At 38.1% G+C, this 288,358-nt stretch overlaps 3 protein-coding genes and 1 pseudogene across 3 annotated transcripts; 3 read left to right on the top strand and 1 right to left on the bottom strand.

Moving 5' to 3' along the window:
- Positions 1 to 24,293: 24,293 nt before the first annotated feature.
- On the top strand, positions 24,294 to 25,057 carry LOC149230648 (uncharacterized). Its single transcript, XM_089381377.1, has one exon. It carries the CDS (start codon positions 24,395 to 24,397, stop codon positions 25,055 to 25,057), a length of 663 nt encoding a protein of 220 aa, XP_089237503.1. The 5' UTR covers positions 24,294 to 24,394.
- Positions 25,058 to 25,340: 283 nt separating this feature from the next.
- Positions 25,341 to 26,226, top strand: LOC149230647 (LIMR family protein At5g01460 pseudogene; annotated as a pseudogene).
- Positions 26,227 to 26,526: 300 nt separating this feature from the next.
- LOC149230646 (uncharacterized) lies at positions 26,527 to 27,834 on the top strand (the record flags this gene model as incomplete). Its single annotated transcript, XM_089381376.1, has 1 exon — positions 26,527 to 27,834. A coding segment is annotated over one exon (1,308 nt), but the record flags the coding sequence as incomplete, so codon positions are not given.
- Positions 27,835 to 75,744: 47,910 nt separating this feature from the next.
- Positions 75,745 to 220,497, bottom strand: LOC149230645 (protein DETOXIFICATION 40-like). Its single transcript, XM_089379030.1, has 9 exons — positions 220,032 to 220,497; positions 215,756 to 216,300; positions 122,658 to 122,744; positions 122,462 to 122,518; positions 116,181 to 116,419; positions 115,941 to 116,059; positions 115,733 to 115,819; positions 76,014 to 76,100; positions 75,745 to 75,917 (listed from the first exon to the last, which is right to left on the bottom strand). Exons 1-8 carry the CDS (start codon positions 220,356 to 220,358, stop codon positions 76,014 to 76,016), a joined length of 1,548 nt encoding a protein of 515 aa, XP_089235156.1. The 5' UTR covers positions 220,359 to 220,497; the 3' UTR covers positions 75,745 to 75,917.
- Between the last annotated feature and the right edge of the window lie 67,861 nt (positions 220,498 to 288,358).

The following is a 288,358-nucleotide window of genomic DNA, read 5'->3' as shown; positions in this document are numbered from 1 at the left end:
TGCTTCTGCCCAACGAGTCAAGTACTCCATCGCAGTGATAATGTACCTCGCACCTGTCTTCCCTTGTGGATAAAGGGGTCCTACAAAATCTATTGCCCACTTTTCAAAGGGTTGCAACGTCATTTGTGGATTCAAAGGCATTTCATCCCTTCGTGATGGCTTGCCTGTTCTTTGACATACATCACACACCTTGCAATATGCTTTTGAATCCTGATGAAGGGTTGGCCACCATAACCCAGTGTGTAGAATCTTCTGTGCAGTTGCTCTCCTTGCATAATTTCCTCCCGTGGCACCCCCATGAGCCTCCGTGAGGATGCTGCTTTATTCAAACTCAAGTACATACCTTCACAATATCTCATCAGTCCCCATCTTCTATAGATGCCTAGCAATGACAGAGAAATCTGCCGCACGCACCACTAATTCCTTCTTTTGCTGGACACAGTATCCTTCCAGTGTAGTTCCAGTTGTTAGGAAGTGTATTATATCCTTGAAATGACCATTTGAGACACACACTGCAAATAGCTATGCATCAGGAAATCCTTATTCCAAGTTAGTAGGTTCCTCCCTTGTTTCGATGCACAACAGATGGCCTAGTCCCACGTTCAGTCATCCACACTTCACAACTTCAAAATCGTACTCTTGGAACAATAAGAGCCATCTGCATATTCGCCCCCAACACAGTCTTATTGACTAGGTATTTCAGCGTGGAGTGATCTGTATACATCTTAAAGTGGCCTCCTAGCAAGTAGTGTCAGTACTTCTGGAGCGCATACACCATAGCTATCCCCTCGCGCTCAATGGTGGAATAGTTCTTCTCCTCTTTGGATAATCTGCAGCTTGCGAATGTGATAGGGTGGTCCAAGCCTTCTCCACCATCCTGTGTTAGTACTGCCCCCAACACTATACATGACACATCAACATGTACATGAAACTATTTCTTCTAGTTCGGGAAGACTAGAATCGGCGTGGTAACCATCTTTTCTTTCAACATATCCAAGCTTTTCTTACAGACATCATTCCAGAAAAATGTGACATCCTTCTTCAAGAATTTTTCCATCGCTGCAGTGATCTGGGCATAGCTTTTGATAAACTTTCTGTAATATCTCATATGTCCCAAAGTAGCACGTAGCTGTTTCACACTCCTCGGTGCTTCCAAGTTCAGAATCACAACGATCTTTGCAGGGTCTACCATCAGTCCTTGTCTGCAAACCACATGCCCCAATAGGTTCCCAAAAGGAACGCAAAACAGACACTTCTTGAGGTTGAGCGCGATATGGTATCTTCGACAGGTATCCAGCATCAAGCACAAGCTATCTACATGGTGCTTAACCAACCCAAATACAATCCAGTCATCAAAATAGACCTCCAGGAACTTATGAATAAATTCCTTGAATGCTGCGACAACTACACGCGAAAAGATAGTAGGCGCATTCTTCAACCCAAATGACATTACAGTGTATTGAAAACAACCCCACTTAGTTGCGAAGGTTGTCTTGCTCCTATCCTCCGGCACGATTTTTATTTGGTGGTACCCAGAGAACCCATCAGTGAAGGAATATGCTTCCTGGCCACCTACATTGTCCAACACTTCATCCGTGAATGGAGTCAGGAAAGGATCATGCACACAAGCATCATTTAGTTTTCTGAGATCCACGCACATCCTTATCTCATCCTTCTGCTTTTTCTCTTGCACCACCATTAGGCTTACCCAATCGGATTCCTCCATATGCTCAATGATGCCTGCTGCTAGCATTTTGTCTAGCTCTAATCGAACCTTCTCCTTGTATTTCGGATTTATGCGGTAAGGCCTCTGCTTAACTGGCTTCGCATTGAGCTTTAATGTGATCTTCATTACTCCTAGATCTCCAATTATTCCTTTCAGGTCCATAAAATTGGTAGGGAATAAGTCCTGATATTCACGGAGTAATTCAGTGACCTTATCCACTGTTGCGTCGTCCTAGTAGTATCTAATCTTTGTGAATTTGGGTTTTTCCTCCGTACCAATGTTCACCTGTTTAGTTTTCACCGACGCGGTTATATCAGGGTTCTCAATCTGTGGTCCTTGAACCTCGCAGTGGCCTTCTGTTTCTGGAATGTTAATATTTCGCAGATCCTCGTCCTCCTCTTCAGCAATTACATTATAACATTCCAGCACGCGACTCAGCTGAGTAGCCCATTCAGGCTGAATCAGGTCTAAAGGATCCTGTGGTATCCTAAAGATAGTTGCTTTCACCTCTTGTAGCACTTCATCAATACTGTCAAACCCATCCTTAAAACTGAATGTCATCATGAATCCTTCGCACAGGATATCCCATTCACCTGTCCCATGTCGTAGCTCTATTTATATATACCAATTCATTGGGATAACATCCAGGAAATGACAGAACAGGTGCACCCACTCAGGTTGTGGCTTTTCTCCATAAGCCTACATCCATTTGGCCAGATGCTCGCGCAGATCATTCTGTCCATCGTACTTTCTATCAGTCACATCATAGGCTTCCCAAATCATGCTCGCATCATCCTCCTACGTTCGCACCAATCATCAAAGCTTCCCTTATGCGTACCCCACCATCTTGCTGGTGTAGTGCGCAATGCCTAGTCCAAGGCCTAGAAGCGTTGTTTTTCTGGAACCTCCCATTCAAATGCATCCAAAAATATATCTACCTCACTTAGACCATCATAAATAGGTATATTTCTTACCTTTGATGACACATAGCGCAGCGACTGGGTCATCTTGTTGCAATTCAGCCTAGTTACTTCATGTAACCGATTCTTCCAACATTCTATTTCTTCGTCGGAGTCCGAAGTGCAGGAACTCTCGCGATCCCACGTAATCCATCCATCTACGGTGGGATTCACCAATCTTGGTCTCGCGCTGTTATCTTATAGATGCAGTCCAAATCATCATCACTCTCATAATTGCAGATTGGTTCCATATAACGCGATCCTTCAGCAGGATCTAGGGGTATTATTACGTGCAATGATTTCTTCTCAAAGATCATCTTTCACTTCTTCAGATTGACATCCCCATTTATATCAGTAACCCAGTCGATTCCCAGGAGCGTAGGGTAGGGATTACTATCATATACTATCTCTATTACTTCAAAATCTTCCAGCGCACTCGCTCCCTCAATATCCACGATCACCCCCTGCAGCCACCCCATGGGTATGATTTTTTGTTGATTCGCCATCCTTAGCTAAATCAGAGACCATTGCAGCGTAGGTCTCCCCATTTGCTCCCAAATCTGCTTCGATAGAACATTCACATCTGACCCTAGGTCCAAGATGACCTGATCCATCTCATACTCTCCTATCTACGCAATGAGTCTCATTTCACGCCCCATCCTTGTCTTATGCTTGCCAATCTTTCGTACTATGCACAGTTCACCCGGTGCGGTTCCAGCGCATCTATTGATGAGTTCTTGTAGCCCTTTCACGGCCTTACTATTATGTAGTAACTTCATACAGGTTTCCAGGAAAGTTGTGAGCATAGAGGGGTCCATCTCCAGCTCAAGCTTATCCTTTCTTCTGAGGTGGAGCCCTCAGTGAAGCTCTTCTTAGCTTCCATGAATGCTTCACGAGCATGCTCCAAATCGAACTCAACCCTTTTGTCGAGGCTTTGCGAACCCAAGTACTATTTTATGGTTGTTTCCCCTTGTCATCTTCCGTCGCGATTCCACTCTGGAGCACTATATTTACTTTCGGATCTTCCTCCTGTGGCTCAGACCTCATCATCTCTAGGTTCTGAGTCGGGGGAGGTGGTAATGCTCCTTTGTCGCGTATCCTAGCTATCAGCATAGGATGTCTCCCGTTTCATGATCAAACAACGTGCAATACCTGCACAACGAACACATTGGATTAGTGCAATTACGGGCATAGTGTCCTAGTCCTCTGCAATTATAGAAAATAAACTTTCCTCGACCTCTACCAGGTCCTCCTCCACGTTAGCCTCGTCTGTGCCCCTGAAATCCTGTCTGCAGCATCCCTATATTTTGATCAAGGGGCTGCGTTTCGGCCTGAACCCTGTAGGCAGAAGTTTTGTCCATCATCAATTCATAGCTCCTGTAAGTACGCTCATCATGTCCTACCGACCTACAAAAGTTGCATAACAACTATTGCAGTGCTTGTACATACTTCTGTAGCAAGTGACAGTTATCTGTGGCATTTTTTTAGCTACATCACAAATAGCACACCATAAAGCAGGCACCGCGCTAGGTCCTGCTTGAGCTTCTGGCCTTAAAGGCATCGATCCTCCTCATGCAATGTAATTTGTAAAGACCGGGCAATGGTCTTTGTCATGACCCTGACTCTTGCATTTCAAGCACCATACTTCCTCGCGTACCTCTGGCCGAACCATCCTATCTTGCTTCAGACTTTGCATCTCAAGGCATAGATTTTTCAGCTGCGCATGGATCTACTGGACTCCTAGATTAGGATCTTACATCAAAGTCTCATGTAGTCTCATGGCAATCTCCAAGGCCTCTGCCTGAGTTCTTATCTTTTGTTGCATCAACGCACTCCTTAATTGGGGTAGTAGCGAAGCCACAAACCGCTCGTGATGCTGTCCATCTGTCAAATTCATATTGGCCTCACGGATTTGACACTTCAATATTTGATCTAATTTGAAAGGTGTCTCACCTGGTCACATGGTGATCTCTTTGAATCCCACGATCGACTGTGCCTCAGATTTAGGCCTGCTAAATTCCTTATTTAGTGATGTCTGGATGTCTACTACTCCAACATTTGAGTTATCGTTAGAGTACTTAATATACCAGGTTAGCGCGCGATCTTGCAGAACACTAACCAGTGTCGCCTTCTTTATATGGTCATCTGTAACACCTTGAGCTTCCCTTACAGCCCTCACGATGAACCAGAATTGGTCCGGGTCATCATTTCCCAAGCCTTTGAGCAAAGGCAACTTCACTGTATTCTCCATACTGAATCGGGGTGGAGGTGGCGATGGTACAGGTGAATTTGGAGGTAATGGCAATGAAGTTGGACGTGGTGTGGGTGGAGGTGGTATTCGCGAGAATCCTTGTCTTATTAATTGAATAACGCTTCACATAAAGACCTTCGTTATTCCTTATTCGTCTCTTCGCGGAGGTGAAATCAAGGGGATATACTCTGGACCCTTATTTGCTTCATTTCTGTAACTTTTTCTGCTTCACATAGTCCCAAACATCAAGGTAACTAAATAACCCATTTTTCTCATAGCAACATTTTAATCCAAGTATTCAGAGATTTTACGTACTTACCTCGTGGTCCTTTGAAAAAGTGTCGCTCCACCTTGTTGTAGCTGACAGAGGTGTCGACCGCAAATTCAGTAACAAATCCCCATATGACACGATCGAGCCAATGATCGACAACACAGGCGATCTTATCATCTGATGCTTCCAACCTCCACACTAGCTCCGAGGTCCACACAATAGGACTGTTAAGTTTCCACCTTCCTTGGCTATCTGCTAGCTTCGCAATCCACTCATATAGCTCAGTAGGAAAGGAGGCCAAAAATATTTCATGGATATCTATATACAGGTACCTGTTCAACCACTATTCTTTTGATAGTCGTGGGTTTTTGTTTTCTTGTGCCGTGAACTTGTGAATCCTTCTGTCCAACCAGATTTCAATTTATTTCTTAGTTGGATTCCAGCGATACGACATCGCACATCTCTTATGCAGATTTTCGTCTTGGCAACAAAACCATTTGTTGGCTTGAGGGGGCCTGACCCAGGTTCAACGTTAGTTAGCCAAACAAATCCCTACACTACTGGCCCTTTTAACATCAACTCATGGAGCGCGGCCTGAAGTCTCATTCGAAGAGGTATGGGGGGGATGTTGGAACCAAGTTTCCGCACCCTTGAGATGGTTGTGATGTCGGTTTATTCCGGCTATACCTGATTTCGTGCACGTTGCTTAGCCCTCTGTTCCACCCTTCAATACCTTCGCGAAAGGGTACAATTGGCTTTCACGCAGCCCTAACCTGCGGCTCAGGGACTTTCGCACTGCTAGGGTAGTGAATTGCAATCTCTCCCAAACTAGGCTAAGTGTCTTACTTACCTTATTAACCAATCTTAGTTAGCTTTGCGTAAAAAGATTTTCTTACTTGCGTTCACTTAACCAACACATTTACATACAATCATGCATCATATAAGCATCATAAGTGAAATTCATACCCAACATAACAAGATGCATAAACAAGAAAGAAAGACACATATATTGTATAATACTTCTCTTTATTGATAATTTTGGATAATTACGGACTCGACCCTGTTACCGGGAAAAGTGTCTATTTAGAACTGCTCTATCCCACTAAGGCGTGACAGCTGCCTTAGAAACAAACAGAGAAAAACTACTTTTGTATTTCCTTTATGAACTATAGATAGAGAGGAATAGAAAGAACCAACCTGTGTCTTGCGCTAATCCTTTGATCCAATCTCTCTCTTCTTTGACAGCCTCTAGCTACCTGCTCCCTTACTTGCCCAGCTTCACCAAGTACCTGTAAGATCATAGAAGAGGAACACTATACAAAGACATGGATCTATATTCATAAACAACTTAGGATCAGATTTAAGTTAACCATACAAATGTAACAAGCATCAATGATACAAAAGCATGGAGGAAAAACTCAAATAGTTTTTATTGATAAACAAGAATAGATCCAGGAGGAGTTACAACCGATGGTTTCTGACCCAGCATCAACCTCCCAGCAAAGAAGCCCCTCTTCACCTCCAAAAAAGCATAGATCACCCAATACTCTGATGTTTGTCTCAAAACCAACAGCAATTCCTTACAATGTGCAAAATTCCAACCTCTGGATCTCTGGGATGAGGGATCCATATATAGATATGTGTAAGGAGGATGAGTCAGCTTGTGATTTTATTAGTGTCTTCTCTCTGTCAGTTCTTGCTTCCACTTGGAGACTGAAGGTCTCTTACTCATCCTTGGTCGAATTCAGTGAGGCAAGTGTCATAGGAGAAGATTCTGGAAGCTTCCATTGTCTCTCCACCTCGTGGAATGACACTGCCATTTGTCATTTCTCTCCCAACGCACCCTCATAGTGCATTTAGGTGCATTGCAACGCACCTAGCCAGTGTATTTAGGTGCAATGCAACGCACCTAGCCAGTGGAGCAGCTGAAATGATCCTGTTTTGACTTATTCTGAGCAGTTTCTGGTGGAGAACTTCTGGGAGAAGCTGTAATTTGTTGACCTTGTTCCTTTAGGGGTTAGAAAAACACTTTTAGGGACTTAGGAACCCTTGGTTTATGGGCATTTCATGCTTGGAGTTGTAAGGCACAAAAATGTCTATAACAGTTGCCTCCTAAAGTATGAGGCCGTTAACCTTTTGGTGTCAGGTGAAATGCTTTATTATGAGGATCCGAAGTTCTTTCAATGCTGGGAGGAGACCTGTAATAAGATACAATACAATACATTATCTTCATACTATTTTTCATGATCTAGCTGAGGTGGGCATTCCCATGCTCAGCTTTATAAATTCATTTTCATGTACATAGGACAGACAATCTTCTGATTGTAGACTGATGATTCTGATAGAGCCACCATCCTTTTGGTAGGATGATTACCTGTGCTGCAATGTTGTACATTTAATGTCTTTATTTCCCTGAATATATATCGCAGCCCGGATGGATGAAACTAGATCCGGGATCTTCAATCTCGTCCGATCTTCACTCGAAGTACAAGTCGATCCATGTGAGAAATGTTCTGAAGTCGAACATGGAAAGACATCGCTTGATTACCAGTCAATGATGTAAACTGTTAACAAGCGCGAGAGGAATCACCGATAATGATAATGATCCTCAAGGTACTGCAGTACAATTCACGTGGTGTGAATAAAGGACTTGGCATCGAACACCACGCAAAATATTTCGGTCGAAGTTCATTGATGTAAACCTATCGCCGGAAGTGAGAAACTTGCCATTGAGGCATGCAAGCTTCAAAGTACTGAATGGGGTGTTCCTAGACCAAATTCTTGGATAATGAGCTGATATCGACAAGAAGTGATCCGTCACAGGAGGGCCTTAATGAATCCCACATCAATGACACGGAACGGAGCAAATGATTTTGATGGAGGTGAAAACGATCTGATGATATACGGTTCAGGGTGGCGGTCATGAAAAAATGGAGTATAATGTATGGTAGTGGGTGGGACACAGGTGGCTTCTCTGGATGACTTCTCTTGAACATGTTGGCGACACTGATGTGATGGATTGGTAGCATTAACCCAAAATGTGGATGGTATGGTGTGACCATGGTGATGTGACCGGTGAATGAAACAACCCAACCCGACTCGGGCACGGAGTGGAAGTGTCATGTTCAAGAGCGACTTGCTACCAATAAACATTCTTTGAGTTTTCTTCCCAATTTTTCCCCAGTCATTGCTGACCAGTACCTCTTTATTTCAAGCTTGAGGAGGATAACATATGCTTGTTCTATAATTTTCCCTTCGGGCAAACCCATCGCTATGTTTTAACGAGCCTAGCGATAGTGAAACTCGTTCTCGTCTAAAGACAAGTTTGTCGCTATTAATCTTTTTAACGAGTTTAACGACAAAGATAACTCGGTCCTTTTCAATTTTAGAGAGTCTGAAAAGGTACGTAAAGGTAACTCCAAAATTCCTTTTTCGTCATCTAATCCCTTAAGTCCGAAAAAGTATAAAACAATATAGAAGGGATGAATTTTCGATAGTTTTAACGAGCCGAACAAAACAAGCGCTCGATCTTTTTGTGCAATAATCCCTCAGGTCCAAAAAGATTAAAATCTAGATGAGGGATAACACTTCCTGTCCCTTTAACGAGCTAGAAGGCCAAGGACTCGACAATCTTTTCATTTTTTACGAGTCAGTTGAAAAGAGCTTAAAGAAGACTCGTCTTTTGAGGAATGAGTGGTAAAATGGGTAGCAGCTGATTCCAGGTAAGGTTTGGAATTTTCCAATCACGGCAGTGTCACAAGGATGGCTAGTGAAATCACTCTTCACAGTTGTTCCTCAAAATGGGTAAACAATCAAGTGGAGGTGAATGATCGGCCAATGAAAAAATGGAGGTGACGGTGCAAACACGACCAAGGCTTTAATGGCTGAAGTACTACATTCACGGTGGTTATTTACCGGGGGATAGTTCATTTTTTAACGAGCTTAAACACGGGTGGAAACATTTGCTCATGTCTTATGTTTATTTTTTAACGAGCTTGAACTATGTGCTAAAACTGCTCGATTAATCCAGTCGTATGATAAGAATGTCTCATATAAAAACGACAACTTTTAGAGTTTTGCCCCACATCCTTTCTTTATGCAAGTTAGGAAACAACCAATCCAAAAAACAGATAAATGATCGCTCTTTGTTTGCACTCCAAAAGGTTTGCATGCCCCCAGGTATAAAACAGAGTTTCAAGGTCACCCTCTATTCGAGCTGACAAAACATTTGTTTTATCAGGAAGGGTATACCTCTTACAGGTTACCCAAAGATTGTTCTATTCACGGCACAAACAAAACACTTCTTTGGCAATGTCTACTGAAATAAACAAAGGTGAGCGGATGGTATAGTGTGACCATCCCTGACATAACTTTGACAAGAGGATCTTGTTCCAGTCCAACTCCCTCTTCCACTCACAGACGGGAGTATGAAGGTCATACTCTCTCGCGAAAACCTACCTTATACCCGAATTTTCCCTGCCGAAGCAGACCAGTATGCATGCCCCTTGGGTTTCAGTCATATCCCTCCGAATTACTCGCGCTCATCGGAAGGACGGACTGGATATTGAGACATTTATTGCGTGAAAAGACCATTCAGGGATGGTATATGACTATTTTCTCTATATGATCCAGGAAATGAAAGCTGGTCCACAAGCTTGACCACTCTTCCTTCGTGCGGAAAACACATTACTCTAAAGAGTGAGGAGACAATGGCTCCCATGCAATAAATATAGTCTCGTCCAAGGAGTAGATTGTAATCCAGGGGTCCTTGAACTACCATTACGTTCATGTGAACTGTTTTCCTTCTCAATGTTATGGGCACATTGGGAAGGATCCCTAACGGTCGACTGGTTCCTTTATCAAAGCCTGTCAGATTTCTCATCTCAGGCAAAAGCGATGGTGAACCAAGCGCTTTCCAAGCAGTTGAGGAAAGGATACTCACAAAAGCCCCCTCATCTATGATGGTACTAGCCATAACCATTCTATATATTTGAACGATAATTCGGAATGGTATGCTTGCTGGTAAACGGGGTCTGCCTAGTTGATTCCAGTCGAAGGAGACAACCAGGTTGCTTGGAGGTGGGATCGAATAGACGGCCGGGTACGGCTCTGACGAACTTCCTTCCTACGGTAAAGGAACGGGTAAATTGCCCCCTTGTTCATCGGAGTCTGTGTTTATGAAGAGAATTTGGACGGTGTCATCCTTGTTCTCTTCAGTGACTGTATCATCTGAAGGTGAAACCTCTGAAGACAAGACCGGGTCAACTGCCACCTCGACCTTTTGACTTTCGTCTGGTATGGATCCAGATGGTTTATCTTCAATGATAGGTGCTTCAGTCGACCACCTGAGCGGGCCAGCCGGATTTTCAACTAGTGACGGACTCGGCAAGAATTTTTTATATCCAGGAGGAAGTCGTAACGGTGAAACCGGACGATCATCCAAAACTCTTTTAGCTTCGTCTAAGAAGGGACAATGGTGGACGGCATGATCGCCTTCGCACAGTTTACAAGGAAATCTACATTTCCCTTTTTGTCCTAGGGCTTCACTTTCACTAGTTGATGGTGTGCTTTCAACATGATCATCAGAGGTTGACGACACCGGGTTGTGCAAACGAGGAGACCAGTCCCTTAATATCCGAGGGATGCAAGGACAATCTCTGTGAAAGTGGTATCCTTTGCAAATGACACATGGCGATTTAGGCCTGGTTGGTGCAGTGTGTGGATTTTCGTTAGACGACACTCGTTTTCCCCCATTCGCCTTTGGCTCCTTCTTCTTCTTCTCTTTCTTCTTCTTTTCCTTCTTCTCCTTAGGAACTTGACTTTTGGCTTTACCAGCCCCATCAAGCGAAGAGGAAGGAGGAGAGGAAGAATTAGAGGAAGTAGAAGGCTGGTGGGCAACTCTGGACTCGTCTAATTGCTGATTCGATTGTTCAGGAATAGCGGTGTTCTGAACGACAGAGGTTGAGAAGAGCCATACAGGCAAACCAATTTTCAGCCATGGAAGCGACAATGTGGCCATATGGGGCACACCAACATCTCCCCAAGAGGAGAAGGGACTAGGATTTCCTCCAAGGGGAATTCCTTGTTTGGTAGACTCCATTTTCTCAACCCAAGATCAACGTAGGAAAGGGTAATGAATATTCCGTTTAAAATAAATTTTATACGCTTTGACACAACTTGTTTTTTCAGTTTTTAAGAGTCGAGAAAAAACAAAAGATGACTCTAGTCTCCTTCGATTTTTAATGAGCCTGAAGTGACAAGTGCTCAGATGGACCTTTTCCGTTAAGGAGTCTGAAAAGGAACGAAAGGGACTGCTCTGGAGGTCTAGGTAGAGGGAGTACCAAACCAATCGCAAAACTGCAGAATACTTTTTACGGTACGGCAGTCAATCTTCCCGAATGCTGTGTTCAGTGCATTGTGATCGATAGGGCGGCAGACACGACTTCCTAAGGATAAAGGATTTAAGCCTATAGGGGTCTCCCAAAATATACTCGACGGTACGTGGGAGCACAAGTCCGTACTGGCACTTATCGTCTCAAAGTGGAGGAATCACCCAACCATCAGTGAGGACAACAGTTACCAGGCTTTACGACGCCGGAATACGTCTCTAGCCTAGACCTCTAAATGTTGTGCGTTAAGTTCCAAAGCGTTGTTAGATTCATTGAATTTATTTTAAGTTGATCTTGCTTATGAAGTTTGCCTTTTGGGTTCACCACGAGATGTAGATGTAATTCCTAAAATGAAATCTAAAGATGATAAACAAACTTTTATCTCTTTTGTGCAATGAAAATCCTAGCTACTAGAGGAAAAGAAAGACACAATCTTTTCACAAAGAGCAAAGAGCACACTATAAATGCACTTTCCTAAATCAAGCCAAACAGACTGTCTAAATGCAAATGCACATGCATGTATTTGTTTTCGACTTTCTTAGTATTGATGCTAAAAAGAAAGTTGATGTACAAATCTGAATTTGCTTTCAAGAGACAAACACAAACAAGCTTCTTTTCGAAATCAAAAGATAGAGACGATTACGACACTTTACGATTTTGAAATGAATACTTGTTTTGACACTAGAAAATCACAAATTCAGACCAAAGGCGATAGTAAAAGTATAATCGACCATCAACAGCAATCAAACTTTCTCCTATGATCGAAATGGACACTCGCGATAGATCTAAATCAAAGGACGACAGTACGACTATTCTACTTTTGCAATGGAAAACTGTAAACGACTCAACAAACACACAAAAACATCTACAGTTCTTTTGTACAAAGGAGGCGGAATAACAGCAAGGAAAAGGGGTTTTAAACAGACATATACTGATCACAAGCAGCAAAATTCAGAGATAGAACTGGAGAGAATGAAGCACAAGAACCTCAGCTGCACAGGGCTAGTCTAATCAACGCACCTGTAACACAGAGAAATTGCATTGCAGCGCAGGTTGCCCTTTTGGGAAGTGCGCTGAAATTCAGGATCTCTTAACAGTACCTACGCTGGGCCAGAAACGAGAATCTGTCCGGGTTCTGGGTCACAGTTTGCAGTTCAGTCTTTGGTTTTTGGCCGAGTAAAAGCAATCAGTAATGCACAATCAGGGGTAGATCTAAAGAGGGTCTAAGAGCTATCACCAGGGCAATCAGATAGTTTGTGAATCAGCTGTTCAAATCATAAACAGATCCAGTGAATGGATTGAAGCAGCAGATATCTACTTTGCATTTGTTATGGCAAATGCAGTTCGAATGCTATTTATAAGTTTATGAAACAAACAACAAAGAATGATACACAAACAAACTAATTATGTCCCCAACGGAGTCGCCATTTTGTTACCGGGAAAAGTGTCTATTTAGAACTGCTCTATCCCACTAAGGTGTGACAGCTGCCTTAGAAACAAACAAAGAAAAACTACTTTTGTATTTCCTTTATGAACTATAGATAGAGAGGAATAGAAAGAACCAACCTGTGTCTTGCGCTAATCCTTTGATCCAATCTCTCTCTTCTTTGACAGCCTCCAGCTACCTGCTCCCTTACTTGCCCAGCTTCACCAAGTACCTGTAAGATCACAGAAGAGGAACACTATACAAAGACATGGATCTATATTCATAAACAACTTAGGATCAGATTTAAGTTAACCATACAAATGTAACAAGCATCAATGATACAAAAGCATGGAGGAAAAACTCAAATAGTTTTTATTGATAAACAAGAATAGATCCAGGAGGAGTTACAACCGATGGTTCCTGACCCAGCATCAACCTCCCAGCAAAGAAGCCCCTCTTCATCTCCAACAAAGCATAGATCACCCAATACTCTGATGTTTGTCTCAAAACCAACAGCAATTCCTTACAATGTGCAAAATTCCAGCCTCTGGATCTCTGGGATGAGGGATCCATATATAGATATGTGTAAGGAGGATGAGTCAGCTTGTGATTTGATTAGTGTCTTCTCTCTGTCAGTTCTTGCTTCCACTTGGAGACTGAAGGTCTCTTACTCATCCTTGGTCAAATTCAGTGAGGCAAGTGTCATAGGAGAAGATTCTAGAAGCTTCCATTGTCTCTCCACCTCGCGGAATGACACTGCCATTTGTCATTTCTCACCCAACTCACCCTCATAGTGCATTTAGGTGCGTTGCAACGCACCTAGCCAGTGTATTTAGGTGCAATTCAATGCACCTAGCCAGTGGAGCAGCTGAAATGATCCTGTTTTGACTTATTCTGAGCAGTTTCTGGTGGAGAACTTCTGGGAGAAGCTGTAATTTGTTGACCTTGTTCCTTTAGTGGTTAGAACAACACTTTTAGGGACTTAGGAGCCCTTGGTTTATGGAAATTTCATGCTTGGAGTTGTAAGGCACAAAAATGTCTATAACAGACCCACCTTGCACACTCAACTGCAGGGGTTTGCACACTCAGTTGCTGACTTCTATGCCTTTGCGCACTCAGCTGCAGAGCCTCTACCTACGCTACAACCTGAACTTAGACTTCTACTTCATAGCTATCTCTCATACATCATATATTCATTTCTTTCCTTATTCTTCTAACTACATAGAGCTTAGCTCTATTTATACAATCCCATGGTCCGTGGACCATGGGTAGATCTTTTACAGCCAACATTATATTTCCAAAATAAGGGTGGACAACCCTATGACTCCTTAACATCTACGCGCTTTGTGACCACAAAATGCAGAGTATTTACACTTGGATTACAAATTTTGAGCAAAATATGGGCTTTTAGCCCCAAAACTGCCCTTGGGGGATCCCGTACCCAATAGTTGGTCAGCCGCTGTGACCACATCTAGGCGGCATACTCACGCCTGGCAACTAGCAATGCCGAGATGAAGAGGAAATTGGAGATGGTGAGATCTGCACTACCAAATCTAGTGGCAATTTACGCAAGGATGGTCGAGGGAAAGGTCAGGGAATTGGAAGCAAAGAAGAAAGCTTTAGCTGATGCCCTCGCCGATGGATATGCCTTGATGAACAAGGTCCATGACTAGTCTGGCAGCCTGGCATTGAAGAACCACTTGGTCTACCCCCTCAGAGAGAAAATACATACTATGTTTACCATAACGAAAGACTACACAGACCCCGCCCAACTGCAGCAAATCAATGAACCATTGGACACCCTTAAGGCTCAAGTTGATAGTATCGAGGAGGAGGCCACGAGGATGAAAAAGATAATCAGGGATCTACAGCCACCGGTCTGAATGCAGGTGTTACTTCTGAAGGAGATGTGTGACTTTGACAGGCAACAATGGAGCGACCTCGAAAGCCAGCGACCAATTGAACTTATGTTGCACTCAGCCGATGTATTTACTCAGGCCACTGATGCAATTCTCACTCGGTTGGACACTGCCGTTCAAAATTATAAAATGTTTAGGCAGCAGACCACGACCTCTGTCCCGGAGTTGGAGCCTTCATTTTGAATGGGGGAACCTCAGGAGCGAGAAGGTACAATAGAAGTAGATTCCACTCTGCAAGCAATGATCAAATCAGAAGAAGCACCTACACAGCATACAGCATAACCAGTGTAGGAAATATCACAGCCACCACCCATAGGATCAGCAGGACCGACAGAGGATGAAATGACTTGACTCGGGGACATGTCAAGGAATTATGGTTGGGGCCTGTTGGGGCCTTTGTTTAAATTTTGAAAAGGTTTTGACCAATTTTGGCTGGACCAAGGGACGAAAAGGAAATGGGTGGCAGAAATGGTTGGTTGGCAGAACAAGTAGTTGCGCAAGAGTTTTGGAAAGGTGGCAATGGAAGGCAAAGGCAGCTGAGGGGGAGAGAAGGTATAGAAGCAGCCGAGGGGAAGAATTGGTAGTCCAAGTAATAGAGAAGGATATAAAAGGTGAAGACTAGGAAAGGATCAAGGTTAGATTTGGCGAGGTTGAGAGGAGGAGTAGCAGAGACGTGAGAGGAGGTGGAAGGATTCCCAGTTGCGGCAGATGGAGGGAAGGTTGCCGGAGCCGGGAAGACATGGTCCGCGAAGCTGAACATAACTCGTGGAACTGAGCTGGGTATTTCATGTAGTTGTTTGTGGCAGAAGCTGAGTTATATTGTAATGTTTGATTGTTAAGATTAATATAAAGACCTGCTAAGATCGGTTGCGGCTTGTTATGTATCTGGGCCCTGTGTATGATGAATCTTTAAATTTTTTATGAATGTCTTATCAATTGCATGTAATCAGTAGTCTGTATGATATCATGAGTATGTTATTATCTCTGTGTTATATATAATGTGTCCATATATGTGATCAAATGCAACCCGGTTAAGACTTTCGCAAATCCATGTTGAACCCTTCTCCCTTTTGGTCGTGGCGTGCCTCAGGTGAGACTCCTTGCCCTTTGGGGTAAGGTAAAAATGTCGGCGTTGTCCTAGACTACAACGGACCATTGTTGGCCTCCTATGCCCAAACCCAGGGTCTTCCCCCTGATGACTCTCATGAGCCAACAAAAGTCAAGGGTTAGCTAAAATAGAATTTAAAATTTATTAAAGGATCCAATAATCTAGATAAGATTCTGAGTATTCAGAGATATCCTCTCCTCAAAACTGGTCTAGGGTATGAAGGATAATTAAGCATAAAGAAAAATAAAGATAAAGGACCAATCAAATACTCTGAAGCAAACAAAGGATTAGCCAACAATGTAGTCAAAGGAAATGAAAGGAACCAACAACACAAAAAGGAAAGTTATTGCATAAGTCCAAAAAGTCATGGGCTCAAGTGAATCATCAAATAAGACCTCATTTCTCTCCGAGAGAAAACCATGAAAGAGTAAGTGGATCACACCCTCAAATACCAAAAAAATAAAAAAAGCTTCTTAGATTATGTTATGTCCCTATAATACTAGTGATTCCCATATTACTATTGTCATTATAGCCCTTATTGTTATTTTTGTGCCCCTATTGTCCCCATATTGTTATTATTGTGCCCCATAGAAGCCTACTACTGTTATTATTGTGCCCTTAAATTATTATTGTTATGTCAGCTTTGGTTATATTGTGACCCCTTAGTCTCCTATATATAGAAAGGAGGTTTTGTCATTTGTATCATCCAAGAATTGTTCATTTATGTAATTTAAAGGAGGTTTTCCCCTTGAAGAGACTGATTTTGAAGGTGTTGATCTATCTTTTCTTCTATTTTCTGAGCTGGTTGCATAACATTTGGTATAAGAGTTTTGGATTCTATGGTTTCGCTGCTCCAAACAGGTCATCGTGGAATTTTCGCTATAACTTTGTTTCTGCCATGTTTCAGAAGCTAAAACAAAAACCCATTTGAGCCGAAATCTCTCTGAACCACGGGTCATAATTTCAAATCTTGTCTCGCTATATTCTCGGAGATATGATCCAAGGAATTTAGGGTTTTTGCAGGATCCCAAATTATATATCAAACATGGTACTTGAGGAAAATCGTCATAATGTTATTTCTGAGAATCATATTGAAATTAAATAAGAATTTAAAGAAATAGAATGGCCTGTATTTTTCTGTGTATTGATTTCAGGTCCTAAGGTCGAAACAATGACACGTGGAACTTCGTACAAGTTCGCTCTACTGAACCAGTCTATAATCAAGTCATCGTGGGAGATTTGGCATAACTCTTCCTTGGAGAATCCAATCTTGATCAGACTTGAGGGGTTGGAAAGACAACTCAGTGGGCTACCGGAGGATACAAGTGAAGATCTTGGAGATCCAAAATTACAGAGATACAATAGATTCAATATCGAGATCCTACAAAGTGAAAAAAGGTGTGTAGTTTTTTTAAAATTTTGCATAAGTTTGGTTTGAAAAAATAGTTTGAAGGAATTCAAAGGGCATAGTGAAGCATTATTATCATTAATTGATGCCCTGAAGAAAGAAAATGGAAAAACCTAGTAAGCAGCCTGAAATATCTAGCATGACTCATGAAGAAGAGGAAGAAATACAACATGATATATCAAAATTACTAGATCAAGTTCAACAAAATTCACTCTCACAAAAAGTAATAGAAGCTAAGATGGATAGTTTAAAGAAAGGCATGGAAGCTAAGATGGATGGGGTGGAAGCTAAGATGGATGGTTTAAAGAAAGGCGTGGAAGCTAAGATGGATGGTATATAAGAAAAACTTAAAGGCAACATGGAAGATTTGAAGATAGGCATGGAAGCTAAGAAGGATAATAAATTATTACCAAAGTATTATGGTCCATACAAGGTGTTGCAAAAGATTGGTACTATGGCATACAAATTGGAGCTTCCTGCAGCTTCCCGAGTGCACCCAGTTTTCCATGTTTCATGCTTAAAGAAGGTTATAGGTGACAAATTTCTAGTTCAAACAATACTGCCAAAACTTGACGAGGAAGGAAAAATCATATTGGAACCTGAAGTAGTCATAGAAACAAGAACTTGACAACTATGAAATCGATGAATTTCATAGTATCTCATCAAGTGGAAGAACTTACCCATTGAAGATTATGCATGAGAGGGTGAGAATTTTATACAGAAGCATACAAAACTACTCAAGCGTTGAGGACAACACTTTTTTGAAGGAGAAGGGCATGTTAGGTCCCTATAATACTAGTGACTCCCCCATTACTATTGATATTGTAGCCCTTATTGTTATTGTTGTGCCCCTATTGTCCCCATATTCTTATTATTATGCCCCATAGAAGCCCACTATTGTTATTGTTGTGCCCTTATACTATTATTGTTATGTCGGATTTGATTATATTGTGACCCCTTAGTATCCTATATATAGAAAGGAGGTTTTGTCATTTGTATCATACAAGAATTGTTCATTTGTGTAATGTAAATGAGGTTGCCTCCTCGAAAAGGCTAATTTTGAAGGAATTGATCTATCTTTTCTTCTATTTTGTGAGTTAGTTGCGTAACAGATTAAACAAACTCAAGAAGAATCCAAGACCAGAAGAAAGAAAAATGATAAAAGAAAGGAAGAATGTGCACCATGTTCTATGCCCAAAACCAAGGGAGCCACTGATATGTAGATAGTGGTTGCTCTAAGCACATGACTGGAAATAGAAGAAAATTGTTGTCATTGAATGTATAAAGATAGGAAGTCTCATTTTTGCTATAATGTCTCAAGAAACATCAAGACAAAAGGAAGAGTAAGCTTGGATATTGGAAGAGGTAAAGAATAAAAAATATTTTTGTAGAAGGGATGAATCACAATATATTAAGTGTAAGCCAAATGTGTGACCAAGGGTATGATGTTACCCTTCGTTCCAAAGACTATGAAATAAAGTTAGAAAAAACATGAAAGGTAATAGCAACAAGAGTAAGAACATCAAATAATGCATACTCAAAGAATAAAATGATAATTTTTATTTGGGGAAGCTTGGTGGTTAGCTAGTTGTGGCATACAAGACTAGGAAATTTGAATTTTAATCATATCATGAAACTCAACAAAAAGGGATTTTTGATGGATTTTCCAAAAATATCCAAGCCTAGCAAAACAATTTGTAAATCATGTCAAATTGGTAAGAAAATATGAATATCTTTCAAAACCAGGAAAAATTCATCCACCAGGCTGCTTCAGTTAGCTCATATACACTTGTGTAGAACCTCAAGAACCAAGAATCTAAGTGGTGAGATATAACTCATGTTGATTATTTATAAATAGACCAAACTTACTTGGGTTGCATTTTTGAAGGAGAATTCTGAAGCATTTTGAAATTTCAACATTTTCAAAACCATGGTTGAGAACCAAATTGGTTGCAAACTAAAGTGTGTAAGGTTAGGAAGGGGTGGATAATTCATTTCAAATGAGTTTAACAATTTTTTTGAAGGACATGGCATAAAAATATGGTTGACCATTGCTAACACACCACAATAAAATGTTGTAGCTAAAAGACAAAATAGATCAATGCAACAATTGGTAAGAGCTATGATAGACAAAAGAGAACTACCAAAAAAAATTTGGATTAAAGTTGTGCATACAACAATCCATAGTTTAAATAAAGCTCACTTTAGAACAAATAGTGATAAGACTCCATATTTTCTATGGTATGAAAAAAATAGCCACAATAAAATACTTCAGAGTCCTTAGCATCAAATGCTATATAAAAAAAATGATGATAATTTGGGTAAGTTTGATGCAAAGGTTGATGAAGGAATATTTCTAAGATGTTCTACTAAAAGCAAGGGATACAGATGCTCTAATAAAAGGTTGTGTAAGATAGCTGATCAAATTGATGTTAAGGTGGATGAGGAGTGACCTCTCAAAAGTGAACAATAATTATTGTTAGTCCACCTAATCAGACTAGTAGTGAATATGAAGCTGAACAATTTGAAGAAATAGGAGAAGAGGAAGAAGAATAGGCAGAATGCTCACACCCAAAAACTCTCTTAATTAGGTATGTACAAAAGCATAATCCCACAAACTAGATTGTTGGTGATAAGGAAGTAGGTGTTGAAACAAGAATTAAATTAATCAATACCTTTAGTCAAGCACATATTGTTATGTTGTAATGATTGAACCAAAATAATTTTCTTAAGAAAGCTAAGATGACCATTGGATAAAAGCCATGAATGATGAAGTGGATCAAATTGAGAAAAATCAAACTTGGGAATTAATTATAAGGCCAACAAATAAAAAACTTATTGGCACTAAATAGGTATTTAGGAACAAATTGAATGAGAATGGATGAGTTGTAGGAAATATTGCTAGATTGGTATGCAAAGGCTATGCTCAAGTTGAGAGAATATATTTTAAAGATACTTTTGCACCTGTAGCACAATTAGAAGCAATAAGAATGTTTCTTGAATTTGCATGTAACATACACATCAAATTATATCAAATGGATGTAAAGTTAGCCTTCATGAATGGAGAATTTGAAGAAGTGATATACATAGAACAACCTAAAGGCTTTCAACTATCAGAAAATCCTAAGGAAGGGTGTGTGATGAAAATGCTTTGTATGGACTCAAACAAGCACTCAAGGCATGATATTCTAGACTAGACAAGTACATACAATAGAAAGGATTCAAAAGAGGAGAAACAAACAATAATTTGTATATCAAATCTGATAATAATAGTCTTTTAATTATTATTTTTACGTTGATGATATCATTTTTGATAGTGATGCATATCTACTTAACCAAAAATTTGCAGCAGATATGAAAAATGAATTTGAGATGTCCTTGCTTGGAGAAATCTCATTATTTCTTGGATTGCATATTACTTCATAAAAAAAAGGCATATTTATCTCCTAGATCAAGTACCTCAAGGAAATTCTAAATAAATTTGGAATGGGAGAGTTCTCTCTTTCCAGTGCCCCTATGGTCACTGGATGCAAGCTCAATAAGGATGATGAATCACTAGAGGTAAATAAAACGATGTAGAGATAAATAATTGGTAGCATTTTGTATCTAACAACCTCTCAGCCAAACATTATGCAAGTTGTTAGTGTAGTTTCAAGGAAGCAATATACCCCAAACAAAGTCATGTCTTAACTTCTAAGAGAATTTCCAGATATATCTGAGAGCCATAATGGACTACATTCTATGGTATCGAGAAGGTCAAAATATTTCATTAAATGCATACACATAGGTTGACCTGGAAGGGTAGATGATCGGAAAAACACAAGTGGTTATGTTTTCTTTTTTGGAAACAACTTAGTGCCCTGGTTTAGAAAAAATCAAACATCCATCTCACTTTATACTACTGAAGCTGAGTAAATAATAGTTTTATTGAGTTTCACTAACATTCTATGGATGAAATAAACATTATAAGACGTGATGGTAATGTATGATAATATAAGCACTAACAACATATCCAAGAATATTATTCTTCATTCAAAGACCAAGCATATCCCCATCAAGTATCATTTTCTTAGAGAATAGGTAGTTTATCAACTTATGAAATTACAATATATCTCAACAAGTTTCTGAAATTTTTACCAAGCCTCTTGCTCAAGAACCTTTTGAATATTTAAGGTAGAAGGTGGGAGTGATATCTCATTCTTCTCTTCATTAATTTTTCTCTCATGAAAATGGGGTAGTTGTTCAATATGCATTAGAATGGTTGTTTTACCTGAGACAAGAACAAATAACTAACTCAGTTGGAGTTTTCAAATCAACAAGAGGGGTACAATTTTAGGGGCAAAAGTTCATAACATTGTTTGGAAGAATGGTAATGGTGTATGCAAAATCGGTAACAACCTTTGTTGAAAATGCAACAAGAAAGAACCGGATTTAATTTTCCCTTGACTTAAATTAGGAGAAAAATTGTAATTCCACATCACAAGACAATTTTCATGAGTTAACTAAGTTAATTTGACTTGGTTGGCTCAATTAATTCGAGTTGAGGGTCTAACTAGAGTCATGTTGAGTGTCTCCTACTTTATAGGATCCCTGGTTGAGTTTATTTTGAGTTGTAATTAATTAATTCAGCTTAACTGAGTTAAAGTCAGCTAAATTAGTTCCAACTGATGGAGGAACTAGTAGGAGGTCTAACAATGGGGTGCTTCTTCATGTGTTCAACTAGTTAACTGATGATTCACTCATAAATAACTCATGCATGTCAGATCTGAGAGTTATCCTGTTGATATTGGAGTTCAAGGGTGATGTACTATTAGTTCTATAATCATCCAAATTGTACAGGTTGTGCATGTAGGCATAAGAGGGCTTATGAGGATTGTGCAATTCCAATTGAGGAATTTCCCTAATTAATAGGGGATAAATCCTAAGGAAACAACACAAAGGAATAGGGACTTGGGTAAGCAGAAAATTGGTTAAGTATTGGCCAAGGATTGTCTAGGAAGCTGTGAGATAGATAGAGATATTGCAGAGGTTGCTCAGGCTTGAGAAAATCATTGTAATCTTTTCATATTTTCTGACTAATGCAATATACATATAGCAGGGGTTTTTAGTTGTGGCTTTCCCCCAAGAAATAATTGTGTAATGTGTTGAGTGAATTATTTCTCTTGTATGCTTCGTGATTTATCGATTGTTTAATTGTTTCTACTTATGAGTATAGTAGATTCAAGTCTTTTGTTTTAGAAAATTACATAAGCAGTTTAAATCTACAAGTATTTTCTACATTGTATTAGAACATAAATCAATCTAGAAGAGAAGAATGTGAGTTTGTCTTTGCAGGTGAAATCAAATTTGCAGGATCATTCTTCATAGCCAACAAGATGTCGTTCTATGGATTGAGACTCGAGTATTCCCTTAAGGGTAGCTCAAATTTTATTGCTTGGCAGGAGAAGATGGAGGCAGTGTTGGAAGACAACGAGCTGAAGGAATTCATAGAAAATTATATTCCTAAGCCTCCAACAACAAATGCCCAAGATCTAACAGAGTGTAAGAAATGTGTTGCAAAGGCGAGGAGGATCATATTAGAAGGAGTTTGAGATCATATTGTCTTGAATATCCATGGGAAGGATACACTGTATGCAATGTGGCAAGCCTTGATCGACTTGCTTCAGAACAGAAGTGACCACAGGAAGTTGGCACTAAAGGACAATCTTCAGAAGATCAAAATGGAGAAGGGAAACACAATAACACAGTACTTGAGAAGGTTCACACAATGTCAAGATGAGCTTGGGAGAATTGGTATTATAGTTGTTGAAGAAGATCTGGCTAGCCTAGCACTTCTAGGCTTTCCCATGAGCTGACATAGCTACCAAGATTCGGTAAATGGGAGGGAGAATCTACCAAAGTGGGAGCGTTCATGGTTTGACTTGGTGCAAGAAGAGATAAGGTAGAGCACTAGAGATGGAAGCTCATCCAAGCATGATGATGAGGAGAATTGTGCCTTGGCTGGAAAGGAAACAAAAGGGAAAGGGAAGAAATCAAAATCCAAAGGGGATTCCCATGAGGGCGGTGTTATCACTTAAGAATTCTAATTTCAAAGCCACTCACATTAGTTTGATGGTAAAAAAAAAAAAAAAAATCGGTGCTAGTCTAAGTTTGATTTTTGTTTTTAGAGTCTTGAGTCAACTAGGTATTCTCATTCATCACCGGTCATTCTCATTCATCCCCGTCTCATAGCCATGTGTCAGTTTTGTTCAAAAGTTACTATGTGTCACAAAGCTCTTTAGGTTATTTCGTAGCGCCTGTAATCATTTTAAAGTGGTTTCGCAGCACATAAATCCCTTTATCAGTTTCGCAGCGCAACATGTTTTAGGTGATTTCGTAGCGCATAATTCATATTTTGCACTGGCTGCGCTACGAAATTGGGGATTTGTTTGAATCCATAGAAAATATTTCACAGCTGTCATATCCAGCAAAATCCATCAACAGTTGTCAGCCTATACACTTCGTCTATCATATCCGACCGCTTATCCTCATCATTAGGTCGTTAGGTGTCTTGGTACTGGTACGTGTTTGCAGTTGTATTTTACTCTGCGGGTTTGGTCGATCAATCAGGCTTTTCAAAATAGTACCAGTGCAGTCAGAAGAAATTAGAGCGATGGCAAGGCATTGTAGTGTTGGCACTGAACTGAGGATGTCTGTTGAGCGGTTTATTCTCCTTGACACTCAGCCTGTATTTAGTGCATCTGTTTTGGCGGAAATGATGAGGCCTGATGGATCTTCTTCGATTTCTGTTTTAAGTGAAGAGCAGTTATCAGCTGAGTTGGCTCATGAGTTAATGGGTATTCAGGGCACTTTCTAGCTTGGCGTTTTCCTTGCTTCAGTCTGCCATGTGCTGTTGCTTGTGACAGAGGGCCTTCATGATATCAGTCTCTGGAGACTCATGCTAACGGTTGATATGCTAAAGCAGGGGATACCAGACCCATCTCTTCTGAATTCCCCTTCAACTGGAATAGGTGCCTATTCACAAAGTTCAAATATAGCGTCTGACAGAGAGGAGCGGGACACTTTACAGGATGATTCAACTGAGTTTTTGGCTGATCCAGTGTTCATTCACACAAAGTTGCGTGAACAGGAGTTTTCTTGGTACAATGTTTTGTGTTTGAGAAAAGCGCTTTCACTTTATTTCAATTCATCTTCTTTCAGGAAGAATGGGTTTGTTCAGTATTTTCCATCACGGCTCCAATACAATGATCATTTGGATGTGCTGAATGAAACCCCGTCTCAACCAAATAAAGATGAAGCTGGCCCTCAAGGGCAGCATATATTCAATAACTCACAGAGCAGATCTTTTGAGATTCCGACTAATTGGTCAAGTCCTGGTGAAGTTAATTTCTACGTTCTTCCATTGAAGGTGTCAGATGATTTAACAAAGATCCAGCTTGAGAGCTATACCTCAATACTGAAGCAACTCCGTGATCAGGTGCTTTCGATGCCATGTCGTTCCTTTGCAAGGCCAATCAGTGAGCGTGAATTGCAGTTTACATGGTGTGAGTTCGGCAAAAGATGTAACACGTTTCAAGACTCACAAAGGGTTTTGGGATGAAGTAGCCGAGAAATTGAAAGAAGAGACAGGAAAATGTGTATCGCCATGGAAGTTTTGTACCAAGTTCAGGACCATGAAAATAAGATACCTTGCAAAAAAGCAGAGTGGTGTTCAACACCAAGATAAACATGATGAAGAACTTTTTGGGATACTCGAGGAAATGTTTGGCAATGTTCGGAAACACAGATCAGACAACCATGGCTCTACTGGTTCAGATGTAAAGGGAGAAGCATCAGGTGGTGACACAATTTTGGTAGATACAATGTTGTCTACAGAAAGCTGGTGCATCATCAGAAACTACGTGGACCATGCGCACAACTTTTCCTGAATATGTTGTTGCTCTTGCTACAATTGTTGGATCAGTACTTTTTTCTATATTTGGTGGTGTAGGTATTACTTGTTTACCTTTGGGTCTTGTCTTCTCCTTTCTTCGTCGACCAAAAGCTATCATTACTCGTGCACAGTATATCAAGGAGGCCACTGAATTAGGGAAGCGGTAGCAAAGGCAGAAAATGGCGGAAAATGTAAAGGCAGTTGAGAAGGAGCTTCTTTTTCTAGAAGAAGATGTGAAGGCTTTGGAGGAAATGTATCCTCAGGGTGAAAAGGCAGAGGCATCATGGGCTTTAACAGTGCTTGGCTATTTAGCAAGATTGATACTTGGAATATTTGGGTTTATTGTTTCGGTGGCTTGGGTTGCGCACATTGTGTTATACATGTTGATCAATCCTCCTGTCACTCCCTTCCTTAATGAGGTTTTCATCAAGCTAGATTCTGTTTGGGGGCTTTTTGGAACTGTAGCATTTGCTTTCTTTTGCCTCTACCTCCTCCTTGCTGTGATAGCAGGGGCAATGGTTCTTGGCTTAAGGCTTGTTTTTATAACAATTCATCCAATGAAGTGGGGTGGAACATTGATGAATTCTTTCCTTTTCAATGTGGGGCTTATTCTTCTCTGTTCAATCAGTGTCATCCAATTTTGTTCCACAGCCTTTGCTGTGTATGCACAAGCAACTGTTGCTCAGGAGATATTTGGTCACACTCTTGAATCCTTGCGTGGCATTAAATACCTTTACAAGTACAATGTGTTCCAAATAGTCTTTATTGTTTTGGCTGGAAAAAACGAAAACCAAGAGGAAGGCTACAGCTCGCTAGTTAAAATGTGCAGTTCTTGAGATATCCTGTATGATGGAAGTTGCATGTTATTCTCTAGGTACACCTGCATGTCAGAATGCAGTGTAGGTATAATTGGACGGAAAGAGAGCAAAGGGGCAGAGTGAAGACCAGAAGTGTGAACGTAAGGCCAATGTGAATAATTTAGTGCTTCGTTCAGGTGTCAAGACAGTAAAGCGGCGTGTTAAGAGGGTAAAGTGGGTTTTGAAAGATGAAATTTGTATTGCTTCTGCTGTACAAGATAGTATAAATCGTGGTGCACATGGTGTGACATCTTTAAAAAGATGCAATGAAATTTTTATAGAATAGAACAGCTTATCTTGGCTACTATTCCTCTTTCAGAAGATAATCCAGCTCCAAGTATTGTGACAGAGAAGAACATCAAGTTATTATTTGAAATGCAGAAAAAGGTGGATAGAATTCAAGGAAACTACTCTGGATCATTGGTATCTCTAAAGGATATCTGCATAAAGCCGGTTGGTAAGGAGTGTGCTAGTCAAAATGTTTTACAATACTACAAAATGAAACCAGAACTGTTTGATGATTATGAAGGGTCTTCACATGTGTTGTTTTGCTTTGAGCATTACACATCTTCGGAGCCATGCTTGAGTTCATATCATGCTCCTGTTGACCCAAGCACAATATTAGGGGGTTACAAGGAAAGCAACTATTCACAGGCTACTGCATTTGTTATCACATATCCTTTTAATAATGCTGTGGACAAGACAGGACATGAAAATGGAAAAGCGTTAGCATGGGAGAATTCTTTCATTCATTTAGTGAAAGAAGAGCTTATTCCAATGGCAAAGTTGCACAATCTTACTCTTGCATTTTCTGCAGAAAGTTCTGTGCAGGAAGAACTTAAGAGGGAGAGCACTGCTGATGTTGTAACCATATTGATCAGCTACATTGTCATGTTTGCCTACATATCAGTGACACTGGGTGATATTTCACCACACTTTTCACCTCTTTATGTTTCATTGAAGGTGTTACTTGGTTTGTCAGGGGTTCTTGTTGTTGTCCTTTCGATACTTGGATCTATTGGGCTATTCAGTGCACTTGGAGTGAAGTCCACTTTAATTATTGTTGAAGTTATTCCATTTCTAGTGCTTGCGGTGTTAGTGGACTTCTTACTGCAAGTGACTGCATTTGTTTCTCTTATGACATTTGATTTGATAAGAACAGAAGGAAACAGAGTTGATTGTTTTCCTTGTATTAGAGTCAGTCCATCAACAACTGAACTTGAACATGATAATTTGGGCAGGAGGCACCAAAAACCTGGCCTTTTGGTGCAGTACATGAAGAATATCCATGCACCTGTATTAAGCATACCAGCAGTGAAAGTTGCAGTCCTATTGGTGTTCAGTGGTTTTGCTTTTGCAAGCATTGCATTAACTACAAGGCTTCAACCAGGTTTAGAGCAACAAGTGATACTTCCAAGAGACTCTTATTTCCAGGGCTATTTCAATAACATATCTGAGTACCTTCGAGTTGTCACTCGAGCTACAAATGACTTCAATATTACACCAAATGGCATGCTTCTAGGGCAGGGTTCAGTTCTGAATGATGTTCTTGTAGCCAGATTCATACAGTTATATTTGGAACAGTGAAAGGCTTACAGCACATCAAGGACATGACAGTCTGCTCCATTTTGGGTAATTAAAGGATAAAGAACATGGCTAATTATTTCCGAATATCTTTGAGGAAAACAAAGGCATAAAAACAAGGGCAGTTTCCTATGTTTCAGGGCATTGGAAAACATGTGATATCGAAGAGCAACATGAAGCATTAAAGGTCCATCACAGCCACCGCCAGAAGGGAACCAGATGTCAGAGAACGAAAATGATTGTAGACCAAGGCTGTTATGGAATTAGAGTCCTATTTGATTTAGAAGTCTAGAAGATCTAGTAGAATTAGAATCTTAATTGTTTTAGGATTCCAGAGCTGTCAATTAGTAGTCAGTTGTAATTATTAGTTAGTTAAAGTGTTAGTAGGTGTCATCATAGGCAGAATTGGAGTTCCCCTCACGCTGGAGGAGGAACCTCAGTTAGGTGGAAGAGCTCTATATATAGTTGAAACAGCAATGTAATCAGGGTTGGAAATTTTATGAACAAAGCTTGTATTTGGCTTATGTAAAGACTCACTTTCAGTAATATGATTTTGGTTTTACTTCTCAGGATTCATGAAGGATTTTTCTATATTCAGAATGTGTGATGTTGTCTTCTTCTTAGTTTTGTTTACAGTGGTATGGATGTATAATCACTCAGAATTCACTGAATGTGCTCTGATTTCCTGTATGCATCTATAAACTGTGTGGTTCCTTATGAGAATATATTCTGAATATTCAAATGTTGAATGCCCTGACTTCCATGTAAGGTCAAGATCTTTGTTGTATTGAAGTGTTGTTGACTCCATAGGCCCAATGGATAGTTGTTTAGTATGTTTCCAGCATTCATATTTGTTACAGTTGTTTCACAAGATTTAGCCATCTTATCTTAATCAAAATCATTAACCCATCTAGAGAGAGCCCTCTCAGGTTGAGGAGGCTAAGCCTTAGCCTAAAGTAGGTTTGAAATAGTTACTTGAAGTCTTCCTGGTCTGCAGCCTTCCAGGGCTTGATTTTGAGATAACATTTTCAAACCTAGCTGTCCATTTAAAATCTGCTCCTTTCTTTAACATCTTTGTTATGTTCTTAACCACTTCAGCAAAGTTAGGAATGAATCTTCTAACAAAGTTAACTTTCCCAAGAAAAGATTGAATCTCCTTCTTATTCCTTGGTAAATCTAGCTTTTGAATTGCACTGACTCTATTAGGATCAATCCTAATTCCCTCTTCAGAAATAATATGTCCAAGCAGTTTGCCAGAAGTTAAAGCAAAAATACTTTTGATTGGGTTCAGGGAAATACCAAACCTCCTACACTTCAGTAGGACCCTTTCAAGGTGCTTTAAGTGGTCTTCTTCCTTCTTTGAAAAAACTGTGATATCATCAAGATAAACCACCACTGATTTGTCCTTTTCTTCAGCAAAAGCGATATCCATTGCTCTCTGGAAAGTTGCTCCTGCATTCATGAGGCCAAAGGGCATTTTTGCATACATGAATGTTCCCCATGGTGTAGTGAAAGCTGTCTTCTCCTGATCATCTGGGTGAACAAGGATCTGTTTGTACCCCGAGAAGCCATCAAGCATAGACATCCTTCGTGAACCAACAATGTTTTGCAGAATGAAATCCATTTTGGGGAGAGGGTAATTATCTTTCAATGAAGCTTTGTTTAAGTTCCTGAAGTCTATACAAATTCTAATCTCCCCATTCTTTTTCCTGACTGGTACCAAGTTAGCAAGCCAATTTGAGAATCTGATTGGAACAATAATTTTGGCATCAAAAAGATTTTTCACTTCTTTTTCAATCAGTGGCATTAGAAGAGGATTAATCCTTCTTAGCTTCTGCTTAAAAGGTTTCTCATTCTGCTTAATAGGGATGGTATGTTGTATGATTGAAGAATCATATTGTTTCAAATCAGCATAGCTCCATGCAAAAACATCAATGAATTTTTTCATCATTTCAACATATTTGGTCTTCATATCAGCTGAAAGGAACTTTGAAATCTTGACTATTTTAGGCACAACTGAGTCACCTAAATTACAGTTTTCTACTTCCTCCTCATTAGCTTGCAATCTTGGTGCTTTGAACACATCATTTTGATCAAATAATTTTTCCAAAGGAATGAGGCCTTTAGGGATTAAATTGTTTTGTAACTGTAAGACTTCAGAACTTTCTTTTGACTCTATTAACATGTTCTGCTGATCTATCTGATTGTGCTCAAACTCTTCTTTTAATTCAATGAAATTCCTTACATGCTGATCATCCTCAAAAACTTGCCAATTTATGATATTATCCGGTATGACTGGTCTATGGCGAACCTCCACTTCATAACCATCAGAAAAGTGCTTAGGAATGATGAATAGGCTGGCTGAAACAGCAAGAGAGTCTGCAATAGAGTTTTGGTCTCTAGTTTTGATGCTAAATGAGTAGGTTTGAAATTTTTCTAGCATCTCCAACACTAAATTTCTGTATGCTCTCATTCTTGCATCCTTGGTTTGATATGAACCTTCTATTTGTTTAATTACCAATTCAGAATCTCCACACACAGCAATATTTTTGGCTTTCAACTTTATCAAGGCTTCCAAACCTAAAACTAGAGATTCGTACTCAGCCATATTGTTGGTACAATCAAAGTTCAATTTGTATGAGAGAAACTTACTTTCTTCAGTTGGACTAGTGATCCAAATGCCAGCTCTTGCCCCTTCTTTTCCTGCTGATCCATCAAAGTACAATGACCAACAGCCATTGATGTCCTTTTCATCTCCTTGCTGTCCTTCTTGACTCTGATTTTCTGCAGGTTTATCTTCTAATTCTCTCCCAACTGATTCATTGAAAAGGATAGCTGAACCAAGACCAGTATCACATGAGTAAATAGGAAAATTCTGAGGCTTTTCTTTGCTGCTCACCATGTAGGCCATCCTTGTTTCGCGGTACAACCTCCTTTGTTCACCAAACACTGGAATGGTAGCATATGTAAGATCCATCTGCATTGTGCCCTTGATTTTTGCTGCCCATGACCTTGAAAGAAGCATTCCAAACTTCGGTGGAATGTCTGCAACAACAATGTCCATAACAGTTGTTTTTGTTGGAATTTGTGTAAGCCCCACGACAACATCTTTTATCAAACCAATACAATGGACTCTCTTTGAATCAAAGGAAAATAAATCCTTATATGGCCTAGTAACCTCTAACCCCAGTCTTTCCATGATTACTTTAGGCATGAGATTATGTGATGCCCCCGAATCTAACATAGCATTATGTAGAGTCATGTCATGAATGGTAATGCTTATGTAGAAAGGAGGAAATTCTTCATTTTGTTCATCCTCAAGTCTTGGACCCAAACAGATAATAGGATTATCTTCTTGTACATTTAGGATATCAGCCACTCCTGGTTGTGAATTAAGCATTTCAACAATTTTACTTCTGTATTTGTCTACCTTGAGAATTTCATTAAAAGGGACTGATATTTTAATTTTTGCAATCTCATTCTCAATATTAAAAACAGAAGTAGTCTTGTCAATTTCCTTGGGAGGAGAAGGAATTTGAATGTCCCTTTTGTCAAGAGGAGGATCATCTTTACTTTCAACTACCTTTGCTAATTATTTCCGAATATCTTTGAGGAAAACAGGCGGGAAGATGAAGTACTTGTTAAAGATTAAATGTTTTCATTGTCATGAGTTGGGACACTATCCAACAAAGTGTCCACACAAGAAGGCTGACAAGAAGCCCTGAGGAGGAGTGGCAGGTGAAGCTCTTGCTTCAAAATTCGAGTTAGATTTCACCTTCATTGCATGCATGGTGACATCGGTGATGGGTAGTGTGTGGTATCTAGATAGTGGAGCCTCATTCCATATGACGGGAAACAAATAATTTTTCAGTGACTTGGAGGAGAAGGACCTCCACATGCACATCGAGATGGGAGATCATGGAAGGTATAACACAACCAATAACTGTACTATTACTTTTTAGAGGGAGTCTAGTTCTCCTCTCACATTAAAATATATCATGTATGTTCCAGGTTTGAAGAAGAATTTAGTTTCATTTGTTATGTTGGAAGATCGTGGCTACAATGTGATAATTAGGAAAGGAAATGATTTCCTTCATCACATAGCCATGGGACAAGTGAAGAGGATCAGGGTTCAAGTGAATAACCTCTACAAATTAGATGTAGAAGATTGTGTATCATTAAGCACAAAAGCAGAGAAGGTGCGAAGCTAAGACAACGATGAATTATGGCATAGAAGATTGGTCCACTTGCACCATGGAGCCATGAATATCATGCAACAAATTCTACATAACTTCCCAAGGGTGCACTAAAGCAGCTAGATACATGCAAACAGTGTACATTTGGGAAGCACACCAAATCCACCTTTCATAATAAGGACAGTAAAGCTTAAGCAATCCCTAAAAGAGTTCACCCAGATGTGTGTGGACCATTCTTGATAGCGTCCACAACAAAACACAAGTATTATGTGTTATTTGTAGATCATTTCTCACCTAAGTGTTTGATTTTATTCATGCTTAAGAAATATCATACGTTCTCTAAATTTTGTGAATTTAAATCACTTGTTAAGAAAGACACTGGCAGGAATGTGAAGGCTCTTAGGAGTGATAACAGTGGAGAATATGTGTCGAATGAATTAAAGAAATTTTGTGGATCAGAAGGAATTTGACGTGAGTTAATAGCACCCCATAACCCATAAAAGAATGGGGTGGATGAAAGGAAGAAAAAAAGTATTATGGGAGTTGCACGGGTGATGTTACATGATCAGGGCCTACTATTTCATTTGTGGGATGAAGCGTGCAACACAACTGTATATGTGCAGAACATGAGTCCTCATTAGATTCTCGAGATGAGTACATCATAAGAAGATTTTTTAGGTAAGAAAATAGATGTGTCACACCTAAGGATATTTGGTTCATCAGTTAACTATCATGTTACCAAGGATGCAAGGAAAAAGCTAGAATCCATAGCTGAGTTGGGCATATTTTTTGGGTACACTGATACACCTCACAACTAGCGGGTGTACCTTCCATCTCACAGGTTGATAGTTATTCGTAGAGATGTGAAGTTCGATGAAGAGAAGGCCATAAGATGTTCCCTTGAGAGGGAGATTCAGTTACATGCAGATGAGGAGTTTTTGGCTCCAAAAGAAGAACATCAGGATGATGTGGAGCATCCACATGCATAGGAGCAGAGAATGGAAGCACCCACTCATGCAGATACTTACAAAAATGGAAGGAAGCACACTAGAGAATCTGACATATTAACGTTTGATGCGAGAGTGAATGTGGGGGCACTCACATCATAGTGCAGGAAGAGGAGGTCACCATATCGGTACACTGGCTACATGGCTTTGATGAGTGAGACTGTATATACTGAGCCATCCTCATTCGAGGAAGCAGTGTAGAAACCAGTATGGGTTGATGCCAGGGTTGAAGAGTATGACTCCATTATTAGGAATAGTGCTTGGGAAGTTGTCCCAAGGTTAGAGAACAAGTTAGTGGTAGGTTCTAGGTGGATCTACAAGGTGAAGCAAGCAGTAGATGGGAGTGTCGATAAACACAAGGAGAGATTTGTGGCCAAGGGGTTCTCTTAGGTGGAGGGAATTGATTACAAGGAGAATTTTTCTCCAATTGCAAGGTACTCTTCAATCAGATTTATTCTAGCACTTTCAACACAGATGGGATGGAATATACATCACATGGATGTGAAGACAACCTTCCTCAACAAAGTGATTGAGGAAGAGGTGTACATTGAGCAACCAAAAGGATTTAAGACCTTTAACAGAGAGTCACATGTGTGCAGGCTCAAGCAAGTGTTGTATGGATTAAAACAAGGACCTCATGTTTGGTACACTAGGATTGGCAACTATTTCACTAGGTTGGGCTTCACCAAAAGTGAAGAAGATGCCAACCTTTACCATGTTATGGTTGAAGGTAAATTATTGATTATAGTATTATATATCGATGATTTAATTTTAACAGGTGATGATAAGCTGGTGAAATATCAGAAATAGGATATTAAAAGAGAATTTGAGATGAAGGACCTAGGACTCATGCATTATTTCATTGGTTTGGAAGTATGGAAAGGAGATGGGGAATTGTTTGTCTATTGGGGCAAGTATGCCAATCTGATACTAAAGAAGCTCCACATGGAGAGCAACAAACCCATGGAGACTCCTCTAGCAGGAAATTGGAGGAAGGGAGATGTTACTTCCAGTGAAGTAGTGGAGGCTACTATTTATAGGAAGCTTGTGGGTTCACTTATGTACTTGGTGAACACATGAACATACATGTGTTTTGCAATTAACCAGCTTAGTCAAGAAATCATTAATCTAACCAAACTATATTAGAAGGTAGCTAAACATGTGTTGAGATACCCTAGAGGCACCACTCAGTTTGGTCTTTGGTACAAATAGATAGAGGAAGTGAAGCTGCAAGGCTTCATAGATGCAAATTAGGTAGGCAGTCCATCAGACAAGAAGATCAGATTAAGGGAAATCTTTAGTATTGGGTCGGCAATAGTTTCTTGGTACAACATGAGGCAGAGATTAGTTGCACTCAGTTCAAAAGAAGCATAATACATGGTTGCTAGTCAAGCAACTTGTGAGGCTATTTGGATGAGGAAGATCCTTGTTGGGTTATTTGGTTAGCATATGGATCCTACAATGAATTAATCTAACAATCATAGTTGTATCAAACTCTTTGAGAATCCATTTTTTCATGATCAGTCCAAGCACATAGACATTTTGTATCACCATCTATGAGATTGTGTGCAGAGGAGAATCATGTTGCTAGAGTACATTCCTACAGAAGAATATGATGCAAACATCTTTACTAAGGCACTGTCAAGAGGAAAACTCGAGTTCCATAGAGATAGGATTGGGGTATTTGATAATCCCTTTCTTGTTGATAGGGGGTGTTGAAAATTCAACAAGAAAAATCCTGATTTAATTTTCCCTTGAATTAAAATAGGAGAAAAATTGTAATTCCACATCACAAGATAACTTGTACTAGTTAACTAAGTTAATTTGACTTAGTTGGCTCAGTTAATTCGAGTTGAGGGTCTAACTAGAGTCATGTAGAGTGTCTCCTACTTTATAGGATCCTTGGTTGAGTTTATTTTGATTTGTAATTAATTAATTCAGTTTAACTCAGTTAAAGTCAGTTAAACTAGTTCCAAATGATGGAGGAACTAGTAGGAGGTATAACAGTGGGGTTCTACTTCATGTCTTCAACCAGTTATCTGATGATTCACTCATAAATAACTCATGCATGTCAGATCTGAGAGTTATCCAATTGAGATTGGAGTTCAAGGGTAGTGTACTATCATTTGTATAATCATCTAAATTGTACATGTGGTGCATGCAGTCAGAGGAATGACTATGAGGATTGTGCAATTCCAATTGATAAATTTCCCTAATTAATAGGGGCTAATTCCCAAGGAAACAACGCAAGGAAATAGGACTTGGAAAAGAAAAAAATTGGTTAAGTATTGGCCAAGGCTTGTCTAGGAAGTTGTGAGATAGATAGAGATAGTCCAGAGGTTGCTCGGGCTTGAGAAAAGCATCGTAATCTTCTCACATTTTTTGACTAATTCAATATACATATAGTAGGGACTTTTAGCTGTGGATTTCCCTAGGAAATCACTGTGTAATGTGTTGATTGAATTCTTTCTCTTGTATACTTTGTGATTTCTCGATCGATTAATTATTTTTGTTGATGAGTAGGGTAGATTCAAGTATTTTGTTTTAGAAAATTACATAAGCAGTTTGAATCTACAAGGAATTTCTACAACCTTTCCAAGGAAATCTTGGTACCAAGTCAAGATGATATATTAAGAGAACATCAGATAAGTTCACAAGAATATCATATTAGCCACAAAATAATAAACTACTCATACAATTTAAGGAGAGATTACTCACATGGGGATACCTAAACCATTTTTCCTTTGATGCTAAATGGGGAGAATAATGTGTAAAAAATGTAGATATTAATGATGAAGATTGTTCAATCATTGGAAACATGGTGGGTGGGGGGGGGAGGCAGCGTGAGAAAATAACAAACGTTTTTCCAGTATGACAAGGGGGGTTTTCAAGTTGTGGTGTTTTCATTAATTACAAGTAAAGTTTGGTGGTATTTCCATCGATTCCAAAGGGGGATATTGTTAAAAAAATTGTCATTGATGTCAAGTGTCAAGTTTAGGGGGAGCTTGGTAAGTGTGTTATCATAGATGCATTGTTTCTTAGCCTGAGGTCAAGGATGAAGGTGATATATTTGAAGGAATTTCTTATTTAATTCTGTAAATACTATGAGAAAACTAAGTCTTCAGTTGGATATTCATGTCAGAGACCTTTCCAACGAAATATGGCACTTTATCTAACTCTCAAGGATCACAAAGAAAATTAGGTTTCAAGTTTGGTAGTTTAAACAAGGTTCTAGTTGAAAATGGTTCTGCATATGCCAAATATCGAACACCCCACCCATCAAACATCATAAAATTTGGGTGGCCTTAAAGCACTATTATGGTTGTTTGATTTGAGAAACTGATAGATTCATGTGGTGCACTTGGGAGAAGTGGTAGTGAGTTAGTTGCATATGTGAAAAATCCTAGAACCCCTATGCCCCCTTTGTTAAATGTTAGATGGACCGGGGTGACAAGATGGATTACAATCATTGATCCCATTTAAAATGTATCTGCATCCTTGTAATATTTCTATTATTTAACGTGAGTGATAGGTGACAAGGTGGCAAGCCTCGGGTCATAACCCCTAGATGCAAGGGGCTAGAAAGAAATGCCCAAGTGCCTACTAAACAACCCAATCCAAACTTGTGTTTATGTATTGCCATGAACAATGATGAGTAGTGATCGATAGGCCCCTAGTCCCAACCCTTGGTCCTAAGGTGTCAGGATAAAACACCTAGGTGTTTGTTGGCCCACTAAGCCAATTTGGGTGCACACATTATCAATGAGTTATAAGAAATAGGTAGCGAGTATTGGCATAGTATTCAAGATGCTAGGTAGAATAATAGGTGATAACCCAATTAGTGTTGACATGGCAGGTGATTTAATAGGGATGATGTGCAATGTACACATGGCGATAAAAAAGGTTGATACATGTCACTCATTTTTGGTGCTTTTTGGTGGCCAAATGGGCTTATTTTAGGTGACATGTGGCACCACCCAGAGGATGACATGTGGCATGATGACGTCAACAAGATGTTGAAGAAGCATAGATGGAAAATCCTAATTGGTTGTAGAAAATGAAATGGAAAGTAAAGTGGCAGGTGACATGGGCATGTGGGTCCCATATTGGGATAGCAAGGAACCATGCACTCAAAGCGCAATTAAATTTTATAAAAACCTAAACTAATACTTATGACAAGCATGAGGTGGAAGATTTTCCACATGACAGTCAACAGTTAGTCAATGTGGATGACAGGTAGTAAGTGATGTGTTTATCAACCTAACAACCATCAAGGCCTTAGAGAACTAGATTAACTAAGCCCAGCAGAGAGCAGTGAAAAACAAGGTAAGCTCACAACCCTTGGTTGTGGGAGTTAGACATACAAGCACTCCGAAGCCTATCAGCCTTTAAATTTTAGAGTGATAAATAACAAAAACAAAACTAAAGGAGCAGTGAGTGGGATTTAGGACCACGCTCTTGCCCCAACTCATAGGGGACTACAAATTGAGTGGTTCAAGGATAAATCATATCAGGCATTAGCCATCGGGCTATGGTTGTAGAAATGTATGTAGAAAAGGAAAATAACCCAACATAATGATAAGCACATAAGATATTAGGCAAAACTTCCAACTTGTGGATACATGAAGAAAAATGTTAAAGAAAAGGAGCTATAAAAAATCCACACCAATGACAGGTTTTACTATAATAGGATTTGAATTATTGTTACAATCAATCAATTTGAATAATTGATATAGCCATGGAGAATTCCCATGGATAAAACCTTGGATTATTTCCCATGGTATTTGAAGGGTTGAGCCTATAAAAGAAAAAAGAAGAAAAATATGACAATATTGGTTATTCTAATGATTAATTGAGATAGAGTGAGGAAGATAGTTGACGAAGAAAAATTTATCTTGTAAGGAAGTTAAAGAGAAAATTTGAAGTTGTTTTGTGAGAAGAAGAACATATTTGTTTCAGTTGTGTGAGTGTAGTAATGAGGAACTGTGCATGAGAGAAGAATTCAAGAATATCTAGTTGTTTGAGAGACAAAGTGAGAAAAAATTGTAGATTAAACTGAGTAAAATGTGCCTGTAGGTCTAAGTATGAAAACCAATGAAAGGGGGATCAATTGAGCTCAATAGGTTTATGCCTGCAAATTTTGGAATTTGGTGCTTCCAGTAAGTGGGTGCTTTCAAATTAGAGGATAGGTTTCTCTTTCTAGTTGGTGACAATGAATTTGATGTAATAGCAAGTTGGAGCTTGCATTTTCATAAACAACAAATAGAAGATTTATATTTTCTCCCTTTATTGGTTTCCATGTAAACATCTATGTATCATGTGTGTATGTTATTTGATTTATGGTGTTGTGTTGTAATGGATTAGTGAAAATACAAATAATATTAAAAATATTGTTAATATTTGCATAATATTGATTCACCCCCCTCTTAGTATTATCCTGGTTTTTAACAAACTCTTCCTAAGCATCTGGAGCCAAATCCTCTACTAATGGTAGGACCTTTTCCTCTTCATGATCTAGCATGGAAGGTTCATAGAGTTTCAAATTATCTACAAACACAACTAAGTGAATCTGCATGCATAGAGGAAGACTAAGTTTATAGGCGTTATCTCCCAACTTTTACAATATCTCAAAGGGACCATAAAGTAGAGTCTTGATTTTGTTTTTAGGACCCTATAACCTCTCCTTATTCAATTGTAAGAATATTTTGTCTCCCAACTTGAATTAATTCTATGTTTTGTGATGATCACGCCTAGCTTGTATGTTTCCTATGACTTCTGCAGTGTCTCATGTACCTATATATGGATTTTCATGATCTTCTCCATAATTTTTTCCATTGTCAGACATCCCCTATAAGGTACCCCCTCACTCCTCCTTGTTTCCCATATGTAATATCCAAAGGTTAAGGTGGAAAATATCCAAAACAAGTTTCAATTGGGGACTTACCAATAGAGGTGTGGACTTCTCTTTTATAAGAGTGTTGTATATATACCATAATTTCATTCCAGGTCTTCTGATGATTCTAATTGTAAGCCCTAAAAATTTGAACCAAAATATTGTTGACTACTTCTCTCTGTCCATCTATATAAGGATGGAATTTTGTAGACTGTTGGCTAGTTGAATTGTTTATTGATTAAACATTCAAGTACCACATTAATTGTCAACCTGGGAAAGTCTTTTTATTGCAAAGGCTACCGCGTACTGTATGTACTTACTCCTAAAAGCATTAAAAAGCTGTAGTATATGTAATCCTTACGCTAAGTTGTCATTGTACTGATAAAATGAGAGTAATTAATTAAGATTACAAATCTGAAAAGCGAAATGAAGGATGCTCTGTTGGCAGAGGATCAGGACCCTATCCTCCAGGTGAGGACATTCAGCACCTGCCTCTATAATCAGATTGCTAACACACACTGCACTCAAATTCACCGGTGAAATATCCTTGCACAACTTCAAACAATGAATGAAACAGAGTACTAGCAAAGCGGAAATACCAGAGGTAATGCTACAGAATCCAAACAGAGTACCAGCGGAAAGAAACTATCACACACTTACACACTTTAACAGAAAAGTAAATGGGTGAATCTTGTGAGGAAGGTGGGCCCAGTCCCTCTCACAAGATTCCCCAGAACACGAAGATGAGATTAAATGCTCAGAACGATTCTTTATTCATCTGCCAAAAGATTCAAGTACAATAAAGTTCAGAGTTGCTGATGTCTCTCAAAATCTCTCTTACAGATTACACATTAACCCCCTTCTAATGTAGATGTCTCCTCTTTATAGAGGAGACATCTATTACAATAGATCATTACAGTTCATTCAGTTAACTCATTTGATCAAAAATAAAAGTTACAGATTGCTGTTACAACAGTATAACAACATATTCTTTCTTAAGTTCTGGCTGTTACACAGCTGGTAACTGTCTTCGACCATCTTCTTGGGATCTTCACATTCCTTTGCCGTTTCCCCATGCTGTCCTAATTTAAGCAGTGGTAACTGTGTTCTACCTGCTTTAGATAGTTGTAGATCGTGCCGCGTCAGCGTTCTTCAGATAGTAGCCGGTTGTTATTTCCAGCTGTTGCAAAATAGCCTGCTTTAGATGGTTGCTGTTGCTGACTATAGCAACTGCGTAGTTGCTGCTTCTGGTGTTGCAGCAACTGCGTAGTTGTTGTTTCTAGTGTTGCAGCAACTGCGTAGTTGCTGTTTCTGGTGTCACAGCAACTATAACTTATAATTCCTGCAGGCTTAAGACAATTACTTGACAATTTAATCAGCTTTTCCAAGATAAATATAAAGATACTCACGAATATGCAATGAACAATTAAACATATAGATATGCGGAAAGTTACTTCATACCTTGGGTGATTAAGTCATCATGTACTCAAAGTTTACAACTTATGACTGAAAAGGATAACATTAAGGCAAAAATATGAGGTCAAAATAGGTCAATTCTGAGTCCTAACATCCCCCCCAACTGAAGATATTGCATGTCCCCATGCAATGCCTACTCTGAGTCTGAGTCGGAGTACTGGGATGAACAATGTAGATTACTGAGACAATAGTTATAGGCAGTGGCATCAAACTTCTTTCTGAATCCACAGGCAGTCTGTATCTGCCTCCATGCTGCTGCTTCTTCCCTGCTGGACAATCCAAATTGTCCTTTGTATTGTTCACCAGACAGCCATAAAAGTGGAAATCTAAATCTGTAACCCATCCAATTCTCAGCACAGTGCTGCATGCAATTAACATAATGAGATACCCTTGAGAGTGCCACCTGCAGATTAGGTGGATTATAAGGGTGGTATTCCTGCCTCTCCTTGGGGCAGTTTTCCCAAAACAGTTTGTTTGCTTTGACAGCCAAGGATGCCTTGGTCTTTACATAATGCTGACAGTCTTTCAGGACCATTGTTTGCAGTTGCTTAACATGGTCCTTCATTTCAGGATCACTTACCATGCTCAGGTGTTATGCAATAAAGGTGGCTGCGTTCTGCGGTTAAGCTCTAATCCACAGAAGACAATTCTGTTCATTATGCTGAGCTAAAACAAAGGCGTTCTACCATGTAAGTTGATTAGCTAAAAAGGAGATAAAGGCTCTCAACTGTATGTCGCCGACTACAGGTATCATGTTCATATTTCTTTCCTCGGACATGGCTTCGTTATGGAGATAGAGCTCGCATAACAAATGTTGATCGTTTTTAGGTGCCTCTTCAAAGGTTTGCATAAACTGTTCTGACGTGACTACCTGATGAGGTCTACCTTCTTTGACAGCCTTTATCTGCAAAAATGTGAGTCTTTCCCTTAGAAATGTTGCATAATTAAAAGAAGGTTTCCTTGTGGCAAGTAGTCTTTGAAACAATTCAAACATCTGGGTTAATCTGGCTTTTAGTTCTTTGATCTCCTTGTACTGGGCTCTGCACTGTTCCAGTGCTTCCCAGTTCTTGTATGCGTGACTAAACCAGATCCCTTTTTGCTGCTCGAATGCCTTGCCTTGCGACTGCTCATATTCCCTCCACCACTGTCCCTTCAATGTTTCAAAGCTATTTGTTTCTGTGCATACATCAGTAACGGAGGGAAGCTCTGTCTGTGTAAAGGCATCCACAAGGATAACCTGCTCTGTAGGAATAGTCTGGGATGATCCAACATCTTTTTCTTCATTTCTGGTTAGTGTCTCCTCTTCCTGTTGTGCTGATTCATTTTGTTCCATGGTGATTTGGGTGGGCCGGGGTGAGTCTGTGCCTTTTTCCTCATTTCCTTCTTCTTCTTCTTCTTTTTCCTGATTTTCTTCTTCTTTTTCTTCTTCCTGATTTTCTTCTTCTTTTTCTGCTTCCTGATTTTCTTCTTCTTCTTTTTCCTGATTTTCTTCTTCTTTTTCTGCTTCCTTGGCAATTTGAATAGAGCTGGGTGAGTCTGATTTTTCTTCATTTTCTCCTGAAACTATTTCTTTTTCCTCCATAACAGTTTGGGTAGGCCGGGGTGAGTCCATACCTTTTTCCTGATTTTCTTGTGCAACTACTTCTTCCATAGTAAAATGGGTAGGCCGAGGTGAGTTTGTGTTTTCCTCTTTCTCATTCCTTATTTCTTCCTGCATAATTTCTGGGGAACTTGCTGGTTCTTGTGTGTCAGCAAGCCCTTCTGCTTGTTCCTGCGCAATCTCTGGAGAACTTACTGGTTCTCGTGTAGCAGTAAGTTCTTCTGTTCGGACCTGTGCCGTTTCTGGGGAACTTACTGGTTCTTGTGTGTCAGTAAGCCCTTCAGCTTTGTTTTGTGCAGTTTCTGGGGAACTTACTGGTTCTTGTGTGTCAGTAAGTCCTTCAGTTTGGTCCCGCATCTTCTCTAAAGAGCCTGTTGGTTCTTGTGTGACAACAGGTTCTTCTGTCTGCACTTCTTCTGGAGTACCTGTTGGTTCTTGTGTGACAACAGGTTCTTTTATTTCAGCAGAAGATTGTGGCATTTCCGTCTGTATAATAGCAGGCTCTTTCGTTTCATCAACAACATCAGACGCTTCCTTCATTGGCTCTGCCACTACCTTATATCCTGCCTGAGTGTATATTTCACCACAATTGGTGCACACATATTCATTATCCTTACTTTTTTCTGCTGCAGATGCTACTCTTGCTAAAACATGCAAGCTGAATTCCTTCTGATATGCTTCCTTAACCCTTATTATTTCCTCCTGATAGTCCTGAATCTGAGATTTCAGGAATTCAATTTCTTCCTGTAGGGCAGGTATGGTAGGCTGGTCCTGCGGAGCAGTAGATTCCAATGGGGGCAGAGGTTGTGTTTCATCATTCTGATCAGTATTCCCCACAGGTGGTTCTTGTGTGTCACCTGCAGTAGTGGCTGTTTCTTGTGTTGCAGCCACTTGGTCACTATTATCTTGGGTGTCGGCAGCTGGTTCTTGTGTGTCAGCTACCTTAAAATATGATGTCACGAAGCTATGAACGCTCTGCATCTCTGCTTCCGAGGGTGAAGGAGAGGAGTTCTGAGGACTAGTGGGAGTACGGATCTTTATATTAATGGGCGGTGAAGGGTTATTTAGAGCGAGGGCTCTATTAATCAGTAATTGGGCTAAGCGGTGGTGTTTTAAGGAAACTAGTGGATGCTTCGCTTTCACAGCATATCGTGACATATTTTGGAGACAACCCAATAGATAATATGGCATGTTTATTAACTGACCATTTCTTAGATGATTTAACAGGACAAAGTCGTGCTGGTAAATTACCTGGTAGCGGCCTTCGCACGTCAGATATTGCTTGACAAATTCAGCGACTTTCGGCCACGGTTGAGGTAACGACCGAAGTGCTACGCCTCTGCCTTTGGTCTCTACGTGCTCGCCTGGTCGGAGAAAATCCTGCTGCGCATTAAGAATCAGGTGCTTTCTGCTGAACCACCGTGTGCCATTAGCTGGTAGCCCGGTAACTTCGGCTATGATTTCCTCTGTGACTGGAACTTGAATTCCCTGGACGACCGAGAATCCTTCTGTTAAATTGCATGCGAATTCAAGGACTTGCTGCTTGTCAAAGTCCGGAAGTCTCCTGAAGTACTCTATCCAACCCGCTTGCAAGAAAATTTGATAAATCTCCGGAAAGAGTTCAAGGACTGTTGTCGAGCCAGGCTCATGAGTAATGAGGGTTCCTCCCATAGCTGTTGCTTCAGTAACTTTCAGAGTTCAGAGCCGAGCTTCCAATTTCAGTTCAGAGTAGAACGTCGCAAATGGTAACATGCTGTGATAGGGTGGCTTTTACATATTACCGGGAGAATTAAGGGTGGCGGTAGTTGGCGTGGTATGTCATTATGAGAGTTGCTTTGGTAATCCCCCCCCCTACGTGTCAACGATATGATTGGAAATACAATGATTTGATAGTCCTATCAACTTCTCCGCATTATCTATCATTTAATGTCCATACATAATCATGCGTACCTTCGTATTTTACCTTTTTGATTGCTGCGTCAAAAAGTCTTGTCTTGTCTTGTGCTGGATCATAATGATTACCGCGGATCTACAAGCATGGGAATACCGGTAATGATAATGACGGGAAGTGATAGTAGGGTGTTGTAATCATCACAAGGAGTGGTATATTTTATCAAAATTTGTTCCTTGGGGCTGAAGTGGTAAGACTGGCGTTTTCGTACATGAAGTAATCTGCTGGGAAAGATATTCCGTGATCGGGAAGTGATATTGTAGCACCGGGATTGGTGTTGCAGCCACGGAAAATTGCTGATGTGGCAACAGGGAATGATGTGAGACGTTTGTGAAAACGGGAATTGTGCGGGAGCAATAGGAATGGTGTTACAGCAACGGGAGTGGTGTTGCAGCAACAGGAAAATGGTGTTGCAGCAACGGGAAATGATATTGCGGTAACAGGGAATGGTGTTGCAGCAACGGGAGTGGTGTTGCAGCAACGGGGAAATGGTGTTGCAGCAACAGGGAAATGGTGTTGCAGCAACAGGAGTTCCGAGTCCACAAAATAATTCCTTTGAAACTTTTGTTCTCAGCTACTTCCCGGGCCAAAATCTGCAAAATACTGAAATGTAATATCGCAATCCTTGGCAGGATTTATTAGTTTCTAAAAAAGAATATCTAACCTAAAAAAAATTACATAAATAATAGAAACTCAAGTGCTTTGAGGGACAGCAAGTTCCCCTGGAAAAGAATACTGTTTTATTGCCATGCAAGTGGCTTTAAAATCCTCTTTGGAAACCGTCCGCTGATATAACCGAAGTCGGTATCCATTTACTAACAGTGGTGTTCTGCTTCCATCAATTGTTAAAAGTTTAACTGTTCCATTTGGGAAAACAGTATCCACTTCGTACGGCCCTAACCATCTTGTTCTCAGCTTCCCTTGAAAATTCTTGAAACGTGAATCATAAAGTAGAGCCCAGTTACGTTTCTGGAACTGCTTTTGCTTGATGGTTCTGTCATGCCATCTGCTTCTTTGTTGCTATATCATAGTTGTTTGATGGACGGCATCCAGTCTTTTCTCATCCAATTCCTACAGTTGCTGCAACCTGGCTGTCTGTGCATCAGTTAAATCAAGGTTAACAGCTAAGGCAGTTCTTAAGGTTTTAATCTCAAACTCTACAGGAAAAATAGCATTCTTTCCAAAAACTAATTCATAGGGTGAAAAGCCTGTTGTATTCCTCCAAGTGGTTCTATAGGCCCATAGAGCCTCGGGCAACCTCTGAAACCAATCCCTTCTATTCTCCTTTATCGTTTTTGTTAATATAGCTTCTATGACCTTGTTGGTACTTTCCACCTGCCCATTTGCTTGGGGGTGGTATGGTGTGGTCATTTTATGCTTGATATGATATTTTTGTTGCGTATCTTTGAAGCCATGAGAATTGAAAGGAGGTCCTCCATCAGTGACTAATTCTCTGGGTAGTCCAAATCTAACAAAGATTTCTTCAAATAAGAATGTTAGTACTGCTTCTTCATTAGCTTTAATGAGTGCTTTGGCCTCTACCCATTTAGTCATGTAATCTGTGCATACTAAAATATAAACTCTTTGATTAGATGGAGGATTAATGGGACCTACGAAATCTAATGCCCATTTCTCAAAAGGTTCAAGAGTTACCTGGGGATTAAGTGGCATCTCATCCCTATGGTTGGGCTGGCCCATTCTTTGACAGCTGTCACAAGCCTTCACATATTTTCTAGCATCTTTAAAAAGTGATGGCCAGTAATAACCCATTCTAAGTACCTTGTGAGCTGTCCTTTTATCTGCAAAATGTCCTCCACAAGGACCATCGTGACAATCTTTCAGTATATCATAAATCTCGTCTTCCCCAACGCATCTCCGGATTTCTTGATCTATTCCTGTGTGGAACAGACACCCGCTTATCCAGCTGTACCTAGCACTTTGCTGGATGATCTTTCTTCTTTCCCTGTGTGATAGGTGTGATGGTAATTTTCCTGCAACTAGATAATTGGCAATGTCTGCATACCAAGGTGAGTGAGCAGAGACTGCAAATAAATACTCATCAGGAAAAGAATCATCTACTGGAGCATTTTCATCAGTTTTTAAACGAGAAAGGAAATCAACAACTACATTTTCTTTACCTGGCCTATCTACAATTGTGATGTCAAATTCCTGCAATAGTAATAGCCATCTGGTGACTCGGGCATTTGTAACTGATTTATTCATTAAATATTTAATGGCTGAGTGATCAGTATGCACAAAGGTAGTGTAGCCAGTAATATAGTGTCTAAATTTGTTAATAGCATAAATAACTGCCAGAAATTCCTTCTCGGTAACTGTGTAATTTAGCTCAGCTGGTGTCATGTTCTTGCTGATAAAATAGATGGCATATGGGAGACTGTTTTCTTCCTGACCCAGGACAGCTCCAATTGCTATGTCTGAGGCATCAGAGGAGATATGAAAGGGTAATTCCCAATGAGGTCCTATCAAAATAGGAGCTGCGGACAACTGATGTTTAAGTTTATTAAATGAATTTTCACAATCATCAGTCCACTTAAATTCAGCATTTTTCATTAACAACACAAGTAGAGGAGAAGCTATTTTGGAAAAATCCTTAATGAATCTTCTATAATATCCGGCATGTCCAAGAAAGCTTCTTACATCAGTTTGTGTTTTTGGGATAGGGAGGTTCTGAATTACCTGTATTTTAGCTGGATCGACTTGAATCCCTAAAAATGAAACAAAGTGACCCAATACAATACCCTGATTCATCATCATATGGCACTTTTCAGTGCTTAAAGCAAGGTGTGCTTCTATACACCGCTTAAGTACTTTTTCAAGATTTTGCAGTGCATCCTCAAAGGTCACTCCATAGGGAGTAAAGTCATCCATAAAAATTTCCAATGAATCATTTAACATATCAGAAAAGATCCCTATTACCGCTCTTTGAAATGTTGCTGGAGTGTTACACAGCCCAAATGGAAGTACTCTGTAAGCAAAGGTCCCCCATGGGCTAGTAAATGTGGTTTTGTCCTGGTCCTGGGGTGCAATCTTGATCTGATTATATCCACTAAACCCATCCAAGAATGAAAATAATTTCTTTCCTGCTAAATTATCCAATACCTGATCAATAAATGGTAAAGGGAAATGGTCTTTTTGGGTGGCTTTATTCAATGCTCTGTAATCCACACATACTCTCCATTTCCCATTTTTCTTTGGTACAATTACAAGTGGGGAAACCCACTCACTATCAGATATGGGGTATATAAATCCTGCATTTAAGAGTTTTTGAAGTTCCTCCTTGACAATTTCTCTAAGGTTGGGGTTCATTCTTCGCTGGGGTTGACAGACTGGCCGGGACCCCTCCTTAATATAAATACGGTGAGTGCATAGTTCAGGGGAGATCCCTTTCATGTCTGTGTAGTCCCATGCAAATGCCTCTTTATTTTCTTGACTTTATTAATTTTTGTTTTTCATCATTAGTCAAATCAGGATTAATATTTAATGTTTTACCAGGTTCAATTTCAATTGTTGTACTTTTGGAAGGGCTGCCTACTGCTGTCTGAAATAAGTTTTCATCTTTCATGTTCTGCTGGGATTCAGATTCTAAGATTGTAGTGAAGTGATTATATGTTTCAGGGCTGACCGAAGAGGGTTCAGAAATAAAGCTGTTGATTAATTCATCTTCGGTGGAGTCCTTAAAAGTCAAAGCTTGTCCAATAGTTAGTATAGGTTGGGTCTCCTCATCCTCATAGTCTACCCATACAGAATTATCATTATTAATCATGGGTGTAGCATGAGGATAGAGGGTAAGCTGTTTAGTTTCCTGTCCATTGGAGATGGTCATTGATCCAGATCTACAGCTGATGAAAGCATCTGCTGTAGCCAACCAAGGTCTCCCTAGAATCAACGGATGACCCCCCAACTTTGTTTTAGTTTGTAACACCACAAAGTCAACCGGGTAATTCCAGGATTCTACAGAGATTATAAGATCTTCAATGACCCCCTCAGGTTTGATCGTAGAACGGTCAGCCAACTCTAAGATAGTTGGAGTTTCCCTGATAAAGTTTTTTAACTGGAGCAATTGTGTTGTTTCGAGTGTCATAATATTTATTGCAGCTCCCAAATCTACTAGGATTTTAGAGATAAAGGTTTTTCCGACCTGGACTGTTACTGTAGGGTGACCAGGGTCACCATACTTCACAGGATAATCTTTTTCAGTCATTAAGGCAGTTAATTCCCCCATCACATGAACTGTGAGGGGATCTTTAGCCTTCCTTCCAGGCTTTTTTATACAAATGTCCCTAATAGTTCTAGCATAAATAGGAACATCCCTTAATGCTTGCAATAATGGGATTTTAACATACAAGTTCTGTAGCTCTCCTAGAAGGTTAAAGGTAGGTTGTTCAGGTGTTTTAGTGAGAGCCAGCTGTTCAGGGAATGGCGGATCTATTGTTTGATCATTATTGTTAGGTGTTGATTCTGCTGTTTCAGCATTATTGTTAGCTGGTTTCTCTTTTCTAGCTTCTTCTTTGTCAGAGTCAGTAATATCATCTATAATGGGTTCAACAATTCTCCCTGAGCGAAGATGAATATCATTACATTGCAGGGGAGAGACAGGCTGATTTTGAATGTCAATAACTTGCAGGGCTTTATTATTATTTGGATTGGGGTTAGGTTGCACAGGCAGCTGTGGTCTCATTGCCTGGTTATTCGGAGGAGTATTAGATGGTAAGGAAAGAGACTATTGTTGTTGAGGAAATGGTATCTGTTGGGTTGCCCAGTTTGGATTCCATTGATTAAAATACGGTTGCTGGGGAGCCCAAGGATTCCATATAGTAGGATTAGGAAAAGGAAGATTTGGTTGCTGCATAAGTGGAAAATTCATTGTATTAAAGGGTGGGTACTGCATTTGGTTCATGGGTGGGTAGTTTGTTTGAAAAGGAGAGTTATTATTCCAATGATTGAATGCTGTGTTAGAGCTCATACCTTGTCTTTGTGGCCATTGCCTCCTCTGTGTCATCAGGTACACTGCTTCAGCCTCTTCTTTGGTTGACTGCAGTGTTGCTTTGATTCCAGGCAAAGAGGGGCATTTCTGTGTTTCATGGTCCTTCTCGCAGATTGTGCAGATAGGTATCTTATCTAGTGGGCATTCTCTGAGTGGATGTTTTTCTCTGCATTTGGAACAAAAAATTGCCAGAGCAGCTTCTGCTTCCCTTTGTTTCTTTTGACCTGCAGAGCATCAATTTGTGAAGCAAAAGAACTTCGCATCTCAGTTTTAAATTCTTCCAATAAGTTACCTATTTCAGCTCTTGTTGCTCCTCCACTGGCTGACTTCTGAACTCTTGAATACACATTATCTCTGCTTTTTGTTCTTCCTGCTGCTCCCCTTGAACATCTCATGCAGAGATTAATAATTTCATCAAAGGGTTCTTTGGAAATGTCCCCTTTTCCAAGCATGTTCAACATGTCCAGGCAGTCATCTCTTACCCCTTTCAACAATATGGTCTTCAAAATATCTTTACTCATATTAGGATGATCAGACCGCTGCAGATTATACTGTAATCTTTCCACAAAATCTTCCAAATTCGCGTCCTCTTTCTGAACCATTTTAAACAATTCTTCCTTCCTTTCTCTTGTCCGACAGTAGTCTTGATACTTGGCCAGAAATCCCTCTTTCATCTGGTCCCAGGTGGTGATTGCCTGAGCTCCTAAGCTCATAAACCACCTCAACGCATTCCCTTTTAGTGTTGCTGGAAACAGTTTTAGCTTCTGATTAGGACTTATATAATCATAACTTCTACATAGTATGTCGAATTCAAAGAGGAATTCGTCCGGGTCTTCAGAGGATAACCCATGAAAGTTGGGTAATGCCGAGAGTGGAATGTTTTTCATGGGGGTTGTTCCTCTCGGGAGCTCCCCAATAGGGAATTCCAGGGTAGAGAGTGAGTTCTCCCCTCTTCCATCTGTTCTGTTATCCTCCATTGGTCTTCTTCCTGAATCACTTGCTTTATCTTTTGTGTCTTCTGTTTCTTCAGGTTCTTCTACTGGTTCCTCAGCGTATTCTGGTACTTCCAGCTTCCTTTTAGGTCCTATTACCTCCTCCGTCTGTCGGTCTGTTTGTGAGGAGTATTGGATCTGAGGTCTCCGGGAACTCATCCTCTGTGATGTTTCGGCCTTTGAGATGATTTCGTCGATATAAGTCTTTCTTCCTCCTTTACCGCCTGTGAAATTAGGTTTCTTGCGTCCTCTCATGCATCTGTTATTCTCAGAAAGAAATCATTAATGCCTTTAGAAATCTCTAGTTGCCTTCCCCGGCAACGGCGCCAAAATGTTGGCTAGTTGAATTGTTTATTGATTAAACATTCAAGTACCACATTAATTGTCAACCTGGGAAAGTCTTTTTATTGCAAAGGCTACCGCGTACTGTATGTACTTACTCCTAAAAGCATTAAAAAGCTGTAGTATATGTAATCCTTATGCTAAGTTGTCACTGTACTGATAAAATGAGAGTAATTAATTAAGATTACAAATCTGAAAAGCGAAATGATGGATGCTCTGTTGGCAGAGGATCAGGACCCTATCCTCCAGGTGAGGACGTTCAGCACCTGCCTCTGTAATCAGATTGCTAACACACACTGCACTCAAATTCACCGGTGAAATATCCTTGCACAACTTCAAACAATGAATGAAACAGAGTACTAGCAAAGCGGAAATACCAGAGGTAATGCTACAGAATCCAAACAGAGTACCAGCGGAAAGAAACTATCACACACTTACACACTTTAACAGAAAAGTAAATGGGTGAATCTTGTGAGGAAGGTGGGCCCAGTCCCTCTCACAAGATTCCCCAGAACACGAAGATGAGATTAAATGCTCAGAACGATTCTTTATTCATCTGCCAAAAGATTCAAGTACAATAAAGTTCAGACTTGCTGATGTCTCTCAAAATCTCTCTTACAGATTACACATTAACCCCCTTCTAATGTAGATGTCTCCTCTTTATAGAGGAGACATCTATTACAATATATCATTACAGTTCATTCAGTTAACTCATTTGATCAAAAATAAAAGTTACAGATCGCTGTTACAACAGTATAACAACATATTCTTTCTTAAGTTCTGGCTGTTACACAGCTGGTAACTGTCTTCGACCATCTTCTTGGGATCTTCACATTCCTTTGCCGTTTCCCCATGCTGTCCTGATTTAAGCAGTGGTAACTGTGTTCTACCTGCTTTAGATAGCTGTAGATCGTGCCGCGTCAGCGTTCTTCAGATAGTAGCCTGTTGTTATTTCCAGCTGTTGCAAAATAGCCTGCTTTAGATGGTTGCTGTTGCTGACTGTAGCAACTGCGTAGTTGCTGCTTCTGGTGTTTCTGCAACTGCGTAGTTGCTGTTTCTGGTGTTGCAGCAACTGCGTAGTTGCTGTTTCTGGTGTCACAGCAACTATAACTTATAATTCCTGCAGGCTTAAGACAATTACTTGACAATTTAATCAGCTTTTCCAAGATAAATATAAAGATACTCACGAATATGCAATGAACAATTAAACATATATATATGCGAAAAGTTACTTCATACCTTGGGTGATTAAGTCATCATGTACTCAAAGTTTACAACTTATGACTGAAAAGGATAACATTAAGGCAAAAATATGAGGTCAAAATAGGTCAATTCTGAGTCCTAACATAGACCTCTTTAATTCGTGTCCATATTCCCCCACATTGTAGTCCAAAATGCATTAAGAATTCTTGTGTCCCTATCTGAAAATATGCTCCTTGGTATCTCAAACTACACCCATGCCTATCCAAAGACTAAGGTTGTTGCTTCTTTCCCACTTATGGTATGTTTACATGGCATCAAAACACACATCCTGATAAACCTGTCAACTATAATGAATAGGTAGTCATGTCCCTTCCTAGTTGTTGGTAAACCTCCCAAAAAGTCCATGAAAGTGATTTCTCAAGGACAAGTGGGTATAGGCAAGGGATGATATAGACCTTCGTTCTTGTTACTAGGCTTATAGGTAAACCAAATCATGCATCCTATTATGAACCTAGCAACCTATTCATTCATCTTAGGCTAATATACATACCTATGCAAGATGGACATTATCCTCCCTACACCAAAGTGCCCTGCAACCTTGGAAGTGTCAACCTCTATAATCAACTACAACCGCTCATCCTCAGGAACATATAACTTATTTAACTTATATATTAATCCATCATGTAGATGGTAGTTAATTATGTTGTCACCATCGTGCACATGAATCTAGCTCTGCAACTACTAACCATCTCCTTAGAGTCCTCATCCTCTGAAAATGCCTCTTTGTATCCATCACGAGTGAATGGATTCTTGTGCATTAGAGTTCCTAAAGTTGTGATATTTGATGTGGGTTTACTTGAAAGCGTGTTAGACAACTTGTTAGTGCTTCCCTTCTTGTACTTGATCACTAAATGAAACTGTTCTAGAAACACCATCGACTTGTAATACTTGGTTTGTTGTAGTTTACCCTAGTCCTGTAGATATGATAGTGGCAAGTGATATGTGTGGGTTATTTTCTCCTTTCCCATTATATATTTTTCCACTTCTTCACAACTTTCATCAAGGCATACAGCTCCTTCTCATAGATAGGGTATTTAAGAACTTCCCCATGACATACTAAAAAATGGTAGCTTATAAGCATTCCTACTTGCATCAAGATTACTCCCATATCATACCCACTCACATCTATATCAACATTTAAGGGATGCTACAATTTCGGTAATGGAAGAATTGGTGCTTAAATAATATTCTTATTTAGTTCCTCAAAGGCCCTCTGTTGACCCTTTTCCCACTAGGAACTCTTGCTATTTGTTGTTATGACATGGAGTGGTGCTGCGTCCTGAAAATGAGACTATGAATTTCCTCAGGTACTGTGATACCCCAACGAAACTCCTAATCTTAGAAACATTAGTAGGTATTTTCCACTTCATGATGGCTTCCATCTTGGCAAGATCTAATTTCAACTCTACTCCATTGATCACATACCCAAAAAACACCAAATAATGACTTTGAAAATTCACACTTCTTGAGATTCGCTAATAGGTAGTGTTTCTTTAATGTATGTAGCACCTGCATCAACTGTGAGATTTTCTCCTGCCAAGTAGAAATGTATATCATTATATCATCTAAATACATAATAACAAATGACTCTATAAAAAGGCACAATATACCATTCATTAACCTCATAAATGTAGGTGCATGCATACGAGAAATGACATGATTAATCACTCATTAAAAACTTTCTTTGTTTTCAAGGAAGCCTTCCAAGTATCTTATTCTCTAAATTGAACTTGGATATATCAAGAATTTAAATCCATCTTGGTGAATTATTTTGCTTCTTACAATTGATCTATCAAATCATTTATTTTGGGTAGGGGCTACCTGTTTATCGTAATTTTGTTTAAGACCATGTAATCTACACACATTTTCCACTTCCCATCCTTCTTTGGAATAATGATGATGGTTAACCCACATGGTGACATACTCGGTTGAATGACACCCTATTCCAATAGATGCTACAATTATTTCTATAACAAACTACATGTGAAACTCAATGTTTGGCAATGGGGAGGCTAAAAATAGGTGGAAAATAGTTGGATATCATGCTCCACTTACCTCCTGGGTAATATCCCTTTAAGCTCCTAGAACACATCCTTGTAAGCTTGTAGAAACTCTTCTTATTGTTGTTTCTCTTTCTTAGTACATCTCTCCAGGGATGCTTTTTCTCTCATTGATTCTTCTATAGACTGATTTTCTCTTAAAAACAATAAAACATACTTCTTTATAGAATTGATCATTTTCATTGATTGGTTTGAACTTACGAATGAAATTTTTGGCTTTCCTTTGTGCGCATTGATGTTCATTATATTTTTCCATGCTTGATGAGGTAGAACTAATTGGATCTCGACATGAAGACTGCATTTTGCATGTACATGTAGGGACTTCCAAACATCACTCCATATACATCAAGAGGAAATACATATAGTTTTACCTCATCAATAAAATAAACTTTGATAGCAATTCTAATTTTCACTTTTTTGTTATCTTTATTTTTTCACCCTTATTTTCCCATCCCAATGGATATGGACTTGGATAATCATGAACTTCCAATCCCAATTTTTTGACCAAATTTGTTGCAATGAGATTTGTATATGATATTGAGTTGAAAAAAGAATCAATCTTGGTATTTTTAACATATATCTTTATATGGAAGAGTCCAATCTTTTCATTCTTTTCTTGTTGTTGATGGCTACTTAAATTCACCTCCTTTTTAATTGATGTATACACAATCTCTTCAACCATTTCTGGCCTACTTTCAACCTGGTTTATTGAATCAATGGACATGAGATTCTTCTTTGTATTATCTTTCTTTTTTTTCTTCGAATTGAATGCAACTTCCAACACTTCTCCTCTATATGAATATTAATATTAGAGTGATTGTGGTGGTTGCTAAGATATTTGTACTGGTGTGCTAGGGCTACCATATTTTTATTTTTCTCCCTTTCCACTTCCTTTTTCCCTCCTTAGAATCTTCTTGGTGCTTCTTCTACTTTTATCCAATTGATTTCCCTTTCTTTTGGACGATCTTGACTGGGTACTATGCCTATACACATGCCTTGTCCATCAATCTGGGCTTGAATAGAATCACCTGCTTCTGCAGATGTATATGTAGCCCCCTAGATACTTGAGGAGTACATCTGGGTTCTTTTGGTAGATACCTAACATTATTGCCATCTTTATAAATTCTATGGTGTACTCCTATACACTTTGCCCTTGCTTCTATTTAAAGTAGTGTCATTGGATTTGCTTGTCCTCTACATACCCGATAGGTTGAAATTGTATATTTATGATGGTTTTAAATTCCTCCCACTTAATTACTGGTGTATCTCCCACCAACCTAAAGGTCTCCATGTGGATTTCCCACTTGGTTAGGGCATGACTTTCTAATTTCATCCACACTAATGAAATCTTCTATTCTTCGCTATATGATGAACATTGAAATAAACTTCTAATTGTTGCAACCAATGATTTAGCTTTAGATCATCAATATAAAATTGATATGGATTAATATCCACTTTCACTTCCACTTTGTAGAAAGACTATGTGGCTCACAACAATCAAATTGGGTTAATCCTTTTTGGGTTATTTCTTCAGCTCCTTCATTTTGTCCCAATCTCTTGATCTCCACTCTAATTAAAACTTTGCATTAGAACCATCATCTTCTTCGAATAACCTAATCTTATTAGTTAGGGACATCTTGAGGAAATTCACGTTACGGTTTATATCTGCAACTTATGCTTCTAGCCATGAAAACCTCTCCTCTATAGGATCTAGAGCGTTATTTATGTATTCATCAACCATGACTAGGGTTTTAAGAATTTTTTCTTAATCAATCTAGATCCCCTATTAATATTCACAATATACCCAAAGAAACCTACTTTGATACCAATATGATCCACAAACTATCATGGGTATTCCACTAGACAATTCATCACAATAGATCTACTAAAATATATTAGAAAATATGAAATCTACACTATGAGGGTTTATTTCTCCTTAAATTTCTAGAATTTTTAATTATTGATTGTTGTGTATGCATGAAAATTACAATTATGTAAAAAATAGAGAACAATAAAATAAAATCTCACAAACCGCAATTAACACAAGATATATCTTGGGAAACCCTTTCGAGAGATAACCCAACTAGAAGGTGAAGTCACTTTTCTCTCTTTTTCTAAATAGAAAAATGGATATAGGTACAAAAAAGTAAGGCCTCTGGCCCATGGGCTACTACAACACACAAAACCTCTTTGTGTGCTCTCTCACTATCCCTTTCATCTACTATGCTCATCTATGGAATAAGATGCTCCAAAACAATGGAACCCCTCTTCCTCCTAATGGCCTAGTTATAACATAGTTTGATAGCCTACTAGTAGTTAGGTTTGACTCATTAAACTCTTAACTAGAGTTAAAACATCAAATATTATATAATATTCTTCATCATGATCACATGGCTAGCCCATTTTCCATGAATAATGGAGCTAATATGGAATCCTCTCATATTATGGTGGTTAAAATAACAAGGTCAACTTTTGTGTGGCATAACTTTTGCATACAATTTTTAATTAAGGCGATTCTTGCATCGTTGGAAAGGTATCTTTCTATAGAATAGGAAAAATAGGTTCCACTCTAAAGAAGAAAAATTTCACCCCAAAAATTTATATTTGACGCCTCAAAATTCTCTTATAAGGTTTCACACCCCAATATGCCAAACTAGGTCCCGCTGGTAAAAATGGTCCTGTGAACTGATTCTTGCACTTTTTCATCTCTAAAGGTATCAAGATGGATGAAAAACAAATATTTTAGGTCGGATATTTTTTTCCATCAATCTTTAAAAAATTGGTTAATTTTTTCATGAAAAGTCATCCATACCAAGTTTTTACAAAGAAAATGTGTGCACCTAGCTCTACTCTTCCTCATTACCCTTGTTGGCCGACATTTCATAAAGAGGAGGTTTTATTTCATGACATGTCACCTAGATTTAGTTAGAGTTTACAAGAACATTATCATAGTTTTTAACTACACCAAGTGGGATGAGGCCGTTCTAATATTTTGGAATGATGGTCAGATGATGGAATTATTCATATTTGACCAAGTCATAAATAATGTTGACACTCCCAAGGAGATTCTAACTAATCATGGTGGTCATTTCCTAAATAATATGATGTATGCGTTTCAATTTAAGTTAGGGTTCTATCATAGATATTCATCACCTTAATATGCATAGGTGAATTTTCAAGAGGAGGTCATCAATAATTCCTAAATACCATTCTCCAATGCACTGTTAACGCCAACAATTCCAACTGGAACTTAATTATTTTCCCAAAACTCTAGGATAACTAAACACCTATTAAGATCATTGTATGGTTCATGTCTTTCCAACTCATTCACAAGATGGAAATAGTTCACTCGGTTGAGTGTGAGATTTCGTTTGTCAAGATATCCATTGAGGTCCTTCCTAACACCATTGCCTTAGAAGAGTGCCATGTTTAGTTGGAATGGTTCGATGACCAATGTAGAGATGCACCCATAGTGAATGAAGCACATAAAATGGATGTTAAGGTCTAATACAATAAGTCTCTCCACCCTCGAGTATTCTCCATAGGAAGCTTGGTCTTGTTCTATAATTAAGACAAATATGCCTTGTGAGAAGGAAAATTTAACCCCATGTAGCCTGACCCTTACATAATGATGCATGTATTTCATAAAGGATATTATGTGTTAGAATATTATGAAGGGAATGTGTTGTGTTGTTCCTTAAGAAACCAATTTCTTGGTTGTGTAGAAATTGTGATTAAGACATTAATGTTTATAAGTATTTTCACTTGTTTTTCACTTAATTATATGTTGTATTCTCAAATGAAGAACCTGAAAGACTTGGCTTTTAACCCTTAATACTTTGGTGACATGAAAATCTCATTATGCCATTTGATTGCTAAATATAAATGATGAATGTAGAAAACTTGAAGAAGCCAGAGAAAATATGTTATTTTACACAGAATCTATTGTCTGTGACACTTGGAGAAGTTAAATATAATATGTTGTCTTACACAGAAACTACTATCTGTAACTTAGAAGAATTGCAGAGGTAGGAATTTCAAGTATAGGAGAGCTCTTTTAAGGGATTTTAACTTCATTTACATAAGCAAATAAAGACATGCAGCTTCATTACCATACTTAAAGGAAGAAAACATATGATGACACATAACAGAGAAGTCACAAAATCATACCCAACAATGTGTGGAAAACTTATTATTCTTTCATTAATCAATGGTTTTATCAAGAATACAGTGGCCTAGTCTCCAGGTTCTCCAAAGTTCGAACCCTTTCTCTATAAATTTTCCTCCTTTTATACATTATGAGACAATTGGTAATCACCAAAACTATCAAACTACTTAACTATCTCCTAACTGCTTAAAGTAAAAGTTATTACAGAATATTACAATGGAGGGTAAAGACACCTCATTCTCAAGAAAATAAAATAACAGGAAGTAACGGAATTTAGAAAACTGATGATGGTTGTTCGCTGTTCAGATCTGTGGCTTGGCTGCTGATGAAGTTTCTCTGTTGATGTTTTGATAATGGTTAAACTGTTTTAACACAACATAATGCATTTTAACAAAACCTCGTGTGTGGACTTGTGGGCCACGTATATATCAGAAATGTTCAGATTGGCTAAAACGCAAGGAAACCCGACTAATCACTGTTGCCGAAAACAAAGGAATAAAGCCCCAAATCATTACATATCGAGTCCACCTGAGTCGTTAACCCTCGCGCACATTTGAGCGCTATCCCTGTCTGATCACTCATCCAATGGACAATCCAATCCTTCGAAACTCAATGAGACTTTAAGCCTTTTGAACAAAACCTTATCACGTCTATTTTTTAAATAGCCCTTTGACTCCCACATGGACTCGATATGAAATAAAACTACCATCTAAAGACTTAACGGGTCCGATTTTAAAAATAAAACCCAATTACTTTTCGACATGATATCTGTAGGATCTCATCCCTTTCGATGAATGGTTGTAATTGATCCAGACTTCAATATATTAGACTGCATTTCATACACCATCACATCCAATTTCTGAAATAAACCTCATTCATGTTATCTGTGCGACTACCGTCAGATCTGTGGCCTGTTGATCGGACGGCCCAGATCTTCTTGTGGGTTTATCACTTTCAAAACCCATTAATAATATAAAATCAACCATTTCTTTCAAATCTCCGCATTTCCTTTTATTTCCGTTATAACATAATATTTGGTTTTTCTTTCATATTTTTTATTTTTCTTTTGTTTTGTGATAAAACTGAAAATAAACTTAAATAACAATGGATGCTATAACATCTGGCTCCACCTGGGGATAGTGCTTTTGCCACAGAAGCACTAAGAATTGCAGATCAATGCCTTCACCTTGGGCATGGAGTCACAATTGCTTAGCCAATTAAACTTCTATGGAATTTGTACAATGAATTCACTCCGGTATCTACAATGACAGGATGCTTATGCTTCAGAACTGGAAACAATGTTTGAGGTATTGCCCACTAACAGACAACTACAAAGATTCACCATCAAGATTCTCCAGGAAGAATGTATTATTTGTCCTTCCTTCTATAATTCTGAATGGGCCATACCAGAGAGGATCAAACTTTCCATGCTTACCCTTATCTTCTCTTCTAGTATCCCACCTTAATACCAGTTCTCCAACTTTAAAATCAATCTCTGTAGCTTTTCTGTCAAAAATACTCTTCATCTTTGATTGATACATAACCAAGTTGTCTCTTACCTTATCCCTGTTTTCACTCAACTCCACTACCTTATTCATTCTTCTTATCAGAGCATTGGGCTCTTCTTTTGCCTCCTGAAGCATTGCAATCATAGGCTTCACAAGCTAACTTGGGAACAAAGCTTGAGTTCCATACACTAACTCAAAAGGAGATTTTCCTGTAGATCTTCTTGTAGTCACTCTAGCAGCCCATAGAGCAAACTTTAACTTAGAATCCCAGTCTTTCTGGTTCTCTGCAATAGTTTTCTTAAGGATCTTCATCAAAGTTTTGTTAGTGGATTCAGCCAATCCATTTCCTTGTGGATGATAAGCTGTTGAATGGGATAAAATAACATTATACTTTTGAAAAAAAGAAATAAACTTACTTGAATTGAAGACTTGAGCATTATCTATTATGATTTTGACAGGGCATCCAAATCTGCTGAAAATATTCTCCTCTAAGAACTTCATCACCACCTGGTCATTTTCCCTTTTAGTAGGTATAGCTTCTACCCACTTGGTGAAATAATCAGTAGCTGTGAGAACCCACTTGTGTTTTCCACTTGAAGGTGGGTTAATCTCTCCAACCAAGTCCAGTCCCCATTGTCTGAATGGTTCTTCTATCAAGACTGGGATCAAAGTCAAGGGAGCTAACTTCTTCTTCTGAGCAAAAATCTTACACTTCTGACAACTTCTGTCAAACTTATATGTATCACCAAATAGAGCAAGCCAATAAAAACCTGCCTGGAGGATTTTATGTGCAGTAGCCTTCCAACTATAATGTCCTCCACATAACTTCTCATGATAATCCTTAATGGTCTTTGTAAATTCATCCTCTGTTAAACATAACAACAAAATTCCTACAGGATCCTTCCAATACAATCTGTCCTCAACAATCACATATGGTTGGGCTTTGATCTTTAATGCTCTATACTTTGTTCTATCCAAATATTGAGGACAAGAGAGGAAACACAAATAATGTACTATGTTCTTGTACCATTTTGGACATAAAAACATATACCTGATCTTCATACATGAGCCTAATTTTTCTTCACCTTCTTCAATTATTTCTTCATTCATAGGTGTCAGCAAGTTGATTCCCAATGCCTAAAAGTTTGACTCTATCAACATCTTCACCAATCCTTGCCCTTTCACCAACTTTTTGGGATTTATGTCCAAGTCATACTCTTGGATCTTGGTTATCCATTTTCCTCTTTTTCCTTCCACGTCGCTCTGGACTAATACATCCTTTACTGCAGCATTTGGTACATAAGCAATGATCTGTGACTGCAGCACATAAGTCCTGAAGGCCTTTAGGGCTTTTACCAAGGCATATACCTATTTTTCAAGAATATTATACTTTAGTTCAGCATCTCTGAGAATCTTGCTAAAGAAAGCAACTAGCTGCTCCTTTTCTTCATCATTTTTCTGCAACAAGACAACAGCTATTGAATTAGGTGATGCAAATGAAAAAACTTGGAAAGGTTTTTGATAATCAGGGCTTATTAGGACTGGAGCAGCTTGCAATGCTTCTTTAATCCTAGAGAATGACTCTCTAGCTTCCTTGGTCCAATGCACTTCATTCTCTTTCTTCAACATATTAGTAATTTATTTTACAATTTCTACATAATTGGACACAAACCTCCTTAAAAAGTTTATTTTTCCCAGAAATTTCTGAATGTCCTTCTTACTCCTAGGCAAAGGTATTTTCTGCACAGCTTGCACCCTTGCTGGATCTATCTTCACTCCATCTCTAGAAACAATGTGCCCCAGCAATTTTCCCTCCTCCAGAGCAAAAATGGACTTCTTAGGATTCAAGGAAAGCCCAAATCTTCTACATTTCTCAAAAGTCTTTTTTAGATGGTCCAGATGCTCCTCATCAGACTTAGAGAAAACAGTGATGTCATCCAAGTATATCACTACAAACTTATCTCCCACAAAAGCAATGTCCATAGCCCTCTGAAATGTAGCACCTATGTTCATCGACCCAAAAGGCATTCTAGCATACATAAATGTTCCCCAAGGAGTTGTGAATGCAATCTTCTTCTAATCTTCTTTATCCACAACCACTTGGTTATACCCAGAAAACCCATCCAACATTGACATCCTGAATGATCTTGTTACCTTCTGCAACACATGATCCATTTTAGGTAACGGATAGTTACCTTTCAAGGAAGCCCTATTGAGATTTCTAAAGTCCACACATAGCCTTATCTCTCCATTCTTCTTCCTTATAGGTACTAAATTTGCCACCCAGTCAGAGTACCTAAGTGGAACTATAATCTTGGCATCAAGCAACTTTTTGACTTCTTTCTCGATCAATGGTAAAAGCAGAGGGTTTATCTGCCTGAGCTTCTGCTTGAATGGTTTAATCCCCTCTTTCAAGGGAATCTTGTGCTGAATAATACTTACATCATATGTTTTAAGATCCTTATAGGACCAAGCAAAACCATCAACATAGTCCTTGAAAAGTTTAATATATATCTCCTTATAATTAGGTGGAACTCCATTGAATAATTCTACTAACCTGGGCTCCTCCTGGGTTCCAATATTGTAATCTTGGATATGCTCATCCTGTGGAATTTTCTGTGAACTAATAGCTACATCATTAGAGTTAAAAAGTATTTTAAGAGGGACAAGTCCCCTTGACAGAGTATTATCTTTTAATTGAATAATATTTTGATCAACTATAGAATTTTTCAAACCACTTACCTTCGCACCTTCTGTTGCTTCATCTGCATCTTGATCAATCTCTGTACCCTGAAAATATTCAATCTTAGTCAAGACTTATTTAATCTATTGATCATCTTCAAAAATCTTCTAGTGCTTTATATTATCAAGAGCATAAGGTTTGTGCCTCATTTCAACCTGATATCTTAGCTTCGGATTAATAGGAGGCCTAAAAGTACTAGCAGCCACAGCCAAAGAATCTTCTAATCTGTTTCCATCTCTTGGAATGAACTAAATGTTGAAAGCTTCAAAGAAGTTCTCAACCAAATCCCACACTTCATTTCTGTATGCCCTAAGCCTAGGGTGTTTTGTCTGACAGTGGTTCTTTATTTGCTTTATAATTAGCTCTGAATCTCCAAAGACAAAAATTGACTTGACTCCCAATTGTTGTTGTTGTTTGCAGAGAAATGATTAAGGACTCATATTCTGCCACACTGTTTGTTGCTTTGAACTTCAATTCAAAAGAAAAAGGGAACATATTACCCCCAAGTGCAATTAGAAGGAAACCAACGCATGTTCCCTCCTTAGAATAGGCTCCATCAAAGAAGCACTTCCACACCCCTTCGGTTTGCAGCTCTGTATTTACACTAGCTGAAGCAAGTTGCCTTTGGTTATCTTCAACCAATTTTGCATTATCATGCAGCATGAAGCAAGAAAAATCATATTTCTCTTGACCATGTATAGGTGAATTACTTGCCCCGTTATTTGTGATTGTTTTTACAAATATGGTTTCTCTATACAACCTCCTTTCTTCTCCACCAAAAATTGGTATAACAGCATATGTAAAATCTAGTTTCAAAACACCACCCAATTTGGCTCCCCATGACCTAGATAGCAACATTCCAAACCTAGCAGGGATATCTGCTACCACTACATCCATTACCAAGCTTCTAGCTGGGATCTGGGCTAGTGACACCACCATATCTTTAACAACCCCTAGACACTTGACTTTATTTGAATAAAAGGAATACAAGTCTCTTTAAGGTTTAGATGTTTCATCACTGATAATAGCATAAGGTTATGTGAAGCTCCTGAATCAAACATAAAATTGTGCAAGAGGAAATCATGAATCAATAGATAAATGTAGAAAGGAGGGGTTGAAGAATCCACCTCCTCCACATGTGGACCAAAAACCACTACTAGTTTATCTTCTTGCATATTCACAATGTCATTTACATTCACATTCTCTCTTAGATTAATAAACTCAGCAATCTCTCTCTAATAAACTAGTGTTTTGACTAACTCTGTGAGGGGCACTTGAATTCTGATTTTCTCTAATTCTTTAGTTAGACTAAACACACGACCTTGTTTAGTATTCCTTTCATTTTCATCTTCACCTCTCTTCATGACTGAAATCTCTTGTGGAATAGAAACAAGTTTTTCTAAAGGAATTTTTTCACTTTTGTCTTGAGAAGACTCACCTTGAAGCATTTGAGTCTTGCTACTTGTATTTTGCTGCCACTTTCCTTTATTCAATTGTTTTGCAGGATGTGGTTCTTGTGGAGTCGCCTTCTGTAAGGGAGATGGAAATTGCTACTCACCTTCATCTTCTTGACTTCTAGACCTTTTCCTTGATCTCAAGTCATATTTCTTATGTAGTTCTGCCTGCATAAAATCAGAAAACTGCTTCCAATACTCATCAATTTCATTCTCATCATAAATGGCATCTGTTTCAGCATATTCATATTCTTCTCCCTCAACACCTAGTTCATCTTCATCTACTACATACAATGTGGAAATCTGATCATCATGGTCCCTAGAATGCTCTAGTATTTCATCAGGATCTACTTCTATATACAGTGGTGCTTGAATCTGATCTTGATCTTTTCTCTCCTTCTGCAAAATTTGCAGAGGTTGTCTTCTATATTGAGGATTAAAATTTCTGTTTTGTTGTTCTTGCCTTTGAGAATTATTACTCTCCAACTCTAATTTAATAAATTTATTCGACAAATTTTTAATTACATTACTAATATCCTCTAATGTTTGACTTTGAGAGGACTCTACTTTAGCCTTTCCCTTATCTTGGATAGGTTGTGTCTCTGGTGTTTTACCTGTAGCCACCAGATTTTCTTCTATCTCTTATGCATCAGTTTGGATCTGATGCAGATCTTATCTCTCTCAATGTAAATCCAAAATTTGACTCAAAAGCCCATGTAAAAGTTATTTTTACTCCAGTAGGAGGGGGCTTAATCTCCATTGGAAGACTATTGTACAATTAATTGAACCTTCTGATGAATTCAACAACACTTTCATCAGACTTCTTCTTGATAGCATTAAACTATGTGAGTGAATACCTATGGTCTCTTTTCTCTCCCCATCTTTGGGTGAACAGGTGCTCCATCTCTTCCCATGTTGTAATAGAATTATTAGGAAGCCCTTTAAACAATTTTCTTGCTTCACCATCCAAGTATTGCACGAAAAGTCTCAGAACAACATCTAGATGTTCAACATTTAGATTTTCTGCGAAATTACAAAATATTGATATATGATTCTCTGTTGTTTGTTCATCCTCCCCTGTGAAACGAGGAAGAATCTTCAAGTATTCTTGTGGCATTTGATTCAACTATTGTGGCAATTGAATAGGTGCATACCTGTTCATCAAAAATGCAGGTGCTACCATATTTGCTCCTGAATTTACTGAACCTTGATTACCAGCAGATGTGGAACCTGACTGAGGAGTAAATGGAGTGTGCAGAGGTGGTAATGTAGTTATAGGTTCAGGCTGAATAACTATAGCAGATACTGAAAAAGAAATAGACTCTAAAGACTGTTCTTGACAGTTGGGTTCTTGAAATGAATTGGATGTAAAAGGTGACTCTTGGTCAATAAAAGATGAATGTGAAAGATGTGATGAACTACTGCCAGGTGCAGACAGTGTAGGACTTGGTGTAACTAGATTTTTAGGCCTTCCAACCCTCTTGGAAACTAGCCTCTTAGGATATGAAAGGGCTTGAACTTTTTGCTGTGAGGTATCTGACCTTGTATGAGGCCTCTTTGGAGCCAGAGTTATTTCTTTTGTTCAAAATAGCCAAATATTTCCTCCTCACTGAACAACCAGAGGAAAATATTGAAAACCCAGGGAAAAGTGTTCTTGTCTTCTCTCCCCGACAATGGTGCCAATTGATGTTGTTCCTTAAGAAACCAGTTTCCTGGTTGTGTATAAATTGTGCTTAAGACATTAATGTTTATAAATATTGTCACTTGTTTGTCACTTAATTGTATGTTGTATTCTCAAATGAAGGACCTGAAAGACTTGGTTTTTAACCCTTAATACTTAGGTTACATGAAAATCTCAGAATGCCATTTGATTGCTAAATATAAATGATGAATGAAGAAAGCTTAAAGAAGTCAGAGACTATTGGGTTGTGTTATATTCTTTCCACGACTAACCTACGTAGTGAACTGGGGGGTTAGAGGGGGGGTAGAGCCCCCCCTTCGTTGCGCCAATTGCGCAGCAGGGGGGTCACAAGGGGGGCAGCAGCCCCCCCTGTCCAGGGGGTTTGAGGGGAGTGGGTAGCCCCCCTCTACCATGGACCCTATATTAGGTTGGGTGAACATACCTATGGTTTTCGGTCCATGGTTTTGGACGCGATGGTTTTCGGTCCATGGTTTTGGACGCGATGGTTTTGGTCCATGGTATTGGATGCTTCGGCATGTATAAATATGTATTGTAACATTGAAATGAATACAATGAAAAATCAAGCTGGTAGTCCCGGTTTTGGGATCCAGTGGGAAAATCTCTGTGTATATGTGTTTTATGTGTTATGCTCTCCCATTGTTTATTTTCTGTGTTTTTTAGAATTCGTATGCAGGTAATTTCTGTACAGGGTTAAAACCTACATTTGGTATCAGAGTTGTTTTGGTTTCAAGGGGACGCCTTTGTTGCTGAGGGGTTTCACTCAAGCCTGTGGTAGACCCTATTCAGTGGGAGATCTACGAGATCGATTCTGGGGGTGAAAGAAGATGGCAAGCAGTGGAAAGATAGAGATCAAGAAATTTAATGGTCAGAGTTTTGAGTTATGGAAATTCAAGATGGAGGATTTGTTGGTGGATAAAGATCAGTGGATCGTGGTAGATCTGGATACTAAACCAATGAGAGTGTTCGATGAAGAATGGAAGAAGTTGGATAGGAAGGCAAAGAGCACAATACGATTGTGTGTCTCAGATTCAGTATTGTTGAATGTATCAGGGGAAGCTACGGTGAAGGCTTTGTGGGACAAGTTAGGGACTTTGTACTAATCTAAATCTCTGGTGAATAAACTATTCCTACAGAAAAAGCTGTATAATCTGAGGATGAAAGATGGATACTCAGTGACAAAGCATCTGAACACATTTAATACTGTGGTAAGTCAGTTAGCATCTATTGATATTAAAATTTTAGATGAAGATAAGTGCATCAATTTGTTGTGTTCTCTACCAGATTCGTGGGATAGTCTAGTTATTGCAATAGGTAGCAATGCAGCTACCTTGCAGTTTGATGAAATAGTCTCAGCCTTACTGACAGAGGAGATGAGACAAAAAAATATGGAGAGCTAGAATGGTGGTGCCTTGTCTGTATGAGGACATTCCTAGAACAGAAACAAAAATAAGTCATTAAGTGGGAGATCCAAATCTAGAGGGAGATCTAAATCTCTAGGAAAACCTGTAAAGGTGGTGTACTGGAAATGCGGAAAGGAAGGCCACTTAAAAAGGGACTGTAAATCTAAAGCTCCTGACAAAGGAAAGGGATCTGATGAGGCTCCTTCTGCAGAGGCGAAAACCACCTCAGATGAAGGTGGGGATGTGTACTTGGTTTCTTCAAGTACACATGTAGATCATGAGGCATGGTTGACTGAATCAGGTGCATCCTTTCACTTCACTCTCCATAGAGAGCGGTTTTGCGAGTATGAGAAATATGATGGTGGTGATTTCTTCTTGGGGGATGATAGGAAGGCTAGAATCATTGGTCATGGAAAAGTAAAGTTGAAGTTGCAAGGTGGAAGGGTTAGAACACTTCCGGGTGTTCTGCATATTCCTGCATTAGCCAGAAACCTGATTTCTATAAGCAAGCTGGATGATGCAGGTGTAAAAACAGTGTTCAAGAAGGATACCTGCAAGATGGTTTGGGGGGCACTGGTACTGATGTGGGGAGTTCGAATTGGAACTCTGCACAAGCTGCAAGGTAGCACTATTTTTGATGGGTGCAACAGTTTCATGGTTCCTAAAAGTGGAGAAGAAAATCTAGTGGTTTCTGGAGAGAAGACCATGTTGTGGCATCAAAGGCTTGGACATATTGGAGAGAAGGTCCTTCGAATACTTCATGGTAAAGGTTTTGTAGAAGGTATGAGTAATAGCTCTCTGGATTTTGATTTCTGTGAAAATTGTGTATGGGAAGCAGAATCGGGTGAGTTTCCCCTCTGGTAGTAAGAGGGCAAAACAAATATTAGAGCTTGTGCATAGTGATGTGTTTGGACCTGTGAAGGTTCCATCACTAGGTAAGTCTGTGTACTATGTATCATTTATAGATGACTTCTCAAGGAATACATGGATATATTTCCTTAAGAAGAAATCTGAAGTTTTTGACAGGTTTAAAGAATTTAAGGCTCTGGTGGAAAACCAGACAAAGAAGAAGATAAAGGTGTTGAGGACAGATAACGGTGAAGAGTTTTGCAGTAAGGAATTTTAAGAATTCTGTAAGAAGTGTGGTATAGCACGACAAAAGACTACTCCATATACACCTCAGCAAAATGGAGTTGCAGAAAGAATGAATAAGACGTTGACAAAAAGGGAAAGAAGCATGCTCAGTGGTGCTGGGTTAGGACAGGAATTATGGGTAGAGGCAGTGGATACTGCATGTTACCTGGTCAACAGGTCACCTTCATCAGCGTTGGAGGATAAGACTCCACAAGAGGTATGGATTGGTAAGAAACCCTCTCTTTCACATCTGAGGGTATTTAGATGTGATGCATATGTACATGTTCCAAAGAGAAACAAACCAAGTTGGATTGTAAATCTGAAAAGTGCATCTTTATTGGGTATAAGGATGGTTTAAAGGGTTATAAGCTTTGGAACCTAGTCACACGGAAGGTTGTGTACAGCCGAGATGTGGTGTTCAGAGAGGTAAAAGATGTTATTAAACATGAAGTCCAACCAAAGGAACCTGAGAAGATAGAGTTTGAGCTTAAGGAGGAAGAATCTGACTCTACAGTAGAGGAGGAATTAGAAGATGAAGAGCCACAAACTCTGGGTGTGAGAAGATCAGTTCGAGAAAGAAGGCAACTAGACAGGTATAGTCCATTTGCTTTCTGTTCAAAATTTTCTTTATCTATTATTGACGATGATCCCAGAACTGTGAGGGAAGCAGTGGATTCAGAGGATGGAAAACTCTGGAAAGAGGCCTTGGTTGATGAAATGGCATCTTTGCACAAAAATGAGGCTTGGGATCTGGTGGAGTTTCTGGCTGGAAGGAAACCCATTGGTAGCAAATGGGTGTTCAAGAAGAAGACAAATATAGAAGGAAAGGTGGAGAAATACAAAGCTCGGTTGGTAGCAAAAGGTTATTCCTAGATGCTGGGAATTGATTTTGGTGATATTTTTTCTCTTGTTGCCAAGGTAACTTCTATTAGATTAATTTTATCTGTTGTTGCTGCTTTTGATTTTGAGGTAGAACAGATGGATGTGAAGACAACATTTCTTCACGGGGATCTAGAAGAGGAAATCTACATGAAGCAACCTGAAGGTTTTGCGGTGAAGGGTAAGAAAGAACTGGTATGCAAGTTAAAGAAGTCTCTGTATGGGTTAAAATAGTCACCAAGGATTTGGTATCAGAAATTTGATACATTTATACAGGGACTTGACTTCACCAGAAGCAAAGCAGATCACTGTGTGTATTTTAAATTAATTGGTGACCATGTTATTTATCTGGTCTTATATGTGGATGATATGTTACTGGTTGGAAATGACAAAGAAATTATCCAGGATTTGAAGACCCAATTGTCCTCCAAATTCGACGTGAAAGATCTTGGTGCTGCAAACTATATTTTGGGCATGGAAATTATAAGAGATCGGGAAAAGAGGAAGCTCAGGTTAAACCAGAGGAAGTATTTTGAGACAATATTGCAGAGGTTTAATATGCAAGATAGTAAACCGGTGAAGGTTCCTATTCCTATAGGTGTAAAGCTATATGCTAAATAGTGTCCCAAGACACAAGAAGAGGAAGAGGATATGTCCCGTGTTCCATATGCAAGTGCAGTCGGTAGCCTGATGTATGCAATGGTCTGTACTAGAATAGACATTGCATATGTAGTGGGAGTATTGAGCAGGTTTATGTCAAAACCAGGGAAGGAGCATTGGACAGCAGTGAAGCGGGTTTTCAGGTATTTGCGTGGCACTAGTGATTATGGTTTGTGCTACCAAGGAAGACCAAGATTGGATAGAGTCTTGGATATCCGTGGCTTTGTTGATGCAAACTGTCTGGAGATTTGGATCAGAGAAGATCTACAAGTGGGTATGTGTTTAACCTATTTGGAGGTGCAGTCAGTTGGATGAGTAAGAAACAATCTGTAGTGGCACTATCAACTATAGAGGCAGAATACATGGCAGCCACTCATGCAAGCAAGGAAGCAGTTTGGTTGTAGAGATTGTGTTCAAGTATGGGGTTAGTACAGGGAGCTATAAGGATAGACTGTGACAGCCAAAGTGCAATTTTCTTGGCAAAGAACCCTGCTTATCATTCAAAGACAAAGCATATTGATGTTCAGTATCACTTTGTGAGGGATATGATAGAAGACAAAAAGGTGTTGCTGGTAAAGGTGGACACTTTGAAGAATACTGCAGATGCATTGACAAAATCTGTGAGCCATGAGAAGTTCTCTTGGTGTAGAGAAACAATGGGAGTTTCATGGCTGGAAAAATGAGTAAGATCTCCTGTGGCCCCCTGTGGAAAGAAAACAACAAGTGGTAGAATGTTGGGTTGTGTTATATTCTTTCCACGACTAACCTACGTAGTGAACCGGGGGTTAGAGGGGGGGCGGAGCCCCCCCTTCGTTGCGCCAATTGCGTAGCGGGGGGGTCATAGGGGGGCCGGTAGCCCCACTTGTCCGGGGGGTTTGAGGGGGGTAGGTAGCCCCCCCTCTATGGGGTCCAGGGTAGCGGCCCGAGAAAATTTTTTTTGGACCCTATATTAGGTTGGGTGAACCTACCTATGGTTTTCGGTCCATGGTATTGGATGCTTCGGCATGTATAAATATGTATTGTAACATTGAAAGGAATATAATGAAAAATCAAGCTGGTAGTCCCGGTTTTGGGATCCAGTGGGAAAATCTCTGTGTATATGTGTTTTATGTATTATGCTCTTGCATTGTTTATTTTCTGTGTTTTTTAGAATTCGTATGCAGGTAATTTCAGTACGGGGTTAAAACCTACAAAGACAATATGTTGTTTTACACAGAATCTACTATCTATGACACTTGGAGAAGTTAAAGATAATATGTTGTCTTACACAAAAACTAATATCTGTAACTTAGAAGAATTGCAGAGGTAGGAACTTCAAGTATAGGAGCGCTATTTTAAGGGATTTTAACTTCATTTACATAAGCAAATAAAGACCTGCAGCTTCATTACCATACTTAAAGGAAGAAAACATATGATGACACATAACAGAGAAGTCACAAAATCATACCCAACAATGTGTGGAAAACTTCTGATTCTTTCAATAGTCAAAGGTTTTATCAAGAATACAGTGGCATAGTCTCCAAGTTCTCCAAAGTTCAAACCCTTTCTCTGTAAATTTTCCTCCTTTTATACATTATGAGACAGTTGGTAATCACCAAAACTGTCAAACTACTTAACTATCTCCTAACTGCTTAAAGTAAAAGTTATTGCAGAATATTACAATGGAGGGTAAAGACACCTCATTCTCAAGAAAATAAAATAAAAGGAAGTAACAAAATTTAGAAAACTGATGATGGTTGTTCGCTGCTCAGATCTATGGCTTGGCTGTTGATGAAGTTTCTCTATTGATGTTTTGATAATGGTTAAACTGTTTTAACACAACACAATGCATTTTAACAAAACCCTGTGCGTGGACTGGTCGGCCACGTATATATCGGAAATGTTCAGATTGGCGAAAATGTAAAGAAACCCGACTAATCACTATTGCCAAAAACAAAGGAATAAAGCCCCAAATCATTACATATCGGGTCCACCTCAGCCGTTAACCCTCGCGCACATTTGAGCGTGATCACTGTTCGATCACTCATCCAATGGATGATCCGATCCTTCGGAACTCAACGAGACTTTAAGCCTTTTGAACAAAACCTTATCGCGTATGTTTTTTCAACAGCCCTTTGACTCCCACACGAACCCGATAAGAAATAAAACTGCCAGTTAAAGATTTATCGGGTCCGATTTTAAAAATAAAACCCGATTACTTTTTGACACGATATCCGTCAGATCTCATCCCTTTTGATGAACGACTGTGATTGATCCGGACTTCAACGTATTAGACTGCATTTCATACACCATTGCATCCGATTTCCAAAATAAACCTCGTCCATGTTATCTGCACGACTACCATCAGATCTGTGGCCTGTTGATCAGACGACCCAGATCTTCTCATGGGTTTATCACTTTCAAAAGCCATTAATAATATAAAATCAACCATTTCTTTCAAATCTCCACATTTCCTTTTATTTCCGTTATAACATAATATTTGGTTTTTCTTTCATATTTTTTATTTTTCTTTCATTTTGTGATAAAACTAAAAATAAACTTAAATAACAATGGATGCTACAACATGTTGGATGAACCCCATAATTAACTCTACCTTAAGAGATATCATGGTAGAGTAGAGTTACCCTATCATCTGAAGCTACAAGAGTTATTATATCCATGTGTTTTTATGACCCTCATCTCCTAGGAAACCCCTATATTTAGAAGTTACCATATCCCTATTCTTGTCTTAAGGCTTATGACCCTCTAGCCTTCCTCATACTCATGTGGAGAAAATAATGGGAGGTGAAAGAGTCCGAAGTGACCTGTGGATAAAGGAATCTATACGAAAATTATAAACATTGATATACATTTGTAATGCCTTGTATTAATAAATAATAAACCATAGTGAGTGGTTTGAAATGTGTCGACTAGATAACTATCTATGTGATTGATCTGAAAAATATCTTTCTAAATAATGAATCATAGAAGCTTGCACACAAAAATTATATAATTATAATCATTATTATAATTATAAATAATAATTAAAAACCAATAAATATAACTTCACCACAAATGGTCCATTAGGGAATTAAGAAGAACTTAGAGAGATTGCAAATTGGATGCAAAAAAAGGATTTGAAAATATCAAAGATATCTCAATATGGAATGATAAAGGAGTTCAGTTCAGTTGGTATTTCCCAAACCTACCTCCCAATCTACAATATAAATGGGAGTTTCTTATTCCCAATCTCAAAGGAATGACCCTCATTTCATGCTTAGAGAAAGATCAATGCACATGGAGTCTAAGTCCACTCCAAAGATATACAATCAAAGAAGGCTACACTTCCCTCATAAACAACAACCCCATCTAGCTCTAGATAGGTTGTAAAACAACCACCCCATCTAATACACATCGAAGTAATTTTGGAGGTTTATTATGAAAGGTTCATAACCTAGAAATTTTTCTTGGCCTTGAAAGCCCACATCTCTGGTGGTGTGATGTTGGTTATCACCTCCTAAGTATATCTATTGGTAAGTATGACTAGCTAGAAATGGCATAATTTTTAAAGATGAAAAGCCAGATCCCTCAAAATTATCTCATAAGGCATTTTCTATCATGTTTGAAGCTATCACATCTTAGCGATATAAATCTTCTAAGGTGGACAATCTCAACCCATCTGAAAAAGAATGACTTAGGGTGGGTAAACCTACATATCATGCCTAGTAGCTTCAAGATTCACCCAATTGGAGGGAAACCTCCCTATATCAAACAAAATATGGTGGACTTTAGAATTGGCATGCAAGAAAATCGTAGTACTCTTTATTTTTTGATGGGGCTTCGAAAGGTAATCCACAGGTGGTAGGAATGGGAGGGGTGATCCTTTTCCTGATGAAAAACTTGAGATACAATATGCTTGGGGTCTAGGTGTTGCAACCAATAATCAAGTGGATTTACTTTCTCTTTGGAAAGGGTTAGAGCTAGCTATCGAAAAGAAGATCCAGAAAATCATTGTATTTTGTGATTCATTGATAATAATATAATGATTATGGGAGGCTAAAAGTTGGCACACCAACATCCTGCTTTGGATTTTTCTACAACTTTAGTGTTTTGAAAAATTTAAAATTTTTCATGTTCTAAGGAATTTGAACTCAAAAATAGACTCTTTAGCTAATAGAGGAACAATACTGGACCAAGGGTCCATAAAATTGAACAATAGTTTCATTTTAAATTACCCTTTGCCATGATCCTCCCTCCAAACAAAAAGGGGACAATTATAAGCACTAAAGAGCATTTAAAAATGTTGAATTACGAGGAGCTTGAAGTGCAAACAAATATTTGGAAATTTAAGGCATCATATCATCCTCTGGAAATGGCCCATATGGTCTGGTGGCCTTCATTTACTACTCAACCTCAGACTACACCCTTCCAATACTCCCATCGAAATCGTTTCCATAGATGGAATGTAAAGTTAGCATCTAGATGCCTTGTGCTTCCATTGCCTTGTGTCAGACTTTTGGTTTTTAATCGGTCAAGGATAGTGACCTTGAGTTTGTAGTCAATGTGCCCCAGGTTAGTGTTATTTTTACTCCTCGTCTTTATCAATTTGCATCTCCATAAAGAATTTTGAAGTCACTCTTATATGGATGAACCATTCTCGTAATTAATTCTGATAAAGGGCAGGGAGGCAGGGGGGGGGGAAGGATCATAGGTCATGATGGATATGACAATTTCACCACCAAGACCTTTCATGATTATGTATTATGGAGAAGTATTTATTGTTCTCTACAAAGGGCATCGAGAAAGGAAGGGACCTATTATAGGGAAGTGATGACAATTAGAGCCAACATTTGTAGGCAACCTTCGATGTTGTGCTAGCTCACCATGGACAACATTGGATCCTCATTCTGCAACAATGAGCGTGTGAACATGAACTAGCTTAAATGGATAAGATTCTGGAGGCAATGGAAGGCATGTTGAGCACCTTCAATCAATGGAATGAGGTTGAAGAGAAAGCGCAAAAATCTCTCAAGTTGTTAACAAATTCCAAGCTCAAACTGATGCAAATCAAAATTGACTAGCTGCAAAGTGAATTCAGGACATAAATGGAAACCATTCATTGCAAATTATCTAAGATGGAAGAAATGTATGTAGTCGAGATTTCAGCTAGCGCCAGCAGAAACCGAAGTTAGTGAAGATGCAACAAGGAAAAAAGTGAAGAGAGTTCAAGATCTAGAGCAGCATGTTTGATCAATGAAATTCTTTATAAAAAAGAGCCTAACTTGGCATACAAGTCGATTATCTGTTTATCTTTCTTGTTTTAGTTCTTAATGTTATGTAACTTATATTTGTCTAAGAGTTTATTACGTAGTATATAATAGGCTTCTTTTCAGAATTGTAGGGAAAAAATGTCATAAAGATAGGCTTCATATGTTTTGGACACCTAAAATTAGAATCATAGTGGAGTTAGATGCAATGTGTAAAGGTTCTGGTCCAAAAACTAGATTTTTTTTTTTTAAATAAAAAACTCCTAACCATCCCTTTGAAAATAATTAAAAATAAATCAATTAATAATAATAATAACAACAATAAAATCTAATGTGACACGATGACACATGGATTATGTACATACGGATCTTTTTCCAATCCCCTTTCCAGTTTTGAAATCGTTTAATTTTATATATATTTATTCAGAACTTCAATTTATTATTTTATTATTTACTATTATTATATTTTCTTCATTATTTATTATTTTATTTATTTATATATTGATATTATTTTATTTTATTGTGGTGAATACAACCTTTCATATATTGGTGTTGATTCAAATAAAATGAAAATGTGTTTCTTTCCTTCCATCATGAGTAATTTGTAAGGATATAACCTCTTTTGAATATTTAGTTAGAGTTCTAATTCTCCTTACCAGAGTTAATTAAAGTAGTTATATTACCATATTTTCTTTTGCTTCTCCTAATAGTTTGAAGTCTCCTAATAGTTTGAAGAAGGTATTTTCTTCATTGTGTACATGCTTGTGAATTTAAGTTGGAGCGAAGACAATGGGAACCGAGACAACCCACATGAATCATCTCTAAACAACTATCAAAACTAGGTTAGTCACTCATAACCAACTAACTAGTAAATACACTAAAATTGTTGTGCACTAATTTAAGAAAATATTTACATTGTTACTCAAATTTTTACTATATTAATGACCCGCCCCGGCCATAGGATAGTTTTCATTTACGATAACTCGTCATATTTATAAATTTCAATTAATTATTTTAAATAATCAAATTACTTTATAATTAAATATTTATAAACTTTAGTTAATTAATTTAAATTATCAAATTATTGCACAATTAAATATTTATAAACTTTTAAAAAATAAATATATTTTTTAAATCAAATATTAAAAAAATTAAATATCTAATAAAATGACTCATTATTTGATCTTATAAAAATACAAAATGCCTTTAAAGACTTCGCATCTTCCATTTAAATAGTACACTTCATTACATTAAAGAGTAGGCCTCAAATTGTCTACTCTTCCAAAAAAATATATATATATATAAATATTTCTAAATTATCTTCACCAATGAACTATATGCCCATTACAAAAATAGTACCATCACTTATCAATTCTTGCAGCATAGGAAGTAAATTCTTCATCGAACCTGCAGGGAATTGTCCAAATTAATGTGGAACGCGTCATTTAAGCAGTTAATTGATTTTAATAAATAAACCAACAAGATGACAGTTTGGATCATTACCTAATTTGTTGTTGCTTCATCTGGATTTTCATAAACAATTTCAGGCTTTGCTGTCCAAACAGATAAGCGTTTAGAAGCCCTTTCCACCTAACATCATCATATTTGAAGATACAATGTGATGTTAGATCAGGAGGAAAAAAATTATCTACTGAAATTAAATGTGGTTTATGAAATTTCAAAAATATGAATGTAGAAAATTTAATAGGTGTAAGATAATGTTTTTAAAATCAAATAAATTTTTTGAGTGTGTCTTGATTTTTATGAGTTAATAAATTAGTAATGGTCGTGGAAATGAAGTCTTATAAAACCTAAAGTCTTGGGTTCAAATCTTGTGTTATCTCTAGATCGGGGTGAGAAGTTGGACATGATGAAGATATATTTGATGACTTATCTTTTCAAAATATTTTAAGTATTATTTAGAAATTAGACATAATGAAAATATAGTCCTATCAAACTTACCCAAAAAAAAAAGTTTGATAATTCTATCTTTTCAAAATATTTTAAATTTTGTCAAATTTTTAACTGCAATATTAGATAAATTTAAATATGGAAAATCCTTTAATACTGCACACAAAATTTAAACCATTATCTCTCATACTAAAGCATATCCATTCCATCTTTTGTAATATGTAAACCATGCAAATAAGAATTTTATAATGTTTTACATCATTATTATAAGAGTAAGGAATGTCATGTACATAATCATATAGTGTGATGGGAAAACAAGAGGAATTTCCCCTCTGTATCTACATCCAAATATTATTGATATTTGTTTCAATGGGAAAGAAAGGGGTATAACCCTACAATTTATGATCATGAGATTTAATATTAACTTAGATGATATTTTAATATGGTTGACCAAAGCTTAATTGATTGGATTGGTTATCCATTTTTAACAGGGAGATCACATATTTCATATTGGATAGTTCATTTAGGCAGGTTAATAGTTAATTCATTTTCTATCTAGAACATCATGAAAAGAGAGGGAGTGTTTTACAAAGAAATTGTTTTCAATCCATGAATATTATGGAAAAAAGGGGTGCTTTACAGGGAAATTGTTCTCAATCCTTAGGCCATTGGTATTTAAATGAATAAAGAGTCAAAATTATCTTAATGTGTTGGAATTTATACCAAAGGAATATTTCCAATTTAGAGGTCATATGTTCCAATTTAGTAAAGTCCCTTGGGGATACTAGTTACAAGGTTAGTAGTCAATTCACTTTCAAGTAAAACGTTATTAACCTTCAAACCACTAATATTATTTGGAATGATAAGAGGCCTTCAAGACCAAACATGACTTGTCCCTCAAGGACATAAAATATTACAAAATATTCCTTCTTGATTATAAGTTATAAAAAATGCCATACAATTATTAATTTAAGGGAGAAATAAATATACAAATTGAATTTAAGAATAAGCTTAATATAATATTAAATATATAGTATATTTTGCATTTAACACATTGGCAAATTAGAGATGTGTTTGGAAGAAATAGAATCTGCTAACACTATTTTAGCTAAATAATCACCGCCCTTCCTCTTTATGTGAAGAATGTTGTTCTTATGGTGAAGTGTCCTTGTAATATTGAAAAGCAACTAACAATTATAAGTATTTCTATTCTAGCATAAGTATGTCACTTAACATTAATAAACAAAATGTTATGATAATCAAATCCATAAAGATCATTTCCTTTAATTTTGTGTATGATAATAACAATTCAAATGAAGTTACTTTATATAAATATATCATATTCAACCTTTATCACAAACTTAAATAGAATCGTGGCATTGAAAACAAGATAATGGGGTGGAAGCCAATTTCGTGTTGAAAATAATTGTAAATCAATAGATTTTTTGTTGTCAAAAAAAAATGAACTTCTATTTGAGACCCTATTGCTTCTGTTATCTTGGAAAATTATAGGCATATTTGGAAGAAATAGGATGTGTGAACACTATTTTAGTTAGAGTAATCACCATCCTTCCTCTTTATGTGAACAGTGTTGTTCTCATGGTAAAGTGTTCTTGTAATCTCAAAAGAAACTAACAATTCTCAAGTACTTCTATCTTAACATAAGTATGCCACTAAACATTAATAAAAATAAATCTTTTGATAATAAAATCCATAAAGATCACTTCATTTAATTTTGTGTATGATAATAACAACTTATATGAAGTTGTACTTCATACAAATATATCATATTCAAACTTTATTACAAGCTTAACTAGAATCATAGCATTGAAAGAGGATTGATGGAAGTGGAAGCCTATTGGTTGTTGAAAAAAACTATAAATCAATAGATTTTTGGTTGTGGAAAAAAAAGAAACTTCTATCTGAGACTCACGTCTTTGTTGTTATCTTGGAAAATTAGAGACATGTTTGGAAGAAATAGGATGTCCTAACACTATTTTAGCTAGAATAATCACCATCCTTCCTCTTTATGTGAACAATCTTGTTCTAATGGTGAAGTGCCCTTGTAATCTCGAAAAGCAACTAACAAATTTCAACTATTTTTATTCTAGCATATGTATGCCACTAAAAGTTATTAAAATAAAGGTTATGATAATCAAATACATAAATATCACTTCCTTTAAATTTGTGTATGACAATAACAACTTAGATGAAGTTAGTTGATACAAATATATCATAGTCAACCTTTATCACAAGTTTAAGTAAAATTGTAGCATTGAAAAAGGGATTAATGGAGGTGGAAGCCTATTTGGTGTTGAAAACAACTATAAATCAATAGATTTTTGGCTGTGGAAAAAAACAAACTTCTATTTGAGACTCCTATTGCTACTATCATCTTATATGGATGTGGCGTTTGGGTCTACAACATATTTAGATTGGGAAAATATAGAAGCATTTTATAATTTATGATCTTAAATTTAAAATAAATATACCCTATCATATCCTCCTTATGGAAGGTTGTATCTCCTTCATTCAAAATATGGTTGTTACTGTGTACTTAATGTACAATCTTAAGACAACTAATGTGAAACCCACATTCTCTACCTCCGCAGAGAAACCTGATTCTGAGGGCTTCACCAGGGTAAACCATCGGAAAAAAAATCATAAAAAACCTGCATCTCAATCCAAAACTCCTCCAGTCAACCCATCCATGCCATCTACCAGCAACAGCTTTGACATCTTAGCCCATCCTGCATCAATAGACCTTGAACCCCCCTTACCCTCCACCGACTCTCTCAAGTCCAACTCCAAGGTCATTCCCACTGGTTCAGAGTATAATCAAAAGTCCTCACACTCAAAGGAGACCATCTCTTCCCCTCACAGTAAGACTCTGATCTGGAATCCACATGGCATGGATATTGAAATCCTTCATCAAACACCCATCGCTTCAATGGACATCTTAACAGAAAATAGCGAACCTAATCCTATGGAGGAAGAACCTGAAAGCATAGATCTGGGAGATCTGGACATTTTCGGACTAGAACAAGCTTGCAAGAAAAAGGAATTTGACAAAATCCCAGAAAGACAGCTGGAAAGCTTGGAAGTCATTCTCTCCAGAGCACATCAGCAAAGATCTCTCGGAATCCAACCAGGAAGTCATTGGGATGGGAAAAGTATACCCAAAGACACCAAAAAAAGAGGAAGAAAGACAAACTTACAAAGAACCATCCGTATCGGAGAAATTCTAGTGGAATCAAGAAGATATTCCAAGCTTACAAAGTACTATAGTCTCATCCCCAATAATGAACTATGAAGCTCACATCATGGAATATAAGAGGGCTAAATAGCTCAGGGAAATACAGGATGATAAAAAACTTGATACAATAGGAGAAACCTCAAATCTTATTCATGCAGGAAACAAAATGTAACACTATCACACTTGGCCAAACTATCGCCAAAGCTTGGCCACAAAGTCAAACAACAGTAGTGGACGCTCTAGGAGCCTCGGGAGGGCTAGCAATAGCATGGGATGAATGAGCCATCACACTCACAAACATCCATGCAAGCCATCATTTCATTCAAGCTGACTTCCATATTTTAGGAACAAAGGTCACCTCACCAATGTTTACTTCCCCCAGGACGCAGCAAATAAGTTAGCAATACTAAATACTCTAACATTGCTCAACTCCACCAGAACACATCCACTGTGGATAACTGGAGGTGATTTTAATATGATTACCAATTTGGAAGAAAAACGAGGAGGCAGAAACAAACTGGACAGTGACAATACACATCTGAAGAATTTCATTCAAAGCAACTGGCTCATCGACATGCCTTTCAATAATGGCATTCACACATGGAATAATAGAAGAACCGGAACCCAGCAAATCGCTTCCCGACTTGATAGATTTCTTCTTTCAGACAATGCAATACATCTTGGAGGAGATCTTTCTGCCTCGATACTACCACTTGATGGGTCAGATCACTGGCCAATCTCGCTTCAATGGCAAAGACCAGGGAACATCACTTGGAGACCATTCCGATTTGAAGCCTTCTGGCTATCGCATCCTGACTTCAACAATCTGGTCCAATCAGTATGGAAAAGCTTCAGTATTCCAGAGGGATAAAAAATGTTTAAATTCCAACAAAAACTCAAATTCCTCAAAAAGAACATTAAGCAATGGAACCAACAAACTTTTGGAAATATTTTTCAGGTGCAGCATGCTTTAGCTCAGGAAATGCAATGCATCCAGCAGATAATCATCACAGAAGGAAGCACAGAAGCCCTCTTAGAGCAAGAAAAACACCTTCAGAATCAGATAGTAGAACGAGAAAAGCAGGAGGAAATACTTTGGAGACAAAAATCCAGAGTCAGATGGCTCAGGGAGGGAGAAAGGAATACCAAATTTTTCCATCGCACTACCATACAGAGAAGGATGCACAACAATATCGCTCACATTCAGAATCAGCAAGGAGAGCGACTGGAAAACCATAAGGATATTGAACAAGAGCTACTTGATCACTTCAAAACAGTTCATCAAGAACCACAAATCGACCAACAACCAGCTATAGAGAAGATCATTCAAAACATCCCAAGAATTATAATAGAAGAACATAATCAGCTTCTCCTAAGCCCGATTTCCCTACAGGAAGTTGAAATGGCAATGTGACAGCTTAAGGAAGGAAAAGCACCTGGTCCAGATGGTTTCACCTCCAATTTCTTTCCTCACTTCTAGGACCTCATTAAAGAAGAGATATGGCAAGTAGTTGAAGATTCACGTACCCTTCGATGGATGCTTCCAACTATGACTGCTACTTTCATTGCTCTCATACCTAAAGAAGAGCATTCTATCACACCAGACAAATTCAAACCTATAGCTCTATGCAATGTCATCTACAAAATCATTTCTAAAGTCATAGCTTCTCACCTGAAACCATTGTTACCTATTCTAATCTCGCCAGAGCAATCGAGCTATGTGGGAGGAAGGCAGATCACAGATGGTATCATTCTCACCCATGATATCATTCACTCCTTGAAACATCTTAAAAAAACAGGTATGTTCCTAAAAATTGACCTTTCAAAAGCTTTTGATAAGTTAAGTTGGACTTATATCCAAAACATGCTACAAGCTTTTGGCTTCTCTCCTCCTTGGATTAGATGGGTAGTGAGTATGATAACCTCTTCTATGTTTTCCATTCTCGTCAATGGTATTCCTACCAACCCCCTTCATCCATCCAGAGGCATCCGTCAAGGGGATCCTCTCTCCCCTTTTATTTTTGTCCTAATGGCGGAAGGGCTAGGCAGAAGCATAAAAAATGTGTTACTTTCACAGCAACTCAAAGGAATTTCCTTCCTCAATACCCCTGCTTTTACTTATCAACAATTTGTAGATGACAATATGTTGTTCGGTCATCCCTCGGTTCAGGAAGCCCTAAGATTCAAATCCCTTCTGAATGAGTTCTCTGACGCTTCTGGAGCCAGCATTAATAATGTTAAATCCCAAATTTTTTTCTTTCATACCCCCCCATCACTCAATCCTCTATAGCACGCATTTTTGGATTCTCAATCGCCTCTCTCCCTTCTAAATATCTGGGTGCCCCCTTGACTAATTCTGCTTTAAAGCACTCCTCATGGCAATTTCTTCTAGAAAAATTTGAAACTCGTCTTTCTTCATGGACCTACAGAGCACTCAACATGGCTTGTCGTCTAGTTTTAATCAAAGTTGTGTTGCAGTCAATGCCGCTGTATCTCTTCTCTGTCTTGGCAGCACCAAAATGGGTGCTTAAAAAAATAAAAAACATACAGCAGAACTTCTTATGGGGTTCCACGGGTCAGAACAGAAAATGGGCATTGGTCAATTGGTCAATTGTATGCCTTCCAAAAACATCAGGGGGGACTGGTCTCAGAGATCCTCAACACAGCAATGCAGTAATGGGCGCAAAATTATGGTGGAAATGGATTTTGGCACCGCATACACCCTAGGCAATCCTTTGGACTGCCAAATATGCAAACAACCGCCCAACAGATGAATTAATAAGGCTCACAGGCGAAGACAAAGGATCTCTAATCTGGAACTCAGCCACTCAGCATAAAGCTCTTATCCAACAGCACAGCTTCTGGGAAATAAGGAATGGCAATAATGCACGATTCTGGGATGACTCTTGGCAGCAAAGACCAAAATTAAGAGACTTGATCGAACCTGATCAAGCACAAGACTGGGCAGCGCATCAGATGGAAACAGTTAGCCAACATTGGAAACCCACCCTCATTCAGGACTATAGACAATGGATGAGCTCAGCACAAATTATCAGGCAAGGGAATCCTACTACACATAAGGACTTGGATAAAGAGCTCAACAACAGGAAAATCCGCTTCTCTGAAAAGAAGGATAAAATACGATGGGGATATAATGCAAGAGGCACCTATACCACTCAGGAGGCATATAAAATCCTCATTGGAAACCAAACAATCAAAGATCCTCTATGGGATAAAGTTTGGGCCCCAAACATTTGGCCCAAGGTATCCACTTTTCTATGACTAGTTTGCAAAAAAAAAATACTCACATGGGATAATCTAAGAAAAAAGAATTTCCACGGTCCCTCCATATGTGCCAATTGCAAACATCAGGAAGAAACCATTCATTACCTCTTGCATAACTATGAATTGGCAAACAAACTTTGGGAAAAAGTGACTTTTAGATGCCAAAAAGAAAGAAGAGATAAAGAAGACATTACCAATACCATCTGCAAATGGGCAATCAACCCGTTTCAAAGCAAACTGCTCAACTTTCTGTGGAAAATCATTCCAAGCCTTCTCATGTGGTCTATATGGAAAGAAAGGAACCGTCGCATCTTCAAAGATAAATGTACAACCTTAGAAGTTCTATGGAGCAGTGTCTATAATAATCTTCAGGAAACTTTAACACTCCAAACTTGGACTGAAGAGGATTTTCCTACCCAGGAACAGGAACAAAATATATGGAAAAATTGGAAGTTGAGGATGAATCAGGCATAGGCCAAAAACACTAGTCCCTCTTCCCATCACAGCTCCCTGAGCAATTGGACTCCTCCACCACTTAATATGATTCAATTGAACTTTGATGGAGCGTCCAAAGGCAACCCAGGCAAAGCAAGATATGGGGGAATATTTCAGGATCATAATAGCAAACCTCTTGTAATATTTATCGAATCAATTGGATGGGATATGAACAATTCAATGGAGCTATAAGGGCTATGGCAAGGACTCCTTCTAGCCCAACAACAAAAATTCTTTCCCTTAGTAATCGAAGGCGATTCTCAGATTCTAATCAATATGGCCAAACAGATTTTGCAGGGGACCCCTACAAACAAAGTGGTCAGCAGCTGGCAACTGGAAAAAAGGTTAGAGCTCATAGAACACTGGCTCAACAAAAACAGAGCGATCACCTTCAAACACATTAGAAGAGATGGAAATAAAGTGGCGGATTTCCTGGCAAATTTGGGGGTGGATTGTGATCAGACCTTGCACACAGGCTCATGCAATATTATTACCAATGATTCCCATTTACAGGAACTCAAGGAACTGGTTCAAAGAGAGGGAGTGCACCCAGATGTGGGTGATTAATGGGAATTCAATGCTGATAAGATAGGAGAACAGCAGACGACGGTGACACATGGCCACCTGCATCCTCCTTCATGCCAAATTATGGAAAAATACAAGTTACATGTAGGCACCATTAATCTGGTGCACTGGTTGAGGCAACCATAACAAGCTTAAGGCCATGGCGAATATCAGCAACAATTCATTATCCCTCTCCCCGCTTGACTGCTCTTTCCCCCACAAGTAGAGGGGCCGAACACACACACTGTCACAGGGCAATGCTGCTAGCTTCTATGTTGTGTGGATTTGGGCAATGGACACCACTTCACCCATTCCACCCATTGTGCTTTGAATTTTACCTAGAATTCCTCTGCCTCTAGCCCAATCAACACCAGAAACCCCAAAGCGATGATATCGTATATTCTTCTAATTCTGGTCATAACTCTGTTATCCCCACTCAAAACTCCAATAGCCATCCTGTTGGTCACGCAATGATTTGGATTAGGCAGATAATGCATTGCAGATGCGGAAGTAGTCGAGGTTGTATCACTCACCTAGCCACTCAACCCACCCCTGATTCAGAAGCCCTGTCTCCTCGCCCTCTTCTGGCCAATTCAAAGGTCATCTCTCTAACAACTATGAGCATAGTGGAAGAGGCCGAGCACAGATTCATGGTGCTCGTAGAGTGAATGCTGCCACTCAAATGACTGGCCCTCTTGTTATCCCTCACCCCTCTTACCACACTACCCAGTTTCACTTTCAGAGCATGATGAATCAACTAGCCATCCTTGCCACCATAACTGTGGCTTTCAGTGAGGAATTGAATCAACAGGAGGCAAAAATCACCCAGACACAAGAACCAGAACCAGAGAAAGGGACACCAAGTAGGCAGGAGAAGGCTGAGAAGCTGGGTGATATAGGAGCTGGAGCAAACACAGAAAAGAAGATTGTTTCGTTCAAGCACAGAGAAAGATATGACAACACCCTGCATGGTGAGGATATGGCTAGTGGCAAGCATGCAGGAGATGAACGCAGGGGAGACACGCAAAATGCCGAAGGTAGCCAGGGTGGCATGTCTACTGCAGTGGCGGAGGAGGAAGATTACGGCTGTCACGTCGTGGAAGAACCGGTGGATTGGGTGGACCATGGCTACCGCATAGTGGAAGAGCAACCACCTAACGACCAGTGGGCTCCATTGGACTGCTGAGAATGATAGGTGGGCATCGATGGACCGAATCATGTTTTTCTCTGTTTTGACTATATGTCTCATTTAGACTAGATCACAACTGGGTTTTACCCATTTCATGCTGACTAGAATCTGACTGGGTTTATACTCTTTTTGTTTATGAACTGGCTTTATTTCGTGGATACACTCAGATTGGTTTCCCCTCGGTGGGCAGTCTTGTTTTTTGTATTCTAAGATACATACAGAGATAACTTTGTTCTGCACCGCAGAGGCCGGAGCCTCCATGTAATTTTACTTTTTTACTTTAATAGATCAGCATTACTTAGAAAAAAAAAAACATGACAGACAAGAGGCTTCCAAAAATTTCTTTAGGCTCTAGTCAAAGTGACTTGTGACTTAATAGGGGTGTGTGACACACACACATATTCAAACACATAAACATGAAAATTATTGTCTAAATCATTGAATAATAGAGCAAGAGATCATTTTATGGAATACTAATACCATTAAAAATACTAACACATCTAAATTTAAAGAGAAATTGTTGTGTAATAAAGAAATAGAGGATAAGAGAAAAGCAAAATATTATAAAAAGTTCATTAATTCCAATTGATCAAATCAAAAGTATCTTCATGCTATATCTGGCTTTAAAAAGAAGCAACATTATAAAAATAAGAACAAATTTTCATAACCTCCATAGTGAAAAATGGTGTTGGACAATTCCCAAATTGCAATGGGATGAAAGAATTTGTCATCTTAATGAAGCTTTGCAAAGAACTTTCTAATAGAATGTTTTGCCAATGCTCACATTGGATTTCAATTTCAAATTGTTAGTAATAATACCAACCTTCCTAACCCATTAAATCATTAGAGATATGAAAATTTAGGAAATTTTTTCTCCAAACTTTTTTACTGTAGAAATAAAATTCTAAAGAAAACCAATTAATTATAATCATTTTATTTAAGGTCCATTAAAATAAATTGATAAAGTTAGCAAAAGTATCCACAAAAATGTAATTTTATAGATTAGATAGAAAACATTACATAAGGGGTGAAAGGCATAACACATATATAACATTTCGAGCCTCATCTCAACATGTAATGTGTCCCTGATCAACAACTCAAGGATGATCACTCTGAAAAGGCTATTCCAAGGCCAATCTATCTTCTAGGGATTACAATACTTCTAGAATTAACTTTATTGTTCTAGAAAAAATACATTCTAGAATAAATGTATTGATCTAGGAAAACTATCTAACTAAATAACTTTTAGGATTATGAGGTCAACATTCCCCAGTTTAATCCTAAAGTTTATTTTTACAAATGCCAAGTTCTTCTCTAAACTTCATGAATTCTATTTTTCCTAATGGCTTACTGAAAATGACTTAAGTTTGATCTTTAGTTTGAAAATATCCTGACTTGATGATGCTATTGTTGATGGGTGTTCTTATGAAGTGATACTTGGTGTTGATATGCTTGGTATAATTATGAAATATTTGGTTCTTGGAAATTTTTATTGTTCATTAATTATCAATGAATAATGAAATTAGTGTTTTCTATAGAGCACCAAGAACTTGTGAAATTCTACATAGCTAGACAATTACACAAGCTTCTTCCCAAGATGAAACAATTTTGCCTCTGCTGAAGAATTTTCCATTGTTCCTTGCTTTTTACAACTCCAAGAAATCATTGTTGAACCTATGTTCATTAAATAGCTTGATGTTGATTTTTTACATCAATATCACTTGCAAAATCTGTATTTGAATATGCAAAAAGTGTAAAGTTATTATTCTTCTTATAGAGAATCCCAAAATATTCTTTTCTTTTTAAGTACTAAGGACCCATTTTTTTCCATTTCAGTGACTTTCTCTCAGTTCTTGCATGAGTCTAGAAAGAATGCTAACATGATATGACAAAGTTGGTTGTGTAGTTTTCAAGGAAATGAGATAGCCAATCAATTATCTATAACTTGTACTATTTACCAATTCTTCCCTTTGAGATTTTGAAAGTTTGAGGTTTTGCTCCATAGGAGTAAGAGAGGGCTTATAGTCTTCCATGCCAAACTTCTTCAACAATTCTATATCATACTTGGTTTGAATAAGAAATATTTGACATTGTTGTGAAAATTCTACTCCAAGATAGAACCAAACTAGCCCTAAATCTATCATTTTGAATCCATTTTGAACTTCATGTTTTACTTGCTTGATGTGATATCCATGATTTCTTTTAATAATTAATTTATCAACATAAAGAATAATGATAACCAAAATTTGATCTTTCATCTTGAAATACTGAGGGTATTTTCACACTCACTACAATAAAAAAAAACATGCTTGAGTTATTCATCCATTTTGGCATACCAAAATATGGATGCATGTTTCAAGCCATATAAAGCTTTGATGAGTTTACAAATGTTATGCTCTTGCCCTTCAATTTCATATCCCAAGAGTTGACTCATATAGAATTCTTCTTTCAAACCACTATTAAGAAAGGAAATTTTTACATCCATTTCATGGAGTTCCAAACCATATTATCCAACTAAATTTATCACCATCTTTTCTGTGTTCCACTTTGTTGTTGGGGAAAAAGTTTCTACATAGTCAAAGACTCCTTTTTGTTAAAATAATTTAGCCACAAGTCTTTCTTTTTACTTATCTATTTCACCATTTTATTTAAACTTAATTCGATAAACCCATTTAGAGCATATAGGTTTAACATTTGTTGGATAATCAACAAGTTTCCACGTCCCATTTGCAATTACCAAATAATATTCATCCACCATATGGCTTGCTGCCATTTCTTATGCTCTGTTGCTTCTACAAAAAATGTTTGTTCAATGAAATCATTAATGGCTAAGGAAAAACTTAATTGAGTTGAACTTCTAGTCCCTCTTTTGTTTTGTTCATCCTCATGAACATATTTTAGTACTTGTGTGAACCATTTTGGTCTGCAATGTTTCCCCTGTTGTGAATTTATTGCAGTAGATTTTTAGTATGTTGAAGAATATCTTATAAAGACGAGTTATCTAACTCATGAATAATACTAGGGCTAATTCTTTCTCAATCCAATCTTATTTTCCTTGAGGAATTTATTTTTCTACCTTGTTCTCTACGTGAATAAGAAAATTATCAAACTCTTATAATTTTTTAATTTCTATTTCATCAAAGGAAACATCCTGAATAATAGTAAACTTCCCATTAAATAAAAACCTATCCTTTATTTTCATATGAATAACTAAGAAGAATGCATTTCATGTTGCAATTATAGTTCATTTTTCCTTAGCAAATAAGGCATAACAAGTGGGGCAAAAAAAGGATGATTTATTGAAGGATTAGTAACATACAAAGTTTCATATGAAATAATTCCATCTAACACTAAGGTGGGAAATTGGTTCCATAGAAACTATTGTATGAATTGTTTTTGCTGGATATTTTTTGCTTAACCTCTTAAAGTGTAACATATATTTGGTCATTATCATTAGAGATTTATTCATTCTTTCTATGAATCCATTCTATTAATGGAGTATAAGAATTGGCCAACTACTTTTTTATTCCTTCTCTCATACAATGCTCATTAGATTTATTTGAACTGAATTCTCCCAATTAACTATTCTCAAAGTGGCAATCTTTTCTTTAGTGGCATTTTCAACTAATCATTTAAATTGAATGAATTTGTAAAAGGATTATGACTTCTCCTTTAGAAAACATACCCAAGCCATCCTTGTTAAATCATATATGAAAAGAGTAAATTATTTTCATCTACCAAGAAAGGATTCCATAGAGCCACAATTGTCACTATGGATTAGTTGCAAGCATCTATTGGCTCACCATGTATTTGTGGGGAAAGGATCCCACTTCCAATAATACAAGCTTCACACATAGCAATCTCTTTTTTTAAATGGGGAATCCATTAACCATCTAATTTGTTTTAATATTACTAAGGCTATTAAAATTCAAGTGGCAAAATCTATAATTCCATAATGTTAGAGATCTAGGACATAAATCCACTAAATGTTATTGAATCTTGTTTGTAAGAAAATAATTTTCCCTGCAACCTTAGAATTTTTCCATTTTCATATCCCTTCATTATTGTTTTGAAACTATGTTTAACTAAATTGGTTCTAATCCATCTAACTTCCATTATGATATGACAACCTCCTTTTCTAATGAGCACCAAGTATAAAAACATTTCTTAGAAATTTGTTGTTGGCCATTTAATATCCACATTCATTCTCTTGAGTTGTTGTGAATACATAATCATCTTCCTCGTTTTTTTCATACTAAACCGATGTTGAAGAATTATACTTGAAACTTTGTTTGACATTTTTTATTCTTCAACAATTTATCATTTACTACTCTACAACCTTCTACCACATCTCCAATGGGAAGACATCTTTTTCATTTAGGTTGAGTCATTTCTTCACCTTTTGAAAATTCTCTTGGCATCTCCTAAAGTATTATTTATTTTGATCATTTCTTCCTCTTCCTTGGCTTCTTCCACAACCTTGAGCAAAGTCTTGATGGCTTCAAGTTCCTCTATATTGTCACTAGATGAACCTCTTCATTTTGTATTGTATGAGCTTCTTCCTCTAGTACTTTCATCAGAAGTACCTCTTTCACTTCTATTTTCATTATATGAACCTCTCCATCTTTAGATTTATTCTTTCCTTGATGTTGTAGAGAATGTTTTCCCCCGACTTATTCTTTTTACCAAATTTTTTATCATGTTGGGCCAACAACTCACCAAGAGATTAAAAAGTTTGATTTCCCAATTTACCAATAATTTGAAATGTTTCTAGAAAATATTTATAATAGGGTGGAAATCCATTCATCAAGATGGTGGTCATAAAATTTTCTTCCACATTTTAAAACCATATTTTAGGGATCCTTGTCAAATATTTTTCAAATGAGAAATTTACTCCAAAACATCCCCCCCCACTTCAACCATATTTTGATTAAGAAATTTAGTGTGAAACTTAACCATTGTTTTTTTGGATTGAGTATCAAACATATTTTTAAAATTTGTCCATGTAGTCCAAGTAGTAGATACATTTTCAATATGCATATACAACTCATCAATGACTGAAGATCTCTAAAGTGTAAGTGCCTTTTCATCTCTAAATTAGAATTTTGCAAGTTGTCTAACATCAATGAGATTAATTGGGGATTTGTGTCCATTACATATATATTTCCTCATATCATCAAAGAAAAATGTACTTTGCATATGTCGACACCAAGTCTTGTAGTTCTTGGCTCCTTTCAATTTTCTATTTCTACAAAGAACTTACTAGTTTTGACATCATGAATTATTTATCGAATGCCCATGATCAAGAATTTGAAGAAAAAATGAACAAGAGACACTGCACACACTGCAAATGAGTGTTATAGGGTATTTTCCTTAACCTTATGATATCCTAAGAAAAAATAAATGTTGATAAAGTTTTTTACTCAACTCTTATTAATGTTTTTAATTATAAACTACAGATTTATTTCATCAAACTTCCAAATTTTGACACAATATTGTCATGCCCCCTTTGAAGTGATCTTGTTCACTACTTCAATTACAATAAACCAATATGCCCCCTTTGAAACTAGTAAAATATTTGAATTAAAACATCAACCTTATTGCTTATCATTTCAATGACATTAAACTAAGATTTCAAATTAATCTCAATCTTCACCCTTATAAATCCAATTACATACAAAAGTTTGTTTCATCAACTTTACACAAACCTATATATATCCCAAACTAACAATATGCATTTCACCCTTATACCTCCCACTTTATATAATTTTCCATGTTTTTCTATATAATAAGCAATATTGATAATATTTTAAAAATTATTTTACCATGTGGTACTGTGTCACATGTCAATTCATTTCACTTTTGTAAAAAACAAATGATTTTATATTTCTTATGCCATGAATATTTTGTATGAAAGTGAACTTTTTTTTTTAACTTGTAGTTGCTATAAAAATACTCAAACAAATAGACAACCTCTCATATTAATCAAATTCCTTATTAGCATGAACACTAGTTTGAATAAATTATGGTTCATTATGCATCCTAATTTGATGTAAATAATTTTCGACACCATCAACCACCACTCTTTGTGCTTTCCTCGATGGTCCTTTACATGATCACTTGGACATTCATAACCCTGGCCATTTATTGTATTATCAATTCACCGAGGTAACACTAGTTGAGGTTATATTTCTATGCATCCAACTATGGATCCCACCATGCCTTGATGCACTATATGATAATGTGACTAATTCCTACACGCTTCTAAAAATATTGTTGGATGTGGAGCCTAATTATCTTCCTGATTCAAAGGTCTTGCTTCAGTCACGTTTGGATCCCAATCCCTGATAGGGGGTGTGGGGGGCTTCCCCCCCCCCGCTATTGTTGTGTGGTGTGGGGGGGTTTGCCTTGTAAAATATTGTTATTTCATAGTCAATCTAGGGCGTTCATTAGGAGGATGATATGATGGTAGAAGTTATGTTTAATTTAAGTTTTTTCCCCTAGAAGGCAACCCCTCAGTTTATATGATGGAATTTTATTGTGGACGTGTATTATTATTCAGAGTGAGAAAGAGAGAGGATATTGTCTGAGAGCGAAGAGGAAATTATAGTGGATCTGCTATAGGTTATATCTCTTCATTTTGTCAGATAATATAAAAGGAAGGACTAGTTGTTCCTCTCTAGATGTGGCGCAAATTGGGTGAACTAGGTATATCTGTGTCTCTCTTGTTTCATGCATTTATATATTTGTGTTTCCACAATATTTTGTGTATTTCATTGCTCCGCTAATTAATTTCTAACAAAGATAGATAATGTCCTAAACCAAGACTCATTGCCCTATTAATATTCCATCAATATTACCTTATATAGGTTTAACATATCATTAATTGTAACACCAGAAGAGGCCAAAGTCTCTCCTAATTTAACTAAACCAAAGTGCTTTAACATAAATATAATAACCCTCATTTTTTATGTGGAACACTAACAATTGAATCATATCTAGTGGATAAAGGAAATGAGAGGGAAAATAAAGTTCATGAGGGAGCCTCAGATACCCTGTGAATTTGTGTATGCCAAGATTGAAGGGTGGAAAAATGTCTCTTTTTTGCATGGTGCAAGTTTCTTCTCTTCAATGGCATTTTCCTCTTCGTGTGGATGAGCATATTTATTCCTTTTCTAAATATTTGTGTGCTAGCAAATATGAAATTTATCTACTCAAATATAAAAATGAAGTCAACATACAAAGGTTAGGGATTGGTACAAAAATGATATGATCCAAATTTGGAGGGCATGAATGCGGGGAATATGCTCTCAAATATGGATTGCAATAATTGAAATATATGACTCTTGGAAGGATGATAATTTCTAGATTTATAAAGCTCTAGAAAATTCTTACAATATAAATCCCTCACTTTTTTCCTCAATAAAAAATAGATCCGAGATCTACAAATTATTGTTCATATGTCCAAGAAAAAACTTAAAAGGAATGAATATTTTGAAAAAGTTCCAAATCTAAATTATTTTGTGAGAAATATAAATTTAGAATTTTAAACAATAAAGTACCTCACAAACCAAAACTCCTTTGTTGACGAAGAAACTAGGTTGAAGCATTGGAATCTTCCTCTTCATTGATCCATTATGGTTTTATTATAATGATACCATGATACTCTCATTATACCAAACTTTGTTTATACCAAATTTAGCAAAATCATCCTCAAACAAACAATTTTATTAATTAGAGAAAAAACATTACATGATGGGTGAGAGGCCTAGCATATATATGACATTTCTAGCCTCATGTCAATGTCCCATGTGTCCTTAATGAACAACACAAGGATGATCACCATGACAAGTTTGTGACAAATCCTATCTACCTTATGGGGAATGCAAAACTTATTAAATTAACTTTATTATTCTAGAAAATTAACATTCTATAATAACTTTATTAATCTATGAAAGCTTTCTTACTAAATAAACTTTAGGATAATGATGTTAATATAAAGTTGGTTTGTTTGGATGGCAATCATCATCATCATTGTCAACTATATATATATATATATATATATATATATATTAAATTATTAAATTTTTTAATTTAATAATTAGTATTACATATCAAGAAAATTATAATGCATTAAAACATTAAAACTAGACACCGCACACATAGAAAGATTAAATAAGAATAATAAATTAATATATTAAATAAATAATAAGATATTTATTAAATGAGAAAGAGGATAAAGTGATGATTCTTAAGCCAGACCACACTATAAAATTGTTTACTAGTTAAAACTTAATAAATAAGATATTCTTGTCAAATCTTGTTAACACAATTGGATTTCAAGGGTTTCACTTTGTAAGGGAGTTGGAATTTATCGCTTTAGAATTTAATAATGTCTAGGTTATGTTCGAAGAAATTGTAATCTGATGTAAATTTTTTTATCCCATATTCACCATGGAGTAAAATATCCTTGTAATTATTTATTATATAAAGATGTGAAATTACATTAATCCCACATGTATTATTAGGATTTAATTCCTCCATATATCTTGGCATCCTTTCCTTTGCATTAGCTTTCATTATTGTTTGGTTCAGAGGATTTCTATCATATGATAGCCACATCTTGTGTACATTGGAAATATACGAGTTCTTCATCCGAGTTCTTCCAAATTATTAGCCTGCGGGTTAAACTCGCATTGGTTGATGTGGGATGCCTTAATGCCTTCTTCCAATGGATATTTTCCCATCAAATTTAACTCATTTCTCTGGAACAAGGTCTATAGTCCTTTTTTTACTATCTTAGGGTTTGTAGTCATTAGTTGCAAGCTCCTTCACTATCAACAGTGAGAATACATTATTGTATCCTGATTGATAGATTCTTTCAAGTGTTCAACTTCAACACATTTATTCTCACTTGTTCTATTGTACTGGGGTACCTTAACACTCATTATCATTATTGGTGAGTTGTCTCGTGTTTGTTAACCATATACATTAATGACTGGCAATCAAATTATTTCTCACATGGTCGTCTTCAGAGCATTTATTCCCATTGTGTAGAAATTCACCATCTGTGATCGGTGAAGACCTTGGGTTTTGTCAGCATATTCGTTCACTTGACAACTCCTTTAGTTTTCTTCTAGTGACACCTCCCACCTTTATGTGTTATAGTCCTTCACAATAGCATCTTATATGTTGGCACCCAAGTTTGTGCAGTACCATATTCCACCTATATGACTTGGTACTTTTATGAGGATCAATTATGCAACATCATTGATCAAAGATTCATCTAGCATCATTGATCAAATATTATTTTATATATGATATTGATACATAACACCATTGTGTTCCTTCATGGATATGATTTGATGATCGATTACGTATTCTTTAATGCTTTCTATACACTTACGTATACATTCTGGATCTACTTTATACTTGATCAACAAACATGATTTATTACTTCTGAGCATGGGAATGCTCGCCTCAAACATGAGTTTTCTTTTTGAATCCTTCCACATGTATTCAATGAGATGGAATTTGGTGATCTCCTCCTTGGTTTTCATATGACTCCTCTCTCTATACTTAATATATTTCAGTCATCGTGTACCTCTTCTAACCTCATATATTAGGGGCATATGTTATAGCATCATTCAAAGCTCTTGTAGACTTGATGCTCTTTTATGGCCCTAGAGAGTCCCTTTTCCCATACAGACTTGATCCTATATTAAAAAACAATATTTCAAAATCCATACACAACTCTTCCCACACTAAATCGCATACATACATGGGTCCTATAACACTGCACCTCTGTATACCTTTTAAAATGTGAATTTAAATAAAATAAAAGAGCCCACCTACAAGAGCCCGTGGCCTAACTGTAATAACCAATTTCAGGTGGTATATATACACCCCTTGGGTAGGCCTAATTAATACAAGAAAATGATATCAACATTATACCAATTTTTCTCCTAGATCAAATATGTTTTTCTCATGCCTCCTGCACTCCTAGTCTCTAGGAAACCCTCGTTTCCTTTGCAGAGATGCTCATCATCCTTATATAGCATAATCTTGCACTTGTTAGAGAGGTTATCTTCATGGCTCAGGTTGGATAGATCTAGAGGAAGGCTTCATCAGTGCCTTTGGCCTGGATAAATTTGTACCTTTCCTATACCTATTGTTGTTAATCAATAAATAAGCTCATGTCTTGTTCCTGATATGTTGTTGTCTCATGAATAATAGTTTATATGCTTATATATGATGATTTAACATATCTTTTATGTATGCACATTGAATTAACTATTATGTATATGCTTGTATGAATTGACTTGTAGGTTTGCTTGTTTCGTAGGAAGCGAAGAGTTTGGACCCTATGGGAACATCATCAAACGTAGGTCCTCTAGGTATGTTTCCAAATCCATGTTTGGTAATTCATATGTTTGGCATGTTTGTCTAACTATTCTTTGTTAATTATCTTGTTCTTCTTTGTTGAGGCTTTCAACCCTTTCCTTAGGGAATTTTTCCCACCAACAGGTTGTCCAAATCAATATTCCTTTATAAACATTAAAAATCATTTTTGAGTCCACCATCTTCTTCTTCTTGTCAAGAGATTTCCAATGATATAAATTTATCTCATTTTGAGCTTTGAGCACAAAGTTATGCCCACTAGAGAATTGTCCCCAAGTGCCACATCATCATTCCTACCATGCCATTTGGTAGACACATGGTAGTCCTTTTTCCCATATGTTTCCATTTTATATACCATGTCAACTACCACATCGAATTATCCAATCTACTAGTTATCATACCAACGACGTAGCCACTGGGCGAACACACCACTTGGGTAATCTTCTTATTTTCCTTCTTGATCAATCTTAGTCTATTCTGTTTGCATGGCTTTTTTAGCTCCCTTTCACATGCTCTCTTTAGGATAACCCTTTCTTTATTCTTTTATTCTCTTGTCATTATCCCCGGGTTCATTTCATGAATGAATTCACTTCTACTACCTCAAAATTCATTTCTAGTAATGAATTTTTTTAATATCAATATCTTAAGGGAAACCTACACATTTTTTCCACTTCACAATTTCATTCACATGTCAATTATAAGGAATATCAATTAAAACATATGCCACAACATTTCTAAATTGTTAGCAAATTCATTTTACTCATTCATTCATTTTCAATATCTTTTAGCAATCTATCAAGCATTATTAAGCTCAAGTTATCCTCTAATTCGATTTATATTATAGTCAAGTCTACTTGGACTAATTCCTAAATATTCAATCCACATCCTATTATGCAACTCTTCTTTTACTTAGCAAGGGAACTTGGAAAATTCATTCAAAACTTAACATATCTATCCAATGCAAAAAAATAAAAATTAAAGTGTCCTTAATCAATCCCTCCACTAGCATACATGTACATATAGATTGTCTCAATATATATTATATAAACATAATTAATTATAATCATGTATACAACTCTACCATGGGCCTTCCTTTAACCTTATAATAATCTTAGATATATTTTGTCAGGAATAAAAAACAATAAGTAATAAAATCAAAATGAACGTGGAAATAAAATATCAAATGAAATACTATAAATAAGACACCAACACATATGGTTCACCAATTTGGGCTACATACATAGTGAAATAGTTAGTAATTTATTTTATTCCATTAAGAAAAATGAATTGATTATAAATTACAACGCATCAGCTGCAACCTCCTCTTTTCTCTCACATAGTCTCCTCTCTCTTAATTGTAATATTATAACAATAATATACACCCACAATAGTATTCTTTCATTTAAAAAAAGGAGGACTTCCTTCTAGGAAAAAACCTTAAGATAGTATCTATTATATATTATGTCTAATGATGAATGGTCTATATTTACTATGGAGGCGGGATTTGGGTTTCCACCACCATCCTCGATCCTGCTCCTGCTCCTACTTCGTTGATCTGGGTTTGTCTGCAGATCCAGCTCAAGTCAGACGTTGCGTGACCAGATCAAGTTAGATCGTTGTCCTAGCCACTTTCTGCAATGTCCAAGAATTTAAAAGGCTATTTTTAATTCTTCCACAGGGCTTTTTCATTCTTCCGTAGGTTTTTCTATGTAAGGCTCGTTAGCTCGACAGGGTTTTTTCTGTGTAAGGCTCGTTAGGGAGGATTCCAGGTTAGTAGGGTCTTTTTGGAGGGCCAGAAGAGGTCGGAGGATGTGCGCCAGACCCAGATCGACCGCCTTCTCCAATAACTGTCCTCCCGCGGCTAGGGTTTATCTTTGCCATTGTCTGCATTGATCGCTGCTGAGAATTTCTTGTTGCTGTAGGGTTTGTCTGCAGATCCAGATCAAGTCAGACGCTGCATGTCTGCAAGGCTTTTTCATTCTTCCACAGGGGCATACATAAGCTTGGGAATCATTCATCAGCCTTGATCCAGATGGCTCCCAGCTTTGCGAAGATAGTTGTTGGCTCAGTTCCGTCTACCTCTGGGGGGCAAGCCCCTACCCATATCATCAGTGAAGCCCCATCTCCCACTATCTAGGTGGTCCAAGCCTCACTCGATGAGGCTTTGAAGTTTTCTGAAAGTGCCCTAATCTGCCAGTTCAATGGTTTTTGGCCGCGGTTGATAGCTCTCCACAATTGGATCTCGAAGGTATGGAAGTCTGTCATTTCTAATGAAATTAATATCTACCCCTGTGCTAGGGGTTTCTTTATAGTAGATTTTGAAAACCTTGAAAGCAGACAATATATTCTAGATTTCGACCCTTGGTTTTGGGAAAACTCAAGCCTATTCATGAAGCCATGGAACCCATCATTCGATCCCTCAACAACAGTCATAACCTCAGCACCAGTTTGGGTGAGATTGCCAAACCTACCCTTGCATCTCTAGAATTTCACCTTGCTAAAAGCCATTGGAAATGCAATTGGGAAATTTTATTGCAGGTTCCCAGAAACAGAGAAATATGTCAGAACCACCTATGCACGCATCTGTGTGGAAATGGACTTCAGCGCTGGATTCCCAAATGTAATAAACCTAACAAGTAAAGACTATGTGTGGAACCAGAAACTCGATTATGAAAGTGTCCCCTTCAAATTTCGATCCTACTTTGAGACAGGCCATCTAGCCAAAAATTGCCCAAAAGCCTCCTAGAAAAATTTTGCTAGAAAGAATCACCACAGATCTACATGGTGGGAAGGAGCACAAAAAGAACATTACACTATCATCAAGGAAGAATACTCTCCAGAAAACTCTGAATCGCAAGAAATCGGGCAAGAAAGAAACAACTCTCAAGACAAGCAGGGGGAAAGCCCCGCCCAACAACAAAAAAGTGAACTCGACAATGCCTCAAGCATCAATAGTTATGAGGATTCGAATACCGCACAAAATAAATCTTCATTTAACAGCAAAGCATATCTCCCAAACCAAACTTCTTCTCTGACTATCCTCAAAAGGACGAACACAATAGATCGCGAAGCTAAGACACCAATGTCTCAAGAACCAGAAGAAATGAAGGAGATGCAAGATAAAGGAAGTTGCAAGACTGCAGAGAAAAAAAAAGAAAGCTACAACACCAATCTCACCAAGAAAGACAAGAAGCCAGACAATTAAGAACTAAGAAAATTGTAGGTTCGATAGACCAATTTGGTCTCAGTGGACATTAACCACCACCACCATCATCATCATCATAAACAAATACAATATTTTACAAGGCATTTTTCCCAAAAAAATCTCTTTATGGGCACTCATCAAAATCTTTCTGGGGGGGCTCCAAAGAATGGTTCCCACCCCCCCAACAACTCTAGAGCCCTTAGTGACATTAGTATGGGGGAAATACTTCCCCACACCCTCATTAGGAATTAGGGTCCAAATGTGGAAAAAAAAATAACCTCTAAATTATGAAGATAGTTAAACTCCATAACCAATAATCTCCCACTTTGAGACTGGTTATAGTAACTCCACAGTTACTACAGCTACTACATGATGCTTCAACTTTGGACCTACCTAGCTTCTCATCTTCATAATCATGCTTGAATATCAACTATAACTAACCAAAAACTCAATTTCTCCTTGGTTATTATGTTTGTTAACATGTATGTAGGATTCTGACTAGTATGTATCATTTCCAATTTCATTTGTCCCTCTTGCAAAATTGATCATATGAAATGGTACCTTAGTTTTATATTCTTTTTCTTAGAATGAAAGGTTGATTTCTTTGAAAGATGAATGCCACTCTTTATCTCACTATAAAACTTGTTATTCTCTTTCTTCATTTTCCAATTCCTCCATGAACCTCTATAACCAAATTATCTTTTTACTACCCTTTATAGTAGCAACATATTGTAATTTTATTGTTGAAAGTGCAATAAATGGTTTAAATTGAGAAATATAGCTTAACGTGTTTCCACCAATAGTAAAAGTATATCCTATGGTTCTCCTCATGCTATTTATATCACCTTTCATATATGAGCCAACATTTCCTAGTAGAATAATGTTTTAACCTCCAAACCATAATTCTTGAGTAATAGTGCCTCTCAAATACCTGAGAGCCCATTTTATTTCCTTCCAATGCTCTTTACCCAGATTGTTCATATACCTTCTCACAACTCCCATTGCATGTTCAATACACGACCTTGTGCACACCATCACATACATTATATTATCGACTGTTGATGAATATTGAGCCTTGCACATGTAGTATATCTCTTCTTGTGTCTTCGGAAACATCTCTTTAGTTAATTTTAAATGGGTAGCCAAAGGCGTACTAACTAGTTTTGTATCATTCATTTTAAATCATTCTAACATCTTTTCTATGTACTTACTTTGAGACAATATTAATTTATAGTTTTTCCCATCTCTTGTTATTATCATACCAATTTTTTTTTTGTAGAACCTAAACCATTCATAGAAAATGAATTAACTAATTTCCTTTTAAGCACATTTATATCATGCACATCAGGCCCTACAAAAAGCATGTCATCTACATATAATAACAAGATAATATAGTTTGCATTATCTAGTTTCCTAAATAAATACAGTGGTTAGAATGACATCTATTATATCCTTGTTCTATCCTAAAGCTTTCAAACTTCAAATACCAATTCCTTGGAGCTTGCTTTAAACCATACAAACTCTTATTTAGTCTACATACTCAGTTTTCCTTTCCTTTTACCTCATATCCTCGTGGTTGTTTCCCCATGGAGAAAGGTTGTCTTTACATCTAACTACTCAAGGTGCAAATATTCTACTATCATTGAACCAAAAATAGTTTTAATTGAAGTCATTTTGAAAACAAGAGAAAATATTTCATTGAAATATATACCTTTCTTCTAGGAAAACCCCTTTACAACAATTCTAGTGTTGTACCTCTTTTTGCCTACATATTCTTCCTTCAACGTATAAACCCATTTATTGTGACATTCGCTTTTACCCACAGGAAACAGGACCAAATCCTAATTATAGTTACGTACCAAAAATTCCATCTCTTCTTCCATACCTTGCTCCCATTTCTTTCTAGTTTCTACCTACATTTCTTCTTCATATCTTTCTAGATGACCACAATAAGCCAAAAATACATAATACAATGAAGAGTATCATTTAGGGGGTCTACTTGACTTGGTTGATCTTATAATGACAATTTTAGGAGTGTGAGCTAAATCTTGATGTTTTTGTTGAATATTTTGATTTTCTAGCACCTTTGGAATTTCTTTCTAAGTGATTTCATCAAGCACTGTGTATTTTATGTTTTATTTTTATTATTTATTTCTCTACAACTGATCTTTGCATATGACCTTCTCATTGAATACCACATCTCTACTCCTAATTATTTTGTGCTTTTGATAAATCTCATAAGCAATATCCAAAATAATTAACTCCATATCTAATAAAAGTACACTTCTTGGATTTTTCTTGAAGATTTGTTCTATTTAATCTATCAATAAGGACAAATGCTTCACAATCAAAAGTCTTCAAAAATGAGTAGTTTGATTTTTTACCTATCCATTCCTCTTTTGTAATGTCGCAATCCAAGGAACTTGAAGGACCTCTATTTATTAAGTAAATAGTAGTATAAAAAACACCTTCTCAAAATTGTGAGGGAAATCGTGCATGCAATCTCATACTCATTGCATGCTCCATGATTGTCTTGTTCATCCTTTTTGACACACTAGTTACTTGTGGTTTTCTTAAAACTTTATTATCTATATAAATCCCAAGATATGAATAATAAATATCAAACTCCTTGTTGCAATATTCGCATCTAATTCGAAACACTTCAACTTATTTTCTATCTCATTCTCAACCAAATATTTCCATTTCTTAAAAGTATCAAAGACATTGTATTTCCTTCTAATTTAATAAAACTAAGTTTTCCTAGTTATATCATTATTAAAAGGATGATCTAGATTGGATCATTATATTTTTTTCATTCATATCAATGCATTCGGAGTGGGAAAAATTGGAGGAATCGACTCATGGGACTTTTTTAATAACAGGACCCAATTTGGTGAAACATGGTTTGAAATATTCCGGGAACGTTTTGAGGCATCAAATGACATTTTTTGGGGGTTAAAATTCTCCTCTTTAATGTGGTACATTTTCATGTTGTTCTGCACACAGATATATTTCCAACGGCACAAGAATCATGTCAATCAGAGTTAGTATGCAAAAGTTATGCCACTCAGAAGTTGACCTTCCTGTTTTCATTCCTATAGTTCGGGAGGATTCCGTGTCAACCCCAATAATTCATGGAAAATGGGATAGCCACATGTTTTTTTTATGTAAAATACTCTAGAAGAGTCTATATTATAACTCTAGTTAAGAGTTGATTTAGTCAAATTTAACCACTAATAGGCTATCAGGTTGTGTTATAATTGGACCACTAGGAGGAAGATGCATTCCATTCTTTTGAGAGCATTTTGTTCCATATTTGACCAAAGATAGCTAGATGAGATAGGAGGTAGAGCACATAGAGAGGATATGTGCACTGTAGTAGCCCACAAGCCACATGCATTACTTCTTTGTACCTACAACCTTATATTCTAGATAGAAAAAGAGAGCGAAGTGACCTCACCTTCCAGCTGGGTTTTCTCCCAAAAGGGTTTCCTAGAGCATATTTTGTGTCTTATGTGTGTGTATGTGAGCTTATGTTTTTCATTCTCTACTTTTCTGCATAATTTCCATTCGCATGCATGCACTAATTACAGTTAATTCTACAGATCTTAAAGTTTAATAAAACTATAATTGTGCAGAAATTATACATTTTAATATTTTATTATCAAATATGTTCTAATGAATTGTCCAGTGGAATATCCACAGAATTTTACGAATCAAAGTAACACAATAATAAGAGACACCAAGAGATGATACCTAAGTTGGTCCCCACACATATATATGCACAAGCTCTAATTTTTCACTCTTTTTCTCCCTCATAATTAAAATAAATCTAACTCTTTTAAATTTTATATAGACATAATGCTCATAAAAGTCCAAATCAACCTTCTTCAAATCTAGAAATAATTTCCTTGAGTGGAAAATCTGCAGCCCTTTCTCATCATGTACACAAGCGTATGATACCACAATACTATATCCACTCCTTTAGAAGCTAAAGCAATAAAAAGGCAAACATTACTGGTACATAAACATAGTGTACCTACCTTCTTTCCTTTTTTCTAATATTAGAAATCCTCTAGTGACCTTCCATGAATTTCTTGTAAATGTGATTATACAACCTTCACTTCCAAAATTCCCTATTGAGAATATATTTCTTCATAAATTAGGAACATTTCGTACTTCTTTTAACAACCACCAATTATTTCCATTCTATAATTTTATCCATACCTTAACCTTTCCGAAATTTTTACATGACTCATCATCACCCAAATAAACTTGTCCAAAATCACCTTGTTAGAGATCCTCTAGTGACCTTCCATGAATTTCTTGTAAATGTGATTGTACAACCTTGACTTCCCAAATTTCCTATTGAGTATATTTCTTCATAAATTAGGAACATTTCGTACTTCTTTTAACAACCACCAATTATTTCCATTCTATAATTTTATCCATACCTTAACCTTTCCATGACTCATCATCACCCAAATAAACTTGTCCAAAATCACCTTGACTGATAATCTTGAAAAAAACTCTTATGGGATGTGGCATAAAATGAGGACACTGAGTTTATCACCTAAGAATGAACAAGGGTATCTTCGGGAAGGATTAAATGATCTTGTAACAAATCGCCCACTACATTTATTTCCTTATTATTCTCATGTTATCCATATGCTTTTTTCTTTCTTTTCATTTAGAGACCAATGATCTTTCTTCTTATGTCCTTTCTTCCCACAATGCCAACATTCTAGCCCCCCTTTGTATTTATATGTACCCTTATTATTATTTACATGATTCCCAAGGCTCTTTCCTCTCTCCCTTTGTCTTCCCATGTTCCCTACACTTTAAGAATTACTTTACATATCACCTATGATTTTTTTCTTCAAATTTCCTCACTATGGATAACATCAAAAATGTCATCAAACTTTAAAGTGCTTAACCTAGAGATAGAATTATTCATAGCCATTACCAAGTCATTCTAGCTTTCTAGAAATGAGTACAAAATAAAAAAGATCCCTAACCCCATCATCAAAGCTTAGTTGTACAAAACTTAAATGACTTGTGACTATATTAAATTCCTTTAAATGGTCAACAACAAGCCCACCTTATGAAATCTTCAGATTTAATAAATTATTCATAAGAAATACCTTGTTGGAACCTAATGGATTTTCATATATTTTAGCCAATGGCATCATAAAACCCTAGGTTGGTATATTTTAGTTTTATGTGGTGTGTTTTTGCAAACAAGGAACTCATATTTTCCATAGTGATGTTTGAAAGTTGTCGGCATTTCAAATCGAAAAGAGGATCCATCTTTGGGACAATGGTCGAAAGGAGGAGGCAAATAGAATGTATAAGCATAAAGAAGCAAATGAAGTGGAATGAACCTATCTTTTTATGGAAGTGTTAATGTCAATAATAATGTTGTTTAATTTATGAAGTTATAAACCAAAAGTAGAATTAATATTAATATATGATGTTAATATAATACATAAATATTATTAATAGTATATATAATACAAATATCATTAATACTATTAATAATAAAAACAATACATACATACATACATATATACATATATACATATATGTATGTATGTATGTATGTATGTATGAGAAGCGTTAGAGTCAGTTTATTATAATATATTAAAAAATAGTTAATGATTAGGATTAGGGTTAACATAGAATGGTAATTTTGTTCAATCAATTATGATCTAAGAAATCATATCCAGGACACCAATAGTTAAGAGTATTGGGTATAGATTCATACCTGACAAGGTGTGGAACTAGTTCATGGTATCAAAGGTATCCAATTACCACTAATCTCAATACCACCATCCTGGTTAAAATTATAGAGATGTTTTATTATCTCAAGGCCTTCCTTGATTCATCTTCTCTGACAACATCCTTCTCTAGTGATAATCCTAGAATTCTCCAAGAAAACGTGATGTTTAGTCTTCAAGAAGTGTTCAACGAGGGCTAAAGTGTGTGACCATTCATTATTAATGTCAGCTCCATGCTCTTTTAGTCTTATTTGCAAGGAGCATCATGTTTATCCATTATAATTTTTACCACAAGAGTTTTCTATTATGTAGACTTCTTTAAGTTGATGATGATCAATATTGTCTTTTACGGATTTCATTCTTTGCTTAATTGTTCCTACTATTGTGCACCCAATATATATATATTTCTTACTTAGGATCTTTGCAATCTTGTAAGTAACTCCATGGATGTAAGGAAGGTAGAGCTTACCATTGTGTGCTTGAGGGCCTTGGGAGTTAATTTTACTTTCATCCCTTTTAATGGCCTTCTTTATGTCCATTTCCATATATCCTATACTTTTAAAGATTGTATTTAGGTGTTTCTTCTATTCATTGAGGTGATAGACATCAAAGACTCTAAGGGATTTAAAAACAAGTGTATTAAGTACATCAAATTTTTGGTTAGGATGATGATAGGAATCAACATCAAGGTGACTCTCTAAAAAACATCAACAACAAAAACTTGGACAATAACATCAAGAATGTACCAAATTATAGTGTTAGGTTTGGTGATTGAAGTGTAGGAAAGGATCTTGATAGATCCATTGGTAGCCTAGACAACAACAAGAGTTGCCTTTATGTTGATTCCTATCATCATCCTACCCAAAAATTTGGTGTACTTAATACACTTACTTTTAGAGCCCTTATAATCTCTGATGTGGATCGCCTCAATGAAGAGAAGAAAAACTTGAATACAGTCTTTAAAAGTATAGGATATAAGAACAAGAACATCAAGAAGGCCATGAAAAGGGTTGAAAGTAAACTTAACTCACAGCACCCTCAAGCACATAGTGGTAAGGCCTACCTTCCTCACATCCATGGAGTTATTGACAATATTGCAAAGATCCTAAGTAAGAAAGATATAAATACTGGGTTCACAACATTAAGAACAATTAAGAAAACAATGAAATCCATCAAAGACAATATTGATCATCATCAACGTAGAGGATTCTACATAATAGATTGCTCTTATGGTAAAAGTTATATTGGAGAAACAAGACACTACTCGCAAATAAGACTAAAAGAGCATGGAGCTAACATTATGAATGAATGATTGCATTCTTTAGCCCTTGTTGAACACTCCTTGAAGACTAAATATCATGTTTGCTTGAAAAATGTTAGGGTCATTACTAGAGAAGACCACAATGAGATAATATGAATTAGGGAAACCCTTGAGATAATAAACATCCCTATAATATTAATAGGGATGGTGGTAATCAACTATCTTTGATACCACATACTAGTCGCACAACTCCTCAAGTATGCCTCTCTCACTCATATCTTAACCATTGGTGTCTTGGCCTTGATTTCTTAGATAGTAATTGATTAAACAAAATTACCATTCTAGGCTAGCCCTAACCTTATTCATCAACCATTTTTTAATATAATATCAATGTCATAATATAAATATGTGTGTGTGTGTGTTATACATAACAATAACATAATAATACAATATTAATATTGATAGTATTAATATTATTAGTATTAGTATTAGTATTAATAATATTTGGATTGTATTATTAATAATATTTATGTATTATATTTAGATCGTATATTAACATAATAATACAATATTAATATTGATAGTATTAATATTATTAGTATTAGTATTAGTATTAATAATATTTGGATTGTATTATTAATAATATTTGTGTATTATATTTAGATCGTATATTAATATTAATTCTAGTTTTGGTTTATATCTTCATAAATTAAATAATATTATTGTTGACATTAACACTTTCATAAAAATAAAAATAAAAATTAGAATTTTTTTATCAATCGGCCATTCCCTCTCATTGGCCTCTTTATACTTATACATTCTCTTTGCCTCTTCCTCCTTTTGACCATTTTCCCAAAGATGGATCCTCTTTTGGATTTGAAACATCGACAAATTTCAAACATCACTATGGAAAATACATGTTCTTTATCTGCAAACCATATGTTGTCTTTTCTTTCAAAATTTTGAAATCCAACTATGCTACCATGAATATTCATATTATTCCTAGTTCCTTTCTTTCAAGAATCTCCATTATTTCTCTTTCGTACTTTATGGCTTCTTTGTTATTTTTCCCAATGGTGAAATAATATTTTTCTGATATAGATAATATCCCATTTACATCTTCCATAACTAGTAGTTTTGGTCGTTAAACTTCTTAACCCTAAAAACTTCTTTCACCATTACTCCCACTCAAACCGAGAACCCTCCCTTTCTATGAGTTTTATCAACCAACTAAACCTTCGACTCTTATACCAATTATTGGAAATAAAAAACACAGATAAAATCAAAATGGATGTCAAAATAAAAACATAAAATGACACAACACAAAGAAGGCACCAATGTACATGGTTCACCCAATTTGGATACATCCATGGAGAACTAGCTAGTCCTTCCTTTTATTCCATTCAACCAAAAATGAAAGTATTACAACTTACATCACATCCACTGCAATATCCTCTTCTCTCTCCCAAAGTATCCTCTCTCCCACTACAATTCTATGTCAATGATACATTATTATAATACAATACCCTTATTAAAAAAAAGTGCATTTATTTCTAGGGAAAAAAACCCAAAAATAATATCTATTATCAAATCCATGACCTAATGATGAATGGTCAATATTTACTATCAAATTACAATATTTAAAAGGAAAATTCTCCAAAAACAATATCTTCAGGGGTAGTACCTCCAAACCCCCACCAAGGAGAGGCTTCAAATAATTGCCACTAACCCCCCTAGACCCCCCCTCCACAATAGTAGTAGCAGGGAAAGCGCCCCCCCCCCCCCAACACCTCCATGAGGAACCGGGGTCCAAATGTGATAAAAGAAAATACCTCAAAATCGGGAAAATAATTATATTTCACAACAAACATATTTTTCCATTGTTTCCTCATTTCTCTTAGGCTCACCACAAATGATAGGTAACTCTGCCTTTTTAAATTCCCTAGTTATCTTCTTGTAACTAGTTATACCAGCCAAGGACTCCTGGCATGCCTTCTATCTTTCCATCTACACCATTGCATCCTGGAAGTCAGCCTTTTGAGTATCTATCGTTGAATAAATAGTATACACACTTATGTTTACTCCATCCATTGTAGTATACTTCTAGATATTAAAAATGTCCCTATCACCATACTTCATATAAGGGAAGTCATGAAGAAGTTTCCCTGTTTCTCCTCTACGCACCCCCAACATTTCAATAGTATTTTCTTTGGCCCACTTCTTTCTATATTGTTGATTTCTATCCCATATATTCGAATCATAGTTGGGATAAGAACCTTTTTTTAATTAATCTTGTTCACACTGATGGTAGTTTTTCCATGTTGCAATTGCCTATGTATATTGGAAAGACTTTGTGAAGAACTTATACTTCAATTTGCATTGCCACCTCAAGTCATCCTATTACCTCAAGGATAACAAAAACATGTCCATTTTGTTGCTTTAATATTGGACAACAGTCCTTATAATCTCATCATAGGATTATAAAGTTTTAGTTCACCTTTGACAACCTTAACCTTGCTCTAAAAAAGATCAAAGGCATTTAGTCCTCTCATCAGCATCACTCACTCAACTGGTCTACATTATCATTTATGTCCAACTCTTTCACCCATGAGATAACCCATTTCACTATGATACCTCAAATTCTCTTTCATATACCAAGGACAACATTGACCTATTCTTAATATCCTTCCATTTTATTTTAGATAGTGGGTCTCACATCCCTACCATGGGCTTTTATTTTGAAACTCAAAGCATCCTAAAAAGGCTTTCCATTTCTCTAATGGCAAGCACAGAGGCACTATTACCAATAGAATTTCCTTTTCCATGAGCAACCCTAATATATACAACATCCTCAATCACATCCTAAGTGAGTACTTGTATCAACTTTATTTAAGGATATTATTATCTCCATTACACATAAATCATCATATATGGTCACCCCCTAACTTGACATTCTTGGCCATAGGCTTACCTCCCACTCGTACTCACATCAAAAATCAACAAGTTACCATGCATCCATACCATGTAGGTATATCGTTTCATTATAACTTAATGATTCCTAAATAAACAACATTCATAGAAGATAGATTCTTGAAGCAAGTGACTCACCAAGGAAAAAATAAATCAAGCATGACTTTCTTCTTGTGGAGAAAACTCTTTCATCTATACAATTGCTAAAATTCAAGCAACTAGACTTATCCAAGGTCACATAAGGAAACACTATTGTTGCCAAACATAATCTAGTTTTCTCTTTGTTTACTCCAAATGCATATTTGGGGTTTATTTATAGCCCTTTAGGCCTAGTGGTGAACCACAAATTTGATAATTTTATCTCTCCTAAGCCCATCCATGCTATGTATTGAACCTTTACTCTAATACCAATTGTAACATACCAAACCCCTTAATTCCTAATCAACATTGTAACAGTGTCCAAACCTAACCTCCTAAGTCACCTAAAGGGAGTGGGTTTGTCCAAATTGATCTTCCTTAAACCACCTTAAAAATCATTTTTGAGGCCACCATCATCATCTTTTGAATAAGAGCTTTCCAACTATATAAATTTCATCTCATTATGAGCTCTGAACAAAAAAATGTGCCCATTAGAATATTTTCCTAAAGTGTCACATTGACATATGATACCATGCCACTTAATAGGCATGTGGTAGTCCCTTTTCCCATGTTTCGCCCTCATGCATGCCATGTTAACTGCCACATCGACTTGCTTAGATCATTGCGTATCATATTAGCCACATGGTCATCAGGGCAATACACCACTTTGTTAATATTCTTGCTTTCCTTGTTGATCAATCCCAATCTAATCCGATAATGGGCCATCTAATTCCACCACTCCACTTAGTTTTTTCCCACTAAGGTTTCATCCCATCAGGTCGCCAAGACACCAAACAATTATAGAACCCCGCTAATGATGCTTTTTAGACTCAATAGACAGATGTTAACTGGAAGGAATAATCCCTATTAATCAATGGATGTATCGGGATCTGTCAGTATCAAGGGATTGTGATGGGGGTTGCTCAAAGGCATTACCTAGCACTTGACACTCAATCCCAACATTTGGCCACTCAATGCCTTAACATTTGATAGTCTAATATCTTAATATCATGAATTATACAACACCGTTACCTTGAATACCACCTCAACACTACTACGCACATCATCATTTCTCATCATATTTCCACACTAACACATTCTCATCATGCCACAACATTGTGACATGTCATCTCACCACATTAGCATGCCACATTAGCCAAACTTACCAAGATAGCATATCATGTCTAAACCTTATTTGTTTTAATTGGTCTATGGAGGAAACCCAAATATTTGGTGTCTCAACCTCTCAATTCATGACACCCAATAGCTCAATACTTTTCCTACTCAGCGATAAACTATTGTAATTCCTAGACTCCAAAACATGATAGCAAGGCATCGATGCTATGAAATTTGATAATATGAGGAAAATAGTCAATACATGATAAAGAATAGTCAACTAATAGAATGGTTATAGTAACTAACATAGGTATTGATATTTGTCATTGTTGGGGGTTCACAATAGAAGGCGCTCAACATATTCTCGCCCACCAAAGCCTGATATCCTAACAGTTTGATAGTCCACCTTTAGACTTAAGCATCATTCAATTACATCTTGGCCATAACCACCCTATCAGATAATATGACCAGGGGTTGGGGGAAAAGTCTTCAATCTTTAAATTTACAAAACTTTTGATAAGAAATCCTTGAAATTCTAAAGATCATCCCCAAATTTCAGAACATCCTGCTAATCTTTTAAACTAGTTTCAAAGAATTGAAACTAACTCTAATAATATTGTAGAAAAATTTCCCAGATAATTCTAAATTCTAAAAATATTATCCATCCTATGAAGGCATCCAACACTATCTTCAACAAGGCATCATCATGATAGAAAGACACAAAATGACCAATGGCCAATTATCCTCAACTTCTCCCAACTAAATGAGAATTATTCTCATTCCTTTTGGTTACAAACTACACTCATCACACTCTCTGTATCCAAATAATTACACAGAAAGGGGCTAGCATTATGTCTTATCTTTAAAGGAAATAAGGTCTACCCTCTTTAAACGACTTACAAGTCTTCTCATTCAATAGAGATACAATCACAGATGTTCCCCTCCCCCCCGCCACCCCTACCCCCCACAAACTCAAGTCTGGTAACAACGATTAAAACAAAAGAATACAAGAAGAGCCTTAGAGCTCCATTCAACCTTTAGTTACTATTCACAAATCAAAAGTACTTCAAATATATTACAACAAATATCCTTTATGGAATACTTATGCATATAGCATTTATTCATGAAAGTATTCATAACACTTTTAGCTCATCATTTATATTTAACCAAGAAACCATGATGGTTTCTACTTTACTTAATCTTTGCTGGAATCTGAAGAAGGGAGTGCACATTCCACCTCACCATATGCTCAACTACACTACAATCTCTTTTGTAGTTGACCACCCCTGAGTCAAATCCGATGCCTTCAGGGAAAGGTTCTCTTAGGGTGTTGTAGTTTTCATGTCAGGTTAAGCAACATGAAGGCCACTCTTCTACACATACAAGAATCAAGAATTTGCCTTTCTATTTATGAGCTACACGGTCTATTATCTATCATAGAATGGCCTCTTTGGGCTTGCATAGAACAATGGGAGCCCTTCACTAAACCAATTTTCCTTAAACATTTCTCTAAAAAAAATCACTCAAAATTTCCTCCTAGCCCTCTAACTCATGTCGAATGCCTACTTAGTGATTCCCTTGTCCAATTCCATAACTCAAAATCACAACTCCAAAGAGGATGGTTGTGACTCAGAAGGCTTCAATCTCCTTCTATTTAGAGTCACTTTCTTAGTACCCCCATCCCATTCATTTTTTTCCCATGGTTTTTATGGTTCCCTTGCACATACTTTCTCTGGTCTTCTTTCTCTTCTCTTATGCTTTTCATTGTATTCAATCTCTTCTCTCTCTCACATCCCTACAAGTGCTTCCCTAACTAACACATTGCCAGTCGAGAGAAATAGATTCCTTTCCTTGAGATACATGGTCAACCAAAAACCTATAGAAGGGTCATGTAGTTCATACTTCTAGCAAGTTTAGTACCACATAACCCCTAAACACACCCCACCCCCCCCCCCCACCCTCTCCCTCTCTTTCTTCTCATAACTACTGCAAATTTGGTAGTTTAGTTACCCAAATATAGATCTCGACAATTAATTCAAGTAGATATGGAAACTTCCCAAATTCCCCTGATATCTTTTACCCTCAAGCAAGCTTTTATCTTAAGAATTGGGAGCTATGTTGGATACCCCCTTTTTAAGATTTAGTAATATATATTAAATTAAAATGAATATTTACATCAAAAGGATTATGTTAAAGTATCCATGCTATTCATTCGACATTATTAGTCTTAATAACATATTAAAATTTTGGGAATTAAGAATGGGTGTTACACAACCTACTTCCTTTAAAAGAAAAGTAACTTTTCAATGTAAATTCCAAAAAAGATAAGATATATGGGACAACCTTATTTGACTTCTATATTTGCAATTAATCTCTTCTGCCTAGTCCTCCCAAAAAATTATCTTTTTTCACATCAAATATAATTAAATTAATAATATTTCCCAAATATATTTTAATATTAACTTATGTATTTTTAATTAAATATTATGGAGTTCTTGTACAACAAAGAATATAGTCTCCCTATGGAGCTAGTTGTTACCCTCAAAATGTAGATCCATTTTGGAGGTGATCTTTTCAGTAGTAGTTAAAAAATGATTAGTCTTCTAGAAGTAAATTACCTATAGATGTAGATGTGGAATTTGAGAGCATCATTTAATCATCCTCTTCCTTAACATGATCTTTTCTTTCACATGGTTGGAGGATGCTCACATCCTTTAAGGAATGTTTAATGGTTGAGTGCACATGTTTTGAGGTAGTGCTACACATATGGCATAGATTTACCTTTTGGATATATTTTCTACATCTTCTCATGTGTATTTATTCATTGAGCATGCATCTCATGTATCCAAGGAAGCATTGCATATTTGGAGGCATTTCCTACTGTCAGAGCTTCTAGGGAATTCCATGAGGACACAAGGTATTCAAGTAATAAGCAAGCACTTAACATCTAATAGGAGTTGAGTTTTCCATATTTTATTGGCATATGTGTAAATATAGGATGCTAATTAATAAGAGCATATGATATTCGTTAAATCTAATAACCAACTTGAGTCTACTTTGTAGATACCACAAGAAAATGTGGTCATTTGGGTTGTTGTTGTTGTTGTTGTTGTTATTAAAGGAGAGATTTTTTTGGATGATAACACATGGCATATGATTCACATGGTTAGCATTCAAGTATTACCTCACATTTAGAGGTGGACCATCATATTCTTTGGCTATATTAGGTAAAATCTAGATCACCCAAGGAAGGAATCTTACTTCTAAGGATCTTGACAAGGCCTTAATTCGTCAATAAAACATTATCTAAGAGTGCACCACTTCTATGGGCACCCCATTGATATTTTTCTTGATCAAATGGTCAAGGAAGGAGAGTTCCCTAGCTAGAAAAGACATGTGGCATGTATGCATCATTTAAAAACGAGTCATTGGACCTTGAGGCACCTTTTTCACATTTATCAAATCACACAACTCAAGAATAGGGATTGGTTGGTATTTCAGGAAGGGTTAATGAGCCCTTAATAACACCTTGCATATCAAGGGAGCATTTCTTTTAATAATTTCTCTATGTTATTCCAAGTGATAAAAGGAGCGTTTTTTAAGAGCATTCTTTTGAGAGGCTGAAATATGGTGACTAACACATTATCCAAGGCCTAAGAAGACCCTAGAGAGGAATGTTCTCATTGACTTGGTGTTTATGGTTATTTTAGCAAGAGCGGTTGCTAGAGGTTGCCTTGATGAGCACTCTAAGGAGAAGGAAAGACAAGTGGCATAACAAATCCTCTTCAATGGTTAAAGAAGCACATTTCAAAGAAGAACATTTCAAGGAATAAATTTGCAAATAAGGTTGTTAAAGTGGCATCCAAGGCTCATTTAAGGCCCATTTCTAAGCATGGTTTATTATCTTTTAAGAGTTTGTATCTTTAGAGAGAATCCTTATGTATAATTTAAAATTTTGTAGAACAGAAAAGTGGATATATGATTTACTTGTTATTTTTTTAATGGTAGGAGGTTGAGTTAATTTTTTATATAAAGAGAAACTCTTTTATTATTTTGAACATGGTTGGATTTATGAGGAGATCCCCTCCAAGCCTAGTTGAATATTTGTTAGAATAAAGAGTTAACAAGCTTGTAAATGTGAGGTTCATCATTTTTTTTTTGTATTTTCATGGATGTATTTCGTTGCTAATATTACTACTGGGCAATGATATTTTCAAGAAGTGATCTTATGCTTCAACAAGAAGAAACAAGTTTGAGGTGAAACACTCACCATGACTTGTTCAAGGCCCTTTCTTTAAATTTTGCATGACTTCGTGTCATTAGTTATAGAATGTTTATGACAACATGACTATGCTTCTTTCTATCTTGTTTGAACCCTCTTACTTGTTGATTTTGACTCCATAACCCAATTCATAGGAATTTCTCTTAATCCACCATTCCATATTTCTTGTAAATTTTACTATACACTATTTAAAGATTCCACCCTTGTGCCAGAGGAAAATAAACTTAAATAGAGAGGAAAGGATGTTATGCTAATAATGGGAATTCTTTGTGAGTTACCTTTGCACTCATGTTTTAGGGTTTTATCACTTTGATTAAAAATATAATCGTATATACTTTGAAATTAAGAGATTATTTCCCGCAAATAACCACTAGTGAAAATATTGATTTTTGAATTAGATGAAAGTTTTTGAGTGACACGCAACATTAATGATTTTAAAATGATTTACATCTCTTATACTAATAAAAATGAAGTTAAAAAATAAATATCATCTTAATTTTAAATAAATGACATTAAATTAACAAAAATGTAAATGCTCATTAATTAGCAGATAACAATAATTTATTTAATGTTTTAACCATGGAAAATTGGTAACACGTTGATTTAACCTAAGTGAGCTTCATGATCAAATCTTGTAGTCGCCACTATAACACCAAGAGTATAGACACCAATAGCTTATGACTTAGCAAGAGTCAAGATATCACATTGGTGGGGGTTCCTACTCTTCGAGTCTTATCACATGATGTCAAACATGTTCCTTGGAATTGAATCCAAGTGGATGAGAGAACAAGCCCTACTCCTAACCACTTGAACTACCAACCTAGGACAATAAATAATAATAATAGTAATCTAATTTTATGTTTATGGTCAAGCCAAACACCAAATTGGTATATAAAACCCTCTTGTTTGTGTGAGAAGAGACCTCTCTCTACGAGAGCCTACATAAATATATATACTCTACCCCTCAATATTCACTATTAATTTAGAGAAATTGCATTATAGCCTAATCAACAAATAAAATGGTTCCTTGAACACTTCCAAAAGAATGCCGCCACATACTTCTATATGCTTTTTTTCAACCCATGTTGGAATTTGAAAAAACTATTTAAAAAAATGAAATTGATAACTAATTAAGAATGCTCATTTCTAACTTATACAATATTAATAATTAAATAAAATATTATAATCAAATGTTCCGATGTAAAATATTATTTAATAATGCTTTAAATCATATCATATTATTGAAATCTTAAAATAATGATAATTATTTTAATATCGAAAAAATTTATATAAATTATTAAAATAAAAATTACAATATAAAAATGAAAATTATAAAATTTATGTTTATATATAAAACCATAATCCTTACCTCTTTGTCCCAATTTGTTCGATAAGTAATGACTAATAAAATTAAAGTTTGTAAGCATGTTCCTCCTAACATCCCCAACCATATTCCCTGAAATTAAAACAAAAAAACCAATATTAAGTCAAACATAAATAAGTAATAATGCTTTCACAGTTAAACGAAATTTATAATTTCTCTTAACATGTGAAATATATATATCTTTCCAACTGACCTTGACTTCATATCCAAATTTGAAACCCAATATACAACCTGTGGGTATCCCAACAACATAGTAACAACCTACATTAATATATGCTACAAGAGCTTGCCATCCACAACCGACAGCAACACCTGTGGAGTAATACAGAAGGAAAAACACATCTATCATAATGTTGTGTTTTCAATGTATCAAATCTGTGAGTGAACATTAATATATTTTTAACATTAATTAGAAGTGTTTATAAATAAGAACCTGAAAGTACTGGCTGTACACCATTCAGGATAACCGAGACAGCAAGAAAAGGAGAAAGTTCTGCTACTGCATGTGATACTTCCTCTCCCTCTGTAAATGCATAGCTCATAACATTTCGTAACAAAAGAATTGCAATGGCAAAACACACTGATATTAGGAAGGACATCAGGGTAACCATATTCACTGCAAATGCTGCTGCTTTTGGGTTTCTGGCACCAAGTTCATTGCTTACTCTAACACTGCATAAAATACATTTAAAAACTTATTAATAAATGGGTTTTAATGCATTTCATAACATACACAATTATTTATTTGATTGGTATTGAATAATACAAGTGAGTGCATGTTATAAGTGTGCATGGACCAACAAAAATTGAACTTCCATATTTATAATAAATCAGCACGTATGAGCAAGGCCACATGTAGAGAATATGGGTTTCTCATAGGATTGAGGTGCAAGGCCACATGTAGAGAATCTATATGCATTACCAATTAAAGCAATAACCATGTGGTGCATGGCTTGTGCTAGGATTTTCGAGTTGCTTGAGTTGTTTCTTGTAAATATACAGTGATATCATGACTACTCTTTGTGATGATAATGCACGTTCTTTCTTCTTGAATCAAACATGCATTATTTTAATCTTAATGTGTCGAAGTAGTTGGTCTCATAGATGTTTTATAAAGTTGGTTTTAATCGAAGGAGACTCAACTACATGGATTGAACCCGAGACATATATATCTCACTAAAGCAATTGGATCGATAAGATGTTAAGTCATGAAGGGATATATCCATTTTTTGATCTTCAATGATTGGTTATGTAATGGGACAAACTAAAGTCTTTATGTGACTCTTCAAGCATGAAAAAGTAAGATGTTTTTCATAAGCAAGTTAAAGATAAAGGAGAGTGTGTTTCTTTTTATATTAATTTTATTAATAAATTAATATTTTTTTTTGCATGTGGTTCACGAGCACCTTGGTCAGTGAGTGATCGCTACGTCCACGGAAAAATCTGGGCGATAGCTGGGTTAAATCGCCCCTCAGCCTACTGCAAGACCTGACCCCAAGGGCTTCGGGTGGATTCGACCCTGTGACCTCCCAATGGCGAGGCACGGTTTTTTACCAACTGAGCTAACCCTTGGGGCTAATAAATTAATATATTTATTGTTTAATGTTGGAGATCTAATTTATGTAGTTCTTTTAAATCTAATGTTTTTTTTTAAATTATATAATGTATTTTTATTGGTATTATTGGTGAGAAAATATGTCTATCTTTGAATAGTTGTATGAGGTCATCTTATCGAAAGAGATGTAGAAAAGTACTGGAAGTCATATGGAGATTGATTGTGCTCGATTGTCCTTAAAATATAAGAGAGATGATTCCAAGGCATAAAATGACAATCTTAGTAATTTGAATCATTGTCATGGGGTGGTAAACATCTTTGTCCAAACGAATCTGTGATAAGTAGAAAACGAGAGGGACATATCACTAAACATTATCCTATGAAGAGGTAGGGAAAAAGGAGAAGACAAGGTTAACAACATGATGAAGGCTATTTCTACCAATTTAACACTACATGAGGTGATGTATTTGATTTATTGTATAAATAAGTATATAAATTATCATTGTTTTCAATAACATCCCAGTATATCTAATACATTTAGCTGGAAAAATGATTCATTATGGTACAAAGATCACATATATCTTTGTAAAAATTCCCAACTCAAGCAAAAGATTCTTTTGGAATTGCACACCTCCCCTTTAGGAGGGCACTGAGGATTTTTAAAAGCATACCACAGGGTCAAGAAGGAATTTTTTGGGGATGGTATTAAATCTGATATTTAGAAGTTTGCGACGGACTGTTTGGTTTGACAACAAAATAAAATTGAGACAATTAAGACCTCAATTCTATTATGACCTTTAGCCATTCCAAGTTAGCGGTGGGAGGAGGTCTCAATGGATTTTATCAAAGATTTACCCAAGTTTGAAGGAAAGAGTGTCATCATGGTGGTAGTTGATAGACTTACTAAGTATGCACACTTTTTTGTAGTATCTCATACTTTTGAATCCAATACAATTGCTATTGCATTTATGGAAACAATTCAAAATATACATGGAAACCCAAAGATTATTGTGAGTGACAAAGATCCCACTTTCACTAGAAAATTTTAGATGGAATTATTTTATTTTCCTAGCACTCAATTAGCTCATAGCTCATATTATCATCCTCAATCTGACGAGAAAATTGAGATAGTGAACAAATGTTTGGAAGGATATCTTCGTTGCTTTGTATATGATAAACAAACACAATGGGTCAAGTGGTTACCTCTAGCTGAATAGTGGTATAACATTTCGTTCCATGTTGCAGCGAAAATGACCCCATTTATGACACTTTATGGATATCATCCACCATCCATCACATCATATTTAAGAGAAAATTCTAAGGTTCGAGCAATGGAAGATCACATTGAGTATCAACAACAAGTTCTCCAACTCTTAAAGGGTAACCTCACTTTGGCACATAATCGAATGAAACAGCAGGCAAATCAGCGTCGCAGTGAAAGAACTTTTGATATAGGCGACTGGGTATTTTTACAACTACAACCATACAAACAAATGTCCCTCAAGCAAGCTAGGAAGGATAATAAGTTATCACCCAAGTACTATGGTCCTTACAAGGTGTTGCAAAAGATTGGTACTATGGTATACAACTTGGAGCTGCCTACATATTCCCTAGTATACCCAGTTTTCCATGTTTCATGCTTAAAGAAGGTTATTGGTGACAAGCTCTCAGTTCAAATAGTGTTTCTAGAATTCGACAAAGAGGGAAATATCATATTTTATCCTGAAGTAGTCATGGAGACAAGAACCCGACAACTAAGGAATCAATTAATTTCAGAGTATCTCAATAAGTGGAAAAACTCGCCTGTTGAAGATTCCACATGGGAGGATGAAAATTTTATACAGAAGCATCCAGAACTACTCAAGCCTTGAGGAAAACACTTTTTTGAAGGATAGGGGCATGTTAGGTCCCTATAATACTATAGTATCCCCCTTATTTTTATTGTTAGTGTAGTTTTGTATTGTTATTGTTGTGCCCATGTATCCCCATGTTGTTATTTTTGTGCCCCATAGAAGCCCACTATTGTTATTGTTTAGCCCATGTATCCCCCATGTTGTTATTGTTGTGCCCCATAGAAGCCCACTATTTTTATTGTTGTGCCCTTACATTATTATTTTTATGTAGGCTCTGATTATATTTTGTCCCCTTAGACTCTTATATATACCAAGGAGGTCTTATCATTTGTATCATCCAAGAATTATTCATTTATGTATCGTAAAGGAGGTTTCCCCCTCAAAGATGATAACTTTTAATTCGTTGATCCATCTTTTCTTTCGCTTGTGAGTTGGTTGCATAACATTGTTTCATACTATATCCCATGAAACTAAGTATACATAGCTTGAATACGATCTTCATTTTCCTTTGAATCATTTACTATGTCACCTTTAGCTCTTTATCGGAGTTGAATCCACCATTCTGTTATTATCCCCATAAATCCATTAATTAATTGGATCATAATATATCTTGGTGTGAGTGTAACATATTCTGCCTTTTCTACAGTTACCTAATTTATGAGCATATGGAGGGAAAACATGTCTTCTTCTATTAACTAGCATACCAAATTAACTATTGGATGATCAAGCATTATAGAGATTACTTTGTTGGTCGCATTTATTCCTATGGATGTAAAACTTGTATTCTATGAAATAGAAGGCATTGGATATCAAAAGGAATATATTTAGGATCATTTTTTGTTGCCAACATCTGAAGATATCTTTGCTCATATTATGGCTTTAATGGATGTTGCCACTTTTTCATATTAGACACCTCATTTTATTTTCTCTAGAAAACATCTTCACTCTCTCCAAAATCCCATTCAAATTTCTCTTCCTGGGTCTGAAACATGTTTATAGATTCATTCCTTTTATGCTTAGATTATGCTTAACTATCTCTAAAAATATCCTTATGCTCAATCGAAGGACTTCTTTTTATTTTTCTAGATATTTTTTTACTTCATCCAGTCTAATAAGAAATGCATCTAGATGATTTAACCTTACATTTACTTTATTCGAGTTTCTCAATGTTGTAGTGTTTGTTAATGCATGTGACAAAATATCCACCCTATTTTCCAAATCTTTTATCTCTTCTTTCTATGATTATGTTGTTTCTTTTATTTTTAGCAAGTCTTTGTGCAAGTCATATATATTTTGACTAGTTAGCATAGTTTGCAGATTTGATAAATCCAAAAGCTTGCATTCATCTAATACTATCTTAGATATTGGAGAGGACCTAAATAGAAAATATCCCTTCTTGGTTTTCATATCTTTTGAAAACTACCTAAAGGGAACTATAGGTAGGTTTCATCTAAGGATGTATGACTCCTTTGCACCATGAACCTTTTTTATATTCCCTAGCCCTTCCTTAGGATGAGAAATCATGCACAATTGAATAGAGGGGTTAGAGGTTTTCATGGATCTGAATCCTTTGATATTTTTTATCTTCTCTTGACATGTTGGACATTCCATATGCCTCTCTATATGTATGTTTAATCCATGCTCTATGCTAGAAAATGATTATTGATAGGTATGGGCCATTTCCTAGGAAAATGCATATAGTTCAAGAAGTTGTAGAGATAGAGATCTAATTATTACAGATAATGGAATTGGTGTTTTTTTCTTAGACACATGGGTGAGCATTTGGTGTTTAAGATTGGATTATTTGTCTTCCCATGTAGTTGGATATGAAATTCTGGTCCAGTCAAAGGTGAGTGGTTGGGATTGCTTAGACTTATCTTTATCTATACTATGCATTTGTGATGTGGTTTGTAATGTCTTCTTTAAAGGTGGGAGTGTACCATTTCCAAAATGAACAATCACCATAGATTTTAGCTAGATAATGCAAGACTTTATAGACATGTCAAAACTAGTAGGTAGAATATAGGCTTTGAGTAGATCATATATGTATGGGTCATCTAAAGAAACATAATACTTCGAAAATATTGTAGCAAAGTTCAAGCCATCATGAAGAGGGGTGAAAATCCTCTGACTAAAGAATCAAAAAAATTATTATGGATGGTGTCAATTATGCAGAATAAGGAGAATAATGATAAATATGGTCTGACAAGCAAGCTGAGACCGAACTTGATGGCTCCCATATGGGCATATTGGTATTTTTTTTTGTTTTTTCCCAATCTATTATATCTTAGTCAAGGAGATTGATATTTGCACGGTCTTCTAATGGGGAGAAAGAAATGTCTACATAATGGATTTTATTAAAGGGATGAGAAACATAATTCCACCAAATTAGCTTGTAAACATCTATGTTGGGGGGAATCGAAGATAAGACTAGGGAATCGCCTTTAACATCGTAACACATCAATCCTCAGCTTCAAAGACCATAACTCATGCTTCACATCCCACTATCAATTACTTTTCATAGTATTTACTAGCAAATGAAATTGCATGAAGGAATAACAAGATTGACAAAGAATTGCAAAAAACACTGCATGATAGAAATAAGCTATTACATATTATAAACTCAAAGACTTTACCATTGGAGACATAAATTTCCTTGAACTCGACTCTAATACCACTTGCACCTAGGACCACCCAACTACTTGCACCTCAAACTTACACCTGGAAATTTCCAAGAGCTACAGACTAGATCTCATACCTTTTCTTGTGCTTTAGAATATAATCTTCATATTACAAGCATAAGACATTGAACATCAACATTGGCTGGTTTACAATTTAGATTTAATGTTCCATTTTGCTCAATAAATAATTGTCATTAAGTCCTAATAAAATGGTGTTTTCATCTTTGAACTAATTATCCAATTCAATAATTTTAATTTCATTGCGCATATTCTCTTCTATTCATTTCATACTAGATATTTGATTTAATTAATAACATCAAATAAAAAGATAACTTAACATAATGTTTTCATCTTTAAAGTAATTATCAAGCTCAATAAAAATAAGTAATTATCAAGCTCAATAAAAATAATTTGATTGTGCATATTCTCTCCCATTCATTTTAGAGTAATTATCAAGCTCAAAAAAAATAATGTGATTGTGCATATTCTCTCCCATTCATTTCATACTAGATTTTTGATTTAATTAATAATATCAAGTTAAAAGATAACTAAAATTATTGTAAAGATTTGAGGGAAGATTAAGTAGGACTTTCTATGTATTCAAGATTCATAAGAGATAACTGACCTGGCTGCTGCATTGAAGCCAACGGAAACCATGAAGACCCACCCTAAAATTGTCGTACTGCAAACAACATAACATATCAATAAAAATGAGAAGGCACATTCAGTCAAATTTGTAGTATAGTTTATAACAATTCAGGAAATACTTTTTACTGTTCTTGTTAATAAATAAAAAAGGGTCAAATAAGAATAACATATACCATATAGATAACGAGTCTAATGCGATTTCTGCATTTTTTAAGAGCCCTGCCAATAAGACCAATATTTGGAAATACCATGTTTCCAAACTGGCCCATAAAACATAAAATTTAATTAGTAAGTGGAAAGTGAAATTCTAAACCTAACCATTTATGCAATTGCAGAATATAATTATTTTCAAACCATTTACGGAAGTGTATAATAAAAGTAATTTCTACACAGTTACATATAAGTATTTCAAGTTTTTAATGTTTTTAAAATTTTAAGATACATTTTAATATTGAGGTTACCGCTGCATAATTCATTGTAATCTTAACCAAAAAAATTGATTTAAAATCATAAAGGTAAAATAAAAATGAAATATGATAATAAATATGAGTTTCTCTTGATTTGATAATTAAGTAAATTAAGCCATTAAAAAGAATGCAGGGAAGATTTTGGAAGGATAGGAAAATGGTAACTTTCATGGAGTATTAGGGTTATTTTAGAAGGATAGAAAAAGGGTAACTTTCATGGAGTATTAGGGTTTTTTTAATACTGCTGGTTAAGTGAGGAGCAGTTGGACTACTCAGCAAACCCAATGAAGGGTATTGAAATGTTCAACATGGAAGATGACCTACTTTAGAATGAAAGAAAGAGGATTAAGCTTAGTATGATAAGAGGATGGAATTATGAAGTATGTCTCATAATGCACTATATTACTTGAAATCCACTATTATGTGCCTTTTTTCACGAGATGTGACTGTGTTGATGAGCCTAAAGTATGATGATTTCTACATATGTGGCCTTGTGGGATGACTTGTTGTACAAGTGTTCAGGCTAGTGATAGCCTAGGTCCCATATGGTGGATTCTCATGGCAAGTCCTTTTAGTCCCCATTCTCAAGGTGCTTGGTTTTGTTGTTCCATTCGACTATCCATTAGTGGTGGTAACTCCCATCATGTTGGGAATTTATGTCCTGGGTGGATATTCAAGCATTTTGGGATGGATCTGCTAGGACACAAGATTTATGGGAGCCCTAGTTACTTACTTTATGCAATGTAAAATGTGATTGAGCTTTGTAAGGGTTGTCACACCCATGGTTTAGCACACCTATTTTCCCCACATCGACCCTCTCTATTCTTATGTATTTTCCACACTTTGGCCATGATCCCTTGGAGGTGATTTTACTCATGTTCATTCATTTTCATGCTTCCCAAGGTGGTCTCATAGTTTTTTAGGCATATCATATTCTTTGAGTCACATGTGGGCTAGTAGCATCCACTTGGACACCCCTTATAGATACTAGAGAACTCCCCTATTTTTAATTTATTTGAGCCAATTTTCATTACTATAGAAGGTTGACCCACACATGTCAGCGTCTATGGTAGTGGTTGGGGTATTTTCAAGCTGATTTGATGATGTGGATCACACTTAAGTGAAGTTTCACCTCACTAATATGACATGGAACTCACTTAAAGGAACTTTATGATGAAAAGAAAATTTAAAAGTATCCTTTATAGGCTAACTAGATCAAAAAAGAAAGTCATCCACCTAAATATGGATTTATTTCACTTGTAGAAACATTGTCAAACCTGCTCTTTCTAGGGATCAGAAGGGGAGTTGACAAGGAACCTTGCTTGCACTCTAATGAAGCCTCCATGCATTTCAATCAAAATGTTGCACTTCTGAAGCAAATCAACCCTCTTCTAAGTTTGATGTCTCTTTGCTTATTGGGGGTATTATGATTATTTTTTAGACTTGGAAAGTAATTTATGTATTTCATGGAAGTGCCTTAACCTAAGGTACCTCCATGGGTGATCCAAGTGGATATTGGTAGCCACCCACCTCTTCCACTAACTCATTGGTTCTCTATATTCTTAGAAATTTTTCTATGGTTTTTCAGGTCCTAAACTTACAAGGCCATTTTGATGCCCTAAATGATGTTTTATGGCCATTCAGGGGGTAGGGGGTTTCCATGGCACGACTAGGACATATCCAAAAGTTGTAATACTAGGATAGTTCTTTTCAACAAATTGTTTTTCACCCAAATGAACATTGTATGCAAAAGTTGTGCCCCTAAGAAGTTGATGCACCAACTAACCACCTTGAAGTTCGCCAACCTCTTAGTGCTTCATCTTTTAGGTTTAGAGTTTTAGACATTTATGGTTCTTTCTTTATGTTAAAAGGTCATTCTTTTATCCTCTTGTAACATGATTTTGTGAATGTGTGCTGACGCCATCTCTCTCGCTTGATAGATAGCTACCACCATTCTAGCTAGTTTGCATTCTACAATATTTTTTTATTTTATTATTAATAAAAGTTGGATTTTCAATATATTACTATGCTCTCTACTACATTTATCTACATGTGTGTTTCATTTCCTTCCCCTAACTTTAATTTCATTCCTTTTATAATGAATATTAGTGGTATCAAAGCAATATTCTCCTTGTTTCTTAGTGCATGTCCTTAATGAGGTTAGGGTATAGAGAGTTGGGTCTCTAGCTAATTTCACTTGGGAATGATCACTCTCACTAACCCAAGAAATGTCAAATGGAGGAAAAGGGATATATGATGTGAGTAGGAGGTCCTATCAAGTTGTAGCTTAAGGAAGCACTAAGACAATAAAGCAATAAGACAGTGGACAATTTTTCGTAGTTCCTTCAACAATTGCCAATAGCAACTGAGGAACCTCCAATAAGTAGCAATTTCAAAGGTATGATACCCTTCAAGATATAATTTTAATTCGATATCCGCTTGTTTGAAGGCTAAATATATGCAAATGATTTGGATAAATTGTTTAGTGGGATATCACTTTTTCACTTCTGAAAACCCTTCCCCATGTCAAATATTGTTGGTAAGGTTATTAGGAAAGATACAATGAGGAAAAATATGTGATCATTCAAGGAAGGACCTATTTGAGCCACTTTTGTTGATTCCCTTAAGGAGGAATTATCCTTTGTAGGTAACTATAATGACTAGTTCATGATAAGGACAACTATATGGTAAGACAAAGACCAAATAGTCATTAAGTATGCCAATATATTATATTCCATACCTTTCACTCAAAACATGATTTCAGAGACTCTAAGTAATGTTTGGTGCTAAATTATTGTAGTGGCCTACAGAGGAACATCTAAAAAAATATGGATTTCCTTGGAATCTCCTCATTTGGAGACACTTATGGATATCTTGCCAAAATTGAGTAGAAACTAAAGCAAATGAATAAGTAGGAGTTTGGCCCTACAAATCTTCCACAAACAAATCCTAGAAAAGGCAGCCCTAACTTGCAAAATAAGGGACAAAGCAAGGAGAGAGCCTCATGACAACTAGCCTAAGTCATAAGAAAATAAGGGTAAGGGGAAGTTGAAGAAGGATACTGGAAAGTGCTATGAATTCAAAAAAATACCTAGCATAAAACTAATGAATGTTGCTCAAATATATCATTGTTGGTTGAAATTAAAGAAAAATAAACAAACTCTAGCTCAGATTCTAATTCATAATAGGATAAAATAAAGTAGATCATCAATGCAAAACTAGGCACTACCATCATGACCACAAAGATCCAACCAAAAGAGTCAAAGGATATTAAGGAGAGGGATCACCTATTCCATTCATAGATGCAAGTTAAGGGGACCCCACTGCATTTCATTATTGATAGCAGGATCCAAAAGAACCTGATCTCAGTTAAGTTCATTAGGAGATTGAATTTTCCAATAGTGCCACACCCCCAACCATACACCATTGGTTATTTGAGCCATGAATGAGACATTTTCATTAGTTAGCAATGCTACGTGTCTTAGAGAATCAAACCCTTTAATGAAGAGGTATTGTCTGATGTTTCCCTACTCAAACTTTGAGTTTTATTTTAGGAAAACCTTATATATGGAAAAGGCATGTTTCTTATGAACTATTTCCTTGTAGTGTCATTGATACTCTAGGGGTTAAACTCTATATCGTACTAGAGGTTGTTCCAACTAATGAAAATTCATTTCCCTCAATAAAACAATGTCGAAAGGTAATCTCTCACACTACAAAGCTTTTCCTCTTCATGGTGCATCAGAAGGTGAAAGTAAGGCCATTGCAACCATCACAATGTTAACATGGGACCTCTCTATACAATAGAACCAGGCGGAAAATATTTTAAAATCATACAAAGATATCTTCTCTTCACCTATTAGGGGCACTTGTAACATACCCCATACTATCACTAGCCCTGACTAAGGGTAGAAGGAGGTAGTTACTATGAAGACCTAACTCTTATTATCATGCTATAGAATTAAGGTTTATTTTTTTTTACCTTTTCGAATTTCTCAAAACGAGAAACAAATGACATCATTGCATTCATCTCGTCAAGACCTTTCCAATTATATAAATTTTGTTTGAATTTGGCTCTCGAATCAAAATATATGGCCAATTAAAGTATTGACCAATTAACAATGCCATGCCATCAATTACAAGGCATGTAATACCATGTGATAGTTATTGATCCGCGCATTCTGAATCTCGAATTAATCACAATTCTTATGGTCCACATGGACCAACCATGACAATGTGTATATGTATAATATACATTTACAATGGGTGTGTGCAGTTGTGGGCCCTCTATGGCCATGTTACCCTGTTGTACAGTACTACGGGGAGTCTCAGCCTTATCTCCCATTGATACCATAAGGGACAACCTCTCAGGATTACGTGAGGTTATATGCTTCATGATATAACCTCGTCACCCATTTTTAACTTAGACATGTAATCATGATGTTATGTAACACACGACCCCACTATACGAGCCCCACTCACTGGGTCACCTTGGGACTTAGAACCTAGTGGATTCTACTGTGAGCTCTAATTTCCATATCCAAGAAATAGGTCCAAGGTGGCATACTAGTCCTAAGCATCAATGTGACATCATCCTATGTCACACCTTTCACATGGACGGGGTCCCTCGCAATATTAGAACCCCCAACCATTCATGGATTTCTCATTATACATGATTTGGGGGTTTTCCACCTTGTTAATTTACACACCCACATAGAGGCCCACCATGCCATGTTGATTGACATTTTAACCCTTGACGGGGATTGCCCAGCCTTTCACTAAAACCTCCAGGGTAGAACCTTCTAGGTCTCTTGCTTACACACCTGGTTATTACACATAAACACTTGGTTTATGAGGTCAAAACCTCTTTTCTCCTTCAAGCCCTAATCTTCATCCTATGGCATATGAAAATTTTCAATTATTTGTGGCATAGTTCCCGCGTTGTAAGAGCACTAAGGCTCGGCTCCTGCTCAATCTATATACACAAAGATATATATATATATATACATACATACATACACACACACACATGCATGCTAATTCTCTTGAGTTTGTAATTTATAAACCAAGGCCCATTGACCTCATCATTTCATATAGTCAATTAATTAATTACAGAGGTTATCTACCTCTTCACACATAGGTCATATGGACCATTCCACATACTCATGATGATTACAGAAATAAACCATTTTAGAAGGGAAACATTTAGGATCATTTCCATGCAGGAATTCACAGTCCTTATTCATACAAGAAACAACACCACTCTACATTGAGAGAACACTATTGCAATTCAATAATAGGAGACATGATAATAAACACAAGCACAAAATATAAGAGTTTAATTATCTTATAAGAGATCTGGAAACTGAAAGTGGGACTCTAAATTTCCACCAAACCATAAACAAGCTAAAATCGTTATTACTTGTAGTTGTCACCTCTAACCATATTCTAGTGCCTGAGGTGGAGTGCTTTCAAGAGGAACTTCGGCTAAATAGGATGCCACAAGGCTACACTACCTTCATCCACTAGCTACACAGGCCTTCACTTAGCTTCCATAGATTTTATAGACATGATGACATTCATGTGAGGATATCACAGTGCGTATAGTTTTAACTCATCTTCAGGAGAAGAGAGTCAACATCAAAGGAAGGTTCATTAGTGGATAAGATATTGATGGGTAAAGAGATCATCTCTCCAAGTGGTTCATCAGTGAGTCAAGCAGTAGAGATTTAGCCCAAAGGAAACTCATAGTGGTTCATCAGCCCCATAAGCACTTGAGTTTCTCTTCCCAGTCCAATAGGTTCATCAAATCACAAGCTTCTAGTGGGTTATTCAACCTTAAGTTAAGCCACTACTCTCTATAATACTTTCACCCAAAAAGCCTCGATGAGGGTTATTTATCTGATTTAATCTCTCCAGAGCTTAATTGTTTCAAACTCTTATCGTTTCCTTTCCTGCACTCTCCCCTCCACCCCCTTAGAGGAATTTTCTGCAATGCTCTCCTCCATGTGTTCTCTTCCACACTCCTGTGTAAGTGAATGAGAGATTCTCTTCCCCTTTCTTTGTTGCATATGTGTATGCATATGTGTGATTGTGTCGGAATGCCCCAAATAGACTAACTGTCTCTTTTTTTCCAGCTCCATGCCATTCAAATCCTAGATAGTGAAACACATTCTTAGTTTTAATCCTTTTTGTCCTCTTCTTGCTTGTTGTTGGAGCGAAAGGACACCTGGGAATATCCTCTTCTTTTCAGATAAATTTATTACTCAGTGAACCCATTTAAAACCACTCAACCAACCAAGACTGGTAATTAAAATAACCCCTTCCTCGGGAAATCTCCTTCCTCAAGCAATCTGGAAGTCATGTCCCTTCTCTTAGCCTTTTAAATAATTACAATTATTTACAATGATAGAAATATTAACTAGGGGATGTCAAATTCCCCTCTCCCTTATGGGGAAAACCATCCTTAATGTTCAATAATAATCTATAAACAAAGCATTCTTTAAACCATGTATTATTGATATGGAGCTTTATATACACAACTTTGCACAACATTTACATTGTATATACATGTTCTTTACTCAGAAAATAAAAAAGAGTATGTTCATATATTTGGTCAGCCATTTCCCACATAGATTCCTCAGGCACAAAGTGCCTCCACTACAATTTAACTTTCTCTATTGCTCAATTTTGGAATGTAAGCCGCCCCTAATCCAAGATGCATGGAGGTTTTGGTTCGAACTCTCCCTCTAGTTATACTTGTGACATAGCTCAATCAATTACATGATTAGCATTGTCTACATATCTTTTAAGCAATGAAACATCAAAGACATATTGAAATTTTATGGATGGAGGCAAGGCCATCCTGTAGACCACTAGCCCTATCCTTTTGAGCACTTCAAATGGCCCACAAAACCATGGTGCCAAATTGGCACATGACCTGAATTTCAAGGAGATTTTCTTGGGTCTAACTCGTAGAAATACCTGTTCCCCAACTTGGAACTCCTTGTGAATGTTATGTTGGTCTACATAGTTATTTTTCCTATCCTAGGCCACCTTTAAGTTTTGCTTAATAACTTACATTTCGTGTTCCATTTCCTTCAACATATCAAGCCCAATAAAGACCCTATTCACCAGATCACGTCATCTAATAGGGGTGTTACAACTCCTACCGTAAAGGGATTCAAATGGGCTTATTTTCAATGATTCTTGATTACCAGTTATTGTATGCAAACTTTTCAAGAGGAAGATATTCTTCCCACTTATTTGGCTGTGGAATTACCTACATCCTTAGCATGTCCTCAATAATTTTGTTAGTTCTTTTTATATTCCCATATGTCTCAAGATGATATGTTGTGCTAAATTCAATCTCAGTTCCCAATCCTGCAAATGGTTCTCTCCAAAACTTTGAAGTGAACATGGCATCTCTATATGAGATAATCTTCTTGGTAACTCTGTGCAACCACACTATTTCCCACATGAAAATTTGAGCCACCTTGCTCAACTTGTTGACCACTGCCATTCTTGAATCATGCTACTTAGAAGACTTTGGAAACCTTATAATAAAATCCATATAAATTACTTCCCGCTTCCATTCCAGAATAGGAATAGGTTGTGATAAACCAGTTGGGTTCTTCCACTCAGCCTTTACTTGTTGGCACTCTATGCACTTGAAGATGAAATATCCCATTTAGATAAAGCCAAAAATATAATTTCTTAATGGTTGGTAGCGTCTTTGATAACCTGTGTGATTGGATTATGGCTTTACATGAAACTATTTTAATATGAGTTTCTTCAAGTCATTGTTATTTGTAACAAATATTTAGTTTTTAAATATAATCATCCCATCACTAGTAACATTGTGTAATATCCCTCCCCTTAATAATAAATAATAAATAATAATAAAATAATAAATAATAATACAAAAATAATAATTAACAATAAAAATAATGAATAACAATAAATAAATCACTTAATAATAAATAATAAAAAATAATAAATCATAAGTGTTAAATAATAAATGATATTAAAAATTATATAAAAAGAAATAAATAATAAAAATAAAAATATTAAAGCTCTAAATAAGAATAAATAGAAATAAAACAAGAAAACTATCAAAAGAAGGAAATAAAACAAGAAAGCTAAAAATCAAAAGAAAAGTAAAGAAAAAAAACAAGAAAAAAAGTTGCATGCAGACACATGGAGTGTGTGTATGTGGTTCCCCTTCCAATGTTTTGTTCTATTTAATGATGGTGAGGAAGATGAGAGGCATTCTTGCATTCCATCTTTCCGAGATTCTGTCTGTCATTCTCTTGGGAGAATGGTATACTAAGACCTAGGAGTCACTGGCAGTAGAACGTTGATTGAGGGCTCGGGGGTGGCCAGTTGTAGCAAGACGTTGCACAATTGAGCCTACGGTTGGGTGGAGAGTCGTCCCCAAAACCTTGTTGCGGTAAGCCTACTTCGACCACAGGTAAACAGGTAAGCACTATTCATTCAATTTGCATTTAGTTAATTAAAATCATGGTTATTGGGCTGTTACACATTGTATTCATTATCCTACTCAACTTCACATACTTGTTGTAGTTTCTCTTTCAGCTGATGATATTTTTTGTCTTGTTTCCCAAAATTTGTAATCATTTCTTCAAAATTAGTTCCATAGGAAATCATTGTTTCTAAATGGTTTAATTTCACCCTTATGTTGAGTGCACCAACTACTTTATTCTCCTTTCCTTTTATATATTTTATTTCAAAGTCAAAGTCGTTGAGTATGGACAAACATCTAGCTTGTCGTAGCTTTCCTTGTGTTTAATTTAGGTTGATCAAACAAATAATTCATCCCTTCATGATCAGTCATAAGGTTAAGTTTTCTATCGAGGAGGTAGTGCCTCCACATATTTAACGAATGGAGAATGGTAGTTATTCCAAATCATGAGTTACATAGTTTTTCTCATGTTCATTTATTTTTTGAGATTCACCATAGAACACTTGGCCTTCCTGCATCAAGACTCCACCAAGTCCCTCTTTATAGGCATTTGTGCATATAATGAAATCCTTCTTAGAATTTTTTATTTTTAGAACTGGTGCATTGGTTAACAACTTCGTTAGTTGCTCAAAACTTGTAGCACAATCAGTTGTCAATTTTAATCTCTTCCCGTTTCTTTGCAATGCAATAATTGGGTGGCCAATATTAGATAAGTTCATAATTAACCTCCTATAATAGCTCACTAAGCCCACAAAGGATCTAACTTCTCCCACATTCTTGGGTGTTGGCCATTCCATGATGGCCTTAACCTTCTCTAGATCATCTGCTACTCCTTATTTTGAGACAATGTGCCCCAAATAATGGATCTGTGATGGAATGAAATCACTTTTATTAATATTTTCATAAATCTTATACTCTCTTAGCAATTGTAGTATTGTGTCGAAATGCTCTTCATACTCCTCTTTGATATTTGAATAGATCAAAATGTCATCAACGAAAACTATCAAAAAATTATCTAAGTAAGGGCATAGCACATTGTTCATAAGGCACATAAAATTTTCAGGGGCATCAGTAAGCCCAAAGGGAACTACCAATAATTTGCAATGCCCATAACTTGATCTAAAGGTGGTTTTGTGGATATCCTCATCCTTTATGTGCACCCGATGATAGTCTGGTCTCAAATCAATCTTGGAGAAGATTGTTGCTCCTCTCAACTGACCAAATAAATCATCAATTCATGGAAATGGGTATCTATTATTGATGGTTACCTTATTCAATTTCCTGAAATCAACACCCAACTGAAGTGTGCCATCATTTTGCTTCATGAATAGAACTAGTGCTCATGAGGAGGAAACACTTGGCCTTATGTAGCCCTTTTCCAACATCTCCTTGAGTTGTAGGTTCATCTCAACTAACTCTAGAGTGCTCATTCTATATGGAGCTTTTGATGTTGGAGCTACTCACAATATTAATTCAAAGGAGAAATCTACTTCTCTATGAGGAGGTAACCTAGGTATCTCTTTTGGAAAACATCTAAAAACTATTTTAAAACAATGTATTTCCTTAAAACATCATTGTCATCATTCCCAACAGTACAATTAGCTTTAGCGCTACTAGATATTTTCACGAAAAATAAAAGACATCCTTTTTTACAACTTTTCTTAGCTTGCATAGCTTAAATTAATCTCACTAAAGTGGGTTTCAGCTTTCCATGCAACACTCTATTCTATCCAACTTCATCTAGGCATTCAATTGTCTTCTCAAAAACAATCTAGCTTGGTTTGATGTAGCTACAACTAATCCATACCTAGAAGTATGCTATACGCTCTGAATGGTAGCATGTTGAGGTTTACAACAATTGGCATCCCATTTAATTCGAGTGGGCAAGCCCTCACCTAGTGTTCAACTCTCCTTTTTTTCCCTATGGCTAGTTGGACTAGATAAGACTCATTGTGTGCTTATTTCATTAGTCAACACCACTCAACAATAGTGGGAATGATATTACTAAAATTGGAACTACAGTCAATCAAAACTAAATATTTTTCATCACAAAGCATACCTTCCATTTCTACAATTGTTTCTTGGTGATAAGCTTGATGATTATCCATTTATGCATAAATTTTGGGTATATTTTGAGCCACGTCCTTCACTATCTCTGCTTCCTGTGCATTGTAAATTCTCAGGGCAACATGCCAGCGCTGTGGGAAATATTTCCTCAAGTGATTTCCTCCACAATTTTAACACTTATGTGGAACCTTCTCATAGCTTTTAGCTTCTTCTTGAGTATAACTACCTCTTTTGACAACATTCGACCTCAACTGATTTTCTTGGTTAGCAGGGATCGCACTCACTACCTTGGTTGTCTTTTACCTTTTTCCTTTAAACTTGGCATTGCCCTTGAATTTACAGTGATATTTATGCTTAGGCCTATGCCTAGACTACTCATAGCAGTGCTTCCACTTTTGAATTGCATCCTCCAGTGCCTTGGGCTCATCAAATTCAATTCTATCCTTGAAGGATTGTAGCAGTCCATTGACATACCTTTGTATATTTTAATTTTCTTCCTTGAAGTAGGGAACATACCTTAGTAGCTCTAAGAATTTGGTGGTGTATTCATTTTCTATCATTTGACCCAATATGTTCTCATATAACTCCTTAGCCTTATTGTAGAAATATCTCTTAGACAAATACTTATTCCTAAAATACTCCACAAATCTCCTTCCAAGACATAGCTTCTTCCCATATGATATTTACAATCTTTAGATCTTCCCACCATATGTTTTCCTTGCTTTTTAGGTTGAACGTGGCTACCTTCACTTTTGTGTTCTCTGAATAATCATGAATTTGGAAGAACTTCTTCATACCTAGCAACCATGCCTCAACATCCTATGCTTTCCTCATTTCACCAACAAAGGTAATAGGCTTAGCCTTCTTAAACTCCTTTCACACATGCTCTATTTCCCTTATTTCCTCATGGTGATGACAATGGTGATGTTTTTATGTGGCCTTCTATGAGTGCCCTCATGTTGTTGCTCATGGGTGCTTGACTTATTAGGAGTACTTAATAGAGTGCCTCATTTCATGGTGTCTTCACTTGACAACCTGTGACTATTTCTAGATCTGCACTCAATTGCCCCAGTGGTTCTTTATTCTTGTCCCAAAGGACTTTTCATGTCCCTATGGCCGATATCAAACTCATGCTACCTGTTTCTTTGCAACTCTAATGAGCCTTGTATTATTGACTGCATTGAATTTTACTTGTTTCTCTTGTGCTCTAACAAGCCTTTCATTTTCAGCCTTGCAACTCCATATTTTTTCTCAATTTTCTCAACATGTCCATCCAATCAGGAGAGTCCACCCCTCCTCATTTCCTAACTGATATTTCCTCTTCATTTTCCTTATTTATTCATATCCATGTTGTGATTGGTCAAAGCTATTCTACATCATCCTACTATTCATTCCTTCGTCTGTTGGTTCTATATTGTTCCATCCTTTGTTATTCTTGTGCTCTTTAACTTTCATATATTTTGGACTTAGTGTCTTTTATGTGTTGTCATACACATGAATAACCATTAGATTCTATTAAAATTTAGATACATAATAAACATTGTCACCTTGGCTTATTGTTGGAAATTTGTTGGTGTCAAGCTAGCTGCAACATTACACCCCAATTAGTGCATTAGTATCAATAAAATCATATACATTGTTAATGTCATGCTACATGCATATGAAGACACACAAAACCATACACACAATCAATCCATAACAACCATTAGGCTACCATTGCTTATCACGAGGCATTAAGGCCTTACTAGATCTTTAAAGGTCCAGTATTGAACGCTAGAACCCATCCAATCCAAGTATGGAACCCGGAAGCTTTAATACCACCTTGTAACCTACTCCGTACTATCCTTAGCCCCAAATAAAATTAGAAGGAAGTAGCTATTATGAATATTTGACTCCCATTATCGCATTATGGAAATGGGGTCTAAATTTTTCAACGTTTTTTTTACTTTATCAAAACGAGAAATAGATGACTTCGTTGGGTTTGTTCTATCAATACCTTCGACACTATATATTTGGTTCCAATGTATCTCTTGGATCAAAATATATGGCTGATTAAATTCTTGACCAATTGACTATGCCACACCATTAGGTCTGCCACATGGCACCCACATGGTGTCCACATGGCTATCAATTACAAGCCATTTCATACCATGTGGCAGTTGTCGACCCACTCATACCACATCTTGAACTAATCGCAATTCTTATGGTCTAAACAATCCAACCATGAAAATGTGTCTATGTATAATATACATTTATGTTGAGCGTGTGCGGGTTTGGAGCCTCTTTGACCACATCTCCCTGTTTCATAGTACCATGGTGAGCCTTCGCCTTGTCCCTCATTAGAACCACTGGGGACAACCTCCTAGGATTACGTGGCATTATATGCTTTAGGATAAAACCTTATTACCCCTTTTTGGCTTATACATGGAATCGTAACATTGTGCAACATAGGACCTTATTATATGGGCCCAACTTGTCAGATCACCATGGGACTTAGAACTAGCCTGTTATACCATGTGCTCTACTCACCATCTTCAGAAAATAGGGTCTGAGGTGGCATCAATAGTCCTAAGCGTCAAGGTGATGTCATCCTATGTCACTCCTTCCACGTGGACTAGGTCCCTCACAAATTTCGAACCCAACCATTCATAGCTTTCTCATTATACATGATTTAGGAATTCTCCACCTTTTCAACATACATGCCTATATATAGGCCCACTGTGCTATGTTTCCTAGCATTCTAACCTCGACAAGGATTTCCCAATAGTGCACCAAAAGCTCTAACGAGAGACCTCCAGGGAAGAACCTCCAGGGTCATCTAATGCCCATGGATGCTTGTCCTATGACAACTAGAATGTCTCTTGCCTACACCATTGGTTATTGTGAAAGAACACTTGGTTTATGAGGTTCAAACCTCTTGGCTCCTCTGAACCCTAATATTTAACCCATATAATATACAAAATGTGAATGGTTTGTGGTGTATCACGCAGGCCCTAAAAGCACTAAGGCTCAACTCTCACTTGATCTATATACACAAAGCTTGAACCTACTGGTTTTAATGAACTTTTCCTTTAGTGCAAATTCTCCTGAGTTTGCAATTTATAAACTAGGGCCCACTGACCTCATCATTTCATACAACCAACTAATTAATTACAGAGGTTATCTACCTCTTAACACATAGGTCATATGGACAATTCCATAGACTCAGGATGATTACAAAAATAAACCATTTCAGAAGGGAAACATTCAAGAGCATTTCCATGTAGGAATTCATAATCCTTATTCACACATGAAACAAAAGCACTCTCCATTGATAGAACACTATTGTGATGCAATAAAAAGAGACATGATACTAAACAAAAGAAAAAAACATAAGAGTTTACTTATTTTATAAGAGATATACCAACTAAGAGTGGGACTCTAACCCTCCACTCAACCATAAATAAGCTACAGTCATTGTTACTTGTATTTATCACCACAGAGCCAGATTCTAGTACTTAAGGTGGAGTGCTTTCTAGAGGAAATTTAGCTAAACATGATGCCACAAGGCTACACTACCTTTATCCATGAGCTACACAAGCCTTCACTTAGCTCTCCTAGATTTTACAAACATTATGACATTCATGCCAAGATATCATAATATAGAGTTTTTTTAGCTCACCTACAAGAGAAGAGAGTCCACATCAAAGGAAGTTTCATTAGTGGATAAGCTACTAATGGGTAAAGACATAACCTCTCTGGGTGGTTAATCAGTGAGCCAAGCCCAGAGTTTCAGCCTCATTGCAACTCCTGGTGGTTCATCAACCCTCACAAGTACCTGGGCATCTCTTCTTGGTCCAGTAGGTTAATCAATTCACAAGCTTCCAATGGATTCTTCAACCTTATGGGAAATCCACTGCTCTCTATAGTACTTTCACCCAACAATCCTTTGTGAGGGTTCTTCAATTGGTTTAATCTCCCCATAGCTTAATTTTTACAAACTCTGATCGATGTATTTCTTGCACTCTCACCTTTTCCCCTTTATAGGAATTTTCTATAGCATTCTCCTATGTGTTCTCTTCCACACCCCCGTGTGAGATAATGAGAGAGTGTCTTCCCATTTATCTTTTTCATATGTGTATTCCTATGGGTGATCATGTGGGAATGTCCCAAATAGACTAATTGTCTATCTTTTTCCAGCTCCATTCTAGTCAACTCCTGGACAACACAACCCATGCTTAGTTTTAATCTTTTTTTTCCTCTCCTTGCTTTTTGTTCAAGATAAATGATACCTAGGCTTGTCCTCTTCTTTTTAGTTAAATTTATTACTCAGTTCCCATTTAAAACCACTCTACTAACTAGGACTGATATTTTGAAGAAAAAACATTCCTTAGGCATCTCCTTCCTCAAGTAATCTGGAATTTTCATTCCTTCTATCAGCCTTTAAATCATTATAATTATTTACAGTGAGAGAAATATTAACTACGGTATGTCACAACACCTCTACATTGCTAAGTTGAACACTCAATTGACTTGACTCCTAGTGCTCCTTTACCTACTTATGCGATATACAAATTCTCTCTCTTGGAAAATGAAGAAATTAAATGCCATATCATGAGCTCATCCAAAAGGGACACATTCAACTGAGTTACTCACCTTGTAGGTGCCTAATTGTGTTGTTGCAGAAGAAGGATGAGACATGGAGACTCTGTATTGATTATATTCCCCTGAACAAAATTACTATCAAGAAAAACTACTTGATCCCCTAGATTGAAAATTTTCTTGATCAGTGTAAGGATGCCAAGTTTTTTAGCAATATTGATCCAAAGTTGGGTTACCACCAAGTTCCATTTAAACAAATCGATGTATGGAAGATATCCTTCAAATCTAAAGAAGGCACTTTTAAGTGGATGGTCATGCCATTTGGTTTGATTAATTCTCTAACAGTGGAAATGAGGATGATGGATGATGTCCTATGATTGTTCACAAACTATTTTTTGGTTGTATATTTGGATTACATCCTCATCTTTAGCAAAACATAGGAAGATCATGTGTAGCACATTCGATAGGTCCTAAGCACCCTACAACAACACAAATTGTAGGCCAATATGGAGAAATGCTCATTTAACATGTAGTGAATTCAATATTTGGGATGAATCATGGGTGAACATGGGGTTCATATGGGCCTCGCCAATATCTAAGTCATTCAAGATTGGCTAGCCCAGACAACTTTAATAGCTCTCCACAACTTCTTGGGATCCTACACTTGAAATTTAGTAGACCTATAAGGAGATAAGTTGAAACTATATTTAAACATGATAGTATTCTTTTGTTACCTCCAAAAATATTTTCTCCTGGGGATGATATCATCATATTGAACCTTAATGGTTCTTTCAAAGTTGATTTTGTTAGTATATTTTTTCTTTTGAGGGTCAATTTTTACCTCAAAATTACATTGATGGGACTGCTAGGGTTGCACAAGTCCCTTATTCCAATTTTTGAAGGGCTTTATTATGCCTATATGATGCCTACTCCAAGAAGTTCCCTAGTCCCATAGTATATCTAGTTATGCCTTCACAAAATCAACTTCGTATTTCATATCATTGAGCCCATTTTGTAATTATCCATAGTTAGTAAGGAGTGTTGGGAACTTATAGTTGTGTGCCATGATATCATCACACTAATTTTAACCATGAATGGTAAGTAATCTTTGTGCTATGATAAATCGAAAGGTATAAGTTTCATAGATGATTGTTTTACCCTCAACCTGATTGATTAATTCTATAATAAAAACAAGAGTGGAAGCTAGACACCATACAAGGGAAATCATGTAGGTGAAAGTCCCACAAAGTCCTCAAGATTTTGGCCAATATTGTGTCTTAAATAAAAACTCTTGTCACTACATGAACGCTACTCCTCCTTGGTGTTGTTGATAAAGGTTATTGAATGAGATTCAAGTGGATTTAAATTTTTTTGCATTAATTTGAAATTTGAACCTCCATGTTGAGGGCATGTAAAGGAGGCACACTATGGAACCAAAAACACTTTGTGAAATAAAAAATTCATGGGATTCCCTAGAATATGGAGTGTCATACTCTATGTATCATCACAAGCTAATTACCTTGGGTTTCAAACTAGTGCCACCTTATTTTCCATTTAATTAATGACAACATTGTAGTGCCTTTAGACATCAATAAACTAAATAGAGGTGTAGGATTTTAGCATGAGCTCAACCTGATTCAATATGTATGGAAGAGAGGAGGAGTTTTATTTTTGAGTCACCTAAAATGGATAAATTTTAACTGTAATTCTAAAGTACCAATATTGATCTAGAAAAAAAAATAAAAATAAAAATAAAAAACTGAAGGTTTCTTAAAAAAGTTGCAATCTAGTTTATGTCTTGTGGGCAATGGATCGAAATTGAAAAAGCACATAAACTTAGTAATTTTAGTTAAGTTTTACAAATTTAACCAGAGAAAAATAGACAACATGCAACATCACAAAACAACAATTTGATGGTGTTCACCCCTCCTAGGCTACATCTCCGAGTCCAACTTCCAATGTTGACCCTTTCAAATTTAATGCTCAAAATGTCAATTACATCAACATACAATGCTCAAATCATAAAAATAACGCTACCATTGTGTCCAGAACACCCAAAAACCCTTGTGTAAGGCTCTTTTGGGGCTCAAAAATGCTGAAAAATGGCCAAGTTAGGCCTCCTTGTTCCTTTCTCTATTATTTTTCCTACAAATTGACAAAACAAGCAACAAATCTCCTTTTGGCAAAACCACCAAGCAAAAAATTGGCATGATAGCAACGTAAATTCTGCCTAAATTGGTGCAATTTGTCAAGTAGTTAACTTGACTCCTGCACTCTAACTTGCACCCTTTTTATTGGTCATGTGGCATGTAATGTGGCTAGGGGTGTAGGCCAAAGGCCATGTGCCTGTCGGCTCTCGGTCATGTGAAGGGCCATGTGGTTGTGGGTTGGGTGCCATGTTCCAACTCTCCTCCACAATGTTAATCATCAGTTATGATGTTTTAATAGAACTCAGGGTAGGGCCTTGCACCCCTCCCCACTCTAGTTTCACCACAAACATGTGGTCTATTAGATAACATGGGTTGGGGCCATGTGTCCCACCCCCTCTTACGAATATTGACCAAATCAAATTTAAATGTAACATTGTCGCAGAGTATTAATAAGCATGTCCTAGTGGTTCAATGGTGTAGTGGTTGGTTTTTAATGGTGAGGTTGTGGGTTCTATTCCAGTCGAGGTCACAAAGCGCCAAACCATAATTTTGCATGCCTTTCAAGGGCCATGTGGCACCCTCTCATAGAGCCACATGTTTCCCTCTAATTGGCTCACACTAAATCACAACAACCAATAAAAATCCACCAACATGATCTATATGATCATGCCACATGTCAGCATTGTATTGGCTTGTCTGATATCTGTATTGCCTAGTCAACCTTCTGACGCCAATGCCACATCTCTGTATGACCTACCTAGTCAGCAACGTGGTCAACCCTGCAATTTGACCTTTTAGATATTTTCCAAAAACTTCAAAACATGATAAATTTCCCATACGGTGTTGGATTGAGGAGATTCAAGCATCGTTGGAATAATAATTATGAGATCTACAATTTGGTATTGTTTTCGAGATATTTTGAACATATTTTTGATCCCCTGGATCATTCCTCCCTATTGGAACCTTTTGGTCCACCAAAACTCTGTTTTACTCAGCAAGTAAGTGAGTGCAAAACTCCCTAACTTTCCTAATCTCAATCCACCTTGATTTACTTGTATTGGTACCTTTGAGCCCCACTCAAAGATACTCCACATTACCTCTACATGAAGTCCTGATTCTCCTATGAGTCTTCCTGCAACTCATTTAAACATTAATGAGAAAAATAATCTATAGATGGAATCTAAACATTCTCTTCATGATCATCAATCATTGGAGGCTCATACAATCTCAAGTTTTCCACATTCAAAATAGAAATAAATTTGCATGTAAGGTGACAAATCTAATCAGAAAGCATTGTTACCAGTCTTATCCAAAAAATTTAAAGGACCATATCTCATTGGATTTAGATTTTTACCTTCACCTTGAAGCCTTTCCTTGCTGATATACAACCAATCTTGATCTCCCACTTGGAAATCATGATCAACTCGATGCTTTTCATGCCTTGCTTTGTACTTTTCTTTGATTTTCTCTACCTTCTCTTGTACTCTTTGATGCACTGGTTTAATTTGTTCAATGAAATTCTTGGCTTTGTCTGTTGGGTTGTGTTATATTCTTTCCATGACTAGCCCACATAGTTAACTAGGGGGTTTGAGGGGTGCAGGTAACCCCACTTAATGGGGTCTGGGGCAGCGCCGCTGAAAATTTTGGTTTTGGAACCTATGTTAGGTTGGGCGGACCCACCTATGGTTTTTGCATGATTTTCGCACATGTTTTTGGACGTGATGGTTTTCGGTCCATGGTTTTGGACGCGATGGTTTTCGGTCCATGGTATTGGATACTTTGGCATGTATAAATATGTATTATAACATTGGAAGATATATAATGAAAAATCAAGCTGGTAGTCCCGATTTTGGGATCCAGGGGAAAATCTCTAAGTATATGTGTCTTATGTGTTATGCTCTCGCATTGTTTATTTCAATTCGTATGCAGGTAATTTTTGTACGGGGTTAAAACCTACATTTGGTATCAGAGCAGTTTTGGCTTCAAGGGGAGGCCTTTGTTGCTGAGGGGTTTCGCTTGGGCCTGTGGTAGACCCTGTTCAGTGGGAGATCTGCGAGATCGATTCTAGTGGTGAAAGAAGATGGCAAGCAATGGAAAGATAGAGATCGAGATATTTAATGGTCAGAGTTTTGAGTTTTGGAAACTCAAGATGGAGGATCTATTGGTGGATAAAGATCAGTGGATCGCGATAGATTCGGGTACTAAACCAATGGGAGTGTCTGATGAAGAATGGAAGAAGTTGGATCAGAAGGCAAAGAGCACAATACGATTGTGTGTCTCAGATTCAGTATTGTTGAATGTATCAAGGGAAGCTATAGCGAAGGCTTTGCGGGACAAGTTAGGGACTTTGTACCAATCTAAGTCTCTAGTGAATAAACTGTTCCTACAGAAAAAGCTATATAACCTGAGGATGAAAGATGGAGACTTGGTGACAGAGCATCTGAATCATTTAATATTGTGATAAGTCAGTTAGCGTCTGTTGATATCAATTTTTCAGATGAAGATAAGTGCATTATTTTGTTGTGTTCTCTACCAAATTCGTGGGATAGTTTGGTTATTGCAATAGGTAGCAATGCAACTTCCTTGTATTTTGATGAAAAAGTCTCATCCTTGCTGACGGAGGAGATGAGACAAAAAAATATGGAGAGCCAGAATGGTGATGCTTTGTCTGTACGAGGACGGTCCCAGAACAGAAACAAAAATAAGTCATCCAGTGGGAGATCTAGATCTAGAGGGAGATCTAAATCTCCAGGAAAACCTGTAAAGGTGGTGTGCTGGAAATGCGGAAAGGAAGGGCACTACAAAAGGGATTGTAAATCTAAAGCTCCTGATAAAGGAAAGGGATCTGATGGTGCTCCTTCTACAAAGGCAAAAACCACCTCAGATGAAGGTGGGGATGTGTACTTGGCTTCTTCAAGTACACATGTAGATCATGAGGCATGGTTGATTGACTCGGGTGCATTCTTTCACTTCACTCCCCATAAAGAGTGGCTCTGCAAGTATGATAAATATGATGGTGGTGATGTCTTCTTGGGGGATGACAGGAAGCCTAGAATCGTTGGTCGTGGAAAAGTAAAGTTGAAGTTGCAAGGTGGAAGGGTTAGAACACTTTCGGGTGTTCTACATATTCCTGCATTAGCCAGAAATCTGATTTCTATAAGCAAGTTGGATGATGCAGGTGTAAAAACAATGTTCGAGAAGGATACCTGCAAAATGGTTCGGGGAGCACTAGTATTGATGCAGGGAGTTCGGATTGGAACTCTGTACAAGCTGCAAGGTAGCACTGTTATTGATGGGTGCAATATTTCTGTGGTTCCTGAAAGTGGAGCAAAAAATCTATTGGTCTCTGGAGAGAAGACCATGTTGTGGCATCAAAGGCTTGGACATATTGGAGAGAAGGGACTTCGAATACTTCATGGTAAAGGTATGGTAGAAGGTATGACTAATAGCTCTCTGTATTTTGATTTCTGTGAAAATTGTGTATATGGGAAGCATAATCGGGTGAGTTTCCCCTCTAGTGGTAAGAGGGCGAAACATATATTAGAGCTTGTGCATAGTGATGTGTTTGGACCTGTGAAGGTTCCATCACTGGGTAAGTCTGTGTACTATGTTTCATTTATAGATGACCTCTCAAGGAATACATGGATATATTTCCTTAAGAAGAAATCTGAAGTCTTTGACAGGTTTAAAGAATTTAAGGCTCTGGTGGAAAACCAGACAGAGAAGAAGATAAGGGTGTTGAGGACAGATAACGGTGGAGAGTTTTGCAGTAAGGAATTTGAAGAATTCTGTAAGAAGTGTGGTATAGCACGGCAGAAGACTACTCCATATACACCTCAGCAAAATGGAGTTGTAGAAAGAATGAACAAGACGTTGATGGAAAGGGCAACAAGCATGCTCAGTGGTGCCAGGTTAGGATAGGAATTTTGGGCAGAGGCGGCGGAGATAGCATGTTACCTAGTCAACAGATCACCTTCATCAACGTTGGAGGATAAGACTCCACAAGAGGTATGGACTAGTAAGAAACCCCCTCTTTCACATCTGAGGGTATTTGGATGTGATGCATATGTACATGTTCCAAAAGAGAAAAGAACCAAGTTGGATAGTAAATCTGAAAAGAACATCTTTATTGGGTATGAGGATGATTTAAAGGGTTATAAGCTTTGGAACCCAGTAACAAGCAAGGTTGTGTATAGTCGAGATGTGGTGTTCAGAGAGGTGAAATATGTTATTAAACATGAAGTCCAACCAAAGGAACCTGAGAAGATAGAATTTGAGCTAAAGAAGGAAGAATTGGACTCTACAGCAGGGGAGGAATCAGAAGATGAAGAGCCACAAACTCCAGGTGTGAGAAGATCAGTTTGAGAAAGAAGGTAGCCAGAAAGGTACCGTCCATCTGCTCTCTGTTCAAATTTTTCTTTGTTTGTTACTGATGATGATCCCAGAACTGTGAAGGAAGCAGTGGATTCAGAGGATGGAAAACTCTGGAAAGAGGCCATGGTTGATGAAATGGAATCTTTGCACAAAAATGAGGCTTGGGATCTAGTGAAGTTGCCAACTGGAAGGAAATCCATTGGCAGCAAATGGGTGTTCAAAAAGAAGACAAATGCAGAAGGAAAAGTGGAGAAATAGAAAGATCGGTTGGTAGCAAAAGGTTATTCCCAGGTGTCGGGAATTGATTTTGGTGATATTTTTTCTCCTGTTGCCAAGGTAACTTCTATTAGATTACTTTGTTGTTGCTACTTTTGATGTTGAGGTAGAACAGATGGATGTGAAGAAAACATTTCTTCACATGGATCTAGAAGAGGATATCTACATGAAGCAACCTAAAGGCTTTACGGTGAAGGGTAAGAAAGAACTAGTATGCAAGTTAAAGCAGTCTATGTATGGGTTAAAACAGTCACCAAGGATGTGGTATCAGAAATTTTGATACATTTATACGAGGACTTGGCTTCACCAGAAGCAAAGCATATCATTGTGTGTATTTTTAAATTAATTGGTGACCGTGTTATTTATCTGGTCTTGTATGTGGATGATATGTTCCTAGTTGGAAATGACAAAGAAATTATCCAGGATTTGAAGACCCATTTGTCCTCCAAATTCGACATGAAAGATCTTGGTGCTGCAAACTATATTTTGGGCATGGAAATTAAAAGAGATCAGACAAAGAGGAAGCTTTGGTTAAACCAGAGGAAGTATGTCGAGAAAATATTACAGAGGTTTAATATGCAGGATAGTAAACCGGTGAAGGTTCCTATTCCTGTAGGTGTGAGGTTATCTGCTGAACAGTGTCCCAAGACACAAGAAGAGGAATAGGACATGTCCCGTGTTCCATATGCAAGTGCAGTCGATAGCCTGATGTATGCAATGGTTTGTACTAGACCAGACATTGCACATGCAGTGGGAGTATTGAGCAGGTTTATGTCAAAACCACGGAAGGATCATTGCACAGTAGTGAAGTGGGTTTTCAGGTATTTGCGTGGCACTAGTGATTATGGTTTGTTCTACCAAGGCAGACCAGGATTGGACAGAGTGTTGGATATTCATGGCTTTGTTGATGCTGACTGGGCTAGAGATCTGGATCAAAGAAGATCTACAAGTGGGTATGCGTTTAACCTATTTGGAGGTGCAGTCAGTTGGACGAGTAAGAAACAATCTGTAGTGGCACTATCAACTACAGAGGCAGAATACATGGCAGCCACTCATGCAAGCAAGGAAGTAGTTTGGTTGCAGACATTGTGTTCAAGTATGGGGTTAGTACAGGGAGCTATCAAGATAGACTGTGATAGCCAAAGTGCAACTTTCTTGGCAAAGAACCCTACATATCATTCAAAGACAAAGCGCATTGATGTTCAGTATCACTTTGTGAGGGATATGATAGAAGAAAAAAAGGTGTTGCTAGTAAAGGTGGACACTTTGAAGAATACTGTAGATGCATTGACAAAATCTGTGAGCTCTAAGAAGTTCTCTTGGTGTAGAGAAACAATGGGTGTTGCAGGGCTAGATAAATGACTAATCCCTGATGTGGCCCCCTGTGGAAAGAAAACAACAAGTGGGAGAATGTTGGATTATGTTATATTCTTTCCATGACTAGCCCACGTAGTTAACTAGGGGGTTTGAGGGGTGCAGGTAACCCCACTTTATGGGGTCCGGGGCAGCGTCCTAGAAAATTTTGGTTTTGGACCCTATGTTAGGTTGGGCGGACCCACCTATGGTTTTGTGCATGATTTTCGCACATGTTTTTGGACGTGAAGGTTTTCGGTCCATGGTATTGGATGCTTCGACATGTATAAATATGTATTATAACATTGGAAGGAATATAATGAAAAATCAAGCTGGTAGTCCTGGTTTTGGGATCCAGGGGAAAATATCTGAGTATATGTGTCTTATTTGTTATGCTCTCGCATTGTTTATTTCAATTTGTATGCAGGTAAAATCTGTACGGGGTTAAAACCTACATTGTCCACATCACTATGTTCATCTACTGCAATATCTTTACCAAAGATTAAATCCAAAGGAGACTTTCGAAACAGTTTCATTCATGTAATGCCAATAAAAATACCTCTAAATTTGTGTAACCGTTTTGCCTACACGAAAGTGACCAACAATAAGAGAATTGTGGCCTTCCCTCATGACATTGACTCTTTCACCCTATGGAACACATAACTTTATAAGATGATACAACAATTTTTTATGAACATGATAATCTGACTCTTCGACATGATTTCCTTGACTCAAAGTTGCATAAACATTTTTAAAATTGTCATCTTGAGCATATTGTTAAATATAAGTTTCATGCATGATTGTGTTATGCTTAAGAATGAAAAATGCATAAACAATAAGACTTGATAACATACCAAAATCTTTGTTGTATATACCTTTCTTGTACCTGATTACCAAATGAAATTGTTTTAGGAATCCCATCCACCTGAAAAGTATAGCTTGTTGTACCTCGGTTTGAGATTGTGAATACTGTAGAGGTTGATGGTTAGTATGAATAATTGTTTCTTTACCCATCAAATAAATCTTCCATTTCTTCACTCTTTGTACCAAAGCATATAACTCTTTATCATAATTTGGATATTTAATTACTGCATTGGTAAAGGTTTCAGAATGATAACAAATAGGCTTACCATGCCGCATCAAAATTGCTCCCATAGCATAATCGCTTGAATCAGTTTGAATCTCAAATGGTTGCTTAAGATTTGGAAGTGCTAGAACTATTGTTGTACTGATTTTCTCTTTCAAAGTGTCGAAGGCTTTCTGCTGCTTTCCTCCCCACTGAAATATTGGTTTCACACCACACAAAGCATGTAGTGGTGTTGCAATGAGTGAGAATTTAGCTCTAAATTTTCTCCAATATTGGGTTGCTCCCAAAAAGCTCCTAACTTCTATTACATTGTTGGGTTTATGCCAATTCGCAATGACTTCAACTTTTGATGGATCAATCTTCAATTCAACCCCTCCTACAATATGACCCAAATCATCCAAAGAGGTTTCCCTAAATTCACACTTAGACATCTTCAAATACAACTTCTCTTTTTCCAAGACATCTAAAACTTGTTTCACATGCTTGACATGCTCTTCGCGGGTCTTACTAAAAATCAGAATATCGTCTAAGTAGACTATGACAAAATCATCAAGGAATGGTCTCAAAGCATCATTCATAACTCTCATGAATGTTGTAGGTGCATTGAAAATCCCAAACAACATAACTAACCATTCAAACAAACCTGCTTTGTCTTGAAAGAAGTTTTCAAAATATCACCTTCAACAATCCTTATCTAATGATAATCGCTTCTCAAATTTAACTTAGTGAAATAAACAACTTCCTTTAACTAATCTAGCAAATCATCAATGCAAGGAAGAGGATAGAGAATATTTACTGTGATTTTGTTCAAAGCTCTAAAATCTACAGACATATGATGCAACATGTACCATATTTCTTTGGAACCAAGACAATAGGAGATGTGTTAGGCCTGATGACCCCTTTGTCAAGCATGTCTTGAATTTTTTTATTGATTTCTACATTCTCCAAAATTGACATTATGTACATGCCAATGCTTAGAAGTGGTGCATCCTATTGCAAGTGAATCTCATGTTGGATTCCTCTTTTAGGAGGCAACCCTTCAGATTCTTGAAACATCTAGTCATAAGTGTTAACACCTTCAACCAATTCATGATTGAGTTTAGAATCACATCGTATGAAAGCTTTAGATTCAACAATATCTTTAGCTTTAATCATTAACAACACAAAATTCTTACTAGATTTTACAAGTCGTTTCATCTGACCAACACTAACAAGAGATAAGTTCATCTTCTTGCAATGTTCTCTAAAAATATACTCAAATCCATCTTTAAAAATATGATATTTGTTCTCATGACGATAGAATATGGATTTTCGATCATACAAGTATGGACTCCCTAAAACAATTCCACATATGTCAAGTGGTACAACATCAAGCTCTACCTCATCAATAAATTTTACAATGATGACGAATTTAAGTTTACATTTTCTTGTCACTTGCAAATTGTAATCATCACATACCCAACCCAAAGGGTAAGGTTTAATATGAGGTGTAGTTTCTAGATTTAGTTTCTTCACAATTCCTTCATAGATAGCATTGACTTGGGATCCACTATCAAATAATGTATCAACTTTGGTGTGTTTTGTAATGACCCTGATATGGAAAAGATCACTTATTTCTTTATCATTTTGAGACTCTATAGGCTTAGTAGAAGAACTAGTACTTGCATTAAAATCTTTACCTTTTATTCCCATGGTTGTGATTTTGGTTCATCACCTAAATCAGATCCTAGATCTTGTTGATGTGTAGAATGATTATTTTGTTTCCCCTTGTTATTGAACTTCTTTGGTCTCATTTCTAGATGTTGTTTCCAACAATGGTCTTCATCATGGCCTTCTTTTGAACAATGTTTAAAGGTAAGTTTATCTCCCTCTTTCTTGACTATAGCATTCTTTTTGACTTCGCCTTTAAACTTTCCCTTTCATTTGTCTCCATATTTGGATGGTTTCTTGCTAGTCTCTTGGGGAACATTCTTGCTTCTTGATTCTAAATGAGTTGTTTGAACACATACTTCATCTAGATTGGTGGGATTAAACATAAGTATAGTATGGCTCAAATAACAATATAATCCACCTATGTATTTAAGTAGAGTGTTTTTTGAAGACAAATCAACACCCAATATTAAAGCTCTTCTTCTAAATTATTGTGTGTAACTTTGGACACTTTGACCTTTAGCTTGTCTATTTTTTTTTCAAATTTCTTTTTCCATATAAGCTAATGGATAAAATTGTCTTCTTAATGCAACTATAAAATCACTCCAAGAAGAGATAATTTTACCACTTTTCTTCAAATATTCTTGAGTTTTGGCATCCCACTAGATGAGGGTTGCGCTTTCCAAATGAAGAGAAGAAATTTGTATCTTTGTAACATCATAAAAAAATCTCTTGAATCCTACAATAGACTTCAATTTTATGAACCCAATTATCCAACTTCTTAGTATTTACTTCCCCATTGTACATAGGCAATTCAAACTTGACATCAAGCTTAAGCAAAGGAGACTTAGCATGTCCTTTTGGAGATCTAGGAGGAGTATGTCTAGGTGTTGAAGGAGGTGAAGAAGGAGATGAGGATGGAGGTGAAGGTGGAGGTGAAGGAGGAGGTGGAAGAAATAGAGGCTTTCTCCCATCACCACCATTACCTTTTTGTTGATTTAAACTCTCTCCTTGCAACCTTGTTGTCCTCTCATTGTACAACACTTTCACCATCTCAGACATATCATAGAAAGCCTTTATGAAATCTCTCTCACCCTCAAACATTAGCTCATGTCCTTCTTCATGTGCCCTAATTGGTGGAGGTTTTAGATTTCGTGACCTCCTTTAACCAATTTGAGGGTTTGGTTCTTCAAGAACTCATTCTCCTCTTCTCAACTTAGACCTTGTAATCATTCAAGAAAACACTTGCAAAAATAGTCAAACCTTCAAAACAACCATGCTCTAATACCAAACTGCTCTGAAATATTAATAAAAATTTGAAGGTTTCTTGAAAAAATTTGCAAGCTAGTTTATGTCTCATGGACAATGGATCGAAATTTCAAAAGCACATAAACTTAGTAATTTTAGTTAAGTTTTGAAAATTTAACAAGAGAAAAATAGACAACATGCAACATCACAAAACAAAAATTTGATGACAAAGTTCACCCCTCCCGGGCTACATCTTCGGGTCCAACTTCTAATGTTGTTCCTTTTAAATTATATGCTCAAAATGTCAATTACATCAACATACAATGCTCAAATCACAAAAATAATGATGCCATTGTGTCCAAAACACCCAAAAAACCCTGTGTAGGCTCTTCTTAGGCTCAAAAAGGCTTAAAATGGCCAAGTTAGGCCTCCTTGTTCCTTTCTCTACTATCTGTCCCGCAAATTGACAAAACTAGAAAAATAGGTAACGAATATCCTTTTGGCGGAACCACCAAGTGACACTGGAGTGGTGGAAATTCTGTCAAAATCGATGCAATATGTTGAGTAGTTAACTTGACTTATGCGCCCTAACTTCTGCCCTTTTTATCAATGATGTGGCATGTAATGTGGCCAGGGATGTCGGCCAAAGGCCATGTGCTTGCTAGCTCCGTGCTCTTGGTCATATGAAGGGCCATGTGGTAGCAGTTTGGGCACCATACGCTAGCCCTCCTCTGCATTGTTAGTTGTAGGTTACGATGGTTTAAGAGAACCAGGGCTAGGGCCTTACACCCTACCCCACACCGCTTTCACCATAGACATGTGGTATATAACATAACCCAGGGCTAGGGCCACATGCTCCACCCCCTCCTGCCAATGCCAAACCAAATAAAATATAAATATAACATTGTCACGTAGTATTAATTAGCACGTCCCAGTGGTTCAACCATCTAGTGGTTGGTTTTTAATGGTGAGGTCGTGGGTTTGATTCCGGCCAAGGTCATCAATCACCCAACCATAATTTTTCACACCTTTAGAGGGCCACATGGTGCCATCTCATAAGGCCACATGTTGCCCTCTTATTGTCTCACACCATATCACAACAACCAATAAAAATTCGCCAAGATGATTTGTACAATCATGTCATGTGTTAGCGTGGGATTGGCCTTTCTAGAATCTGTACTACCCAGTCAGCCTACTAACATCAATGCCACATCACCATATGGCATGCCCAGTCAGAAGCTTAGTCAATCCTGTAAGTTTACTTTTTAGTTGTTTGCCAAAAACTTTAGAAGATGATAACTTTCACATACAGTGTCAGATTGAGGCAATTCAAACATCGTTGGAATCAAAATGACGAGATTTCTGATTTCGTACTGGTTTCAGGAGATTTTCATCACTTTGAATTTTTAGCATATTTTTGATCCCCTTGATGAAATATTACTTTTTTAAAGGATGATGGTGCCTTTAATTCTTTCTTTGTTTACTAGCCTAGCTCCCAAATGAAGTATCAAAGAGATCAAGGAGAACACTAATCATCAAGAAAATAAATTTAATGAGTGTTTATTTGTTATTAGCTATGGGAAGACATTGGAGGACACAACATTTGAAATTATTGGGAGTAATATATTAATAATAATAACAATAATATACTTTAAGGCTACAACATTTTTAACTACAAAATTGACATATGTGTTAAGCCTTAGGCAAGTCCTACACTAACAATAACACCCCTTATTAAACCATAGATATTGATTTATTACATGTATATATTTATTTAGGTCATAACCTTTGCTTATACCCCTTAATTATAATTGTACACACACACACTCTCTCTCTCTCTCTCTCTCTCTCACATGCAAACACTAAGGAGACCTAGTCTTAAGATCATCAAATATTTTCTTATACATTGTATTCTTTGTAAAGGAGGATTTCCCCTTGAAGTGGAAAATAATAGTGGATTCTTATCATTTTTAATGCATGTGGTTCTTAACATTTGGTATCAAAACTATGGTCCTATGGTTTTGCTACCTCAAACAAGTCATCATGACATTTTCCAACTGTATCATTTTTCTTGGGAAGTTTCAAATCGTGAAATTTTGAGATATTTGAGGAGAGATATACAAGTAATTTTAATTTTTTTTTCATATTATTTTCTCTCTAAATTCAAAGATATACTCTATGGAAGTTAGGGTTTAATGTGAATGGTCTTGAAATCAATCTCATATGAGTAATATTAACATTTTATCTATAACATTTTTGTGGGAATATTTAGATTGTGAAATTGTGATATTATTGAGGAGAGATATAGAAGTACATCTACTAAAATTTTAGATTCTAGTCTTCTATAATTTTGGAGATATACCCTATAGAAGTGCAGGTTTGTGAATGGCCTTCAAATTCATTTCAAATGAGTGATTTTGACATTTTCGTTATAACCTTCTTATGGGATACCTTATATTGTGAAATTGTTAAGAGACTTAGAATAGATTTTGATGTATAGATGGTAAAGGTTTTAGTTCCAGTTTTCTATAGTTTTGAATATATATCATTTGGAAGTTAGAATTTGTGAATAGCCTTGAAATCAATTTCAAATGACTGATCTTGGAATTTTTGTTGTAACTTTCTCCTAGATAAGTTTCAGACAATGAAATTCTCAAGGATCCAAGGAGACATATTAAGGTACCATAAATATAAAATCTAGAATCATATTTGAAAAATTGAACACACGACACACTATATAATTTCACTCTTGGGAAAAGGCCAAAATTAAACAATTTTTGGGAAAACTACTATAACTTTCACTTGGCACATCAATTTTTGGTTAGACCTATAGAATTTTAGAGAATACATGCCATAGAACTACAAGTCGAAAATATAGATTTAGAAGGGATTAAATTTTAGAGATATATTAGGAAAAAAGTAAGCCATTTAGATAATCTACATTTTTGGGTTTTGAATGGTATGTAACTTATAATTGGTAAAACTTCCGATTAGAAGATATATTTTTGGTGATTCAAAATTTTTGATGAAGATGAAAAATATGAGAATTATTATTTCTCCTAGATGGCACCTAATGGTGCTTCAAAATATACTTCACGAATTAAAACCCTAGAGAGATCTACTATGCCTTAAGAACAAAGAGAAGAAAATTCTCCCTCTATTGAAGAGGTGGAAAAAAATGGGAAAAATAAATGGATGAGATGGAAAAGAACATGTAACATTTCGAAAAATCCATATCCACCTTCCTCTCAAATACCCAAGGGGAGAAACTTGCTAAGGGAGATAATAAAATGCAAGTAAATCAAGAAAATGTGGAAGAAATAAATATTGAGTCCAAAAATCATGATTTTTCATCACTTCAAGATCCACATTATTAAGGATGCAATGTGGTACCAATGAACTACTTGATTGTAAATATCGATATGAGAAAGTTTTATGATAATGATTCTATAACATGGATATTCCATATGAAGCAATGCTTTGATATACGCCAAGTTAGGATCTTATAAAAGGTGAATATTGCATCCATGTTTTTAGAAAAATATCAATTTGTGTGGTATCTAAATGCCTTTGTGAAAGGAAAAATAATTTTGTTCCATTTTTCCAAAGGAATTTATAGCACATTATGAGGATATTAAGATCAATACATTCTTTAGTGAATTGGTAAATCTTCAACATAATGGTCTAGTTATAGAACACATTCAATAATTCCAAAAGTTGAGTCTTGGGGTAGGGAACATTTTAGAGGATAATTTGTTAGACCTATTTATAGGAACTTTAAGGGAAAGAATCTAACATGAGTTGCATATTTTTTGTCATAAATACTAGAGTGATTTTAGTCTATCAAGGAAAGTTGAAATTTAAAAAGTGGATACTAGAAGAGTGGTCACTAACAACTATAGAGAACATCATCTTCCCTCTCTTAACCTCACTCAATTGACAAGGTTGACACCTATTGAGACCTCAAATTCTCCCTTTTATTTTTGGAAAAAATAAAAGGGGCCCATATAAATTTTGAAAATACTTCCTTTATTTGCATTTGATTTTTTTTTCTTGATTTGGATTTATGGTTTGATGATCTTCCTTCTTTGTTTTTGTGTGGTTCTTTGCATTGATTCTTTTGGGATTTTATTCATAGAATGATGCATTGATGATATAATGTTTACATAACACAATCATTAGTGAGTTCTCATGCATGCATCTAGCCCAATGAATATGATTTCAGTGATGGAGTTTTTGTGTCATGTAAATTTGTCATTTCATCACATTTTCCCCCACACATTATTGAAATGCACCATTTGAATCTTTACTCCCTAGTTATTCATCATTGGTATGCATGATCATCTAAACTTATTCAAGTTGATTACATGCCTCAATTTGCTTGATATTGGATTATCATGATGTTTTGACAGTCTCATTAAGGTTTTGGTTTCAGTGCATGAATGAATGAGTTGAACATTTTTGCAAAATTGAAATAATTCGATTAAGGCTTATTTATATTCAAATCAACTGCATTACTATTGTATAGTTGATTCCATTAGGTATTATTTTTCTCTTTAATCTCATTGGTTTAGATTTTATATATACATACAATAGGATCAAATCTTTGATTCCCTTTTGTATTGAATTTGATAGGTCATAAACAAGTGTGTAGTTTACTTTTAATGCACTAAAATTTTCTTCTTTTATTTATAATTTCTTAATTTTGAAGCCAACATCATCTTCTACTCATCATGAGTATTCTGATGATATAAATGTTTCTCATTCTAAGCGTGGAACAAAATGTTATTACTCTCGGAAGTTTTTATATAATCAATATTTTTTGATGATGTGGTAGATGATGTGTGTTAGAAATGTGTTGTCATTGACGGGCGTCGATAGACCTAATTGCGTATATTGAACCGCTAGCTACTTCCGTGAAAGATGCACCGCTAAACAGTAGGCTTTCTATCTTTCGACCTTACTTCCTTGGATCTACCTCCATTAGATTTATCGGAGCCAGAGACCTCTTAACCAACACATTCATAGGCCTAGGCTTAGTCATAAGTCACAACTGTGGGATGGCAAACATGATGAAGGAAAAAGCTAAGATGAGTGAAAAGTATGCTCAAGGAAGAATTGGTGAAGGTGGAGGATCTTTGGAGCCATTTATTGTATGGAAAATCAACTTGAATGTTTCAGACACACTTAAATGGAAATAGATCTTAAAGATCTTTTTAGTGGTATATCGAAGTTTAGAAATAGCCTCCTGGATTAAAAATTATGGCTAGTCAGAGGCAGGGACCCCAAAAGTCAAGGTTGTAGAGTTAGAAGTGGTTGGAAAACCTTTAGCAAATGTTTAGTTTTGAAGCATTACCAAATGCAGTGGAGAATTTGGTGGAGCCACTAACCAAAGCTTCGAGAAAATGTGGGTCTTACAGTAGCAGGTGGTGACAACTTTATTAGCAAAAGTTCAAAGTAGGAGGTCCCATTTTAACATCTCGCCTCGGTGGCAGTACCCTAGAAGGACCTTCTCGAAAGGATTCAGAGTAATGCACAAGAGGCATGTGAGATGACACAAGCCAAGGATGGCACAATCATGGCAGGAGTATCCCAAAGAAATTAAAAGGGCGCACAAAGGTTTAGGTCAAGCATGGAGCAAGGCATGGGAAACATGGCAGCGACAAAATGTTAATAAATTGGTCGAGACCCTTTAAATTGTATAAATAAAATGGTCACAAAACACAAGGCACATGAATATTTCTCTTTCTTCTCTGACAGGATGTGTAGCAACATTTTAGTGGACAAAGATGATGATAGTATGAAGCACACATGGCAGGAAGATTCGGTTGTTTTAGGTACCCTAGTGGGCCAAATCTGGGTGACACGTGTCACACTGTAGAGGTTCCATGTGGCAAAGATTATGTAAGCATGATGTCATCCTAGAGGCTTTCTTTTAGAAGGTTTATAAAGTGTGAAGAGGAGGATCGTTAGGCTGACTAGGCAGTAGGAAATGTAGCATTTGCCATTGATAGTTAAGCCCAGTGAGCATTTGATTGGTTCATAATAACAGTGGGTGGACCCACAAGGACAGCTCATCCTAATCCTTTGACCCCAGAGGCAGTTATGAAACAGTGTCAGGGAAAAGAAACCCAGGGGCAAGCTTAAAGGGCTAGGTCAAGGTTTCATGCAGTGAAAAGACCAAGGGTGTACATAGTTGTAAAACAAAATAAGCCCTCGAGGCTTAAAGAAAAAAGGGGCCTGTAGAGGTGTTTTGGCAAGATTTTATATATAGGTATTAAAAGTGCTTAGGACAAGCAATGATACATATGGCGCTTAAACAACAGCTTGAAATCCTTAGGTGAACAGTTTGGCAGGCTTGTTCTTTGTCACTTAGTGGAGCTTGGCATTTAGCATAGTGTTAAATACAAATCCATTTGGGCCATAAATTAAAGCCATTATGAGCAATGGTGAAGGATTAGAACCTAAAGAAAGAACAATCCAAAAACAAGTATTTTGGAATTATATGCATATTTGGATGTACAAGTCAACAACTTTTGAATTTGGCATTTATGCCAAAAAAACCAGCAGCGAAAAATAAATAAAATAACGGCATGAGCAAGTTAGAGTTCAAATTAGAGGCATGGATAGTTTAAGAGGTAAATCTGGCAGTGAAGCTAAAATTGGTACTAGCCAATTTTTTTAGAACCTCAGCTAAATCATGTAAAAATTCCAAAATAGCAAATTTAAGCACTTGAACTCAAAATTTTAAGTAGAAACAAGTAAGGAGAGTTTGATAACTTGGAGATCAAATATCAAAGAATCATGTGAAGGCAAAGGGAAAATTATAGGATTCTTGCAAGAGAGAGCTAGACTTTCAATTCAAAATATATCAGTCCAAAAATATTTATAAACATAATTGAATTTGCAATTTGTGTAATTTTTTAATAAGCGTGTGAGAAAGTGTGTTGGTGAGATGAATTAATTGTTGGAATTATGATGAATGTGTTGTACTTGATGGCAACCCTCTTGTAGCAGAACAACTCACTTATACATGGTAACTAGATGAATCTACAAAAGAGATATCAGATGTGACAGAATGCATGACAGTAGTATTTGCAGGGCAGCTTCAAGGAATCAGTTCAGATGGAAACTCACTTAGATGACAGTTCAGGCTCTCAGAATGAAAGAAAAGATATATATGCAGGTTCCCCTTGACCAAGCTGCATATACACGCTAGTTATCAGTACATAAGGTGAGTATGCATATACACGCACTTTCATGCAAGGAAAGGCACATACATTTGGTTTTGGTCCGTAGTATTTGGACCATGGTATTGTGATCCATGGTATTGGTCCAAGGTATCTTGTCCGACATGTTGACCCTAGGTATGTGGTCCAAGGTATTAGTTCCAAGTGGTTTTGGACAATGGTATTGAGTAAGGCCTAAGACTATAAAAGGAGGAGAAGATCATTAGGCAAAAGCACTCAGAAAGTCTCAAATATCTGATGAAGTGTGAGATCCAGTATGCAGGTTATGGGTTTATAATGCTTTACTTGATCTGAGCCAAGGAGGAATCTTAGCGATTGATGGAGGACAAGATCTAATGATGGATCAGGATCTTATGGCTTGGAATGAATCATCTCTATATGGTTTGATCATGCTTATTCTAGATCTATATACTGATGCATGTAAATATTATGATCTGGGTATAACTCAAGTTTGGAATAGCTGCAAATCATGAATGAATATTTACAGATGTATACGCTGGTTGACTTTGATAAAAGCGCGTACATACGCAGGTTAGATACATCTAAATAGCGTATACCATATAAACTATGATGTTTGAAGTTACAGGTGGTTCTAGTTGTTGATGCAAAGTTCTAAGTTCTGGTGACTGTTTACTAGTGTCAGTATTCTGCATATTCAGATTGGTTGATTGTGTTTAGCTTCAGTGTTGATGGATGAGATCTAATAATGGATCAGGATCATAATGACTTATCTTTATGTGATCTAATGGACTAGATCTGGTTGCTAACACACATATTATCCTTTTGTATGTAATGATCTGGGTATGTCTAAAGTCTGGAAGTGCAGTGAAGTTATAAGTAAGTATTTGATGACATATACGCTAGTTCGCCTTGGTGAAGTTGTGTATACACGCTAGTTCGGCTCTTCCAAGTAGCGTATGCACTCTGATGCATGATTTTTGATGATACAGTTGGCTCTAAATATTGTTGCAGAGTTCTGTGTTCTGCTCTGTGTTCTGGTGACTGTATTTTGTTGACAGGGTTTTAATGATTCAGTGTTGGGTAATTCAGAGATTGATGATGCAAGTGGTGATTGATTTTGTGCTTCAATGATATTGATGGGTCCAATATGAAAATTGGATGAAACGTGGCCTTTAGATTATGATGTTGTGTTCCATGAGTATCCAGTCTAAAAATTTATGAAACATGGTACCTGGAGGAAGAAAGAAGGTTGTAGCCTTTTGTAGGTCAGCACCTACGTACTAGTATATCAGCTAGTACAAGAACTAAGGGGGTTGTAGCTCCCTTCCAGGAGAAGCTGGAGAATGAGAGAAGATTGTAGCCTTCTATAGGTCAACACCTACATACTAGTATATTAGCTAGTACAAGAACTAAGGGGGTTGTAGCTCCCTTCCAGGAGAAGCTGGAGAATAAGAGAAGGTTGTAGCCTTCTGCAAGTAGAAGCCTGCGTACTGGTATAAGACTACACCAGTACAAAAATATTGTAAAAATAAGTTTCTTATTAAAAGAAGATAGAGACGAATTGCAGCAGGTGGTTTTCACCCACATTGGCTTTCCACCTTATATCATGGTGTTCATGTGTGCTTCTTATGTGTGATGATCTGTTCTATTTTACTGCACCTTTTTACTGTTCATATGGTTAATAATGTTCCGATGCACTCATTAAAGATCAACTAACTAAATCATAAGTTTACTAGATATACGCTAGTTGCATTAAACACAGTTGCATGTACAGGTGGGTTCCCTTAATTGAAGTAGTGTCTATGAATCTAAGTATGGAAATGAAAAATTTAGTGATTTGATAATACTGATTCACCCCCCCCCATCTCAGTATTATTTCCAACATTAATGTTTTTTATGTGTTTAGTAATGAAAGGTTGTTGAAAGTGTTAGTAATGGTGGTTTTGGTGAGTGTTTTAGAGACAAATTGATTTATGTTATAATAGGAATGGCTTCATGATTTGAGTTTGAAATAGATGAACAATGTGTCATTGAGGTCAGCTAAGTGGTAGCTTACATATTAAGGGTTGTAGCTCCTTCTAGTAGTTACTAGTAAATGTTTAGGGGTTGAAGCTCCTTTTAGTAGAAGTTGATAAACTTAGGGGTTGTAACTTCTTTCAGTGATAGTTGATGAATTAGGGAGTAGTTTCTTCCTATTGGTCATAGCCAAATAACTTTGTAACAAGAAGTAATAGTTGGCCTTGTGAAGAAATTAAAAAAAAAAATTGAATAATATGTGTAATATTTTTGTTAGTTATGTTGATTTTTGTCATGCTCCTATGAATTAATTGTTGAAGTATTTCTTGGTGTCCTAATATCATTGCAAGTAAAAGAAATTGCTAAAATTCCTACAATATTGATTCATGCCCCCTCTCAATATTGTCCTGGTTTCTAATAATGTGTCCCTTGATCCATGTGGCAAAGAATTATATTGAATGTGTTAACATAGAAACTCACATTATATATATATATATATATGTATATATATATTGTTTTTTTTTTCCAAGCTCTAACACTTGAAAGAACCTAACTAATGATAATTATTTATGTTAGTTAATGAAATATGATGGCTAAAATAACAGATTATTAGATGTCGAGGTTTCTTTTTCCTCATCACTTCCTAATTTTTCTGAAATCTAGGGGCCGACATCTATCAATTGAAAGAACCTGATAGACATAAATTATTATGTTAACGATAATATTAGGCGTCACTTAAAAGGTTAGAATAGGGTTCCCTGTGTCTAGAAACTAGTGCCTAATGGTCAAAACCCTGTGGTCAAAATGTCGAGATCTTGGGACATTGAGATGTTTTCTTTCTCATCACTTTGCTCTAAAATCTTAAGGATGGAGTGCAACACCTAGAATCCCATGCCCAGTGGTTGAAATATAACTGTAGGACACCTTATTTTCCTTGAATTTTCCAAATCCTCTCAATATCCAATAACTTGGTGTTGGTTGGTTCTATTTATTTATTTTTATTTTGATTTGATAGTCAAAATATTTAACATGGAATCCTCTCTCTATACCTTCCACTTGACTTTTATACGAACTATTTTAATGGAAAAATAAAATATAAAACCTGAAAAATTCTCTTCCATGGTGCATGTGGGATATTTATTTCAACATTTAAATCAATGACTAAGATTAGTACATGAGCTACATCTATAATGGTTGAGTGTTGTTTTTGGGAGGCTATATTTGGAGCTCTAGAAGGCCAAATTAATCATAAAATAACTTGTTGGAAAGCTAAAACTATTGAGAAAATTTTGAGAATTTTAATCTTGTCGAAATTAATGGAAACAAAAATCCCAAAACATCAACAAAATATTTTCATATGATTTTAAATTTGGATTTTCATAAAATTTATTAGTTTTATTTATTTTAATTTTGAATGTACATGTGTGAATTCAAAATGCTACATAAATAGATTTCAAATGAAAAGATGAAGAAATTAAAGTCTCTACCAAAGAAAAAGAATTAGTTAAAATCAAGGAGACAATAAAAACATAAATCCTTCAATTTATGCAACATGCTTATCTTGATCAACAAATTCTATATTTGCATATTTATTTTAGAAAAGGATGGAGAGATGTTTTGTTTTCGTTGATTGAAATTATTTTATGGATAAAAATCTTCTTGTAAAAGAAAAGGGAGAACACCTTGGAATATAGAGGTTAGACTAGGGGGATTTTTAGAGGATTTTAGAGGACCACAAGTTGCATGAAAGATAAGAAGAGGCTTGCACTATGACAATTTTTTTCTTGTAATAAGTTGTATTTTGGAAGAGTGATTATAGCTTGTGCAATATTTTCAAGTTTACAAAACTTGTCATGATGTATATTGAGGTCTATCAATTGTTATTGATTTTGATATTATTATCATTTTCAAGATTAATGAAATACTTCTCTTTTATTTTTGCCAAATTCTATTCCATATTAATATAAGTTTGCATGATGTGCATTGTTGTTGATTTATGCAAAGTTATATATTTTTTAAACCATTGGTAAACTATCTCTCATGGTTGGTTTGAATTTGAAAAATAAATTATTGATATGAGTATACGTGTTCATGACTCCTTATAATTATTTACAAAGTAATCATTGATAATTATTTGTTTTAGCTACTATTTGATTATGAGAACTATTTCCATAGTATGTCAGTTTATTTTTCTCTCATGTTAAGCAATGTTAATCCTCCATACTAAGCATGAGTATGCATAGTTATGTTTGTCCTTTAGTAATTATTTACTAAACTCCATTGTTATCAGTTTGAAGTCTACATATTTCAGTTATAAGGGAGACATATATGAAGAAAATGATAACATTTTTATTGTTTCCCCTCTCTCCCTAATTGTTGTGAAAATTTTCATGGGGTACTTTTTGTTGGTTTGTGTTATATTCTTTCCATGACTACTCCATGTGCCAGGGGGTTACGGGGGGGGGGGGGCAGTAACCCCCCATGTACGTTGCGTTGAGCATTACCGGGGGGTATGTAGGGGGGGAGGGTAGCCCCCTTGCACAGGATTTGAGGCAGCACCTCTAGATTTTTTTTTTTGACCCTATATTAGTGGGCGAACATACCTATGGTTTTGTGCATGGATTTTGCACATGGTTTTGGCACAATGGTTTTCGGTCCATGGTATTTTGTAGATCCGGTCAAGGGAACTAGAATTATGTCCTAATCCAGGGTTAATGGATTTAGATTTATGGATGCGTCGACATGTATATATATGTATTGTAACATTGAAAGGAACATAATGAAAAATCAATCTAGTAGTCCTAGTTTTGGGATCCAGGGGAAAATCTTTGTGTATGTTTCTTTTATGTTTTATGCTCTTATGTGGTAGACCCTGTTCAGTGGGAGATCTACTGAATCGATTCTTGTTGTGAAAGAAGATGGTGAGCAATGGAAAGATAGAGATCAAGAAATTTAATGGCCAAAATTTTGAGTTGTGGAAACTCGAGATGGGGGATCTGCTAGTGGATAAAGATCAGTGGATCGCGGTAGATCCGGGTACTAAACCAACAACAATTCCATTTGAAGACTGGGCAAAGCTGGATCGAAAGGCAAAGAGAAAAATACGATTGTGTGTCTCAGATTCAGTATTGTTGAATGTATTAGGGGAAGCTTCAACGAAGGCTTTGTGGGACAAGTTAGGGACTTTATACCAATCTAAGTCTCTGGTGAATAAATTGCTCCTACAAAAAAAGTTGTATAACTTGAGGATGAAAGATGGAGACTCGGTGACAGAGCCTTTGAAAGCATTTAATATTGTGGTAAGCTAGTTATTATCTATTGATACTAAATTTTTAGATGAAGATAAGTGCACCAATTTTTTTTGTTCTCTACCAGATTCATGGGATAGTCTGGTTGTTGCAATAGGTAGCAATGCAACTGCCTTGCAGTTTGATGAAATAGTCTCATCCTTGCTATTGGAAGAGATGAGATGGAAAAATATGGAAGGCCAGAATGGTGATGCCTTGTTTGTACGAGGACGGTCCCAGAATAGAAATAAAAATACGTCCTCAAGTGGGAGATCTAAATCTAAAGGGAGATCAAAATCTTCAAGAAAACTTGTAATGGTGTGCTAGAAATGTGGAAAGGAAGGGCACTACAAAAGGGACTGTAAATCTAAAGCTCTTGAGAAAGGAAAGGGATCTGATGATCCTCCTTCTGAAGAGGCGAAAACCACCTCAGATGAAGGTGGGGATGTGTACTTGGCTTCTTCTTCAAGTACACATGTAGATCTTGAGCCATGGTTGATTGACTTAGGTGCATCCTTTCACTTCACTCCCCATTCAGAGTGGTTCTGCGAGTATGAGAAATACGATGGTGGTGATGTCTTTATGGGGGATGACAGGAAGGTTAGAATCGTTGGTCGAGGAAAATTCAAGTTGAAGTTGCAAGGTGGAAGGATTAGAACACTTTTGGGTGTTCTGCATATTCCTACATTGGCCAGAAATCTGATTTCTATAAGCAAGATGGATGATGTAGGTGTAAAAACAGTGTTCGAGAAAGATACCTGCAAGATAGTTCAGGGAGAACTAGCATTAATGTGGGGATTTTGGATTGGAACTCTATACAAGCTTCAAGGTAGCATTTTTATTGATAGGTGCAACAATTTTGTGGTTCCTGAAAGTGGAGTAGAAAATCTAGTGGTCTCTAGAGAAAAGACCATGCTATGGCATAAAAGGTTTGGACATATTGGAGAGAAGGGAATTTGAATACTTCATGGTAAAGGTATGGTAGAAGGTATGTCTAATAGCTCTTTGGATTTTTATTTCTGTTAAAATTGTGTATATGTGAAAAAGAATCGGGTGATTTTCCCCTCTAGTGGTTAAAGGGTGAAACAGGTATTAAAGCTTGTGCACAGTGATGTGTTTAGACCTATTTTAGTTCCATCACTAGGAAAGTTTGTGTACTATGTATCATTTATAGATGACTTCTTAAGGAATACATGAATATATTTCCTCAAGAAGAAATTTGAAGTCTTTGACAGGTTTAAAGAATTTAAGGCTCTAGTGGAAAACTAGACAGAGAAGAAGATAAACGTGTTGAGGACAAATAAAGATGGAGATTTTTGCAAGAAGGAATTTGAAGAGTTTTGTAAGAAGTATGGTATAGCATGGTAGAAGACTACTCCATACACACCTGATCAAAATGGAGTTGTAGAAAGAATGAACAAGGCGTTGATGGAAATGGCAAGAAGCATGCTTAGTGGTGTCGAGTTAGGACAAGCATTATAGGCAGAGGCGGTGGAGACTGCATGTTACCTGGTCAACAGATCACCTTCATCAGTGTTAGAGGATAAGACTTAACAAGAGGTATGGACTGGTAAGAAACCTTCTCTTTCACATCTGAGGGTTTTTGGATGTGATGCATATGTACATGTTCCAAAGGAGAAAAGAACAAAGTTGGATAGTAAATCTGAAAAGTGCATCTTTATTGGGTATAAGGATGGTTTAAAAGGTTATAAGCTTTGGAACCAGAAACAAGGAAGGTTGTGTACAACCAAATGTGGTGTTTAAAGAGCTGAAATATGTTATTAAACATGAATTCCTATCAAAGGAACCTGAGAAGATAGAGTTTGAGCTAAAGGAGGAAGAATCAAACTCTATAGTAGAAGAGGAATAAAAAGATGAAGAGCCATAAACTCTGGCTGTGAGAAAATCAGTTCGAGAAAGAAGAGGCAGCTAGAAAGGTATAGTCCATCTGCTTTCTGTTCAAATTATGTTTTATCTATTATTGATGATGATCCTAGAACTGTGAGGGAAGCAGTAGATTCAGAGGATGGAAAACTTTGGAAAGAGGCCATGGTTGATGAAATGGCATCTTTGCACAAAAATGAGGCTTGGGATCTTGTGGAGTTGTCGGCTACAAGGAAACCCATTGGCATCAAATGGGTGTTTAAGAAGAAGACAAATGCAGAAGGAAAGGTGGAGAGAAACAAAGCTCGTTTAGTAGAAAAAGGTTATTCGCAGGTGTCAGGAATTGATTTTGGTGATATTTTTTCTCCTATTGCCAAGGTAGCTTCTATTAGATTACTTTTATATGTTGTTGTTGCTTTTGATTTTGAGGTAGAACAGATGGATGTGAAGACGACATTTCTTCACGAGGATCTAGAAGAAGAGATCAGGAAGCAACCTGAAGGCTCTGCGGTGAAGGGTAAGAAAGAACTGGTATGCAAGTTAAAAAAGTCTTTGTATGGGTTAAAACAGTCACCAAGGATGTGGTATCAGAAATTTGAAACATTTATATGGGGACATGGCTTCACCAGAAGAAAAGAAGATCACTGTGTGTATTTTAAATTAATTGGTGACTTTGTTATTTATCTAGTCTTGTATGTGGATGATATATTGCTGGTTGGAAATGACAAAGAAATTATCCAGGATTTGAAGACCCAATTTTCCTCCAAATTCGACATGAAAGTTCTTGGTTTTGTAAACTATATTTTGGGCATGGAAATTAAACAATATAGGGCAAAGAGGAAGCTCTGCATAAACCAGAGGAAGAATGTCAATACAATACTGCAGAGGTTTAATATGCAGGATAGTAAATGGTGAAGGTTCTTATTCTTGTAGGTGTAAAGTTATTTGTTGAATAGTGTCCCAAGACACAAGAAGAGGAAGAGGACATGTTCCGTGTTCCATATGCAAGTGCAGTCGATAGCCTAATGTATGCAATGGTCTATACTAGACCAGACATTTCACATGCAGTGGGAGTATTGAGCAGGTTTATGTCAGAACCAGGGAAGGAGCATTGAACAACAGTGAAGCGGGTTTTCAGGAATTTGTGTGGCACTAGTAATTATGGTTTGTGCTAACAAGGAAGACTAGGATTGGACAGAGTTTTGGACATTCATGGCTTTGTTTATGCAGAATGGGTTGGAGATTTGGATCAAAGAATATCTACAAGTGGGTATGTGTTTAACCTATTTGAAGTTGCAGTCATTTGGATGAGTAAGAAACAATCTATAGTGGCACTTTCAACTACAAAGGTAGAATATATAGCAGTAACTCATGCAAGAAAGGAAGCAACTTGGTTGCAGAGATTGTGTTCAAGTATGGGGTTAGTACAATGAGCTATAAGGATAGACTGTGATAGCCAAAGTGCAATTTTCTTGGTAAAGAACCCTAGTTATCATTCAAAGACAAATCACATTGATGTTCAGTATCACTTTGTGAGGGATATGGTTGACGACAAAAAGGTGTCACTGGTAAAGGTGGACACTTTGAAGAATATTGCAGATGCATTAACAAAGTCTATGAGCACTAAGAAGTTCTCTTAGTGTAGAGAAACAATGGGTGTTGTTGGGTTGGATCAATGACTAAGCTCTCATGTGGCCCCCTGTGGAAAGAAAACAACAAGTGGTATCAGAATGTAGGTCATGAGTCCGATGCACACCCGACACGAGTTTGGGGGGATATTTTTGGACATTGGATAAGCCAATGCTCCCCCGTGTGTTTCATGACATGGAATAACCACCTCTCATAGATATTTATCTCTAGCAATGTAATTGTTGACTAAAACTAGCGGGTTTTGGTCTAACATCAATCGTGATTCCCAAAAAGTGGTATCATGATTAACAAATTCTATGAGCACTGAGAAGTTCTCTTGGTGTAGAGAAAAAATGGGCTTTGTTGCGCTGGATCAACGACTAAGTTCTCCTGTGGCTCCCTGTGGAAAGAAAAAAATAAGTGAGAGAATGTTAGGTTATGTTATATTCTTTCCACGACTACCCCATGCATGGGGGGATGGCTACCCCTCCTGTCGGGGGATATGCAGGGGGTGGTAGCCCCCCTACACGAGGTCCAGGGCAACTCCCTGTGAATTATTTTTTTTGGACCCTATATTAGGTGGGCGAACCTACCTATGGTTTTGTGCATGGATTTTGCACATGGTTTTGGGCACAATGGTTTTTGGTCCATGGTATTTTGTAGATCCGGTCAAGGGAACTACGGTTATGTTCTAATCTATGGTTAATGGATTGGGGTTTATGGATGCTTCAACATGTATATATATGTATTGTAACATTGAAAGGAACATTATGAAAAATCAATCTAGTAGTCTTGGTTTCGAGGTCTAGGGGAAAATCTCTCTGTATATATGTTTTATGTTTTATGCTCTCACCATTGTTTATTTTCTATTTTTTTAGAATTCGTGTGCAGGTAATTTCTATACGGGGTTAAAACCTACACTTCTAAGAGAAATTCATCAACTCTTTCTCACGAAAAGCTATACATTAAAGAATATTTGTGGATGACACCTATTTCATTTGGCCCCAATGTAGAGATAAACTTGTTCAATTTTTAGAACACATGAACAACCAAATGGAAAAAAATAAAATCGACCATGGAAAGTGAGGAGAATGTAAAACTACCTTTCTTGATATCCTTCTCCAAAAGACTTGTTGGAACATTGACCCATCAAGTATAGCGTAACAAAACCCACACAAATAGATATATTCAAGAAGATTCTCACCATCACCCTATGCAAAACATTGGATTTATAATCACCCTTTCTATTAGAGCTAAGATAATTCTTGACAATGAACACTTAAATGAAGAAATGGAACACACTACCCAGGTATTCAAAAACCATGGGTATGATGAAAGAAAAATTTAGAAAACCATCAAGAATTATGTTGAGAATAAAAAGTTAAAAAGAGGTAATGATGATTTTATAAAAAACATTAAATTTCCTTATATCAAAGGAACCATGGACAAAATAGTCATTGTCCTCAACAAAAACAAAATTAGGGTTGCTTTCTCTCCTCCTAACGCCTTGCAGAAAACGTTGGACCACTCAAAAGACCTAAATGATCCTAAAAAGAACAAAGGTGTCTATTTGATCCCATGTGGTTGTGGAAAGGTATACATTGGTGAGACTGGCTGCTCAATCTAGACCAAACTAAAATAGCATAGTGCTAACATCATTCACGACAAATCTAAGCAAGTAGCACTTGTGGAATGCTCCAAAGAAATAAAACACCATATAGGTTTGGAAAATGCCAGGGTCATCACCATCAATTATCATTATTCTAAAAGAAAAACAGAGGCCATTGAAATTGAATATTAATAGAGATGATGGATGAAAGCTCAACAAATCTTAGACTCCCATTATCAACTAAGTCCCGACTAATTAATCTAATAAATCTAATAAAATTGATAATCATTCAAATATATCTAATTAGTATATTAACTTTATTGATTAAAATAATTTAGCATAAATAATAAAAATATTACATTGTATTAAATAAATTAAAATCCTTACATAAATTTAATATATTATATATTGTTATTAAATTCCTTATATGATATTTAATATTTAATATATTTTTAAGTTTAAATGAAACATATTAATAAAAAGGGTAATTTATTAATAAAATATTCTATTATATTTTATTAAATAAATCTAAAAAAATTAAGCAAACATATTAATTAATTAATATTTATTAATCAACTTTATTATATATTAACTTCATTAATTGAAAAAATCACATTGTAGTAATAAAATAAAACTCTTATATAAATTCAATATATTATATATTGTTATTACATTCTTTATATGATATTTAATATTTAAATAAAACAGAGTAATATACATAGGTAATTTATTAATAAAATATTATATTCTGTTTTATTAAATGAATCTAAATAAAAAAGATTTCTAATAAACGAGCCAACTAAACCTATTGATTAATTAACATTAGTTAACATTTCTTTATATTATATTATGATTTTTCCATAGTTCTCTTTTTAATGATGGGTTAATGGGATGTGATACGTAACTCAAAACATTGAAGAAGAAAAATCCACGCAGGATTTCACCCTTCTCCAAAATGCAAACCTGCGAGAACACAAGTAAATTATTTACTAAGTTAAAACTGATGTGTATTTGTTTTAATCAATATTAGGTTGTATGAACTACTTCTATAGTTTAATATCTTATATTGTCCATTTTTTTATTATTCTTCTTGTTCCTAATTGAGATACTATGAATTTCTTTTATATCTCAGTTAGGATAGTGTAGAAATTAATGTGTAGATTCAATACTGCTCATGAAATTTGTTAAATCACATGACTTGAAGCTATTCTACTGATCTATGAAAGTTAATTTACCATATAAAACAAGAATCATTGACATGCCAAAGGAAACATCACACATGCACAAAGATTTATCTAGGGGAAAGAAACTGCTCAAAACCCCTTACTATATGTATTGTGTTAATCAGAGAATAGAGAAGAAATACAATGTTTGCTCAAGTCTGAGCACACCTTGCAAGTGTATATTATATCCCCCTGGCTGATTGACTGAACTTGGCCCAACAGTTAGCTAATTTCAAGCCTTCCCAAGCTCCTAGTCCCTTGTGCTGTTCCCTTGGGAAATTGCCGCAATTTGTTTTAGGAATTTCACACCAAGGAATTGCACAATAGCCTTAGGTCATTCTCTGACTACATGCACCACCTATATACATGGGAATATGCTATAACTGATAGTACACTGCCTTGGAATATCCATCTCAATTGGGTAACTCGAATTCTCTGCATGCAACAACTATTTTGTGTTGGTTGATCGCTGAGTGTGGTTGAAGTTACACATCCACAACTTGACCTCCACTAGTTCTTCTAATAGTTAGAACTAGTTAAATTGACAATAACTCAAATTAACTGAAATAGATTGCTTCGAATTAGTAATCAATCATATAGAATTGAATTCAAGTGTCTCCAAATCAAATTTACTGAGTTAGCTAAGTGACAAGAGCTATGTCACCTCAGTTAACTACCTCCAAGTATTCTATTGAAATAGAAATTCGAATTTTAATCTAGTTTGAGCAAGGCAAGGTCAAAACTAGATATTCTTACTGCATTTTCAACACTCCCTCTCAGCAAGAAAGGGATTATCAGATACCCCCAATGTTGCTTCTATGGAAATCGAATTTTCCTCTTGAAAAAGCCTTTGTCAAAATATCTACATCTTATTCATCTACTGGAATGTACTACAACAACATAATCTACCTCTACACACAATCTTGTAGATGGTGATACCGGATGTCAATATGCTTGTATCGATCAAAAAATAGTAGATTCTCAGAGAGTTTGATACAACTTTGACTGTCACAATAAATCACTATAGGACCCATAAACTTCTGACCAAATAACCCAACAAGAATATTTCTCATCCAAATAGCCTCACATGTTGATTGACTTGCAACCATGTACTTTTCTTCTGCTAAGCTGAGTGCCACAGATATCTGCTTCTTGTTGTACCAAGCAACTGTTGTTGACCCAACACTCAAAATTCCTCCTGATGTGTTATTCCTAATTGATGGACTCCTTGCCCAATCCACATTTGTGAAGCCTTGCAACGTCACTCCCTCTGTCTTCTTGTAACGAAGACCAAACTGAGTAGTGCCTCTAAGGTATCTCAACAAATGCTTTATTTCCTTCCAATACAGTTTGGTTGGCTTAACCATTACTTGACTAAGTTGGTTAACCACATAACACATGTATGGTCGTGTGTTCACTAAATACATGAGTGAACCCACAAGCTGCCTATAAATAGTAGTCTCCACTACTTCACCTGAAGTAACATCCTCTTTCCTCTAATTTCCTACTAGAGGAGTCTCCATGGATTTGCACCTGTCTATGTGGAAATTTTGAAGCATCTTGTTGGCATACTTTCCCTAAGATACAAACAATTCCCTTTCACGTTGTCATACTTCCAATTCAAGGAAGTAGTGTATGAGACCCATGTCCTTCAGCTCAAACTCTCTTACAAGATCCTCCTTGCAAGATCTAATCAATTGTTCATCACCAGTAAGGATCAAGTCATCAACATATAAAACAATAATCAATAATTTACCTTCTACCACAATGTGATAAAGGTTTGCATCTGCTTAACTTTTGGTGAAGCCCAAACATGTGAGATAGGTGTCGATCCTAGTGTACCAAGAACAAGGTGCTTGCTTGATTCCATACAACACTCGCTTGAGTCTGCAAACATGTGACTCTATGTCAAAGGTATCAAACCCCTGTGACTACTCAATATATGCCTCCTCCTTAATAAATCCATTGAGGAATGTCATCTTCACATGAAACTGGTGGATCTTTCACCCCATCTGTGCTGATAGTGCTAGAATTGACCCAATGGATGAGTACCTTGCAATTGGATCAAAGGTATCCTCATAGTCGATTCCCTCAACCTGAGAGAAACCCTTGGCCAAAAATCTAGCCTTTTGTTTCTCTATGCTCTCGTCTGCTGCATGCTTTATCTTGTAAAGCCATCTCGAACCAACCACTAGTTTTCCTAGTGGTCTTGGGACCACTTCCCAAACATTGTTTCTAAAAATGGAATCATATTCCTCTACCATAACATCAACTCAGACTGGTTTCTCTACAACTTCCTCGAATTACAATGGCTCTGTCTTTACCATCTCACTCATTAGAGCCATGTAGCTAGTGTACCGATTTGGTGACCTCCTCTACCTACAATGTGATGTGGGTGCTCCCACATCCTCTCTAGCATCCTACAATAATTTGTTAGCTTCCCTGGTTCGCTTCCTTCCTTCTCTAGATGTCTCTTCTTGAGTGGACGTCTCCACTTTCTTCTCCTCTACTTGTGGCTACTCCACAACTTCCTAAGGTTCTTCCTTTGGAGCCAAAATCTCTTGATCAAGCTGTAACAACTAAAGCTCCCTCTCAAGAGCGCACCTTGTTTCCTTCTCCACATCAAATTTCACATCCCTTTTGACCACTGTCATCCTGAGAGATGGCAAGTACACATGATAGTTGTGAGGTGTGTCTGTGTACCCCACAAATATGCCCAACTTTGTTGTTGGCTCTAGCTTTTTCCTTTCTATTGTGGGTTATGGGGTGTTGTCAACTCCCATCGAATGCCTTCCTTTGTACATAAATTTTTAAACTCATTCGACACGTACTCACCACTATTATCGCTCCTAAGAGCCTTCACTTTTTTACCATTTTCTTTCTCAACAAGTGCTTTAAACTCAACAAATTTGAAGAATGTCTAGTATTTATTTTGCATGAAGTAGATATAACACTTTCATGAGAAATTATCTACAAATATAACATAATACATGTGCTTGAAAGTGGAGGCTATTGAGAAAGGTCCCTAGACATCAGAGTGGATCCTTTCAAGGGTTGCATGCGCCTTGTTGTCCTAACCATTGAAGGTGGGTTTTGTGTACTTCACCAACGTACACCCTTTGCATGTATCCCGCTACTCTAGTGCTCCTTTGGCAAGGCCTATAGAAATATGTTGCATGGTCTTCAAAGCATCATGATGCAAATGGCCAAGTCTTCTATGCCATAATTCATCGACATCTTGACTTTGCACCCTCTCTACGTTTGTGCTCAATACTGCACAGTCTTCCACATCTAATTTGTAGAATTTCTTCACTCAAACTCTGATCTGATTCACTTGTCCCATGGAAATGTGTCTTAGGAAATATTTCCCTTTGCTTAAAATCACATTGTATCCAAAGTATTCCAACACAACTATGAAAACTATATTATTTTTCAGACCTAGTACAAACATCACATCCTTGAGCCTGAGAGGGGATATTGAATTTGTTTGAAAGGTAACTATACCAATACTGGTTGCACTATACCGTCCATCATCTCCCATCTCGATGTGCATCTGGATATCCTTCTCCTCCAAGTCACTGAAAAATTCTTTGTTTCCCATCATGTGGAATGAGGCATAGTTATTGAGATACCACACATTACGCATCATTGTGCTTGCCATGCACATAATGAGGGTAAAATCAAGTTCAAAGTATGAAGCCAAGGCTTCACCAACTGCTCCTCCTGTGGTCTTCCTTGTTTCCTTCTTGTGTGGACACTTCATTGCATAGTGCTCGAATTCATGACAGCAAAATCACTTTATTCTTGACAAGTATTTCTTCTCACTCCCTTGACTCGAATCTACTTTCGATTGGGATTTCTTCCCCTTCCCTTTCTTGGCCTTTCCATCCAAGGCACAATTCTCCTCCTCCTTGTCCTTGGATGAGGCTCTATCTCTAGTGTTCCACCTCATTTCTTCATGCACTAGATCGTACCATAGCTGCTTCCAACTTGGTAGTTTCTCTCTTCCATTTATCGAATCTTGATAGCTATGCCAACTCTTGGGAAGGCCCAAAAGGGCTAGAGCTACCAAGTCTTCTTCAGGGAAATTGACACTGACCCTGCCAAGTTCATCATGACACTATGTAAACATACTCAGGTATTGCAGAATTGTGTCGTTCTTTTGCATCTTGATTCTTCGAAGCTTGTCCTTGACTGCCAACTTCATGTGGCCACTATTGTTCTCGAAAAATTATGTTAGTGCCTTCCACATTGTGAACAAAGTCTCTTTTCTATGGATATTCGAGACAATATGACCCCAAACTCCCTCCAATATGATTCTCCTCACCTTAGCCACATCCTTCTTCCACTTAGTGAGATTTTGGGCATTATATGCTTGGGATTTTGCTACATCCGTCTTGATGTATTTAGTAGCCCATTATCATCAATTACTTCCTCCATCCGGTCCTTCCATGCAACAAAGTTTGAGGTGCCTACCAAGGCATACTCGAGCCTAAGTCCATTGAAATCCATCTTCTCAATTCTGAAGAAAACCTACAACACTGATCTTCAAATTCGAATATCTTGCAACGAAAACTTTGAAATCTCTTCTCTACAATGATTCCAACTCTGATACCATGTAGAAATTAATGTGTATATTCAATACTGGTCATGAAATTTTCTAAATCACAAGACTTGAAGCTACTCTATTGATATTCGGAAGTTAATTCACCATTTAAAACAAGAATCATTGACATGCAAAAGGAAACATCACACATACACATATATTTATCTATGGGAAAGCAACTGGTCAAAACCCCTTCCAATCTGTATTGCATTAATGAAGGAATAAAGAAGAAATACAATGCTTGCTTAAGCCTAAGCACACCCTGTAAATGTATAGTTTATCCCCTTGCCTGATTGACTAAACTTAGCCCAACACTTAGCCAATTTCAAGCCTTCCCAAGCTCCTATTTCCTTGCGTTGTTCCTTTTGGAAATTTCCCCTATTTTTTTTAGGAATTTCACATTAAGGAATTGTGCAATAGTCTTAGGTCAATCTCTGGCTGTATGCATCACCTACACCCATGGGAATATGCTACAAATGATAGTAAACTACCTTAGAATCTCCATCTCAACTGGGTAACTCGAATTATCTTCATGCCAAAATTGTTTTGGGTTTATTGATCAATGATTTTGGTTGAAGTTACACATCCACAACTTGACCTCCACTAGTTCTTTTAACAATTAGAACTAGTTAAACTAATAATAACTCAAATTAACTGAAATAGATTGCTACAAATTAGCAAGAAATCATGTAAAATGGAACTCAAGTGTCTCCAAATTGAATTTACTGAGTTAACTAAGTGAAAAGAGTCATGTCACCTCAATTAACTACCTCCAAATATTCTGCTGAAATAGAAATTTGAATTTTAATCTAGTTTGACCAAGGCAAAGTCAAAATAGATTTTCTTGCTGCATTTTCAACAGACAATTTAGGCTTAGAATAGAGATAGATTGATTCTTTCTATTTTCCACAAATTAGTTTAGACAAAATTTAGATTTAAGAGGGATTCAACAAAAATCTCCTTTCGAGGAGCATTTAATTCAAGGGGAACTAGGCCCACATATCGATGGATGTTGCAATACCAAATCAATAAATATCTAATTAGGGCCTTAATCAGGTGATGATCCCTTGTTGCAAGTAGGAAATTTCTATCTATCAACAACACCTTAACAAATGGATGCATGACCTGATTTAGAATATTAGATTGTTGTGATAAGATCCTCCTCAGATTAGAAAGAAAATGCTTTCATTGTGCTTAAGGATTCATGAATTTTGCAAGTGAAAAATGAGTTTTTATATTAATTTTATGAGAAATTTTAAAATAAATAAGAGACTAAACAATAGCATAAACATGTACAGAACATCATCAAAAACACATCACAACAGGAACATAATAAAGGAGTTCACCCCTCCTAGGCGACGTCTCCTTGGTCCAGCTTCCAATGGCTTAGGCCTCTCTATTATGCTCAAAAGTGTAAAAATATGTGTTTAAAATGCTCAAATGCTTCTGAAACTTACTCCAATGAGTCCATAATGTCCAAAAATGGCTACCTAGCCTCTTTCTGCATCCAATTTGGTTGAAAACTAAAGAATTTATGACCTCTCCTAGTTTCTCCACTATTCGCTCCACAATTTGCACCAAATCCAACATCATCCTACAAATTCGCCCCATTTTCTACTAATGGAGCAACAAATTCCCCGAATTTTGGGTGGATTTGTAGGATCATTAATTTGGCTGCCGAGGCCTTAGAACCAAAAATCGGGTCATATGGGGGGCATGCGCCCAGGGGATAGCCCCCGACACTGGCCCCCCTCTCTTCGGCAATCACGGTAACCTTTAACGATTATACAAATGCGTTCACATATGCAGTTTGGTATGGCGGTTAGGTGGCAGTCACAACAACTGCTACAGTGGTGGTTTTGTATGTTCACGTGGGAGGGCTGTCGGCATTTACGCTGGTGGTATCCCCCCAACGTGACGATTAACACTTAATAAAACAAACACACAACCATAGTAGGTTAAGTCATAATGTGCGGGTGGAGTAGTAAATCGTTGTGTTGTGTTGTGGGAGGTGCCAATTTCGATTCCTGTGGCCTCCAGTTTGGTCGTTGAACCACCTTTTTGTGGCCTCCTGGGTTGCCACATGGCAGCCTTTGGTTGGGCCACGTGTCAATCTGTGGTTGGCCACCTCACCATCCAATAAAAAACCAGCATTTGCAACCAATAGAAGGGTTCCACTTGGAATATTTTGATTCGCCACCTACAAGAAATATTATGAGGATATTCCATGAAATATTCCAAGGAATATTATTTTTTCTTATTGGGCTGTAGAGATGCACAGTTAGCATCCCTATTAGCTCCTGCACCAAATTTGCCTGTTTGAGAAAACGAATTGATCGTGTTTCTGGGAGCATACGCTGTTTGTTTCACGTGAAATAAGTTGTGCCAGATTCAGGATGACGAGCACTACACAGTCATTTAGGTTCCACACCATTCTGACAACTTTGATTTTTGAGCATAATTTTAATCACCTGATCAATGAATGAAGAGAAAAGGGATGATGTTTCAATTATGATAGATTTCATGAGAATAAATTATTTTACATAAGTTGTGAAGAGAAAGAAGATCAATAATTAAAATTGTCACAAGATCTAGAGCTAAAATACACTACTCCAACAATATATTTTCATACATTGACTAACATAAGTACTCCAAAAATCCTTGAGATAGAAGAATATATCAGAAAGAAAATGATTCATGTAGTACCCATAACTTCATTACTTACAAATTGGCCAAACTTCTCAAATTCTTAGTATATTCAACACCAAAATTTCAAGGGTGTATTGATGACAAAACAATGTGCCAAAATTGAGACCTGACATCTCCCCTAGATTGGAGATGATGTATGTCCTTGTGTTTTTTTTTATATCACTTATAGTACTCCATGAGGCACTTGAGTCCAACTAGGTGATAAATGTGCAAAATTTCAAACTACATAGTATCCTCATGTTCAATCACGTAGGTGTGTGGATGGATTTTTCAAATTATCTAAATTTGATGCAAAAGCTTCATGTCGTGACTTCTTCCCCCATTGCATTTTAACTTCAATTTGGAAGTCAATGATTCTAGAGCTTTACGTTTTGATACAATCATTTTTCTAGTGTCATCAACCTCTTATTCTCAACTTTCAAAGTTTCATTTTCTTGTTGTAATCGAGTAATAGTGGTTTTGAGAGACTCATTATCTATCTTAATGTATCTAATAAAGAGACACTTTTTTTCTAATTGCATATTCTTAAACCACCATTCACCAATTAGGGGCAACTTAGCAGCCTGAGTTAAGGAGTCTTTAGAAACTTCCTACACCAAATTTCTAATTTGCGCCATAGACCCATCAAATTTATATGTAAAGGCCATTGTTACCTTTTCATTGTACCCTTGAAACTTGGAAATATTTTTCAGCCAACCAGCTTGTTTCAAAACCTTCTTGCATTCTAGATATGTTTCTAGCAATATTACTTTCTACAACTGTTATAAAATAACCCCTATTCTAGCCATAATGCATTCATTTAGGGTATAATCAAATGGTTTCTCTACTTACTTCAACCTTGAAAATATAGTCATTAGAAAAATGGACATGCATAACTGAAAAGTAAGTGAAATTTTCTAAGGTTGATAATTGTTTCATGCAATAAGAGGCACACAAATAGTAATCATGATAGGGGAAGTGGTAGATTTTTTTATTTTTATTTTTATAAATAATGAGATGTCATGCATAATGGGTATCAAAGGCAGTGATTTAGTTTTCCCATATAAATATAAATTCCCTTATTTAAAATGAATAAAATCAATCGCTATAATGCATTTACATTTAGTTACATTATACTTTGGACCTAGATGTAGAAAAAAAGAAAACTTGTATGTTTCAATTGATCATGTTGATGAAGTCAATTTTTGTTCCTTTCCATTGAATACTTAAGATTTGGAATTAAAGCCTACGACTAAAAAATGGAACCCAAACTTTGAAGAGAACTTGTGAATTCATCATTATAGAATTTATATTAATAACTAGAAAATCTAATATTGAAAATATTGTTTCCCAGTTTGTTGTGATTGAAATTATCATCATAGGAAATGAGTTTTGAATTATTGGAATATTGTTGTAAGGAATCCGATACAAGGACTCTGTGAGAAATTTACTACAAGAATATTTATTATAGGAAAAGTAGTGTTTTTCCTTTTCTAGGCGGTCTGCTTCAAGCTTTTGAACAAGGAAGTGATTTTATGGAACAAGTAACCTTATATATCTAACACTAGAATACAGAATCTCCTACAGGAATATAGATTTTCCTCTTTTTAAAATAGAGGGTTTCACATTGATGTAGAAAGGATATTTTCCTACTAGAAATGAATATTCCCCTTTTATTTGAATAACTATGGAAAGATGCAAGCTATTGTTAGCATCATAAAACAACATATTCTTTATCCATACCCAATTTATAGAATTATTTCAATGTGAATAAATTTTATACAATAAAACATAGAAGAATTCATTGGATTACTAATTGTAAATGAATATCGTTAATCAATGAAAGACAACTCATCATTAATGAAAATGAGTGTCAAGGTACAACAATACATTCTAACAAGTATGAATAAATGTATTGCAGTCGAGTCACCTTGTTAGTTTAGGGTGTCTTGACCCAGGTTTAGAGTTAGTTCCGCCAACCAACAAAACCCTACACTATTGGCTCTTTCGGCTGCAGTCTCACCCGAAGTAGTATGGGGGGATGCGAGAACCAAGTTTCTGCATCCAGAGACTAGTGTGATGTCTTCCAGTGTCTAACATCTTCCTTCACACAGGTCGATAAACTCTTAGGGCTCGTCGCTACAACTCTATTAAAACAACCTTCAGACCTTCATGAAGGTCTAAGATCAGTGTCGAATTTTCTCTACAAATCAGCCAGCTCACTAATATCATGTAGAAATTTCACCTGCAGATCCAACTGATATATGCAATGTACTAAAGCATAATACTAGATCTACATCTACCATAAACTTTACGGAAGCTAATCAACCATGAGAAACATCAAGCATGAACACATATAATTGATAAGAAGGAATTAATCACACATAACATAGAAGAATTTATCCGGGAAAAGCAATAGCCTAAAACCCCATCTCTGTATTACCAATCAAGTGGAAATCCTCAACAACATATAAAAAGAATAAGCTCAAAAGCTATCTTGCTTTCTCTGTACTCTGATGATATAGCTCATGGACTATCTAGGCCTGTATATATAGGCTCCACAAGTCCTCCAAGCTCCTATTTCCTTTCGCAGTTTTGATTGGGGTCCAATTACATAACATGTGTGAATTGGCCCAAATCATACCTATTGTCACCTCAGGTCCAACTACGCAATACTAGAAGGAATAATATTCCTTCCTCATGCAAGGAATATTCACTAGGAATATCCTAGCAACTGATAGTACATTGTCCCTCATCTGATCTCAACTGGGTCTCTATCTGAACTAACATGCATCAGTTATCCATGAGTGAATACTTAGTTATCTGAAAATACCAGTTGTCACATGCATGCAAGCATCAACAAACTGAATCTCATTAATTTAACAACTTGTTAAATTAATCTAACTAAACTTGACTAAGTTAAACTAAGTCAACTGATCCTCTCAATATAGAACTCGTCCTTAATTCCTCAATCAGTGGAGCAAATCAAGGACACATTCCCCAATCAATGGAGAAATTATTGCATGTTCTCACAAAGACTTCAAGTTTGATTTTCCTTAACTAATTAACTCAAATTGAATTAATTTAATTAATATTCAAATTGCTGGTAAGACCAAATTCAAATTTTACTTCCTATTTCTAGTCCAGGGATTGACTAAAATAGGAATCCACACTGCACTGCTAAAAATAGAATTGCTATTTTTAGCACTTCCATTTTTCATTCCCTGTTGCCCAATCTAGCACGAATGCCCAAACTGCTATTTTTAGCAATTTCTTGTTACCATTTTCAACAATCAATCCTTGCGGACTTTTAACAGTCAATTTATCTACTTACACGCATCAGAGAATAGTCTTAAATTAGTGTTCGCACAGATTTACTTAAGTCATTAGTAAACATAAGATAAATCACCAGAGTCTTCGCGAAAGTGTTTAAAAATACATTGCATACATTATTAAGACTTATTCAAGAGAATCATGTAACATTCAATCAATATCTCATAAAACAAATCATTCATTAGTAGCATATAACATTAACAGAGATAAACATAAATACTCAGGAATTCTTCAGAAAACTATCTTTATTGATCTTCAATTCAAGATTACAGACTCAAACTGCCTTGCGCACACATCTGCAGGGATCCACAAAATCGGCTGCAGACTCTACCTAGGCCTCTGCACACTTAGTTGTGGAGCCTTTCTTTTCCTATCTGAGCATAGGAAGAAGAGCCTTCCTACCCTAGCTCTTGTCCTAGACTCTTCAATCAATCCAATTCCTTATCTTAGTTCTATCTCATTTTTCTTGTCCCTTCACTAAGACTCACTATTTATAGCCCTTTTCATACAATTCCATTGTTTGCAGACCATGGGTGAATATAAAAACCGACTCAAAACTTATCCAAAACAAGGGGCTAAGCCCCTTTGACTCCTATTCACCTACGCACTTTGCATCCACAAATCACGAAGACTTTACATTATTTACAAAATTTGGGTTATATTAACCCCAAAATAACCCAAGGGACCCCATCCCAATAGGCCCCCAACACAAATATCATGACTCGCCCTCAAGTCATTTCACTGGCATCAAGATCTTACTGCAAAGATCCCCCAACTCCACCTAGATTACTGCAACTTCAACAACACTCTGTATCATTTCTTGTTGAACCTCCTCAATCAATTTTTTAGTGGTTGGTCTTTCTACTGCCAGCCTCATCGTTTTTTGTGTCTGCTGCGGTCCGTTAAACTTATCTTGAATGGAAGTCATGACCTGATAAGCCTCCTCCAACCAAGGTTGAAACCTATCCTTTAGCAAGGCCTCCTTCTTCTGCGCTTCCTCTACCTGTGCCAATAGTTGTTTTCCTTCCTGTAACTTGACAAGGCGTTGTGTTAGTGCTAAGGTGCATGCAATCGCCTTGACCTCATCATATTGGTGTTGCAGCTCCCTTACCTCTGTGTTCAATGTCTGTAGGTTCAAATCCTCCTAAAAATTTGTCAATAGCTCCATAGCCTACTCGAATAGTGTCGCATAGTCAGTGACTGTGGCATCCAAGGTAGTCATGCCTTCCTTTATTGTGATTCTGCGTTGCGCCCAGACCTCAGGCGAAGTCATGGGCTGCAAATTCAACTGCAGCTCTGCAATCTTCATGTTGAACTCAAATGTTACTCATCAAACTTCTGCTTTGGCCTCACACACACCAGCATCTAACTTTCTGATTTTGGCTTCTAGCTGTGCATCCTCCGGGATGTGAAGCTCAGGCACTATCTTGCATGCCTAATGCAGTATACCTAGGGAGGATAGTATGGGGTACAGAGGGAGGTACCCAAGGTAATAATGTAATAATGGGATGGGCCATAGTTAATAAATAAAGTGGTTAGCCTGCATCATTATAACGTTATTCCCTTGGGTACCTCCCTCTGAACCCCATACTATCCCCCCTAGGTATACTACACCTCCGCTAGTACTGACTCTAGATGTGAACTATATGCCTGAAGTGCCTCCTTTTCCTCCAGAGCCTGCATATTTTCAACCAACATTTTTTCATTTTTGACTTTGTACTCACTTATGAGGTTGAGGGCATGCTACTCCCTATTTCTCAATTCATCTGCCACCCACTTATGCAGTGCGTGGAGGGTTTTGTTGGAGTGCATCGTTATATTCAGTCCTATGTCCTTGATTGTATTAAGTATAATATAATTCTCAACGGACTCTATTCAAATGGACCCCTTTGTAAATGGTATAGTTCTGAGATCTAGGGTCCTTACTAGCTCTACTGCTTGGCTTGTCTCGGGTGCCAAGCTTGCTTGCTCCATGCTCACTTGTCCAACGCCCACCTGTATTCTGCTTGTTTGGATCTGCAGCTCACACAGATCCTTCTAGATGCTCCCCAATGTCTACATGTATTGTTGCTCAATCTACTACAACACTTATGTCGTTGTATCCCTGACTTTATCGTCGATCTCATTAAGATCGCCTTCTGTCAACACCATGGGATCAACCTTTTTTCCATCAGATTTCTATTTTTTCGTGTTCCACCCTTCTGATCCTTGTCACGCCTTTTCAAAATAAATGAGGTGCTCTACCCCTCATCACCTCCATCGCCTTGCCCTGAAAGCTCTTCTTCCTCTGTCTCCAGCGAAGGTGACTTATCACATTTTTGTGACTTGCGCTATTCTTGTTCCGCCTACTCCTTAGCAGGACATTCTTGCTCTATGTGAGATTTTCTATAGCTTCCCTCTTTTTCTGTTCTGCTAGGGTACGCGTAGCTTTCTTAGTGGCCTCCTTTCTTTTTTGCGCAGTAGAACTTTCCACACCCATTCTTGTTCCAACTTCTAATTCTGACGGGGTGCGCCACTCCATAGGCCATGACACTACAATCTCCTTCATGTCCATTTATAACACCAAATAGGGCAACTGGTTTCATTTCTGTTTTGGATCCTTCCGCGCTTGGATATAGACTCTGTGGAAGTCAGCCTTGAATGCTGCATAGGCTGATAGCTGTGTGAACAAGGTTGGGGACAACCTCGAACACTGATTGATTGCCATACAGAGATCCATTTCCATAAGAATCCAAAATATCTTTGTCTCTGTAATTTACGTGGCATCCTTTGTAGACCATAAGGAGGTGAATTGCGCTACCTCCGATAATCCTTCCTTGAGTGGAGGAAATTGGCTATCCTTCGGCAATCTCCATGCAACGAGCACAATTGACAGCAACAACCAAGCGTAGCAGAACAAATTGGTTTCCTCCTGGGCTTCTCGACAGTTTGCTAGGAACTCCTAACAGAGGTACCTTGCCTAATTAAATTGTACGCCTTCTGCGCATTGCACAGCAAGAGAAATCACTAGTGCCAGAACTTCGTCTGCATGACATTTTCTCATAACCTTTCGTGCTAAAATCTGGGCAGTGAATTGAAGTACTTGGTTTTTTATGGAAAGAATGGAATACCATTGCAACATCTTGAGGAGGTCATACTCCTTCTTCATCTTGTCTACAAGATCTTTCTCCCCAGTCTTCCCTCCAAACTCCTTAGCCGATTTCGCGCCTTTATAGGGTAGTTGCATGATTCTATGAATTAGCATGTACATGATGGTGATAGGCTCTCCTAGCCATAAACATCCATCGTGCATCAGTCTGAGGATCTAGCACACACATATCGTATTAATGGGGATGCGGTGATAGCGTGGCACCCACAGCAGATTGAGAAACCCTCATTGCTCGACACTGCAAACCCATTCCTTCCTCTCTAATGATGTAACACCTATTTCTTCATAATAGACCTTCCGCATATATTTTTCCATCGCCAAATGTGGAAATTTAGTGTGGTCTACGAGGTCCCAATCCTCCATTTTTAACAATGGGATCCTTGCGAGCCAAGGGCCTTCAAAAGGGACCTGCTCAGGTAGCAAGGGCATGGATACTGTAAACTTCTCGGTATCCAGGTCCTTTCTGACTTTTATTTTCCCTTCCGCGGAGGGATATACTTAGGTAGCCTTGTCATGGGTTCCACTCCTTCAGCATCAATATCCTCTGTTCCCTAGAATTCTTTCACCTCCAGGTCCACTACTCTCTCTGGCTGCTTATCTTTCTTCGGCTTTGCCTATATGTCGATATGCTTCCTTGGGGATGCACACATTGGCACTATCTTCTTATGTTTTTCCTTCGTGGACTATTTTGACTTGGCTAGTTGGTTGTCTTTGGTAGGGGTATGCTTCAGCCTAGGTGACCTCAGCGCTGTAGGCACAGTAGCCAGAGCTTCCATAATCTGGGGCAGCTATGATGAAGACAACATCACCATCACTAACTATTTCAGCAGGACTTGGTGCAGACATTTTCTCAAGAATAAGCTTTTGGTTTATCTCAGGCAATTTGTAAAACACGGGGCTTGCAATTAAATCTTCCTAGACCATTTGGCTCATAGGAAATAGACAACGAAAGTAACCAGCAATCCCTAGAGCGCAAAGTGTTTTCTGCTGGACTAGCATCCGTAATTTATAAGAGTTTTTAATTCAAATCTGACCGTTCCCACCAATTTCTAATAATAAATGTTGTTTTGGTGGCAGATCTTCAAAGTGTTTTTCCTTAATTGCTACCACCCTGCTCCACTTAACCTTCTTCTAGCCGTCAAGTCATGAACAGTAACTCCAACAGTCATTTTCCTACTGCGTTGAGAGGTACCTTCCCCCATGGCGTAGCTTCCTGAGCACAGCTTCATAGGTTGCATCTTCATCATTTTCCACGTAGCCTGCTTTATGTGTTGTCCTCTACGCTGGGTAGTGTAGTTAATAGTACCGTGCTCCCTTACAACTGCCTAGAGCACTAAGACTATCCTGCAGCCATATAGTCATTGTGCAGGATCTCCTGTATACAACTTCAACCTACTCCCATTCACTCTTCCCGGGAAGATTTCCCCATTTAGCTTCGCGAGCTAAACCACACCCCCATTTGTAATTTTTTTGACAATATATGGCCCTAACCAATGCATCTGGAATTTACCCAGAAATTTAGTGAATTTACTATCATATAACAGGACAAGACCATTTACCTTGAATGTGTGAAGCTTGATGTGGCAATCATGCAACACTTTTTCGCATTCCTTATGTACTTGTTGATGGAATCCTGCCAAAAATCAATCTTCTTCGAGCTCCATCAATTGCGCGAGCCGTTCCTTCAAGGCTTCACGATCCACCATATCTGTCAAAGCTTCTATGCACAAACTAGGCACAATGTACTCCATCGACATTACGGTTTCGACCCCATATACTAATCTGAACAGTGTTTGCCTTGTCGGATTCTTACAAGTAGTCCTGTAAGCCCATAGTACTGTAGGTATGGGCACATCCCAGTCATTCTTTTGCTCGTTACAGATCTTTGTCAGCGTGTTCTCCAAAATCTTGTTAATGGCTTCAATAGTTCCATTTTCATGTGGGTGGTATGGCGTACTCTTCTAATGGTAGACTTGGAATTCTTCAGTCAACGCGCTAATCATTTCATTCAGAAAGTGTGTATCCCTGTCACTCATCAACACTTTCGGGTAGCCAAATTTGGTTATGACATACTCAAAAAAGAAGTTTGTTGTCGTAGTCCCTGTACAATCTTTAACCGGATGTGCCTCCACCCATCTGGTTAGATATTCCATCGTGGTGATAATATAATGCGCACTCGCTTTCTTTCTAGGGGGCTGGATTGGCCCAACAAAATCAATCACCCACTTCTCAAAGGACTGCAAAGATACTTGAGGATGTAGTGATAACTCATCTCTTCGCGATAGTTTGTCAGTTCTTTGACATGCATCACACGCCTTACAATATTCCTTAGAATCCTTGTGCAATGTTGGCCACCATAGACCTATGTGCAAAATCCTCTGTATAGTTGCCTTGCCTTCATAATGGCCTCCCACAACTCCCTCATGAGCTTCAACTAGAATGCTATCCCACTCAAAGTTCGGCACATATCTTCACAATATTTCATCTACACCCATTTTATACAAATGTCCCGCAATAATGGGAAAATCGATTGTGCATACTACCAATTCCTTCTTCTACTAACTTGTATATCCTTTCGGTGCCATCCCGGTAGTCAAGAATTGAATAATGTCTCTAAACTAGTCATCTGCTACACACATCGCAAAGCGATGCACATTTGACAACCCTTCCTCTAGATTATTAGGCTCCTCTATTGTTTCGATCCGCGACAGATGTTCAGGTCCTGCATTTAACCTCCCTAGCTTCACAATGACTTCAAAATCATACTCCTAAAATAATAGCAACCATCTGCGAATCTTCCCCCCAACATAGGCTTGTTGACCAAGTATTTCAAGGCAGAATGATCTATGTACATCTTGAAATTCCCTCCTAACAGATAATGCCTGAATTTTTGTAGTGCGTACACCATGGCCAATCCTTCATACTTAGTCATTGAATAATTTTTCTCAGCCTTCAATAACTTCCTACTTGTGAAGGCTATAGGATGGTCCATTTCTCCTTCACCGGCTTGCATTAGCACTGCACCCAACGCAATGCAAGAGGCATCCACATGTACACGAAACTCCTTTTTCCAATCATGGAATACCAAGATCGGTGCAGTGACCATTTTTTCTTTCAACACTTCTAAGTTGCACTCACATTCTTCGTCCCAACAGAATGTTGCGTCCTTCTTTATCAGTTTCTCCATGGGCGCAATAATTTGATCATAAGCTTTGATAAATTCTCTATAGTATCCCATATATCCTAGCATCGCGCGCAACTACTTGACATTGCTAGGGGCCTCCAAATTCACAATTACCGCAAACTTTGTAGGGTCCACCATCAATCCTTGCTTGCACACAATATGCCCTAGCAAGATCCCAAAAGGAACAAAGAATATGCATTTTTTCAAATTCAGTGCAATCTCGTAACTGCAACATGTATCTAACATCAGGCGCAGACTTTCTACATGGCACTTCACTAATCCAAACATCGTCCAGTCATCAAAGTATACTTCCAGAAAATTATGAATGAACTCCTTGAATGTTGTTATGACTATGCAGGAAAATATCACAGGTGCATTCTTGAGTCCAAACGGCATCACCGTGTATTGAAAACAACCCCTCTGTCATGAAGGTAATTTTGCTCCTATCCTCTAGCACGATCTTGATATAATGATACCCGGAAAACCCATCAGTAAAGGAATAAGCCTCTTGCCCTCCAACATTGTCTAACACTTTGTTTATAAACAACATTGGGAATGGGTCGTGAACACTCAAATTCATCCAAAAATGGATCTACTTTAGTTAAACCATTATAATAGGGTAATTTCCTTACCTCCGACGAAACACAGTGCAACGACTTCAACATCATATTACATCGCAATGGAGACACTTCATGCAAACGATTATACCAATGCTCTAACTCCTCGTAGGAATCATAGGTGTAGGAACTCTCCCGGTCCCAAGCAATCCATCCATCTGCCGTTGGATTGATCGAGTCCTGATCCTGCGTTGTTATCTTGTAAATCTGATCCATTTCATCATCACTTTCATCATAATCATGGACCGGTTCAATATACAGCACCCCTTCTATAGGATCCAATGGCACTATAACTTGCATCAACTTTCTTTCAAATGACACCGTCCTTTCCTTCAAATTAATTACCCCATTCATGTCAATAGCCCAGTTAATATCCAAGAGCGTGGGGTAGGGGTTATTTTCGTCAATGATTTCTATAACCTCAAAGTCAGCCATCATGATCGCACCTTCTATATCAACTATTACTCCATATAATCATCCCATGGGAATGATTTTATGCTGGTTCGCCATCCTAAGCTGAATCAGAGACCACCGCAGTGCAGGTCTCCCCATCCTTTCCCATGTTTGTTTCGGTTATACATTCGCATCGAACCCCAAATCCAAAATGACCTGTTCCATCTCGTAATCACCTATCTGTGCGGTGAGCCTCATCTCGTGCCTTGTTCATGCCTTATATCTGCCAATTTTTCTGACCACCCGATGTCCATCAGGGACTTTCTCTTTTCAAGCGCCTTTATTTATTAATTCCTGCAGGCCTTCCATGGCATTTCTATAGCACAACAGTTTTATGCAGGTCTCCAAAAAGGTAGTGAGTACAAAGGGATCAACCTCTGCAGGTGCACTGATTTCTTGTATCTTTTCCTGGATCCCTAAGGTGGAAGCCTCAGCGAAGCTCTTCTTGGCTTCCATAAACATTTCCTTAGCGCGATCCAAATCAAAGCCGACTTCTTTCTCTGGCGCTTTGCAGACCCATCCTTCTTCTTTAGATTGTTTACCCTTATCAACGCCAGTAGCCATTCCACTTCTTAGCACAATGTTAACACTTTGATCTTCTTCACGGGGCTCAGCCCTCATCGTTTGTAGATTTTGTGTAAGCTACAGAGGCGTGTTTTCTTCTCTTGCATTTTAGCTATTAGCATCGAGCACTCTTCTATAGTATGGTCAAACTGTCTGCAGTATTGGCAAGACGGGTGTGTAGGATTTTGGCACTCTCGCGCGTAGTGCCCTGGCTGTCCACAGTTGTAGTAGATAATCTGATCGTGGCCTCTACCAGGTCCTCCTCCTCCTTGGACCCATCCTCGACTCTGATAACCTCTGTGCGCTCCTCCGGTGCCCTGATCTGGTGGTCGAGTTTCTACTTGCATCTGGTATGTAGGTTTTTTTTCCATCATCAGCTCATAGCTTCGATAGTGGCACTCATCGTGGCCCAAAAATTTGCAGAAGTTACAGAACAACTGTTGGGGTGTCTGGATGAACTTTTGAAGTAAATGGCAATTATCTGTCGCATGTTGTCTAGTAACTTGACAAATAACACACCATAGCGTAGCCCAAATGCTCGGCCCTGCTGGGGCTTCTAACTTCAGGGGAATTGGCCCCCCTCCTATAATATAATTCACGTACACTAGACAATGGTATTTATCATGCCCATGTCCCTTGCACTTCAAACACCAGACTTTTGCGCACACTTCTAGTTTAGTCTCCTTTTCTTTCTTCAAACTCTATAACTCTAGGTGTAAGCTAGCTAATTGTGAGTGGATTTGTTGTACTCCCAAGTTTGTATCCTGAATAGGTGATGCATGCAACCTCATCATAATTTCCAAGGCTTTTGCCTGTGTTTCTATCTTTTGTTGTGACAGAGCAATTCTCAAGTGGGGCAAGAGCGATGCTATAAACCATTCACGATGTTGGCTATCTGTGATCTGCATGTTAGCTTCTCTGATCTGACACTTCAACCTCTGATCAAATTCCCAGGGCATCTCATCGACCCTCATCATGATTTCTTTAAATCCAATTACTAATTGTGAGTCAGACTTAGGCTTACTAAACTCTTTGTTTAAAGTCGCCTTAGTCTCTGCTAGTGTTGCAAGAGGGTCATTGGAACAATACTTAATGTACCAGGTTAGCATGCGATCCTGCAAAGCGGTAACCAATTGTGCCTTCTTTATATTGTCATCAGTAATCTGTTGCGTTGTCCATAGAACATTCGCAACAAACCAGAACTGGTCTGCATCTTCACTTCCTATGCCCTTGAAAATCGGCATCTTCATCTTGTTTTCCATGTTGAATGGTGGTGGTGGAGGTGGAGGTGTTGGCAAAGGTGTATGTGGTGGAGGTGGAGGCGGAGGCAAATGGAAGGATGATTTTCTCAAGGAATCCCCTGAGTGATTAGTTGAACATCACTTCACGGCATAGTCTGTCTCGCCCCTTCATCGTCACTTAAAGGAGGTCCAATCAATGGACTATATTATAGTCCTTACCCTTCACAATTTCTAAGGAATAGTCCACTTCACGTAACTCCGAACATCAAGGTAATGACATCGCCCATTTTTCACATAACAACATTTTAATCCAAGTATTCAATGATCTTAAATACTTACCTCGTGGTCCTTTGAAAAATCATCACTCCTCTTCACTATAGTTGATTGAGGTATCAATTGCAAATTCTGTAACAAATCCTCCCAAAACCCAATCGATCCAATGATCGACAACCCGCGTGATCTTGTTTTCAGAAGCTTCTAGGGTCCTTACTAGGTCTACTGCATGGCTTGTCCCGGGTGTCAGGCTCACTTGCTCCACGCTCACTTGTCCAATGCCCACCTATATTCTGCTTGTTTGGATCTGTAGCTCGCACAGATCCTTTTAGATGCTCCCCAATGTCTTCATGTATTGTTGCTTAATCTGTTGCAGCACTTATGTCGTTGTATCCCTGACTTTTATCGCCGATCTCATTAAGATTGCCTTCTATCAACACGATGGGATTTCTATCAAATTTCTGCTTTTTTTGTGTTCCACCCTTCTGATCCTTGTCACGTCTTTTCAAAATAAATGGGGTGTTCTGCCCCTCATCACCTCCATTGCTTTGCCTTGAAAGCTCTTCTTCCTCAGTCTCCAGTGAAGGTGACTTAACACATTTCTGTGACTCACGCTATTCTTGTTCCACCTGCTCCTTAGCAAGGCGTTCTTGCTCTATGCGAGATTTTCTGTAGCTTCCCTCTTTTTCTGTTCTGCTAGGGTACGCGTAGCTTTCTTAGCGGCCTCCTTTCTTTTTTGCACAACAGAACTTTTCGCACCCATTCTTGTTCCAACATCTAATTCTGATGGGGCGTACCACTCCATAGGCCATGACACTACAATCTCCTTCATGTCCATTTATAACACTAAATAAGGCAATTGGTTTCATTTCTGCTCTAGATCCTTGCACGCTTGGATATAGACTCTGTGGAAGTCGGCCTTGAATGCTACATAGGCTGACAGCTGTGTAAACAAGGTTGGGGACAACCTCAAACATTGATTGATTGCCATACAGAGATCCATTTCCATAAGAATCCAAAATATCTTTGTCTCTGTAATTCACGCGGAATCCTTTGTAGACCATAAGGAGGTGAATTGCACTGCCTCCGATAATCCTTCCTCGAGCAGAGGAAATTGGCTATCCTCCGACAATCTCTGTTAGACACCTAATCCTAAATGGGTTAGTGTGGAAGCCGAATAGACTAAGCAGTCCAAGAGACCTTGGGATCTGAAACCCAAGAGTCACATAATGTACTATAAATGTAAATCTCTTGTTAATAAAATCGAATTGCATGTTTTATCTTTCACATTGTCTTTGTTGTCCATGTGTGTTTAACATGGTATCAGAGCGGGCAATCTCTTGCCCTGCTCCATTGTGAGCCACCTGTTTCTGTGAGCCACCTGTTTCAGCGTTGCCATTCCTCTGTTGTGAGCAGTCCTGGCCCTCTGCCATATTCTTTTCAAGCGCTGCCTTATAATGCCTCTGTCATCAACGCCTCTGCCCTGAGCACTGCGCTACTCTATCCTGCGCTGCTCTGCCTCTGCCTGGGATATGCTAGTAATTGAATATCGCTGCTCTGTCCTGCACTGCGCTGCTCTGCCTCTGACATGGTCTGACATTCTCTGCGCATCCGTTTTGAACCCTCAACCAACCGTAACCAATGCCTTTGGTATAATTTGCCAACCGTTACACCTCGGACGTGGCTCCATAATTCCCATTGAACTGTGGACAGTGTAGAGACCACATCTGCACGTGAATTTGTCTCAAGACGAGGAGCTGGGAGATGATAAAGCGGATAGAGAAGCCTTAATATCGCTTCCAACAGCCGAAAGATTTGTGTGTGTTCTCCTTGTTACAGGCGTATGTTCAAATCATGAAGAAGGTATGTGTGTTTAAAATTCACCTGATTATTCTCACCTGCGTTACTGAATGTGTTTGAATAGCCGTTAAACTTGACTGCCTCTGTCCTGCGTCTCTGCCAAGCCTGTGCTGCCTCTGTCAAGTCAGCTCTTTTTCTTACCGACGGTTACTGAAACAATAACAGCCTCTAATCCTTGAATGCCTTTTTGAAATCTTCGATGGCCTCAGCTTCGGCCTTGCCATATATTCCTGCAGCCTCCCATGCTGCCTTGCAGCCCTCGGCGACCTTTTCAGAGTACTGAATTCCGGTTAACGGGAGAACCATGGTTACTCTCGTGAATTTTTCGTATTCGCAGGTAACAATGTCCATGAAGAACTCTGCACTATCATTCAATTCCTCAATCGTCTTCCCTTTCCACTTGCTTGCGAGGTGAGGAACGATGGCGCTGTCGATGTAAATTCCAATTGCCGTAAAGGTGATGAACTTGCCTTGTCTCCGGTTGGAACCGTCCGTGTGCTCAGAGATAAATAATGCAAAGGTAGCAGAGATGGCACCATTTCTGAAAGTAGAACCCTCGAAATGGACTGGGTAATACCGTGGTCAGCGCTGTCTGGTAAACTGCAAGGAGAATCCAAGAAGGTTGCACCGTGTTGCCAAGGAGCAGCGCATTGAAGTATCACAACGCAAGCACAGAACGCCATGAGAGCGATCAGCCAAAGTCTTGAGTTGAGAAGTGCGTGAGCATGGGCGTGTCTAGCGCCTTTCCGGGGCCACATGAGATGCCCATTCACAGAGCTTATGACTTCTGAGGGAATCGATATTAACGGCATTTTGCTGTGCTTCGACATTTTACTGTGCATTGGTCATTTTGGTGTGGCTCTATAGCGCTGGTTGTTTTGTTCTGGAAGACCATCCTTGGCACACCACAGCGATGTCTCTCAATGGATGACGCTAAGTGAAAGTACTGAATGATTGATGAATCGAGGGCACCTGTAACCTGTTAGCAGCAATAAGGGATCGCAGCTATTCTGGAGCTGGTGAATCAGTTGGCGGATTGCTGCCCAACTGCATTCATTGCTTTAGTGACAAACAAGAATAATAGAGTAAATAATTTTGGGACCATTCCGGCTACGAAAGGAGAAGAGGTGGATTTGATTTTGGCATTCAGAGAATGTGAAAAATTTGATGGAGTAAAGGAAGATGATTTAACACTGATTATTGTTGGTATCACGCTGCTGGAACGCTTTTAGAAAGTTGTTTGGTGTCAGAACGCTATTGGAACCTCCACCTTCCTTACCACTCTCATGCTGTCCTTGGTATCGTTATTATTATTTGTGTGTTGACTGCATATACGCTGTTCATATATACGCTGTTACGCTGTTCATATATATGTATTACCCTATTACACTGTATACGTTGTCTCCTTGCCATATCATATAACCGTGCCCACCTGTAAAATCAATACATTACTTGCTTCAAGTTTGAGCCAACCTGGACGCAGTTTAATACCACCATTCTGAGTTAGACCGACACCATTTTAATAACACTAGTTTTCAAACAATGTTGTTGTGACTACTTTGCAAGGGTGGTAAATATGTTCTTGTATATCTCGTTTGGAAAATGTCCATGCTAAGAACGCTGCTCCAGCGACAAGAGGAACATGACCAGAGATATGTGCTCCACCATTTGAGTTTGAATTGAATTATTCTCCATGTATGTGAACCGAGAAGGGCAAGAGGCATCCTGTACTGCTGTAGTTACACTTGAAGGAATGCTAGTAGATACAAGTTCTTCTGGCTTTTGATTATAAAGATCCTCTTTTGGCTTAGTTGTAAGCCTTTTGACATCAAGCTCACCGGTATTATGTGCATGTTTCCACCTTCTGTTATTGATGTAGCTGCATTAAAGGGACTGTATGCTATCTCAGAAGTTGAATGAGTATGGTTTGATGATGATACAAGGACTGTGGTGAAGAGGGAATCTATTCTTCCATTTCCTGGGCAGCGTACATCATAAACAAATGTTGAGGTGCCATTTTGGGGACTGATAATTGCATATCTACTAATTTGTATTCGCTGACATTTAATTGTCGGGTTCTATCTTCCAATCTGTTCTTTGTTTAAGTTAAGTTTTTGAATGAGAAAAGTCCATTATGTAGTAGCTATCACTTAATGGTCGTTGCATTTAATCTCTGAATTTTCTACTGGATAATATAAGTTTATTTGGAGACTATTACTACATGTGGAAGCATTAAAAGACAATGGTACAGTTGTGAAATTGCTGAGATGCATGTTACTAGTCCGTTTTAAAGAACCTGGATTTTGGGAACATGTTGCTGATGCTGATTTGAAAGTGAAGGAGTACTTGAAGGATCCAAACAAGTTTGCAGTTCCTGCTGCCCCAATTGTGGCATTGTAGTTAAAACTCATTATAGTGCATTGATTCCTTGATTCCACTGCTGCATAAATATTTTGGTGAGCTGATTGTAATCCTTTATATTGCACACTGATCATTTGCTGACATTTATAAAGGATATTGCTGTGTACTGTGAGTAGATATTACTTTTCTGCATTGAGTAGTAGTTGTGATCAGTTTTTGAAGGTGTAAATCAGACATTGAAGAAAAAATGGCCAGAACCAGTGAAGTATTACAGTTCCTTAAAACTCTGATATTATCTACTGTTGATGACACATTACAAATCAGCAAAGGATCTCTCTCAGAAATTCAGACATGTCTACAAAATGCACAGGAAAAGATCGATTTTTTGCAGCTTGAATCACAGCTACAGCAAGAAGAGCTACATCAAAATAGACACCATTCTGAACCTGTTTTTGTTCAGAACATTGAGACAACCACCCATCAGCAGCATGTTAATAATGGTACAGTTCATTCAAATAAAGCAGCAGTTGTATATGCAGATGCAGAAACTCAGTCTGCACTTCCCAAGCCCATCATCAGACCTTGGGAACAGCTTGTCCACAACAAGCACAGAACTGGTCTTGGATATGATAAGGACTTGTCCTTTCATATTCCAGACTACGCCAAGCCCATTCAGTTTCAGAGTGCTGGATTTATTCATGACAGTTCACCTGCTCCTCATGATAGTTCACCTTCAGCTGTTCCAGATTATACTCCTCTTCCACAGCAACAACAATAACAAAAACAACAGATCGTGAAATGCCAACACTGTGACCGAGTTGGCCATTTGAAAGATCACTGTTTTGATCTTCATCCATGTAAGCACTGTCATAAAACCAGTCATTCTTCACACAAATGCTTCAGAAACAAACGTCCTGCGAGAACAAAGATTCATCTTGGATGGATCGCTTCTTGGCAATGGGCATCAACAGCCAAGAAGATATTCCAAACACATGTCAGAACTTGTTCCAGAGTATTGAACAGTCTTGCAGTTGAGTTTTCTCCATCTTCTCACCTTGTATCTGACAGGGGGGAAAATGATGGTCATCTACAAGCTTCAAAGCCACATCAAGCGAGCCTGAGCCACAACCTGCCACACCAGTTTTAGAGTTGTAGCCAGCGACAAAGATGCCCCTGAATATGCCTTCAGTTGGCAATCTGGGACACTTCCTCTAGTAGAAGACTTCAGCTTCTTGCCAGTTTCGGAAGCATTCCAGGAACACAATTGAGAACACTTCCTCTAGCAAAAGACTCCAGCTTCTTGCCAGCTTTGGAAGAGTTCCAGGAATTGCATTAAGCATTCCAGAGTTGTTGGTTATCCTTAAACCATCACAGGTTGAGACTTCCCTTTTCAGGTTGAAGTTTTACCTTTTATGCGGGGTGAGACCTCCCTTTTATGGTTGAAGGTTTCCCTCTTTAAAACAATAGGATCACTTCCTCTAGCAGAAAACTTCAGTTTCTTGCCATTTTTGGAAGAGTTCCGGGAACTGCACTAAGCGTTCCAGTGTTGGTGGTCATCCTTAAACCACCGCCCTTTATACCAACATTTCATAGAGCACATTCAGCCTAGTGCTGCCATGCATTTTTTGCACATTTTGTATTACAGCTCTCTTCTTGGACTCATACATAACCCTTCGGATTAAGGGGGGGAATGTTGGACACCTAATCCTAAATGGGTTAGTGTGGAAGCTGAATAGACTAAGCAGTCCAAGAGACCTTGGGATCTGAAACCCAAGAGTCACATAATGTACTATAAATGTAAATCTCTTGTTAATAAAATCGAATTGCATGTTTTATCTTTCACATTGTCTTTGTTGTCCATGTGTGTTTAACAATCTCCATGAAACGAGCACAATTGACAACAACAACAAGCGTAGCAGAACGACTTGGTTTCCTCGTGGGCTTCTCGACAGTTCGCTAGGAACTCCTGACAGAGGTACCTTGCCCAATTAAATTGTATGTCTTTCGTGCATTGCACAGCAAGAGAAATCACTAGCGCCAGAACTTCGTCTGCACAACATTTTCTCATAACATTTCGTGTTAAAATCTAGGCAATGAATTGAACTGCCTGGTTTGTTATGGAAAGAATGGAATACCATCGCGACATCTTGAGGAGGCCGTACTCCTTCTTCATCTTGTCTGCAAGATCTTTCTCCCCAATCTTCCCTCCAAACTCCTTAGCTGAGTTCGCGCCTTTGTAAGGCAGTTGCGTGAATTTGTGAATTAGCATGTCCATGATGGCGATAGGCTCTCCTAGCCATAAAAATCCATTGTGCATCAGTCTGAGGATCTGGCACACACATATCGTATTAATATGGGTGCGGTGATAGCGTGGCACTCACAGCAGATTTAGAAACCCTCACTGCTCGACACTGTAGACCCATTCCTTTGTCTCTAATGATGTAACGCCTCTTTCTTCATAATAGACCTTTCACATATATTTTTCCATCGCTAACTGTGGAAATTTAGTGTGGTCTATGAGGTACCAATCCTCCAGTTTTAACAACGGGATCCTTGCAAGCCAAGTGCCTTCAAAAGGAACCCGCTCAAGTAGCAGGGGCATGCATACTGTAAACTTCTCAGTATCCAGGTCCTTTGTGACTTTTATTTTCCCTTCCGCAGAGGGATATACTTAGGTAGCCTTGTCATGGGTTCCACTCCTTCAGCATCAATATCCTCTGTTCCCTGGAATTCTTTCGCCTCCAGGTCCACTACTCTCTATGGCTACTTATCTTTCTTTTGCTTTGCCTATATGTTGGTATGCCTCCTTGGGGATGCACGCACTAGCACCGTCTTCTTCTGTTTTTCCTTCACGGACTATTTTGACTTGGATGTTTGGTTGTCTCTGGTAGGGGTATGCTTCAGCCTAGGAAACCTCGGCGCCGTAGGCACAGTAGTCGAAGCTTCCATACTCTGGGGCAGCTATGACAAAGACAACATCACCATCACTAACTGTTTCAGCAGGGCTTGGTGCAGACATTTTCTCAAGAATAAGCTTTTTCGTTTATCTCAGGCAATTCGTAAAACACGGGGCTCGCAATTAAATCTCCCCAAACCATTTGGCTCATAGGAAATAGACAACGAAAGTAACCATCAATTCTTAGAATGCAAAGTGTTTTCTGTTGGATCGACATGCGTAATTTATAGGGGGTTTTTAATTCAAATCTGATCGTTCCCACCAATTTCTAATAATAAATGTTGTTTTGGTGGCAGATCTTCAAAGTGTTTTTCCTTAATTTCTACCACCCTGCTCCACTTAACCTTCTTCTAGCCGTCAAGTCATGAATAGTAACTCCAATAGTCATTTTCCTACTGCATTGCGAGGTACCTTCCCTCATGGTGTAGCTTCCTGAGCGCAGCTTCATAGGTTGCATCTTCATCATTTTTCGCACAGCCTGCTTTCTGCGTTGCCCTCCAAGCTGGGTACTGTAGTTTATAGTCCCATGCTCCCTTACAATTGCTTGGAGCACTAAGATTATCTTACAGCCATATAGTCATTGTGCAGGATCCCCTGTATACAACTTCAACCTACTCCCATTCACTCTTCCCAGGAATATTTCCCCATTTAGCTTTGCGAGCTAAATCGCACCCCCACTTGTAATTTTTTTGACAATATATGGCCCTAACCAGTGCATCTGGAATTTACCCAGAAATTTAGTGAATTTACTATCATATAACAGGACAAGACCATTTACCTTGAATGTGTGAAGCTTGACGTGGCAATCATGCCACGCTTTTTTGCATTCCATATGTACTTGTTGATGGAATCCTGCGAAAAATCGATCTTCTTTGAGCTCCATCAGTTGCACGAGCCGTTCCTCCAAGGCCTCGCGATCCACCATATATGTCAAAGCTTCTATGCGCAAACTAGGCACAATGTACTCCATCGACTTTATGGCTTCGACCCCATATACTAATTTGAACAGTATTTGCCTTGTCAGATTCTTACAAGTAGTCCTGTAAGTCCATAGTACTGTAGGTATGCACACATCCCAGTCATTCTGTTGCCCGTTACAGATCTTTGTCAGCGCATTCTCCAAAATCTTGTTAATGGCTTCAACAGTTCCATTTTCATGAGGGTGGTATGGTGTACTCTTCTTATGGTAGACTTGGAATTCTTCAGTCAACGCGCTGATCATTTCATTCAGAAAGTGCATATCCCTGTCACTCATCAACACTTTCGGGCAGCCAAATCTGTTTAAGACATACTCAAAAAAGAAGTTTGTTGTCGTAGTCCCTGTAAAATCTTTAACCAAATGTGCCTCCACCCATCTGGTTAGATATTCCATTGCAGTGATAATATAGTGCACACTCATTTTCTTTCTAAGGGGCTGGATTGCCCAACAAAATCAATCACCCACTTCTCAAAGGACTGCAAAGATACTTGAAGATGTAGTGGTAACTCATCTCTTCGGGATAGTCTACCAGTTCTTTGACATGCATCGCACGCCTTACAATACACCTTAGAATCCTTGTTCAATGTTGGCTACCATAGACCTGCACGCAAAATCTTCTGCATAGTTGCCTTGCCTTCATAATGGCCTCCCACAGCTCCCCCATGAGCTTCAGCAAGAATGTTATCCCCCTCAAAGTTCGGCACATATCTTCACAATATTTCATCTACACCCATTTTATGCAAATGTCCCGTAATAATGGAAAAATCGATTGTGCGTACTACTAATTCCTTCTTCTGCTGACTTGTATATCCTTTTGGTGCCATCCCGGTAGTCAAGAATTGAATAATGTCTCCAAACTAGTCATCTACTACATGCATCGCAAAGTGATGCACATCCGACAACCCTTCCTCTAGATTATTAGGCTCCTCTCTTGTTTCGATCCGCGACAGATATTCAGGTCCTGCATTTAACCTCCCTAGCTTCACAATGACTTCAAAATCATACTCCTAAAATAATAACAACCATCTGCAGATCTTCCCCCCAACATAGGCTTTTTGACCAAGTATTTCAAGGTAGAATGATCTATGTACATCTTGAAATTCCCTCCTAACAGATAATGCCTAAATTTTGCAGTGCGTACACCATGGCCAATCCTTCATGCTTAGTCGTTGAATAATTTTTCTCAGCCTTCAATAACTTCCTACTTGTGAAGGCTATAGGATGGTCCATTTCTCCTTCACCGGCTTGCGTTAGCACTGCACCCAACGCAATGCAAGAGGCATCCACATGTACATGAAACTCCTTTTTCCAATCAAGGAATACCAAGATTGGTGCAGTGACCATTTTTTCTTTCAACACATCTAAGTTGTACTCACATTCTTCGTCCCAATAGAATGTTGCGTCCTTCTTTATCAGTTTCTCCATGGGCACAATAATTTGATCATAAGCTTTGATAAATTTTCTATAGTATCCCATATATCCTAGTATCGCACGTAGCTGCTTGATGTTTCTAGGGGCCTCCAAATTCACAAATACCGCAAACTTTGTAGGGTCCACCATCAATCCTTGCTTGCACATAACATGCCCCAGCAAGATCCCAAAAGGAATGCAGAATATTCATTTTTTCAAATTCAGCGCAATCTCGTATCTGCAACATGTATCTAACATCAGGCGCAAACTTTCTACATGGCACTTCACTAATCCAAACACCGTCTAGTCATCAAAGTATACTTCCAAAAACTTATGAATGAACTCCTTGAACGTTTTTATGACTACGCGGGAAAATATCGCAGGTGCATTCTTGAGTCCAAATGGCATCACAGTGTATTGAAAACAACCCCACTCTATCGCGAAGGTCATTTTGCTCCTATCCTCTGGCATGATTTTGATATGATGATACCGGGAAAACCCGTCATTAAAGGAATAAGCCTCTTGCCCTCCAACATTTTCTAACACTTTGTTTATAAACAAAGTTGGGAATGGGTCATGAACACATGCATCATTAAGCTTCCGCATATCTACGTAAATCCTTATTTCACCTTTTTCTTTCTTCTCTTGAACCACCATCGGGCTCACCTAATCAGATTCTTCAATAGGTTCTATGAAGCCTACCTCCAGCATCTTATCCAGCTCTTACAGAACATTTTCCTTATATTTAGGATTAAGGTGATACAACCTCTATTTAATAGGCTTCGCATCTAGCTTCAGAGTGATCTTCATAACGAAAAAATCACCAACTATGCACTTCAAATCTGAAAACTTAGTGGGGAAGAGATACTGGTATTCGCAGAGTAACTCAACAACTTCATCCACTATAGCGTCCTCCCAATAATCTCACGTCCATAGATGTCGAAATTTTCTATTTGTGGGCCTTCGACTTCACGATGCCCTTCGGCCTCTGGAATGTTAATGTTTCTCAGATCTTCATCTTCCTCTTCAACGGTTACATTATAGCATTCCAACGCATGGCACAACTGGGTGCTCTAGTTTGGTTGGATCCATTCCATAGGTTCCTTCGGCGTTCTGAAGATAACTGCCTTAATCTCTTGCAATGCATCATCGATGCTTGCAAAGTTGTCTTCAAAGCTGAAGGTCAATAATAACCCTTCCTTCAATAGATCCCATTCCGCAGTGCCATGGTAGGGCTCCATTTCTAGATACCAGTTCATGAGAATTGTATCCAAAGTATGGCAAAATATGTGTACCCCCTATGGCTGCGGTTTTGTTCCCCATGCTTTAGCCCATTTCATTAGGTGATCATGCATATCGTCCCTTCCATTATATTTCTCAGTCATTCTGGTGTTAGCACGCCCAAACTATAACCTCATCATTCTTCGGTAATCTCGTCATCCAACAAAACTATCCTTATGCTTACACCACCATCATGCAAGCATAGCGCACAGTGCCAAATTCATCCAAAAATGGGAACTCCATATAATCAGAGACCACTTATGCTAGTTCACCATCCTAAGCTGAATAAGAGACCACCACAGTGCAGGTCTCCCCATCCTTTCCCATGTTTGTTTCGGTTATACGTTTGCATCGAACCCCAGATCCAAAATGACCTGATCCATCTCGTAATCACCTGTCTATGCAGTTAGACTCATCTCGCGCCCAGTTCGTGCCTTATATTTGCCAATTTTTCTGACCACCTAATGTCCATCAGGGACTTTCTCTTTCCCAGCACCTTTATTTATTAATTCCTGCAGGCCTTCCATGGATCTTCTATCGCGTAACAATTTTATGCAGATCTCCAAAAACATAGTGAGTACAGAGGGATCAACCTCTGCAAGTGCACTGATTTCTTGTATCTTGTCTTGGATCCCTGAGGTGGAGGCCTCAGCGAAGCTCTTCTTGGCTTCCATAAACGTTTCCTTAGCGCAATCCAAATCAAAGCCGACTTCTTTCTCTGGCGCTTTGCAAACCCATCCTTCTTCTTTAGGTTGTTTACCCTTATCAGCGCCAGTCGTCATTCCACTTCTTAGCACAATGTTAACACTTTGATCTTCTTCGTGGGGCTCAGCCCTCATCATCTATAGATTTTGCATAAGCTACAGAGGTTGTGTTTTCTTCTCTTTCATTTTAGCTATTAGCATCGAGCATTCTTCTATAGTGTGGTCAAATTGTCTGCAGTATTGGCAAGACCGATCTGTAGGATTTTGGCACTCTCGTGCGTAGTGCCCTGGCTGTCTGCAGTTGTAGTAGATAATCTAACCACGACCTCTACCAGGTCCTCCTCCTCCTTGGACCCGTCCTCAACTCTGATAACCTCGCGCGCTCCTCCGGCGCCCTGATCTGGAGGTCGAGTTTCTGCTTGCATCTGGTGTGTAGGTTTCCTTTCCATCATCAACTCATAACTTCGATAGTGGCACTCATCGTATCCCAAAAATTTGCAGAAGTTACAGAACAACTGTTGGGGTGTCTGGATGAGCTTTTGAAGTAAATGGCAATTATCTGCCGCATGTTGTCCAGTAACTTGACAAATAACACACCATTGCATAGCCCAAATTCTTGACCCTGCTGGGGCTTCTAACTTCAAGGGAATTGACCCCCCTCCTGTAATATAATTCACATACACTAGATAGTTGTATTTATCATGCCCATGTCCCTTGCACTTCAAACACCAGACTTTTGCACACACTTCTAGTTTAGTCTCCTTTTCTTTCTTCAAACTCTATAACTCTAGGTGTAAGCTAGCTAATTGTGAGTGGATTTGTTGTACTCCCAGGTTTGTATCCTGAATAGGTGATGCATGCAACCTCATCACAATTTCCTAGGCTCCTGCCTGTGTTTCTATCTTTTGTTGTGACAGAGCAATTCTCAAGTGGGGCAAGAGCGACGCTATAAACCATTCACGATGTTGGCTATATGTGATCTGCATGTTAGCTTCTCTGATCTGACACTTCAACCTCTAATCAAATTCCCAGGGCATCTCATCAACCCTCATCATGATTTCCTTAAATCCAATTACTAACTGTGAGTTAGACTTAGGCTTACTAAACTCTTTGTTTAAAGTCGCCTTACTCTCTGCTAGCATTGCAAGAGTGTCATTGGAACAATACTTAATGTACCAAGTTAGCATGTGATCCTACAAAGTGGTAACCAACTGTGCCTTCTTTATATTGTCGTCAGTAAATTGTTGCGTTGTCCATAGAACATTCGCAACAAACCAGAATTGGTTTGCATCTTCACTTCCTAGGCCCTTGAAAATCAGCGTCTTCATCCTGTTTTCCATGTTGAATGGTGGTGGTGGAGGTGGAGGTGTGGGAAAAGGTGTATGCGGTGGAGGTGGAGATGGAGGAAAATGGAAGGATGATTTGCTCAAGGAATCCCCTGAGTGATTAGTTGAACAACACTTCACGGCATAGTCTGTCTCACCCCTTCATCGTCACTTAAAGGAGGTCCAATCAATGGACTATATTCTAGTCCTTACCCTTCACGATTTCTAAGGAATCGTCCACTTCGCGTAGCTCCGAACATCAAGGTAATGACATCACCCATTTTTCACATAACAACATTTTAATCCAAGTATTCAATGATCTTAAATACTTATCTCGTGGTCCTTTGAAAAATCATCACTCCGCTTCGCTATAGCTGACTAAGGTATCAACTGCAAATTTTGTAACAAATCCTCCCAAAACCCAATCGATCCAATGATCGACAACCCGCATGATCTTGTTTTCAGAAGCTTCTAATCGTCGCACTAATTATGGAGTCCATACTATAGGACTATCGAGATTCCATCTTCCTTGATTGTCTGTCAATTTAGCTAACCACTTATATAGTTGAATGGGGAAATTGCAGAAGAAGATCTCGTGTATCTCTGTATACAAATACATGTTCAACCACTCTTCCTTCACCAGGTGCAGATTCTTGCTTTATTGCGCCGCGAACCCGTGAATCTTTCGATCCATCCACTTTTCAGTTTCTTTCTTGGCTGGATTCCAATGATGCAACATCACACATCTCTTTCAAGCAGATCTCGGTCCTGGCAATGGAACCATTTGTTGGCTTAGGCTGTCTTGACCCAAGTTCAGAGTTAGCTGCGTCAACCAACAAAACGCTACACCATTGGCCCTTTCAGCAACAACCCGCGTAGCGCAGGCTGCAGTCTCACCCAAAGCAGTATGGGGGGATGCAAGAACCAAGTTTCTACATCCAGAGACTAGTGTGATGTCTTCCAGTGCCTCAGATCTGCCTTTGCGCAGGTCGATAAACTCTTAGGGCTCGTCACTGCAACTCTGTTAAAACAGCCTTCAGACCTTCACAAAGGTCTACGATTAGTCCTTGCGGACTTTTAACAATCAATTTGTCTACTTACGTGCATCAGAGAGCAGTCCTAAATTAGTGTTCGCGCAGATTTACTTAAGTCATTAGTAAACATAAGAGAAATCACTAGAGTCTTCACGAAAGTATTTAAACATACATTGTGTACATTATTAAGACTTATTCAAGAGAATCGCGTAACATTTAATCAATATCTCATAAAAAAAATCATTCATTAGCAGCATATAACATTAACAGAGATAAACAGAAATACTCAGGAATTCTTTGGAAAACTGTCTTTATTGATCTTCAATTCAAGATTACAGACTCAAATTTCCCTATGCACATAGTTGTAGGGGTCTACGCACTTAGCTACAGACTCTACCTAGGCCTCTGCGCACTCAGCAACGAATCCTTTCTTTTCCTATCTAAGCGCAAGAAGCAGAGCCTTCCTACCCTAGCTCCTGTCCTAGACTCTTTAATAAACCCAATTCCTTATCTTAGTTCCATCTCATTTTTCTTGTCCCTTCACTAAGACTCACTATTTATATCCTTTTTCATACAATTCCATGGTCCACAGACTATGGGTGAATATAAAAACTAACTCAAAACTTATCCAAAACAAGGGTCTAAGCCCCTTTGACTCTTATTCACCTACACGCTCTGCATCCACAAATTGCAGAGACTTTACATTATTTACAAAATTGTACCAAATTTTGGTTATCTTAACCCTAAACTAACCCAAGGGACCCCATCCCAACACACCTACAGAGTCTGTCAACCAGAAGAAGTTGATGAATTCCCACTATTAACAATGAGGAGGCATGCCATTAATGTATGCAAGCCCCAAGGTACTATAAAATATCTCTAATATTGATCCTAGATAAGGTGTTGATGTCGACGGGATAATACATGTTAAATGTAGGGACTTAGGGAATCCCATATCATCTAACTCAGGCATTGAAAAAATTATTTAAATAATTATAAACGAAATATTGAACTAAATTCATTATGCAGAATTTTACTGTGAATTTTTCCAACCATATAACTGGTTTTCAAGAAAAAATCACATGTAGTTGCACTAGTATCTAGGTTTTCACAACTTGACATATTTTTATCTTTATTATTTTATTTAGTTTTTTATACTCTACCCTATCCTCCACTACTTGGAAAACAAAATATATTTTCTTAATTGTGTGAATACTTCTAATGCATCCATTTATGTAAGAAGATCTCAAGTGTGCACATATAAAAAATTGATGAATGTGCCTCAATGGCTACCAGGATATGAGAAACTAATTTCTCTAGTGAGAATGGTGGTAAGGAATGCTAAAGAGTGGAGTGGTATTATTGGTTGCCAATTGAATGGAACTAAGATTTAGTGTAGCCATTATCTCCTTGAATATTTTCCTCATTGGAAATAATTTGTATGTAGTCCTTTATTATGCAACAAAGTTATTATGAGACTTCAATGAATTTGGTACTCAAGAATGCAATGGGATCTCATGACAAACATGTAAGAAATTCTTTGATCACTATCTCTAGTGTCCACTCTTCATCGGATATCGCCAATGATTCTTTGTTCTCCTCATTATGCTTACAAGGAAAAATGGAAAAAAAATCTAGATTCTCCTATTATGGAATCTTCTCATGAATTATTTACTATTTTATTAGTTCTTGGGATGAAAACTCATCCCTAGTTACAATTCTAAACTTTGGACAAGGATTTGAAAAGATTTTTCTGGTAATGTTCCCTCCTTTATTCAACAAATTCTTGATCATCCTTAAATTTTCTTGCTAGTCTAGAGTTCCTTCCTACAAATGGATTAATACATGAGGGTTCATACATCATCTGAAATAAGTGGACCTTATTTACTAATTCTACCCTTAAGACTAAGGAGATGAATGCAGTTAATTGCAAAAACAAAACACACAACACTCAAAAGAAAACTTAATAAATTTTGGCAATGAGCATGTATTTGAACATCTCTTGCTACTAAGACCCTACTGTCACCAGGTTATCCTTTGCCATTATTTATGTTCTCCATTCCATGAATCATATGCAAAAATAAAGATAAAAATAAAATGACCAAACTACCAATGTTATAATCCCTTTAGTGTCTCCTTGACAATGGTACCAAAAATGCCAATGTACTTATATGTATAAATCATATTACATTTTAATTATCAAGTTGGAACATACGCTTGCGAGGTGCAAACAAAATATGTGTGGGATTAGTTCATTGGTGATTCTTATGCTATGAAAATAATCCTACAATTTAATTCTTTAGAAAAGACACTTCCAATATAATCCAACCAAAGCAAGAATCAATATACTACAAAGGGTTATTTGATCATTGGGTTTATGTTTATGAAAGCAATTTCCTAGGCATAGATCATAGTTCTTTGTTTGGCTGAAAGACGTAAGTTTTACAATACATAACACACATGTTTTTTCTTCATAATTTAGTGTTTGACTTCTATAGGTAACCAACATTCATATATCAAGAATTCAAGAAATTAAATAACATAAATTGAAATCGAATTTATAAAGCAAAAACAAAGTTGTAAATTTATCTATTTAACTAAGCTATGTAAGAGAAATGTGTTGCAATGCAAACTTGATTTAATGTCGCAGAGGATTCCTTGTGATACAAAGAAAGCTACAACAATATTACTTTGTTGCATCCACAAGATCCTTAGAATATCATTGCTTTGATATTAATAAATTGGTTCATAGGGTTATATTAAAATCCATAAATCAAGTCTACATAAACTTGGCATAGAGTCCACATAGACTCTCACTGATAGACTATATTACACACATCAATATTTGACTGTGTACGTTTTCATCTCTTTATATTATATGATCCCTCATATACATAGTTGTTTCAATAAGAGGGATATGCATAATGTCATAAGCAAGCAATCCCTTATTCTTGTAGAGTCAAGAACTAATTAGTAATTCCTTTTTTGTGGAGGTTGGTAGTACATTACCCAGGGAAGATTTGAACCTGGAACCTCGGGGGACCAAAGTCGTTGCTTACACGACCATCACTAGTTGGGATATCTCACCTGGGTGAGTCAATAACTACTTCAATAATATAGTGTTTACTTACAAAAAAATACAAATCCTACAATACAAAGTTGTTTTGAATATGAAAAAAATAGATTATTTGTTATTACATAATTGAATAAATCTTCCCCCCACACTATTATGTTGGAATCTGATGGGATGTGTTGGAGATATCATCTTGGTGTGGAACTGATCTAGTCCTTGATTTGGAGTGTAGTGGCTTCAAGGTTTAACCTAGAATCGAACCAAAACAAACCACGCTATATCATGGGCCATGGGATCAAAAGCCATGTGGCTTATTTTTATTGGAGGGTGCATCCTTATGCCAATGACTTATTCGCTACCAGATCTGAGCATAGTAGTTATAGGAAAGATAAAGTATGGCAACACTATAGATTAAAGCTCATTCTAATTCCTATGTTCATTAAAAGTAATAATGTTATAATATTTGGATAAGGTTTTACCCCAAAATGTGTTGATGTGGAGGAGAAAAGAGGCAAAAAGGGTCTATATGCAAATTGTGCCAAAATTGGGACCCAACACATATTACATTAGTTAAGAAATGAAATCCATACCTAATAGGAAGACACTTCAAAGTAAAAATAGATCATGATAGTTTGAAGTGCTTCAGTGATCCAAGTGGATATTGGTGGCCACCCACCAATTCCACTTGGACCCCCACCATTATTTCTTTCAGTATTTCAGTTTCCTTAATTGTAGCACAGTTTACTATTTTTAGCAATTTTTCGGGTCCTAAACTTCCGAAGCCGTTTCGAGGCCCTAAATGACGTTTTTTGGCAATATCGTACAAGCAATTTTCTATTTAAAGTCATCTTTTCTATCGTAGTCCTCAGAGAGATCTTTCCAACGGGGTATCATGCGTGTCCAATGGAGATAATATGACCAAGTCGTGACCCTCGAAAGTTGGTTGTCCAACTAACCCCAACGGGGCCCATAAACGCTTGGTGTTACATCTCCTTGGGTTAGGGTTATGGTTGTTTAGGGTTTTCTCTTATTGTTCAATAATTAAAAGGCCCTTGAGCCTCATTGTAACATAGTTTATAGGAATGTAGCTACCACATCTCTTCTCAGAGATAAGCTACCAACACCCGAGCTAGTCTTATTTCCATTATGTTTGTAAGCATATTTCAGTATTTGATATTAATGAAATGAAGTGTTATTTCTACTGCACTTTTGTATTTATGGTTATATCTATAATTTGTTGTGTTCCTGTTTAAATTCAGATCAGTGATATCAAAGTAGTCTGCTCTTTCTCTGCTTTTCTTTGCATGTCCCCAACGAGGTCAGGATATAAGGAGTTAGAGCTTGAACTGGTCGAACCTTTGCAAGACCAGCCTCGCAAATCCTGATGGCCTCCCATGGAGGATGAAAAGAAAGGTGAGTGGGTAGGAGATCCTATCAAAATCTTGCTCGAAGAAGCCCTCGAGTGACAAAGGAATGCGATGATGGACAACTTTGCCCAGATTCTTTAGTGGCTACCCAAGGGCGACGCATCTAATTCTGATGGCTACACTGGAAGCGCCACACCCTTTAAGGTACAAGTTAACTTTGACATTCCCATATTTTAGGGTTAGATAGATGCATACGCTGTAGATAAATGATTGAATCTACTAGAAGGATACTTTTCCGTTCACGAGTTTTCCAACTGAGAAAATATCACTTTTTCACTTCTCAAAGCAACCCCCAACGTCAAGGATTGGTGGGAAACCTACTGTGAGCAGAATGATGAAAGTACGAACTCACTATTTTCAGCCGCACCCACTTGGAACTCCTTCCGGGATGCCATCAAGGAGTGGTACTACCTTGTCGGGAGCTATGAAGATAAATACATAAAGTGGACAATGCTGCGATAGGGAAGGGACCACGATGTGTTGGAGTTTACTAGTGTTTTTCATACCCTTCGTACGAAGTTGGGTATCAAGGATTCTAAGAAGCATTTGGTTCTCAAGTACCACGGTTACCTGCATAGGTACATCTAGGGCGAAATGGAATTCCTGGACATCTCCTCACTTAGCACGACATACTGATATTCCGTCAAGATCGAGAAAATTTTAAACAGAATAAGTGAGACTTTGGATCTGCGAATCTGAAGCAAGGGAAAGGTGCCCCCAAACCACAGAACAAAGGACAAAGCCAAGGCGGGGTGACCCAGGAAAACCCGCTAAAGCCGCAAGAAAATAACAATGCAGCAAAGCCGAAGAAGGACACAGGAAAGTGGTGTGAGTTGCATAAGAGCTCTACTCACAACACAAGTGAGTGTCGGGCCAAGCAGTCGCTAGTGGCCAAGCTAAAGGCTTTGGAATCAGATGCATGTTCTGAATCTGAGTCAGAACCTGACAAGGGGAATGACAAATGGAAGCAGATTATCGATGCAGATCCCAACACACCTGTTGCCACCATGAAGATCCAGAAGGAGGAACATGAAGATCTAGAGTAGGAGGAGTGCCTCTTCCACTCCCAGATGTGGGTAAAGGGTTCCTCGCTACAGTTCATTGTCGACAGCGAGAGCCAAAAGAACCTCATTTTGGCAGGGGTCGTGAAGTTGTTGGGCTTACCGACCATAGCACATCCATAACCATACATCATCGAGTGGCTTCACCAAGGACGAGATCTTCATGTGAGCCAGCAGTGCCACCTTCCATACAACATCAAGCCCTTCATGGATGAGGTATTATGTCATGTTTCTCCCCTTGATGTTTGTGATGTATTATTAGGCCAACCAAACTTATGGAGGTGACATGTTGTGTATGAGTCAAGGCCTTGTGTTTTTATTGTTACTTTGGGAAATAAGTTGTACAGGATACCGGAGGTAGCACCACCTACCGCCATCTCTTTGGTTACTACAAAATAATGCAGTATGCTCATTTACAAAACTGAGAAATTTGTTTTCCTGATGATATGCCCTCATGGAAAGAAGAAGATGGTGGCCGTGACCTCCAGACAGGGCCCCTCTGCATGACAACAAAAAATGGACAAGGTCGTGGAGGAGTACGACGACATCTTCACCTGCATCGCAGGGGTGCCTCTGCACTATCAGGTCAAGCACTCCATCGATCTCTAGGTGCGTCACTACCCAATGGACCAATCTATCGATGCTCCATTATGGAGAACGACGAAATCAAGAGGCAAATTGAGGAGCTATTGCAGAAAGGTCACATCCGTCCGATTTCATCGCCCTGTGGGATCCTGATCGTGTTGGTACAGAAGAAGGATGGGACTTGGAGACTCTGTATTGACTATCAGGCGCTGAACAAGATCAATTTCTAGAATAGGTACCCAATCCCATGGATTTATGACCTTCTGGACCAACTAAAGGGGGGGGGGATATTTCAGCAAGATCGACTTGAAATCAGGATATCACCAGGTACCAATCGAACCCTCCGATGTGTGGAAGACTACCTTCAAAGCAAAGGAGGGCCTTTTCAAATGGTTGGTTATGCCTTTCTGGTTGATGAATGCTCCTCTAACCTTCATGAGGTTGATGGATGACATCTTGTGGCCATTCACCAACTCATTTTTAGTGGCATACTTGGATGACATCCTGATATTCAGCTAGAGTTGGGAAGAGCACCTCCACCACATCTGGCAGGTTCTCCAAACACTACGGCAACACAAGCTATGTGCTAATTTGGAGAAATGCACTTTTGGCATGACCCAGGTCCAGTATCTGGGATACATTATTGATGAACGGGGGTGCATGTGGATCCAGCCAAGATCCAAGCCATTCAGGATTGGCCAGCTCCAACCACTATGATAGAGCTCCCAACTTTCTGGGTCTTGCCAATTTCTACCACAGGTTCGTGTTGGGATTCTATCATATCACTTGGCCCTTGAGCCAAGTCACCAAGGGAGGAGCGAAAGAAAAATTCTTTTGGTTTGAATCTCAACAGCAAGCATTCACATAGTTGAAACATCGCCTCTGCTTTGCACTAGTGCTCACATTACTAGACTTACAATAGCCATTTGAGATTGAGATAGATGCCTCTAACTATGCTATTGGGGTAGTCCTTACTCAACAGGGGCATCTAGTGGCATATCATAGTGAGAAAATTTCAGACACAGTCTAAAAGTATCCCACTTATGACAAAGAGATGTATTCGTTTGTGCAGGCCTGCCGACAATGGAAGCATTATATTTTGGGGAAGGAAACAGTCATCCACACAGACCATCGGCCCCTGCAGTTCATACAGACACAAGGGAAGTTGCAGAATGATCGCCATCAGAAGTGGCCCACATACCTGCAACAGTTCCATTTGAATATCAAGTATAAGAAGAGCAACACTAATAATGTTACAGATTGCCTCAGCCGACCACCGATCATAGCGATAAGTGCTCAACTCTTGTGGGCACAAGACTTTTGATTGGCCACTTCTCTATAAAAGTGACCCAGAATTCGGCCACACATACTAGACGCTCTTGGAGGGTCAGCAAGTTCCAGATTTCACCTCTAGGATGCCCTATTATGCCACCTGGGACACCTTTGTGTTCCTTCAAGCGAGCATGCCAAGATAATTTGGGAAGAACACTATAGTCGAGCCACTGGGAATTTCAGGGTTGAGAAAATGGTGGCAGTACTGCATAAGTATTTCTTTTAGCCAAATCTTCAACAGGATGTCAGGAAGTACATCAAATCCTGCACTCCCTGCACCATTTCCAGACCGACCATCAAGAAGCAAGGCCTCTATACTCCGCTACCTACCCCTAGTCGACCTTGGGAATCCATCTCCATGGATTTCATGTCAGGCCTTCCTTCTCTACTAAGCATGGAAACGACTATGTTTTTGTGGTCGTCGACATATTCTCAAAGATGGCCTTTATGGCTTCCTGCAAGAAGAATATCACAACGAAAGCCATTGCTAAAGTTTTCTTTGAACAAGTGTGGGTACACTTTGGGATCCCATAGTCTATCATCTCATATCGTGACAACATGTTCCTCAATACATTTTGGTCCAATCTCTAGTCGATGCTGGACACCAAGCTCACTAAGTCCACAGCTTTCCATCCCCAAACTGATGGCCAGACAGAGGTCGTCAATAGGATGATCATACACATTCTATGCATGTACAACTCAAAGCATCCATGCACATGGGATGAGAGCCTCCCCTATGTTCAACATAGCTATAATCGGGCTCTCCACAGCTCGACTGGCCACAACCCTTTTCAGGTGGGCTTGGGATTCCAGCCACTATGTCCCATTGATGTGGCCATGCCATTTGCAGCTACTCAGGCAGATTCGGCTCACGTCTAGTTTGAATTTGATAAGGCAAATAGCTTCATTGAGCACATCCAACATATCCGCCAGTAGGTCCATGACATTTTGGAGAAATCAAATGCTAAGTACAAGCAGCGACATGATCAACATCGAGTGCCACACAAGTTTTAGGTGGGAGACAAAGTCTGGTTGCATTTTCAAAAGGAACACCTTACCGAAGCCTATCAAAAACTTAGACCACTTTGATATGGTCCTTACACCATTCCCAGGGTTGTGGGAGACAATGCATTGAGCTCAACATTCCCCCATTCCTTGGCTTGCACCCAATGTTCAATGTGGACAGCCTTCGACCATACTTCCCACCATTGCTAGACACATTAAACATTGCAGAACAACTCACACCTACAAATTTCAATCCAAATTGCATGGAACAAGCCACAACTGATCGAATCATGGACACACAAATCAAGCACACTCGCCAACAGACGATCCAACTGTATCGAGTTGTCAAAGCAGGCCAACTCCTTCACCAAGGCAAGTGGCTCACTGGGGACCAAGTTCATCAGTAGTTTCCCCATCTCATGGAGGAACTCAACGCAATGGGGACCATTGCTTCCATTGTTTCTTTCAGCTTTTCAGTTTCCTTAATTGTAGCACAATTTACTATTTTTAGCAGTTTTTCGGGTCCTAAACTTCTGGAGCTGTTTTGAGTCCCTAAACTACATTTTTTTTTAAATCTTCTACCAGAAAATTTGTGTTTAAAATTGTCTTCTACATCATAGTCCTTGGAGAGATCTTCCAACGGGGTATTATGCGCATCCAACGGAGATAATATGACCAAGTTGCGACCCCGGGAAGTTGGTTGTCCAGCTAACCCCAACGAGGCCCATAAACTCTTGGTGTTACATCTCATCGGGTTAGGGTTCTAGTTGTTTAGGGTTTGCTCTTATTGTTCAATAATAAAAAGGCCCTTGAGCGTCATTGTAACGCAATTCAGAGGCATGTAGCCACCACATCTCTTGTCAGAGATAAGCTACCATCACCCGATCTAGTCTTATTTCCATTCTATTTGTAAGCATATTTCAATATTTGATATTAATGAAATGAAGTGTTATTTCTACTACATCTTTGTATTTATGGTTATATCTGTAATTTGTTGCATTCTTGTTTAAATCCGGATCATTCAGGGAACAAAGACTATCCTAAGATGAGAAATAAAAATGGGTTACATAGATGCTAGGTTATGTCTTTGAAATTGTCTACAAAAGGGAAAACAAAATATTGTGGTAGATGCACTCTCAAGGAAAGAGGAAGACATAAATGGTTTATTATGCATTATTTCCATTCCACAATTTAACTAGGTAAAATAAGCAAGGAAATAATGGAAGAAAAATTAGAACTTATGCAATAATATTCAACAACTATAGGAGACCTTGATGCAGCAGAAAAATTTATGTGAAAGAATGATTTGTTGTGGTATCAAGATTAGTTATAGTTGTGTAATTATTCTCAACTCAAAAAGAAGATCCTTTCGGAAATATGCATTTCTCCTATAGGAGGACACTCAAGGTCCTTGAAAATACCATAGGATCATTTTCTTTTTGCATGGGTGGGGGGGAAGGGAGTTCCTAAATCATGTGTGCAAAATCTTATGGCTAAATATGTCACATTACAATTGAATAAGGGAGAGACAATCAAGAAAACATGGCTCCTACAACCATTAGCCATACTAAGCCAACATTGGGAAGAAGTTTCAATGGATTTTATTGTAGGTGTACCCAAATATGAATAAAATAATGTCATTATGGTAGTGGTATATCAAAGGAAATGTAAGCCCATTTTTTCTCTCTTTCTCAGCCATTTAAAGCAAGTACATTGTAAAAATTATTCATGAAAATGGTCCAAAAGCTGCACAAAATCTCGAAGATTATTAAGTGACAAAGATCCATTTTTCACTAGAAACTTTTGGACTAAATTATTTTCTTGTTTGGGTACTCAATTGGATCACAACTCATATTTCCATCCTCAACTTGATGGGAAAACTAAGTTTGTGAATGATTCTTTAGAAGAATATATTTGTTTATTTGCATCTAATAAATTGACACAATTGGTTAAGTGGTTTCCCTTGGAATAATGGTGGTACAAAACATCCTTCCATACTTCATGCAAAATGTCCCCATTTATGGAACTTTATAGATATCATCCTCCATCCAACACATCATCTTTGAAAGTGAATGTAAAGTTTGAAGTAATGGAGGACCACATAGGGAACCAACATGAGGTTCTCAAACTATTAAAGGACAACTTGGTTATATCATAAAATATGATGAAACAACAAGTAGATCAACATCATTGTGAAAAGGAATTTGAAGTGGGGGATTTGGTATTTGTGAGATTACAACCATATAAATATATATCCCTTAAGCAACAAAAGAGTGACAATAAATCAACACCCAAGTGTTATGGTCATTATGAGGTGTTGGAGAGGACTAGAAGTATGGCTTACAAATTGGGGTTGCCACCATCTAGACAAGTACACCTAGTCTTCCATATTTCTTGCTTAAAGAAGGTAATCGGTGACAAGATCCTAGTCCAAACTATTTTACTAGAGATTAATTAGGAAGGGAACATCATACTAGAAATGAAAACAATCCTAGAAACAAGGACTAAAAAACTGAGAGATTGAGCAATTATTGAGTACCTCATCAAATGGAAGAACCTACCAATGGAAGAGGCCACATGGGAATATTATTTTTTCATGCATAAACATCTATAATTAGTGAAGTGTTGAGGATAACACGTCTTTGAAGGGAAGGGACATGTTAATCCCTAGACAATCCCCATGTTAACAATAGATATTGAGTTATTACATTTATGTCATTAAATTGATATGTAGGCCAAAACATTTCATTGTACCCTTTCATTATATTGTACCCTTTGTCTCCTATATATATACTGAGACCTAGTCTTAGGATAAGTGGCCTATAATTATAGACTTCTTATCATTTTTAAGGCACTTGGTTTATAACATTGATTTAACTTGTATTGCATTGTTTTGAATTTTGTTTCCTCCATGTTAAGGGCATGTAAATGAGGCACACCATGCCACCCAAAACACTTTGCGAAATCATGCATTCATGGGGTTCCCTAGAAGGAGGAGTGTCATACTTTGTGGACCATCACAAGCTTACCATAGGGTTCAATCTAGTCCCACCTTATTTTCCATTTAGTTAATGGTAACATTGTAGTGCCTTTGGAAATGAAATAACTAAATAGAGATGCAAGATTTTAGCATGAGCTCAATTTGATTCAGTATGTACAAAAGAGAGGAGTATTATTTTTGAGTAACCTATTATGGATAAGTTTCAACTATAATTCTAAAGTGTCAATGTTGCTCTTTGAAAGAAAGCTAGTACCTTTGATTCATTCTTTGATGGTTGGCCTAGCCCCAAATGAAGTATCAAAGAGAATCCTACTCACCAAGAAAGGAAAGTTAAATGAGTGATTATGTTATTAGTTATGGGAAAACATTCGATCCAAAGTTAAAATAAATCTACTCTAATAAATATCTAAAATGTTACATGAGTAATCTTAATCGTAATCATAAATATCAATATATCTTAAACCATAACAATACCAAAAATTTATTTACAATTAAAAATGACTCTTAATAATATTTAAAAAATATTCTTAATATGAAATTATCTTGACTTTTAAACTTAATCAGGAAAATTGAGAATAATTCACATTTCATATATTGAAAATTTTCACATAATTTTGTGTAAGAAAATTGAAAATAATTCACATTTCCTTTGATTTTATGAAATGTAATAATCACATTATTATGGTGGAATAATAGAAAATGTACTAGTCACATTATTGTGGAATAAGGGGAGAGTCTGAATCGATGTATTATTGTCATGGACTTAACCCTACCCTAAATGATAGGTAAGAGGCAAATGATTCTACATGTGTTCTCACACAACCAACACCCTAAATGATTGAAGGCAAATTATTCTACAATTGTACTATGTTTAGCATACTTTTGTTCCATGGACCCCACTTCAAGCATCATGTCACCTATCTTTATTCCATAGACCCACTTTGAATCAGCATGCCAAACATTTCCAACAAAAAATCAAAATTTTCCACCACCTTTACTCATCATGTCAAGCCTATCTTTGGTCCATGGACCCCACTTCAATCATCTTGCCAAGCATCTTTATGTGACACATATTCAAATTTTTATATTGATCTGTCAAACCACGTGTGATGCACACAAGTTGACACTACAAGAAATAAAAAGAAAGCAAGAGTGACGTGGAGGGTGTCTTACCACAACATGACGGCGGAAGCTATGGAAAGTTTCAAGAATGACGTCAAACCGGTGAAGGCCTGGAGCGAGAAGCCGGTCCACGTGTACTTGCATCTTGGGGTCTTAATGATATACATGTACTGTGCAAAGACGACTATCCACCAGGACAAGCTCAGCACGAAGGCGGCGCCGAAGAGCCCCCAACCCAGCTTGTAAACAACCACCCAGCTCAGAAACAGGTGGACGAATATCGTGAAAAATGAAATGTAGGCGCTAGGCGCCACAATGCTCTGGGCCTGCAGGAACTTCTGGATCGGAAAATTGGCTGCATATGCGAAGATTTGCGGGATGAGGCCGTACACAAATACAGCGGCCGCCGTGGCTATTCTTTCCGACTCGCCCAAGAGGAGAAGTAGGGGCTTCGAGAAGACGTAAATGAGTGTGAGAGGTATTCCAGTGATCATGAGGAGGATGGTGGATCGTTGCAGGTAAATGCCCAACATACCATAATTTTTCGCTCCGTAGGCCTGTCCACACAGGGTCTCCACTGCACTTCCCATTCCCAACTGTTCAGAGACAAATAAAAAATTATCAGGATACATTGAACTTATGAACTTATTTCAGTTGTAGACTCTAAAAATATGTCGAAATATTATGGATAGCAAAGATTCTAAGAATATCTGGAAATGTTACGGATAGCAAAGAGGTCAATTGTACCTCACTACTATTAAAAATACAAATTCTGAAATTCAATAACAGATTCCGTTCATTTGAATTGAATGTTATGATGAATTTTTTTCAGAGGAGGGCGAATCCCCTGGAAGAAGCTATATAAGTTTAATTATAACTGTACATAGTACATCATATGCTGCAGCACAGCCTCTGCAAGATTCGACGTGATAATTGAACTTATACTCATAGTAAATTTACCATGAACTTATACTCATGGTAAATTTTGAAAATATTTTGAAATTTTATAGCAAATAATTGACCATTTATAAATTCTTAAATATTCCTAAAATCAAAGTTTATGAATGGCATAAAAATAACCATTCAATTAAAAACTATCTACTAAATTTGAATATGAGTACTCTCTTTGAGAACGAAATTTGAATATGAATACTCTTTGAGAAAGAATTAGGATGCAATTCAGTGCTGACTTTGATTTTAAAAGAAGAATATCCATACATGAAAATTAAACGCTTTTCTGGTCCAAAAATCCTTTTTCTCACTGTTTTTCTGGTTTTAACTATCCTCCTTTCAAACAGGAATTACTTAATTCAAATTAGGTATGGGATTGCAACTTCTTTAAAATAAATGATTTTCTTTATCAATAATTTTTTTGTATTTTTTCAGAAGAAAAAACAGAATAATTCTTCATTAAATATAAAGAAGAGTTTTATATTTGTTTGATCTTACTCAAGTCATCAGCACTGTTTATAAAGAGTTTAGAACATGAGTTGGTGATGGGATTTGCTTTTTTATTGTTTGTATCTTCTTACACTACCTGTGCGTGTAAACTCTAGATGCTGGAGTTGGTGATGGGACTTGCTTTTTTATTGCTTGTATCTTCCTACACTACGGGGTATGGGTGAAGCCTCCAGAGATTTGAACACGGGTGAGACTCTTTGCAAATCGATTCCAAACACCAAATACCACTCTTTGCAAATCCATTCCAAATACAAACACCAAAACTCGCTTATGGGTGAAGCCTCTTTGCAAATCGATTCCAAACACCAAACACCACTCTTTGCAAATCAATTCCAAATACCAATTGCAAATCGATTCCAAACACCAAACACCACTCTTTGCAAATCGATTCCAAATACCACCAATTGCAAATCGATTCCAAACACCAAACACCACTCTTTGCAAATCGATTCCAAATACCAAACACCAAAACTCGCTTATGGGTGAAGCCTCTTTGCAAATCGATTCCAAACACCAAACACCACTCTTTGCAAATCGATTCCAAATACCAAACACCAAAACTCGCTTATGGGTGAAGCCTCCAGAGATTTGAACACTGGTGGGACTCTTTGCAAATCGATTCCAAACACCATTCTTTGCAAATGGATTCCAAACACCTAACACCAAAACTCCTCTAGAGATTTGAACACGGGTGAGACTCTTTGCAAATCGATTCCAAACACCAAACACCACTCTTTGCAAATCGATTCCAAATTCCAAACTCCAAAACTCCAAAGGCCGGTGTTGGTGATGGGACTTGCTTTTTCTATTGCTTGTATCTTCCTACACTACGTGTGTGTGGGTGACACCTCCAGAGATTTGAACACAGTGGAACTCTTTGCAAATAGATTCCAAACACCAAAACTCTAGAGGCCGAAGTTGATGATGGGACTAAAATCAAATCCAAAATACAAAATAGAGAAACCCTTAGGGAGCAGGCAGCCAGCATACTAAAATGACATCAAAACCAAAATAGAACATAAAAATAGACATCGAAACATAGAACAAACCAAGAAGAAATCCAGAGAGAAAGCAAAATCCTGCAAAAACAAAAACTAACTATGAAAATTCAAAAAAAGCTCTGCCCAGTACCTTTCTACACTTGCAGCTTAAAATTGCCAGAAATATTTTTATTCTGGTCTTGATAGTATTCAAATATATACTAGTGTAGGAGGATATATTTCTATTCTGGTCTTGTGAGTACTCAAATCTGTATTGGTATATGATAGATATTAACACTATTGAAATCTATGTTTATGGAATTTTGGATAGACCGTAATTAGAGTTTTGGATAGACCGTAATTGATGTGAAGTTAGTTTAATTTTCTACCTACATCAAGTGGATAAACTGAACATAATCATATAATCTTACTAAACTTAAAAAAAAAAACCAAAACAATATTCAAATCTATAATCTATACAGATATATGATAGATAATAAAAAAAATTGAAAATATTTCTAGGGTGAGTTATAAAGATTTTACATTCAATTTCTTGAAAACCAATACAAATTTTGAATATTAACGAGACATATACATGATATGACAGTTTAGAGTTAATTTGCAGGTATAAATTGATTGATTAAGTATAATAGTTTAATTTCTGCAAGTCATTGATTTGATATTCTACTACGATGGATGTATTATCAATTTTCAAATTATTTAAATAATAAAAAAAAAAAAATTATAATTTAAATTAAATATTTGTGAGTGGAGTTTCAAAATAGAGTCTCAAAATAATAAGTATAATAAGGTTAGAAACCATTACAAGATACATTTATCCTAACTTTAATAACATAAGTGAGGGGTATAATAATAAAATATATGTATATTCATTATAATTTTAGTAAACATGATAACAATATTTTATTCCATCCAAATTAAACCTAAACTAAATCCAATTAACAAATCAAAGTAAACAATTATTTAAATAATATAACAAATAAAAGGCTATTCTCTCTCTGTGAAATGAAATTTTTCCATGGTTGGCTAGTTAAGGACATGTAACTAATTTTGACCTTCATATCAGGGAGATTCCTGAAAAGGTGTGATATATTTAATTCTTGGAAATACATCATTTCAATATTAATGAATATACTGACACAGGTTTAATCTATCATGTTTGGGGAAGGTAATATAGATTATAAACTGAAAGTTTAAGATAATTTTATTTTTTATAAAGATTTATTTCATGTTTAATATAAAATAACTGGTTTGATGTGCAATATTAAGCCACTTTAACGGTTTAACCTAAATTATCCAACACCTCCTGTAACTTGAAGCAGGAATTTAGATTCCAGAGACAGAGTTAAGCCTACAGAGAAGCATGATCTGGATTCCATGGTATCAAGAATCCCAAAAAAAATTACTGATTTGTGTATAAATAAAGGATCAAACAGGGATGCAAGGAGGAATTGGATTTATGATACACAGTTAAGATTACATTACAGTTAAGATTACATTCCAGGACAGGATTTACAGTAAACAATTAAGGCTGCATGCAAGGATGATTTGGATAACAATGGTATACAGATTTAAAGTAGAACAGGAGAAAAAACAGAGTCAGTATAAATAAACAATAAAGATGAAGGCCACATTCCAGCTTGATCTGGATTTTATGGTATCATTTTTTTTTAAAATAGGCCAAAGAAATCAGAGTCATAGAAAAATGATATCTTTATATGGAAAAGACTGGCAAAAGCTTCATTTTATAACCTTGTGCACCCAATGTGCTGTTTAGATTCAACAACAATTACACTGTAAAGAGAACAATATATCTATAGAGGGAAAAGGATTGAATGAATAGGATAATGAGTATATATACATACCATGAGTCCATAAGCAAAGACTTGAATCCCTGTGTTCCCAAGAGAAGCAGCAGCCAGCTCCAGATTTCCTAGATGCCCACAGAAGATCTGTGTAGACATGCTCATGATATAGTTCACCATGTACACCACCACTGCTGGGAGGGCAAGGCTCCACAGCAGCTTGGATTCCAATAGCACAGCATCTTTCATCATTTTGATCCATGGCTGGTTATCTGCATTGGATAGGATCAGTTCCAGACGATTTATATCATCAATATGGTCACTTCTGCCATGACTACCAGCAGCAGAATGGTCTAGAAGATGCTCCTCCACTTCACTAGGCTCCATTGAAAAGGATTGGGAGCAGATAATTTGCTTCCCAATAAATACTCCTCCAGTTCCCCACGCAAGGGATAAATAATCTATAACGAGGGTGAAGACTGTGAACTGAGACACGTAATGAAGGGTACCCAATTCTTGGTGAGTGGCAAATATTTAATTTGATGAAACTCTGGTGAGTGGCAAATATTTAATTTGATGAAATTCTGGTGAGTGGCAAATATTTGATTTGATGAAATTCTGGCTTATCATTAGATTCCTATAAAACGACACACAACTCCGAGAAGCACCGTTTTTTTTTTTAATCTCTATCTATTCCTGTCACAATGTGGACCACCAAGGTTGTTGTACAGTAATTTTACAACTGATGCCACCAAAAGTCAGGCCAGCAATCTTTCACCAAAAGGAAAAAAAAAAAAACCACCATTTAACCTCTGTGCAATGGCTTCCCATCAATAGACCAATCACCAAAATGTAAAAAAAATACCACCATTTAACTTCTGTGCAATGGCATCCCATCAATAGACCAATCACAAAAAGTTGCTCTGCTATTACTCTGACCAGATATCATGGATACGGTAATTCTGGAAAACTGGTCATCTGATGCAATTTTAATGGAGGACTCTAGATGAGAATCCAAACTTGATGTACTGCAATTTAAATTAAAAATGTTATATGAGGATCCATTACTCATTACTCAGATGGGGAAGTAATTTTTTTTTGAAAATTTCCACAAATTTAGTACATTGGAATATTCGATTATGATCTAAAATACCTTTGCTATTTTTAGAATTTTAGGACTACATTCCATTATCATGGAAAATATCTGAGATATTTCAGAATTTAGAGCTGGACTATATATATAAGTTAGCTATCAGATCTTTACATTTAGATAGATTTTTAGAATTTTAGCACTACATTCTATTATCATGGAAAATATCTGAGATATTTCAGAATTTAGAACTGGATTATATATATATATATAAGTTACCTATCAGATCTTTATATTTATGTAGATTTTTGTTTTATAAAAAAAAAAATTATTTTAATTTAGTAATATTAATTAATTTGATGTTTAATTTAATTAATATTTTAAAATTAAATTATAATGATTAATAATTTTTTAAATACATTAGGTTTCTTGTGAGACTGTAGGGTGGTTGGTTTATTGGAATGTTATCTTTTTTACTTGGTTTCCAATCCCAAGGAGTTTATGGCATATCCGCAAGATTGGAGTTTCTGGTATATCTGGCTTGCCACTAGGTTTGATCCAGTTACAAATTCGCCATGGCTAAAAATAAAATTGTTTTTGAACATATTAGTCTCTTTGTGGGGCCACCTAGTAGTTGGCACAATGAGATGTTATCTTCTCCACCCAAGTTCAAGGAAGACGCTCCCCACCCTCGGAGTCTAGGTTCTTGCTAAGTCAGAAATTCCTAATATATTGTTCATGTAATAATGACAGCCACTAAATTCCATTCCATTAAAAAACATTCCCTTAAAGTCTGGGCTCTGGCTAAGTCAGAAATTCCTGATGTACTATTAATATAATGATGACTTTAACTAAATTCCAAAAAACAATCCCTCGAAATCTAAGCTCTTACTAAATCAGAAATTCCTGATGTACTATTAATATAATAATAACAACAGCAACTAGTTCTATTAGAAAAACAATCACTTTTCTTCAATTACACTTCAAAACCATTTATAATACAAATTTAAGAATCCAATTCCCATCCTGATAAAGAATTTACCCAATTTAATTCGGATAAACAACCACAAACCTCGTTCCCATATATGCATATAATAATAATAAACTACTCTGGACCAGACATGTGCTTTGCTTTGCACATCAGCAACTGTTCATTATTTATTATAATGTTGGAAACTGTAAATTGATGTGGATGAGAGATGAGGATCGTGGGAGAAGAAATCATTTGGTTCTGGGTTGCATTGGTTGACGGTAGCAGTTAACCAGTTTGTTATAGGGTATTAATTATTTGGGGAGATGTAGGTTGGATAACCCGATAACACGTAAGTAAGGAGATTGGGCATTAAATAAGAAATGGAAATTCGCGTGTTATCGAGCTATCCAACTTGCATCTCCCCAGACATTTAATACTCTATAACAGGCTGGTTAGCCGCTGCCTTAGTTGACTGCACAGAAATTTCTTGATCAATGATGTTCACATCACAAAGACAGATTTTGACTGCGCAGAACTTATTTATGGTTGATAATGATGTCCCATCACAGAGACAGATTTAAAATATGTGCCAACCATTTTGACACTTGTGAACTTCAACTATCAGTCAATACTCCCTAACTTTGGTCAAACCAAAAGATATAGTGCTTTCTGGAAGTTATGCAGTGAAAGTCCAAATTATTGGAAAATTTCCAGCAACATGAAGGTAGGGCAGGCATCCACTTTTTGAAAGAACTTTGACGGGAGGGTAGGGTAGCTATCCATGTTGTAGACTATTTGAAAGAACTTTGACATGTTAGGTGGGTAGGTGGGCTTTACCATTCGCAACAATTTTCTTGTGAAGCAGAACACTTGCATGGTTTTAAGTAAAATAATATTCTATCAAGAAAAGAGTGGGCAAAATTTTAATTAAACATTTACTGTAATATTAATTTTTAAATTTATTAAATAATATTGTAAAGGATTGCTATTAATTTTTTAATAGCTTTATTAAATATTTTAATTTTATGTGGGTACACTATTTGCAAAATTTTAGTCATTTTGAAGCATAACATTTATATAATTTTAAGAAAAATAGAATTTTCGACCAAATTTTAATTAAATACTAAATATAATGTTAATTTCTAAATTTATTAAATATATTGTAAGAGAGTATTAAGTATTGTTTATAATTTTTGGATGGAAAGAAGTGTTTTCTAACCTAATATGAAAGAAATCTTGTAATGTTATGTTCACATTTTGATTTAGTCAATTTAAATTTATTATTATTATATATATATATAATTAAAATCAATTTAAACTAATATAAAATGACTATAAAGAATATATATATAATTATAATTAATATATATATGATTTTCAATTTCAATGTAATTTTTATTTTTTAATTAACATATAATATTAAAAATAATTGAAATATATTAAATATACCACCTAACAATTAAAAAAAAAATTATTATAATAATTAATATGGTTTTAATACATTTCATATTATTAAACCATCCAATATGTTTTGGTTCAATATAGTTATTTTTTTTAACAATAGCGGATGTAAGTTTGAATTTTATATTCACCTAATTAATTTAAATGAACATGTAATTATAAATTTATTAAATATATTGTAAATAAATATTAATAATTTTAAAAATAAAATTATTGGGCATTTGTTGTTATAAGAAGATTATTATTTTGAAGTTGACATTAAAGTAGTTAATTTATTCTAATAGAGGAAAAAGAGATAATATTTTTTTTAATTCATAAAAACACATGCATTAATACATAAAATAAAAACCATGTATAATTTCTTCAATGTGATATATTTCAACAGGAAATCTATAATATTAAAGCATTATTTGAAGTGTATATAGGAATTAATTTTCCTTCTAGGGCATAGTTAAAGTACGTAGACTTATTCCTTTTACCCAAACTATGTAATGGTGCTTGTAATACTACTTGTAGTAAAAGTCCCCATAGAGAGGGCATACATTGTGGTTAGAGACCTTGTTCATAGTGCTTAAGGCCTAGAACATTAAATTCTGCGTATAAGGCCCATGTTTTCATTCTTTACCATAGTTTAAGTCTTTAAACTCATTATTATTGTCCAAAACCAACTAATGGTGGGTATTATCCCAATTAAAGGCCAAAGATGCCACAAAAGGTCCTAAGTTGTGTTTCAGTACATATGCTTGATCTTGAGAAGCTTTATTAAATGCCCAAGGTCCTTGTTATCCTTCCTTGATCATTGTCAAGATTGAAGGACCAGTCAATGTTACTAAAAACATCATAATATTCCATGACAAACAATTAATACTCAAAAGATCCATAAGGGAGGGAATATTTTATGTATTTAAGGTGTTTTTTATCACAATTGAACTCTAAAAGTACATTTATGGCACAAGACCTTTGTTTCCCTTTCTTGACATTGGTTAGACATTGAGATCCACTCTTGGTCACAAAGAACCTAGTCATGGTGTCCATAGCACACTTGGAGGCGATTAATACCCTATAGAAGTCACATGTAGTGGTTTGAGGACTTGTCCAAGGTGCTTGAGGTCGAAAAACAAGGTTTAGGCCTAAATCCTTTTATTCCCAACCCCCTAGTTATCCACGAGGACTGGAGACATGTCCATGCTACCTAAGACCTTGTAATGGTGCCCATATTTATCTCAAATCACAAAGACCCCTAGAGAGGGACTCATTTCATAATTCCAAGTGTTCTTCATGGTGCTTGAGCTCAAGAAGGTCCAAATAGGCTTTAAAGTTGTTGTTTCCCTGAACCATGTTTATGTTTCAACACTCATTTTTAGTGTACAAAAGTTTTTCATGCCACATATGTCCCACTCGAATCCAAAATACTCCTTATGAAATTCTTGTGTATTGGTTCAAGGACTTGTTTAAGGTTTGTGATCTCACGAAGCTTCAATAAGATCCCAAGGCACTTTTTTTCATTCTTTAATGATGGTCACAACCTTGCAACCAATCCATAGTCCTGCATGGTGGTATAAGGATATGTTTGTGACCCTTGATCCTAATAAGGGCCTAAGATTGTTGTTTCCTTTCCTTGTCCATGGTCAAGGGCTCATGGTTCTTGTTTCCCTACCACAACCATGGTTAATGCCCCAAGACTCACTTGTGGTGTGTAAAGCATCTTAATGGCACTCATATCTAACTCCTACACCAACAAACCCATAGTGAAAGCTCATGTCACTATTTATATATATTCATTGTAGTTGAGCTCAAGAAGGTTAAATTAGGGCTTAAGGGCTTTATTTCCCTCCTTTTCCATCTTTAAGAGTTGTTAACAGTGTTGGACCTAGAAACATGTTAGGGGATCTCCCTAGTAAGAAGTTCCAACTAGGCCTCAGACTGTTTGGAGTAAGAGTCCCAGCAGTGGGTAGTAAAGTTGTGCCTTGACTGTGGTAGCGTGTAGAGGTAAGTATGATAACTTTGTTGAAAGTAAGTGTGTGACCTTGCAGTGAGTCAAGTGAGATGCATGGGGGTTATAACACAGAGGGGAAAATGAAGTGTATCCCTTAGAAGCCTGTAATAGTACGCAACCTGAAAGGAACACATGAGCGGAATGACATCACAGGCTAGAAGCGGAATAGTCCACAATCCAAAGTGACGAGTTAATACAACAACACGTCTTCAACAAGATTCGTACAATTTCATATAAAATAGTTCATACACAAATGCATAAGTTAAATAACATACATTGCTAAAGTAACTAGAATAGTAGAACTACAATAAAAACATATGCATGAAAACGTGTTGGCTCAGTTATATTATTAAGTGAAAGTTCCATTCATACATACACCATTGACAACCACTAGCCCTAATAGTGGAACATTATAGTCAACACCGCCTGCTCTTCCAAAGAAGTGTACTTGCTCTATGTTGTGGAGAAGCCAAGGCTCATCACAATACTCTCTAAGCATTCTCTAAGCAATGCCTAACCAAAAGCTTGGCTCCCAAAAGCCTGTACTATGAGTTATGAGGATCTATATATAACAAAGGGTGGGGTGACCCTTGAAATTCCCCTTTGACTCTTTGAATACCCTCATGACTCTTCACATTACATAGTGACTGTTCACATTCCACTAATGACACTTACAATTTCACTTACAATATATTTACAAATAATAATTCAATTTCCACATATACCCATGTGGGAAAAATAGGCTTGAGTCAGCCTAACAAGACAAACATCACCACTCAAGGTCTTGGGGAAAGAAAAACTTGGCAACATCCGCTTGATGGTATTTAGTGACGAACTGATACCAAGATTGGTACTGCACTATTATGTCCCTGTACTGTTTGGTGATATCTTTCTCGAAACAGAATCTTGCCTCCATGGCTTCCGGGTATATGGTTCTAGAACCTCTGTCTAGCTCATCTTGAAGAATGCGCAACATTGTCCTGAGTGTGGCTAGACCACCAATGTACTTCTGCATGTTTTCTGCACTCAGCTACAAGTCATCGTTAGTGGCCTCTCACATCAACTACTCTATGTATTTGTCGATCTCCAACAGGACTTGGTTCTTCTTCATGGCTTGAGTGAGGGTTCTGATTGAAGGGATCATGTGTGTCCTCACTATGACATCCAGACTCTTGAACAACCGTGCATAGGAAGCCTCAATGTTGGTGATGAGTAGAGGGAGCTGCTCATAATTCCAGATCAACATTTGAATCTGTTCTTTGTCTAGCTCTGCCTGTGGCTTCATTATCTTTTGCAAGTAAAGTGGGGTTCCCTTATAATTCCAGATCAACATTTGAATCTGTGCTTTGTCTAGCTCTGCCTGTGGCTTCATTATCTTTTGCCAGTAAAGTGGGGTTCCCTTATACCTCATTGTACATTCTTACACATGCATGATAGCAACATGGATGTCTTTGAGATTTTGGGCTATATTTGCGCACTACTACTAAAAACCATATAGATGGACAATCGCCTTGTGCAGGGTGACAAATTTGCCATACATTTTCCGCATGGTGGTCTCAAGAGTTGATACTTTACCAAGCATCACTTTTCTCATCTTTGCCATAGCGGATCTTGCAGATTGTTTTATTCGCTGTCTGGACTCTTGCAAGTCCTTTGAAATTTGATCATTCTTTGCTATCAAGAACTTGACCGTTTACATAAGCCTTAGAAGCATCAACCATAGTAGTTGGATGTCTTCTAACATCTGCAACAATCACCCTTTCCTCTATGTGTGCAGGTGATGCGTGATCATTCCGGAGATGATTTCTTCGCGCCTATACAATCCTTTGTTGTGACTCATCAAATGAAAAATTGTACACATCCATCTCCGGATCATCATCAAGTAGGACATCCTCTCCTTGCTCGCTCGAGATTGGTTCTGATTCTAGAGGTGGCAGAGATTGTGGGACAACCTCAGATACTCTCAGCATGAGGTTGGTGTCTTGCTCCTATGGCTCCTATTCCAAATCCATATCTATTGCTTCAACCATCTGCTCAATCTCCTGAGCAAGTTCCCGAACTTGCACCTTCTCACCCTCTTCTTCATGAGCTCATTGTTTTGACTCCTCAACTTGTATAGGCACAGTTTTCTCTGTCATTGTGCCTTTCCTTTCCTCCTATTCTTGTTTTTGCTTCTCTTCCCTTTCTCTCCTCCTTAGCTCATGCTCTTCTTTTAGCTTCTTTTCTGTTTCCTGCAAATTTCTCTCTGCATCCTCCAACCTTTTCTTATCTCTCTTCCTCTGTTCTACTCTCCTTTCATGTTGTCACCTCTTTGCCTCTATCTCCAAAGTTACTTTCTCAACAAGAGGATCTTCTCTGAACTTGTAGCTTTACTCAACCACTACGCTCTCGACAATTTTCCTCTTGCCTTTGTCCTGTGCCAATTTGTTGCTCACTGTTGTTGTTGTTGTTGCTTCCTGTGGTGTTGCTACCTACAGAGTTGCTTTCCATTTTATAGCCATGTTGACTAGTTCATTAAGCCTAGAGGAGTTGCAATACCTCTAAGGGTCTTCCTCTAGCCAATGACATGCCTCGTGGATCCATGGATAATACACCTTCGCACAGTGGTTCTTGCATATGTAGTGGGGATCATGTTAGGATATTCCGACACATAGGATATAGTTAAGTTCAACTTGGTCTAGTATAGAGTTAGGTTAGAGTTAGGTAAAGTGTGTTTCTTTACCGTTGTACATTTTGTAACTTACAATCCGACGGTCACGATATGTAGTGATCCGACGGTTCACTCTCACCTCGGTATTACCGACACTTGATCCGTGGCTTGACACCCGATTGGTCCATGAGTTCTATTTAAAGCGCATGGAGGGTCATTGTTCGGGTAATCCGTGCATGAGAGAAGCTTATGTAAATTTTCATTCTTTGATTAATAAATTGTCTGTACCCACGTTGGGACAGGCCGTGGACTGTTTCCCTCCTTGCACTCTGAGGGTTTTAACCACGTCAAAAATACTGGTGTATTGATTTGAGATTTGGTTGTGAGCGGTGTCCTCTTGGTATTCTTTCTGAGGAACTTACCCTGTAAATTCCTACATGGTATCAGAGCTATTTGAGGGCCGCGTCCGTTGGTGATCCAAATCTGAAGCCGGTAGAACTGCATGCGGCTATCGTTTCCTAGATCTGCTGTTTCTGACTGCTTTCGGGCCGAGAGGACTGCTCTGTTGCGTTCAGAGCATCTGTTTCAGTGAGGAACCCCTTTCGTTTCATGCGAAAAGGTTTCCGGTAGCCCTAGCTGCGTCATTTTTCAGATCGGGAGGTATACAGTGTTTTTTTTGCAGTTTACTGTCATTTTCTCTCTGCTTATTTCGGTTTCGGTTTATTTAGCCTTTTTTTTCTCGGATCTATACCTTTCATTTCTGCGTATGCTCTTTGCCCTGCGACTCTGTGCGATCTGGGCAAATCAGAAACAGAAAGAAAGGATTTTTCTCATGCGTATGCTCTTTTCCCTGCACCTTAGTGTGATCTCGGAAAATCAGAAACATTGAGAAAAATATTTAGTTTTTCGGCTAAAAGCTAACTTTGAGATTTTTTTTTAAAATTTCTAGTTTTTTGGCTAAAGCTAACTTCGAGCCATAAGGTTCGTTTTTCTTTGGATATTCGTGTTGGGTTTTGTGTTTTGTGTTTTGTAGGGGAAAAGAGTCTTCCCAAGGCAAGCACGCAAATCGAGGCCCCCCCCCTCTCTCTCTCTCTCTCTCTCAAATATTTTGTATAGATCAATTGGTTCAAAGACCTTTTAAGAGAGTAGAGGTCTTGGGTTCAAGTCCCCATTTTGTGGGGGCGGATTTTTTCATTCCCGCACATTCGCGCACTTTGCCGGCAACGTCAACATTTTTTTTTTCAAAAAGCCATAACTTCTTCATCCGGAAGCCTTTTTCAGAGCCGTTTTTTTTAAAACCGCCTATTTTTTCGAGATCTATCCATTGGACCACTTACTTTCAGCATCTTCAGCTTCAGTTGTTTTTCAAAAAATGGAAAGTCCATGCCAAGTCATTCTTGACAGCACTAACTACTTCCAATGGGTAGCCTACATGGGAGATTTACTTAGAAGTAAAGGTCTCTTCAGAATAGCCACAGACCAAGAGAAGAAACCCAAAGATGAAGACAAGGCCGAAAAATGGGAAAATCGACAAGATCAAGCACGTGGTTTGATAGGAATGTCTGTTTCTCCTGATCTTAGATTCCACATTGCAGAAATTGAAACTCCTCATGAAGCATTAGAAAAACTTGCTAAAGTTTTTGGGATTAAAAATGAAATTAGAGCCCATCAACTTGAGAATGAGTTGCTTACTTTGGATCCTAATAATTTTTCTTGCATTGAAGATTTCTTGTCCAAATTCAAGACCCTTAGATATCTCTTGGAAGGTGTTAAAGTTAAGAAAGAAGATGGTAACCTTATTTATTCCATCCTTACTAAGTTGGGACCAGCCTACTCTGTATTTGTTTCCACTTTCCATTCTACCAGGGAAGCTTTCATTTGTCAAGGCAAAGACTACAAGCCCCCTTCCTTTGACTCCTTTTGTGATTCCTTAATAAGAGAACAAGAAAAACTCTTACACCTTGGTCTTCTTAATCTTGGAAACTCTTCCTCGAAAGCGTTAGCCGCCCAGCAGCAACCAAATTCAAAGAATCCTAAGAAGTCTTATCCTCAAAGGAATGGTCCTAAACCAACTCAGCCTCAAGATGAAAGATCATTTCAGCAATATGACAAGACCAATAAAAACAAATGGAAGAAGACTGACAGACATTGTAACTTTTGTAATCGAGATGGCCACTTAGAATCTAAATGCTTTAAGAAGATGGAAGCCTTGGAAGCCGCAATGAAGAAACATAACATCCATCTGGAGCCTACTTCAACTTCAACTTCCGGAACGGCATTTTCTGCATGTCATCGTCAATCATCTCAGTCTGGTTATGCATTAAATGTATCTTCTTCTTCTTCTCATTCTCATGAGTGGCTCATTGATTCTGGAGCCTCTTGTCACATGGCCAAAAACCAAGCCATGTTTTCTTCTTTAAATGATTGTAACACCAAAAATATATATGTTGGTGATGATAGATCTCTTAATGTTGTAGGGACTGGAACTGTTCATCTAGACAATGGTCAGTTCAATGATGTATTATGTGTTCCAAACTTATCCTGCAACCTTCTATCTGTCTATCAGATAACTCATTCAGGTGAAGGTAAAATTGTTGAATTTTCACCTCATGATGTTGTAATCAAGGATCTAAAAGATCCTAAACAGATTCTAGCTACTGGTCTTGCTGATGATTCCAAAAGGTTGTATAAGTTTCACAACTTTGGGTCATCCCATCTTCCCTCAGTATTTGTTGCTCATAATGATGAAGTGAGCAAACTTTGGCATGAGCGGTATGGTCACTTAAACTATCGCTCCCTTCAGCATCTATGTAAAGAAAACATGGTGACAGGTCTTCCTATGGTATCTTGCAAAGATGGTGTTTGTTCCGGATGTGTACTCGGAAAACATCATCGGGACAGTTTTGACAAACGTGCCTCTTGGCACGCCTCAGCCCCTTTACAGCTTGTGCACAGTGATTTATGTGGTCCTCTTCCTGTTGCTTCATTCTCTGGCTGCAAGTACTTCTTAACTTTCATTGATGATTTCTCCAGACGCACTTGGGTATACTTCTTAAAACTCAAGAGCGAAGTATTTATCACCTTTTTGGCCTTCAAAGCATTCGTTGAAAAACAATCTGGACATCAAATTCTTAAGCTAAGAACTGATAATGGTGGAGAATATGTTAAAAATGCATTCATCAACTTTTGCACCGAAAATGGAATTCAAATGCAACATACTGTTCCATACACTCCACAACAAAATGGTGTAGCTGAAAGGAAAAATCGCACCTTAAAGGAAATGGCTAATTGTATGCTGCAATCTAAAGGACTCAGTCTTAGTTTTTGGGCCGAAGCAATTAATTGTGCAAATTATATAATCAATCGCACTCCTACTAAGGTTCTAGAGAATATCACTCCAGAAGAAGCCTGGAGTTCCATTAAACCAGATGTAAGTCACTTTCGTGTGTTTGGAAGTGAAGCATGGGCCCATATTCCAGATGAAAAGCATAAAGCCTTAGAACCTAAGAGTGAGAAATGTACTTTTGTTGGATATTCTGAAGATGTAAAAGGCTATAGACTTATTCCATTTAAGTCCAAAAATGTTATCATTAGAAGAGATGTAAAATTTGATGAAAATAAATCGGCCTGCGAGCCTAGTCCGGCGGATGTGCCACCTCTTCCTATCTCTTCTATCTTTGAAAACATTTCTTCTTCTGATGATGAAAGCGAGGATGATAATCCTTCCCCACCTTCTCAGGATCCTCAACTTCCAAGATGGGTCCGTGCTACTCGGGATGCAGCAGGTGATCTTGCCGGTGATCCTACAGATCAGCGACGTACACGTTCTCAGTTTGAAAGAGCCTCTTCTTTACTGGCTCAAGCTCCAGTAAATCATGATCCTGACACTTTTGCAGAAGCTTCAGGCCATCCACATTGGGAAACAGCTATGAATGAAGAATATCATTCATTGATGACAAATGATACATGGGATCTTGTTCCTCTACCAAAGGGACGCAAACTTGTTAGATGCAAATGGGTTTACAGAACCAAGTATGGACCAGATGGGAAAGTTGATAAACATAAAGCTCGTCTAGTTGCTAAGGGCTTTTCACAGGTTGAAGGCATTGACTACACTGAAACCTTCTCTCCAGTTGCCAAAATGAACTCTATCCGCCTTGTTCTTTCCCTTGCTGCCTCTTTAAAATGGGAAGTCCATCAAATGGATGTTAAATCTGCCTTCTTGCATGGTGACTTGCAGGAAGAAATCTATATGGAACAACCCATTGGCTTCATACAAACAGACTCCAGCCTCGTTTGTCGACTTAAGAAATCCCTTTATGGCCTCAAGCAAGCTCCTCGAGCTTGGTATGCCAAAATGGATAGCTTTCTTTTAGAATCTGGCTTTTCTAGGTGTCATTCTGACAATACTGTCTACACCAAGAAAGTGGGCAACTCTCTTATCATCCTTGTTCTTTATGTTGATGATCTTATTCTTACTGGTAGTGATCCCAACCTTATAAACCATGTGAAGTCCAGCCTTAAAAAGAAATTTGAAATGACAGACTTAGGACACTTACACTATTTTCTCGGTCTTCAAGTCTTGCAATCCCAAGAGGGTATTTTCCTTTCCCAGTCCAAGTATGCTTGTGATATTCTTCGTCATTTTCACATGGAAGACTGTAAGCCAGCCACTTCTCCCTTTCAGTCTGGAGTCAAACTTTCAGTCTCTTGTACTTCTCCTGAAGTTGATGCTACCTTATACCGTCAACTTGTCGGAAAACTCTTGTATTTAACCCATACTCGTCCTGATCTTTCCTTTGCTGTTGGCCTTGTTGCTCGTTTTATGCAAAACCCCCGTGAAAGTCATTGGAAAGCAGCTAAAAGAATACTTCGTTATGTTCGAGGTACAGTACAGTTTGGGATTCATTACAGTGCCAAAGCAGCTCCTCTGTTAGTTGGTTTCACTGATTCTGATTGGGCTGGTGACCTTGATGATCGGAAGTCTACTGCCGGTTATGTCTTCACTCTTGGTTCAGGACCTATTACATGGGCTTGTAAGAAACAGGCTGCCATTTCTCTTTCATCAGCAGAAGCAGAGTATCGTGGTGCCGTGGAAGCTAGTAAGGAAGCCTTGTGGCTTCGTCAGATCCTATCAGAGTTTGGCTTTGAGCAGCAGCATCCAACCACACTTTGGTGTGATAATCAAAGTGCCATTCAGCTATGCAAAGATCCAGTCCAGCATCAGCGCAGCAAACACATTGAACTACACATGCACTTCATCAGAAAGCTCATTCATGACCATGTTCTTGAAGTGCAATATTGTCCAACAGATGATCAGGTTGCAGACATCTTCACAAAGGCTCTCACAGAGGCGAAGTTCACTAAACTTCGATATATGCTTGGAGTTCAGGAAGTTGTCACTAAGGGGGGATAGGCTCTAGTGCCTCCTTCCTTCTCCTATTGTGTCATATTTGTAAATCCTTCAATCCTATCCCAAGTTGTTCTTAAGGGGGGATGTTAGGATATTCCGACACATAGGATATAGTTAAGTTCAACTTGGTCTAGTATAGAGTTAGGTTAGAGTTAGGTAAAGTGTGTTTCTTTACCGTTGTACATTTTGTAACTTACAATCCGACGGTCACGATATGTAGTGATCCGACGGTTCACTCTCACCTCGGTATTACCGACACTTGATCCGTGGCTTGACACCCGATTGGTCCATGAGTTCTATTTAAAGCGCATGGAGGGTCATTGTTCGGGTAATCCGTGCATGAGAGAAGCTTATGTAAATTTTCATTCTTTGATTAATAAATTGTCTGTACCCACGTTGGGACAGGCCGTGGACTGTTTCCCTCCTTGCACTCTGAGGGTTTTAACCACGTCAAAAATACTGGTGTATTGATTTGAGATCTGGTTGTGAGCGGTGTCCTCTTGGTATTCTTTCTGAGGAACTTACCCTGTAAATTCCTACAGATCATACAAATTGAAACTCTTGGTGCCAAACTCAAACTTGTTCAAGTCCTCGGCCTTGGCATTTGCATCCTTTAAGCTCTGGATCTCGTACAATCTAATGTGCAAGGGAAGAGCAGGCCAAGGTACCTTCTTCCTCCTATGCAGTCCTGCTGATAGCCTTGTGAAATGTGATATGCAACCTCTTGCATGACCAACTTATCCATGGAAAACCTTGGTAGCACATGCGGAGGCTTCTCTCTGCCAAACATCCCGATGAAGGTGCCAATGGGTAAGGCATACCAATATGCAATGTTAAGCAACGCCTACATCGCTTCTTGGGACATGCAAGCTGGATCATATTCGAATATCATCTTGTACATTGGCGTGATGAAGTGGTCAGATAGCCTCGCCATGACTCCTCGGTAGATGCACTCAGAGAGAAACTTGCAATATATGTTCACAACATCATCTCATGGTGTCCATGTCCAACCCATGCCATGAAACTACTGCTAGGCACAAATTGCATCAAGCAAGTACGTGGAAATATAGAATCTCACTTGCTCATCCTTAGGCAGATTCTGGGCATTAAACACATGCACTTTCAGCTGAAGATCCAACATGTCTAACTAGTTGAATGGCCTTCCTTCATTTTCCAACTAATTCAACACAACCACCCAACTCTGTGGAAAGGTCTCCATGCTCTTTTGACCATACAAGCAACATGAAAAGATGATGAAGAGTTGGTAGGCCTCCCTGAGTGACTTGGTCTTGTAGACCTTGTTGGGTGTCGATCTAAACTTCGATGGCTCTTTTACCCAATGCTTCATGATGTCTCTAGTGTTCACATTGATTTTGGGAGTAAATAAGAGTGCATCCATGTGGTTCACCGACTATGGTAAGTGATACATCTGATGATAATTTTCCATCCTAAAGGCGGCAAGCTGTGTTCCATTGGCACTGCTCAATTTCATCATCTCGGGATTGGTATGTGATACAATCTAGTGAATGATTTCCGCACATGGGAAGGCGAGGTGCCTACATGCAACCTTGTACAAGCCTGACTTGTGGATGTTGACATAGACCTGTCGATCTTCTAGATCTTCCTTGAAGCTTCTTGCAAATATGTCCTTAATTTCCTACCATGTAATCTTCATGTCCTTCTCGATGAAAAGTTGTGCCTACTGTGTTGAAGGTTCCTAGATGCCTCAGGAATGACAGAGCTCCAAGATAGAATATGTAAATGAGCTTTGGCGGTGTCCATTAAATATATTTGATTGATTTAGGGTTTATGACATGAAGGCAAAAAATCTAGGAAAAAGCGACAAGTGGCGGTAGTTTCTAAAATTAACTCAAGTGTAACTCCCACTGCTAAAAATAGATCCCTATTTTTTAGGGATGCTTTTTCTTTTTTCTTTTTTGGGAAGGGCTTCCATGCATGCATGGAGAAATTGCATAGTCTTGGGGGGAACCAGGCAAGTTACTGGCACATGCATTGGGCAGCAGCTAAGGGAATGCTTCTGCACAATTCTTGGGATGAGTGGCTCTGGCTACCTCTCATGCTCTACGCAATTTCCCAGTTGAAGACAAGCTTCCAACTGGATCTGCGCATTTTTGGAGTCGAAGCTCACTGTCGGGTTGAACTACACATTTCCTGAGAGAAAGGTTGGTTTCCCTCTAGGACTGCGCAGATTTCCAAGGCAGTGTAAGAACCAGATTGTAACCAAGTCACGGGGAGGTCATCTTGTGGTTAATCAACAAAGAAAGTAAGAAAGCACAAGCTTTAAAGAAAAAGATAAACTCAAATGAAATCATAAGTACCTGGGTAGTGCAAGACAAGCTGCTGAGGTTTTAGTAGGGAGGCTCCAAAACGAGGCAAAGGCAAAATTTTGGAGGGTGGTTGTAGCCGCTACAATAGTGGCGACACACTGGTAGAACTCTAGCTTTCTGCATGGATCTTGTCTCGTGTAAAGCGAGTCTAACTCCTCCAAAAGTATTGTTTGATTCTTTGATCTTCATGGCTTCTTCACTAGCTTGAGTTAAAGGTATACTCCTTGTCATTCTCTTGATTAGTCAGCACACATACCAAGCCAAGTCAGTTGAGTTGTTTCGATTGGGGATGAGTGGTATATTGATGCAAAAGTAATGTAGACTATCAGAGTTTAAGTTTCATCTCTGGTGTTGCTCCGCTGCCAGCAGGCCTAGACAGTACCTTGATGGAGTCACTTCAAGAACACAAGCATTGCTCCACTGCTAGTGAGCCTAAATAGTACCCCGGTGGAGTTGCTTGCTTCACCTCTCTATATAGGAAGCCTTTCTCTTCTTTCACCTTTTTTTTTCATTTTTCATTTTTCAAAGAATTGTCCATAGGCACTTATTTATTTCCATGAGGCGGAAGAGGGATCCCTACTTATTGAGAGAAGAAGAGGTTGTCCCTTTAGAGAAGGATGTTATATATACCTCTAACATACTTGTTAAGGTTTTCCTCCCCACCTTACCCTACTTGACTGAGTTGGCAAGGGTTAACCGAAAATATAAAACCTACTAGATTAGGCGATACTAGTTAAAAGTGCAAGTGTTATGTTTTCACCAGGACTCACTCTGAACATAACGTATTTTCCATCAGGGTATCATCAACTGAAAGAACGCAAGATCTTCATAAAGTGAGGGGATAGACATCTAATCAAATGTTGATATTTGTACAAGTCCTGTCGTGTTTCACCCTACTTGTTTCAAGAAGCCAACACAGTTTCATGGGAAACTAATCCTACGTGTGTGTAAACAAGCAAACAAACAAGCAAGCAAAGGATAGAAGTAAAATGAAAGAAAAGCAAGTAAGAAAAGCAAAACATGACAGTAAAGCAAACAAGAAAGCAAATTAGAATAGAAAGCAAACATTACTCCTACTCCTAAGCAAAACAATGCATGGGCCTTCTAATGTGAAGTGATATTTCCAACGAAGCCACCAACGCATTGGTTGGCCCAAGTAGGTGAAGGCATGGTTAACAAGAAAGATATTCAGGTAAACTAGCAAGAAAGTAAGATAAAACAATGAAAACCAACACGCTCGAAGTTTAAATGCGTCCAATGAAAAAAGAGAGTAAAAGCACATGAAAGACACTTTGCAGATGTACCAGGGTATTGCATCAGACTGTGCGCAGATGACAAACATGCACACTCTTTTGATCTTTACAAACGTGGAAACATGCAGAAAGAAGAAAAAATTCACTTAGCAATATGACTTGCTACGTATGACTCCTCCAATGCATGAGCAATAGGATCGTGTAATTCTAGTGGAGGATGTGAATCTGTGGACTAAATTGATTTTCAATGCAAACAAGAGAGTGATGAGGAGCCTAGGGTGTTTTAACAGATTTCTGATCGAAAGTGGAACTATCCTCAAGGCTGCAAGAATTTGACATAACCATAAGATCGGGCTGAAGTGCCTCGATAGCTTGAGGGGTTTCCACTTCATCATCAGGTAGATCATCAAAGACCGGTGGCTTAGAAATATCAACGACAAGTGAATAAGAATTGTAATCGAATGAAGGAGTGAAGAGATCACGACAACCATGATTAGAAACTTCAAGATGTACATCAACATCCTCATGATCTGACAAGTCATACAGAGGGGTTGATGAGAAACAAAAAATTTCACCCTCTGAATTTCTAGAAAGAAAAGATGACAGATTGGGTGGATTCAAAAAGAAAGATTTGTCCTCTTCACAATCAGATGACAAACTGACATCCTGTGTGTCCTGTGAATGATCAGAAGTAGAAACATCCGGGGATGAATTTTTGCAAGAAAAATCAGAAATGGTAAAATAAAAAAAGATGTCAGGAAAGAGCAAATGAGGTGCGAATGAAAGGAGTTCATCCTTCACTGTAGGTTCTTCTTCATATTCCCACACATAGTCATAAAAAATGACAGCACAAGTTGGTTTCTCAACACCAACTCTGTCGAAAACTTGATCCTCATGAACAACAAATGTGGTGTCCGGAGTAGATGAACACAACACAATATAATCCAAAGGATCAAAGGAACCAGAGGACGGAGTTTGAGAAGACAAGACCTCGTGACAACCATCAGGTTTGGAGTCCAAATCTGCGTAGATGTTTAGAGCAGGTGGGGTGGGAGGATGTGATAGTTCAATAGATGGGTTCACAAATTCTCCCACCTCATCCTGCGGAGCTAGGGATGTTTTATGAGAAGAGGACGGAGGGTCATTTGTTATAACAACCCTATCCATCTTAGATTTGGAAGCTCTAACACTGAGGTATGTTTGGAGGGGTTCAAATGATTCTGAGTCATGTGAATTTTCAGATACGTGAAGAAGATACTTAAATCTTTCTTTGAGAAATTTCCAATCAATTTCATCTTCAGGGATTTGAAAAGCGACATTATAGAAGAGGTCCTGAAATTGTGCAATAGATTCATCAGTTGCTTTTCGTAATTTCAGAAATTTTTTATTGAGTGCTTTATGTTCATAATGATAGAAAGCATGAATTAACTCTCTAATCATGTGATCATACGAGTGAATAGAGGTTGTGGGCAATGTGCGACACCATTGGTCAACATGCCCTTCAAACGTGTAATCGAACAACCCACAGGCAATGTTGTCTGAAGGGACTTCATTACTCTAATAGAAGCCTAAGAAGGAAACTTCTTATCTCAACAGGGCTGCTCCGCCTTCACTGTTGTACTTGATTCGTGACAAGTCACTGATGACATCCTTTGACACTTCAAAATCATGTGCATGAGAAAAACATGCTAGAGTTGAGATTGTAATGTAAGTCATGAATGATGTGCATATATTCAAAACAAAATTTGAGGGATCAGCTTATCATCTGGCCCTCCTTATAGCACCAGAAATGTTGACGGTGTTGGAACCGCCAACATGTCAGAGGATCTCCTTACTAAGAAGTCCCAACTAGACCTCAGATCATTTGGAGAAGGTGTCTCAGCAGTGGGTAGTAAAGTTGTGCCTTGACCACGGTAGCGCACTGAGGTAAGTATGATAACTTTTTCGAAAGAAAGTGTGTGACCTTGTAGTGAGTCAAGTGAGATTCATGGGGCTTCTAACACGCAGAGGGGAAGAGGAAGTGTGTCCCTTAGAGGCTTGTAATAATACACAAACTGAAAGGAACACATGAGTGTACTGACATCACAGGCTGGAAGCGTAATAGTACATGTTAGCTCTGCTACATTTTGTGGCCTTTGATGAATGGAAAGTAGGGATGGCAGTCTTGTTTCATGTTTTATAAGGCTCAAAGAGGTCGGTCCCTATTCTATTTCATGCCCCTTATAACTCCCGCTAACCTCCATTTCATCCTTCCCCTTAAATTCTCCTCATTTCCCTTTAAGCTCCTTTGTCCTTATTTTCCTCCTATAACCCACATGAACCTTTAAAATGGCTTTTGGGAACTTTTTGTGTTTAATTCTATTAAACCCCTATAAACCCTTTCTCCCATCCCCGCGCTTTCTTTGTTATAACTTTATAAACCCCCTGTTACACAGTAATTTATCACTGCCTTCCTGTCAGTCACCCTGCTGTGTCCAGAAGTCACAATCACTAAGTGTTTGATCCCTGAACTGGCTTAAAAACCCATTTTTCCAAAGTGTTGTGCATCAGCGCGTCTGTTCCTAAAATAACCGCGATGACCAGCGCCTCACAGTGTATTTCGTGCGCTGCCATCGCGGAAGAACATCACTTTTCCGCGATGACGCACAGCGCGGCTTTCCCGTGTTCTTCCACGCTGACATGACTTGTTCAGTTATTGTTATGTACTGACAGCGCGGCAGTCTCCATATAATCCGCGCTGATCCAGTTTGGGCGAATTTGTTCAAACAACCAGCCTTCCAGATCTCTCCAGGCTTGGTTGTTAGCTTTGTGAATATCGACTCCCTTCTATGGCATGTCTGTTCGACCCTTTGCAACTACTCCCCTTGAAGATAAGCTCATCCTTCCACCTTTTTAGGAGACTCCTTCTCCTATATAAACTTCCACCATTACCATGAGCAGCTAGTTAGAAACTAGTGGGAACTAGCTAGACTTAGCTTGGATTGTACAGAGCTTGTAGTGCTCAGATTGCTGCTATAGGTTTGGTGTGTTAGGAGTGGAAGTGATTTATTGCTTGGGGAAGTTTGTTTGTGACATTTGTGTGAGAGAGAGAGAGTTGTTTGTCTTGGGAGAACCATCCTCAAAGGTGAATGCTTGAGATACATGCTGACTGATCCCTCCTGAGAAGTTTATCGACGTCAGAACATTTGGTTGTACTCTTCTCTATTCTGATTAATAATAGATGACTGCTATTATTGTTCCATTCTCGTTTGTTTATGCAATGGATAAATGTGAATTATGTCTTTTCTGACTGGCATATAGTTACTTTTACTAGATTTCACGCTTGCGTTTGCCTTCTCTTCGTATGTGCAGGTGTCCGTTCGCGGGGATCGCGGAGGACTGTGACCAGCCGAAGCGAAGGGGCGAAGGAGACATCTCTTCGTCCAACGACAGCGCAGGAATCCAAGTAGGTGCTCTTTACTTCTTGTTTAATTGTAACTAGGAACATGCGTGGCAGCATTGTGTGATTGTTGCTAGACCCCTATTGGGCTAGTAGGGATCGCCTCTATCCGTAGAGGGGATTTACCTCTCCAACAATTTGGCGACTCCGCTGGGGATCAGCCTTTTTGTCTCTTGAGTCCACTTTTGTGTTTGGCTTTGATTGATCTCTTTTCGAGTTTTTGGGATTGTCCTTTTGCTTATGAACTTTCTGGGCGTTTCTGGGAAGCATTTTTATCATTGAAAAGCTCCTGCCTTTGGTTTGGGAAGTTTTATTTCGGTTTTCCTTGTTTTTTGCTCTCAGCGCGTTTTTTTTCGGAACAGTCGCGCTGACATCGCGACTCTGTTCTTTGGTTTTCTCTTCATCGCGCCTGTACGTCTAACAGCCGCGCTGACCTCGTTTTCAAGGGCAGCGCGCTTTATTCGTGTTCTTCCGCGCTGACATCGCGCCCACTCTTCTTTGTGATTTTGGTCGTCGCGTCTGTGTGCCTTATATCCGCGCTGACCTCGTTTCTTCTAGGGCAGCGCGCCTTTTCCCTGACTTTCCGCGCTGACGTCGCAAAGTTGCTGAAGGCCTCCCCCTGTCAGCGCCAAGTTGCTGAAGGCTACCCGCGCTGAGCCTGAAAAACTCATTTTTGTCCAAATTGACCTCCTAAACCTCTTGCTGTGACTTTCCCTTCTTCTCCCCACTTGTTTGATGACTTGTTTTTCACTCTCTGAACTTTGAACTGTTTGATTACGGAGCTCAACTCCATAGGGTTTCGTTTTGCTTGGTTTTGAGTTTGCAAACAACTTCCCTTCTCGCTGCTTGGTTCGTGTTTTCATCCTTACTTTTGCGATTACTGGATTGTGTTGGGTCTCTAATTGACTGGTTGCGACTCTGGTCCGTCGGATGTTTGCTTTTCTCTATTGATTGCGCACTCTGAACCCTAGGACATCTAGTGGCCGTGTGTGTGTCAAGCCTCCCGTGAGGATCCCTGTTTGCTTGATTGACCAGCTCGTTCTAGACTCGTTTTCGCATTTTTTCAGTGATTGTCAGAGTGTATTGGATTGTGCTTCCAAGTGGTCTTTTTCGCTTCCTCCTTGCTTGCGATCCTTGCTTGTTTTGCAGAGCTTAGATCACATAGCTCGTGCATTGCCTTGTTTCCTTTTGATTTCGAGACTTTGGTTGAGTGTTTTCGGGAACTTTGTGTGCTCTCATTAAGTAGTTTACTTGGTGTTCAAGTTCCTCCAAATTCCTTTAGGTGTTTTATGTCACTGAAAAGAAAACGAATTAGTAGCTTGCTTTAAAATTCGAAAAGGAAAAGAACGTTTCATTGATTTGCATTTTCAAAAGAAAAGTTTCCTTTCCTCGCTTTAGTTGCATTTAGCTGCTTGTTTGTTTGTATTCGTTTTGTTTAAAAAATTCTTTGCTCTCTCGTAGCTAGAATTCATCGAACGAAACGAAATTCTTTTGCATATAGATTGCATCTAAGTAATTGTGAGCGAACATACGATAGAGCTTGAAATCGAAACTTAATCTCAAGATCAACTATAAAATGAACCAAATGAATCTAAAAACACATTGGAACTAAACGCAAATATTTAGAGGTCTAGGTTAGAGACGTGTTCCGGCGTCTTAAAACATAGTCACTGTTGTTTCACATTAGGTTGGGTGATTCCTCCTTCTGTGACTCGATAGTGGTCTAATACGGACTGCGCTCCCACGTACCGTCGAGTATATAGGGAGACCCCACTAGGCTTTTATCCTTTATCCATAGGAAGCCGAGTCGGCCGCCCTACAATTCGCAATGCAGTGAACACAGCATTCACGAAGATTGACCACCCGTACCCTAAAAAGTATTCTGTGGTTTTGCGAAGAGTTTGGCACACCCTCTACCTAGAGTTCCAGAGCAGTCACTTTTGATCCTTTTCGGACTCCCTAAATGAAAAGGTGCCTGTGAGCGTCTTGTCACTTCGTGCTCATTAAACATTCGAAGGAGACTGGAGTCATCTTTTCGTCCTTTTCTCGACTCTTGAAACATGAAAAGGTCAAGTTTGGTTCCTGTGTCTTAAAAATTTATTCGGCCTCGATAACATCACCTGGTTAGATCTTGTGTGCGTTAGCTTGAGTAGGTTTCGTTTTCGTTTGCTATGGCAACTTTTCCAGGATTCACTAACCCAGGTTCACCCTCTGATGGGAACCCAGGACAATTCCCTCCTCTTGGGAATGTTGGTGCCCCGTATATGGCGACGTTGTCCCTACCAGGGTTAACTGTCGGGTTGCCTGTGTGGTTGTTTTCAACCTCTTTGGTCTCTACCGTATCGGCTGTTAGTCCATCAGTCCCTCCACCTGAACAACATCATGTTGATCCTAAGGTGGATCTCTCCCCTTCGACGCCTACCTCTACGTCTTCCTCTTGTACTTCGCCTGGTGAAAGTCTCGATTCGCATAACCAGGTGGCTAAGAAGAAGAAGAGGAAGACCAAGAAGAAGAAGTCCCCTAAGGGAGAGCCTACACACATAGTTCCCCCCTCAAGTCCAGCTATCCACTCCAGTATACCTGAAGTCGGGTCTCCTTCTGCTCCTCCGCGGAAGGTCAAGTTTCCTTGTCGATTATGCAAGGAAGACCATCTCCTTCGTGATTGCCCTGGCATTCCCAGGGTATTAGAAGTTTGGTCCCACGATCCGGCCCGCCCTTCATCGTCCACTAATGATCATGGCGATGCTACCTCATCAGTTGGGAATGGTAAGGAGAAAGGGAAGTTTCGAATCCCCTGTCGACTTTGTGAAGGCAAACATCCCCTTCACCTTTGTCCACTCATGGATAAAGCCTCTGCTGTGTTGGAAAGTCTTGCTGCTCCTCCGAATCCATTCCCCGCTGGTTATCAGCGTCTTTCTACAGCTGTAGATCGCGCCCCTGTTCACAAAGAGATCGCCCCAGATTCTCCTATTGTCCAGGCCCCTCTTCCCGAACCTGGCTGTTCCCAGCCCGTTCCAGACCCGCCGTCGGTCGGAAAGGGTGTTGACTCGAGTTCGACTCCTCTCAAGCACTCTGTTTCGGAAGAGCAAAATTCTCATGTTCTTCTCGTCTCCTCAGATTCTCCTGAGCTTGATAAAGGTTCTCCTGAAACCTCTCCGGAGAATTTAGATTCGGTTCTTTCCGAGCAGGGGGCAACCATATGGTTCCCCCACCAAGTAGTTCGGTCATCTCCTTTGATTGGAGTCGTTTGACTACCCCTCCCCTTCCATCCCATGTGCCTTTCTGGGTCACCGCCTATGCCTCCCATATGGCGCTGCCTGGCACTGTATTGGATGAAGGCGCATCGGTTAGTCTTATGCCCGTTACTACTTGGCAGGCTTTGGGTTCCCCATCGCTTGTACCTGTCGCACCGAATCTCACCGCCTTTGACGGAGGAACGAGTCAACCATTAGGGATCCTCCCAAAGTTTCCTATTACTTTGGGGGGCAAGACTGTCTATATAGACATCTCAGTTACCCAAGGTTCTTTAGACTTCAGTCTTCTCCTTGGTCGTGATTATGTGTATGCCATGGGAGCCCTTGTTTCTTCACTTTTCCGTGTGGTTTGTTTTCCACACGATGGAAGAATCGTGACGTTCGATCAATTATCGTTCGTTCGTCCACAAGCCCCTCCGGCGCACTCGTCCTTCCCTCCTGGCTTTCATCCACAAGTTGCATCTGCCTCGCCGCAAATCAACTATGTGGCCACCTACCCTGTGCCCGTATCCAGCAATGTCGCCATCGTGCATAGTGTCCTGGGGGCATTGGATCCTGACTTCCGAGATATTGACCTCCCACCGGGAGCGCCACTCTTGGAAGCCCCGACTTCCTATTCATTATGATGAAGTTCGGGTGGAGCATAGTTCACTTTCCTATGTCAAGCTCCCTAAAAAATGAAATTAGGTCTAGATGGAGCATAGTTCCTTTCCGGTGTCAAGCTCCTTAAAAAATGAAACCAGGTCTGGTGGAGCATAGTTCCTTTCCGGTGTCAAGCTCCTTAAAAAATGAAACTGGGTCTGGTCGGAGCATAGTTCCTGATCTTGTGTCAAGCTCCTTAAAAAACGAAACAAGGTGGTTGGAGCATAGTTCCTTTCCGGTGTCAAGCTCCTTAAAAAATGAAACTGGATCTGGCCGAGGATAGTTTTGATCTTGTGGCGACCTCGTTAAAAAACGAAACAAGGTGGTCGGAGCATAGTTCACTTTCCTATGTCAAGCTCCCTAAAAAATGAAATTGGGCTTGGTCGGAGCATAGTTCGCTTTCCTGTGTCAAGCTCCTTAAAAAATGCAACTAGGTGTCCGAGCATAGTTCCTGATCTTGTGTCAAGCTCGTTAAAACATGAAACAAGGGTTATGAGGATAGTTCTTTTACTGTGTCAACCTCATTACAAAAATGAAACAACTCCCTTTTCAGATCGAGTCTTTGATTAAGATCTCGTAAAATCCCAGTCGAGTCTTTCCAAGATCTCGAAAGTGAACCTTCATTCCATCCACTTTGTTGAATGTAATAAAGCTTGGGGGGCATGTACCTCGATTTGCGTCATTATGCTAGGGGGCATGCGAACTTGTAACAAGCATAGTTTTTCGTTTCAAGCTTGTGTAAAAATGAAACCGAATCCAAGCAAAGTTCTCCACGGTTCAAGCTTGTGTAAAAATGAACCCATACCCGATTTACATCTCGTGATTGCCATTTTTATCTGCTGAATTCTGCTAGATGAGCCTTGGTTGTTTCATTCCATCGCCACCATCTCTTTGGCCGATCATATGCTCTCACTTGGTTCTTTATCCTTTCCTGAGGAACCGCAGCGATGAGTGGTTTTATTAGCCAGCCTCTTGACCATTACACGTTTTGAACAGTTCCACCATTGCCGGAACCAGTTGCTACCTTTTATACCACTCGTTCCTCTAGGACGAGTCGCCTTTAAGCTCTTTTCTGACTCGTAAAATATGAAAAGATTGCCGAGTATTTTTCCCTTTTGACTCGTTAAAGAGAATAAAAATGAAGGTCTTCTTTCAGCTCTTTCCCGACCGTTTAAAGATGAAAAGATTGCCGAGTCCCCTCTCGACTCGTTAAAAGGAACGAGAGGCGGTCGCTTTTAAAGCTCTTTTTCCGACTGTTTAAACTAAAGAGATTGCCGGGTGTTTGTCGTTTCGCACTCGTTATTGGCTCCAAAACGACGTGCTTCTGACTGCTTTTTTACTTTTTCGGGTCGAAGAACACTATTTACGAAAAGTATTCCTCGATCGTAATGGTCGGGCGGTTCTTTCGAGCATAGTTTTATACTTTTTCGGGCTCGAGAGACACAACTGTACGAAAAAGGACCCCCCTGGAGTCTTCTTTTCCGCATTCTTTTCAGACTCTCGAAACAAGAAAAGAAGCCGAGTTTTTCCTTTGTCAGGCTCGTTAAACACTCAATGACATCGGATATTGTCAACATGACACACATCAAGCATATGTTACCCCCGTCAAGCTTGTCATCCAAAAATAATCGGGGTACCTGCCCGCAAAGGTGGGGAAAATGGAACTTTGATTACAGTCGTCTCGGCAGTACGTCACTCTTGAACATGGCACTCCGCTGTTTCGTGTCTGGGTGGGGTCATCTCATCTCGTTTTCACTAGCCTCCATGGGTTTGGGATATCCTATTTGACCTCTCATCTGTTCATTGCCGTCATCATCCTATCCGCTGCTCATTTGATGTCAAGTACTGCCAAATCCGTTACAGTGCCGTTATATGTTCAAGAGAAGTTGTCCTCTGCCACAATGCAACCTCGTTCGCTATCTCATCACAAATTATTATACCTCTGTCTCATGTCGATGATGTGGGAATCATCATGGCCCACCTTCGATCAAGGCCACTTCTCGTCGACTTCAACTCATTATCTGAGAAAGTGACTTAGAGACTCCTTCCAGGTGCCTTGGAGCCTGCATGCCTCAATGGCAGGTTCCTCGTGTTCGACGCAAGGTTTACATCATTGACCTACGATCGAATGATTCCGTGGGTGTTCGACACCAGCTCATTGATTCACACGCCACGGATTGTACCTATAGTACCTTGAGGGCCATTGTCATTATTGGTGGTACCTCTCGCGTCTGTTAACGGTTCTCATCATTGGCCGGTAATCAGACGATGTTCATGCATGTTCGACTCCAACCCCTGTATTCACATGTGTGGACTTGTACTCTGTTCGGGTCGAGATGGAGCGCAAGACCCTGGATCCTTGCTCACTGTGGTCCAGGTTGCGATTTTGTGGATAATCATTACATGACTCATTGATGGATGGCTGCGCCCATACTTGAGTCTTCATGGATGGCTGCGACCATACCTTGTCATTATTATGGTCTCTTTAGCTGGGTGGCTGCGTCCATACCATAGACCAGTCTCGCATGTCTTTTGGATGGCTGCGCCCATGCCTAGACTGCATGTATATGATTGTCAAAGATTTTTCGGTACTTCCTGGCGGTATTCCAGTTCGGCGTGTGTTGTAAAGCATTTCACCCCTCCCACTCTCTCGGTCTTCATGCTTTAGGGGGCATCTGTTACACAGTAATTTATCACTGCCTTCCTGTCAGTCACCCTGCTGTGTCCAGAAGTCACAATCACTAAGTGTTTGATCCCTGAACTGGCTTAAAAACCCATTTTTCCAAAGTTTTGTGCATCAGCGCGTCTGTTCCTAAAATAACCGCGATGACCAGCGCCTCACAGTGTATTTCGTGCGCTGCCATCACGGAAGAACATCACTTTTCCGCGATGACGCATAGCGCGGCTTTCCCGTGTTCTTCCGCGCTGACATGAATTGTTCAGTTATTGTTATGTACTGACAGCGCGGCAGTCTCCATATAATCCGCGCTGATCCAGTTTGGGCGAATTTTTTCAAACAACCAGCCTTCCAGATCTCTCCAGGCTTGGTTGTTAGCTTTGTGAATATCGACTCCCTTCTATGGCATGTCTGTTCGACCCTTTGCAACTACTCCCCTTGAAGATAAGCTCATCCTTCCACCTTTTTAGGAGACTCCTTCTCCTATATAAACTTCCACCATTACCATGAGCAGCTAGTTAGAAACTAGTGGGAACTAGCTAGACTTAGCTTGGATTGTACAGAGCTTGTAGTGCTCAGATTGCTGCTATAGGTTTGGTGTGTTAGGAGTGGAAGTGATTCATTGCTTGGGGAAGTTTGTTTGTGACATTTGTGTGAGAGAGAGAGAGTTGTTTGTCTTGGGAGAACCATCCTCAAAGGTGAATGCTTGAGATACATGCTGACTGATCCCTCCTGAGAAGTTTATCGACGTCAGAACATTTGGTTGTACTCTTCTCTATTCTGATTAATAATAGATGACTGCTATTATTGTTCCATTCTCGTTTGTTTATGCAATGGATAAATGTGAATTATGTCTTTTCTGACTGGCATATAGTTACTTTTACTAGATTTCACGCTTGCGTTTGCCTTCTCTTCGTATGTGCAGGTGTCCGTTCGCGGGGATCGCGGAGGACTGTGACCAGCCGAAGCGAAGGGGCGAAGGAGACATCTCTTCGTCCAACGACAGCGCAGGAATCCAAGTAGGTGCTCTTTAATTCTTGTTTAATTGTAACTAGGAACATGCGTGGCAGCATTGTGTGATTGTTGCTAGACCCCTATTGGGCTAGTAGGGATCGCCTCTATCCGTAGAGGGGATTTACCTCTCCAACAATTTGGCGACTCCGCTGGGGATCATCCTTTTTGTCTCTTGAGTCCACTTTTGTGTTTGGCTTTGATTGATCTCTTTTCGAGTTTTGGGATTGTCCTTTTGCTTATGAACTTTCTGGGCGTTTCTGGGAAGCATTTTTATCATTGAAAAGCTCCTGCCTTTGGTTTGGGAAGTTTTATTTCGGTTTTCCTTGTTTTTTGCTCTCAGCGCGTTTTATTTCGGAACAGTCGCGCTGACATCGCGACTCTGTTCTTTGGTTTTCTCTTCATCGCGCCTGTACGTCTAACAGCCGCGCTGACCTCGTTTTCAAGGGCAGCGCGCTTTATTCGTGTTCTTCCGCGCTGACATCGCGCCGACTCTTCTTTGTGATTTTGGTCGTCGCGTCTGTGTGCCTTATATCCGCGCTGACCTCGTTTCTTCTAGGGCAGCGCGCCTTTTCCCTGACTTTCCGCGCTGACGTCGCAAAGTTGCTGAAGGCCTCCCCCTGTCAGCGCCAAGTTGCTGAAGGCTACCCGCGCTGAGCCTGAAAAACTCATTTTTGTCCAAATTGACCTCCTAAACCTCTTGCTGTGACTTTCCCTTCTTCTCCCCACTTGTCTGATGACTTGTTTTTCACTCTCTGAACTTTGAACTGTTTGATTACGGAGCTCAACTCCATAGGGTTTCGTTTTGCTTGGTTTTGAGTTTGCAAACAACTTCCCTTCTCGCTGCTTGGTTCGTGTTTTCATCCTTACTTTTGCGATTACTGGATTGTGTTGGGTCTCTAATTGACTGGTTGCGACTCTGGTCCGTCGGATGTTTGCTTTTCTCTATTGATTGCGCACTCTGAACCCTAGGACATCTAGTGGCCGTGTGTGTGTCAAGCCTCCCGTGAGGATCCCTGTTTGCTTGATTGACCAGCTCGTTCTAGACTCGTTTTCGCATTTTTTCAGTGATTGTCAGAGTGTATTGGATTGTGCTTCCAAGTGGTCTTTTTCGCTTCCTCCTTGCTTGCGATCCTTGCTTGTTTTGCAGAGCTTAGATCACATAGCTCGTGCATTGCCTTGTTTCCTTTTGATTTCGAGACTTTGGTTGAGTGTTTTCGGGAACTTTGTGTGCTCTCATTAAGTAGTTTACTTGGTGTTCAAGTTCCTCCAAATTCCTTTAGGTGTTTTATGTCACTGAAAAGAAAACGAATTAGTAGCTTGCTTTAAAATTCGAAAAGGAAAAGAACGTTTCATTGATTTGCATTTTCAAAAGAAAAGTTTCCTTTCCTCGCTTTAGTTGCATTTAGCTGCTTGTTTGTTTGTATTCGTTTTGTTTAAAAAATTCTTTGCTCTCTCGTAGCTAGAATTCATCGAACGAAACGAAATTCTTTTGCATATAGATTGCATCTAAGTAATTGTGAGCGAACATACGATAGAGCTTGAAATCGAAACTTAATCTCAAGATCAACTATAAAATGAACCAAATGAATCTAAAAACGCATTGGAACTAAACGCAAATATTTAGAGGTCTAGGTTAGAGACGTGTTCCGGCGTCTTAAAACATAGTCACTGTTGTTTCACATTAGGTTGGGTGATTCCTCCTTCTGTGACTCGATAGTGGTCTAATACGGACTGCGCTCCCACGTACCGTCGAGTATATAGGGAGACCCCACTAGGCTTTTATCCTTTATCCATAGGAAGCCGAGTCGGCCGCCCTACAATTCGCAATGCAGTGAACACAGCATTCACGAAGATTGACCACCCGTACCCTAAAAAGTATTCTGTGGTTTTGCGAAGAGTTTGGCACACCCTCTACCTAGAGTTCCAGAGCAGTCACTTTTGATCCTTTTCGGACTCCCTAAATGAAAAGGTGCCTGTGAGCGTCTTGTCACTTCGTGCTCATTAAACATTCGAAGGAGACTGGAGTCATCTTTTCGTCCTTTTCTCGACTCTTGAAACATGAAAAGGTCAAGTTTGGTTCCTGTGTCTTAAAAATTTATTCGGCCTCGATAACATCACCTGGTTAGATCTTGTGTGCGTTAGCTTGAGTAGGTTTCGTTTTCGTTTGCCATGGCAACTTTTCCAGGATTCACTAACCCAGGTTCCCCCTCTGATGGGAACCCAGGACAATTCCCTCCTCTTGGGAATGTTGGTGCCCCGTATATGGCGACGTTGTCCCTACCAGGGTTAACTGTCGGGTTGCCTGTGTGGTTGTTTTCAACCTCTTTGGTCTCTACCGTATCGGCTGTTAGTCCATCAGTCCCTCCACCTGAAAAACATCATGTTGATCCTAAGGTGGATCTCTCCCCTTCGACGCCTACCTCTACGTCTTCCTCTTGTACTTCGCCTGGTGAAAGTCTCGATTCGCATAACCAAGTGGCTAAGAAGAAGAAGAGGAAGACCAAGAAGAAGAAGTCCCCTAAGGGAGAGCCTACACACATAGTTCCCCCCTCAAGTCCAGCTATCCACTCCAGTATACCTGAAGTCGGGTCTCCTTCTGCTCCTCCGCGGAAGGTCAAGTTTCCTTGTCGATTATGCAAGGAAGACCATCTCCTTCGTGATTGCCCTGGCATTCCCAGGGTATTAGAAGTTTGGTCCCACGATCCGGCCCGCCCTTCATCGTCCACTAATGATCATGGCGATGCTACCTCATCAGTTGGGAATGGTAAGGAGAAAGGGAAGTTTCGAATCCCCTGTCGACTTTGTGAAGGCAAACATCCCCTTCACCTTTGTCCACTCATGGATAAAGCCTCTGCTGTGTTGGAAAGTCTTGCTGCTCCTCCGAATCCATTCCCCGCTGGTTATCAGCGTCTTTCTACAGCTGTAGATCGCGCCCCTGTTCACAAAGAGATCGCCCCAGATTCTCCTATTGTCCAGGCCCCTCTTCCCGAACCTGGCTGTTCCCAGCCCGTTCCAGACCCGCCGTCGGTCGGAAAGGGTGTTGACTCGAGTTCGACTCCTCTCAAGCACTCTGTTTCGGAAGAGCAAAATTCTCATGTTCTTCTCGTCTCCTCAGATTCTCCTGAGCTTGATAAAGGTTCTCCTGAAACCTCTCCGGAGAATTTAGATTCGGTTCTTTCCGAGCAGGGGGGCAACCATATGGTTCCCCCACCAAGTAGTTCGGTCATCTCCTTTGATTGGAGTCGTTTGACTACCCCTCCCCTTCCATCCCATGTGCCTTTCTGGGTCACCGCCTATGCCTCCCATATGGCGCTGCCTGGCACTGTATTGGATGAAGGCACATCGGTTAGTCTTATGCCCGTTACTACTTGGCAGGCTTTGGGTTCCCCATCGCTTGTACCTGTCGCACCGAATCTCACCGCCTTTGACGGAGGAACGAGTCAACCATTAGGGATCCTCCCAAAGTTTCCTATTACTTTGGGGGGCAAGACTGTCTATATAGACATCTCAGTTACCCAAGGTTCTTTAGACTTCAGTCTTCTCCTTGGTCGTGATTATGTGTATGCCATGGGAGCCCTTGTTTCTTCACTTTTCTGTGTGGTTTGTTTTCCACACGATGGAAGAATCGTGACGTTCGATCAATTATCGTTCGTTCGTCCACAAGCCCCTCCGGCGCACTCGTCCTTCCCTCCTGGCTTTCATCCACAAGTTGCATCTGCCTCGCCGCAAATCAACTATGTGGCCACCTACCCTATGCCCGTATCCAGCAATGTCGCCATCGTGCATAGTGTCCTGGGGGCATTGGATCCTGACTTCCGAGATATTGACCTCCCACCGGGAGCGCCACTCTTGGAAGCCCCGACTTCCTATTCATTATGATGAAGTTCGGGTGGAGCATAGTTCACTTTCCTATGTCAAGCTCCCTAAAAAATGAAATTAGGTCTAGATGGAGCATAGTTCCTTTCCGGTGTCAAGCTCCTTAAAAAATGAAACCAGGTCTGGTGGAGCATAGTTCCTTTCCGGTGTCAAGCTCCTTAAAAAATGAAACTGGGTCTGGTCGGAGCATAGTTCCTGATCTTGTGTCAAGCTCCTTAAAAAACGAAACAAGGTGGTTGGAGCATAGTTCCTTTCCGGTGTCAAGCTCCTTAAAAAATGAAACTGGATCTGGCCGAGGATAGTTTTGATCTTGTGGCGACCTCGTTAAAAAACGAAACAAGGTGGTCGGAGCATAGTTCACTTTCCTATGTCAAGCTCCCTAAAAAATGAAATTGGGCTTGGTCGGAGCATAGTTCGCTTTCCTGTGTCAAGCTCCTTAAAAAATGCAACTAGGTGTCCGAGCATAGTTCCTGATCTTGTGTCAAGCTCGTTAAAACATGAAACAAGGGTTATGAGGATAGTTCTTTTACTGTGTCAACCTCATTACAAAAATGAAACAACTCCCTTTTCAGATCGAGTCTTTGATTAAGATCTCGTAAAATCCCAGTCGAGTCTTTCCAAGATCTCGAAAGTGAACCTTCATTCCATCCACTTTGTTGAATGTAATAAAGCTTGGGGGGCATGTACCTCGATTTGCGTCATTATGCTAGGGGGCATGCGAACTTGTAACAAGCATAGTTTTTCGTTTCAAGCTTGTGTAAAAATGAAACCAAATCCAAGCAAAGTTCTCCACGGTTCAAGCTTGTGTAAAAATGAACCCATACCCGATTTACATCTCGTGATTGCCATTTTTATCCGCTGAATTCTGCTAGATGAGCCTTGGTTGTTTCATTCCATCGCCACCATCTCTTTGGCCGATCATATGCTCTCACTTGGTTCTTTATCCTTTCCTGAGGAACCGCAGCGATGAGTGGTTTTATTAGCCAGCCTCTTGACCATTACACGTTTTGAACAGTTCCACCATTGCCGGAACCAGTTGCTACCTTTTATACCACTCGTTCCTCTAGGACGAGTCGCCTTTAAGCTCTTTTCTGACTCGTAAAATATGAAAAGATTGCCGAGTATTTTTCCCTTTTGACTCGTTAAAGAGAATAAAAATGGAGGTCTTCTTTCAGCTCTTTCCCGACCGTTTAAAGATGAAAAGATTGCCGAGTCCCCCTCTCGACTCGTTAAAAGGAACGAGAGGCGGTCGCTTTTAAAGCTCTTTTTCCGACTGTTTAAACTAAAGAGATTGCCGGGTGTTTGTCGTTTCGCACTCGTTATTGGCTCCAAAACGACGTGCTTCTGACTGCTTTTTTACTTTTTCGGGTCGAAGAACACTATTTACGAAAAGTATTCCTCGATCGTAATGGTCGGGCGGTTCTTTCGAGCATAGTTTTATACTTTTTCGGGCTCGAGAGACACAACTGTACGAAAAAGGACCCCCCTGGAGTCTTCTTTTCCGCATTCTTTTCAGACTCTCGAAACAAGAAAAGAAGCTGAGTTTTTCCTTTGTCAGGCTCGTTAAACACTCAATGACATCGGATATTGTCAACATGACACACATCAAGCATATGTTACCCCCGTCAAGCTTGTCATCCAAAAATAATCGGGGTACCTGCCCGCAAAGGTGGGGAAAATGGAACTTTGATTACAGTCGTCTCGGCAGTACGTCACTCTTGAACATGGCACTCCGCTGTTTCGTGTCTGGGTGGGGTCATCTCATCTCGTTTTCACTAGCCTCCATGGGTTTGGGATATCCTATTTGACCTCTCATCTGTTCATTGCCGTCATCATCCTATCCGCTGCTCATTTGATGTCAAGTACTGCCAAATCCGTTACAGTGCCGTTATATGTTCAAGAGAAGTTTTCCTCTGCCACAATGCAACCTCGTTCGCTATCTCATCACAAATTATTATACCTCTGTCTCATGTCGATGATGTGGGAATCATCATGGCCCACCTTCGATCAAGGCCACTTCTCGTCGACTTCAACTCATTATCCGAGAAAGTGACTTAGAGACTCCTTCCAGGTGCCTTGGAGCCTGCATGCCTCAATGGCAGGTTCCTCGTGTTCGACGCAAGGTTTACATCATTGACCTACGATCGAATGATTCCGTGGGTGTTCGACACCAGCTCATTGATTCACACGCCACGGATTGTACCTATAGTACCTTGAGGGCCATTGTCATTATTGGTGGTACCTCTCGCGTCTGTTAACGGTTCTCATCATTGGCCGGTAATCAGACGATGTTCATGCATGTTCGACTCCAACCCCTGTATTCACATGTGTGGACTTGTACTCTGTTCGGGTCGAGATGGAGCGCAAGACCCTGGATCCTTGCTCACTGTGGTCCAGGTTGCGATTTTGTGGATAATCATTACATGACTCATTGATGGATGGCTGCGCCCATACCTGAGTCTTCATGGATGGCTGCGACCATACCTTGTCATTATTATGGTCTCTTTAGCTGGGTGGCTGCGTCCATACCATAGACCAGTCTCGCATGTCTTTTGGATGGCTGCGCCCATGCCTAGACTGCATGTATATGATTGTCAAAGATTTTTCGGTACTTCCTAGCGGTATTCCAGTTCGGCGTGTGTTGTAAAGCATTTCACCCCTCCCACTCTCTCGGTCTTCATGCTTTAGGGGGCATCTGTTACACAGTAATTTATCACTGCCTTCCTGTCAGTCACCCTGCTGTGTCCAGAAGTCACAATCACTAAGTGTTTGATCCCTGAACTGGCTTAAAAACCCATTTTTCCAAAGTTTTGTGCATCAGCGCGTCTGTTCCTAAAATAACCGCGATGACCAGCGCCTCACAGTGTATTTCGTGCGCTGCCATCGCGGAAGAACATCACTTTTCCGCGATGACGCACAGCGCGGCTTTCCCGTGTTCTTCCGCGCTGACATGACTTGTTCAGTTATTGTTATGTACTGACAGCGCGGCAGTCTCCATATAATCCGCGCTGATCCAGTTTGGGCGAATTTGTTCAAACAACCAGCCTTCCAGATCTCTCCAGGCTTGGTTGTTAGCTTTGTGAATATCGACTCCCTTCTATGGCATGTCTGTTCGACCCTTTGCAACTACTCCCCTTGAAGATAAGCTCATCCTTCCACCTTTTTAGGAGACTCCTTCTCCTATATAAACTTCCACCATTACGATGAGCAGCTAGTTAGAAACTAGTGGGAACTAGCTAGACTTAGCTTGGATTGTACAGAGCTTGTAGTGCTCAGATTGCTGCTATAGGTTTGGTGTGTTAGGAGTGGAAGTGATTCATTGCTTGGGGAAGTTTGTTTGTGACATTTGTGTGAGAGAGAGAGAGTTGTTTGTCTTGGGAGAACCATCCTCAAAGGTGAATGCTTGAGATACATGCTGACTGATCCCTCCTGAGAAGTTTATCGACGTCAGAACATTTGGTTGTACTCTTCTCTATTCTGATTAATAATAGATGACTGCTATTATTGTTCCATTCTCGTTTGTTTATGCAATGGATAAATGTGAATTATGTCTTTTCTGACTGGCATATAGTTACTTTTACTAGATTTCACGCTTGCGTTTGCCTTCTCTTCGTATGTGCAGGTGTCCGTTCGCGGGGATCGCGGAGGACTGTGACCAGCCGAAGCGAAGGGGTGAAGGAGACATCTCTTCGTCCAACGACAGCGCAGGAATCCAAGTATGTGCTCTTTACTTCTTGTTTAATTGTAACTAGGAACATGCGTGGCAGCATTGTGTGATTGTTGCTAGACCCCTATTGGGCTAGTAGGGATCGCCTCTATCCGTAGAGGGGATTTACCTCTCCAACACCCCCGTTAACCTTATAAACCTCATATTAACCTATTTTTGCTTTACCCCGGCACTATAGCCCTAACCCTTTTAAACGCACGGATATAATAAAAACATAACTTGGTGGGCCCCTTACCTGTCACATCGCCCCGAGACATGTGCGTTAAATCCTGTCTGCCCGATCTTCCGCCTGTTGATCCAATGCCAGACGCTTTCCCCACTTTGCAGACCTGCACACCCATTAGCCTGTAGGGAAAGTGGTTTCCTCACCATCACATCCACCACACGTCACCATTCCATTGCATCACTACCCGCGGTACGATTACCACTGCAGCACCATAAGCAATGCGATAAAACTGCTTTCCACCTTCCTGTACGACTCCTGGTAGTTAACGCGCGTGCTCCTTTCGCTCCCGATCACCATCGGATCTGCCGCGTCCAGATCCGACGACCCTCATTTCTTCATCCACCTATCTTCCGATATCCTCTGTCAAATGATCTCCACCATCCGATTACATGATCTGACGGTCCTCGTTTATTCCATCATCCGCCTCCCGATTCCTCCCGCTTCCGATCTCCGCCATCCATTTTGTCATCTGACGGTCAATATTCATTTGCAGGCTCTTCGTTCATTTTTGATGCATTTTCAATGTTTCGGCTTGTCTCGTGCATGCAGAGAAGGATGGAAGCCATGATCCAGTGACCTGCGCATTAAAGCCCTCAGCTACTGTATTCAACGCAGTGTACCTCTGAAGGACGAGAAAGTACTGCCTCGAGCAGTTGAATTCATTCAGCAGTTATGGATATTTATTCAATAAACATTCCACCTGTTCAAGGAGTACACCAAAGTACCAGAGAATGTCAAATTTGTTAATTAAAACAGTCAGAATGTATCAGAGGCCCATAATAGTTTGTAAATGTGGTTGGTGTTGGCTCTCAGTTTTGGTCTATTTTTTCTTAGGGAAACTTACCTAATTCTTATATTTTCCATCCATTTTCCATCATATCCATCTCATTTTGATGTATTTTATGCATATTCAGGTGTTTAATTTCAATTTTGCAATTTCTAGAAGTTTTATGAAAATTGAGTTTCAAGTGCAATTTTGGACTGAATCAGAAATTCCCGTAATAACTATGTGGATGACATATTTTCAGGACACTTGGGCTCGAGTTTGATGCATGGATGGATATCTTGGGAACTAGGACTAAGCTAACTCCACTTGGTTCGGCCAGAACAAGCTTTACTAGGCCTGGTCAAGGCTGGTCAAACATGACTAGTCACCAGAAAATCCCTAGGAAACAGGGCAATTTTGAGATTTTATGGGATTGACCATATTTCTTGGGATGAATTGGATGAGTTTGAATTAGATAGGTGGATATGAGTAGATATGAGTGTTAGAGATAATATAGATCAGTTTGTTTCATTAAACCTCTATTTAAAGCCAAGACTTTGATGGCTTTTGTAATGGAATTTGTATGTAACTTTTGTATAATTGGAGTTGGGAGCTAATTTGAAGAACTTGTTTCATTCCAATTTGTTGTTCATGCTTGGTTGATTTACTGAAGTTGTTGTAGCTGAGATTTCTTCAAGTGTGCAAGGCAAGGGTGGAGGGCCCCCACACCAAGCTAAGTACACTTCTTGGTTCAATTTTCATAGTTTTCATAGACTAGTTTTTGTTTCAAATGTATTTAGATGTGTGATGATTGTTGAATGAATATTGGTTTAATTCTAATCTACATATGAAGGGACACAAAGGAATTTAAGTTAAATTCCCCTTCTATTTGATCTTGAACTAAAACTGAATTTCATTCTCCATTTCTCATTTGAAGTTATTTCTGCATTTCTGGTTTGAAGCAATGGTGATTGTGATATAGTAGGATTGTGAAGAAGGACAATATGGACCTCCTTAGTTAGGAGCCTCTCCTTTCACATATTCTGCATCATAAACCATTGTTAATTAGTGCTATTAGATTTATCTTCATGAAAGTAGTATTGTAGGGAAGGACAACTTGGTTCTCCTAAGTTAGGAGGCTCTTCCCTCATATATTACATAAATGAAGTAGAAATTGTTAAAATAGGTTTATATTTGTAATATGTACTTCCTTAATTCTTCAAATTTTATCTTCTAAACTTGATTATATCTGATGTCCATATACAGTGGATTTGCCTCCAAGTTTTACAAACCCGGATTGATAATTAAATACTTGTGTTAATTTAGTCAATAAATTAGCCCAACAGTTGGTGTTCAGTTATGACCCCTCCACGCATAGGCTAACTGAAATTTTTGTAAACAAACTCTATATATACCCAGAAAAACGATGTAATCAAGTTGATGAATGTAATTCTGGTGTAAACTTCAACTTCTGGAGACTGTAACTATTATGAGATCTGCAGCTTCTGGTTTTCATTTCTGGCTAATACAAGCTTCTTTTGCTGTTGATTGCTCACTTTCCACTTTTTCTTCTTTGTTCTAGGCTATGCCTGTGTTGCATTATTTCATGTGCTGTTAATTTTAGCATTTAGAGGGGTTGTCATCCCACCTCTGTGTTAGGATTTAGCATGCATCATTGAATTTGTTTGCAGGTTTTTGTTGTTCTAATGCCAGAGAGCTGTCATCCTGTCGGTGTATTAGAAAATATATTTACAGACCTTTAAAATGGTTGCAGCTGGCCATCACAGGGTCCTATGCATCTGCTGGTGTGATCAGTGTTCTCCATCATCACATTGTCTTTAAAACTGTGAGTAATTGGTGGTTAAAAGCCTTGTAGTCTAGGGGTGTTCACCCATGTTTGGGGTTAAGCATAGTAGGAGTGGTTATCTGGCTTGATGTGTAGCATTTGTTTCATTCATCCACCATTTATCCAACATTTTGCTGAGTTTGTAGTGTTCCCGAGCATCACTGATATACAACCTAGGTTAGTTTCTTGGGGTGATAACATTAATTGGCGTCATTGCCAGGGAGAGGAGAATTGAAGCTCAGCTTCCCTGGGAGAATGATACATCTTCAAGCTTTGATGACAGAAAAGGTTTGAACACAGTTTCTGGTTGTAATCATCTGTCTGGCAAATCCATTGGAGGAAGACCATCCTTTGGCAACTCCACATTGAAGTTCTAGCTCAGTTTGTGAGACACACTCGAAGAAATCCTCAGAAATCACCAACTGAACCAGTGCCTGAACTTGAAAAGACTGTCAAATCGAAGAAATATTTACAGAAAGGGGCATCAGGATCAGGTAAGCCTAAGAAGTCTCATGCATCTCTGAAAGATAAAGTTGTTGTTGAAGATTTACAGTTCCAGGATTTAGAAATCAACACTGTTAATAAAGAATTTCCTTTAGAGATTAGTTCAGCCCCTTCTGCAGTTAGTTCCCCTCTGAATCTCAGTCTAAAGAAAGCATCCCATTCGGTCCAAAACATCCCTTTATCTCTGCCATCCATCACCTTACTCCCTACCATTCAATCTGCTAGTATTCTTCCAAATATTCCAATCATGGCAGGACAACAAGCACCTACAAGGATAGAAAGAATTGTAGCTGCCAGATATGAACCATTGGTGTTTCCTGTGCCTCTAAATCCTGTGCCTATGGGAGAATATAAAAAATATATGCTTAAATTTACTGGTACAGAGGGAGTAACAACAGAAGAACATCTTGAAGCTTTTTACAGTTATGTTGATAATTTAGATATAAGTGAAAATGATGTGTGGATGAGAGTTTTTGTCTAGAGCCTTGATGGAGAGGCTAGGAAGTGGTTTAGAGAATTGCCCCAGAGATCTATAACAGATATTGAAGCATTAGATGATGCATTTTTGAAGCAATGGGGAGATAAAAAAGACTTGTTGTATTATCATACTGAGTTTGGTAATCTAAAGAGGGAAAATGGGGAGTCAATACCTGACTTTAATAAAAGATTCAATTGAATGTATAGTAAGATACCAGCTGAGGTAAAGCCTACTCCTACATCTGCCAAAATCACTTATGCCAATGCTTTTGACTCTGATTTCTGCCTGTTATTGAGAGAAAGGAGATGTGCCACACTCGCAGACATGCAGGATGCAGCCTTAGAAGTAGAATCTAATATCATGGCAGCAGAAAAGTTAAAAAATCATGCTGACAAGAGAAGATAGAGAAATCAAGCTTCTACTTCTTCTGCATCATCTTCAGAGCCTAAATTAGATAAAATGACCAAGATCATAGAGTCATTGGCTGCTGAAATTTCTAAGCTAAAGGTTGAGCAAAATTCAAGGAAAACAAGGCAACAGAGCACAGTTGCTCCAAAAAATAAAAATCCATTCAGAAGAGCAAATGAGCAGCTACAGATTATGCAAAGGGGTGAAGAAACAAAGGATGAACAGAAAGTTAAAGCTCCTTTCCAAAATGTAGTCATGGAGGAGGAACAATTTGAAGAAGATGAGGGTGAAATTCACTGCATGGAAGATAAAGGCAGTGCTGCATTTTTGACATTGGCTGAGTATGAAGAATCATTGTTGCAAAAACAAAACAGTCAGGAGTGGGACAGAAGAGCTGTTCTACAAACCGGTGACCAGCAGAGATATAACCTGAGGTCGAATGCAAAAAATGTCAAAAGAATCCTGCCCAAAGAGATGCTGTCCAAACAGAACCACATAATATCATGTAGAGAAGACCAGCAACTGATCCAGTCATCCTCAAAGCTCCAGTTTAAGAGGTAAAAATTTCTGATAAATCATCTTCTTCTTTTAGTTTTGAGTCAGAGGTTTAGAAATTGAAAATATCTGTGCCCCTGGTTGAGTTGGTGAAGGGTGAAGTATTTAGGAAGCCTATTCTTGAAGCTCTTGAGCTAGAAACCAAACAAACCTCCACTGACTCTGTTAATGTGAAAGATGACACGCCTGCCATTATGCTCAGCCCAATGATTGAACCTGGTGATAATAATTCTCCATCTTTTTATGTCTCATTGACCATTCATGACAAAATCCTCCACAACTGCCTGCTAGATACAGGGGCCAGCCACAATTTGATGCCTAAAGCTGTCATGGAAGAGTTAGGCCTTGATATCACTAGACCCTATCATGATTTATTTTCTTTTGATTCAAGGAAGGTGAAATGTCTTGGGTTGATTAAAGACCTGGCCATTACCTTAACTCAGATGCCCATGAAGAGTATGATGATGGATATTGTGGTAGCAGATGTTCCTCCTAAGTTTGGCATGCTACTGTCTAGAGGGTGGATTAAGAGACTAGGTGGGACATTACAGAATGATCTTTCTTATGCCACTGTCCCAGTTTTTGGAAGAGAAAGCAGGATATTGTACAGAGAAGCACAATTGGCATATATCATCAATGATGAAAAGAATCCTACAAATCATCCCATATATGCAGTGGAAACTGATTTTGGAGCATGCATTCTCCAAATAGAAGAGTCTCAGAAGGTCGTAATGCAGCTCAGGAAACCAACAATTCAGGCCAAAGAAGAGCAAGGAAGTCAGGTTTGGGAAATGTTCTTTGATGGAGCGTGTTCCAAGGAGACTGCAGGAGCAAGGGTGGTGCTAGTGTCTCCAAAGCAAGAGAGCATTCAACTGTCTTTTAAGCTAGTTTTTCAAGTGACAAACAACATAGAAGAATATGAAGCACTGATGTTGGGCCTTAACGCAACAAAAGACAGAGGAATCAAGAATCTGAAGGTCTTTGGAGATGCCGATTTGATTATACAGCAAGTAAATAAAACATTTCAGGCAAAGCACCCAAGGCTGAAAGCGTACAGAGATGAGGTATGGAGAGTCAGAGATTCTTTTGATTTTTTATGTATTTCATACATTCCTAGAGCCCAAAATCAGCTTGCTGATTCCCTTGCTGTTTCTGCTAGTCTATTTATACCTCCTTTGCCTCCTAGACTAGTTTATGAAGTCCAAGTGATGTATAGACCATCCTTGCTTGATAATGTCCACCATTGGAGAGTTTTTAATGATGATGATGAGTTGAACAGGTTCTTGCAAGTCATTGATGAATTCTTTGAAATGAAAATTGACCAAGAAAATGATGTCTTGTTAGAAAACCCCAAATCCCAGCTTAGAAATAGAATTGGTAAAGATAGCATTGTCCAGCTTCCTAGTAATTATATTCCTAAGGGCCTAATTCCTCTTGAAAGACTGTTTGACCAGAATGATGTCCCTTACAAGGCTGCCCAAAAAAAAGACCAATCTGCAGTCTATAAGCATGATATAGGAAGTCCAAGTCAGCCTAGGTATGTGAATTTGTCCACTGGTCAAAGTGTTGAATACTGCAATTTAATGAGGCAATTTGCTGATGTGTTTGCCTAGGAATATAGTGATCTGAAAACATATGACAAGAACATAATTCAGCATAAAATCCCTCTGGAAAAAGACACTATACCATTCAAATAGAATTTGAGACCAATAAATCCTATGCTTCTTCCTTTAATTGAAAAAGAAATTAAAAAATTGTTGGCTGCCAAGATCATAGTTCCTCTCAGATATTCAAAATGGGTAGCCAATCTAGTGGTGGTCAGGAAGAAGAGTGGTGAAATCAGATTGTGTGTTGATTTCAGAAATTTGAACAAATGCTCAAAGAAAGATAACTATCCTCTACCAAAGATGGAGCATTTGCTGCAAAAGGTCTCAGGAGCTAAAGTGATGTCATTTTTGAATGGATTTTCAGGCTTTAATCAGATTGTTGTGCACCCAGATGATCAAGAAAAGACTATGTTCACCACTCCTTGGGGCAATTTTATGTATGCCAAAATGCCTTTTGGATTGATGAATGTTGGAGCCACCTTTCAGAGATCTATGGACATAGCGTTTGTGGGAGAGAAGGAAAAATTTGTGCTTATCTACCTTGATGATATAACATTTTACTCCAGTAGCCATCAAAATTATTTGCAGCATTTGAAAAAAGTGTTCTTGAAGTGCATAAGGTTTGGAATATTAGTCAATCCCAAAAAATCTCAATTTGCTTTGAATGAAAGCAAGTTGTCAGGACATGTTGTGTCTGCTATAGGTGTTCAGATTGATCCAGAATGAGTAAAATCCATACAGACTTTGTCTGTCCCAAGATCAAAGAAGGATATCCAATCCTTTCTGGGCAAAATTAATTTTGTCAGGAGGTTTATTCCAAATTTTGCAGAGTTGGTTAAGCATGTGACCTCCATGTTGAAGAAAGGATCAGAGGTAAGATGGACTGATACAGCAAGACAATCTTTTGAGTCAATTAAAAAAGCTATTATGGAGGCTCCCACATTAATAAGTCCAGATTACAGCAAGGAGTTCCACATATTTTCTTTTGCCTCTGAAGACACCATTGCAGCAATTTTATTGCAGCAAGATGAAGAAGGTTCAGAACATCCAGTAGCATTTTTCAGCAAGAACTTGAGGGATGCTGAACTGAGGTATGATATTATAGAAAAACAGGCATATGCTCTCATCAAATCCTTAAAGGCTTTCAGATTTTATATCTTGCATTCAAAAATAATTGCATATGTACCCTTTGCTACAATAAAGGATGTCTTAACACAACTTGATGCTGATGGAAGAAAAGCAAAGTGGATTGCAAAAATGATAGAATTTAGCATAGAGCTGAAGCCCACTAAGCTGGTCAAAGGTCAGGGGCTTGCCAAGTTATTGGCTTAAGAAAACTGCAGGTCTTTAGATATTGATTTCCTATGTACAATCGTAGAAAATGGTCAGACAGATATAGAAGAGGAAACAGTTGAAACAGAGAGAAAGAAGTCAGTGGCTGAGAATCTAGCTTCTTGTAATTGGTATGTTGGAATAATTAATTTCTTGCTGAAGCTAGAAATCCCTTCAGAATTTACTCAAAGTCAGGCCAGAACTTTAAAACTTAGAGCAACAAAGTATTGTATCATTGAAAATCTGCTCTACTGGAGGGATCCAGCTGGAATACTGTTAAGGTGTCTGGACAAAGAACAGTCAATTGAAGTAATGCAACAGTTTCATAACAGCATGTGTGGAGGGCATCATTATTGGAAGATCACAGCTCATAAAATTCTCAGAGCTGGGTACTATTGGCCCACTTTATTTTCTGATGTATTTGCTTTTGTTAAAGCTTGTGACAGGTGCCAAATATTTGAAGGAAGACAACAGTTGAAGTCCCTGCCCCTAAAACCAATTAAGGTAAAAGGACCTTTTTAGCAATGGGGCTTGGATTTTATTGGAGAAATCAATCTACATTCAAGTGGCCAGCATAGGTGGATATTAGAAGCCACTGATTATTTCACAAAGTGGATTGAAGCAGTCCCTACAAGGAAGGCTGATCATAATGTGGTCATGAAGTTTTTGACAAAGAATATCTTCAGTAGATTTGGTTGTTCACATAAATTAATTACAGATAATGTAGAAGATTTTAGGGAAAAATAACTGGTGGAAATGTGTGATTCAATGGGTATCAAACTTGTTCATTCCACCTCATATTACCCACAAGGAAATGGTCTGGCAGAATCCTCTAATAAAAGTCTGATCAGGATAATTAAAAAATTGTTAGAGGACAATAAAAATAATTGGGATACAAAGCTCAAGTATGCACTGTGGGCTGATAGAGTGACCATCAAAAAATCCACAGGGAATTCCCCTTTCAAGCTGGTATATGGCACTGATGTTGTATTTCCAATTCAGCTAACTCTCCCTGTGGCAAAATTCCTTCAAACAGAACAGGATGAGGAAGAAGAAATGGCAAAGAGAATCACTGATTTGGCAGAGTTACATCAGATTAGAGAACAACTGGTTGAAAAGGCTGCAGCACATCAGAGAAGGATCAAGGAAGCCTTTGACAAAAAGGCAAAAGTAGATAATTTTCAGATTGGTGACTTGGTTTTGAAATGGGATGCACTAAAGGAGAAGAAAGGCAATCATGGGAAATTTGATGCTTTTTGGACAGGGCCTTTCATCATTTCACAGGTTCAAGGGAACAACACCTTCATACTGAAAAGTATGGGAGGAGAGACAGTTTTTGATGGCCCAGTTAATGGGCGGTTTTTGAAAGTTTATGTTGTTTAAGGTCTTTTGGCCTTAAAGGCTGTAAATATTTTGTGTTTATCAGTTTTGTGTAGGCAAAGTAGACTCCATGCCCAATGGAACACTAGGAATTTTGGTTAACTGGTTTTCAGCTGGAAAGGCATTGATCTGCAGGTTCTTGAGACCTCACAGGGAGGATCTCATCCCCAGAAGGAGCCAGTGTTAGCTCTGCTACATTTTGTGGCCTTTGATGAATGGAGAGCAGGGGTGGCAGTCTTGTTTCATGTTTTATAAGGCTCACAGAGGTCAGTCCCTATTCTATTTCATGCCCCTTATAACTCCCGCTAACCTCCATTTCCTCCTTCCCCTTAAATTCTCCTCATTTCCCTTTAAGCTCCTTTGTCCTTGTTTTCCTCCCATAACCCGCATAAACCTTTAAAATGGCTTTTGGGAACTTTTTGTGTTTAATTCTATTAAACCCCTATAAACCCTTTCTCCCATCTCCGCGCCTTCTTTTTTATAACTTTATAAACCCCCGTTAACCTTATAAACCTCATATTAACCTATTTTTGCTTTACCCCGGCACTATAGCCCTAACCCTTTTAAACGCACAGATATAATAAAAACATAACCTGGCAGGCCCCTTACCTGTCACATCGCCCCGAGACATGTGTGTTAAATCCTGTCCGCCCAATCTTCCGCCTGTTGATCCAACGCCAGACGCTTTCCCCGCTCCGCAGACCTGCACACTCGTTAGCTTGCGGGGCAAGTGGTTTCCCCGCCATCGCATCCACCACGCATCACCATTCCATTACATCACTAACCGTAGTACAATTACCACCGCAGCACCATAAGCGGTGTGATAAAACCACTTTCCACCTTCTTGTACGACTCTTGGCAGTTAACGCGCGTGCTCCTTTCACTCCTGATCACTGTCGGATCTGCTGCGTTTAGATCCGATGGCCCTCATTTCTTAATCTGCCTATCTTCCGATATCCTCTGTCAAATGATCTCCACCATACAATTACATGATTTGATGGTCCTCATTTATTCCATCATTTGCTTCCCGATTCCTCCCTCTTCCGATCTCCACCGTCCATTTTGTCATCCGATGGTCAATATTCATTTGCAAGCTCTTCATTCATTTTTGATGCATTTTCAGTGTTTCAGCTTGTCTCGTGCACGCAGAGAAGGAGGGAAGCCATGATCTAGCGACCTACACATTAAATTCCTCAGCTACTGTATTCAACGCAGTGTACCTCTGAAGGACGAGAAAGTATTGCCTCAAGCAGTTGAATTCATTCAACAGTTATGGACATTTATTCATGAAACATTCCACCTGTTCAAGGAGTACACCAAAGTACCAAAGAATGTCAAATTTGTTAATTAAAATAGTTAGAATGTATCAGAGGCCCATAATAGTTTGTAAATGTGGTTGGTGGTCAGTTATGACCCCTCCACGCATAGGCTAGCTGAGATTTTTGTAAACAAACTCTATATATACCCAGAAAAACGATGTAATCAGGTTGATGAATGTAATTATGGTGTAAACTTCAACTTCTGGAGACTGTAACTATTATGAAACCTGCAGCTTCTGGTCTTCATTTCTGACTAATACAAGCTTCTTTTGCTGTTGATTGCTCACTTTCCACTTCTTCTTCTTTGTTCCAGGCCGTGCTTGTTTTGCATTATTTCATGTGCTGTTAATTTTAGCATTTAGAGGGGTTGTCATCCCACCTCTGTGTTAGGATTTAGCATGCATCATTGAATTTGTTTGCAGGTTTCTATTGTTCTAATGCCAGAGAGCTGTCATCCTGTCTGTGTATTAGAAAACAGATTTACAAACCTTTAAACTGGTTGCAGTTGGCCATCACAGGGTCCTGTGCATCTGCTGGTGTGATCAGTGTTCTCCATCATCACATTGTCTTTAAAACTGTGAGTAATTGGTGGTTAAAAGCCTTGTAGTCTGGGGGTGTTCACCCATGTATGGGGTTAAACATAGTAGGAGTGCTTATCTGGCTTGAATGTGTAGCATTTGTTTCATTCATCCACCATTTATCCAACATTTTGTTGAGTTTGTAATGTTCCCGAGCATCACTGATATACAACCTAGGTGAGTTTCTTGGGGTGATAACAGTACACAATCCAAAGTGACGAGTTAATACAACAACACATCTTCAACAAGATTCGTACAATTGCATGCAAAATAGTTCATACACAAATGCACAAGTTAAATAACATACATTTCTAAAGTAACCAGAATAGTTGAACCACAATAACAACATATGCATGAAAACATGTTGGCTCAGTGTATTATTAAGTGAAAGTTCCATCCATACATACACCATTGACAACCACTAGCCCCAATAGTGGAAAATTACAGTCAACATTTCCCACTCCTCCAAAGAAGTGAACTCGCTTTATGCTATGGAGAAGCCAAGGCTTGTCACAATACTCTCCAAGTTTTCTCTAAGCAATGTCTAGCCAAAATCTTGGCTCCCAAAAGCCTGTATTATGAGTTATGAGGTTCTATATATGAAAAAAGGTGGGGTGACCCTTGAAATTCCCCTTTGACTCTTTGACTACCCTCATGACACTTCACATTACATAGTGAATGTTCACATTCCACTAATGACACTTGGAATTTCACTTTCAATATATTTACAAATAATAATACAATTTCCACATATACCCATGTGGGACAAAATAGGCTTGGTTTAGCCTAACATGACAAAAATCATCACTTGGGGTCTTGGGGAAAGACCAACTTGGCAACATACTCTTAATGGTCTTTGGTGAAAAACTGATACCAAGCTTGGTACTATGTTATTGTGTCCCCGTACTGTTTGGTGATGTCTTTCTTGAAACGGATTTTTGCCTCCATGGATTCCGGGTATATGGTTCTAGAACCTCTGTCCATCTCACCCTGAAGCATACACAACATTGTCTTGAGTGTGGCTGGACCACTGATGTACTTATGCATGCTTTTTGTGCACAACTGCAATTCATCGCTAGTGGCCTCTTACATCAACTGCTCTATATACCTGTCGACCTACAACATGACTTGGTTCTTGTTCATGGCTTGAGTGAGGGTTCTGATTGAAGGGATCTTGTGTGTCCTCACTATGACATCCAGACTTTTGAACAACCATGCATAGAAAGCCTTAATGCTGGTGATGAGCAGAGGGAGATGCTCATAATTCTGGATTAACATCCAAATCCATGCTTTGTCTAGCTCTACCTGTGGCTTCATCATCTTTTGCAAGTAAAGTGGGCCCCCCTTGTACCTCATTGTCCATTCCTGTAAAAGTGTGATAGCCATGTGGATGTCTTTAAGAGTTTGGGCTATCTTCACAAACTGTCATTGAAAACCATATAGATGGACAATTGCCTTGTGAATGGTGACAAATCTGCCATATAGTTTCTGCATGGTGGTCCCAAGAGTCGATACTTCAGTAATCATCGCTTTTATCATCTTTGCCATAATGGATCCCACAGATTGATCTGTTCTCTACCTAGCCTCTTGTAAGTCCTTTTCCATTTGATCATTCTATGCTATCAAGAACTTAACCATTGAACTCTTGGCTTCTGCATAAACCTTAGAAGCATCGACCACGACCGCTGATGTCTTCTAACATCTACAGCAATCACCCTTTCCTCTATGTGTGTAGGTGATGCGTGATCATCCAGGAGCTTCTTTCTTCGCACTTGTACAATCCTTTGTTGTGACTCATCAAATGACAAATTGTACACATCCATATCCGTATCATCATCAAGGAGGAAAACCTCTCCTTTCTCACTCGAGACTAGCTCTGGAAGTGGCGGAGACCATGGAGCGACCTCAAATTCTCTTGGCATGAGGTCGGTGTCTTGGTCCTATGGCTCCTGTTCCAAATTCATATCCGTTGCTTCAACCATCTGCTCAATATTCTAAGAAAGTTCCCAGACCTGCACTTGCTCATCCTCTTCTTCATGAGTTGGCTGCTTTGACTCCTCAACTTGTATAGGCGTAATTTTCTCTGTCATTGCACCTTGCCTTTCCTCCTATTCCTATTTCTGCTTCGCTTCCCTTTCTCTCCTCCTTAGCTCATTCTCTTCTTTCAACTTCTTTTCTGTTTCCTATAACTTTCACTTTGCATCCTCTAACCTTTGCTTATCTCTCTTCCTCCATTCTACTCTTTTCGCCTCTATCTCCAAAAATATTTTACGAACAAGAGGATCTTCTCTAAACTTGTATCTTTGCTCAACCTTTGCGCTCTCGACAATCTTCCTCTTGCTTTTGTCCTGCACCAGTTTGCTGCTCACTGTTGTTTTTGTTGCTGATTCCTGTGGTGTTGTTTCTTGCAGAGCTTCTTTCCATTCTATAGCCATGCTAACCGGTTCATTAAGCCTAGAGGAGTTGTAGCAATACCTACAAGGGTCTTCCTCTGGCCAATGACATGCCCTGTGGATCTTTGGATAATACACCTTCACACAGTGGTTCTTGCATATACAATGGAGATCATACAGATTGAAACTCTTAGTGCCGAACTCAAACTTCTTCAAGTCCTCGGCCTCGACATCCACATCCTTGAAGCCTCGGATCTCATACAATCCAATCTGCAAGGGAAGAGCAGGCCATGGTGCCTTCTTCCTATTGTACAGTCCTGATGATAACCCTTTGGAGATGTGATATGAAACCTATTGCATGACCAAATTATTTGTGGCAAACCTTGGTAGCACACGCAGAGGCTTCTCTCTACTAAACATCCTTATGAAGGTGCCGCAGAGTGAGGCATACCAATCTGCAATGTTAATCAATGTCTGCATCACTTCTTGGTTCATGCAATATGGATCTTGTTCTAATATCATCCTTTACACCAGGGTGATGAAGTGGTCAGATAGCCTCGCCATGACTCCTTGGTAGATGCACTCAGAGTAACTTGCAATAGATGTTCACAACATCAACTGGTGGTGTCCATGTCCAACCTGTTGAGGTCCTCTAATAATAGGATTCATAATTTTGAATTGGCTATGATTAGTCTTGTAATATTGTACATACTTTTTCTTTCTGCAAAATGTTTTTGCATATTAAAAATAAAAAATGTAAAGAGGGTAAGTCCTAAAAGAAAGATCAAAGGACTAAAAGAAAAGGATTAAAAATGAAAATAAAATATGAACCCCACCAAAAAGAGATAAAAAATAGATTCTGAAAGTGATGCAAATTCAAATGTCACTACTTTTTACTTTACTGGGAAAAATAAGATTTTGTGCAGCTTGTCAAAAATGCCACAATCCATGGTGGTCAAATAGTTTAATCTTGATTAATTCATGTTTTAAGTTTCATGTTGATAGATAGAGAATAAAGATCTAGCCAAACCATTTAATCTTGGCAGATCAGTAGTTAGGTAGAGAATAATAATGAGCTCATCAGTTTAATATGAGCCATTGGAAGTTATAAGGTTAGAATTAGATAGTTTGCTTATCAAAGAAAAAGAAATGAAGGGTCAGCAAGCTCAAATGCACCCAATGAATGAAGAGAAAATGTTAGGGTAAATAAAGGGTAGGTAAAAGAGGTTTTGGAATGCACAAGGTTGCAAGCTCAAATGCACCTTCATTATGCTTAATCCTATGTTTCATGTGCAGGAGGAATTATCAAAGAAAGAGGACATTCAAGCTCATTCACTAATTTCCTCTCATTTCACTAAACCCCTTACATGTATAAATTATTAATTTCCCTTCATTACCCCTTCATTACTTTTCATTCCCTAATGTTTTTCCCCTTCTTGGTTCCAAAGGACCCTTCCCTCTTCATTTCCCCTTGTAAAAATATCCCTACCCCTTCATTTTACTTTTCCCCCTATTTCATCTCATTTTCCTTGTAAACTTACTAAACACCTTTATCCTGAGTTTAAAAGGTAAAATGTATCATGCCCCATTGAAAACCCTCCCTGAAACCCTTTTGACTCAACCCTTATGTTATTTTAACATATAGTCCCACATTTTATTAACCCATCGCATACATTACTTCCCTTTACATTTTAATTGAAAAGCCTGACCCCACTCCCCGCTCAACCCTCACAACTCTGCCACGCGGTAACCCTCTGATCCCCTACCTCCAGATCCAATGGCCCATAACCATATTGCGTGCTCCCATCATCTGACTGTTAAAATCCCAAAAGCACGTGAGATTTGCGGTTTTGCCCGATCACCTTTTTTCTACATGGTAGCCCCACGTTGTATCGTGTGCTCTAAAAAAATGCTACCCTACACTCAAAAGTAGTGCGATAAGCCATAATACCACCTCCCCGCCTAAAAGGAAACTACCCACTGTTCATTCATTAATCCCGTGCCCAAAATTAACCACTGTTGGTTAAAAACCAAAAAGCTACCCTTTCTTCCCTTTTACTATTATTTTGTTGCAAAACACCTCTGCCGACCAATTCTGAAGCCCAGAAACCCTGTGTAATTGTTTTAACCAACTTTATGACTAGAAGACCCTGCAGACTCCAATTTGAAGCAGCACAAAGACAATTCAAGCCTCAGAAAGCCCCCATTTCTCCCACAGAACCCTGACTGCACACATAATCTTCGTTTTTCCAGGTATTCTTGAAAGAACTAGAAAGGCCCTCTACTTAAGCTCTGCACAGTGTTTATAAAAGGTTAATTAATTGAATTAATTAAAAACCTTGCCAAACTAAAGAAACTCACTGTGCATCCGAAGAAACCCTTTTCTGCAGACTGTATTCACCCTTCCCACTGTTCCAGAGCTCCTAACCCTACTCCTAAAGCCAGAGAAAGATTAATTCAATAAAATAAACAAAATTATGGCTTCCCAAAGCATTCTGAATGAAAAACCCTACAAACCCCTCACCTGGATATTGACCACCTCCCATTGGCTGACAGAGATTTTCAAATCAAAGACACAGTTTCCCCTAGCCATCTATTGAAACTCCATTGCTGGAGTAAAGACAAATTCCTGAACCAAAATGATGACATTCATTTATGGGAATCAAATTTGCCCAAATACTTGTTCCCATAGGTATACCAGTTCCCTGAAATCATCCACCTATGCCAACTCTGCTATATCCCAAGCCAAAGAGCCATAGTCTCTCCTAACTAGTATATTTTGTTTACAATCACTGCTGAGTCAATAAACCAAATATTGCAGGTCCAGCCAAAGCCAAATGAAACCCCATTTTCCATTGAAAACCTACTTGAACTCTACTTGAAGTTGGACCTTCCCAAGAGGTCTCAAATATTTTAGACTTTCATCCTAGAAGAGGCTCATATTCCTATAGACAGTCCTCCATACCCCGCCACCATTTTCTCTGAGAGGGCCAAACAAATTGTAACCATGCTCTCTTGCATTCTAGGATATACCACTGATGAGCATGTAGATGAGCCTATACTTGATTTCCTCTCTATTTTTTTCCTAGGAAAGCCTCCAGCTACAGTCTTCAATTTTGCCCACTTCTTGGTAGACAAAATCCATGATCAATTGATCAGATTGCCAAATGAAAGAGTATTCAAATACTCTTTAGTATTGTTCCACATGTTCTTATATTTCCAATCAAACAAGTTTCCAATCAACATCCAAAAGTTGGACACTAAGGGCCATCCTAGATCTGTCATCTTTTGGACACCCTTAATCCAAAAGTATTCCACTATTTTCAGCTACAAGGAGTTCATTGATTCCTTTGTTCACCCAGTTGTTAATATGCTAAGCAGTAGTAATCAGCCCAGGATCAATGATGAGATAAAGAGAGTTTTGCAGTTGTCTAAAAACAATAGAATAGGAGATTGGTATCTATACCATGACCACACTGAAATTAGAATATATGGATGCTAGCTCACTCCCTATAAGCTGCCCAAATATCTCCCCATGAGGATATTTTCATTAGAGTATATCAGATAGATTATAAATTCAAATGATGTAAATTTTCTATAATCTAGGAAGAAAACACGGTTCAAGATAAAAAACCAGTTTGGTCCTTTTATCTGCAATAATAGGGAGGCTAGGGAAGAAGCAGAGAAGTGTTTACAGGAAACGAAGTTCAATAGCAGTTTCATGTGGCAGTATGACCCTTTAGGAGTCATGAACAAACTAAGACTCAAATTTAAATTGAGTTCTTTTATGAATGAGTCTAGACCAGACATTGAAAAATATGCCAAACAGTAAGAATGGTTGGAAAATACCTTGATAGATATGGAGAAATAGATGGATACTAGTTCCATTCTGCATACTCCAGCCTTGCAGGATAGAAATGCAAAAAAGACTAGAGAAGAAGGTTCTTGCTCCAACAAGGATACAAAAGATGATAGATTTGAAATCATGTACAGGAAGAAGCCCAAGCTAGATCCTGTAAATGAGCAAGAAGAGATAGTTGACACAGTTGAGACACTTCAAGTCATTGATATAGATACAATGCTCAGAGAGAACACAGCTCCAACAGTTTCAGAGGAAACTCATCAGCCTTCCACCTCCAATACTCAGAGTATTCAGAAATAGCTTAGCATTGAGTTCTCATCATCAAGAAAACTAGTGGATAAGGAAAAAGACATAAAGGATAAGGAAATCAAGTTGAGAAATGAGGCATTGAAAGCTAAAACCTATGCCCAATATTTCAAACAGACTCCTAACAATTAGAATAGGTTACTTTTAGCTTTTGACATAAAAACAAGTAAAATTCAAATGACCTTTTTGCAGCCTACAGTACAACAGCCTAAGTTCTCAGCAGATTATAGAAATATAGAGTTTGAAGTTTTGGCTAGGGATGTCCATCCCATATATCAGATTGAATTTCATAAGCAGGAAGGAGAAATGCTATCCTCAACAATGACCAATAAGGTTATGAGTGTAAAAAAACTTCAGAATTCTCTAGACAATATGATAGCATAGTTTAAGCTAGAGAAAGCATCCTCACAAACAAAGGATAACAGAATCAAGTCACTAGAAGACTTGGTTATTGAAATAGGCTATAATCCAAATGAAATCAAGGCAACAGAAAAGCTGATAAAGAAGAAAAATGAAGATATTGTTGCATTGAAGAAGCAACTAAAATTGTCTCCTTCTGAACATACACAGACCAAGGAAGTTCTAGAGAGCTAAAGCCAAAAAGATGAGATGATGGACCTCATTTTGCAGTTAAATGCTCAGTTAAAAGAAATGGAGAATGAAATGGATAAATTAGTGCAGGAAAAATAGGCCAGCATGGAAGCAGCTGCTGCAACTGCTATTCCTACTATTACTACAGTAGTTCCTTCTACTTTGGCAGCTTCATTGGCCCCAACAACTCAAGTAGCTACAACACTTCCAACTGCATTAGCAACTACATCAGAAACAGGTTCAACAATAGCGACAACTCATCCTAGTGATGAAGCAAGTAAATTGGTGAAAGCCATGGAGGATATGTCCATCCAAACCACTTAAATAAATAGACTTAAGGAGAAAATAAAAAGTCTATAGGATGAAAAGAAACTGGCTCAAATCATGCATAAGAATGAAACTCAGAAATCAAACAGGTTGAGTGAAAGGATACAAAAGTTGGAGAAAGAATTAACACTGAAAGAGCCACTAGCCCAAGCAAAACAACTTTTATGTGCCAATATCATTGACTTAGTCAATGATATTTGGCCATCTATATAGGTGATATTTGAGCAGAAATATTTGGTTAGAGAGGTTGGTGAGGCAATTCAAAGGGTTAGAGTCGAACTTGGAAATATGCCAGAAGAAGCCTCAAGAATAATTCAGTTCCTTAACTCAAAGAACAAGTAGGAATTGCAGGAGCTTGGTATAGCTGACATAACTGGGACCATACTAGAGGTAAAGAAGTTAATCACCAAGAGGGACTTGATGACACAACTTGAGGAGAAATTCCAAACAATGGAGCTAGCCATAAAGAGGTTCATGGTCCAATTTGATACTTTGAGGCAGAAAGGTCTACCTAATCCACTGGTGATTAATGATAGGTTGATGCCACATGAAGACTATGCTAAGAGAATTAGAGAAGTGGCAAAGGAACAAGCCAACAGTGCCTCCATGAAAGGGATGCCTACAGGAAAAGTCATTTACTAGGCTTTTGAGAACCTCTTTACCTCCAACATGAGGTAAAACATCTTTTTGTAAACAACCCCACTTTTGCAAAATACACAGAAATTGATGAAGTCTACAAAAGAATGGTAAATATTAAATTACCAGATACAGAGACTTGGGAAAAGTTGAATGATTTACTGTAAAAATGCAAGGTAAACAGTGAATACAGAGCAGTGAAGGTAAAACAACAGATGAGCTAAGTCAAAGGGTATCAGATGAAAAACAGAGTTAAAAGACAAAGTTTATCAGTCAATGGCAGAGTAAAAGGACAGTCAATGTAGAGCAACAGTAAAAGAGAGAAAGCAACAAAAGATCAAAACAACAAACAATAAAAGAGGGACAACTTGCATTAGTTACATATTTGTCTCTATCTTCTTGCATGAAGATATTTCTTTTTCCTTGAATAATTCCTAAAATAGTTTAGGATATTTTGTAATAATTTTTTTGTATAAATACTTCATAATTCAAAGTATAGGAGGTGGACTGATGAAAATTACTATAGTTATTATTGATCTGAAAACCTGAGGGTTTATTGTAACCTTTTCAAGTCAGTAGACTAGACTGAGTAATAAAGGCATTGCATTACATGATTCATGTGTTGGGCCACTTCAGTGAAGTATCTTTCATATGTTAAATTATCATTTTCTTAAGTATTTCACATGCATACATGTTTTCCAATTTGAATGAAATAACTAGAATTTTACTTTAGAATTTGTTTAAGTATACTCTGCCTTGAACAATTATTCATTTTGATGTTTTCTTCTGATATCCAGAGTAGGGAATTCTTCATTGCTCCCTAGTTTCAATTGACCTTTTTCATTTCCCTCATTATTCGGTTCGAGGAATCCTTAATTGCTCCTTGACCCTGATTGAAAAACCACTTCACCATCTAGCCTAAAAGATCTGAATTTACTCAACTACCTTGCCCTGTGAACACTATCTTTAGAACTTGATTCAGTCCAATTTTCTTGACATTTGGACTCCATATCCCAATGGTAAAAAGACATTTATCTATCCATCTAAATAAGTGATTCCACCACCAAATCAAATAAAAAACCGACAAAGCTTAAATAACTAGCCGAAAATCAATTAATCCAACAAAGTTAAATCATCAAGAGAGAGCCCTCTCTGAGCATTAGGAAGGCTAGATCCTGATCTCAAAAGTAGGTTTGTGGTTACCTCTATAATTTCTTTAAACACAACATGACAACCCTAGGGAAATTTTAGAGTGATAATGATCCAGGTCTGGGTGTGACAAAGGACCCTTCCAAGACCTTTTACTTTCGTGATGTGTTAAATTACATTTTTAAAAGAACATTAATGAATACATCTGCATGCTGTAAAGAAGAGGAACATGACCATCATCAGCAACATAAAAACATAAGCATTGATAACGGAGTTCGTCCAGGAGGGACTACGTCTCCGGGCCCCGGTGTCAAGATGGTGTAGGCCGCTGCATTAAGCATTGTCAATAAAGGTGATGTACACAAGTGATGATGTCACGATCATACAAGGAAAAATTCCCTTACGCAGGAGTGGCTCTAAGAGATGTTCCACTACTGGAATTCTCAATCAAAAGACTCCTATTAGTATGACACAAAAAAAACATGCATGATGAGCATCCCACCAACATTGCATAAAAGGGATCTCAATGCAAAACATGCATGATGACAACAAGAGTATCCCAGCAACATACAACAAGGGATCTCAAAACATAACATGATGAATTATGACAACAAGTACATCACATAGAATATTCTGCATCAAATCAAGCAAGAAATCATGACAACATGTAATAAAAAAGATCCTGCGTCAACCTTAATCAAGGATCTGTGCAGCATAATGCATAAAGAAGAAGTACATGAACACATCATATACCTCACAACCAAGGGCCATCTGAAGAAGTGGATGTCACACTGTTGAAGCTGCTCCGACCATCGATCTCATGGCATTAATCGCATGAACATGACTGCTCGCACATGAATGTGGACATTTGCACTAGCACTTAGAAAAGTGGCTAGAAGAAGAAATGAGAGAATGAAAAATCTGTGTACCATCAGACTTGTGGTGTTGAGTAGTGCTGAATCGACTGTCCAAAATTCGAATTCTGCAAAGTTGAGAATTCTAGGCTCAAGAAATCTTTTAGATTCCCCCAAGATTCCTCAAAGATTCTGTTCCATGGATGGACTGTAAATCTCCAACTCATATGATGAATCTGATATCACCATTGCGATCCTTGTGGAAAACCATGAAAAAAAAGTATAAACTTGACTATATTTTGACATGGAAAAATTTTACCTCCTTGGGAAAATTTCAAGGCTCATGGTTCTGCTCCCTATTTTCGCTGAAATCATGGTTCCAGGTGCATTCTGAAAATGGAAAAAAAATACAAAACTCTGATGGAGAAATGTACAACATCGTTGCGCTCGTGGCGATGAGAGGTGTGGAATTCATATAAAATTTGTCAAAATCTGACAAAGTGAAAATTTTGCCCTCCTGCAAAATTCATGGTTCCTACATTAAAATATTATTAATCTACCTTGAAATCTGTGCCTTCCTTCTGCCTCCTCGAATTGTGTGCATGGTAAAAAATACTGAGTTTATATAAAAAAATCCTGGTGGATTTATCAATGTGAGCAGTGATGGCTCAATGGTAAAAGAGGCATATGGTTGAGGAGGGGTCGGGGGATCAAATCCCGCCCCTCCATATATAAACTTTTTGTTAACACCAAATTCCGTTTACCCCTCCGTATGGCTGGTTGAATAAAGTTTGCATATGGTATTTGGTGTGGGTGGTTAATGCATTAACTTTGTTTGGGGCCACCCGCTTGGGGACCGGCCACGTGGGCCGGGCGGGTTCAACCCCCGCCGGTCCCGTAACCTCCACTATCGGCGCGCTTAAAATTGACGATCGGCACTATTCGAAATCGGCGATCGACGATTTTGTTGGCATATGTATTAGTGATATATAAGGGGTTGGGGCGATAGGGTGTGGGCCCGGTCCACTGCCGGTGGCCCGCCCACCCTGATATACAATGTTTAATAATATATGCGATGGAGGAGGGTTTGGCGAGGGTTATGGCTTCCGATCCCTAAACAAATATATATATATATATATATATATATATATATATATATATATATATAGATATAGATATAGATATATATTGTTGTTTTTTATTGCAATTGCGATTTGGCTGGTGGGAGGTTGTGGCCCGTCGGTCTTATAATAATTAAAATTTTTTGGTATAATATATATTCAGGGGTGGCGGGGGGTGGTGGCCTACCACTTCATAATAATTATTACTTTTCTTGATTTTTTAAAAAAATAAGGGTCATTGGGAAAATTAACAGGGCAACAATTTCGACCATTTTCGGGAGCTAGGTTTATGCCTCGAGGTTGGTCAAATTTTAGGACACTTAAACCTCGCCCACAGTGCAATTTTGACCAAAACTTTGACAGGCCCGTTATCCCTCATACGAGCTCGGTTTGATGAAACGTTCGCACCTCCGCGATCAGGACGACGAGATCTATGCTCTGTTCCTAATTTGAGCATAATCCAAACACTTTCATTTTCGAGTGTTCATAAGCCCTCTTTGTCTTGTGTGTCTCTTTGGAGCCACTTGTATCAGATAACATAGTGGCGACCATACTGGGGAATGAGTCCCCGCTGCACAAAGATGGCCTTACAAAGACAATTCAAGCCTCAGAAAGCCCCCGCTGCCCCCACAAAACCCTGACTGCACACATAATCTTCATTTTTCCAGGTATTCTTGAAAGAACCAGAAAGGCCCTCTACTTAAGCTTTGCACAGTGTTTATAAAAGGTTAATTAATTGAATTAATTAAAAACCTTGCCAAACTAAAGAAACTCATTGTGCATCTGAAGAAACCCTTTTTTGCAGATTGTATTCAACCTTCCCATTGTTCTAGAGCTCCTAACCCTACTCCCAAAGCCAGAGAAAATTTACTTCAATAAAATAAAAAAAATTATGGCTTCCTAGAGCATTCTAAATGAAAAACCCTTGCAAACCCCTCACCTGGATATTGACCACCTCCCATTGGCTGACAGAGATTTTCAAATCAAAGACATAGTTTCCCCTATCCATTTATTCAAACTCCACTGCTGGAGTAAAGACAAATTCCTGAACCAAAATGATGAAATTCATCTATTGGAATCAAATTTGCCTAAATACTTGTTCCCACAGGTATACCAGTTCCCTGAAATCATCCACCTATGACAACTGTGCTATATCCCAAGCTAAAGAGCCATAGTCTCTCCTAACCGGCAGATTTTATTTACAATCACTGCAGAGTCAATAAACTAAATATTGCAGGTCCAGCCAAAGCCAAATGAAACCCCATTTTCCGTTGAAAACCTACTTGAACTCTAATTGAAGCTAGACCTTCCCAAGAGGTCTCAAATCTTTCAAAATTTCATCCTAGAAGAGGCTCATATTCCTACAGACAATCCTCCATACTCTGCCACCATTTTCTATGAGAGGGCCAGAAAAATTATAACCATGCTCTCTTGTATTCTAGGATATACCACTGATGAGCATGTAGATGAGCGTATACTTGCTTTCCTCTCAATTTTTTGCTCAGGCAAGCCTTCAACTACAATCCTCAATTTTTTTCCACTTCTTGGCAGACAGAATCCATGATCAATTGATGAGATTTCCAAATGAAAGAGCATTCAAATACTCTTCAGTATTGTTCCACATGTTCTTATATTTCCAATCAGACAAGTTTCCAGTCAACATCCAAAAGTTGGACACTAAGGGCCATCCTAGATCTGTCATCTTTTGGACACCCTTAATCCAAAGGTATTCCATTGTTTTCAGCTACAAGGAGTTGATTGATTCCTTTGTTCACCCAGTTGTTAATATGCTAAGCAATAAAAATCAACATAGGATCAGTGATGAGATAAAGAGAGTTTTTTAGTTGTCTAAAAATAGTAGAATAGGAGACTGGTATCTATACCAGGACCACACTGAAATTAGAATATATGGATGCTAGCTCACTCCCTATAAACTGCCCAAATATCTCCCCATGAGGATATTTTCATTAGAGTATATCAGACAAATTATAAATTAAAATGATGTAATTTTTCTTTCAGCTAGGAAGAAAACACAGTTCAAGATAAAAAAACCAGCTTGGTCCTTTTATCTGCAATAATAGGGAGGCTAGGGAAGAAGTAGAGAAGTTTTTACAGGAAACGAATTTCAATAGAAGTTTCATGTGGCAGTATGACCCTTTAGGAGTCATAAACAAACTAAGACTCGAATTTAAATTGAATCCTTTTATGCATGAGTCTAGACCAGACATTTGAAAATATGCCAACCAGTCAGAGTGGTTGGAAAATACCTTGATAGATATGGAGAAATAGATGGATACTAGTTCCATTCTACATACTCCAGCCCTGTAGGACAAAAATGCAAAAAGGACCAGAGAAGAAGGTTCTTGCTCCAACAAGGATACAACAGATGATAGATTTGAAATCATGTACAGGAAGAAGCCCAAGCTAAATCCTGTAAATGAGCAAGAAGAGACAGTTGACACAGTTGAGACACTTCAAATCATTGATACAGGTACAATGCTCAGAGAGAACACAGCTCCAGTAGTTTCAGAGGAAACTCATCAGCCTTCCACCTCTAATACTTAGAGTATTTAGAAACAACTTAGCATTGAGGTCTCATCATCAAGCAAACCAATGGATAAGGAAAAATACATAAAGGAGAAGTATAAGGAAATCAAGTTGAGAAATGAGGCATTGAAATCTGAAACCTATGCCCAGTATTTCAAACAGACTCCTAGCAATCATAATAGGTTACTTTTAGCTTTTGACATTAAAACAGGTAAAATGAAAATGACCTTTTTGCAGGCTACAATACAACAATCTAAGTCATCAAAAGATTACAAAAAGATAGAGTTTGAAGTTTTGGCTAGGGATTTCCATCCTATAGATTAGATTGAATTTCATAAGCAAGCAAGAGAAATGATATACTCAACAATGACCAACAAGGCTATGAGTGTACAAAAACTTCAGAATTCTCTAGACAATATCACAACACATTTTAAGCTAGTGAAAGAATCTTCACAAGCAAATGATAACATAATCAAGTCACTAGAAGACTTGGTTATTGAAATAGGCTATAATCCAAATGAAATCAAGGAAGCAAAAAAGCTCATAAAGAAGAAAAATGAAGATATTGCTGCATTGAACAAGCAACTAAAATTGCCTCCTTCTGAAAATCCACAGACCAAGGAAGTTCTAGAGAGCCAAATCGAAAAAGATGAGATGATGGACCTCATTCTGCGGTTTAATGCTCGGTTAAAAGAAATGGATAATGAAATGGATAAATTAGTGCAGGAAAAACATGCCAGCATGGAAGCATCTGCTGGAACTACTATTCCTACCATTACTACAACAGTTCCTTCTACTATGGCAACTTCATTGGCACTAGTAGCTCAATTAGATACAACACTTCCAACTGCATTAACAACTACATCAGCAACAGGTTCAACAACAGTAGCAGCTCATCCTAGTGATGAAGCAAGTAAACTGGTCAAAGCCATGGAGGATATGTCCATCCAAACCACTGAAATAAATAGACTTAAGGAACAAATAAAAAGTCTAGAGGATGAAAATAAATTGGCTCAAATCATGCATAAGAATGAAACTCAGAAATCAAACAGGTTGAATGAAAGGATACAGAAGTTGGAGAAAGAATTAACACTGAAAGAGCCACTAGCCCAAGAAAAACAACTTTTATGGGCCAATATCATTGACTCAGTCAATGATATTTGGCCATCTATACAGGTGATATTTGAGCAGAATGATTTGGTTAAAGAGGCCGGTGAGGCAATTCAAAGGGTTAGAGTCGAACTTAGAAATATGCCAGAAGAAGCCTCAAGAATAATTCAGTTCCTTAACTCAAAGAACAAGTATAAATTGTAGGAGCTTGGTATAGCTGACAGAACTAGGACCATACTAGAGGTAAAGAAGGTAATCACGAAGAGGAACTTGATGACAAAACTTGAGGAGAAATGCCAAACAATGGAGCTAGCCATAAATAGGTCCATGGTCAAATTTGATACTTTGAGGGAGAAAGGTCTACCTAATCCACTGGTGATTAATGACAGGTTGATGCCACATGAATACTATGATAAGAGAATCAGAGAAGTGCGTTATCGGGAAAAATAGTGTCCATTCAGAGCTGGTAGTTCCACTAAGATGGGTAGCTATCTTAGAAACAAACAAACTAAAGTTACTTGTGTTTTCCTTTATGAGAGATAGATGAGAGAGAAGCAAAGAGTACCAACCTCAGTCTTTCGCTAGTATCCTTACTTGTTTCCTCTCTCCTTTGATAGAGCTTTTGCCACTCCTTTCTCACTTGTCCCGCTTCAAAGAACACCTGTAGAGTCAAAGCAACAAAATAACATCAAAGCATAGAGATCTATAACCATAAACAATGTAGGATCAGATGTACATTAACCATATAATGCATACACAAATACAAGATTTAGAGATATACAAGCATATGGAGGAAAAATCAAATAGCTTTATTGATAGAAGTAGTAGAAGAGAGGATTACAACCAAGCTGTCTGATCCAACATCATCCTCCCAGCATGAAAGCCCTCTTCACCTCATACAAAGCAAGATCACCCAACAATGTCTTCAAAGAGAAACCAACAACACTTCCTTGCAAATTACAAAATTCCAGCCTTTGGATCTCTAGGATGGGGGATCCATATATATATGTTTACAGGAGATTTAGTTAGCTTCTGGGATTTTGATTAGTGTCATTTCACTAATAGTTCTTGGTTCCACTTGGAGATTTCATGATCTCTTACTCATCCCTGGGTGAATTCAGAGAGGCAAGTGTCATATGAGCAGTTTCTAGAAGATTCTTTGAGTTTCCACCTAGCAAACTGCTTCTGCCATTTGTTTGCTCTCGCTCATGGCACCCTAAAGAAGGGTTTTTAAATATACATCGCACCCCCCTGTGTAACAGGTGAGATGCATCGTACCCTCAGCATGGAGCAGTTTGTATGGTCTAGTTTTGACCAGTTCTGAGCAGTTTTTCAGGGAGAACTTTTGGGAAATGATCTAATCAGATGACCTTGTTCCTTTAGGGTATGAAACAACACTTTTAGGGGTTTATAATCCCTTGGTTTATGGACATATGTGATTGGGATTGCAGTGCCCAAATATGTCTATAACAGTTGCCCCCTAAAGCATGAGGTCGTAAATCTTCTGATGTCGGGTGAAATGCTTTACTATGAGGATCCGAGGTTTTTCAAACTGGAAGGTGACCTGTAATAAGATACAATACAATAAATTAACTTCATAATATTTTCATGATCTAGTTGAGGCGGGCATTCCCATGCTCAGCTTTATAAATCCATTTTCATGTACATAAGATAGATAATCGTTTGTGTGGCAGATTGATGATTCTGATAGAGCCATCATCCCTTAGTTTGGGTGATTATCTGTGCAGCAATGATGTACATTTGATGTCTTTATTTTCCTGAATATATCACAGCCCGGATGGATGAAAATAGATCCGGGGTCTTCAAACTCGTTCAATCTTCACCCGAAGTACAAGTCGATCCATGTGAAAAAAATGTTCTAGTGTCGAACATGGAAAGACATCGCCTGATTACCAGCCAATGACGTAAGTTGTTAACATGCATGAGAGGAATCACCAATAATGATGATGACCCTCAAGGTACTGCAGTACAATTCACATGGTGTGAATACATGAGTTGATGTCGAACACCATGCAAAATCTTTCGGTCGAAGGCCATTGATGTAAACCTGTTGCCGGAAGTGAGAAAATTGCCATTGAGGCATTCAAGCTTCAAAGTACTGAAAGGGTTGTTCCTAAGTCAACTTCTTGGATAATGAGCTGATGTCAACAAGAAGTGACCTGTCGTAGGAGGGCCTTAATGAATCCCACATCTACGACACGGAACAGAGCAAATGATTTTGTGGAGGTGAAAACGATTTGATGATACAAAGTTCAGGGTGGCGGTCATGAAAAATGGAGAGTGAAGGTATTACAACGGATGAGGCATTAGCTGGGTTGGTGAATTCTCTGAGCGAATTCTCTTGAACATATCGGCGAAACTGAAATGGATTGGTAGCATTAACCCCAAAATGGATGGTGCGGCGGACCAATGGTGATATGACCAGTGAACAGAATAACCCAACCCGACTCAATCATGGTGATGGAGTGAAAGTGTCATGTTCAAGAGCGACCTGCTACCAATGAAGCTATTCAAGTTTTCTTCCCTTTTTCCCCAGTCATTGCTAACCAGTACCTCTTTATTTTTGTCAAGCTTGAGGAGGATAACATATGCTTGTTCTATAATTTGCCCTTCGGGCAAACCTGTCGCTATGTTTTAACAAGCCTAGCGACAGTGAAACTCGCTCTTATCTGCATGGACAAGTTTGTCGCTATTGTTTTAACGAGTTTAATGACAAAGATAACTCGGTCCTTTTCAATTTTAGAGAGTCTAAAAAGAGACGTAAAGGCAACTCCAGTAGTCCTTTTTCGTAATATAATCCCTTAAGTCCGAAAAAGTATAAAATAATACAAAAGGGATGACTTTTCAATACTTTTAACGAGCCGAACAAGACAAGAGCTCAATCTTTTTGTGTAATGATCCCTCAAGTCCAAAAAGATTAAAATCTAAATGAGGGATGGCACTTCTAATCACTTTAACGAGCTGGAGAGGCCAATTGCTCAACAATCTTTTCATATTTTACGAGTCATATGAAAAGATCTTAAAGGAGACTCATTTTTTGAGGAAAGACTGATGTTTTTGGATAGCAACAGGTTCCAAGTAAGGTTTGGAACTTTTCAATCACGACAATGTAAAGAAGGTGGCTAATAGAATCACTCATCGCAACTGTTCCTCAAAAGGGTAAACAATCAAATGGAGGCGTATGATTGGCTAAAAAAGGGTGGAGGTGATGGTAAGAACACGACCAAGGCTCAAAAGCTGATAATTATGTGATCGCAATGGTTATTTACTGAAGGTGGGTTCATTTTTTAATGAGCTCAAACTCTGGGGGAACATGTGCTCATTGCTAGGTTTATTTTTTAACGAGCTTGAGCTTCACGTAAACCTTCTCGTGCCAGTTGTATAATAAGGATGTCTCATCGATAGGTTCATTTTTTAGGGAGCTTGCCCCATTTGAAACTTTTCTCTGAAGCCTTTTGTATGAAAGCTAGGAACGACCAACCTACTAGTTTAAAGGGTTGAGAGCCTACAAACGAAGAAAATAAAAGGTCGTTTTTCACTTGTATGCAAAAGGTTTGAATTCCCCCAAGTATAAAGTAGAGTTTCTAGGTCACCATATGGAAGTTCTTGCATTAGCAAGATTGTTCCATCTGCGTAGCAGATAAAACACTTCCTTGGCGATGTCCATCTAAGTGGAAAAAGGTGACTGTTGTCAGTGCTAATCACATAACCTTTGATGGGGGAATTCTTTTCCAGTCTACTTCCATTCTCCTAAATGGACAGGGGAGTCAGACTAGTCATATTCCTATGTAGAAACCTACCTTATATATGGGGTTTTTCTGCCGAGGCAGACCATGGCACATTCCTCCTGGGTTTCAGTCACAATCACCGAATCACTTGCGCTCATCAGGTGGACGGACTGGAGATTGATGAGACATTCCTTGTGCAAAAAGACCAGTTAGGGATGGCATTTGACTAGTAGTTGTGTTTGAACCAGGGAATGAAAGCTGGTCAACTAAGTGGACCACTCTGCCTTCATGCGGAAAACACATCACTCGAAAGAGTGAGGAAACAATAGCTCCCATGCTATAAATGTAGTCACGCCCAAGGAGTAGATTGTAATCTAGAGGTCCTTGGACTACCATCACGTTTAGATGAATGGTTTTCCTTCTCAAAGTTATAGGAAAATTTCGAAGGATCCCTAATGGTGGACTGGTTCCTTTGTTGAAGCCTGTTAGATTTCAAATCTCAGGTTGAAGCAATGGCGAACCAAGTTCTTTCCAAGCAGTTGAGGAAAGGATACTCACAGAAGCCCCTTCATCTATGATAGTACCAACCATGATCATTCTGTAAGCTTGTACTATGATTCAAAATGGTACATTAGATGGTAGGCGGGGTCTCCTTAGAAGATTTCAATCAAAGGAAATGACTAGACTGCTTGGAGGAGGGACCGAATAAACGGCTGGATAAATATCTGACGAACTTCCTTCCTATGGTAAAGGAATGGGTAGATTGCCCCCATGTTCATCGGATTCTGTGTTAATGAAAAGAATTTGAACGGTGTCGTTCTCGTTCTCCTTGGTGACTGTATTATCTGAAGGTGGACCTTCTGAAGACAAGGCTAGGTCAACTGCCGTCTCGACCTATTGACTTTGGTCCGGTGTGGACTCAGAGGGTTTATCTTCAATGATAGGTGCTTCAACCGAAAACTAAGGTGTGTCAGTCAGATTTTCAACTAGTGATGGACTTGGAAAGAGTTTCTTGTATCCAGGAGGAAGTCGCTGTGGTGAAGTAGGATGGTTATCCAAGACTCTTTTAGCTTTGTCTAGGAAAGGACAATGGTGGAGGGCATGATCACCTTCACATAGTCTACAAGGAAATTTAGATCTTCCTTTTTGTCCATTGGCTTCGTTTTCACTAGTTGATGGTGTGCTCTCAACATGATCGTTAGAGGTTGAAGACACCGGATTGTGCAAGCGGGGAGACCAGTCCCTCAGGATCCGTGGGATGTAGGGACAATCTCGATGATAGTGATCTCCCTTGCAAATGACACATCGAGATTTAGGCTTGGATGGTGCAGTGTGTGAATTTTTGCCAAACGATGCATGGTTGCCCCCTTCCGCCATTGGCTTATTCTTATTCTTCTCCTTCCCTTTCTTCTTCTTCTCAGTTACTTGGTTACTAGCTTCACCAAGCGAAGAGGAAGAAGGAGAGGGAGAAACAAACGAAGTAGAAGGTTGGGGGGTAACTCTAGTATCATCTAGTTGCTATTTTGATTGCTCAGGAATTACAGTGTTTTGAACGACAGAGGTCGAGAAAAGCCATACCGGCAGGCCAATTGTGAGTCCTGGAAGGGACAATGTAGCCATATGTGGAGCACCAACATCTCCCCAAGAAGAGAAAGGACTAGGATTTCCCCCAAGGGGAAATCCTTGATTGGTGGACTCCATTTTCTCAACCTAAGACCAATGAGGGAATAGTGATGTTATTCCGATTAAAATAAATTTTATGACACTTTGACACAACTTGCTTTTTCAATTTTTAAGAGTTGAGAAAAAGCTAAAGATGACTCTAGTCACCTTCGATTTTTAATGAGCATGAAGTGACAAGTGCTCAGATGGACCTTTTCTTTTGAGTCTGAAAAGGAACGAAAGTGACTACTCTAGAAATCTAGACAGAGGGATTACCAAACCAATCGCAAAACTGCAGAATACTTTTTATGGTACAATAGTCAATCTTCCCGAATGTTGTGTTCAGTGCATTGCGATCGATAGGGCGGCAGACACGGCTTCCTCAGGATAAAGGATGTAGCCTATTGTGGTCTCCCAATATATACTCGACGGTACGTGGGAGCACAAGTTCGTATTGGCACTTGTCGTCTCAAAGAGGAGGAATCACCCAACCTATGATGAAAGTGATAGTTACTAGGCTTGACGACACCGGAATATGTCTCTAGCCTAGACTTCTAAATGTTGTGCGTTAGGTTCCAAAGCATTTTTATGTTCATTGAGGTTTATTTTACAGTTGATCTTTATTAAGAAGTTTGACTTTAAGGTTCACCGCGTGATGTAGATATACAATTCCTAAATATGCAATCTAAGATGATAAACAATCATTTACTTTCTTTTTGCAATGAAAATCCTAGCTACTAAGGAAAGAGAGATGAAATTCTTTCAACATAGAGCAGAGAGCACACACTAGATGCACTTTTCCTAAATCAATTACTGCATGCAGTCTAAATGCAAATGCACATGCATGTATTGCTTTTCAGTTTCCTTAATGTGAGAATAACAAAAAGAAAACTAAGTACAGATATGAATTATTTTCTTTCAAAGCGACAATATTAACAATTTTCTCTTCAAAAAACGAAAGGAAGACTAAGATGACACTTTGCGATTTCGAATTTAAAATTGCTTTCGACACTTGAAATATTATTAATTCAAATCAAATACAATGGAAAAAGTGTAATCGACTATCTAAAAGAGGAATACTTTACGACACTCTTTTTCTTGACTGAAAACGACACTTGCGACACTTTCAAATCAAAAGACGACAATTCGATTAAGCTACTATTTGCAAAGGAGAACTGTAAATGATGAAAAATGCATAAAAAACATTCACAATTCCTTATCAGTGGAGGTTGAAACAATGCAAAGGAAGAAGGTTTCAATAGTGATAT

Source organism: Pinus tabuliformis, chromosome J (genome assembly GCF_031772625.1).
Source record: "Pinus tabuliformis cultivar Carrire ecotype Pingquan chromosome J, CPIR1, whole genome shotgun sequence".
NCBI classification, from domain to species: Eukaryota; Viridiplantae; Streptophyta; class Pinopsida; order Pinales; family Pinaceae; genus Pinus; species Pinus tabuliformis.
The sequence above is the reverse complement of the archived record's forward strand: the minus strand, read 5'-3'. Positions and strand labels throughout refer to the sequence as shown.

What these genes read in the sequence shown, in the direction of transcription:
- LOC149230648 (XM_089381377.1), top strand. Translation starts at nt 24,395, where the DNA reads ATGCTAACGGTTGATATGCTAAAGCAGGGGATACCAGACCCATCTCTT.
- LOC149230645 (XM_089379030.1), bottom strand. Translation starts at nt 220,358, where the DNA reads ATGGAGCCTAGTGAAGTGGAGGAGCATCTTCTAGACCATTCTGCTGCT. An exon ending in TCTTTGCTTATGGACTCATG is followed by an intron (nt 216,301 to 220,031) that starts GTATGTATATAT and finishes GTCTCTGAACAG; the next exon opens with TTGGGAATGGGAAGTGCAGT. An exon ending in GAACAAATTGGGACAAAGAG is followed by an intron (nt 76,101 to 115,732) that starts GTAAGGATTATG and finishes TGATGATGTTAG; the next exon opens with GTGGAAAGGGCTTCTAAACG.